This window comes from Somniosus microcephalus, chromosome 6, assembly GCF_052327205.1.
Source record: "Somniosus microcephalus isolate GS21.2 chromosome 6, FLI_Smic_1.0, whole genome shotgun sequence".
Lineage (NCBI taxonomy): Eukaryota > Metazoa > Chordata > Chondrichthyes > Squaliformes > Somniosidae > Somniosus > Somniosus microcephalus.
Genome location: NC_140992.1, coordinates 201,592,836 through 201,881,193, shown reverse-complemented (window position 1 = coordinate 201,881,193; position 288,358 = coordinate 201,592,836). Strand labels below are relative to the sequence as shown.

The window sequence follows — 288,358 nt, the reverse complement described above, 5'->3', positions numbered from 1 at the left end:
AGAATGCTATCAGTACAATAAATAAAAAGCTGGAAGCTGCTCCAGACTTCAGTGTTGTACCCAAATAAATGAACACACATGATTAACAGTTGAGTGCTTTAGTCTTTGGTGCAATACAGAATGCAGTAATAATACTTAGTGGCAGTTTTCCCAATCACTTACCAGGCTTTTTGTATAATGCATAAGCCAGAAGGAAGCCAACAATTCCAACAGCGATAAGGGCTGCCCACCATGTCAGTAAGAACATGATGACCACAGAAATGACTGCACCAAACAGAGAGGCCCACTTGTTGTAATATCTGAATGAAGGTCTCCAACCTTTAGAAAAATAAAGCAAAATTTATCATTTAAAAGTGATGTGAGTGACAGGCCATTCTGTGGTACTCAGTGGATGTCACCTGTATGACAAAACTACTGGCCTGATTTTTACTGACCATGCACATTTTTCTACAGTGTTATTGCTGCTCCACTTGCAACCTAGAGTCATAGAGTCACACAGCACAGAAAGAGGCCCTTCGGCCCATTGCGTCCGCGCCGGCCATTAAGCCCTGTCTAATCTAATCCCATTTTCTAGCAGTTGGTCCGTAGCCTTGCATGCTATGGCATTTCAAGTGCTCATCCAAATGCTTCTTGAATGTTGTGAGGGTTCCTGCCTCCACCACCCTTTCAGGCAGTGAGAGGGAACCTACTGGAACATTTCCAAATGATGTACCACAAATTTATATTAACAGGGGCAAGATTAAGAAAATCGTGAAAGGTGGCACACACCTACAACAAGATGTACATTGTATGGTAAAAATACACAGTACTGGGAGTGTACATAGGTTACATGTGAAGGGAAGGTTATTGATAAAAATATAGCTTGCAGATCATAGGGGCAAAGTCCATTTACAGAAACGATTAGAAATCTGTTGACAGAAAAATCCCCAAATTGTAAGAGTACCATGCTTCTGGAGCACTCTCTCTCTATTTTAATAGTTACTTTTCTGAAATGAAAAAGCTTTCATTTTTTTCCACCAATTTTTTTGTATTTTTTTTTTTAAATATTGAAAACGCACATTTCCTCTTCATAACCCAGAAATAATTATGGCTTCTAAACCACAGTTGCTTTGGCTAGATCACACAATCAGTCGGCAACCACAGGAAGGAACTGGAAGGCTGGTGTGCCCTAAGTGCATGAGAACCAAAATGGTATACAAGAAGTCAAAAACAGGTGATGGAGAGGATGAGGGACGTAATTGCACGCTGTTTGTCTCCAATTTCCACCATATTTTTGTTCTTTATATTTTACTTACCCGTCTTTACTTGCTGTCAGAAATAATTACCAAATCCACAACAAAACATTTTGAGAAACAGAAAATGGAAACTTGCCTGGGGAGTTGGTAATTGAAGCATGGAAGCAGCTAAAATTGATGAGAGCATATGAGCACAGGAAGAAGTTGGAGATGATGGGAGCAATCATGTTCAGTTCCGCTACATGCAAGAAAACAGGACAACATTGGTTACAGGTGCTTTGGGCACCCGATAGGTGACTATTAGAATGCATTGTCTACTATTGTATAATATGTAGTAGCACTGTATAATTTCCTTGAATCACAGCACAATTGTTCCTGTGTCATGACATGACGCAACTGAGGACTTTGATCATAACTGTGGTGTGTCTATTTTGCCATGGGAGGTAGGTGCCTCTCTCTCCAAACCACTGTCCTCTTAGAAATTTGCATAGTGTCAGTCTCTCTGCAGAACCTTTACAGCTTTGGAGAAATTTGCAGCACCATAACAGTTTGTAATTAAGCCGCTAACCTGTAACCTCTAGATATTGTATACAATAACTGTTCTTTTATAATGCGTTACTAGCCTTATAAAAATCTACTGATTTCTACAGCAGCATAAAACACATGCACCCCAACCACATCATATTTATATGTGTAAATTAAATTAAAAAGTACGCAATTCTTTATAAAGTATGCTATTAGATAGATATTTTTGTTCAAAATTAAATAACTTGGAATTCCTTATTTATCATTAGCATTTTGAACTGAACCAATCTTGCCACAATTGCCTATGTCACGCAAATGCAGATATAAATGCGTTTAGGTACAGTTTTAGGTCTCACCAGTCTAAGGTCGGAAAAGACATTCTGAGTGACCCAGAGACTTACCAATAAGAATGAAACCAATAGCAATGATGTAGGTGAGGAGGTAGCTGTAGATGGGCTCGTTGTTCTTCCCATAGCCCTTTCCAAAGAAACCAATACCAGGATAAAGATTGTCCTTGCACAGACACTGTTGGGAGACAAAGGTAAAAACACCAGTTTAATCAAACCATTGACTTTTACACAAAAAAAGCTTAGAACATTTGTAGAACAAGAACCTTCACTCTGTAATGTTCACTAATCCAATGTATATACATAGAAAAATAGCAGAATAGAAAACTGGGAGTGAATTATAAGGTTGGAACCTCAAAGGATCAAGTAAAAGTAAAAATTAAATGCTTATAAACATCATCTCAACCCTTGAAATGGTTTGGAGTCTAACTCACAACGTGGTGTGTAACGTATGAAATAGACAGAGCTCAATTTTAAGATAGCTCCTATTTTTATAAAAGTTCCAGAGCTTCTTAGCAGTTTGGGGAATCTCATTGCAGGGCTGGGTAATGTTTACTGAAGGATATTCTATTCCTTTGTCTACCAGATGATAATTCACCATGGACTAATGCATAGTTGTATCAATGGTTTTGCACCATTAAGCCATCTAGTTACATAGAAGATAGGAGCAGGAGTAGGCTATTCGGCCCCTCGAGCCTGCTCCGCCATTCAATGAGATCATGGCTGATCATCCAAATTCAGTACCCTGTCCCTGCCTTCTCCCCATATCCCTTGATCCCTTTAGCCTGAAACATAGAAGATAGGAGCAGGAGTAGGCCATTTGGCCCTTCGAGCCTGCTCCGCCATTCAATGAGATCATGGCTGATCATCCAAATTCAGTACCCTGTCCCTGCCTTCTCTCCATATCCCTTGATCCCTTTAGCCTGAAACATAGAAGATAGGAGCAGGAGTAGGCCATTTGGCCCTTCGAGCCTGCTCCGCCATTCAATGAGATCATGGCTGATCATCCAAATTCAGTACCCTGTCCCTGCCTTCTCCCCATATCCCTTGATCCCTTTAGCCTTAAGAAATATATCCAACTCTTTCTTGAATATATTTAATGAACTGGCCTCCACTGCCCTCTGTGGCAGAGAATTCCACAGGTTCACCACTCTCTGGGTGAAGAAATTCCTCCTCATTTCAGTCCTAAATGGCTAACCCCTTATCCTTAGACTATGACCCCTGGTTCTGGACTCCCCAGCCATCAGAAACATCCTTCCTGCATCTAGTCTGTCCAGGCCTGACAGAATTTTATAGGTTTCGATGAGATCCCCTTTCAATCTTCTAAACTCCAGTGAGTATAAGCCCAATCGACACAATCTCTCCTCATACGTCATTCCTGCCATCCCAGGTATCAGCCTGGTGAATCTTCGCTGCACTCCTTCCATGGCAAGAACGTCCTTCCTCAGATAAGGCGACCAAAACTGCACACAATACTCAAGGTGCGGTCTCGCCAAGGCCCTGTACAACTGTAGCAAGACATCCTTGTTCCTGTACTCGAACCCTCTTGCTACGAAGGACAACATACCATTTGCCTTCTTAACCGCCTGCTGCACCTGCATGCTTACCTTCAGCGACTGGTGCACAAGAACACCCAGGTCTCTTTGCACGTCCCCTTCTCCCAAGCTATTGCCATTCAAATAATAATCTGCCTTCCTGTTTTTGCCACCAAAGTGGATAACCTCACATTTATCCACATTATAGTGCATTTGCCATGTTTCTGCCCAGTCACCCAACCTGTCCAAATCGTACTGGAGTTTCACGACATCCTCCTCACAGCATACCCTCCCACCCAGCTTTGTGGCATCTGCAAATTTGGAGATATTACATCCAATTCCCTCGTCCAGATCATTAATATATATTGTGAACAGCTGGGGTCCTAGGACCGATCCTTGCGGTACCCCACTAGTCACTGCCTGCCACTCGGAAAACGACCCGTTTATTCCAACTCTTTGCTTTCTGTCCGCCAACCAGTTCTCTATCCAAGTCAATACCTTGCCCCCAATCCCATGTGTCTTAATTTTGCACGCTAATCTCTTATGTGGGACCTTATCGAAAGCCTTCTGAAAGTCCAAATACACCACATCCACTGGTTCTCCCTTATCTATTTTACCAGTTACATCCTCAAAAAATTCCAGCAGATTAGTCAAGCATGATTTACCTTTTGTAAATCCATGTTGACTTTGTCCGAGCCAGTCACTGCTTTCCAAGTGCTCTGCTATTACATCTTTTATAATGGACTCTAGCATTTTCCCCACTACCGATGTCAGGCTTACCGGTCTATAATTCCCCGCTTTTTCTCTACCACCTTTTTTGAATAGTGGGGTAACATTAGCTACCCTCCAATCCATGGGTACTGTTCCAGAGTCTATCGAGTTCTGGAAGATGACCAGCAATGCATCTACTATTTCTAGGGCCACTTCCTTAAGTACCCTGGGATGTAGATTATCAAGCCCTGGGGATTTATCGGCCTTCAGTCCCATCAATTTTCCTAACACCATTTCCCTACAAATACTGATTTCTTTCAGTTCCACCCTTTCATCAGACCCTATGTTCCCCGGCATCTCTGGGAGGTTATTTGTGTCCTCCTTTGTGAAGACAGAACCAAAATATGTATTTAGTTGGTCTGCCATTTCTTTGTTCCCCATTATAAATTCCCCTGATTCTGACTGCAAGGGACCTATGCTTGACTTCACCAATCTTTTTCTCTTCACATATCTATAAAAGCTTTTACAGTCAGTTTTTATGTTCCCTACTAGCTTACTCTCATATTCTATTTTCCCTTTCTTAATTAATATATCCAACTCCTTCTTGAATATATTTAATGAATTGGCCTCCACTGCCTTCTGTGGTAGAGAATTCCACAGGTTCACCACTCTCTGGGTGAAGAAATTCCTCCTCATCTCTGTCCTAAATGGCTTACCCCTTATCCTCAGACTGTGACCCTGGTTCTGGACTCCCCGGCCATTGGGAACATCCTTCCTGCATCCAGTCTGTCTAGTCCTGTTAGAATTTTATAAGTTTCAATGAGATCCCCTCTCATTCTTCTAAACTCCAGCGAGTATAAGCCCAATCGACCCAATCTCTCCTCATACGTCATTCCTGCCATCCCAGGTATCAGTCTGGTGAATCTTCGCTGCACTCCCTCCATGGCAAGAACATCCTTCCTCAGATAAGGTGACCAAAACTGCACACAATACTCAAGGTGTGGTCTCACCAAGGCCCTGTACAACTGCAGCAAGACATCCTTGTTCTTGTACTCAAACCCTCTCGCTACAAGTTTGTGTGTGTTTGGTATTATAATAGTCAAAACACGTAAAATGGATGCTCACAGTGTTATAAAAGTCAGAACTAATAACAAGGAGCCTGGTAGGTGCTGGAGAAACCAATGGGAATGAAATTAGTCTTGGGCAGCAGTACAGAATGGGCGAATCGGCAGCCCATCTTACATTCTGCCCAATTTTCTTGTCCAAATGAAAATGAGAATTGGGTAGAGTGTAAAACGGGCTGCCAATTCGCTATCATCCGTTTTGCGCTCCCGCCCAAGACCAATTTTACTCACATTGTTCCTTTATTCAGGATTGTATTGTTATTAGTCCACTTTAATTGATTTCACAAAAAATACATCAGTAGACTATTTTTTCTTTCCAATTTGATAAAACTAGACAGTGTTACCCTGTACATTATAACAACAACTTGCATTTATATAGTGCCTTTAACAAAGTAAAATGCCCCAAGGCGCTTATTATAGGCTGATGATGTCTGAGCTGGTTGTGACACCATTAGAATGGCATGTTGTAGGTTGTCTCTGGTTTCTGTACACAGTGGATTGGTAGTTTCAGATGGGTTGATGGAGAAGACATCAAGTACAGACCAGGTAATTTTCCACAGGGTCCGAGGGCAAACAAGATCAAACTACTCTTACGTACCTCCTACTTGATTACAGAATGCATAGATAATCATTGCTTGCTTAAATGGGCTAAAAAGGGTGCATAATAAAACAGGGAGAAATGTTGCTATTTTTCTATTATCTCTACAAGTTAATTTGGAGAGGAAAATAGTTGCTTATAGAAAGCGTTTAATGTGACAAAACTTAACTTTAATCAATCACTTCCACAATTCTAACTGAACAACGTTACGGAGATGTTAACTATGGTAGTGGAGTAGCTGAAGAAATGTCCGATACCTGGAAAACTTTGGGTGCAGACACAAGACAGGCAAGAGCCGAGGAAAGGGTAGCTCCAAAAATCCCAGCTGTAATCAAAGGGGCGAATCCAGACACCAGACTCATAGTCTTTAAAGAAGAGATTTTTGTTACTTCATCAAATACTGAAGTTATATTACAGTCATATAATACAAGCAGTTTAAATTTTAAGAAAGATGATAAATGACCATGGCACAACACTCGCTGAGATGTAGAACTGTAGATGTGCTACTGGTATGACGGGAAATGACCATGGCACAACACTCGCTGAGATGTAGAACTGCAGATGTGCTACTGGTACGATGGGAAATGACCATGGCACAACACTCGCTGAGATGTAGAACTACAGATGTGCTACTGGTACGATGGGAAATGACCATGGCACAACACTCGCTGAGATGTAGAACTGCAGATGTGCTACTGGTATGATGGGAAATGACCATGGCACAACACTCGCTGAGATGTAGAACTGTAGCTGTGCTACTGGTACGACGGGAAATGACCATGGCACAACACTTGCTGAGAAGTAGAACTGTAGCTGTGCTACTGGTACGACGGGAAATGACCATGGCACAACACTTGCTGAGATGTAGAACTGCAGATGTGCTACTGGTATGATGGGAAATGACCATGGCACAACACTCGCTGAGATGTAGAACTGCAGATGTGCTACTGGTACGATGGGAAATGACCATGGCACAACACTCGCTGAGATGTAGAACTGCAGATGTGCTACTGGTACGATGGGAAATGACCATGGCACAACACTCGCTGAGATGTAGAACTGTAGCTGTGCTACTGGTACGACGGGAAATGACCATGGCACAACACTTGCTGAGATGTAGAACTGCAGATGTGCTACTGGTATGATGGGAAATGACCATGGCACAACACTCACTGAGAGTGTGAACTGCAGATGTGCTACTGGTCTGATGACAGCATCAGTCTGTGGTGGCAGAACAGCTGAAATGGATTCAGCACCTTCCCTGCCAGTAGTTTCTCAGCTGAGAAGTATGGGCAAGTGCCAACAAGATCACAGCGAAACATTTCTGTCGAGTTGAAACAAAGGAGGCTTTCAGAATTGAAATTCATCATTATGCAATATGCTGATGTTCTAATATATGATGGAGCCAAAGAGACCTGATTCTCTTTAGGGCATAGAATTTTAATATGACAAACCACTTCCCATTCACTGCCATGCACAGAATTACAGAATCCCTTCCCATACATTCCAACTGTATGGAGTTCCAATGCACCAACCCTTATTCCCATTTAGTGCTATTAAACATAGTTCCAATGTGCCAAACCATTTCCATATTCACTCCTATTGCACAGCATGGATAATTCCAATGTATCACACTCCCATTTACTCCTGTTGTAGAGAATTTAAATAGACCAACCCGCTTTGCATTCTTTTTTTCCTATTCTAGAGTTTTTAAAGCAAAACCTGTCATTTAAAAAAATGCTGATCCAAGTGTAAATATGTATTCATTGCCATATTGTTTTTACCTGGTAGTAGTTAATGAGTCCATATTTACAAGTACCAGTCTGTGTACATTCAGTGAAGTTCCACCCATAACCACAGGCAAGGCCCTCACAATCCGTTGACCCAATAGGAATGGTGTCATTCACACTACCAGAAGCATCACGTATCACACAAGATCCTAAAGTGGAGGGTGGAAGGAGCCATGTTAAAGATACATTTAGTGAACTGCTAAGCATTGCTACATCCTCAACAAAAGACCAAAGACTCTAGTTTTAAGGAAGGTGCATGGGACGCAGTTATCTCTTGTGGTGGAGGGGGAAGTTCCCCTTGAAAACATTTTTAGTACTTCTGGCGCTACACATGTGTGCAAGGGACTCTCACACGCAGAATGAAGATTGCAGCATAGGTTCAGAACGTGTCAGATCTGTAGTGTGTGATGAAATATGCCATTCATCACTCATCGGTATTCTCTGCCTGTGACTGTGGTTTGGTTTCAGTTTCATTTCCCTTACCTCAGTTCCGTTTCCTCACCATTGTATTGTATTGTGTGTAGGGCTCCGCCCATACCTGGCCCCTATGTAAGCAGGCCCAGCCTGCCTCACATCCAGTACAGCAGACCTCTGGATGGAAGATACCTCTCCACTGTGTGTTACCTTCTAAGTTAATAAAAGCCTTGTTTTGTTCCGCTAACATTGAGTCTCGGATTTATTGAGGCACATCAATTTTATTAACTTACTTTTCAACACAATGGATCAACTCTTGAAACCCGAACGTTTGGATTTGGACCAGCATGCTTCGGACGCATCGGCACGCTTCGGACACTGGTTTATGTGTATGGAATTCTTCCTGGACAATTCCGCAGCCGTCACAGGCGCTACGGACGCTGCAAGTATGAAACTCGGAATTCTGCGGAATTGGGTAAGCCACCGCGTTTACCCCCTCATCCAAGACGCCGACACGTACCCGGCCGCCTGCGACATCTTAAAGGCGCATTACCAGCAGCCTACGAATGAGGTGTATGCTAGGCATCTGCTCGCTACTCGCGCACAGCGACCTGGGGAATCGCTGGATGAGTTCCTAGGCACCCTGAAAACGCTTGGCAAAGACTGCAAGTGCCAAGATGTAAAAGCCGCAGTGTACACTGACGAGCTTGTTCGCGATGCCTTTATCACAGGCCTCAGCTCCACTTACATCCGGCAGAGACTGCTGGAAAAAACGGGATTGGACCTGAAACAGGCTGTGGACACAGCGCGATCCCTGGATGTGGCCCAGAGAAACTCGGACGCCTACTCTTCAGCCCGCGCCGTCCACGCCGCCACGTGTGCACCAAGGGCGCCGCCATCTTGGAAGGCATCTTCCCCGCCCGGCAGCCCGACACCGTCGGGGCCCCGCTCTCCCCCCAGAAGCCCTACGACAGCCGCGACGCATCAGGGACCCAACTGCTACTTCTGCGGGCAGCCGAAGCACACCAGAAACCTGTGCCCGGCGAAAGGCACCACCTGCTTTAAGTGCGGTAAGAAGGGGCACTTCAGGAAGGTGTGCAAAGGGAACCCCGCCGGAAAACCCACCACCGCCGCGTGTGCGCCGTGGGAGCGGCCATCTTGGACGCCATCTTGCCCGACCTCGTGGGGTCCGCCATCTTGTGAGCAGACAGCGTGGACGCCATCTTGTCTCGATCAGGGCCCTACAGTGGCATCGGTCACAGTGGACCAGACCAGGCCGCACCCGCTATCCAAATCAATGGTGGACATCGAGGTAAACGGGTGCAGGGTTAAATGTTTAATTGACAGCGGAAGCACGGAGAGTTTTATCCACCCTGAACTGGCACAACAACTCTCCCTAAAGGTGGTCCCTACTCGGGGTACCATCTCTATGGCTGATAAAACCCAGACATCGACCATTATGGGTTACTGCACGGTACAATTGTCCATTAACGGAACTGTATACGATAATTTTAAAGTACTAATCATGAAGAATCTATGTGCGAGCGTGATCTTGGGTCTGGATTTCCAGTGCTACCACCAAAGCATCACGCTCAATTACAGTGGGTCCCAGCCGCCCCTCACAGTGTGCAGTCTGGCTACCCTGAAGGTAAAGCCGCCTTCGCTATTCGCGAACCTTACCCCTAACTGCCGGCCAATAGCGACCAAAAGCAGGAGGTACAGCTGGGAGGACAGGCGGTTTATCGCGACCGAGGTAGACAGGCTCCTGAAAGAGCGCATTATTGAACGCAGCAACAGCCCGTGGCGCGCCCAAGTGGTGGTGGTAAGGGGTAGTGAGAAGAAACGGATGGTGATCGACTATAGCCAAACGATCAACAGGTACACCCAACTAGACGCCTACCCGCTACCCCGCATATCAGAAATGGTGAACCAAATCGCCCAATACCGGGTGTTCTCCACCATCGACCTCAAGTCAGCGTACCACCAGCTCCCTATCAGACCAGAGGACCGCCCGTACACCGCCTTCGAGGCGAACGGACGCCTCTACCAATTCCTCAGAGTCCCCTTTGGGGTGACGAATGGGGTCTCGGTCTTCCAGAGGGAGATGGACCGCATGGTCGATGACCACCACTTGCAGGCAACCTTCCCCTACCTCGACAACGTCACCATCTGCGGTCACAACCAGCAGGATCACGACTCGAACCTCGAGAGGTTCCTGAAAACCGCACAAAAACTCAACCTCACCTACAACGAGGACAAGTGCGTTTACAACACCACGCGCCTCTGCATACTAGGCAGCGTGGTGGAGAATGGGGAAATCGGACCAGACCCCGACCGATTGCGCCCCCTACGGGAGCTGCCCCTGCCCAACACTCCCAAAGCCCTGAAAAGGTGCCTGGGGTTATTTTCTTATTATTCCCAATGGGTCCCCAACTACTCCGACAAAGCCCGCCCCCTCTTGAAAGCATCCTCTTTTCCGCTCTCTGCTGAGGCCCACGCCGCCTTCAAAAGCATTAAGCGGGATATTGAGCGGGCCACGCTACAGGCAGTGGACGAGAACACTCCCTTTCAAGTGGAAAGTGATGCGTCTGACTTTGCCTTGGCGGCCACCCTCAACCAGGCGGGGCGGCCCGTAGCTTTCTTCTCGAGGACCCTCCAAGGGCCCGAGATCAGACACTCCTCCGTGGAAAAGGAGGCCCAAGCCATCGTGGAGGTAGTGCGCCACTGGCGCCACTACCTAGCCGGCAAACGCTTCACCCTACTTACCGACCAGCGGTCGGTAGCGTTTATGTTCAATAATAAACAGAGGGGGAAGATTAAAAATGATAAGATTCTTAGGTGGCGGATCGAGCTCTCCACCTTCGATTATGACATCATTTACCGGCCAGGGGCCCTTAACGAATCCCCCAACGCCCTCTCACGAGGGATGTGTGCCAGCGCCACCGGGGATCGGCTACAGACCCTCCACAACGACCTCTGCCACCTAGGGGTCACGCGGCTGTTCCACTTCATAAAGTCCCGCAACTTACCCTACTCGATTGAGGAAGTTCGGTCTCTGACCAGGAACTGCCGCACTTGCGCTGAGTGCAAACCTCGGTTCTACCGCCCAGATAGAGCCCACTTAATCAAAGCTACACGGCCCTTTGAGCGGCTCAGCTTAGATTTCAAGGGCCCCCTCCCGTCCGTCGACCGCAATGTTTACTTCCTGAACATTGTGGACGAATACTCCCGTTTCCCATTCGCCTTCCCCTGCCCAGACATGACCAGCGCCACGGTCATTAAATGCCTCAACAGCCTGTTCTGCCTGTTCGGTATGCCGAGCTACATCCATACGGATAGGGGGGCGTCCTTCATGAGTGAAGAGCTACGCCAGTACATGCTGTCCAGGGGGATCGCCACGAGCCGTACCACCAGCTACAACCCCCGGGGTAACGGTCAAGTGGAGCGAGAGAACGGGACAGTATGGAAAGCAGTCACTCTAGCTCTAAGGACCAAGGGCCTCCCTATCTCCCGCTGGCAGGAAGTCCTCCCAGATGTGCTCCATTCGATACGGTCGCTATTGTGTACTGCCACTAATGCCACGTCTCATGAGCGAATGTTTGTCTTTCCCCGGAAATCCACCTCAGGCGTATCCATGCCGTCATGGCTCTCCACCCCAGGTCCGGTATTCGTGCGAAGGCATGTGAGGGGCCACAAGACGGACCCTCTCGTGGAGTCGGTGCACCTACTCCATGCCAACCCCCAATACGCGTATGTCCGGCACGCCGACGGAAGGGAGGACACCGTGTCCATAAAAGACGTCGCCCCAGCCGGTAACGACAACAACCACGACAACAGCAGCAACAACAATCACAGCAACTCTTACCCACCCACTACTCTTTCATCACCCCCGGAAGAACATTGACCAACGGTACCCCCACCAACTACCCCTTCAACAACCCTGGCGGCACCCCCGGCAGAGACCCAGGAGGCCGCCGGGGACACCCAGCCGACACCCGCGGCACCACAACAGCCACGTCGGTCACAGAGGACTATCAAACCCCCGAACAGACTAAATCTATAGAAGGGGTGAATGTGATGAAATATGCCATTCATCACTCATCGGTATTCTCTGCCTGTGACTGTGGTTTGGTTTCAGTTTCATTTCCCTTACCTCAGTTCCGTTTCCTCACCATTGTATTGTATTGTGTGTAGGGCTCCGTCCATACCTGGCCCCTATGTAAGCAGGCCCAGCCTGCCTCACATCCAGTACAGCAGACCTCTGGATGGAAGATACCTCTCCACTGTGTGTTACCTTCTAAGTTAATAAAAGCCTTGTTTTGTTCTGCTAACATTGAGTCTCGGATTTATTGAGGCACATCATAGTGCAATGATCTGAAAGTCCACCATCTATACACAGTCACACACTAGCCAGATGCAGGTCACAATGTTTCTTCCCTCCCTTCACCAAAGATGGGATTCTGTGGGATACAAACCATGCGACTGTTTGAAGATCTTGCTGTTGCTGCCGACGTCAATGATGGCACACTTGTATGTCATTCACCACTGGTACAATAATTAAGCATGCATTTGTGCTGCATTACAAATCCACACAAGACCTCCATTTATTAAAAAAAACTCACAGCAAAGAACAAGCACAAATATAATCACCCTGAAACAAAACAAACCACTGAAAAATCAGCATGCAGTGTAACCATGCCATAATAGCACTTACAAACATAAAGTTATGCTATGTTATGCTGCTTTTCTTTCTTTTAAAATGTATTACACTGACCTTAAACCGTTTGTTTAGCTTTAAAAGGTGATTTGGTGTAAAGCATGGTGTATAACTGAGAATATTACATTCTCAGAAACAATAGGTTTGAAAATGCTTTTTGCAATGTTAGTGAACCAATGCTTACTGCATTTGTGTGACATTCCTTTATCCAATTTTTTAAAGGAAATGTTAGCCCATTCATTTTAAACAAGCTAACACCTGCTAAAATACTGGACAAAGGAATATTACATGAACATCTTAAGTGTTCTTATACTCGTATCACAGTCAGTCATTTCTAGGCTTGTGTTAGCTTAGCTTAGCTGATAGCATTCTTACCTCAGTCAGTAGGTCATGGATTCAAGCCCCACTCCAGAGACTCGAGTACATAATCTAGGCTGTCACTTCAGGGCAATACTGAGAGTACTGCATCATTGGAGGTGCCAACTTTAGACTGAAATGTTAAATTGAGGCCCTGCCTGCACATTCAGGTGGACATAAAAGTTCCTTTTGCACTATTTGCAGTGAAGTCACCCAATGTCCTGGCCAACATTTCTGCCTCAACCAATACAACCAAGACAGTTGAACTAGTCATTTGTCTAATTGCTGTTTGAGAGATGTGTGTGCAAAATAGCTGTCACATTTGCCCACACAACAGAAACTCCACAATGTAAACATAATTCATTGTATGTGAAGCACTTTGGGACATTTATTAGCGCCGTGAAAAGGCACTATATAAATACAAGTTCTTTCTAGTGTTGGTGATGATTACTTGTTATTCTGTATCCATGTTGGATAAGCACTTGATTAATGGCAGTGATATACAGTCTACACCTAATATTCCAAAATTGTTTTTACACTAAAAAAATTGAATTACCAATAATTTGAATTAAGCAATGTAAACAACACAGCAAAGTGAGATAAGATAATTTGTAACAAGCAACTTAGAATTAAGGAGAATAGATTTTATACATTTGCATAAGTTAGAAGAGAGTTATAGAGCTGTATAGCAATATGGTAGTGATAAATAATAATTGCTCCATACAACTTACCAATGGTGGCAGAGATTGTGAGGTAGGAAAAGGCTGTCCAAATAATGGCCGACAAGGTTCCCTTGGGAATGGATACAGCGGGATCCTATAAGAGCAATGCAATGGGAATGAGGCTAGACAATATACAAGGATGCTACTTACTACAGGCAGAACAGAGTATTCCTCTGATGAGTTAACACTCACACAAAAATGCACAGTTATCTTCCTTCAGAATACTTAGGAATATTTGGTCATTAAGATGAACACAGCTCCCTTTTAAACAGAATGAATTCAGACTATAAATCATATATCCTGTTCAATTTGTGATGTTGATCATAAACTCACTTGCAACTTTGGGAGTGATTTTCCTAAGAGTCCAATACCATCTAAAGGCAGCAATACTAAGAGCACAGATTCAATCTTCCACAGTAGATGGAGGTTACTAGTTTCTGACTTAGGCTTATGGTGCTGAAAATACCACAAAAAGACCAATTCAAGAAACAACTAGATGTGTTTCTGGAGAAAGAACATAAGAACATAAGAAATAGGAGCAGGAGTAGGCCAATCGGCCCCTCGAGCCTGCTCCACCATTCAATAAGATCATGGCTGATCTGATCCTAACCTCAAATCTTCGATCACTCTCCATCCCACCCGAACCCATGTGATCTCCCGGGAGAGGCGAAAAACCAGATAAAAAACCCAATGGCCAATTTGGGAGAAAAAATCTGGGAAATTCCTCTCCGACCCATCTAGGCGATCGAAACTCTTCCAGGAGATCACTCTGTCCCTATATTTTCTACAGTACTTACCTTCTGTAAAGGCGATCGCCACCCCAGCCAGGAACAGGAATAAAACCATCTCCTGAAATCTAACACAGAGTTAGAACACAAGAAGTAGGAACAGAACCAGGCTACACGGCCCCTGGGCCCGCTCCACTACCCACAGGGCCATGACCATTCCGAACCTAGACTCATGTCCAATTTCCTGCCCGCTCCCCGTAACCCTTAATTCCCTTTACTTCTAGGAAACTATCTATTTCTGTTTTAAATTTATTTAATGATGTAGCTTCCACAGCTTTCTGGGGCAGCAAATTCCACAAACCTACCACCCTCTGAGTGAAGAAGTTTCTCCTCATCTCAGTTTTGAAAGAGCAGCCCCTTATTTTAAGATTATGCCCCCTAGTTCTAGTTTTACCCATCATTGGAACATCCTCACCGCATCTACCCGATCAAGCCCCTTCACAATCTTATATGTTTCAATAAGATCGCCTCTCATTCTTCTGAACTCCAATGAGTAGAGTCCCAATCTACTCAACCTCTCCTCATATAACCATATGAGGGAGTGGTATGTTAAAAAGGTGAGAACATGAGGTTGATATTAACCAAAAAGAAACATGCTTGTTTGTCCAAACGGTCTTTACTTGCTCCTGAACTTTTTTTTTAATGTTCTATGTTCTAAGAGTTGAACCCACCCACCCTGGTTGTGTCTGATTGAGTCAGTTATGAACAGAGGTTTAATTCAACTTCTTATATTTCAAAAATAGATTGAATATTTTGGTTGAGACAGTTAGTACTGAGCCAGATGAACAAGTCACATTTTCATCATTACAATAGAATTACACTTGGACCTGGCTTCAAGTTTGAGGAGCTCGGGACAGACTAGGTCAAACTGGCCTGAAAATCCAAACAAAGATTGCCTCTCTCATGCCTACAATGAACTCCATCTCTTTTGGCAGCTCCAACTTTGTCTCCCCAAACCTTTCATCTTGTCTTGTGCTGCTCTCCCAATAGATTTTGTTCATTCTACGCAGGCATATTTTACAACTCCGATTTTAACTTAACCCGCCTGGCGGGAATGGGATGGGCTCGAGTCGGATGGCCGTTTTACACCCGTCCACTTTTAAACATTCAACACTAATTGATGAAGTTTTCAATGCTGGCACAGAGTGGCAAGAGTGTTTCATTTTCCGCATTAGCATTCATCGCCTGTTAAACTGAAAAATATAAACTTGAAAACAAGCCAGTTTGTTGTTCCACAACTGTTTAACATTCCCACTTTCTCTCCAGTAATATTAGGAAATTGCATTCTCAAGTACATGACGGTCCCCAATCATGTTGTCATGTTACATGATGCAGGGGGAAGATTCTAGTCCAAGGCTGCTTCTAAACCAGAAGTTTAAATCATAAACAAGTAACTAGAACAAAACACCATTAAAATGAACAGTTATCTTCCTTCAGAATACTTAGGAATATTTGGTAATAAAGATGAATACAGCTCCCTTTTAAAGCACAAAAGCCTGAAAAATGCCTCTTCATTCAAGAATCAGTTAACGTTTTTAGCCCCTACTGGATATTTTTTGCTCCAGTTGTGAACGTAAGTGAAGAAGTTGGTGCAAGTACACAAGGGATTTCCCGGTTTCATCCTCGCACCGACTCGATGGCATAGAAACTAGAAGAAAACATACCCGCGGATTTATGTATTCATTCAGAGTGTTTTGAATTACCTTCAAGTCACCGGAGATGTTCGCTCCTGCCAGGATACCAGTTGCAGAGGGGAAGAAAATGGAAAACATGCCAAAGAATGATGCATCATCACCTCGCCAGTTAGGCAAAAAGTTTTGGGCAAATATATCAGCTGCAAAGCAAAAACAGCATCACTGTGAACAGCTGAAGTGGGCTGAACTAAATCACTCACCACACACCTACATACAGTAATACATAATGATATCATGTGATGGCATCACCACATTCCCTCACATGGGTGCTACAATCAACTGTAAAAGAATCTGAGCAAACTCAAAATTGTTTGCTAAGTTACCAATGTGACAGCAATCCATAGCAGGCTGTTCAGTGAATGAAACCTATCAGCAAAACCCTTTAAGCAATGCTCCTTATATTTGTCAACACCGCTTCATTCTGCAGTGTCTCTTGTTTTGTCTTCTGCACGCAGAGTGGGCAGAGATGAACGTGTTTATTATTGTATCTGAATTGAGAGTCAAATTCGTCAAAGCATTCTGGTGTAACAATAGAAGATTGAAATCAGAACTCCAAAAACGTTATACAGCTAACCTCTACCACGCTTCACGTCTCCCAGAGGCACTGATTAATGTTGAGGTCAATGCTCCATGGATTCTGGCTGCCCTCCAGTACTTTGCCCAAGAGGCAGTTCTTTATTTGTCACTTGATTACAGCGTCAGCGGCAGCAGCGGGAAACGCGAGCGGCGAGGCTTTAAAAGGCCCCAGAGACCAGGTAGGCCTCACAGCGTCAGCGGCAGGAAATGTGAGCAGCGAGGCTTTAAAAGGCCCCCAGAGACCAGGTAGGCCTCACAGCGTCAGCAGCAGCGGTGGGAAACGCGAGCGGCGAGGCTTTAAAAGGCCCCCAGAGACCAGGTAGGCCTGACAGCGTCAGCGGCGGGAAACGCGAGCAGCGAGGCTTTAAAAGGCCCCCAGAGACTCAGGTAGGTTTACTAATCTCCAATCTCAGAGAGGGAGAGAAGTAAAAAGTAATCGAAGTGTGACGTCACCAGAAAGTAGGTAAGTGATTGGTTGGTGCGTATTTCTTTCTTTTTTAAACTCTAACTCTGTGGTTTATAGTTGCTAAGGTCTCTGTGGTGTAGCGGGGACTGTTGGTAAACCAGGGCCCTAAAATATATCATTTATCTGTTGTGTAATTGGTGGGATTGATTTGATTTAATTTAATTTCAAATAATTAAAGGGTAAGTCATGGCAGGAGAGCCCGGCCCCGTGGTATGCTCCTCCTGTGCTATGTGGGAACTCAGGGACACTTCCTGTGTCCCTGACAACTACATGTACAGGAAGTGTGTCCAGCTGCAGCTGCTGGCAGACCGCATTGCAGTGCTGGAGCAACGATTGGATACATACTGGACCATTCGCGATGCTGAGGACGTCGTGAATAGCACGTTTAATCAGTTGGTCACACCGCAGATAAAGGTGGCACAGGCAGAAAGGGAACGGGTGACCAACAGGCAGAGCACTAGGCACAGGCAGGTAGTGCAGGGGTCCCCTGTGGCCATTCCCCTCTCAGATATACCGCATTGGATACTGATGGGGGGGATGGCTTACCAGGGGAAGGCAGCAGCAGCCAACTTCCTGGCACCAGGGGTGGCTCTGCTGTACAGGACGGGAGGAAAAAGAGGGGGAGAGCTATAGTAATAGGGGATTCTATTGTAAGGGGAATAGATAGGCGTTTCTGCGGCCGCAAACGAGACTCCAGGATGGTGTGTTGCCTCCCTGGTGCAAGGGTCAAGGATGTCTCGGAGCGGCTGCAGGGCATTCTGGAGGGGGAGGGTGAACAGCCAGTTGTCGTGGTGCATATAAGTACCAACGATATAGGTAAAAAAGGGGATGAGGTCCTAAAAGCTGAATATAGGGAGTTAGGAGGTAAATTAAAAAACAGGACCTCAAAGGTAGTAATCTCAGGATTGCTACCAGTGCCACGTGCTAGTCAGAGTAGAAATAGAAGGATATTCCAGATGAATACGTGGCTAGAGGAATGGTGCCAGGGGGAGGGATTCAAATTCCTGGGACATTGGAACCGGTTCTGGGGGAGGTGGGACCAGTTCCAACCGGACGGTTTGCACCTAGGCAGGGCCGGGACCGATGTCCTAGGGGGAGTGTTTGCTAGTGCTCAGGGGGAGGGTTTAAACTAAAATGGCAGGGGGTTGGGAACCTGAGCAGGGAAACAGAGGAAAGGGAAACAAGGATAAAAGCAAAAGACAGGAAGGAGAAAAACAAAAGTGACAGGCAGAGAAATCAAGGGTTTAAATCAAACATGGCCACAGTAAATAATAATTCTAAAAGATCTAAGAACGTTAAAAAAACAAGCCTGAAGGCTTTGTGTCTTAATGCGAGGAGCATTCATAATAAGGTGGATGAATTAGCTGTGCAAATAGAGGTAAACGAATATGATATAATTGGGATTACGGAAACATGGCTCCAGGGTGGCCAAGGCTGGGAACTCAACATCCAGGGGTATTCAATATTCAGGAAAGATAGGCAGAAAGGAAAAGGAGGTGGGGTAGCATTGCTGGTTAAAGAGGGGATTAACACAATTGAAAGGGGCAGCACGGTGGCATAGTGGTTAGCACTGTTGCCTCACAGCGCCAGGGACCCAGGTTCGAATCCGGCCTCAGGTGACTGTCTGTGTGGAGTTTGCACATTCTCCCCGTGTTTGCGTGGGTTTCCTCCGGGTGCTCCGGTTTCCTCCCACAGTCCAAAGATGTGCGGGTTAGGATGATTGGCTATGATAAATTGACCCTTAGTGTTAGGGGGATTAAATACGTGGGGTTACGGGGATAGGGTGGGATATGTGTTGGTGTAGGGGTTACGGGGATCGGGTGGGATATGTGTCGGTGCAGGCTCGATGGGCCGAAATGGCCTCTATCTGCACTGTGGGGTTTCTGTGATTTCTGTGAAGGATATTAGCTCTGATGATATGGAATCTGTATGGGTAGAACTGAGAAATACCAAGGTGCAGAAAACATTAGTGGGAGTGGTATATAGACCTCCAAACAGTAATGCGGAGGTCGGGGATGGCATTAAACGGGAAATTAGAGGAGCATGCAATAAGGGCACAGCAGTTTAATCTACTGACTTTAATCTACATATAGATTGGGCTAACCAAATTAGTAACAATACTGTGGAGGAGGAATTCCTGGAGTGTATACGGGATGGTTTCCTGGAACAATATGTCAAGGAACCAACTAGAGATCAGGCCATCTTAGACTGGGTATTATATAATGAGAAAGGATTAATTAGCAATCTTGTTGTGCGAGGCCCCTTGGGTCGGAGCGATCATAATATGATCGAATTCTTCATTAAGATGGAGAGTGAAATAGTTGACTCAGAGACTAGGGTCCTGAATTTAAATAAAGGAGACTATGATGGTATGAGGTGCGAGTTGGGTAGGATTGATTGGGGAAGATCACTCAAAGGGTTGACGGTGGATGGGCAATGGCAAACATTCCAAAGATCGCATGGATGAACTACAGAAAATGTTCATCCCAGTTTGGCATAAAAATAAAACAAAAAAGGTGACTCAACCGTGGCTAACAAGGGAAATTAGGGATAGCATAAGGTCCAAGGAGAGGACATATAAATTGGCCAGAAAAAGCAGTAAACCTGAGGATTGGGAGCAGTTTAGGATCCAACAAAGGAGGACAAAGGGATTAATTAAGAGGGGGAAAATAGAGTATGAGAGTAAGCTTTCAGGGAGCATAAAAACTGATTGTAAAAGCTTTTATAGATATGTGAAGAGAAAAAGATTGGTGAAGACAAGCGTAGGTTCCTTGCAGTCAGAATCAGGGGAATTTATAATGGGGAACAAAGAAATGGCGGACCAATTAAATACATACTTTGGTTCTGTCTTCACAAAGGAGAACACAAATAACCTCCCAAAGATGTCGGGGAACACACGGTCTAATGAAAGGGAGGAACTGATAGAAATCAGTATTTGCAGGGAAATGGTGTTAGGGAAATTGATGGGATTGAGGGCCGATAAATCCCCAGGGCCTGATAATCTACATCCTAGGTGCTTAAGGAATTGGCCCTAGAAATAGTAGATGCATTGCTGCTCATCTTCCAAAATTCGATAGACTCAGGAACAGTACCCATGGATTGGCGGGTAGCTAATGTTACCCCACTGTTCAAAAAGGGTGGTAGAGAGAAAACAGGGAATTACAGATCGGTAAGCCTGACAGCAGTAGTGGGGAAAATGCTAGAGTCCATTATAAAGGATGTAATAGCAGAGCACTTGGAAAACAGTGAGAGGATTGGACAAAGTCAACATGGCTTTACAAAAGTTAAATCGTGCTTGACTAATTTACTGGAATTTTTTGAGGATGTAACTGGTAAAATAGATAAGGGAGAACCAGTGGATGTGGTGTATTTGGATTTTCAAAAGGCTTTCGATAAGGTCCCGCATAAGAGATTAGCGTGTAAAATTAAGGCACATGGGATTGGGGGCAAGGTATTGACTTAGATAGAGAACTGGTTGGCAGACAGAAAGCAAAGAGTTGGAATAAACGGCTCTTTTTCCGAGTGGCAGGCAGTGACTAGTGGGGTACCGCAGGGATCGATCCTTGGACCCCAGCTATTCACAATATATAGTAATGATCTGGACGAGGGAACTACATGTAATATCTCCAAGTTTGCAGACGACACAAAGCTGGGTGGGCGTGTGTGCTGTGAGGAGGATGCCGAGAAACTCCAGTATGATTTGGATAGGTTGGGTGATTGGGCAGAAGCATGGCAGATGCAATATAACATGGATAAATGCGAGGTTATCCACTTTGGTGTCAAAAACAGGAAGGCAGATTATCTAAATGGCAATAGATTGGGAGAAGGGAAAGTGCAACGAGACCTGGGTGTCCTTGTGCACCAGTCGCTGAAGGTAAGCCTGCAGGTGCAGCAGACGGTTAAGAAAGCAAGTGGTATGTTGGCCTTCGTAGCGAGGGGGTTTGAGTACAGGAACAAGGATGTCTTGCTGCAGTTGTACAGGGCCTTGGTGAGGCCACATCTTGAGTATTGTGTGCAGTTTTGGTCGCCTTATCTGAGGAAGGATATTCTTGCCATGGAAGGAGTGCAGCAAAGATTCACCAGGCTGATACCTGGGATGTCAGGAATGACATATGAGGAGAGATTGGGTCGATTGGGCTTGTACTTGCTGGAGTTTAGAAGAATGAGAGGGGATCTCATCGAAACTTATAAAATTCTAACAGGACTAGACAGACTAGATGCTGGACGGATGTTCCCGATGGTCGGGGAGTCCAGAACCAGGGATCACAGTCTAAGGATAAGGGGTAAGCCATTTAGGACAGAGATGAGGAGGAATTTCTTCACCCAGAGAATGGTGAACCTGTGGAATTCTCTGCCAAAGAAGGCAGTAGAGGCCAATTCATCTATATAAAATGGTTGGTCCGTCTCTTTCTGTCTGTCTGTCTGTCCGGTTATACAATCAAAAGTTATAGAGCGTACCTACACATATGTTATATCAAAAGAAAGCTTATCATTAGGGGACTCTAATAGGCATGTTTACGTTTTGGTCAGACAAAAATTGTTCCGGCAGTATACAAAAAAGGTTCAAAAAACGGCAACATTCCGCTCATTAGCGTTGAGTGACGTGATGGTTGACCAATCATACAGGGGATTAACCTGATGGTTGACCAATCGGTGCGTCACGGGGGGCGTTTCATTGCGTGTGGGGGCGGGCCTAATCCTTCTGAGCTGAGGTGAGTGGCCGCCATCTTGATTCCTAACAATTTATTTTTCCCACTTTGTGTGTTTATTTTTCCCACTTTCTGTGTGTGTGGAGGAGAAATTGTTTTTAAAAAAGATAAATTAATTTGTAAATATTTTTTCTGAGCTGATTAATTTTCCTACCTTTCACCCTCTTTTTTTCCTCTTGACTCGCTACCTCCGCCGGCCGCCGCAACCTTGGAGGCTTACCCTACCTGCAGGCCTCGAAGCCTCGGCCTCTCCTAGCCAGCCACGCCCGAGCTAGGCACCGCCCGTCCCGCCCCGCGATCGCCACCATCTTGGTAAAGGCTGGCGGCGTGGGACTGAGCTGAGCGTAGCCATCTCCACCATCTTAGTAAAGGCTGGCGGGGCGGGAGTCAGCGCGCACGTCAACGTTGGCCCGGAGCGCGACCTGAGCTAAGGTGAGTCCGGCCGGGCCTCACGCGCTAGGCCGCGCACCGGCAGGCCCTGAGCCGCTGATCCGCAGAGGGGGAGGGAGGGAGGGAGAGGAGAGGAGAGAGGGAGGGAGGGGAGAGAGAGAGCTAAGGTGAGTCCGGCCGGGCCTCACGCGCTAGGCCGTGCACCGGCCGGCCCTGAGGCGCTGATCCGCGGAGGTGGAGGGAGGGAGAGGGAGGGAGGGAGGGAGAGGAGAGGGGGAGGGAGGGAGAGGAGGGAGGGAGGGAGAGGAGAGGGGGAGGGAGAGGAGAGAGGGAGGGAGAGGAGAGGGGGAGGGAGAGAAGAGGAGAGGGGGAGGGAGGGAGAGGAGAGGGGGAGGGAGGGAGAGGAGAGGGGGAGGGAGGGAGAGGAGAGGGGGAGGGAGGGAGAGGAGAGGGGGAGGGAGGGAGAGGGAGAGGGGGAGGGAGGGAGAGGGGTAGGGAGGGAGAGGGAGAGGGGGAGGGAGAGGAGAGGGGGAGGGAGAGGAGAGGGGGAGGGAGGAAGAGTGAGGAGAGGGGCAGGGAGGGAGAGGGGAGGCAGGGAAAGAGTGAGGGGGTGGGACAGGGAGGGAGAGCTCGCCTTCTTCCTTCCTTCCTTCGCAGGGGTCGATCGGGCCAGGCCTGAGGCGTTCCTTCCCCCCCTCTCTCTCCAGGCTAATCCCAAACGAAATCCAGCAGTCTCTCTCTCTCTCTTCCCCCCAGTCTCTCTCTCTCTCTTCCCCCCAGTCTCTCTCTCTCTCTCTCTCTTCCAACAACAACATGCCCTCAAAAAACCCTCGGCCGGGCACTCCAACTAGTTAAATATATTCCAGAAGGAGTTGGATATATTTCTTAAGGCTAAAGGGATCAAGGGATATGGGGAGAAGGCAGGGACAGGGTACTGAATTTGGATGATCAGCCATGATCTCATTGAATGGCGGAGCAGGCTCGAGGGGCCGAATGGCCTACTCCTGCTCCTATCTTCTATGTTTCTATGAGCTTAGACAGTGAGCATTGTCAGGATATTCATCCGTGGGGAGCCAAACTGTCCTCACTCAGCATCCACATCAACCCATTTTCAAGCAGAGGTCACTGGCCAGCAGTCAGGAGCGGGAAACCGGTCTGATTTTCCCATTCCATAACTCAGGGCACTGAGGCCAGCTGTAGCCCTCTACATTGAACACACGATATGCAGAACAATGGGGAGGAGAGGGGGCCTGTGCTCCAATATACATAGTCAAGTGCATCGCATATCAAAGCACTGTGCCAAAATAACAACAGAGAATGCTGGAAAAACTCAGGTGGTCAGGTTTGAGTTGACGTTTCGGGTTGAAACCCTTCTTCAGAACTGGAAAGAAAATAAAAAGATCGAAGGCAAAGCTGCGATCGAACAAAAGAAGAAAAGGAGACAATAAAAGGTATTAGAAGCCAGATGAGATGGTAATGGGCCCGTGGAGACAAAAGGCAGCTGAGATTAGGTGTGAAGTGTACTGGCAGGATAAGGACAGCTGCCAGGTGAGAAAGAGAAACAAAAGGAGAGGGGGGGGTGGGGGTGGGTGGGAAAGGAGGACCCAAAACAAAGGGGTGGAAAAAATTTAAAGGAAAAAAGTAATAGAGGCCGAGGTTATGATCTGAAATTATTGAACTCGATATCGAGTCCGGAAGGCTGCAAAGTGCCTAATCGGAAGATGAGGTGCTGTTCCTCGAGTTTACGTTGAGCTTCCGTGGAACAATACAAGAGGCCAAGGACGGTGAGGTCCGAGTGGGAATGGAGCGGTGAATTAAAATGACAGGCGACCGGAAGCTCGGGGTCACCCTTACGGACTGAACGGAGGTGTTCCGCAAAGCGGGCACCCAATCTGCTTTGCGGAACACCTCCGTTCAGTCCGTAAGGGTGACCCCGAGCTTCCGGTCGCCTGTCATTTTAATTCACCGCTCCATTCCCACTCGGACCTCACCGTCCTTGGCCTCTTGTATTGTTCCACGGAAGCTCAACGTAAACTCGAGGAACAGCACCTCATCTTCCGATTAGGCACTTTGCAGCCTTCCGGGCTCAATATCGAGTTCAATAATTTCAGATCATAACCTCAGCCTCTATTACTTTTTTCCTTTAAATTTTTTCCACCCCTTTGTTTTGGGTCCTCCTTTCCCCCCCACCACCCCCCCTCCTTTCCTTTTGTTTCTCTCTCTCACCTGGCAGCTGTCCTTATCCTGCCAGTACACTTCACACCTAATCTCAGCTGCCTTTTGTCTCCACGGGCCCATTACCATCTCATCTGGCTTCTAATACCTTTTATTGTCTCCTTTTCTTCTTTTGTTCGATCGCAGCTTTGCCTTCGATCTTTTTATTTTCTTTCCAGTTTTGAAGAAGGGTTTCAACCCGAAACGTCAACTCAAATTTCTCTCCACGGATGTTGCCTGACCTGCTGAGTTTTTCTAGCATTCTCTGTTGTTATTTTGGATTTCCAGCATCTGCAGTATTTTGCTAAAGCACTGTGCCACATGGCTGCTCACAAATTGGCTATATTTATTTAGAGGAATGTGTTAAAAGTGGTCTGGCGATCAAAAAATGTAGCTTGAAAATAAAGCACCTCTACAGGTGAGAAACGTCAATACACACCTTTGTAACTGAAGAAGCCTTTGGCTTGTCTTTCTTTTGATGCTGGGATAAAGGTCCCCACAATGTAGTTTGCAAAGGAAACCATGATCACAAAGAAGAAGCCAACTTGTGCCTATCAGAAAGAAAAAGAGAGACGGGTATTCTTTGCGGCAGGAAACACTGGGGGGGAAACAGCCCTACATTGTTTCTTTCTATTCATTTATGTTATTTCCCTTGGAAACTGCTCACCATTAACTGGGAGTGAATGGATACTTTGTGTATTGATCTCTTTACAACCACCTTCTTCTTCTTGGATCCAAGGTCGTCCCATCCTCTGTCGTCGAATTACAGTATGCAGACGACGTTTGCGTCTGCGCTCACTCGGAGGTCGAACTCCAAACCATCATTAACACCTTCACTGAAGCATACGAGAGCATGGGCCTTACACTAAACATCCGTAAGACAAAGGTCCTCTACCAACCTGCCCCCGCCACACAATTTATATTTTACCAATATGACTGCTAATAAGCTGGGTCAATTAAGTGGAGGAATCAAACAATGCTAAGTTATCCCTTCCTTTCCCTCCCTAGATGAATTCCATTGGTTCAGTACGGAACTCCATCTAGCAACTCTAATAAGAACGGTGAAACGCACAGTTACAAAAACGTTTTAAGTTTCTCATATTGAATCTTATTAAATAGCATGAGAAAAAAGTATAATCTGAAAATAAGCTTCAATGGATACCAGGTGTTTCCTATGATGTACCATCACAAAAAGTACTACAGGTATTATCACATGATTCAAGGGGTGTTCAAGCATTCTAACATCTTGGATCTACGCTGTAGAACTCTCTCCCTAAATCCTCTCGATTTGCTCCTCAACCACAACATGAGACGTCTCCTCCAAACCTACCTCCTCAACCACAACATGAGACGTCTCCTCCAAACCTACCTCCTCAACCACAACATGAGACGTCTCCTCCAAACCTACCTCTTTGACTATCACCTCCCTTATACTCCTCCTCTGCATCCTCTTCTCCTGTGTGAAGCACCTTGGAATGTTTTTTTTACATTAAACGCACTATATAAATACATAGTGTGTTATGTCAAGATTAATATCCTATCCCAAGTTCAGGAATACCCTTTGTCCTATCCCAAGAATCTCAAGAATACCTTCTGTCCCACCCACCAGGTCAGAAATAGCTTTTGGATTTAAGTCTAGCTGAACCTACAGATGCACATTGATAGAAGGAAAGATGTCCCTCTGATTATATGACTGGATGTTTCTGATCGTACTCCACATTACTCACCTATACCAGTAAAACCAATGCTGTTATCCCTAAAGTTCAAAAAAAGTAATATTCCACCTGTTACTAGCATCAAACTGGCATGGTCTATCGTCCAAGCGCTCATTGGGAGGACATTTACAGCAATAGTCTTAATGACAATTACAATTTAAAGCCACTCTGGACATCTCAGTATTTTGCACTGGTTGCTGGCGCCAATGTGCCGTACTATGGCATTGTCGGACATGGGTTTGCAACTGCGATTCCACATATGCCGGGTTCCTGAATTCTGCCACGCCATTATCAGGGAAAGTGCCAAGCATTGGTCAGGTATTTCTCTGTGGGGAGAGAAAAAGATCTGGCGTGGACAAGTCACAACATGGGATTTTCATCCACCTCATCGCAGCCAGCTCTGAAGCAGCAAGGGTAATGGGAGCAAAAGCAAAATACTGCGGATGCTGGAAATCTGAAATAAAAACAGAAAATGCTGGAAATACTCAGCAGGTCAGGCAGCATCTGTAGCGAGAGAAACAGAGATAACGTTTCAGGTCGATGACCCTTTGTCAGAACTAAAATTCAAATCCACGTCTACCTGTAACTAGCATCAAACTGGCATGGTCTATCATCCAAGCGTTCATTGGGAGGACATTTACATCAATAGTGCTTAATGACAATTACAATTTAGAGCCACTCTGGACATCTCAGCATTTTGGCACTTTGCACTGGTTGCTGGCCAATGTGCCGTACTATGGCATTGTCGGACATGGGTTTGCAACTGTGATTCCACACATGCCGGGTTCTGATGAAAGGTCATCAACCAGAAACGTTAACTCTGTTTCTCTCTCTACAGATGCTGCCTGACCTGCTGAGTATGTCCAGCATTTTCTGAGGATAATGGGAGCATTTGCCTATCTCCCCAAACATGGTGCATGGTAGTGGGTGACCTAAATAGGGAAAAAGTACATTAAAAATTCAGCAAAAATAAGAAGCAAACACTAGGGGGTCAGCAAGATTAAAGCAAAACTAATTAGTTGGTTATTAGATGGTTCATCAACACTTATATTCCGCTGAATACAAAGACTCAAAGCTTGTGTGATGTTACAGTTTCTGTGGCTTTACCTTTGCTTCCCATTCCATGCCAGCCAGTGAAATCCCAAGCAGCGCAGTTACTGTTATGACCCCAATAATCCGGATATCGTTTGTGGGATCCACAATTGTTGCATTGTACTCCTGTGGAAATGTCAATGTGTCTAGATTAACAGAAGTTCTGCATAAAGTCACATTAAATCACACCAAAATTGAGAATACACGTTCTGGATTTTGACGGCTACTGGAGTCACAGTTCCAATGAACACATTGTCACTGTACATGCACTCGGTATATATCATTACAGTTTAGAAGAGCTATTCTTGGGGCTGCTAACAGCACAGACACCTGCGTCTACCCACACAGAAATAGCATATCTCTGTGAGATACTGTTTGTAAAAGGTTAAACTCAATTTTGATCGTGTGCAATTGGTCAAATTCAGATTGGTTTGGTCCTGTGACCTAAATAGGCTTATCTTAAACAGACCCTCTATAGACCTATTCACATATAATGTTTGCTGACAAAGTTATTGGATGTTTCTGTGATTCTAACAATGAATTCTATTAACAAAATAATGTGGCAGCAGACCAGTTACAAATAACACATATCAAGGTTATAGTCAACATTTGTCATCTAACTTTGAAAACTGTTGTTAAGCAAAAGCTGGTACTGACAGCTTCTAAAAACTGGTCATTAAGCTAATCATTGGGCTTTGTCAGACAGACATTATTTCGTAGGATTTCTGGATATGCGCAGGCACCAAATAATGGTGAATCTCTAAACTAGTCAGTACTCTATTATTTATCTTGCAATTGGGAAAAAAATAAGTTGACAATAAATCAATTTAATGTAAACAGACCTGCAGCTGATTTTATTACAGCGTAGTTTGTTAATTAGGTTTAATATAGTTCATAATATAACCAACAATAACACATTTATTAGACATAATGTTGGGTTAGATTTTCATCCATTCATAATCAATGGATGGAAATTCTATATGCATCTCACTTTGTTGTGTGCAGAGAAATTCGTTATTTTTGTTGCCATCAGCCTTTAACTCTGGACCGTCTTTGTGAATTAAGGAATGTGCTGAAATGTACTTTCTGCAAGTATCAAGTTAATACCAGTGTGCTCATAATAGAACCTGGGCACTGCTTGCAGCAGACTTCCCCTTCATCCATGACCCCTAGCAGTCTCTCTGGGTTTTCATTCATAACCCAGCTAGCTCTGAGATCTTGACAAAGCTGAAATTCACCATTATTCCATCTCCTCCTGCTGCTCTCTGGCAAAAGAAAGCAAAGAAATGCTATTGGGAGGCAGGGCTATCCCAGCATCCATAACAAATAAAAGGACGCTATACATAGTATTAATTAATAGAGAAATTGGTCTAATGGTATTTCCCCCTCCTCTCCTTTGGGGAAGTGTCTGGCCTTCACTGAGCAACTGTCTATGGTGGAAAAATTAAACGCGTAACGTTATGTGGGAATCAAGAGTGCTCGCGTCCTATCATTCTGTGGCACACTGTGCTCGAGTATTCTTGAGCGTGGCCCTTAGCAAGACAGCGATTGGAATCATGGCTCTTGAAAAAAGGTAGAGTGACAGTAGGTTAAAATGAATATGACTTACAATAAGGAGATCTCTCACAGTCTCCGCGAAGCCCACAGTGTGCAGAGAAACTGCTACCGCATTCGCAAAAGCAAAAATGAGACCGATGGGACCTCCAAGCTCTGGTCCAAGGCTCCTGGAGATGAGGAAATATGTACCACCTGAACAACAGCAACAAAGAACACAGGAATGAAAACTAGTTTATTGTGAGCACAGGCCGTGGAAATGTAAAGTACAAAAACAAAGGCCTATTCTCTTCCACATGGACGTATTCTAAAAATAGACCCCTGCAACTCCTGATTTAGTCTTACAGAAATGTAAGCAGATATCCTATGTTTGTGATTTCTACTATTTGTACAGAATCCTGTTTAATTTAAACAGGATCTATAATGTGAAATAAAAACAGAAAATGCTGGAAATACTCAGCAGGTCAGGCAGCATCCGTGGAGAGAGAAACAGAGTAAATGTTTCAGGTCGATGACCCTTCGTCAGAACGTACTTCACTTCTGCTGGCCATGCCTACAATGTTTTCCTTTCTTATATTTCAGTTCATAAACAGTGAGAAACCCTGGCAATAGGAACAAGACAAAGCTGATTATGCCTCAGATTTATGTAGGATAGGACAGGCAGGCATTTTGGACCTTTTATAAAATCTGTTTATGTGAAGCCAAACCTATTCCCCAGCTACCCACCAACCACCCCCACCTTGTTTGAGCTCTGAACCCTCGTCCCTCTAGTTTAGCTCCTTCGCCCCCATGCTCTCTCCGAGGTCATTTTATCTGAGACCCACCTCCTGCTCCTTTTACCCCATTCCCTTAAACGGCTGACCATCCAATTTCTTTTCCTGGTCCCCACGCTCGCTGACATTGTAAATAGTTCCCTCTCCTCAGGCACTGTCCAACTCACTTTCACAACTGTCATCAGCTCCCCGCCCCCCAAAAAAAAAACTCACCCTTAACCCCTCTGTCCTTGCAAACTACAGACCCATCACCAACTTCTCTTTCCTCTCCAAAGTCCTTGAATGTGTTGTTGCTTCCCAAATCTGTGCCCATCTCTCCCGCAATTCCCTATTTAAATCCCTCCAATCACTTTCCTCCCACAGCACCAAAATGGCCCTAACCAAAGTCAAAAATTGCATTCTCAGACTGTTACTATGGTGCATTATCTCTCCTCATTCTCCTTGACTTCTCTGTAGCCTTTGACACGGTCAACTATACCACCGGGGCTTAAAAAGGTTAACTTATGAGAACAGGTTGCATTGACTAGGCTTGTATTCCCTTGAGTATAGAAGATTAAGAGGTAATCTAATTGAGGTGTTTAAGATGATCAAAGGAGTTGATAGAGAGAAACTATTTCCTCTGGTAGGGGAGTCCAGACAAAGGGGCATAACCTTAAAATTAGAGCTAGGCCGTTCAGGGGTGATGTCAGAAAGCACTTCTTCACACAAAGGGTAGTGAAACTCTGGAATTCTCTCCCCCAAAAAGTTGTTGAGGCTAGGGGTCAATTGAAAATTACAAAACTGAGATTTATAGATTTTTGTTAGGCAAGGGAATTAAGGGATATGGAATTAAGGATGGTAGATGGAGTTAAGATACAGATCCGCCATGATCTCGTTGAATGGCAGAACATGCTCGAGGGGTTGAATAGCCTATTCTTGTTCCTATCCTTTTCCAATGCCACTCCTCCACTGTCTAGCTCGTTGGACTGACCTCACTTGATTCCACTCTATCTGATCACAACCAGAGCATCTCCAGCAATAGCTTCTTTTCCAGCCCTCTTACCAACTGTCATGACCCCACCATTGCCTCCATGTTAGGTCGCTTGTCCAACATCCAATTTTGGATGAACTGCAATTTCCTCCATTTAAACATTGGAAAGACCAAAGTCATTATCTTCGGCCTCCCCCACAAACTCTGTATTTTTGTCAATGACAGCATCCCCCTCCCCAGCCACTGTTTTAGGCCGAACCAAATTATTTGCAACCTCGCTGTACTATTCGAACCTGAGCTGAGCTTCTAACTCTATATTTTCTCCATCACAAAGATCGCCTACTTCCTCCTCTGTAACATTGCCCCTTTCATCACCTATGGCAGACCAGCTACTGCTGATACCCTCATCCATGCCTTTGTCACCTCCAGACTTGACTATTCCAATGCTCTCTTGGCTGACCTCTCATCATATACCTTCCATAAACTTCAGCTCAATCAAAACTCTGCTGCCCAAATCCTACCACACAATAAGTCCCACTCACCCATCACCCCTGTCCTTGCTGACCTTCATTGACTCAGAGTTCAAAAGAACAGGCATGGACTCAGGCGGATGAAACAATAGTAAGCAACGTGAGCAAGCAGTAACCAAAGAATACCTGATTTGACTTTGCCATTAGTAGATATTGCTGATATGGACAGACCAGTAATGCTGGTTACAATTACGGACATCATGATGATTAACCACGTCAGAGCTGAAATGGAAGTGAACAAAACCAAAATTATTAGTGTTTTCACTGCCACTGAAAAATACCCAGTACGCCATGCTTACGTTTATGTGACCATGTATCTAGAATGAGAAAATGCCATCAGGCCCATAGATGCTCAGTGCATGCTTTGACTGATTCCACAATTACAAATTTGAGGAATAGGACCTAGTGTCAATTGTTGGAGAGAGAGATTACTCCGCACTAGAGGATTCTGGGTACAAAATCCTATCTTTATTTTGGCCCAACAACTTATATTTATATAGCACCTTTAATGTAATAACACATCCCAAGGCACTTCACAGGAGTGTTATCAAAAAAACACAATATGACACCGAGCCATATAAGGAGATGTTAGGGCAGATGATGAAAAGCTTGATCGAAGAGGCAGGTTTTAAGGAGCGTCTTAAAGGAGAAAAGAGTAGTGGAGAGCTGGAGAGATTTACGGAGGGAATTTTAGAACTTAGGACCTAGGCAGCTGAAGGCACGACTGTCAATGATGGAGCATTTAAAATCAGGAATGTTCAAAAGGCCAGAATAGGCAGAGTGCAGAGGTCTAGGGGGATTATAGGGCTGGAGAAGATTACAGAGATAAGGAGGGGCGAGGCCATGGAGGGATTTGAAAACAAGGATGAGAATTTTAAAATCAAGGCGTTGCTTAACTGGGAGCCAATGCAGGTCAGTGAGCACAGGGGTGATGGGTGAACGGGACTTGGTGCGAGTTAGGACATGGGCAGCAGTGATTTGCATGACCTCAAGTTCATGGAGGGTAGAACTAGGGACTATGTAAATTATTTACCTCTTATTGGGTCACAACCACAGAAGGGTATGCTGATAGGGTTGAGATGAAGTAGGGTGGGAGGAGGCTCATGTGGAGCATAAACACCGGCACAGACGAGTTGGGCTGAATGTCCGATTTCTGTGCTGTAAATTCTGTGACATTTCTATCTTACAATGATACTTCTATCCATGGATTTACACCAATATTAATAAGGAAAGAAAAATTCTCATCGATCTTCAGAAAAAGCCGATGATGAGGCCGCATGAATTTTAAACCAATGATCGAACATTAATGAATAAAACCACAGCTACCCTATCTATCCAACGTGACATGAAATTATTCCATGAAGCTAAATAACTAATAATAATATAGGAAAAGCTGTGTAGCATACAGAAAAATCCAGATGATAAATTGCGGCAACGCAAGGCTGCTTACATGAAATTCAATTGACTTAAATAGCAGTTAGTGCTTAAAGTTAAAGAGTGAAGGTGCACCAAACAGGGGCCCGCGCTGCTGATACAACAACTGAAATAGATGAAAGCTGATGGTTCAGTGATCAGTTTCTTGCTTTCTTGGGCACAGCAGGGAAGCAGGACACAAGGAGTGGGCAGGAGATAAAACAATTGACATTATCCCTCTTGCCTAAGATAAAACGGCACTCGTTGTCTTGGAGATGGCCATGACACTGTCTCTCTCAATTTCAGCTTCCTCTTTTTTAAATTTGTTGCTATGATGTGAACGATTCTGGCAAGAGGCATTTATTGCCCATCCCTAGTTGCCCCGAGTAGGTAATGGTGGACCTTCTACTTGAACCGCTGCAGTCCTTGAGCTGAAAGCGCTCCCACAAAAATACAATGGCTTTGTTAGGCATGTATAGCTATGCTTCACCTGTCAAAAAGGTGCCACTGTGCTAGGGTGGCCAACAACCAACATACCCTGATTGACTGCATCCAAGATGCCACCTAACATATCTGCAGGTCCTGGCAAATTCACCTGGCATTGACCATGGAGAGCTGTCTTCACAGGTCCAGGTCATCAGAGAACCAGTTGCAGATGCCATGCAGCATAGTAAGCTATGGCCTGAAACTAGGTTCCAGCTCCCAGCAGGCATGCTGCAATATCGACCCATGAGAAGGGTGCCATGGAGTGGCACAGAGGACAACCCTCCTAGCAACATCATCATGCAGCAGTAGCTCCACTTCTGTAGCCCTCAAACAGCAGGTCAAGTGCTACATCATTTGCCTGCACTTTTGATTTATTTTTTCTTTATTTTTGCCAGTCACTTCTTACTTCCCTCTCCCTTTCAGCCCCATGGCAAAAGCTGCTAATGGATTGAGGTTTTTATTATTTATATCACCTGATTATGATATGCCTCATAATTGTTCCTTTAAATCTTACCTACATGCAATTTTCCACTCTCGCCACCACTGTGTTCCCAGCACAAGTCCTACACCTGGAGCTATATACATAATTATGATAGCGAACTAATCTCAGAAAGTTAGGTAAAAAATAGCACACGTCCATTAATGTCAATGCAAAACTCATTGAAAATCATTCAGGTGTACAGTGTGCACAGGGGGCATCACAGCTGAGCCCAGTCCTGCCCTGCCCTCACTAAACACGCGCACACCTTCTGTGTGCAGAGTTTGCTGGATGACCGTCAGTAGAGAGAACCCTAACTGAATTTCCCCTCCTAAGCATAAGGGCACTGAGGCCAAAATCAGTGAACTCAACAAAGAGCAGAGATCATTGCATGGCTCAATACCACACCACACAATTGATTTATCCACTGACCCACTAGGGGAGCCTGTGGGATTATTTTAACATACTGTACTTTGTAAAGGTGAAAAGGGAATGAATTGCGGGAAGCACTCAGCGTACAGAGTGCTCACATCATAATATTACCCCATAGTTACCTTTTCTTTAGTTCTATGAGAAGTACTCAATTTACACAGTGCTCACATCACAGTACTTGCTCCAGAGTTACCTTCTCTTTAATTTTCTACATACCAAAACATTGCTCACCAAACTGTATCTTTTTAATCTTTATCTTTTAACTTTAATCACTGTACCCCAGAGGGCTGTGGAGGCTCAGTCGTTGAGTATATTCAAGACAGAGATCGATAGATTTTTGAATATTAAGGGAATCAAGGGATATGGGGATAGTGCAGGAAAGTGGAGATGAGGTAGAAGATCAGCCATGATCTTATTGAATGGTGGCGCTGGCTCGAAGGGCCAAATGGCCTACTCCTGCTCCTATTTCTTATGTTCTTTAACATCAATACAACAAATTCAAATGTTCAGGCACAGATCGCTGCTTTTTAACGAACACTGAAATCAAACGGATATTTTGAAGTTCACAAATGTACCCTTACCTATTCCAGCCTGTGCAGTAATCCATGACAATCGCAAATACAGAATAACGCCCCAAATATTTAACATACATCGAATCTAGGTAAACGGAGAAACAGTGACAATAATTACTTTACATGCATTTAGGAAGGCACTAAGTACTCAAACCAGTCAGCACGACATGCTCACGAGAATATGCACAATGCCATTGCTATCTAGCCTATTAGGAATAAGGTGTGAGTTACAACATATAATGAATTGTTTTACTAGTAATACACTGGGAGGGGCATAAGGTACATATATTCTGATATTACAGTGCTAGTTACATACTTTCAGATCCTGTGCCAATGTCGGCTTTCTTAATTTTTTTATCTCTCATGCTGTCACTAATGTGCATCAGTGCTCAGCACACCTGCAGCGTAATAAACAAGGCTTGAGTTTAGAAAGACCTTTTGTCCTACAGAGCTATAGTTATGCGGAATAGACTTCCTTTAAAAAAATGGACTTAATATCTGGCTAGGAATGGAATTGAGGATTGTAAGAATATGCACAGGTAGAGATAACTGAAAGTTGTGTGGAATATGATGGTTCTTGAACCACTGGACCATAGAAATGCAATGCCAAGAAAGGCAACCACACTAGGAAATAGGACGTCAGATGTAAGGTCAGCTAGGAAATGCTTAATGGTCTTTTCTAATTCCATACTGTCTAATGGTTTTGTAATGGTGTTCATGTTATATACAGTAAATAAAATTGGCAGAAGGTTTAAACCTTGGGGTTCTGATGACCTTCATGAACCACTTGACTTTATTCCCATAGTTCACTTTGTCATCAGAACCACTCAATTGAATCACAGCCTCATAATGCCCTGCCCTGTAAACTCTCATCCAACATCCAAGGAACAAGTTTGAGGCCAAATAGATTAAATGCAAAATAAATGGCACTCTAAGGTCTAACTGGATACAGGCTCATGACCTGTCCAGATCAAGGGTTGTTTCATCCGAGTTCTGACGTCTGTGCACAGCGAATTAACATTTAGTTTTCCGCATATTGTTTAATAAACAATAAATGAGGATCCTAACAAGTTCTGCACATTAATAACACTAATTATCAGCAGCATTTCTTGCTCCTTTTTCTACCAAATTTCTCTCCTTCTACCTCCTCTGTTGAAGATATTGATTCCTTGCTCCAGTACCTTAACCAAGTGATCATTCTTCCTGCATGGGTCAAGACAGTGAGTGTTAGCAGGCTTTCTACCATGGAGAACAACACAGCTATTTTCACCTGGCATCCACATATGCAAACTAGTAGGAATCCCTGGAGAGCGATCAGTAATGAGAACTGTGGCAAGTTTTCTCTTCTTAACTAAGCAGCATTAAGGCCAATCATAGTACCTCTACCGATATTCCACCTGAAACAATTTAAGTCAGCATAGATCAGGGACTGAATCTTAGACATTTCTGGTCCGTATGGCTCAGCTACTCACTGCCTTAACTAGCTAATCCATGAGGGGAGCCCAAACTGCATCATTTTTCACTTGGCTTCAGGTATACAGTGAAGTGAAGCATTAGTACCACCTATTGAAGTAGGAGCTGCCTTTAGTGGGTAACTGAATTCAGCGTAAAGCTCTTGTTCCCTTATGTCTCTCACAGGCTTAATTCCTTTATCAATTCTTAGTAGGGAGCTCGACTCTGTGACAGGTTTCTCCACAATCCAAAAAGACTGCAATTTAATGGGAGTGAATTTGCTCAGTGAGTCGTCATCAGTGAGTGTAGTCATCAAGTAGGGCAGACATCTCCATAACATCTGTTCCAAGTTGTTGATTGAAAGTTACCAAACAATACCAGAAGAATGTATTTGTTGGGTGTCTGTCAACATGGAAAGACTGACCTGACACCAGGAACAGATAAAATGCTGCTGTCCATTTATCAGATGTGCTCACTGAGAATACTCATAATGCCGGTTTGCTCACAACTGTGGAGAAGCCTGTCCTGATATTATTCCCCCCATGGCGCATTGTTAGGGGGGGGGGGTGCACCAAGATGACACCTGGCTCTTCACCATAGGGAGGGGACATCAGAGAGCAAGACATCCTGAAGTGTCCTCACACATCCCCCGCAAATACATCTGGAATGGCAAAGACTTGGGAGTGATGCATGGCAAGTAAATCCTTAAATAGGCGAGGATAAAAAAATTATTTTAAAAATTGCCATCTTCTCTTACAGTTTATCAGAGATAACTTTGACTGTTTCTCTTCTTATTGGACACTGAATGCAGCTGTTTAGCAATATCGCTAGGCAATGACTGATCATTCCATCATACCATGTGTCAACTGTATTAAACATGTTATGTGTCATTAAGACACTAAAGGATTGTTTCAGCACCTATATTACTTACTATGGAATATTGCCCATCAGAAACTAATTGGCAGTCAAGAAAAAAAAACATTCTAGCACATAACATGCCAATTCACTTTTTATGTAGGACAGTAGTGTGGGGAATAAATTAGACATACCATTACACCTTTTATCCAGCCAAATCGGACAGGTTCTTCTGGAAGCTTATTGCTGCTTAATCGTACCTCCCCTTCTTCTTTGCCAAGTTCACCATCAGTTTGATTCTCATACAATGGGGGTGGACTTTGTCCCGTATCCTGGAAGGTCATACATTTTCAATAATGTAGTAACATGAATTATCAAGTTTTCATCAATGCACATCTGGTGGAGGACTGAGGTCCAAGTACAGAATTCTGCTGAACAAAATCACTTCCCATTCACTAGATATATATAAAAAAAAAGCTGCAAAGGCTCAAAATCTGAAATATGACCAGAAAATGCCATTCTGACAGAGAGTCGCTACCCAAAACATTAGCCTGCCGTTTCTCTTTTCAAATGCTCCTGAACCTGCCATGTATTTCCAGCATTTTGTGTTTTTGTTTCACTCTCATTTATACAATTTCACTGTACCAAACTACTCGTCATTCACATGATGGTAACTTATTTAGAACTTCACACTGTCCACTTCTAAGCAAGATATCGTAAGCAAGATGGCCTCCTGCCAAGGTTATGTCCACGGCTCTCCTCAACTTGCTCTATCTGGGCTGTGGTTGATGACTCATCCTCTGACTAATTTAGAAGTTCCCTAGGGATCTGTCCCACCTCCCTCTGTTCTTTCTTCAGATCTACAAACTTCTCTGCTAATCAGCCAAATTTATCTATTCTTGCTGATTATTTATTTCATTCCACCATCATCAACTTCCTTCAGATCAAATGCACTCAGAGCCTCCATCCTCTCACAGTATGTGATTGAATCTTTACATCTTGGTCTTCGGCATGCTACTCCACAAGGCAATGAAAATCATGCTTCTTCTTGCCATTTACAAATCTAGCCCAGACCCTTATTTTCGATAGCTTCACCCATAGTCATTCTTCATCTATAGTCATTCTTCATCTACCAGCATTCCAAGCCTTATTATCTTCTTTAGCATCAAATTGAGTTCTCCGGTCTGCCCAATTGATAAAGCTATTTCCAGGAAGCTTAGTTTCCTCTTTAGTGCCAAAGGCTTCTTTTCCTCTCAACAACTCAACTCTCCATAAAGCCCAATCTTGTCCATGGCCTGAATATGATTTCCAGGAGGAAGTTATTCTTGCCCCTCTCGTGCAATCCTAGACAGGACACAAGAATAAACTCATCATTCGATGGATGATCCAAGTCACACTTCTAGCCTCCTATCTCCTTTTCATTTGAACATCTATCTTTGATCACTGCTTGCCTGAACTTCCCTCTCTTGTTTCTTCTAAGCTTCAAATAAGTCATCTTACGTGCTCTTCCTCCTCTCTACATACCACTATGTTGAAATCAAAACTCTCTCCTACTCAATCTCATTCTTCCTTGGGGTGCAAAATTCTTTACCTTGCTCAGTCTTTTCTCCCCCTACAATATTCAAACTTTTAAAACATCAGTTTGGCATCAATTAAATACTACTTCCTTATTCAGTTTGTTTTTTCCAACCTTGGTTGTGTCCTGTACTATAGACTTTGACCCTTCACCTTTGTTTCTTAGTGAAAAAATTCACGACTGAGCTGCACCAAATATTAGATTAGAGAAGGCAATGATTCAATTATTACTCTCTACTGGACTCTAAATGTGGTGGCCAGATAGTTAGATAGTTGATACCTGTAGAATAACTTTTATTGCATAGATTTGAGGCATAATTCAGATACGATTTACAGACTTAGAACTTGGTTATGACGTAACTTGTGGATTAAAAATGTGGCAAGTGTTGATAAACAGGTATTGCAATAAACATGTTGGATGAAATTCCTCTTATTTGTGGCCATGCACTACAGGATGAGGATATGAATAGATCACTGGAGATCCTATTGAGTTGGTTACCTGTAACACTAGATCGGAGATCTGCAGGATAACTCAACAATAAGAGGATTTGTTTCAGTTTGTTATAGTGTTTGGCAAATATAAAAAAGTTTGTCAGTTTTTAGACATGAAAGAACATGCATTTATATCGTGCCTTTCACATCCTCAGATGTCCCAAACTTGCTTGACAAAATAAATTACTTTTGTAATATTGTCACTGTTGTTAGGCAAAGGTGGCAGCCAGTTAGCGCACAGCATGGTCTGAAAACAGCAAATGAGATAAATGATCAGTTGACCCGTGTTTGTGGTGGATTTTATGAAGGCCAAGGATTTTAAGGAGGAGAATGGTCACTTATTATACAGCAAGCTGCCAGCATGAATTCAGTTCCACGTTGTTCGAGCTGGATATTGCTGATAGCTTCTAAGATTTGCAGGCAGATCACTGAATGGTTCTACTTAAGGGAACTTAGCTTCAGTTTCCAGCCAGATAGAGCCATGTTTACATTATAGCCTTCCCAGAAGCCAGCACTGCACAGAGCTCTCTCCTCACAGTCAGAAATCTAAACTTTAGTCTTTCCTCTTTTTCTAACACTAGTTATTTTCTGTTGTTTCAGAGCTGTATCTCCCCAAGAGTTCTGCCTGGGTTAGAACTAGGGATTTTGTTTTTAATTTAGTTGGCTAAAAACAGACCATGTATGAAAGTTAAGAGAGGGGATTTAGGCTGAGTTAGACTGAATTTGAGAATCCATTTGAGCAGCAGTTGGTAATGGAGTGGAGATGAAGGCAAGAGGAGAGATCAGAATAGAACTAGAATTAGGATTACAGATTTTAAAAAACATTTCCACAGCAAATAAAACCATTCTAAACTATATTTAAAGCAACAACCATCACTGAATAACAGTCTGTCAGTGCCCATGTACCTCAGCATGGTCATTCAAGAGTGGACAACTTGACCAGTGAAATTCAGACATCTGCATTTCATTCAAAATAGAACATTTCAACTGACCATGAATGGACCTGGGGATCTGAATTACTTTGATGACGCTGGGAAGATTAACGTTTGAAGGGTAAAGATTGACACAACAATGATATATTTAAAAGGGGGGGGGGGGGTTAAAGGATCCCAAGGAGGAAAAAAAACTTGAAATATAATGCAATATAAAGATGCATTTTAAGAAAGTGGGAAAAAAATCTGTAACCCGTGCATTAAAGATGAAAAGTTGGAAAACGATATTAAAAGATGCATTTCGAAATGTTAAAGGGGACAAGTTAAAATTAACTTTAGGGGTTAGATGTTGACAGTCTTGATGAAACATCCTGCATCTACATTTACTAGAACTGGGATCGGACCCAAGTCTGGAGAAAATGAAGTTATGGACAGGTTCTTGGGAGGCACAAAGTTGCTCCGCTGTGGATATGCGGTGGAGTCCCTTACCATCATGTAGCAGCGCAGATCTGCCAGGGTCGGTCTGTTTTTTCTCTCCTCCCCGGGCATCTGGGTGTTGGCATAATGCTCATAACTGGGCACTACATCGAGGGTGTTGTAGCCGAAGGTTCTCAGGTAAAAGTTAGTGTTTTGGGTCAGGTTGTTGGCGCCCAGGCTGTCGTAGATGGGCTCGGGCTGGCAGTAGATGTTCTTGGTGTCCTCATCATTGCTGATCAGGGTGCTGATGGTGAACCTGCCGTGGGAAATGCCTCCGACTCCCGAGCTAGGAACCTCCACTGAGTTCTCGGAGATTGCGGGATCTGCCATAGAGTCGGCTCTCAGTTCTGTGGGAGGATGAAGGAATCGGAAGGAGTCCCACCTGAAGCTAAAGCACGGGGTTTTTATACTAGAGGAACAGGTCTGGGCCTACAGTGCACGGAGATGGGGAGGTAACAGCGCCAATAAATTAAACCGAGCCCGCAGGGTAGTGGTGGCCGGAGAAAGCCACAAGGAAGAAAGTTTATTACAAAGGTCAGCGGCAATCTTCGATCATTAATCTGATAAACATCGCTAAGAGAACCATTAAATGGCGAGTGGTGTTTAAACTTGTTTTGTCCAAACTACTTCGAAGGGGGATCATTTACATACATCAGCGAGGGATATTAAACCAGTCTTCCAGGAATCCAGAGGTGACCCCCGACTCCTTTATTAAAACACATTCGATAAAACTTGTTTAAAGAGGCAGAGGTAGGCCAAACCTCAAGTACAACTGGAGAGAATCTTTGGTGGTTGGTCGGGGGTGGATGGTGGGTTGTGCAACTAATGCTTTCTCAAAGCGGGCAAACAATGGTTTCAAATAAGCTCCCCAAAGAAATAACTTGCATTTATATAGCGCCTTTCACTTCAGGTCATCCCACAGTTCTTTATAGTCAATGAAGTACCTGGCGTCGTTGGTAAATACGCTATTCAATTTTGGGGGCTCTTTCTAGCCTGAAGGACATGCATCAAAACCCACCACCAACCTGAAGAGTCTCCAACCCAAGCTACAAGTAAATCCACACACGTATACCCCGTTTTCCTAACATGAGGTGCACCTGCTTTTCCTTTAGGAACACACTTACCCATGTACAGAGAGCTTAGTCACAGGATGTTAAGAGCCAAGACTTGGAGTCCCCCAAATATGTGCAAGAGTTTACAGCAGGGTACTAATAAGCTTCCTACACTGGTTTAGCTGGGACCACTCTATCCAATAGGATAGCAGGAATTCATCACAACTCAACATAAAATGTACCAGTTCATTGACACCATTCATCTGACAACACATCACATCCAACAGTGGCTCAATCAACTGGAGGTGAAGATTTGGCAATGGTTGATTGCCTCTCTGCAACCCAAACCATGGCAAGCACCAAAACTCATAGATTAGTGTATGCTCATAGCCAGCCTCCAGGTAACACCTTCAAGCAACTATCATCCCTGCCTTGGCAAGGCTCCTCGCCAGCTATATGACACCATCTGCCTTCCAACATAGTGGAAGCTGCTAGGTTGGATAGGTTGCTATGCATCAGCCACCTTGACATTCTAGGCATCCAGCTTCAACGCTTTGTACCAGGTTTACTCAGCACAAACAGCTTAATACAATGTTCTCACAAGGGGCTTTAGAAGAAATGCATCTTCATGAAGCTGTCTCTCCCAGGAAAATCCCAAATTTGATCCCATATCTGCACAGAGTTAGCTGATCTCAGCCTGAACAGTGGCAGGGGTTGTACAATTGGCCTTGGTTAGAGAGGTAAAAGCTAGAGTTTATGCTCCTGATGGCCATTCAACAATTTCTGCTGGAAATTGTGCATAGGTGGACATTGAGGGCAGAATCAGGATCACCTGTATTTACCTTCCCCCACCACCTCTCCAATGAATAGTTTAGTAACACTCACAGCCAATTGGGCAAGTACCAAAAGGACTGTGCCTGTGGAACAGTACCCCGATGAGTTTTTTTTAAACAAAGCTACTCTACCTCTTAAAGTAACCCAGTCATTTAGAAGAAAGTTAAGATCCCAGATAATATGAAATGTATTTCACTCATGTGTTTCTTCAGATCAAACAGGATGAACATTAGACCTTTGTGAAAATTTTTTAAAAAGTGTGTAAAGAGGGAAGAAAAAGATTCAATGTTAAAGTTGAGGTTGATTGTGAAAACAGTAAATGTGAATCCAAGCATGTGCTTGATCTTGGGTGGATTGCTTTATTGAAATGGTTCCTGGGTATTGCTCTTCTAAATGCTGAACTTTATTTCTTTGTGGCCAGTTTAAGTACTTTTTCCCCCACTCTGGAAGGTCAGTTCTCAGAGATGAACATAAGAACTTTAGATAACCTATCATAAGTACTGAACTACATTTACATAAGAACAAAGTGAAAACAAAACTCTGTAACCTGTGCAGTTTGCCTTTGGGAAGTCAGGGTTAATTGATTTTGTGCATTCAATGCTGCAGGGTTTTTGAATTTCATATGCAAGGGTTATAGTAATTAAGTAAAGAAGCAGTGGTAATATTTCCAGTGAACTGGTTATATAGGCATCTATTTCCTTTATGTTCTGCGTCACTATGTTAAGTCAATAATAATGGCATGTCATATTAAAAATGCGGTCTGTTTTTTTCCCCCAACTGACTCTAGTAAAACTAAAAAAATCTTTAAAATACCTATTAAACATTTAAATTCAACTCTTTCACCCCCTAAAAATTACTTTACAATATTAACACTCAGAATATATTCAATTTTATTTGATAGTTAAGCATTCAACAAAATATTACAATTTACACAAGACAATAGTTGTTTCATGTTGCTGTGAAATCTAAAAACACAATCAGTTCTCCTGTTACAGTGCAGTGTTGACTGTCTCCAATTCTCACCATCTCTATAGTAAGTAGCCAGTGATACTTTATCAAACGTACATTTTCAAGTTGTTCAGGATTCATATACCAAGAGTTTATTAGTACTGTTTGATTAAAATATTATAAATATAATAAATATAACTAGGTTCATTTTCATTTATTATTAAAAGTTCAATTTCACATTTTTGGTACACAATTTTTCTATCTGGTAATATTTGGCAGTTTCATAAAAATGCTACTATATACAAATATGTTTAAACTAGAAAGGAGAATCAGTTTTCAAAAGCAGGTACAATACAGTTAGAGAGTCAATTATCACAACTTACTTTAAACAGATTTAAACAGTCTGCCACATTATTATATCAAGTTTATAACTTGAATATTTAGACCCAAATAAACCGAGAGATGAAGGTAGATTTTTTTTCTACATTATGGGGGATGTGCTATGTGAATGCAAAGAGATTACAGTATATAGAAACATTTCTCTCACCAGAGGGACATAGGGAAGATATTAGAACATTTCCCCCAGCAGAGCAAGGGTTGCAACTTTTAACAATGCAAATGCAATTGAACAAGAAAGGAGAGGACATTCAATGTTACTTTTAGTGAGCTAGTCAGAAGTAACACATTCAATTCCCAATCATTATTTTACATAAAACTGAATGCAATAGATTTTCATTTTTACAGGAGGGGGGGGGGGGGGGGAGGATATGGCGCAGAAAGAAACAGGCAATCAAAAGATCAAATAAACGGCACAATTAATTGCAGACACATCATTTACTTGATCCAATGAAAATCTTGTATTCCTGAAAATCCTCTCAGGTCAAAGTTGCAGGCCCAAGTTGCAGGCCCGTGCTACAGATCTCAAAAACACTGCTCCTCCAAGTGGTTGTCATTTTATGGTTTCCATTACTGTCCTACTTCAGCTGATCAGATGCTGCTGGCCTCTCCCCACCTTGTCCACTTCAGCTCTGTAGCTTTCCACCAGCCTGAAAGGAGGCCAATAAATACTTCACAACATGCTCTCCCATTGTTCCTTTCTGTGTAGGGAAACACCTGGCGTCTGCTTAACATTTTCCCCTTAATAAAATTGAGATGGATAATCACAGCCTTGAACTTGTGCCCTACTGGTCCTTACAGCAGGGGGGCATTGTGTTGCCTTACAATCCGTAAACATGCTGCTGATTTTTCTTTGAAAAAAAAAATCATTCAATTGCCTAAAGAGGATGTAGTGATTTTCACTTACCCATCTGTCAAGTGGTACAAGGATATTTTCAAAGCGGCAGATCTTGTAGTGAAGACAGTGGTATGATGCAACCCTGGTGTTGTGAAATAGCCGGATCGTAGCAGTTGCTTTTTGCCGGCCTGATTCACAACACCAGCTGCTGCACCAATACCGAGTTCTAATTGATAGTGGCACGTCAGTCAGTCTGGCTCTTCTGCGAATCTCATCCATGGTGGCTATAAAACTGAGTTATGTAATGTATCTTTTATGCAATCAAAATTCATCTGCACATTTAAAAAACAAAACAGCAAAGAACTTTCTCTAAACATTCAACTTTGCAATCAAGCACTTTTCTGTAAATAATCTAAAATGCATCAGAACAAATGATAAAAGCAGCATTCATTTAGCAGTCTTTAGCTTATCAGACCCAGCTCAGAGCTTGATTTAATGGTCTCCAGTACTGGTCAGTTTTATGTAAGTTTTCTTCTTTTCTAATAATATTAAATAGAAAGATCTCCTCCTCAGATAACTCAGGAAGTTTGCCCAACGATTAGCTGAGCGGTACAGATCAAGAAAATTGTGGGTTTGATCTCCAGTCCGCGAATTAGTGGAATTCAAGTGGAGCTGTGGAAGGCACAAAATTGTCCTCCGTACCCCCAGTTAGGAAGTATGGGGGGGGCGAGGGTTCAGCTACGGTTTCTGCTCCTATTGTCTATCCAGTGACTCCTGCTGCAGGGGCTCATGGTGCATGTATGGGCATCAGGTGAAGACAGCATCAAGGCCCAGCACAGCATGGAACTATGTCAGCAAGATGTCAATGCTTTCAGGAGGGGAGGGAGGAAAAATAGCATAGAAACAGTAAAAAGCTCAGCACAGTGGGGTTATTGTCTCGCAGCTTGTACCACATTTAGAAGATGGATTACTTGCTGTGATTCCTCATACAGCGAGTTCCCAATCTTCATTAGGATCCTAGCAGAGGCAAAGTACTTTGCCAAAGATGGAGGAGGGGAATGAAAGGCCAAGCTCCTATGGCCACTCTTGTGCAGCTTGCACCTAAATATAAAAATATAATTAAAATTACATTAAGACTTTTCCTTTTTCAACCAGAGGGGAGAGGAAGAGAAATCTTTTTATGCAGCGAGTTATGATGATCTGGAATGCACTGCCGAAAACAGATTCAACAGTAACTTTCAAAAAGGGAATTGGATATATATTTTTTAAAAATTGCAGGGTCATGGGGAAAGAGCAGGGGAGTGGGACTAATTGGATAGCTCTTTCAAATAGCCAGACAGGTACGATAGGCTGAATGGCCTCCTTGTGTGCTGTAAGATTCTATGAGCAGGAATGATATCCAAGAACAGCTCAGTTGAAGTTTATATCAATGTGTCAAGCTGTAATTCCTAAAGAAAATCAGCTTCCAACATGAAGCAGATTAATGCATGATAAGTGAAACTATGGTGTAGAGAAATATCAGTGATTCCCAGTTTAATAGCAATGTCATTTCATGACCAACTTACCCAAGGGGCTTTTTTTTAAACTGCAGTGACCAATTTCTATGAACAAATTCTTGGGTAGATAATCTCATTTCTTCCTCCTAACAATTGGCCACAGTAAACTGAAACTGAAGAACCAATAGCGTTCGTGGTGTATTGATTGAAGAACATATATTACAACAGAAGAGGACCTCTTTGGGATACATTTTTGTGGCCCTGTGTGCAATTTAATAAAATGAATCACAGCCTCTGTTTACATAATTGTGATACTACTGGGGCTGGTTTGCCATCACAAAAACTGCTCCCCTCCTTTCCCACAAAATAATTAGAAGGTCCTAAAACAACCAAGAGTAAACAAAGACACTGTGCAGAACACTAAAGCATTAGATAATGTTTACAAATTCTACACGTGGAGTAGATTATGGCAAACATAAGGAACCAACACCTCAGCGTGTAATATCCTAAATTTATTTCAGTTTCTGAATCAACTCAGTTAGAAAATGTTACACAAATACTTCCAACAAAAGAACACCTCTTAAAAAATTAGACAATTTTGAGGGAATATTTCCTCAGTGCATTGTGTGTAACACAATCAAAGTGGTTTACAAGAACAGGTTTGTGATTTCCCACTTATTTTAACTTTAGGGATTCAGATGAACAAAGACAAGATTTTTCAAAAATCAAACGTTAAGCAGGAAAGAGGATTTTATTTCCAATTTGAAAAATACAAAGAATTCTGAATATAAAAATCTATTACTACACCACTGGATTACTGCTCCAGTGTGAAAGCTCCCCACAGCTGTATCAGTTCATGAGGACCTCCATCTGCACCAGGCGTGCATTAGTGTCGCCAGCCATCCTGTATGGTATCATTCCAGCAAATGTTATCAAGGCACGTGCCTGGCTTCTGAGTTGCTGTAGAGAAAGAAACCAAAAAATACCAAAAAAAACTTGTTAGAAACACTCCTTCATGGCATCAACCAAAAGGGTTTCCAACTGAAACAAGCAGCTGACGTTATAAAATGGACTTCTGAAGATACTGCTATTGTAAACACAAACAATTAACAGGCTCAATTAAATGTTACCTGCAGCACCACAGCAGTTTCGTGTAAGCCGTTATTTCTCGCGTTCTCTAAAATTACACTCCACTGCCCCCTTCCCCGTATTGGTACATAAATACCAATGTGCTGTTGGGTTTGTGGCACATGCTTCCACAGAGTTCCCAATCTTAGCTGGGGAAAAGATACTAAACAGAGGTGCCTACCCACATAAAGGTCAAAATCAACACATATCACTCCCATGCACTTTCTGCTAACAAGTGATAGAGGCCTGGAAAAGGGTGACTGCTCACCCTCTCACTAAGGGAATGGTGCATGGTTTTGGGGAGGGAGATAGAAATGGAACACTATCTTCAAAAATGAAACCCTAAGTATGATTTTTCTGTTTGGACAAATATTAGTGGTAACGCTATAGTCAGGTGAAGTTTTAGATGAATCAGACATCTGGCAAAAATTGCATGCACAGAATGACAGCAGAATTCACAATTGTTATGCTTTAAAAATAGTTTAAAATTTCTTCACAATACTGGCAAAATTCAAAATGTTATAGTCTATTAAATATCCAAATATACAGACCAATGGAGATAGAAGATTCTCTCCTGGAATGCCTAAAATTAATGTTATTTCTGTTTTAAGCCTTGGATCTGCAATTTCTGGTTCAATTTTTATTTCTTCTCACCAAAAATTCAACATTTCCCCATTTCTTTTGTGAATCATTAAGTTTACAAAAGCAAACTGTATAACCCGTATGAAACCTCAAAGTTTGACAGCTTTCCATTACATCACACAAGGTTTTCCGATTATTTGGTTTTCCAATTATTTGTTCATGCAATTTAGCACTTTTCAACAGCTAGAACAGATATTAAAGTCAACAATGACAACAGGTTGCTTAATGTAATCTTACCGAGTCTCTGTCCTCCATCACTCGCTGAGGTCTGGCAGAGGTGGCTGGGCTTGTGCCCTTCAATCTTTTATACTGGGTAAACAGAATATTCATGGTGGCAAGCAGCACTTCAGACAAGTTGTGCCTAATCTGTATAGAAAAGATTTGCTCATTAGTATTGCCATTGGTCACTGCGCAATCTCCTCTTACCTCATGCCCCATGGGAAAGTAGACTAGACAGGTGCAAGTGGCAGACAATCCAGATTTTGCTGCAAGCAACGACCTACCGTTTTCCATAATGGAAATAATACTGTATGTTAAAATGGTAAAAATTGTAATACTATCACAGACTGTCTTAATGACCAACCTTGATTGAGAGCTTGTTGTAACATTAGATGTATAGAGGATGAACAAAATAAGATCGACAAAGAGTGCGCTATGAAGCTCTTCCCCATAGAATCACAGAATGCTACAGTGCAAAAAGTGGCTATCTTCAGCCCATCGTGCCTGTGCGGCTCTTTGAAAGAGCTATCCAATTAGTCCCACTCCCCTGCCCTTTCTCCACAGCCCTGCCAATTCTTCCCCTTCAAGTATTTATCGAATTCTCTTTTGAAAGTTATTATTGAATCTGCTTCCACCGTCCTTTCAGATAGTGCATCCCACCAAACAGGATAAATGTGTTTTTTAAAAACTGTTCCTAGTGTGTATTTTGATTATATTAAATATCTCCTGCTCTGCTCTAACCTCTGAAGAGAACTCCCTGCTGAAACAATTTGATTATTCCCCCATTTCTCACACTTGCGGCCACCTTGTCTGAGGAAAAAATGCCAATTTTATCCCAAACAGTAGGTAAATTTGTGCTGCGGACCTTTGCCAGAGAGGAAAGTTCAGATTTACTTTGCAGAGCTCTTACAGATAGTAGACGGAAGGTTTTCACCCTGGATTTAGATCCATGTCCCAGAAGAGAACAGACAGTGGGTTAACCTACTATGCTAACCTGTCAAAAATAATGCACTTTTTACTACTCTAAATACCAGAAGGAATGTACACTCTCGGGAGCCGCAAGCCTACATTTCGTTGTACTGCACTTCTGCACTAACAATGACAATAAAAGTTGATTTGATTTGAAGTGGAATCTCTCAGACAGAAAGGAATATAATTAAATTCTATCCTATGTTAAACTTTGCATCTTTTTAAAAGTAGCATCCAGACCAGAGTAGTACAGGAATTCAGTCTTGGAATTTACTGCATCACAGACAGCCAGACCTCTGACAGCCCAATGACAGGCCTGAAATTTCATACCCATGAAGGATCATACACAATAGTATTAAAGCAAGCCATCCCCAGCAAAAGCTTCTTACCTCGTCGCTGAAATTTCGGAACGCTGCCACTCTCTCCTCGACACTCTCCTGACTGAGAGGCACGAGTTTCAGTCTCTCCATGATCTACATGGGGAAAAAGCAGTACAGTTAGGCAGACCACTAAGAACTTTAAAAACCATATATATTATAAAGTCGGTCTTGTATTTTTAGTTGAGAAACCTGGCGGAAAGCCTACAATACAGGATACTGGCTGGAAACAGTGGGTAAGAAAGCCACTGCTTGATGTATCTGGTCAAGTGATGCCAAGCTTCAGTTGTAAACGCCTGATAATTGTAAGAGGAAAGGAAGACTGAGGAAAGTAGGAGTTCCTGTAATGATGTAAATCAAAAATATACCTACCAAAGAGTTATCCTGATCAACATTACAACAAAATAAATAGTAACTTTTAACTCTACAACATGACAGTTTGTTAAATTGATCAGTGCCTGGAGAAGCAGAAGAGCAGGCTACTGCTGCCCTCCTCAGGCTGCTGTTGAAACTACTCCCTAACCACGGCAAGAGTGGATCACATAGTCTTGGACATAAACGGCTTCGAGAAACTCCTTTGTTTCTGACTGGAACTTCATTGGTTAAGTGAAGGGGAATAAAGTTTACTAGCTTTTAATGAAATGAAAGCATAATAACTCACATCGATTGCTCTGTCAATATTCCCAGAATGGTACTCATCAAAGAAGGTAATTAGGTCCAGCAGAAGGTAGAAAGTGCTGTCAAGTGACTTTTCCGCAGCGACTCCCCGATTGCGATACCTATCAAAAAAGGAAAAGGTTATCCTAAGAAAACACTACCCGGATCTTAATCCTAAGAAAACACTACCCGGATCTTAGTGACATGGATTTCTTTATTTCATGGATCACTACCGTGCTGTCTATGCCTTCTCATCCTCATGTTTAAATCCTTCCAAAGCCTCATCCCCTCCTTATCTCTAACCTCCTACTGCCCTCATATCGCTGCCCCCCCTACCCGATCTTTCCGTTCCTGACTCTGGCCTCTTGTGCATGGCAGCCATACATTCAGTCGCTCAGACCAACTGCTCAAAAATTCCCTCCCTAAATTCCTCTGCCCCTCTCTCCTTCTGTAAACCCACCTTTTTGGCCAAGCCTTTGGTTGCCTCTTCTAATATCTCCTTTTTTGGTTTGGAGTTTTTTTTCCTCTTGTAGCTCTGAAGCACCTCGACCTGCAGACATTTATCTACCTTAAAAAGGTACAAGATGTTGTTTTTAATCTTGCCGGCCTTTCTCAACTCTCCAAAATCTCCGATTGCTCCGAACTGCACGGCCCACTTCTACTCCACCAAACCCATCACTCCTGTTCGTGACAAGCTCCACCTATTCCAGCAAATTAACTTCAGGATTCTGGTTTTCAAATCTCTCCACCCAGAGTGGTTTTCTCCCACCATCCTTCACTGCACGTACCCGCCAATCTATCACCGAAGGCTGATCTCTCAGTTAATAAAAAGAACAAACTTGCATTTATATAGTACCTTTCACAACCTCAGATGTCCTAAAGCGCTTTATAGCCAACTAAGTACTTTTTGAAGCGTAGTCCCTGTTGTAATATAGGAAACGCCTCAGCCAGTTGGGCACAGCAAGCTCCCACATGCAGCTATGTGATTAATAGGCTCCTAGTCTCCGGAATAGTCTCCCAAAACTACTTTCTGCTCTGCCCCACAAAGCAGTTGGAGATGTTTTTCTTTATGCAATGAACGCTCTAGAAATGGAAGTTATCTTCAGAAAAAGTAATGGAATATTTTCTGCATGCCTCAGAAATCCCTCAATAGCCCAACAGTCACTGCATGAACTGTTTGAAAAATGATTGCAATTACAAATGTGTCATTTACTGGTATCTTTCAGAATCCAGAATTGTTTATAGCAACATAGGAACAAGAGTAGCCCCTCGAGCCTGTTCCGCCATTCAATGAGATCATGCCTGATCTGTGATCGAGCTTCATTTGCCCCATATCCCTGAATACCTTTGGTTAACAAAGATCTATCAATCTTAGATTATAATTAAGACTTGGCTTAGCACCAACTGCCGTTTGCAGAAGAGAGTTCCAAACTTCTACCACCCTGTGTGTGCAGAAGTGTTTCCTAACTTCACTCCTGAAAGGCCTGGCTCTAATTTTTAACGATGCCCCCTGGTCCTAGACTCCTCAACCAGCGGAAATAGTTTCTCTCTCTCTCTCTTAATCAGTTCCCCTTAACATCTTGAAAAATTCGATCAGATAACCCATTAACCGTCTACATTCCAGGGAATACAACCCTAGTTTGTGTAATTGCTCCTTGTAATTTAACCCTTGGGAGTCCAGGTATCAATAGGGTAAACCTACACTGCACTCCCTCCAAGGCCAATATATCCATCCTAAGGTGTGGTGCCCAGAACTGCTCACAGTACTCCAGGTGTGGTCTAACCAGGGTTTTGTACAGCTGCAGCGTAACTTCTACCCTCTTGTACACTAGTCCTCTAGATATAAAGGCCGGCATTCCATTAGCCTTTTTGATTATTTTCTGTACCTGTCCGTGACATTTTAATAATCTATATACATGGACCCCCCAAGTCTCTTTGGACCACCACTGCTTCTAGCTTTTCACCATTTAGAAAGGACCCTGTTCTTATCTTTTTAGGTTCAAAGTAGATGACCTCACACTTACCTACATTGAAATCCATCTGCCACATGTTTTGCCCATTCACTTAATCTATTAATAGCTCTAATTTTATGCTTCCATCTACACTACTTACAATGCTGCCTATCTTTGGGTCATTGGCAAACTTGGAAATGTGGCTTTCTATCCCATCATCCAAGTCATTAATAAATACGGTGAATAGTTGAGACCCCAACACAGGTCCCTGCAGGACACCACCAGTCACATCCTGCCAACTACCCCTACCCTGTCTCCTGCCGCTCAACCAATTTCCTAACCAGGTCAATAATTTGCCTTCAATTCCATGAGTTTCAACTTTAGCTAATAGTCTCTTATGAAGAACTTTATCAAATACCTTCTGGAAGTCCATATAAATAACATCCATCGACATTTCCCCTGCCAACTACTTCAGTTGCCTCTTCAAAAATTCGCTCAGGTTCGTCAGGCATGACCTACCCTTTACAAATCCACGCTGGCTCTCTCTGATCAGCTGAAAATTTGAGGTGTTCAGTCACTCTATCCTTAATTATAGACTCTGGTAATTTCCCAACAACAGATTTTAGGCTAACTGGTCTATAATTCGCTGGTTTCCCTCTCTCACCTTTCTTAAATAGAGTGACATGTGCAATTTTCCAATCTAAAGGAACAGTTCCTGAATCGAGAGAACTTTGGAAGATTACAGTTAGGGCATAGCTTGAGGAATAGCCTTCACCAACCAAGCCAATATATTGTGTACAACCAGTGCATTTTACTGACCGTTTCACTTGCTCTAAAGCTATCTATATTGACAGTCATGTATCTATATTGTATCTGAACAGTGTGGCATTTGCTTCTAGTCACCTAGCTTTTAAAAAATATATTCCTTCTTAGCGGTTTTAATCAGATAAGTTTCATTGCACTGAAAATTCAGTTTAAATTATGCTTACGAGCTGTTAGAGATAATTAAACCCAAGTGAACTAGCATGCAATGCAATTTCAATGGGACTACAGAGAGCATAGTTATGATGCATGGGTAAATAATTAACAGTTCGTTTTTAATAAGGTATTTTCCATTACCTTTATACAGGGTTAAGATAAAGACAAAACCATTAGCAGAACCTGCAGCTCCTACCTCTCAGCTACTGAAAGTGCCATGTTTTTCAATCGCTCTTTGTTAGACTGGGGTGCACTGATTTGTGGTATCACAGGACTCAACAGTTTGTTCATCAGCTCCAGGACCTTGTCTGGATTCTGGAAATAGAATGTTACTGAAGTATTAGTCTACTGATTAATATATTCTGAACATACAAAATCTTGGTGCATGATTCTGCACTAACATAATTGATTGGGGTCTCCAAGCTGTATCCACCACAGTCAACAAGTATCACGATATTTCCTTGTTTGCAGGGAAAATGGCAGTCAATGGCTTCTGATGATTCTCTGCAGTGTTGTGGAGATGTGGACTACTGAGGCTTGCAATCTTAAGATACTAGCCACAGGCCTCAATGGTTTGCACAATGGTGCCTCGCAACTTTCACTGGAACTGCCAATAGCACGGGTGTATTTTCACTTTTACTGCCTGGTGGAAAACAGAGGCAGGAGATCGGCCGACCGTTTTAATTACCATTGAGGTCAATGAAAATCGGGCAAGCCATCTGCTGCTGCTGGTTTTCTATTCGGCGTTAAGTGAAAATTCTCCCCATCAGTCAAAGTTCATTGGTATGGAAACAGAAGTCTGCAGGGTGCACACGCGCATCCCTTACAATAGCAGAATGCAGTAGAAGGATTTAGATGTAAACTACTGGCATTGATGGATAAAGTGACCCCAGGAACCGAGACATTCTTCAGTGGCTGAACGACCAAACCGTTTCAGAATGCTGAAATTTGTTTTTTTATTTTCTATTTCGCCTTTTTCCCTTTCTTGGGCTCCTCAATAATTGCCATCCTTTGACATTTGTGAAAGGCGGGGGGGGGGGGGGGGGGGGGGTGGCGGGGGGGAGAGGAGGAGAAAGTGAGAGTGAGCAAACTGGCCTCAGATTTCTTCCAATACCATTTTGACATCAGCCAGAAGGGCGGGCAAAAGTGACTGTGGGAGTACCTGGCCTCCGCTCTACTGTCCCACAACAGCAAGTGCAAGATTGGGAACTGGGTGTGTGGAGGACTGCAGGCACAAAGCTGTATTCCACTATCCTTTGGCACAGTGTATTGGGGTTCCAAAAGACTCTGCTGCCCTAGTGGGACTGACATGTGCTTAACATCCTTATGGGTCCTACTGTACAAGTGTAAAACATGCTTTCACCATATGTCAGGTCACAAAGAAGGATTGCAGACATCTCTAACCAACTGAAAAAGCCTTCATTATAGTAACAATACTGTGGAGGAGGAATTCCTGGAGTGTATACGGGATGGTTTCCTAGACCAATATGTCGAGGAACCAACTAGAGATCAGGCCATCTTAGACTGGGTATTATGTAACGAGAAAGGAATAATTAGCAATCTTGTTGTGCGAGGCCCCTTGGGGCGGAGCGATCATAATATGATCGAATTCTTCATTAAGATGGAGAGTGAAGTATTTGACTCAGAGACTAGGGTCCTGAGTTTAAATAAAGGAAACTACGATGGTATGAGGCGCGAGTTGGGTAGGATTGATTGGGGAATGTTACTCAAAGGGTTGACGGTGGATAGGCAACGGCAAACATTTAAAAATCGCATGGATGAACTACAGAATTTGTTCATCCCTGTTTGGCATAAAAATAAAACAAAAAAGGTGAATCAACCGTGGCTAACGAGGGAAATTAGGGATAGCATAAGATCCAAGGAGAGGACATATAAATTGGCCAGTAAAAGCAGCAAACTTGAGGATTGGGAGCAGTTTAGGATTCAACAAAGGAGGACAAAGGGATTAAGAGGGGGGAAATAGAGTATGAGAGTAAGCTTGCAGGAAACATAAAAACTGACTGTAAAAGCTTCTATAGATATGTGAAGAGAAAAAGATTGGTGAAGTCAAGCATAGGTCCCTTGCAGTCAGAATCAGGGGAATTTATAATGGGGAACAAAGACATGTCAGACCAATTAAATACATACTTTGGTTCTGTCTTCACAAAGGAGGACACAAATAACCTCCCAGAGATGTCGGGGAAAATAGGGTCTAATGAGAGGGAGGAACTGAAAGAAATCAGTATTTGTAGGGAAATGGCGTTAGGGAAATTGACAGGATTGAAGGCCGATAAATCCCCAGGGCCTGATAATCTACATTCTAGGGAAATGGCCCTAGAAATAGTAGATGCATTGCTGGTCATCTTCCAAAATTCTATAGACTCTGAAACAGTTCCCATGGATTGGAGGGTAGCTAATGTTACCCCACTATTCAAGAAAGGTGGGAGAGAGAAAACGGAGAATTATAGACTGGTAAGCCTGACATCGGTAGTGGGGAAAATGCTAGAGTCCATTATAAAAGATGTAATAGCAGAGTACTTGGAAAACAGTGACAGGATCAGACAAAGTCAACATGGATTTACAAAAGGTAAATCATGCTCGACTAATCTACTGGAATTTTTTGAGGATGTAACTGGTAAAATAGATAAGGGAGAACCAGTGGATGTGGTGTATTTGGACTTTCAGAAGGCTTTCGATAAGGTCCCGCATAAGAGATTAGCGTGTAAAATTAAGGCACATGGGATTGGGGGCAAGGTACTGACTTGGATAGAGAACTGGTTGGCAGACAGGAAGCAAAGAGTTGGAATAAACAGGTCTCTTTCCGAGTGGAAGGCAGTGACTAGCAGGGATCGGTCCTAGGACCCCAGCTTTTCACAATATATAAATGATCTAGACGAGGGAACGAGATGTGATATCTCCAAGTTTGCAGACAACACAAAGCTGGGTGGGCGTGTGTGCTGTGAGGAGGATGCCGAGAAACTCCAGTATGATTTGGACAGGTTGGGTGATTGGGCAGATGCAGTATAATGTGGATAAATGCGAGGTTATCCACTTTGGTGGCAAAAACAGGAAGGCAGATTATCTGAACGGCAATAGATTGGGAGAAGGGGAAGTGCAACGAGACCTGGGTGTCCTTGTGCACCAGTCGCTGAAGGTGCAGCAGGCGGTTAAGAAGGCAAATGGTATGTTGGCCTTTGTAGCGAGAGGGTCCGAGTACAGGAACAAGGATGTCTTGCTGCAGTTGTACAGGGCCTTGGTGAGACCACATCTTGAGTATTGTGTGCAGTTTTGGTCACCTTATCTGAGGAAGGATGTTCTTGCCATGGAGGGAGTGCAGCGAAGATTCACCAGACTGATACCTGGGATGGCAGGAATGACGTACGAGGAGAGATTGGGTCGAATGGGCTTATATTTGCTGGAGTTTAGAAGAATGAGGGGGGATCTCATTGAAACTTATAAAATTCTAACAGGACTAGACAGACTAAATGCAGGATGTTTCTGATGACCGGGGAGTCCAGAACCAGGGGTCACAGTCTAAAGATAAGGGGTAAGCCATTTAGGACAGAGATGAGGAGGAATTTCTTCACCCAGAGAGTGGTGAACCTGTGGAATTCTCTACCACAAAAGGCAGTTGAGGCCAATTCATTAAATATATTCAAGAAGGAGTTGGATATATTTCTTAAGGCTAAAGGGATCAAGGGATATGGGGAGAAAGCAGGGACAGGGTACTGAATTTGGATGATCAGCCATGATCTCATTGAATGGCGGAGCAGGCTCGAGGGGCCGAATGGCCTACTCCTATCTTCTATGTAACCTGCACCCACTCCAACTAACTGAAATAGCTGGCTCATCACTTTAATACTTTGTTTGTTAAAGCTGTAGGAACCTTCTTGGTGAAAGAAGCTCAAGCCCTGTAATAAATGTGTAGCTATACTAATCCAAGGAACTGAAAGGCTCTTTGAACACTTTATTACATTCTACATCAAGGGTCAGGCAGACACAAGAAACATCTGAGTCAGCTCTTCCGAAGGCTTACACTGTGATTGATGATCTGCCGGATTTGGATCGTTGTGTCTGTGAAAATTAAAGGCTGTGAAAATCGACGTCAGCAAAGCTTACAGACTGCGGTGCTGAAATGAATAGAACTGGGAGTCACCATTAAAACATGTCTGTGTTTCCATTGTTTTTTAAATGTTAAAAACCAGTGATGATGATCCTAACAAGGCCAAGCATCCGAATAAATGTCAGGGAAAGCGTTTCAGAGAGCCTAGGAGTGCTTTTCTATAAAAAATGAAAACTGACAAAGGCAGAGTTTCAGATAAGCACAGCAATGTCTGATGAGAACTGTGATCAACCAGTCATCATTTGGCATGTGTTCCATCTATTTCCAGAATTGTTCATCTTATGCGAGAATGCTTTCAGTATTCTCAACTCAGCATCATTCCGACATAACACACATAGATAAACAACAAACTGGTCACATACAACTCATTGTACCAGTATACTATAAACTAGAATACTTAAGTAATTCTCCGAGCCTTTGTATAAAAATCAACAGAAGACATGTTACAATTCCTCACTCACTGGTTTTGAAATGAAGAGATTAATACAATTAATACTGGCACAGCCAACAAGGCGACTACAGAGTGGTAGGATGGGGGTACCCTTCCATGATTCCCTACACAATGAATTCCTGGTCGTAACTGGGCCATTAGGGGAAGCCCCAAGGAAGACGAGACAATTAAAGCAACTCAGACTGCAGAGTCCTGGGATTTTACCCATTTATTCCACCCTCCCCCGCCAAGTTGAGAAATAGTACGTGGCACATGCAAAGATCAGAAAGGGTCTTTAAAAAAAAAAAATGCACCTGTGATTCTGGATGGGAAAGGATGAAGATAATACATTTTACAAAAATATTACAATATACAGTAATACACAGCACTCTGTTCAAAATTTATTCAAATTATTTTAAACAAGTAAAAAATATCTATACCATAAAGGCATAATTTAAATGCAGTTTGGAGGAAATCTGATCATCCTCATTAACATACATTTATACTTAGATACTTTGTAGGTAGCTGCCTACCTTGGCCAGGTCGTAAAGCTTCACAGCCTCTTCAAACAGGCCCTTATTTTCAGCCACTGATGCGACCTTACTGATAACAGCTCGCGTGTCTCCAGCAAACTTGTCGATTACACCAGGCTGATTAGAAAAAGAAAACGGTTGCAGTAAAATAAATGGCATCCTGTAATTAGCTTCAGATATTTACATAATTCCACTGAAATTTTCCATGGCAACTAGGTAGCAAAGCTTATTAGAAAACTGCATTCAGAATGGCAATAGAATGGCTGGTACAGGAAATGGAAATATCGCACAGTGCAGCAGGGGGTGATCTTCTGAGACTGGGGTTAAGGAATATAGTCCATTGAGAATAGTCTGTGCTTTGCTCTGTATCTAACCCTTGCTAAACCTGATCAGAGATTATTTGACATGATCACCGGGTGCTAAACACAAGACAATTAATCCCCAGCAAAGACATCCTCAATGTGTGCAAAAACAATGGATTTTTACAGAAAGTAAATTAATATCTGAAACGTTACTTACAATTACTATTTATAATACCTTTGCTTAAAAAAAGCAAAGTCAATGTCTAAGTAAGCATTTAGGGTTGTGCAAGAGTCTCCAAATCAAACTAGAGAAATCTACACAGGTAGAGTTTCAGTTTGGCCAATACCCTCTGCTAATACTAAAAGTGCACAGCTTACCAGTAAACGGCATGAGTGAACTTTACATATGCATACACCATGACAATCTTAAAAGGGAAATAACTACAAATTAAAGCTGTGGTCAAGGTAAAAACTTGTGTTTTAAAACTGTACTGACTCCATTATTCATTCTTGTTGCAATATTGAAAAATAGAGGATAGGGTTTCTTACTAAAGGTATTGTTTGCACCATCGATAACCATCTAACAATTTAGAAAGTTTAAATTTTAATTGACTAAAAAGCACTGTGAATGAAATTGTCTTCATAAAATTGATCACCTGTTACACACATTCTCAGTAAAAAAAAGAAATTATTTTTGTCAGTGATATCGCCACCTCTAAATAACAGGGCACAAAGTATACTGATGGCTCAATAGATTCATGCACCAATTGATATGCTACTGAGCCATACAGGCCAGAGGAATCCCAGGGTTTGATCTCTGGTCTGTGCTGAATTAGCTGATCTCAACCAGGGTGTCAAGGTTAATGCTATGATTGTCCTCAGTGTCCTGGGGGAGGGGCAGGGGATTTACACAGTGGCAGCCAGTGTCCATAGTCCTGATCAGTACAGAGCGGCCACCACTGCAAGCGAGAGTGTGGGGCCAGAAGGGGCCAGAATCAGAATTGGCAACAATGTCCACTGTGGCCAGACAACCTGTTGACGCTCACTGAGCAGGCTCGCACGACTACTTGAGCATGCAGTTTGAACGCTGCCAGCATCCATGGAACTGTACCCCAGCATTAGTCGAGAGAAGCGGTAAAAGGAGTAAACAGGAAGGAAAAGAAATACAGCATAACTGAGACAGTCTCGCTTGAAATCTTGCTGGAACTGTAGGCAACTCCTACAACCAGGTTACACAGTTGGATGCAGCAAAACGGTTTACTCTAACTTGAGCCTACACGTCATTAAAAGTTAGTAGGGAATGCTCTTCAAAATAAAGCTTTTAAAGAGAAAGGGGAAAAAAATTAGTGTCATAATAAATCTCATCTCACCTTTCGACTGCCATCTTTCTCTAATCGTCCAAGTAGCATGTCAAACTAGAAGCAAGGAATGAAAAAATCATTTAAGAAAAATGGAATGTACCATGTAGTTTTTACAGCATGTCTCGGTTGGTGCATTGCTTACCTCTCGGCTTTCAATGACAAGCTCACTGACACATCGCATGAACATGTTTTCTCCTTGACTGTCGTTCTCATTTCTATAGGAAGTGACACACAAAGTGAAATAAGCCTCAATCCGATGTGACAGCTGAGTTACAGAATATGCTACGCAGGTTGGAAAGCCATTTTCTAGTTGCTCTCTCCTTTTCTCTTCAGTACCTCGCAATTTATTCTGACTGAAATTGTTCCATTAATAGTGGAGTGCAGCCAGTTGAACTCTATCACCCTGCTTCAGCAATTGAACATGCACCATTCATTTACATGACTGTGGAGATGTTGCTTCTCATTATTTCAGTCACTGGTCAAATTATGTACAAATGTCTATGTGAACCAGAACATGTTGGAAATTTAGAAACCTGCATACTGGAGAAGTATGTGCTGATTGATAAGTCACTAAATATCATAACCATATTAAACACTATAATATTTACTCGACAGGGAATTTCCAGTGGGCAACAGAAGGTCATTTTCCTTTAAACCAGCAGTAATGGCATCATTAATAATCCTTTCTGTGATCATAGCTCACATCAAGGACATGAAGCTCAAATAATTAATACTGCACCTTTAGTTAATTCTGGCACTAAAAAAAACTGCCTTATAAAACTGAAAATCTATATTATAAACAGATACAAGATAATGCTTTCAAGGCTGTTATGTCATCTTAATGGTGGTTTGCGATTCCAAAAGCCTTGCTCTCAATTTACCCCTCCGATTAGATTATTGCCTTGTTATACACACTTGGATTTCCACTACTTTCTGCATTGACCCAGCTTATCGACTCACATTTACAATGTATCGTCAGAATAAAATTTGTATAATTGGTTAGCTTTAGTGCACTTGAAAAATGTTTTGCTATTTATGCATTTCATAATTTGCAAAAAAGGAAATACACTATTCTAAAGCTTAAAGTCTGCATCTGAATTTGCCCAGATTGTGATGGATATTAAAGGAGGAATGTTACCTGAGGAAATAGAAGTATTGAAGTGCCTCTCTGGGATCAGTGGGTTCAAATTTCCTGGTGTACAACATTAGCAGACGGATGAAATTAAGGCGTCGTATTGGTCGGGGATCAGCATTGTCTTGGCTCACTGTTAGAGGATTATAAAACTCAATTACAAAAGCTTGAAAAGAACAGCAACATAGAAACACAAACAGGGTAAAAAAAAAAAACCTGAAATTGGGTATTCCCTCTCCAAAAGCTTGCCAGGCAAACCTCAAGAGTGTGTGAAAATCAGCCACAAAGCACCATTTATTTCTGGGTCTTGGGAAATCAAATTCAAGATTCACCAGTGTAGTTATATTGAGAGATTAATATGGGAGATTGAGAACTCCTGCACATCATAAATGATATATTTAAGAGAACCAAGACCCCAATATAAAAATAGATTGAGGGGATGGTTCAGTCGCTCTTGCTACAAAACATTATACTCTGCACTGGAGTCTTAGTCAGGCTACTAGATGGATCATGGTAACAAAGATTGCTTGCCTCATGTTAGTATTGATAGCCTTGGAGAAGTCTATAAACAAGATTGATCTACCTACAACCTCCTAGCAGGAGAAGGAAACATGGTGACAAGAGGGAAAAATCTTGAGCAAAGCACCAATAATGTGGAAAATTCCATGATTGGGCTTGTGAACAATTGAAACATACTCAATGACTCTGAAACAAACAAGGCTAATTATACAAAGATTAAAATTGGTTCATGGTATCTTTAGGTATCAAGTAATTTTCCACTCTAAACAGGTATCTATATAGATTGCTTACAAAACTAGGCAAACTTTATTAGTCAACCTGAAATTGTTTCCTCATACCAAGCCTCACACAGAAACTTGAGTTGGAACATCTCTCAGTGTTATTTCTGTTAAGTATGTTTAGATTAAACCCTTTTGACTGTATTCCCAGTAAAGAATGTTCTTCCCCTTCGTGGGAATATAAATGCATACCAAGAACTCCCCCAGTGATTCAAATGGTTAAGGCAGTAACCAGTTGAGCCACACAAACCAGGAAGAACCCAGGTTCAATCCTTGGTCTGTGCAGAGTGACCGGATCTTAATACAACCAATTAGCCTCAGCGCCCAAGTTTGGGATGGGATAAATTGGCAAGCATTCCTGAACTTTAATCCTGCAGCCCCCAGCTAGAGCAAATGTGCATGTCAGATGAAGGGAATGGATTTGGTTGTGATTACCCCTACAATCAAATAACTACCAACATTCACTGTCTAGGCTCACATATCAACGGCCAATTGAATAAGATACCCGAGGGCACTTGGAGTACAATGCCCCAAGTGAGGATGTAGAGTACAGACAGGAAAAAAAATGACAAGTTTGGTTAGAACTAAGGCCTGTGCCCAAATACTTTGAGCCAAAGCTTATTTGATACAGTAAATCCTCTATGCTTCAGTTGTACAGAGCCCAGGTCAGTCCTATCTGGAGTACTGTGTTAAGTTTTGGGTGCCGAAACTCAGGAAAGATACAGTGGCCTTGGATGGGGTACAGTACAGATTCACCAGAATTATACCATGGCTTAAAAGGGTAAAATTATGAGGTTGCATAAACTTGGTTTGTAGTCCCTTGAGTTTAGAAAGTTGAGGGGTGATCTAATCAAGGTCTTTAAAATGATAAAGGGATTTGATAGGATGGATACAAAGAAACAATTTCTGATGTAGAAATCTAGAACAAGGGGGCAATCATAAAATGAGAACTAGGCCATTCAGAAGTGAAATCAGGAAGCACTTTTTCCACACAAAGGGTAGTGGAAATCTAGAACTCTGTCCCCCAAAAGGCTGCGGTTGCTGGGTCAATTGGAGCTTTCAAGATTGAGATTGACAGATTTTTGTTAGGTAAGAGTATCAAGGGATATGGAGTAAAGGTGGGAAATGGAGGTATAGCCTCGAGGGTCTGATTGGCCTACACCCATTCCTATGTTCCTCTATCCTATATACAAAAAGCAACTATTTGAAAGCAGTGTGTTACTCTGCTAAGTACATACAGGCCTTGGAGAGGTGCACAGGAGATTGACTAGAAAGATACCATGGATGAGGGACTTGTTATATGGAAAGACTAGAGAAGCTGGGGTTATTCTCCTTACAGCAGAGAAGGTTAAGGGGAGATTTAATAGAGGAGTTCAAAACTATGAGGGTTTTGCCAAGAGTAAATAAGAGAAACTGTTTCCACTGACAGGAGGGGTGGTAACCAGAGGATACAGATTTAATATAATTGGCAAACAAATGAGCGAGCGAGATGAGAATTTTTCTTGACACAGCGAGTTGTTGTGACTTGGAATGCACTGCCTGAAAGGGTGATGGAAGCATTCAATAGCAACTTTCAAAAAGGAATTGGATAAATATTTGAAAAGGAAAAAATTAATGGTCTATGGGGAAACAGCAGGAGTGGGACTAATTGGATAGCTCTTTCACAGGCACAATGGGCCGAATGGCCTCCTTCTGTACTGTAGTTTCCTCAGAGGTTGTGGTATATTGAGCAAAACTATGACCTCGCTTCTGCACAATGAACATATATATTGCCATTCCAATCTGGCCACATCTATAATATCCTGGTGAAAATCAATTTAGGAGCACATTTTTCCTTGCAAAACAAAGGGCGGCAGTGACTGTTTGGGATTATGCTAAATCCTTTATACTTCTTGTCTAAACCATTAATTGAAGAAAGACAATTTAAAACTATTTCAAACCAGTTAAAGGGCCTGTATAGGATAGTTCTAACATTGTACTTACACAGCTGTGCGCTTTGGGCAGATGATTTCAGAAGAAGTTTTAACTCATAAAGGACCAATGCCACATGCACTGCATGACAACGCAGTCGTTCCACACGGAAGAGGAAGGCGATAGCGGCTTCAAATTGGGCTGTAAGGAAAAGGACTTGGAAGTACAGGAAAGGATGCTGGTTGGCTGCAAAGTGGGATTCACCTGAGGAGGGAAAAAAATATTCAGGGGCATGGTAACAATGGAAGATCTGACTGCAGCTTTGTGGGTCAACAACTTGCAGAAAATTCAAAACTAAGTGCTGCAGAAGTTGAAGGATGCCTTTATTTCTACGATCCACTTATCGGAATTAATGTAATAATCAATCGCCCTGGATAGAAACGTAAAGTTGTAATTGAGAGAAGGCATGAATGAAACATTATATATTTGAAAATTAGATGAACTGCTGAAAGGCCTGAACTCCTTGCAATTGTCAAGACTATCTTACAATAAACACTGTGGTTTTCCTGTTATCAAGCAAAGCAATTTTGCTGTGGAAGATGCACTCAACATACCTTCCCCTGTAGGTGTGACAAGACATTAACTGACAAGTTATAGCTGCAGACAGATTTTCTAGAATAAATGGTTTGCCTAAAGTTCTTTCAAAATGTAGTTTTATTCCAACCACAGGGCTACCCCTTGTACTCACTATTTGCACAATTAACAGATGGTGTAGATTCTACTATTGCGGTGTAACCTACAGCACCAAACCAAGTGTTTCTATTGTGTGGGAATCCGCCTGGGGGCATCCAACTGAACCAACAAGGTGCAGTCCACCGAGAGCTTGCTGGACTGAAGTACTGACCAGCATGGAGACTTTAATACAGAAATCACCGGGGTTGTTAAGTGCTAGCAGGCAGCTGGGCCTGTCAAGTTAAGTGTTCAGCACAGGATGCTTACCATACTCCTCCAGCAGCTGGCTCTGCAGCTGTGGCAGTGTTTGCCTGTCCTGAGGCGAGTTGGTGCCATCATCTTCAAAACACACTTGATTCAGCTGAAAACATAACACAAGAACACACTTAGTACAACGTGCACAGTTTCAGCAGAAAAGGGCATTTCACACACTGGATAGCACAGGTTAGATGCAGGGTAACACTCTGCCCACAATGGCCCAACAATATGCCTCAATACCAAACCCATGACAGCAGCCCTTGCTACTGGTTTGATGTTTCCGTTTCACATATTATTCAGCCTTGTAGTCTCTGTGTTAAGTGGCCAATCTGGTGTTAAATTATGCAGTTTGTGCTCATGAAGAACTAGATTGAGACTGCACAAGCTCACAGCACTTAGGATCCTTGCAGCCAGCACAAAAGCAGCTTTGATCTAGTCAGTCTATGCTGGAATTAAGTTTAGGCTGCCGAGTAAAGAACTGTGTTCTAACATATTTATATCATCCAGTGCCTTACAAATTCTGTATTTACTGAAAGCATCACTTCTTAAATGATTCTGTGTATTACTCAGGTTTTTCTTTTCACTATGTAAATGAATCAAAAGCAATGCTTTTTTAAAAAAAACTTTGTACAGAAAAGCCTGTAGTTCCAATGCAGTTTCTTGATCCAGGTTATTAATATTAGCGATTACTCGCTTGCCCTGTTACACATTGATTGGCAGTGTCTAATGAAGCTTTCTACTGTTTGGTGCTGAGTGTGGTAATGAGTTAGTCCAAATTGCCATTGACAAATAATTTAACTGAAACAAGCGCACATTGTAATCAGGAGTTGAATTCTTGATGACTACGGTCAGTATTTCAACACTACATCTACAAATACTTTACAATTATGTACTGAAAATAGAAATACGGTATAAATCCAACAATCCTGAACTGAGCAGTTAATCATGGGCCATGGTCACAAACCTTGGGAAGGAGGGTCACTGATTAGATCAATACTCAGGTGGAAAATGTGATAATGAGTTTGCCAACACATGCAAAATACTAGGTAGGGAAAGAATTAAGTGAGTGCATATACCTTTAGCCAGAGATAGTCGTCTGTCTTATCAGCAATTTCACTGTGGTTGTCAGTAACATCACATCGACCAATCAGGCAGTAGACTGCTCTCTTATATGGGTCTGTGCTGTTCCGCAGAGCCCGGCGGTAATGTAGGCGAAGTTTGTTCTCTGTAGTAGGAGGTAACCTAGGAAAGACCAAACAAGTTCAAACAGAAAGAAAACCCAAGAGGCCGAGCAATCATTTTCAATATGTGCAAGTAAATACACAGAACTTTCAGCCTCCCCATTCCTACTCAAAAATACTCAATCATTTTAGCTGAGTTATACTGTACTTTCCCTCTTACATTCTGCCATCACTATTTTCAGCTGAAATGTAGATAGGCAAACTGTTTTCATCCAAGCCAATGCCGGTCTATAATGAGTCACTCTCCATCCTGGTTTTTAGCCCCTTTAGGCTCATGTAAAGTGCCCGCACAGGATTGTTTTGCTACTCAGCAGGTCTAATTTCCTTCTATTTAAAAAGAAAACTGTTCTAGAATAAAGAAAATTTGACTGTAAACCTTTTTTCTCTGCTTTCATTCTGAAAGAATGAATGTATTTGCATTTATATAGCATCTTATCACATCCTCAGAAAATCTCAAGGTGCTTTACAACCAATGGATTACTTTTGAAGTGCAAAAGGGTAAATGCATCTTTGCATGTTATATACCGAAAATGTATTTTTAAATATAGCTCTTCTCCTCACACCCTCAATATGTTGATAGCAAGACTCATCTCCTACTTTAACAACTTTTCAAGCGTCACAAACTTAATATGGCACTTACCTTCTGTCATCACCCTGAACATACTCCTGGAACCAATTGTTAAATTCTCCCAGCTGATGCTGTGCACGATTCACCACCTGCATTGCTGCCATTAAATCTCCACAACGCAAACAATAGTAGATGAGGGCCCAGACTGGCTGACCTTCAACCTCACCATCCTAGACCAATCAAAAAGATTGAAAAAAACACCTCAGAACATTATCCACTGCAATTTTTGTTCAGTAGTAATTGTAAACAAACATTAGTTATTAATAAGCAGTTCGTGGAGTTTCTGTATCCCAGGATTCTATGCAATAATCTGCAAACTTTGGTCAATTTTTTTTAAGTTAAAATTACACAGTATACAGTGTATATTTCTATCTCCACAATAAATTCCTATCATCACCGGCCACACTTATTGCATGGTGCAAGATAAAGACGCTCCTATACCCCATCAGCCACTGGACTTCAAAATTACCATCTTCAAAAGACCAACAATGTAGACTCAACCCCTCTTCAACCCAAAAAACTCAACTACACAACTGGTCTAATTAGTTGATTTTTGTGCTTTAAAAACTCAAATTATCTAGAAATTTGAATTAAGGATCTTCAAATTAACTTGAGTATACTGTACATACCCTACATAAACCTTGACCCAGAATTTCCTGAAAACGTGCACTGAAACAACAGCGTAAAGCCGATTTTGGCACAATAGAGTGAGGAAATGTGCGTGACTTGTGCCCATTTTTATGCTATGCTCGAATTATCTCGATCTTTTGCGCTGATTCAGTAGAATGTCTGCCACTTATTAACATAACTCTGGCCCTATGCAAAAGAGCAAAGAATGCAAATTTCCTGCATTTGTGCCAGTTCCGAAAGGGCATAAATACACACCTAAAATTTTAGGTGCAGCTGGACATGGTCATTATTTAAAAATATATTTCTCCTCACAGATCTACACTGTATTTTCTAGATCTTTGAATAGATTAGTTATATTAAAAACTGAAAAGCCTCCACGATTGCATTTTCTTCAACGTGTGCCTAATGTGCTTAAAGGATGGTTTGATGGCATCAAACTTAATTTTCATACATAAAAGTTCTGCGCTTTCCTCGGTGCCCGATTGTTTGTTGATTTCGGCTTGTTTTACGCCAGTTATGATGTCCTGGCATATGCTAATTAGATTCTCAGCAAATTTCAGCTTATGTTGCCAACGGCAAGATCACTGTAAATTTTGGCCTCAATTGCCAGTTACATTGTTTCAGGAAATTCCAGACCATTATAAAATCTAGGTGTGTTTAGAACAAGTTGCAGGTTGCAAAACAGCCTTCAGGTTCCTGATGACTATCTAGGCCCTCAAAGTTTCTTACAGGTCAGGACTTCAAACCTCTCAGACTGGTGTTACATTGAAAACCCATTACAACCCAACCATTATTCTAGAGTTTACATTGATACTGCCACAAAACAGTGTGGCACAAGCAATCACTTGGTATGGGTACAAATAGCTTTTAGACTAAAATCTGAATATATGTAACTAACAGTCTACGCTCTTAAATTTTGGTGTGTAATACAACTATCAGAAGGAATCCAAACAAATGGTGATTAGAAGTCCCTAATTTTCAACTGTCTTCATGTTCCTTTGGGAATACTTGCAAACAAATTCAACACACATACCAAATGAACCCCAAAATAGTGATGCAGGAAAGACACCTTGATTTCTAATGGATAATAGTCCACAAGCCTAAAATGTGCACTAACTAGAAGTGGTAATAACCATTACCATAATCATGGAGCTTGTCTTTTAAACTTTCTGCCAGTAGCAATTTCTTTACTTTGGCTGTTGAGTCTATGCCACTGTGGCTTCAATATGCTTACAATCTTTATTTTGGAAGGAGACAAATTATTCAAGAGATCTTTTATCGCATTTTAAGTTTTGTTTTTGTTTCAAAACAACCAAATAGACACCAGCAACTAAATGGAAGACTGGGGGATTTTAGAAAATCCTGAACCTTAAAAACAAGTTATTTTTTGTTCATTTGCGTATATTTCAATATTGAATAAAATGCAGAAAGCATCACCAGTATTTTGAGTACAAATACCTGAAGTCCTTGCAAAGGAGCTGGCAGCTTAATGTTAAGAAAGCTACGGACGAGTTGGTAAGTCCCAGGTACACCTCCTAGTTGAGCCTGGTGCAGATTTCCATAGACTGTCGCCATTACATAGTTCTTGTAGCTAGGAATGAAAACATAAAAAGGAAAAAGTCACGCGATGGTTGGCACTGGAACTTAACCTCCAACTCTAACATTATGACCTTGAGCAAACAGTATTAAAATGAACCCCGTTTGTCCTGAATAAATAATCATCAGCTATGAAACAGTTCTCAGAAGCATCAATATTATTTTGTACCTGATTGTGCAGTTCTAAGACATAATATAAAAGATGATTAACAAATTAGCATTAACAGGACGTTAACCATTCCTCAATAGGCCATCTCTCACCTCTGCTCCAGAAAATGTAAGGCCTGTCTTACAAATGCCATCTGCATCTCCAAACTGGTACGGCTCTTCAGTGTATTGGTGGCGGGTACCAGCAAGACATCAGTCATCTGCTTCACCATTGCCCACAGTTCAGAGACATTCTATAAGCAAGAAATCAGTCAAATGAGTACAACAGCTTTCTAGTATTTCACAAACAATGTCCTTGAGGTAGATGCATTGTTGGAAAATAATGTTTACTACTCCTCTTCCTGGAAACGTTGCATCATTATAGCAGGTACTTGTACTGAATTACACATACCACATACAAAAGATTCTTTCATTACAACTCCAAATTTTTGTAACATTGCACAATTACAGTCAAAATTAATTTCATGGGCAGACAAAATAATCTTTTCCTTTAAAAAAATCTATTTTTATTATTTTGTAGCTCTTTTCCACAGCACTAGATACTATTCCCTAGCCAAAAGGGAAGAATAGCAACCTTCTTCCAATGCCGTTCTCGAGTCAACAACTAGGAGAGGCACAGATCCATGAATGGTTGCTGGGGAGAGGAAACCGAGAGCTCAGCCTCCACTTGTCTAAGACTAAACATAACCCACAAGACATGAATACACTTCACAGTCAAATGCCAAACCAACAATTGGGCTCGTTTCCGATGATAACCAAAATACAAACTATGCTTCAATGATCTACAGCCTACTTTAGCAATGCAAAGAAGTTGCATGACTAACAGAATAACTGTAGGCCAAATCAAGCAGTCTCTGAATCTTGTAAGATTTCTAGGTTGTACTGAATGGCTGATTGGTGGATGGGTTATTGCCATGTTACAAATTCATCAGCAATGTTTCAATTTTCAGGGGTGGTACAGGAGCGAGAGAGACAAGCTGCAAAGATGAAGGTGAACCATATGGAAACAAAGCAATAATAAAAGTAAGAGGAAGTGCAATTAAACTATTGTGTTTCTTTAGCTTTCAAGCAAAATTTCTAATGTCAAAGAAATGCACAGATTAGGTTTAATTAAAAATACAGAACATTAGGTATAGTATCATAAAACAGTCTCAGCAAAATTAACCTTTGAAGGTACTAACATTAAAGTATATAATAAAAATCTAGAACTGATTATGCAGTACAACAAAAAAAGCACTTAATTTAAAACAAATCAATACTTTGTGTAACATTTAACACTAATTCTCTGAACACAAATGAATGTACAGTAATAGTGGAGATTTTTATATCTGGGTACCTTGTCATCCAAAGACTCAGCTACAGTACTGCAAAGGTCTCCTAGGTTTGGTTGTAGATGCCCATTCACTACCTTCTCATTATATACATAGATCTGTAATGAGCAAAAAGGACAGAGAACATGTCAAATCTCAAGCTTTAAGGCTGAGGGATTTTGCATGAATATTTGTACATAACTGCATCAGTCACTCTGTGTGCAACCGTGTGAAGCAAAGTAAAAAGCCCACACTAAGTGGGCACTATATATACACAGTGGGCATGACATACAATCACATTAGGAACAAGATATACTGTAGGTAGATATGTCAACATGCAATCAAGCGTTATTAACAATACGTTTAAATCTGCAGTCCTGTATTAAATGAGCACACTATGTACATGTAAACTCTGATGTGTTGACTTGGATATGAGAGTCAGATACAGACTGTTCCACTATATAGGTCATTAGTATTGCACCTCTAATTTTATTTTATTGGCCTTCTCTCTTCAATGTATTTTTTGCACTTTTTTTGGTCGCTCATACCTTAGGCTACTTCCTCATTAAAAGGGTAGGAAGGCAAAATGATCCTAGAACTCTCAGTTGTACTCTCTAGTTTTATAAATATACACTAGAAAATATGCTTTTTCTTTAAAGGCTTAAACATATCTCGCCACATCTAGTGTCTCTACAACAAACTTCAAATATCTCAAGGCAAATTTTACAGTGAGTGAAAATGACTGAATGAATTGTAATCTTGCCTTTCAGCAAAGTGATGGGTTTAGTGTGAGTCTTCATAACTGAAAACATTTCCTGCATCTAAAAAGCTAAAACCTGCAGGTACAAATCAGCATTTACACACCTGTCGAGCATAAGCCACTTCCACACTGTCCAATGCACTGCGTCCTGGTGGTCCCATCTCACTAACAAAACTTGGCTGTTTATAAAGGAAGAGTAGACATCCAGCTTTAGTATGAAAATGTTTTACATCAATTTATTGACCTCCAAGTCAGAAACATTTACTGATTAAAGACAAAGATATACATGAAAACTTCCCATTCTGTCTACTTTTAACTAGTTTTTGATAGCTATTTGAGAGGTCCGCAAGTATGTATCACTGCAGTGCTCGAATATGTGCATATGTCATAGTCTTTTAATTTTTCCAAATTTGCTCTGCTCCTCTCCTGGAGGAACCAGCAAGACCATGGTAATTAACCCATTCTTCATACGTTTACACAGACAGTAAGCATTGGCAGACTGCTCAACCATGAAGGAGATCACAGCTTAGCCCAATAACTCACCCAATGTCCACACATACATGCACTTTTTAGCAAGAGTCACTGGATAGGCATGAATGCTGGCTGATTTTTTCCCCCTTCATAGCCAAAGGCACTGATGTCCACTGCAGCAGTTCAACTGTGGCCTCAGGCAATATCAGCTAACCCAGCACACACTGGGAATTGAACAGAGGACCTTCTAGCCTATATGGCTCAGTGCCATCTTTGCCCACTAGCCCATCAGGAAAGCTTTCTTTAACAAAAGTGCTTTTAGCTGCTTATGCAAATTCAAAGTTAAAATAAGTGATAAAGGTATTTCATATGAATGCATTAAAATCTTAGTTACTAGTATCAGCACAATTTCATCACCACAAGGTCTGTAAACAGTTAAACTCCTTGCATGACAATAGAAAAATGCTCAGCAAGTTCACATGATAAATGATACTGTACATTTTCAAGTCTACCGTGCATTCGAATATAAAAATCAAGTTTATTATATCGCTTAAAAACAAAGCTACAAGCTTCAGTAGCAAAAATATATTACGTCATGATAAATTGTTTAATAGTTATTAAATCTGAAGATTTTCAAAAATTTAGATGAATAAAAGAATGGTAGTCACACTTTAAAAATTTGATATTTATTTGTGCTAAAACTGAATCAAAGTGTAGAATTAATGGCATTCTCTTATTCTATATCCTAAATTTCTCGTCACATTGCGACTTACCTCAGTCTCCTGGGTGAAGTCGAGAGCATCCTCCCCTGATGCCAGAAGAGTATGGAGGATCTTCTGCTTCTCATGTTCCCATTCCACCAGCATGGACTCCCAGTGATACCTCTCTGCCATTGCAAATGTCTGTCAAAACATACACAGGGAATTTAGAAGAATGAGAGGTGATCTCATTGAAACATATGAGATTCTGAAGGAGATTGACAGGAAAGATGCTGAGAGGTTGTTTCCCCTGGCTGGAGTGTCTAGAACTAGGGGGCATAGTCTCAGGATAAGGGGTTGGTCATTTAAGACTGAGATGAGGAGGAATTTCTTCACTCGGGGTTGTGAATCTTTGGAATTCTCTGCCCCAGAGGGCTGTGAATGCCAAGTCTTTGAGTATATTCAAGGCTGAGATAGATAGATTTTTGGAATCAAGGGATATGGATCAGCCATGATCTTACTGAATGGCGGAGCAGGCTCGAGGGGCCATATGGCCTACTCCTGCTTCTGCTTTTTCTTATGTTCTTAAATCTTTCTGAATCACAAAGTGGATACAAGGGAATGGAACATCTAATACAAACATGTAATGGTAAAATTATAGTTGTGTTCTTGAATTAAATTTGATCCGTAAATCCCATCAGCAAAGCCAGGCAAAAAGAATGTTATGGTATGGGTATACTTGCTCAATTTTTGTTCCCCTTATGATGTCTTTAATAGTGATGCACAATATATCCTAGTTGATGGTAGAACAGAGCTTTACCGTGAGAAACTCGTACCCCTTACCTCAAATGATCTAAATTTGAAATCTATATGAACACCGCTATCTTGCAGGTTAGAAGTTACATTTCTGGAATGGAGAGAAAACATGGACCAACTGTTGTCTGGTTCTTAAAAACATAGAAACATAGAAGATAGGAGCAGGAGTAGGCCATTCGGCCCCTCGAGCCTGCTCCACCATTCAATGCGATCATGGTTGATCATCTAAATTCAGTACCCTGTCCCTGCTTTCTCCCCATATCCCTGGATCCCCTTAGCCTTAAGAAATATATCTAACTCCTTCTTGAATATATTTAATGAATTGGCCTCAACTGTCTTCTGTGGTAGAGAATTCCACAGGTTCACCACTCTCTGGGTGAAGAAATTCCTTCTCATCTCAATCCTAAATGGCTTACCCCTTATCCTTAGACTGTGACCCCTGGTTCTGGACTCCCCCGCCATCGGGGACAGCCTTCCTGCATCTAGTCTGTCTAGTCCTGTTAGAATTTTATAAGTTTCAATGAGATCCCCTCTCAATCTTCTAAACTCTAGCGAATATAAGCCTAATCGACCCAATCTCTCCTCGTACGTCACTCCTGCCATCCCAGGTATCAGTCTGGTGAATCTTCGCTGCACTCCCTCCATGGCAAGAACATCCTTCCTCAGATAAGGTGACCAAAACTGCACACAATACTCAAGGTGTGGTCTCACCAAGGCCCTGTACAACTGCAGCAAGACATCCTTGTTCCTGTACTCGAATCCTCCCGCTATGAAGGCCAGCATACCATTTGCCTTCTTAACCGCCTGCTGCACCTGCATGCTTACCTTCAGCGACTGGTGCACAAGGACACCCAGGTCTCGTTGCACTTCCCCTTTTCCCAATCTAATTGGATAACCTCGCATTTATCCACATTATACTGCATCTGCCCAATCGCCCAACCTGTCCAAATCGTACTGGAGTTTCTCTGCATCCTCCTATCACACACGCCCACCCAGCTTTGTGTCATCTGAAAACTTGGCGATATTACATCTAGTTCCCTCGTCTAGATTAATATATATTGTGAATAACTGGGGTTCTAGCACCGATCCCTGCGGTACCCCACTAGTCACTGCCTTCCACTCAGAAAAAGACCCGTTTATTCCAACTCTTTGCTTCCTGTCTGCCAACCAGTTTTCTATCCAAGTCAGTGCCTTACCCCCAATCCCATGTGCTTTAACTTTGCACGCTAGTCTCTTATGCGGGACCTTATCGAAAGCCTTCTGAAAGTCCAAATACACCACATCCACTGGTTCTCCCTTATCTATTCTACCAGTTACAGGAAACTTTGTGCTATCCGGAGGTGAGCTATCCGGCAATCTGGAGCCACTGGTAAAAATCAGCAGCTGTTTTTTATTATTTTTGTTTGTTTTTTTTGCTTTGTTTGAACAGTCAAGCTGTGCAAGGTCTGTAGCTATAGCAACAGCTTCAGCTACAGAGCTTTAGGGCCACACCCGAGTGTTTAGAAGCTGTTGCTAAGCAACAGTGTTTGTTGTCAAATACGGAGATAAGAATCTCCGTATCTCTCAACATTAACTCTGGAGAGTACGGCACTTTTTAGGCAACGGCAGCAGCTCGGTCCCGTGGGTGCCGGATAGCACAAAGTTTCCTGTACATCCTCAAAAAATTCCAGTAGATTAGTCAAGCATGATTTACCTTTTGTAAATCCATGTTGACTTTGTCCGATCCTGTCACTGTTTTCCAAGTGCTCTGCTATTACATCTTTTATAATGGACTCTAGCATTTTCCCCACTACCGATGTCAGGCTTACCGGTCTATAATTCCCCGTTTTTTCTCTACCACCTTTTTTAAATAGTGGGGTTACATTAGCTACCCTCCAATCCATGGGAACTGTTCGAGTCTATCAAATTTTGGAAGATGACCAGCAATGCATCTACTATTTCTAGGGCCACTTCCTTAAGTACCCTAGGATGTAGATTATCAGGCCCTGGGGATTTATCGGCCTTCAATCCCGTCAATTTCCCTAACACCATTTCCCTACAAATACTGATTTCATTCAGTTCCTCCCTCTCATTAGACCCTATGTTCCCCGACATCTCTGGGAGTAAGCAAGTAACCACTGCCATATTATACCAAAGAGCCAATTGGATGCAAAACCAGCATCAATACGTACCAAAATTCAAGTCTACATTTCAAAATAAAAACTGGTTTCCAAACACATTTCTGTTCAATTACCACCTCAATGAGACACATGTAACTTTCATCAGTAGTTTAGTCACCTTACTGGAATATCAGAAAAAGAAGCCACAGAGCTGTAGGGTAAATGGTATTGAGATACAGATGAGTCATGATGTAATTGAATGGCGGAGCAGGCTCGAGGGACTGAATGGTCTACTCCCGTTCCTATGTTCCTAGGAAGCACGTCTTCACACAGGATGATTAATACCTGGAATGATTTTCAGGGGCGGGTAGTGGAGACCAAAACCCTGGAGTCATTCAAGAGGCAGTTTGATGCTGTGAGGGGCAAGGACTGTAGATTCCCATGGAAAGAAAGACTTACATTTGTATAGTGTCTTTCATAACCACCGGACACCCCAAAGCGCTTTACAGCCAATTAAGTAATTTTGAAATGTAGTCACAGTTGTAATGTAGGAAACGCAGCAGCCAATTTGCACACAGCAAGCTCCCACAAACAGCAATGTGATAATAACCAGATAATCTGTTTTTGTTATGTTGACTGAGGGATAAATATTGGCCAGGACACCAGGGATATTTCCGCTGCTCTTCTTCAAAATAGTGCCATGGGTTCTTTTACATCCACCTGAGCACACAGACGGGGCCTCGGTGTAACGCCTCATCCGAAAGACAGCACCGCCGACAGTGCAGCACTCCACTGGAGTGTCAGCTCAGATTTTAGTGCTCAAGTCTCTGGAGTGGGACTTGAGCCCACAACCTTCTGACTCGGAGGCGAGCGTGCTGCCCACTGGAAAGATGAGTTAAGATAGGCTAACTATATATTAAGCTTATTTCAAAAGCAAAAATTAATATTTTCAAACCAGTCTTCAATTAACAGGTATTTTACTGAACTATTCCAATGAGCTTTAAGAGGATATTTCCTCTCAACATTTTTATCTCAAATGCAGTAATGAGTTAATTGAAGAAAAAGACCATTACACAATTATAATACTCAAAAGGTTATGTGTGTTTTTTTCCATTTACCAGTTGGCTTGCTTTTACGATCTGCAAAAATACAGATCACAACCATGGTTTTTACACATGATGGACTGCCACTCTATCTTAATTAACTTGGCAATTCCTACTGGCTAACTACTATCCGCTTAGGTGTTTTCCTCCAATATAAACAGACAATTTAGTCTTATTATTAGTCACTTTCTTATGCTCTCACTTCTGTAGGTTCCAGTTATGTTATATAGCTAATTCTGAATAGATCTTATCAGCAATGAAGATACCTAAAATGGCGCAGCACAAGTTGATGCCGAATGGCTTGATAAAAGAAGAATTTTTCACCGGTCACAAATTTTACAATTTGTACTTGATTTACAAATCAAATTTCCATAGTTTGTTCTCTAACGGCACTCAATAACAATTCATATTCAAAGTGAATTTAGAAGCTATTATATTTTCAGCCATGGCATGCTGATCAAAAGGTAAAAATAAATAATTCAAATACTGTAACATGTACAGGAAAAGCTTTCTTTATCAAACAGAGTCAGGCATCAACTTGTGCTGTGCCATTTTAGGTATCTTCATTGCTGATGTGATTTATTCAGATTAGAAAGCTGTGGAGTCAGCATAATTTGAACCACCTGCAAATCAGTCTACAATTCAAATTCTCATTTGTGTGATCAATAAATTGATCTTTGCAGTTTACTGACTAATTATTCCAGGATGCATTCAAGCTGCAATTCAAATGTCACATTGATTCAGTTTACTTCCACAGTCCAAGCACCGTTACGGTCAGAGTTTTGGAAAGAATCAATAATTTTTTACAATATAATGTGCTTCAATCAGCGCAGATTTTGGACAGATACCAGAATATTAATTTTTGCTTTTGAAATAAGCTTAATATATAGTTAGCCTATCTTAACTCATCTTTCCAGTGGGCAGCAATTAGCGCTCCTGTGACTAGTGCTAGGAAGCACCCTTTAATTATAGAATCCATTAAAGACTCAATATTCTTCATTCTAAATACCTAAAGTTTGTGCACTTTACAATGGTAGCTAAAACTTTAAGACACTGGACTTTATATTAAAATCAAAATCTGAGCTCAAATTAGTACACATTGTAGTACTGAGGTGGTGACTGGTTCTTCAACGGGTGCCCAAATTTCAACTTGGTGCCTACAACAAGCTTTAGCTCTGGGTGAGACAGACCAGAGTGTGTAGTATTACACTGAAGTGCAAATGAAGATTTTAAAATAGGTCATGGATGTATTTGCTAAGAAAACAATGTTCAGCGTTCCTGGAATTGGAGAATGAATCACTATAATTAAGCCCCAAATTACTCTGTACATCTCCCCATAGAAATAGCAATCCACTGATCAACTGAAAATTTTATCTGAATCTAAATATTCAACTAAGCTCGGCAACAAACTGCTAATTCACCCCTCCCCTAACAAAAATCCCTGGCCAATAGAAGATCATTTTTCTTATAGCAAGCTGAACATTAAAATATAATTTGAGTTTTTAAAGTTTATAAGCTGTGTAGCCGGGGGAAAAAGATGATTTGAACAATTTGGGTGTTGCTCAGTACAATGGCACATATTACTATGTGAGACAGGGAATTCATAAGGAAATAGGACCATTTTCCTACGATCCATTATAAATATTTAATCATTTTAATAATCAATAGAAGTCACATTTTATTTAGCACTGTTCTCAAATACTTCCTGTGCTATAGACTAAGTGCAGTACATTATAGATGTAAACAAACCTTCAATGAAGTATGAGCAATGCAAAAGCCTCCAGAACACACCCTACACCTCTACTCTGGTTGATATTCAACCCAGGTTCTCTCAGAGCAGAGAATGACCCTTTGTTGTAGGGTCACATCCCCTGGGTAACACTCAGGCTACCAAAAATCATTTTGTTTTTTGACCCTTTACAAGTATCAGAGAGAGCATACATTTAATCACATATCCTTTGGGAGGCATTGAAAACAAGGTGAAAGATTGGTAACACCTGTAAAATAAAAACAAGCAGTAATATTCTGTTTATCTTTATAATGAGTCATAAATGCACAAAATAAATTGCAAAAAGCAGTAGTTCATTTGTGAAACAGCGAATCAGCGCTAGCGTAGTCTTTCATTAGCATGTCTCCTTGTGCGCTCAGCTCACTACATTAGGGAGAAGGGCACTAGCCAATCACACAGTGACCAAAATTAAAATGTCTGTTAAAACTATAAAATGGGAGATTGTTCATTTCAAATCATTTTCAGAGGAAGTTGAGTCCTGACGTTCTTGGATAGGCAATATCTAGTACTACCATTTTTGGGCAAGATTAGATTTTGTGGTTACCAGGGCATGAGATTCTGCAGGGACAGTCGCTGTTGTATCACCGAGCACAGTTGTTAAGTTGAGGTTAGCTTTGGGGCATTCACACTATCCCAACAAGCGACACAAATATTCCACGTTGGAATCAAATTCAAAGACTGGATGGTCCGTTCCAGTACTTACAAAGCAGTGAGCTGCTAGCACTTTAGGAAATTCATAGATGAGAAATTAAGGTTCTGAGTATCGGAGGTGAGCATTAGATGAGTGGCCTGTTCCATCCATTTTATGGATGGTGGCAAAAATCGGTCACAAGCACATGGCCAGTGAAGGTATTCAGCCAATCACAGGACACCTACATCTTCTTGAAATTTTAGCCTAAATGTTTTGCTTTCTCTTGGATCTTCAAGCAACTTCCATCTGTCAGATATAGGACTTCCCTTTCAAATATTTGGAAACCTGGGTGCTGAAATTTTATTTGATTGGCCATCACAAAGTTTTCTTTCACACCTTTCTGGACCAAGACAAAAATGTGTTCCTCCCCCCTCCCTCCCTGCCCACCTCACCCCCAATTATTTTTTAAACATATAAAACTGTGGGACATTAGGTTATCTACTGGATGATGTAATTCACAATGGGCTTCTTCAGATCAAACCCTTAGTTGAGCATGGTCACCATGCATTAACTTAGAAATGATTTATTTTGACTTCATGAAGAAACAATGCAGGACAAGTCACTGGGTGGCCTCTCAATGGCTTTTGGTAGATATTCTCAAATGTCATACAGCCTTAAATTTATACACCAGAGTTGTCAGCAAAAACACATAACCTGAAATGGGAATATGGTTGGATCACAGATCAATGGTATAGATTTTATACATGTGGAAAGGTATAGCACCCACTAAGCAAGCCATATTAGGTCTGCTAGATTAATTTGACAAATTATTGCAAATCCATTCACTTATATGTTCATAAGCCATTTAAATGTCAATATATTGTATGCTAATTGAAATACCTAAAACCCTGTTTTTCCATTGTATAATCACCCTGAACCATGGTCATAGTAAAAGCTTGTCAAAATTGCTTGAGACAATATTTAATAATACATTTTCCCCTTTTCTCCAGAAGGTGGTGACTCTTGCTGGGATATGATTCCAGGGGTGACCAAGTGGTGTAGCCATTCGTCAGGTATAGGCTGCGACTGTCGGCGTTAGTATATATGACGGGGAAGTGTGAAGAGAAAGAGAGGGATTAGTTATTTCCCTTTTATCTAAGTTTTCAAAAAATATCCTGCGTCACTGTCCAAACACTTATTAAACTTTTATTTAAGCATCTTATATGCTAAGGAGAACACAACTATTTTAAATATAGTAAACTTCCATAAATTACTAAAAATCCTTTGCCAGGGCTCTATGCCAGGCTATTTCTATGAAATAAAGTAACTTATTTTACTACAATCTATATCTTTACTGCCATGTATTGCTGCAGTGGACTATTTTGACTTAAAAAAGTGTTTTTCAAAATTAGTTAAAAATCATCAGATAAAAAAAATAGGTTTCAAGGGTTTTTTGGACCGGGGGTTGGGGGGCGCAGTAGGTTTCAAGGGTTTTTTGGACCGGGGGTTTTGTTGGGGGGGGGGGGGCGGTGGGGCGGTGCAGTGGTGGGGAGTTGTCACAGAAAAACCATGCTGAAAATTTGTTTTAGGAAGGATAAAGGGAGTTGTCATGTTAGTACAATGTCAATATGGAATCAAATAACTTTAAGATGTTCATTAAAACCAACCTCTTCAACCAAGCTTTTGGTCATCTGCCCTAATATCTCATGTGGCTTGGTGTCAAATTTTGTTTGATAACGTTCCTGTGAAACGCCTTGGCATTAAAGATGCTATATAAATGCAAGTTGGTGTTGTTGTTGTTAACTGACTTCCATTGTGTAAACATTCCACTTCGTTAGCAAAACTTCAAATAACATGTGCCACTGGTTGAGCATCATTTTTAATTCTACATGTGTAGGTTTAACTTACCAGTTTGTTATAATTTAGATTTGAATGGAACAATTAGGGGCTTCTCAGATTATCAACTTGCATCTATATAGAGCCTTTAATGTAGTATAACATCCCAAGGCGCTTCATAGGAGTGTTCTAAAACAAAATTTGACACTGAGTCACATAAGGAGAAATTAAGAGAAATTAGAAGAGGTAGGTTTTAAGGAGTGTCTTAAGAGGAAAGAGAGGTGGAGAGGTTTAGGCAGGGAATTCCAGAGCTTAGGAACTTGGCAGCTGAAGGCACGGCCACCCAATGGTTGAGCGATTAACATCAGGGATGCTCAAGAGGCTAGAATTAGAGGAGCGCAGATATCTCGGGGAGGCGGGGCGAGCTGGAGGGGATTAGAGAGAGAGAGAGGGGCGAGGCCATGGAGAGATTTGAAAACAAAGATGAGAATTTTAAAATCGAGGCATTGCTTAACTGGGAGCCAAAGTAGGTCAGCAATGGGTGATGGGTGAACGAGACTTGGTGCGAGTTAGGACACAGGCAGCAGAGTTTTGGATGACCTCAAGTTTACCTAGGCTAGAATGTGGCAGCCAGCCAGGAGTGCATTGGAATAATCAAGTTACGGAGGTGGAAATAGGCGGTCTTAATGATGGCGCGGATATGTGGTCTGAAGCGCATTTCAGGGTCAAATATGACACCAAGGTTGCGAACCGTGTGGTTGAGCCTCAGACAGATGTTAGGGAGAGGGATGGAGTCAGTGGCTAGGGAATGGAGTTTATGGCGGCAACCAAAGGCAATGGCTTCACTCTTCCCAATATTTAATTGGAGAAAATTTCTGCTCATCCAGTACTGGATGTCAGACAAGCAGTCTGACAAATTAGAGGGTCAAGAGAACTGTTGTCGGGGTGTTGTTAGCGTACATGTAGAAATGTACGCCGTGCTTTTGGATGATGTCGCCGAGGGGCAGCATGTAGATGAGATATAGGAGGGGGCCCAGGATAGATCTTTGAGTGACACCAGAGGTAACGATGCAGGAGTGGGAAGAAAAGCCATTGCAGGTGATTAACTTCAATATCACTGGTATACTTACACATGTTGTCATTCAAAGACAAAAGGATGGTAGGAAATATTATGTCTGACAAAATAGACAAGATTTAGGTTAAAAAGACAAGAAACATGTTTTTCTTAAATATAAATTTTTGACATCATGCTGGCTCAGAGGTTAAATGCATTGCTTGGTGAGGCATTGAGCTAGCTCTAATTTCCAGCTTTGATTTCTGTTCTGGTCTGACTTCGCCATAGTTCTACAATTAGCCTCAAGAGTTCAGAGATTAAGAACTAGAAAGACTTCAAGCCATGGTACCCATTTCTGACAGCTCTCCAATGACCCCTGCTGGAAAGTGCGCTTGTGTGCGGGCATCAGGTAAGGACAACATTGGGCTCAGCCGTGACGCCGCCCAACTGCTCAAAGTCTCCTCTGCACTCACACGTGAAGAATGGCGACTTGGGCGAGGTGCCAAAGGGCTGATGAGCACCGGTCGAAGTATAAATCAGTATGAGCCGACCAGTTACAGGAGAGGAAAGGAGAGAATTGGAAACATTTTGTTTCAACACGGCCGGCTCCAGGTAATAAATGAGGCCATTATTTAAAGATATTTTTGAACATACTTCCTGCAGCCTTTTGGTTTGGAAAATGAAAATATTGCAGAATGAAATTCAAATCTGTAATTTATGCATCATATATTACAAACAAATGTTTCCTGTTTCAGTTCCTTTCAATGGGACTAAATTTAGTTGAATTAATAAAATGTTTAGAAATCAATGAATAAAAATTGTGATTCATTTTGTTCACTACTTAAACCGCACTGTAACCTTAACTGATACAATTTTTCGCAATTTTGCAAATGGAGAATGAATTTTTAAGTTTTAAAAAATTCGGTAATGTTCTCTTTCAAACACCCTCATGCTCCATTCTTTTGTCCTTTCCAAGCACTGTATTCCAGGTGTTTTTGAATGTTTCCATAGGTGTTTGTGCATAATTTACTTATTTTTGACAGGAAATGGAATATTTTCATTATCTACAGATTCGTCAAGGTGCATGTGTGCGCACATATATGTTTATATACAATTCAAACTTTGCCGATAGGTGGAGAGACCATGCAAATTGGGCCCATGGACTTCTCCAAGGATTTCAACATCAGTGCAGCTCTACAGATGTGTTGAATTGACACCAATTTATAATGCAGCAAGGGAGCTCAATTGCCAGCTCTTCAGTACAATGAGACAAGCCACCTAGCGACTTGGTAGAGAACTGACAAAGCTGCTCCCACATTCTGGGCAGTGAGCTTGTGCGCGCCACCAACCGCAGGGACTCAAACATTCAACTATGGTGGCATAGGGTGAATCCATTATTGTTCCGCTAATACGCCACACCATACAGTTTTAGATCCTCAAATTTACTGCGCATTGCACAACACCAAGAATATGGCTCAATCTGCAAAAAAAACGACCAAGCACCTTGATTCAAAAGTAAATCAAAACCAAGTTTCTTTTAGCAATATTATAAAAAGGTGTCCAAGCTCTGAGCCATTCCACTGCAAGCAAAAACATTTTGCCATTTTATTGGAAACAGAGAAATTGGGTACATGTATTGCACGTATGTAGCACCATAGATTTTGTTTCATTTTGACTGTGGTTGGTGGATCCCAACAAAATAGCATTTTGCAGTCTGATATCGTTAAAAAACATTATTAAAATACTATTGGAAAATTTCACTTACCCTCTTCCTGGACTCTTCAATAGCTGACAGCAGTGCATTATCGCGTTCATTCTTCAGAAAACCCTAGAGGGTAAAGGAAGTCACATCAGTGTCATGCCAGTGCTTGAAATGCTGTCACACCAGGCTTCACCATCACTGCACAGTTTGCATAATTAGTAAATCCAGAGAACGGTGCTAAACAAAATCCATAGCATATTATCAACCTGCTGAAAGCAGTTATCTACAGATGCCTTGAGTAATTTGTGTCACACATATAGACTGCATCAACTATGCAAAATCCAAAATTATATCCTGCTAAATACCTATTAGCTTATAGTGCAGCCGACTACCAGGCATTCTCAATAGGAATGTAAAATTACCTTCGCCTACGCATTTAACCAGTGATGCTTAACGCATTCATTTACTCTGTGGAATTGGGAATTTAGTCTATTTAGACAACATATTTCTACTCTGCTTCATATTTGGGGCAATACCCAGCAGCTGCCATTCTGACATGAACAAAAAAAAACTATTATGCAAAAATAGGAGGTGAAACGGCAGCTTCCCACCAGTCTCTCTCTGCAGGCATCTCCGTTGCTCCTTAACCTGCATAGAGAACATCAGTGGAAATGACAAGTGGGAAAAAATTGCTAATTAGCTTCTTTATCATCATCTTCATTGTCATTTCTCACCCCCAAACTGTAGAGCTGTCTTCATTTGGCCCCCTACTCTGTGCAGCATGTGCTCAATGGTGCAGCAATCATTCAAATGACCCCACCCCATCTCAGACATCTAATGGACAATGATTCATGCCTTGGCATAGCAATTGCAAGAATGATGCTGCAAAGTTGTAAGTTTTTATATAGTGCAGGAAATGGTGATATACATAAAAATCACAATTTCCTGCACTTTAGAACATTTTAAGCACAATTTTAAAATAACTTTAGTGTTAATCCACATGTTATCAATTTGTACTGTATGTTTCTAAATAATATTGCAATAAGGAAACTATAAAAATCAGAATTGGGTTAATAATAATTGCAACTGCAATTTCTCCAGACACTTGTCCATTCCAGTTCTTCACACATGGAAACAGCGTTTCCTTAATCTTCTAAATACACTAGAAGCAAAAATGTAGAAATGGCTTCAAACTGCAAAGAGGCTGTATATGACGCAGTTACTTGACACACCCATGTCTTCAGTGGCAAGTCCTTTGAAACAATGGATAATTAGAATATCTTTGAATGGACACTTTTTAAAAATAAAAGGGAGGAGTGCCGCCAAGACACTGAAAATAGTCACAATGCACAATCATACTGACCAAATAAAAGTTGTTAATTACAAGTTTTAATGACCATTTTACAACCTCATGTGCTAATGGCAATACGTAGCAATCCACATTTATAACCAGCTAACCCTAAAGCGGCATCTGATTCAATTTCATTATTTTTTGCAGGAGACTAAATTATACGAAGCCTAATCACTTTTAAGTGATTGTACTTTTGAACATAATTATGAAAAAATAAAACATTTTGTATTACTTTATTTTTTTATTAAAAGATTTAGAATCAATTCAACCCTTCAGTATTGCTGCAATTTGATAACCAAAGTAAAATGATGCATTTCGTGAGGCTACACCTTCACACAAAGTCTTTAATATTCGAAATTTCATCGATGAACTTAAAAAGGCAACAGTGGAATTGCATAGGCACATTTAATACCAGGCATCGTCATCCTGGTCAGGTTTCCTAATGTACTAGACCAGAAGAAAACAGTTCAGTACTAAAATAGGAAACAAAAGACATAGATAAAGGGGGCAAAGATGGCATTAGCAGTCCGAGTCATCAATACAGTTTACGGATGTGCAACAATCGGGGAAGATTAAAAATAAGGAGGAAAGTGGAGAGGGTTAAGGAAAATCAGCTGAAGTGAATGAAGGAGCAGGATTAATGCTACTGGTCCAGCATCTGTACAGCTGCCATTTCCACAGTCATCAGAAAACCTGGACAAAGAATTGTATTTAAAGGACTTACTATATGCATCCAAATGAATACTTTCTCCAGCCAAACAATTAAAAAAAATACATATTTCACATTACTACAAGACACAGCAGTCCATTATACTTACTGCATAGTACACTCCTTGAAACAGAACAATTGAAAATGGCAACTGATAAGCAGAGCGACGCAACACGAAGCTTTCGGCTGGAAGGCGCAGCACGACCCCACCCTAAATTTGTTAAACATCGCTTCCTACATGGCTACAGTATGACTAATTAAATTTAAAAATCAGTTTCCTTACCTGGAGAATGTGCCTCTTTTTTTTAAAAAACGAATACGGGTTCAACGGACGCACTTGATGGAGTTCGCTCTGTCAGATGTACGGCAATGCTCTACTTAATAATACAGCTAATGCACTTCAAGGCCTTTCTGGGGTGCTTCACACTCCAGATCAGTTTCTGATGCTGCCTAATGTATATCTCGTTGCTGTAGCTCCCCCTTGTACAGCAAAAAAAAAAGCACCGAGATTCCCAGAACTGTTGATACAGTCAACAGTCCGGGAGCATAATTAACAAGCAGCTCAGTGTCTAGGGAGCTGACAATCAGCTGAGTCTATTTCACGAATGCATGCACTGCAGTTCACCCATTCCACAGTACTGCAAAATGTGAATTCCAAAACCACCTCAGCAGTCTGAAGCTGGCTGCTCTGATGTGTGCTACGGTTTTAGGGTTACACAGGGATTTGTTTTATTGTTAAAGGACTGTACCATATCAATTTGATGGGGGGGGGGGGGAGGAGAGAGAGAAGGGGGGGGAGGGTGGGAGGAAAGATGATTCAACCTTTTTTTTCTCCCTTGGCCCACTGCAATTTATGATAATGGGAATTTTTGATGACTTCCGACATCCTGCCTTGAAATCAGGCTAATAATCCTTTTAGCTGTCATGTTTTGTTAATGAGGTAAATGCGGCTGCAGAATCAAGCAACACTGGGAGCTACACAATTTAATCACAGATGTGAAGCTATTTTCTTAAGCTAGCAGCCTTTATTAGCATATGTCATGAAGCATGGAGCAGAGATGTAGCATTTTCTCCCTTCCTTTATCCAGCGGCAAGACTGACCAGCTTCCGCCATTTAAGCAAGCACCAATATCACAAAGTGTCTTTCCTAACTGCTGGCCAAGCGCAGATGGGAAATGCAGCAGAATTAATAGTCACTGCCCATTTGAGCACAATATGGAACACACAGACATGTTGCTGTATGAGAACTACGATTGTGCTCTCTTGCTACAATCTGCATTTTCCAAGCCTGAAAATCAGCAGCGTATACCGCATTAAAAATAATCTTGTGCATTCCCGTGTTCGCTCTACAATGACATTCTTTGTAATACTGCGGAAATTGCAAACGTTAACCTTCACTATCATAAAACACCAGATAACTCTGCATTATTACACTAGATATCTTAAGATAAACACAGTAGGTTTAAGATAAAGATTAGGTAGATTATAAATTAAACTGGAATATAAACTAAATTGGTAGGATTTTTCTTTAATGGAGATCCACAGGTTACTTAATAACATAACTAAAGGATCTCATATGTTACACAGTCAACATTGACACTATTTGTGCTATTTACAATATGCAATCCAGCTACTGAAAAAAAAATGATTTAAGATTTTAAGTCAAAGGTGATACTCATCCCAAACTAATTCAGATTTGGACAGTATAGCTTCTGTGATTTTCCCAGCTTCCCATTATTGGACTATTTATCCATGTATTGATATTATGGTACTAGCGAGGTAAATAACAATGCCTCGCAGGTCAGACTAGGGGTTATATCTGGATGTAAAGCTGCTGTGGCAAGACCTAAAGTGAGAGTTAGTCTCAATGATCAGAATCAGGCCAGTTTATTCTATACAATCAGACAATGGCACCGTCATCAAATTGCAGAAAGCCACAGAAACTTCTAGAGACAGCAGCACTCAGTCAATTCAGATCAGAGTGAAGCACTTTCCCCAGCTAACAAATGCATATAGTCGACGGTGCGAGTCCATTCCTTCAGGGCCAAGTTTTTAAATTTACATTGCATTTATTTTAACCACTGAACTACTACATGGGTGAATGCCATGCTCTTAAATTAAAATTATTAATTGGGGGGAAAAAATGATATGTAATGTCATACTGAAAACGACAGAGCTGTATTAACCCATTTTATGCACAGAAACTGGGCCGGCTGATGCAATTTAAAAGATGAAGTCTTGTAATTTGTGCACAGCTTTTCATTCCAGAACAATTTACAACACAATGGTAAAAATAATTCGAATTATACTGTGAATCTCATGGTGCAATTATTCTGCAGCAATGTCAGCAGTTTCTCACCCACTAAACCAACAGCACAGCCAGAATGATAGCTTTATTTTTCTAAAGACAGGTTCAGCATATCTTGTGAAACACAACAGGATTGGTTTTAGGGAGCATAAGACTGTAATTTAATTTCAGGGTTCAGATGGCATCAATAAACAGCACTTGCTGCTCTCAGAATTTATGGCATCATGTGAACCCTTGGTTTAAATTACAGCCTCATTATTCAATCCCAGCCAGCCAGTCTATACGGTTGTCATTGTACGGTGCTAAAGACACAAAATTCCTTTTACCAGAATCAACAGGCAAACTTGAAGATCAGAACAGAATTTCTGCAGCCAGTCACAGTATCAATTGTTATAATTTAGAATACATTTAACGTGTAAAAAGGCACATGGCTTAGAGTTAATGTATTCTTGACTTGAGAATCGCAAGTCAGACTTTTTTTTATTTCCAGGGTAACATTTGGCTGTTCCTGACCATTCACAAGGATAGGTCAGTACTGCCAGCCATTTTAAATATCCCAAATGTGGAAACTGTGTTTTTCTGAAGTCAAAATGGGATGAGCTTCATTTTGATTTTAAACATTTGCCATTTAGATATTTTACATAGCCCCAGGCTACAGGGCAAATGCCATCTTTAGAATCCACAAATATTGGGAAAACTCATATTTACAGGAATTGAGGGAGGGTGGAGGAGACTGGGCGATATCAGTTAATATGCTGCTTTTTCATCTCTAAAATCTGGTATGAATCCAGTCAAGATTAATGAAATAAAGCTTTCTATCTCAGCCTATCAAGTTTCAAGTGGGCAGAAAATTGCCTATAAGTTCTTCCTGTCTCCTTCAGAAGATGGTGTGGTGCAAGTAATGTCACTGATACAGTAGATGGTCCACTGCAGTTCTACTACGGCACATTTGGACAGAATAGCGGAAGCCTTACTGGTCTCTGACCTCAGTGCTCGATGCGGACACTGGGTATCTAAAAAGGAATACTCCTATTGCCCATAACAGACATCCCTCACCTTGAGAATGACAATAAAGCATTTTCTCACAAGTGTTACCAATCAAATATTGATCACAGATTCAGGGAGCAGTAATAGGAGTAAATCTTATCATGGTAGAGCTCCGCTCCAGACCATCACAACTTTAGTGGTGATGGGGATGAGAGATAATTTTAGTAAAGAGGTTTGTATAGTCCATTAGAGAAAAGTCTGACCATATTATAGCAAAATATGAAATTATGAAAGTTCAGGAGTCCATTGGATGTAACTTCACAAATCAGAACTCTATCCCCCACCCTTACAACTAGCCTTAGCATTCCTCAGCTTAAGGGAGGTGGGGTGGGAGGGAAGGCGAAGGGGACTGGTTGAGATAGGTTACTGTGCTGTCCTTTCATCGCTACAACCTGGTTTGCAATAAGGAGAAGCATGAGGAAATGGCTAACTCAGGCAACTCCAGACTCCTGGTATATACGGGCCAGAGGGCTGCAAATGAGAACTTGCAAAAAGGATGCAAAGACATACACAATGGTTTATTTGAAGGACATCATTTCAGAAAAATGTTGCTTTCAGGAAGTAAGAGACCATGTTCGTTCCTTGTCCTCTCCATAACTAAGGTATGTCAGCACATGCGAGCTAAATACTACATTTAAATAGAGAGCGTATTCAGGTTCAATTAAATTCAATGGAGGTTTGGGGGGGGGGGGGGGAGGGGGGAGGCAAAGAGCATTAGTGTGTGCAATGGTCAAAAATCACAGCTTCCTAGAAATTAAGGAAGCTTGTTAAAATTGGAAAAATGTTCATAATATATTCAACATAAATGACATCAATGTCACCCTCTGTCCCCATCCTCCATGCCAATGACACAGCAGCTTTTATTGTCATGCTGCAGCTGAGCAAGTTGATGTTCCAGTACAAAGCCAGCCTGTCTGCAGATCCACGTCAGCAACTAATGAATCTGACCTGGCAGCAGCTTTAGGCTACCATTAAGTCATTAGCGTGAATTTACCCCCCCCATTCTCCCGCCTCTATTCTCTCCACACACTGTGGGTAATACTATCCTTCCGGCTTTTTCCACCATCTCCAATGCATCATCTGCCTCAATCCCTATTAGCAAGATTTTTGTCTGTCCCTTGTGATTTATTAAAGGCTTGAGGGCAAGGTCAATGCAGCCACTCTTTGTGTGACCTGCTGATAGTGTCTTTTTACCATTGTAAATCCCATATAATCGTATCATACAATCAAAGGCAGTTTATTTAGGCAAAAGCAAAAAGCCCGACACCCTATTCGCAACCTACTCTGAAGCAGCAGTCCATGACAGACATCAGCAGATCACGCCATCTCCAGTTACTGTTTGCCTCACTACTGCATTTTAATATTCAGCGCAGTTATGAGACTGCCTCTCATTGTGGATGGCTATAGAAGCAAGCTATGGAAAAGTCAAAACTCATGTCAGCACAGCATCCTCCTGCTTATTGATCAGCCGCACCAGAATGGTCCGAGTACAGTAAGTGCAACAATTGAGATTCATCAATAGGCTTCTTTATTTTCAAAGTGAATGATGACCAATCTTACAGGTTTGCATCAAACATGGAGATAGATGTAGATATTTTGGCAATATTTTTGAAAGAATCATAGTGTAGACACTAACTTCACAGGGATCTTAAAAAAACCATGATGCTGAGGATTCTGACTGGAGGGGGGCTTGGTGAAGCCAGGATTTGGTTACCAAATACGCTCTCTCACCCCCCACCCCCCCCCCAAACAAAACAAAATAGCTTTAGCTCTGGATAAGATGCAAGCCTGTGAAGATTACATTTTTAAAAAATGGCTTTGCTCTAGGCCAGGTCTGTCCATCAAACAAACCTGCATACTAACAGTCTATAACCATTTTCAAAGTGGAGTTCAGGTTGTACAGCAGTAATGAATCCCACAGCCAGCTGAATACTGCTAGCAATCATCAGGAGTCTATTACCAGCTATTCTGAGCACTCAAACTAGATGCCAATAAAAGTTGCAGTTTCATGGCTTGAACAAATTTCTGAATCTGGATCTTTGATCTAAATCAGATCTTCTGCAGCCAAGCTCACCCCATCCCACTACAATGCTTTAACAATAATGAATGTAGCAGAGGGGCTCAAAAAAACTTGAAACTGACATTTTTTTCTCACGCATCATTTTGCATTGCAAAACTAAGAATTGCTTTCATGTAAACTTTTACCAATTTCCAACTATTTCTTGGGAGTTTTCCATTTGTGGATTTTGTTCTCGAGCTCCTGGCCAGTATAATATAGCTTCCAGAATTCATGCACTGTAAAGCTTCTGAAGTTTTGTTGTGACTTTCCGTTCAAAATGGCAGCAGCCACAAAGCTGCTCTAATGAGCTGCAATGACAACACTGGCTTATCAACTAACAGAATGACCTGCAATGTCTCGCATCTACTTTGATTGCTGTACAATCCCACATCTGAACGTGTGAGAGAACATGAACACTGAAGTGAACAGGCCCCAGCTCTCTGACTCGCAGTACACATGGATGAATGCCGAAGCCTGGCTAAGAAAGAACGGTAAATAAAATTTTAAAGATCAGAGAGATGGAAAAAGAAATTGTATCAAGCCAAGAAAACTCCTGTAAAAGGAGAAAGGAGGATTGAGAGACGGATAGTGAGCAAGAGACAGGCAGCGAGCGAGAGACAAAGTACAGAATGTTTTTGAAGCAAAGTTGAAAGACGACTCAGTAAGTGTAGTAGAGAAACAGTAACTGATTAGAATTACACATGCTCTTTATCAAAGGGCAAATGATTTATTTTCTCCTAGACCCCTCCCTGCCTACACCATATATCTTTGCACCAGAGAGGATGGACTGGAGACTGGGTCCCAAGCCTTTGACAATACTACTCTACAGATGACTACAAATAAATGTGAGTGGCCTGGGGTGACTGAGCCTCTAATTTTCCCTCATCAGGAAGCACATGGCTTCTATCGAGTGCCTTCATTAGCTGGTATATTCGTGACAAGGATGGGACTAAATGAATAACAAAGCCAGACAAGGTGCGATGGTCCAAATGGTCGTCTGTGCTGTAAAATCCTTCAATTCGAACTCATTGCTTAGGGAATTTTGAGCACAAGCCCACAACATATTATTCCACAATACTGCTCATCAGAGCTCTACGGATTGTGTTGTAGTGCCAGACATTTTCTACTTCAAAAATGTTTGTAGGAGAAATTGGATTTGTTAATGTTTTATAGCTTCCTAGAGAAATAGCAGTTCAGGTCAGAGACTTGCTACAAAAGGTGTAATTCAGTTGACAGCCTTCAACAGCAAGTAACTCTTTAGGATCCAATGCAAAAGTGTGTCTATTTTGGAACTGCATCCCACTTAGGGTATCCAAGACTGGAAAATTGAATGCTGACTGGGTGTAGTCCTACAGTTGGGTTGATGTTGAATTTTCCAGTCCTGGGTTGCAAAATTCTGGGAATTATTAAAAGAGGAAACTTTCCATGGGAATTTTCTGGAATTTTGAGTGTTTTTGCACACTGATGGTTTTTGTCTCTGACCCTTATATTACCTTTGTCATCAAAATAGACATACTGTTCCATACAAATAAAAACAGGCTTTCAAAACTTTATTTAGGTTATAATTTTGAACTTTATTGAACCCCCACAAAAAAGACCCATCTAAAATAAAATAAAAAGTGTCAGCTTATTTAGCCTGTAATTTGTCCTTATTTTGTCCCTTTGAGTCTTCTACTCATCATTGCTCCTCCTGATTCCCTGACTCTGGCGTGTCCATTTCCTCCTCTGTGTCACTGTCTAGCTGTGTGGTAGACACTTCTGTATCTGGCTCAATAAGTTGTAGGTTCGCCCTGATAGCCACCAGTTTCTCCACTCTCTTGTTAGTCAAAAAGTGACCAGTTTCGTTCAGAGGCTGCTGATGAAGGTGGGATTTGGAGTATCACCAATGCAATGGGTGACAGGACCTCAGATGCACAAAGTCCCTTCCATCAGGTATGTGCACTGATATGCTTGCATATTCCCATATCCCGTCCCCATTCCAAAGACCTTGCTTGGTAGAGAACTTTGCCCACGTCCAGATTGAGGTGGCGTGAGAGGGTAGAAATCACACTGTAAGCGCTGTTGATCTGTTCTCCAGAAAGTATTGGTCTCCCAACATGCTTTGGGTCCAGCATGTATGCTGCAGCATGAATCGGCTTGACACAAAATTCTTGATGTGTCTGTATGAATTGAACAATTGCCTTCTCCTCTGCTTTGAGCAGCAGGGATGTGGGTAGGGCAATACTGATTTGTTCTTTTAAATCAACAAAAAGCCTGAGAACATCTGACAAGACAGCGTCATCTCCTTCAATCTGAGCAATTGCAGGTGCTACTGGTGAGAGTTGTATAAGGCTGCTAACTACTCTCCAAGCTAAGTAAGAAGATAAACATATATTGATTAAGAAATTCCTTAATAATTAAGATTCCATCTCTGTTAGTAATTTTAAGAGAGGACCTGTGGAAAAAAAAAATACAAAAAATATATACTGTATATATTATGCTAGCATGTGCTTTTTTGGGCAAAATTCCCAAAATTTCCAAGCTAAACTTCCCGTGGAAAATTTCCAGAAATTTACCGGAAACTTTCCACCCCTTCGCAACCCTATTCCAGACTGATAAAAAATAAAAATGTGTGTGATTATTTGCCGTGGATGCAAATATACTGCTCAATGACAAGGATCCATAGCTGGCATCAGCTGAAGACCTATAACAATATTTTTCCAAGAGTGTGTAAGAACGGTCATAAAAACATAATTTCTTCTACAAAATAGAAGACTTTTGAAACTATTTACTTTTTAGGTGGGGAAAAAAGATTAGGCTGAAAATATTCCCCCAGATTGAAAAATCCTTTTTTTTTACATTGTGGCATGGACAGAGAGAATAATCAAACGATCGCCTTGACTAATTCATTATTCTGGCTAATCTGAAACAAGTTCAGGTGGTTTAGCAATTAGTTATTGAGATTTTATACTCACTTATCTCAGAATAATGTTGTCACATAGGTAACAGTTACCACAGACAATGGCTGGCGCAGACTGATGGAATGAAAGTCTCTGTCTGTTGGCTGTAAGGATCCCGTGTGAAATCAGTTACTGCAGGCTCAACCCACAGAATAAAATTGGCCTAATTTTGCACTGTGTCACTCAGACAGATCACAGAATGGCTGGTGTGAAAAATGTAGTGTCATACTGGTGCAGTAGGGAGTGCTTTCTTGGAGATAAAAAAGGAAGCTGATATAAAAACAGAATAGGCTGGAAATACACAGCCAGTCTGTCAGCATCTGTAAACAAAAATATAGGCTAACATTTCAAGTGCAGATCTTTCACAAGAACTGAAGTTTGTTCTGACAAAAAGGCCACTGAAAGCACGCCCATTATAATAGAACAGAAAAGGCTGGAGGAACACAACAGGGTAATCAGCATCGATGGAGAGAACAGAGCCCACATTTCAGTTACATACCCTTCTTTAGAACCGAAAAATTAGAGATGAACTGGCAATTGAATCCAATCAGAAAAAAGGGTGAATACATATTTTTAAATTACAAACCAACAAACACAGCGAGGACACATCAGTGGAAACAAAACTTATCTAAATAATACAGAATCACTGAAAAAGAGACATTAGAGAAATAAAAGGAGCTGCAAATAGCTATACAAGAGTCTTGGCATCCTCCTCTTGCTCATTTACTTGCTGGCCCTTGCAGACATGGGGTCAGCTTCCACATGTACCCTCCCTGGTGACACAGCTCTACCTCCCTCGACCCCTCCACTGCTGTTGCGCCATCAGACTGCCCGTTTAACATCCAGTCCTGATTGAATCATAATTTCTGCCAGCTTTTGACCCCCCAGTACAAACTATGCACCCTCACTACCAACTCCATCCCTTACTTGATCAATGTCTCAGGGTTAACCAGACTGTTCGCACACATAGCACACTGTTTGACCCCAAAGTAAGTTTCCAGCTCCATACCCATACCCTCTCAATTACAAAAACCACCTACTTCCACCTCCATAACATCACTGTCTCCAGCCCCCACCTCAGGTCATCTGCTACAAAAATCCTCATTCATAGCTTTGGATTTGATAACCAAAATGCTTTCCTGGCAAGTCTCCCATTCTCCAATCCCTGTGAACTTCAGTTCACCCAGAACTCTACTGGTCCTATCCTGCACCAATTCGTACTCACCTTTCACCCCTGTCTTCACTGATCTACATCAGCTCCCAAGGCCTCAAATTAAAAAATCTCATCCTTGTGTTTAAAATTTTTCATGGCCTCATCCCTCCCCATCACTGTAACCGCCTCCAGCGCTACAACTCCAACCTTGCCTTTCCTCTGACTCCAGTCCGCTGTGTATTCCCTCTCCTTTGTCCCATCACTGGTGGCCGTGCTTTCAGTGAACTGGGCCACACACTGAGGTTCTCTCTATAACCATCCCCTCTTAAGATTATCCTTAAAGCCACCCTCTTTGACCAAGCTTCTGATCACTCCTCCTAATCTTTTGTCCTTTGGCTCACCATCTGTTATTTTTTTTTTTTTTAAACACCTCCGTGAAGCACATTGGGATGTTTTGTCTCCATTAAACGCACTACAGTATATAAATACAAGTTGCTGTCACTGTCAGAGGCAAATGCGAGAAAATGGGGGAGATGAAAAACACAGAAAACCTGGGAGCTAGTTATGAAATTAAAACAGGTTACAAATTTAGGATATAACTAAAGTCTGAGGTTACTGAAGTCCATGTTCAAAATGTTAACCTGTATTTTCACTTAGAGCTGTGTAACTCCAGCATTTTCTGTGCCTTTTTTTTTTAGATTGGGGCAGAGTACATGGAACTTCACTGCATTTAACTGTGCCGTACTTGGCCTGGTTGTGTTTCATGCTGATAAATGTAAGAAGTCACACAACACCAGGTTATAGTCCAACAGCTTTATTTGAAATCACAAGCTTTCGGAGCGCTGCTCCTTCTTCAGGTGAAGTGGAGAAATGCATAAAGACACAGCTTATATAGCCAGAGAATCATGTCAGATGTTTACAGGTAACCTTTCCAACTGCCATTTATCACACCTCGGCAGAGAGATAATCACAGCAGTCAAAGGTGCGAATGGTGTCCAAACAGGTCAGTCAGGGAAACATTACATCAAAGAACAATGAGGTGGGGTCACAAATTGCAGATGCAGGACAACCAGTTCTTTACCCAAACACACGGAACAGCCATGGGGACCAAATTCGCACCCCAATACGCAAACATCTTCATGCACAAGTTCGAGCAAGACTTCTTCGCTGCACAGGATCTCCAACCAACGCTATACACCAGATACATCGACGACATTTTCTTCCTATGGACCCACGGCGAAGAATCACTGAAAAGACTACACGATAACATCAACAAGTTCCATCCCACCATCAAACTCACCATGGACTACTCCTCAGAATCGGTCTCATTCCTGGACACACGAATCTCCATCAAAGACGGACACCTCAGCACTTCACTCTACCGCAAGCCCACGGACAACCTCACGATGCTTCACTTCTCCAGCTTCCACCCTAACCACGTTAAAGAAGCCATCCCCTATGGACAAGCCCTGCGAATACACAGGATCTGCTCAGACGAAGAGGAACGCGATGGACACCTACAGACACTGAAAGACGCCCTTGTAAGAACGGGATATGACGCTCGACTCGTCGATCGACAGTTCCGACGGGCCACAGCGAAAAATCGCATAGATCTCCTCAGAAGACAAACACGGGACACAACCAACAGAGTACCCTTCGTCGTCCAGTACTTCCCCGGAGCGGAGAAACTACGCCATGTTCTTCGCAGCCTTCAACATGTCATCGATGACGACGAACACCTCGCTAAGGCCATCCCCACGCCTCCACTACTCGCTTTCAAACAGCCGCCTAACCTCAAACAGACCATCGTTCGCAGCAAATTACCCAGCCTTCAGGAGAACAGCGACCACGACACCACACAACCCTGCCACAGCAACCTCTGCAAGACATGCCAGATCATCAACAGATACCATCATCACACGTGAGGACACCACCCACCAGGTACATGGTACATACTCATGTGACTCGGCCAACGTTGTCTACCTCATACGTTGCCGGAAAGGATGCCCCGGAGCATGGTACATCGGCGAGACCATGCAGACACTGTGACAACGGATGAACGGACACCGCGCAACAATCACCAGGCAGGAGTGTTCCCTCCCAGTCGGGGAACACTTCAGCAGTCAAGGACATTCAGCCTCCGATCTTCGGGTAAGCATTCTCCAAGGCGGCCTTCGAGACACACGACAACGCAAAATCGTCGAGCAGAAACTGATAGCCAAGTTCCGCACCCATGAGGACGGCCTCAACCGAGATCTTGGGTTCATGTCACGCTACATGTAACCCCACCTGACGCAGGGTCATCCAGACTCGAGTCGACATTGGCTTGTTCTCTCTACACAGATGCGGCCGGACCTGCTGTGATTTCCAGCCCAAAAAAATGTTTTTTGTCTGTTTTATTGTTTTTCATACAGACCCCAGCATCTGCAATATTTGACCCCTTGTGACCCCAACTCATTGTTCTTTGATGTAATGTTTCCCTGACTGACCTGTTTGGACACCATTCACACCTTTGACTGCTGTGATTATCTCTCTGCCGAGGTGTGATAAATGGCAGTTGGAAAGGTTACCTGTAAACATCTGACATGATTCTCTGGCTATATAAGCTGTGTCTTTATGCATTTCTCCACTTCACCTGAAGAAGGAGCAGCGCTCCGAAAGCTTGTGATTTCAAATAAAGCTGTTGGACTATAACCTGGTGTTGTGTGACTTCTTACATTTGTCCACCCCAGTCCAACTCCGGCATCTCCACACCATTCATGCTGATAGAAATGGAAAATGGCTCATTTCCCAGCACTAATGCCCCTCATCATAAACACAAAAAAATACACACGAGAAAGTCACCATTTCCACTATCACAAAATAATTTACAAACTTATTTGGGGTTCACACAAATATAGTTGGGTTCTACTTTACAATACAATGCAGTAAGAAACCAGATCGCCTTGCATTCCCTCCCTCCTCACAGACTGAAAAATGTGTTTTGGAACCTTCAAATGATTCGCACTGTAAAACCTTCCTGGCCGCAAAACATGCCAAACCCAGTGGGGATGTCGCACTGTAGCATCATTGGTACATTTCAGGGTTAAAACCACAGGCATCACACGTTAGTTAGTTCCTAGTCATGTAGATTCAGTAAAGCAATTGCTTTATTTGAAGTGTTACAATGGTCACCTTGGGCCTAAATATACACATTACAGGTATACTGAATCCAGGCACCTACTGTCCCACTCACTGAAATGTTCAGTGATGAGTTACTTGTAAAGAATTAGGACTGCATTGCCATCTACACAATCAGCTGTAAGAATTAGAATACAAGGACAATAAAAAGCCAATTTTTAATTTGTGCAAGTGCACACATTATTTCCAGTCAGTATAGTTACTGACTCATGCGAGACTGCAAGCATCGGAACTTCAGATCATACCGGGTTAAATTAGTATTCGTGTTGAGGAGTTACTGTCAGCTCTCATCGACCTAGAAACTGAATATTGATGGGTGATCTAGCTTTTCCAGTAATACTGCAAGCGAAACAGGATGTGTTTTATTATGACTTGCATACTTTTAAAGCGGCCTTGCCATCATAGGTATGGGAGACAACCAAGGCATGCATTCAGGTGCAAAAAAAACCCAACTCAGCCAAACAATTGGATGAGAGAAATAGTGCTTTAGAGAATGCGTACAGTCAAGGTGGATCAGCCATTTTGTGGTCTCAGCACTACCCTTGAAGACAGCACCCTTATCTAGAATAGTGGAGAGTTTATTGCAGCATCCTAAGTAACACTGAGACCAGTGACTTTACAGGTTGCTGACTCTGCAGTTATGTAACCAGCCTCCATCCGTCCATTAGAACTGCAGATTTTCACAGTGCGGCAATCCATTAATAAATAATCATCAATCCAGACCTTCTTATAAAGAGTTGTACTCAGCTCAAGTGCCAAACCCCAATGTCAAGCTAGATACCTTCGGAGTAGGGGATCATCAAGTAGATGAGCGAGAGCCAGGCTACATATCAAAACAACTTTGGATGAAATGACAGAAAAAAACCTTTTCCTTTCAGAGGCAGTATCTTCTATTTAAGCAGGTGACATTCCTGGTCCAGGTGACTATGCACCAGAATTCTGTAGGATAGGGCTTTCATTTTGGCCCCATGTACAAGATAGTAGAAACTTCTTTGTACATTTTCTGAAGCAATCATTTCTTCTGCTCAAACTGTACCATTGTGATGGCTTTTGAGTCTGGGTATAAATTAGTATAAATTCTTCCTTTGGATCATTAATGCTCTCCTCTGCTGTGGGTAAACTTTGAAAGTCCATTATATGGAATGAAATTTGTGGACACTTAGAGGCACTGACTAATCAGGGACAGTCAGCATGGATTTGTAAAGGACAGGTCTTGCTTGACTAATTTAAACTGAGTCAGAGAATATAGTGGATGTATATATGGATTTCAGAAGACATTTGAAAAGGTGTCACATAGGAGACTAGTTACAAAAATTCATACACAAGGTATTAAAAAAAAAATGTAGCCACATGGAAAGAGATGGCTAAGGGACAGAAAGCAAAGAGTAAGGATAAGTGGATGGTTTTCAGATTGCAGGATTTGGGTAACAGTGTGCCCCAGGGACCTTGCTGAAACTGCTCTCATTATTAGATAATAGAATTGAACATTGGTACAAGATGAACCATTTCAAAGTTTGCTGATACCAAATTAGGATGCACAGTAAACCGAAGAATAATAATGCAGGACAAACAGATTAGTGGAATGTGCAGATAGGTGGCAGATGTAGGTCAATGCAGAGAAATATGAAGTAGTACAGTTGGAGAAAGAGAACAGTTAAACAGCCATTACCTTAGGGAAAATCCTTAAAAGAGTGGAGGAACAGAGAAATCGAAGGAGGCAGGTAGAAAAGGCCATAAAAAGGCAAATGGGATTCTGGGTCTTATGCAGAGAAACATTGAATATAAAAGGAGATGATGCTGAATTTATATAAAACATTGACAAGACCACAGTTCAAGTGCTGTGTCTAGCTCAGAATGTCCCATTATAGGAAAAACATTAGAGCCAAGTAAAAGGTACAGTAAAGATTCACTAAAATACAGTACTACCAGGAGCAAGTGGCTCTAGTTACAAAGGAAGGGTTGAAACGTTGCAGCTTTTCCATTAGAAGAGGTTACGGTGGGATTTAATAGAGGTTTTCAAAGTTATGAAAGGTTAGAGAGTGTAATCTGTGAAAGACTGATTCCACTGGGTGGCAAATCACTTAACAGGATGGATTAGCACTAAAGAATGATGGGGGAATATTTTCAGAAGGTTATTAGAACACAAAGCTATTGAAGTGGAGACTATCTCAGCATTTTAAACCCACTTTGCTGACCAAGCTATTGATCACCTCTCCTAATCACTCCTCCTCTGGCTGAGCAACTGTATTTTTTCCCTTCACACCTGTGTGAAAGGCCTTGGAATACTTTTCTACATTAAAGGCACTATATAAATGCAAGCTGTTGTCATAGGAACAATCTCGAAGATTGTAGCAGTCAACTTTGATGAGTTTATAAAACATCACATTGTTGACAAGGTGAAGGTGGTTAGCTGATGCACTGGAACATGGCCACAACTATCCCATGAAATCAAAGGGCCATGGTTTGAGGGACCAGCATCACAAGACACACCAATTGGAAACAACATTCCTGAATGGCAACAAAGCTTAAAATTTCTACAATGATCACACTGCTGAGGACAGCTAGTTACCTTTCAAAGGCACCTAGCTAATTAAACTGATTAAGGATGGAATGTTTGTGCCTCATTGGAGTATGACCAGCCAGGCTGCTCTGTGTTTAGGGGGGGGGAATTCTTTTTAAAATAGTAAAAGTAAACCAGCAGAAATACCCAAATTTATGAGACTGCCAATCACCAATTAGGAAACTCCTGGTCTTCCTCTTAAATAACAGATGATCACATATTAGACGAGGTCTTGTAGGATCCTAAAGGACAAGAAAACCTGGACTCTCCAATATGCAGGAAATTTTAACCTGCATATAGATTGAGAGAGAAATAACAGAACAACCAGGAAAGAGAATAGATTTATTGAATACATTGAAGATAGTTTCCTAAAGCAGCAGGTCTTCAACACAACAAGGGAGCTGGCGATACTTGATTTAACTACAAGTAATGAACCAGAGATAGTTAGCACTTTACCCCCAAGGTTCCCAGTGGGGCCAGGAAGGATCTCTGAATCCAGAGCCACTGGGACATTCGCCCATGTCAGTTGGCAAAATATCACGTTGGTGGTGGGAGGGGTATTCAGTGTCTGTGTAGTAGGACTCAAGGGGCTGGATTTTACTCACCGAGACGAGTTGGGGGCGGGACTGCTGCCTTCTGGGTTCTAGTCCCACCCCCAGCGACATCCGACAAACTGATGCTATTTTGCCCTGATTGGCCTCGTTAAGCCTGCCCAGATTCATTCGTTGCTGACGTGGATGTGCAGTGTTAAAAAATAATGTCTGGGTCCCTTTTCAACTTTTGAATTTTGTTTAGAATGTGTATAATGTACAGCATTTTTCATAGTGACACGCGACCATTGACGGAACAAAAACCTACTGTTTGAAATCCTATCTGGTTTATGAAATTTGTCTAAATTTGGCTTTCCAGAGATCTAGTTTAACACTCTCCAGAGTAGCAACTGCTTGAAAAGGCAAACAACACACAAATTTAAAGAACTTGTATAGCTCAAGTGATGTGTGGTTACAATAACTTTTCATAAATCTATCACTAACTTTTATAACTTGTAAAGATGAGGGGGTGGGGAGGTTTTCATTACATTCTCTCACCTTATTGGTTCAAAGGGGAATTTTACCTCAGAGACAGTTTCAACTATCCAATTAAAGTTCTAAAAATATATGAACCATTCCAATGACATTCTATAATTATCCAGATATCAGATTCTTGGTCTTTTGTTTTTGTCTGTGAGAGCTCTGTTGGATGCAAGCTTGAAATATTAAAATAGACAACTCTAGCAAAGGCCATGTTCAGGACAAATTAACATGGAACAGCAGTTTCCCTGAACCTTGTTGAACCCAGTAATCTGCTGTCACCCACATCTCTTCTCTCCCCAACCCCACCTTCGATCTTTAGATGGATCTTTCCATTTAACATACCTGATTGGGAGTGCAAAGAAAATATCAGCCACATTGAGAATTCCCAACTCAAGGTGCAAAGCAAAATTTGCAATTGTAACAGTTTTTCCACTGCCAACACTGGGCACAAAACTAAACACATACCTTTGCTCAAAAGGCAGATTTGGTGTGCATTTAGATGTTATACACTTGGATTTCATTATCATTTTTACAGAACCATTTTTATTGTAAAGCAAGCTCAAGGATATTGTCTTTGTACCGAATTCTACAAATCTAGAATGGATTAAGAACCATTTCTAATCAATATTAGATGCAAAAGCTTAACCAAACTGGACCTAAAGTAGTGGATTTCCTTTTTAATCAGCAATGCAATTCCGCACTCAGTCATTAACTAGTTTGTTGCCAAAACCAAACCATCCTGCCTTGCACACATAGTATGAATAATTCCCTGCCACTACTGTAATGTCACAACAGCTACTGCTCCCATCTTCTGCGTAGAATTAAAACGGTGCTCAGAGAGATACACTGGCCATATTATTTTCTGGTGAAAAAAAGCAAATTGTTTCTCAAAAAAAACTATGAATACATCACAAGTGTATCCTTCAATGCCTATATGCTTCACCAACAGGACACACACCAACCGTTGGTTTATTTAGTTTTCTTTTTGAATACAGCAGACACCAATCAATGGAGACTGAAAATAAGTACTAGAATTATATTTTACATTAGTTAAGCTGCAGAAATGCTAGCTATTCAATAGGCAAGTCATTAAAACCGTGACAGGTATAAATGGTCAAGACAGCGTATATCTGCATTTTGCCACCTACAGCACCTCTGAAGTTGGCAGCCAACTGCAAATGGCAACAAAGAGATACAGTCCTGATAGAGATGGTGCGCACCAAATTATCAAGCCAAACCAACCTTCGATGACGGCAGATTGGCAAGTGGCTTACCAGAATATCAATGTTGCCCAACTATGCAACTGCTGCTCTCCCGGCCACCTCCAGAGAGGTTGGCGGAGCTCTTTTTGCCTTTGTTGGCATATACAGACTTTTCACAACCATTGGGAGAGGTCGGTGCTCTAAACAAAATAGGTGCTGTTTATGCAAACGGGGCAGTTTCAACAGCAGTGGCACTGGGAGCCAGAAGTGTTTCTCTATTTGAAAAGAAGCATCAATTCTATCAGAACACACACATAGCTGTACTTAATAGGACATCATGGTTACCCTTTAGAATCTTTTATTTATAAGGGTTTGATAACGGTAATCTATTTAAGAAATTCAAAACCACTTGCAAACTTCAATGGAGATCATAAAAATTAATCATTGAATCATTCTGGCTCAGCACAACTGAAAACAATTTTTGGAATGCAGTTCAGCAGCTGAGACAACCAGCAATTTGCAATGCTAATGACTCCACGGCTCAGACCACCTCAGTACCCACATAAACAAGGAGATCGTCCATACAGCGGCATCATAGCACTCAGATGATTCATGCCCACCTTCCTGGAAATGCAAGTGATTCATCTGTCGAGTCATAAACTCAGCCAGCTACTCTGGATGTATGACGCAAAGTAAGATTTTCCAGCCTATGCAAGCTCCCTAAATTTAAAACTGTCACCAGTCAAACACGATTGTAAAACCCTAATTCTTGGGTTTCCAAAGCACAATGTCATGCACTCCAGAATTATCCATTATTTTTATATTGGCGCTCCGCATAAATACTGCACTTTTCCACTGGTTTACATCTACCCTGAAAAAAGAGTGAACTGAAACAAACGTATGTATCTCATTTTGATATGATCTGTCATCGATTCGTGGGATGCATGCTAAACATTCCCATTTCCCGCGTATTTGTTTCTTAAACATAACAAATCAAGAAACACATTTGTGTCATAATCTGCCATTTTGAAAACAGGAATGTTTCAAAATGGCAACTGGGAGTAAAGCATCTCCCTGATTCGCTCGGTGTTGTTCAAACAAAAAAAACCTCAAGTCATTTCAAAACGTGTGCGTCAAAAACCTTTAAATACTTTTAACTTCAACCAGAAACAGGAGCAAGCCATTTTAAAAGTGCATATATTTTACACTTCTTGTTATTAATCCCAATGACATAGGTTTATATATTAGCTTGAGGAAGGTGATAAAGAAATGGAGAATTGTACAGTGAGTTTATTAGCACAGAAATACTGTTTTTACTGCACCCCAATATTATTAGTATAGAAGAAGCACTTATAAAGCATCACAGTGACCTGTCTCACTGTGCCATGGTATGGCAAGGCACAAGTTCATGCCCACTATATCCCATGGCGTTTTCTTCTTATTTCAGGCATAGTACAAGAGACAGGTAACAGAGAAAAATATATAATAAACTGCTAATGCATCCGTTTTTTTTTGCCCATTCATGCATTCAGATCAATAGCAGTATCAGAGATCTAGGAGCAGATCCGACCTAGCCCACATCCTAGGGGGGAAAGATGCACGTCACAGGGAAGGGGAAATAAAATAGCTTAAAATGGGACAAAATAAACACTTACCTGAATATATTAGGTCCACAGTCAGAACCTGTGCTTTTTTATTTATTCCCCATAATCTCAAGTTTGCTTCTAAAATACTTTAGGTTCTATCCTTCACATCTCTAAATTTTTTATTTCTGGAGGAAACAAACAAGGATTGCCTGCTATTTTCTTCCTCTAAATTTCATTCTCTGTGCTTATCCCTCCTCTTGTGGTTCCACCAGAGTACAGTTCCATTGAATAAAAATAGAAAATGCTGGAAACAATCAGGTCAGACAGCATCTGTGCAAAGAACAGACAAGTTAACGGTTCAGGTGTAACCCGTCATCAGAACTTTAAAAAAAAATTAGTTTATGGGATCAGGGCGTCGCTGGCAAAGCCAGCATTTATTGCCCATCCCTAGTTGCCCTTGAGAAGGTGGTGGTGAGCCACCTTCTTGAACCGCTGCAGTCCATGTGGTGAAGGTACTCCCACAGTGCTGTTAGGTAGGGAGTTCCAGGATTTTGACCCAGCGACGATGAAGGATCGGCGATATACTTCTAAGTCAGGATGGTGTGTGACTTGGAGGGGAACTTGGAGGTGGTGGTGTTCCCATGTGCCTGTTGCCCTTCTAGATGGAAGAGGTCGCGGGTTTGGGAGGTGCTGCCGAAGAAGCCTTGACGAATTGCTGCAGTGCATCTTGCAGATGGTACACACTGCAGCCACGGTACGCCAGTGGTGGAGGGAGTGAATGTTTAAGGTGGTGGACAGGGAGCCAATCAAGCGGGCTGCTTTGTCCTGGATGGCGGCAAGCTTCTTGAGTGTTGTTGGAGCTGCACTCATCCAGGCAAGTGAAGAGTATTCCATCACACTCCTTACTTGTGCCTTGTAGATGGTGGAAAGGCTTTGGGGAGTCAGGAGGTGAGACACCCGCTGCAGAATACCTAGCCTCTGACCTGCTCTTGTTGCCAAAGTATTTATGTGGCTGGTCCAGTTAAGTTTCTGGTTAATGGTGACCCCGAGGATGTTGATAGTGGGGGAGTCAGCGATGGTAATGCCATTGAATGTCATGGGGAGGTAGTTAGACTCTCGCTTGTTGGAGATAGTCATTGCCTGGCACTTCTGTGGCGTGAATGTTACTTGCCACTTATCAGCCCAAGCCTGAACGGGCATGGACTGTTTCATTATCTGTGGAGTTGCGAATGGCACTGAACGCTATGCAGTCATCAGCGAACATCCCATTTCTGACCTTATGTTGGAGGGAAGGTCATTGATGAAGCAGCTGAAGATGGTTGGGCCTAGGACACTGCCCTGAGGAACTCCTGCAGCGATGTCCTGGAGCTGTGATGATTGACCTCCAACCACCACAACCATCTTCCTTTGTGCTAGGTATGACTCCAGCCAGTGGCGCTTTCCCCCCCCACCCCCCCGATTCCCATTGACTTCAGTTTTACTAGGACTCCCTGATGCCAGACTCGGTCAAATGTTGCCTTGATGTCAAGGGCAGTCACTCTCACCTCACCTCTGGAATTCAGCTCCTTTGTCCATGTTTGGACCAAGGCTGTAATGAGGTCAGGATCCGAGTGGTCTTGGCGGAATCCAAACTCGGCATCAGTGAGCAGGTTATTGGTAAGTGCCGCTTGATAGCACTGTCGATGACACCTTCCATCACTTTGCTGATGATTGAGAGTAGACTGATGGGGCGTGACGTAAGAAAACTACTGGGCACTTGGTCTAAGCGTTAAACAAAGCTTTAATCAACTGTTTTACAACATGGAGATCTAGTTGCGTCCTTCACTAGTTCCTGTTAAGAATGTCCTGCACAAGCTGGGCCCGTGCCCGAGTATTTATACTCTCCGTGGACAGCGCCACCCGCAGGCCGCTCAGTATTATTTCATAAGTCTTTCTTTCATGAATGACTGATTCATGTCAGGGCGGTAATTGGCCAGGTTGGATTTGTCCTACTTTTTGTGGACAGGACATACCTGGGCAGTTTTCCATATTGTCGGATAGATGCCAGTGTTGTAGCTGTACTGGAACAGCATGGCTAGAGGTGCGGCTAGTTCTGGAGCACAAGTCTTCAGCACGATAGCCGGGATGATGTCGAGGCCCATAGCCTTTGCTGTACCCAGTGCGCTCAGCCGTTTCTTGATATCACGTGGAGTGAATCGAATTGGCTGAAGAATGGTTTCTGTGATGGTGGGGACCTCTGGAGTTGGCCGATATGGATCATCCACTCGGCACTTCTAGCTGAAGTTGGTTGCAAATGCTTCAGCCTTGTCTTTTGCACTCACGTGCTGGGCTCCACCATTATTGAGGATGGGGATATTCTTGGAGCCTCCTCCTCCTATTAGTTGTTTAATGGTCCACCACCATTCACGACTGAATGTGGCAGGACGGCAGAGCTTTGATCTGATCCATTGATTGTGGGATCGCTTAGCCCTGTCTATAGCATGCTGCTTCCGCTTTTTAGCATGCATGTAGTCCTGTGTTGCAGCTTCCCCAGGTTGGCACCTCATTTTTAGGTACACCTGGTGCTGCTCCTGGCATGCTCTTCTACACTCGTTGAACCTGGGTTGGTCCCCTGGCTTGGTGGTAATGGTAGAGTGAGGGATATGCTGGGCCATGAGGTTACAGATTGTGGTGAAATACAATTCTGCTGCTGCTGATGGCCCACAGCGCCTCATGGATGCCCAGTTTTGAGTTGCTAGACCTGTTCTGAATCTATCCCATTTAGCACGGTGGTAGTGCCACACAACACGATGGAGGGTGCTCTCAGTGTGAAGACGGAACTTCGTCTCCACAATGACTGTGCGGTGGTCACTGCTACCAATGCGACTGGTAGATTGGTGAGGATGAGGTCAAGTAGGGTTTTCCCTCGTGTTGGTTCACTCACCACCTGTCGCAGGCCCAGACTGGCAGATATGTCCTTCAGGACTCGGCCAGTAGTGGTGCTACTGAACCACTCTTGGTGTTGGACATTTAAGTCCCCCACCCAGAGTACATTCTGTGCCCTTGCTACTCTCAGTGCTTCTTCCAAGTGGTGTTCAACATGGAGAAGTACTGATTCATCAGCTGAGGGAGGGCGGTAATCAGCAGGAGGGTTCCTTGCTCATGCTTGACCTGAAGCCATGAGACTTCATGGGGTCTGGAATCAATGTTGAGGACTCCCAGGACCACTCCTTCCCGACTGTATACCACTGTGCCGCCACCCCTGGTGGGTCTGTTCTGCCGGTGGGACAGGACATACCCTGGGATGGTGATGGCGGAGTTTGGGACATTGGCTGAAAGGTATGAACTGCAGAAACAATTACAGAAGAGTAGCATTTAAAAAGGAATAGAACAAAAAGGGAGGAGAAATAAAACACGAGAATTAAAATGACCTGTAAAGTGCTTAAAAGTAAAATGAGTTGGTTAAATGGCTGAAGTGATACTAACATGAAATGGTAGGAGAAGCATAATAAGTAAAATTAAAGTCATTTAAGGGACACAGGAAAACAACAAATAGCTGAGCTAGTTTTGCGGGGGTTGGTGGGGGGGGGGGGGGGCGTGGAGATAAGGCACGTCTGAAATGGAAACATGGGCTGACAAGTGGAACAGAATCCAGTAGCCTAAGGAAAATACCAGGTAGACACCAAGGGTGCAGACTGGCTGTGTTCCAATGGAGGGTTCCCATTCCAATCACCAAAGGTTCACCTAAAATGTTTACTTGTCTGCTCCCGCCACGGGTGTTGACAGCTGCCGAGTGTTTTCAGCATTTAAAGTGTTTTGCTTTTTATTTACGTATACAGTTCCACTGGCCCTCACAGTCTACCAATAATTCAGCCAAGTGGCCATTGTTCATCATGAGAGAAGAGGGTACCACAGCCAAATTTGATCCCGTCCTCATTTGATAATTACACAAGTACATTTCCTTCAGGGACCACTCTAACTGCCAGGAGGGGAAAACCCTGATCAATTTTAACGTCCCTAGATCACAGACAGTGAGGCCAATTATACCACGCCAACATTGCCTTGCCGGATATCTGCTAACTCAGCACAGAGCAAGGAATGAATCTGGGATTTACCTGGTTTACCATGTATGATGCAGTACAGCATTCTGGGGTGCAATTACCCACTAGTCCTTTGGAGAGCACCGCGCCCTCTTTAAAACTCTCCATGTTTCTTTTCCTTTAAGGATGGGGAAAAGCAGTTGAAATACACAATAGGAACACGGTTTATTCCACAAGGAGGTCATGCAATATACTTCAGTCAACACCTGACAAATGCTTGAAACATTCATATTACATTTTTTTTTAAACTAAGATAGTTCCGAACTGAGTCTACCCTTGTGATAACACTAATAATGACTTTACACCGTCGGGATCCAATAGCAAATAAATTCAATGAACCTCGGAAGTGCCACATATGTGCTGCGTGCTGAGATCACACTGTTTTACCTCATCAATTTGGTTTTCTCCTTTTTGCAATAATTATTAATGAAAATTTTATTTCATGGAGAATTGCAATTATAGTCTTTTAAATAATAAAGGGAATTATGCATTATGTAGAATTTGGTCTTGGCACTAGACTTGGCATTTGCATTTTCATACAGCCAACATTTACACAGACTCTAGTACAGGAGACTTTGGTTTATCCGGAGGTTGTATGTCCGGAAACCTCGATCTACCGGCAGAAATCAGGAGCCGTTCTGTTAGGTTGTTTTTCTTCTCGTGGCTTTTTTTCCCCCCAACAGTCAGGCTTTGGAAAGTCTCTCTGAAGCTGTTGCTAAGCTACAGAGACGCTTCCAAGGTACGGGCGACTGTTTGAAGCTGTTGCTAAGCAACAGTGTTTGTTGTCAGATACGGAGATGAAAATCTCCGTATGCTTCAACATTAACTTTGTATGTCCGGCAGTTTGGATAGATCGGCAACAGCTCGGTCCCGTCGGTGCCGGATATAACGTTTCCTGTATAACTGATTAGCCACTTCATGTGGCATTGCCTCCAGAAGTGCTATGATATAAACAAGGCAGGATAGGTGCCTCTGGAGGCATAGAGACCTACTTCAATAACCAAGTTTCCAAGAGCTTCCAGAGACAAACAGAAATCACAGCCTCTGTTGCTGGGCACTACAGGCCGGCATTTTCTCACCCCACGTAAACCAAACTCTCAGCCTCAACTTAAAGCCAAAGACGAGCTGTTTACATTGCTGCCTTATAAGGACCTCACCTGAGGATTGATAAGATCTGCAGCCAGAAACAAAATCCCAAATACAGCTTTTGAGCAGCTGAGCATCCTTAAAATTGTGGACTTGCAGCTTCTCCAGTGATATTGCTGCTCTAAATCCATCCTTCATTGGCACACTGGAAACAGTACCACATTATAAATATAGCAGGTGGAAGCAGTTCCATGTTATAAATATACCACTGACAGCATTTATAAAATGAGGACAACCTGAACTATCCCACAGTAAATTCTCCATTCTGATAGTCTCTTCAGCCAATAGAAACAGGAGCTGCTTTTTTTAATTAAAAATACAGCATTTCCCTACATCCGGCACTCTCCCACCTCAATAAAAGAAACTGCAATACAATTCCACAGGTTCTTAGTGGCAGATAGAAGTTTGCTTTGTGCAAACTAATGTACCATTTAAGACCAACGGCACAGTAGAGGAGATGCACCAAGTGCACCTTCATCAGTTCCAAGCAAACCGCAGATAGCGCTGAATTAGCAAGATTCATTTTGCTAAAATAGCAGTAATTCCCAAAAATCTCCAACTTGCAAACTAAAAATTTCTGCATACAAAAAAAAGCCAGCTCAGACCACCAATAATGGTGGTCAGCATGCAAGTCTGTGGTAATTCATTTAACAGAGAAAAAAAATCAGCCAGTTCAAAAGGTACCGGCACTATAGAAACTTTACTATAAACAGTGTCTTAAAGTTCAGAAATGTAAAAATGTGCAAATGTGCAGGACTAATGTCTTATCAGCAACAAAATTATTGCTTACCAAGTTCTGACTTCAGATTTCTAAATTCCAGAAATTAAAATATAAATTATATACATTGCACACTAAAATCAGCATACAGACTTTACTGGCTGGCTTTTGCAAAGAATTTGTTGAGTTAAACTTAAGAAAAAAACATTAAAAAAAATCAAAGCAACATGAAATTGCATGAAGTATTATAAAGTGAACTCTTAGGGATTTCACCCCCCCCCCCCCCCAAAAATCAGATAAATGAGAGATACATGAAGTGATGTGTACAGTAAAAACATTAAGAATCATTCAACAAATTGCATTTATATACCTTTAGCGTAGAAAAATGCCCCAAGGCACTTCACAATAGTGTGAGGACAAACCAATGCGGAGTCAGAGGAGCGATCAAAAGTTTTAACAAAAGTCACTGCTGCTTCTCACTCTTAAAACTTGTAAGCCACAATCCCTTTCACAGTGTACATGTCCTGCCAGTATCAGTTGATCATCTTTGTTTTCTTCCTAACTATTTGGAACAAAATATATTTGCAGGAGAACTCTTACTGATATAAAACTATACCCAAACTAAAATACATTTCAATAGATTAAACTATTAGTTGGCCTTTCACTTCAAAACCAGCCCAAGCTGATGTGATAAAAATCTCCTGTCTGCTGCTAGAAGGGTCCTACGTGAATTGAGTTTAGGCACTCTCAGTCCAGTTCCTTGTAGGCTGGGACCCAGAACACAATAGTCTAACTCAGCACTGGTTGGCAATCTCAGACAAAAGCCACAGGATGGTTGGTATGAGAAATGGAAACAATATTACACTGGTGTAGTGGAGCGCTCTGTGTTTGGGGTCAGACACACTGTTGGGATGAAGTGAAGGGAGCTTTTCTGACCTGAAGTGCTTGATGCTAGCACTGAAGACTGCCTTTACATTTACACAAGTGCCATTCCATACTCAGTATAGTATTTGATAAGTGAATGCACGGAACATTAATTTTCAGGGATTGCATCAGTGTAACTCAAATCCTAACAAAGACCCGGATTTTGCGGTGGTAATGATGACGAAACTGTCAGCGTTCGCCGTCATTAGCCCTCTGGAACTGACCACAATATCAGGATTTAGCGTGTGTGCAGATGAACATGGAAATCTTGAAGTTGTGGTCAGTCATTCCCTGCTTCACCACAGGTTGCACCGTGGAACTCCCCAGAGCCGGCAATCAATTCAAATCACGTGAACTGATGAAAACGTCCCTTTTTACAATGGCATATCGCTGTTAAGATTGAATGTTTACGGGGTTTTTATTTAAAGAGCTGTGACTGGGTTTTTAACGGCATACTGATTGCTGAACAACCGTTCTGGCCCTGAAAAACTAATTTTATATTGTGGAATGTCAATTTTTTCCATTAATATGATTAAGAATTACAAGTTTTTAATATAGTAATTTTTTTTTAAAGTTGATAGTTCAGCTTCTACCTTAATCGTATGTGTATGTCCCAATCTTTATTTCGCTCTCTGTAAAATTTATGAAAAGTAAATTATAATCTGTGCATTTTAGTTCCTGGTTTGTTATCTGTGGAGAATTCTTCAATGTGATTAGCTGCTTAGCCAGCTTGATGACATCACTGTTGGTGATTCGCTTGATTTCACCCCAGATTCAAACAAAGGTTGGGAGAGCTGAAATTGATGCCACAGAGATCGCTAGATCTTTGCGGGCAGCGTTCTTCGATGTCAGCAGCGATCAACATCGATTCGCCACTGATCGCAAATTCCAGGCCAAAGTCTTTTCATTCCATGTTTATCAGAATTCTCTCATTGCGTGTATTTGCAAATGTTGAAATGGTTCCCCTAATCAAACTATTTTGTTCCTCCTCGTGTCCAATCCACTTATTTCCACAAGTGTTCCTCAGATTACAAACACATTAGTTGACTTGTTTTCCATAGCACACTATTTTTTGACAGGATAAGTTGCAACTGCAACCCCGGTGGTTACTCAATTATCCTGATGCTGCTTTTTAAATCTACTCATAATACAGCTATTTATTATGACCTCCTGAAGCCTGCAATTCGCATAACTCAGGTCAGCCCACCTGTGGGATAGAAACAGTATCCTACTGCTCGTGTCCTCCATGTGCAACACAAATAACTAACAGCCAGCACTGTAAAAATGGTTCCAAATACTTCAGCAAAATCATAAACTACACAGTACAGTTGAAATTTAGAAATAATATTCCCATATTATTCTTAAAACTAAAATTATACTTACTAAACATATGGTGTGTGCAAAATATATGATTAGGGACCATGAAATAAGATTAATATTCCACTTATGGCACTAACCATAATTTAATCTCAACTTTGTCTCTCAAGACTTATCAGGTCATCCCAGTCATGGGATACAAATGATTTGCCACAGATCTTCCCTGTGTGACCTCTACCATTTTTGTTTTACATTTGCAGTGTGTAGGCTGCTTTCCTAGTTCTGTAAAGATATCACACACAGTTCTGTTTCTCACTTATGCAAATATATGTACCTGCTAAGTCATTTTGCAAAGAAGCTAAGTGTATAACAGGCATTCAAATATTTGCTTAATTTGTATATATGCAGCATATCAATTAAGTAGAATAAATACTCAAATAATTACAATTATTTAAAACAAATGAAGGAAGGTTTTCTCATTAATTGTTTTAAGGATAACAAACTCTAATTTCAAGTGGAATAAACTTAGCCCACCGCACAAAAATGAAAATTGAAATGCCACAGTATATTCTTTCTATTGAAGGATGGGAAAGGAGTAAAAGATTCAGAATGGGATTAAGTTCAAAATCAAGGTAGCCGAGAGGCAATACACTTATTGCCATATCGGAACTCCTCGCAGCAATGCAATCTTCAAATATGAACAAGAAATAATTAATAGAAAGTAGCATTCCAGCATCCAATTTATGCGTATTGTGATTAGGTGAATAGCTAAACCGAGACAAAGCTATTGCAGGATATGCAATAAAGCTATCATGTCTTTAGTTGCTAATGAAGCCTTGGAGTATCAGTGTGGCCATTATCACAGGAAGTGAGTGACTATTAGAGCACAGTTTTTAACAGCAGCTAATGTAATAGTACACACGTGTGTGCAGTACTGACACTGCAATACCCATTAGCAATTGCTTGGACTTACTTAAATTGGACATTAAGATAGTTGCATTTCCCCCACAATTTAACCCTTGAGCACCACTGATTTATAACTAGGGTCTCCAGTTTTTTTTTTGCCGGTCTTTTCGTTCATTTTAGCCATTCTCCAGTTGCATTAAAATCGAGGCTTTATAATTACTTTCCGCTTATGCTTCATTAACAATGAAAGAGAACTGTAACAACATCAGGTGGCACTACCTTAGGTTTTGTAAGCTATTCTGACAATGTCCAAGCTTTAGATGATTTGAGGCAACCCAGAAGGAGAATTTAGGACAATAAAGGCAAAAAACCAGACTTAAAACTCATGTTTAGCTAATCAGACACCAATGAGGACGTGCTTCACAAAAAGCAGGACAAATCCAATCTGGCCAATTACCGCCCCATCAGTCTACTCCCAATCATCAGCAAAGTGATGGAAGGTTTCGTTGACAAAGCTATCAAGCGGTACTTACTCACCTATAACCTACTCACCGAAGTTCAATTTTGGTTCTGCCAGACCACTCAGCTCAAGACCTCATTACAGCCTTGGTCCAAACATGGACAAAAGTGCTGAATTCCAGGAGGTGAGGTGAGATTGACTGCCATTGACATCAAGGTATTTGACAGTGTGTGAAATCAAGGCGCCCTAGTAAAATTGAAGTCAGTGGGAATCGGGGGGAAAACTCTCCACTGGCTGGAGTCATACCTAGCAACAAAGGTTGTGGTTGTTGGGAGGCCAATCATCTCAGGCCCAGGACATCACTGCAGGGGTTCCTCAGGCAGTGCCCTCAGCGCAATCACCTTCAGCTGCTTCATCGATGAACTTCCCTCCACCAGAAGGTGATTGCAATATTCAGTTGCAGTATTCAGTTCCATTCACAACTCCTCAGATAATGAAACAGTCCATGCCCACATGCAGCAAGACCTGGGCAACATTCAGGTTTGGGCTGATTAAGTGGCAACTAACATTCGCGCCACACAAGTGCCAGGCAATGACCATCGCCAACCAGAGACAGTCTAACCACCGCCCCTTGACCTTCAACGGCATTACCAGTGTCAAATCCCCCACTAACATCCTGGGGTCGCCATAGACCAGAAACTTAACTGGACCAGCCACTGTGGCTACAAGAGCAGGTCAAAAGCTGGGTATTCTGCAGCGAGTGACTCACCTCCTGACTCCCCAAAGCTTTTCCACCATCTACAAGGCACAAGTCAGGAGTGTGATGGAATACTCTCCACTTGCCTCGATGAGTGTAGCTCCAACACCACAAGAAGCTTGGCACCATCCAGGACAAAGCAGCCCGCTTGATTGGCATCCCATCCTCCACCACCTTAAGCATTCACTCCCTCCACTACCTCGCACCCTGGCTGCAGTGTACATCATCTACAAGATGCACTACAGCAACTCACCAAGACTTCTTCACCAGCAGCTCCCAAACCCGCAACCTCTACCACCTAGAAGGACAAGGACAGCAGGCGCATGGAACACCACCACCTCCAAGTCACACACCATCCTGACTTGGAAATATATCGCCGTTTCTTCACCATCACAGGGTCAAACTCCTTCCCCAACAGCACTGTGGGCATACCTTCACCACACGGACGGCAGCGGCTCACCGCCACCACCTTCTCAAGGGCAATTAGGGATGGGCAATAAATTTTGGCCTTGCCAGCAATGTTCCCTGTAAGCTGCGCATTGTTCTGCGCAGCCTGTTTCTTTTAATGTGCGGTCCCTTTAAATTTCTGCGTGTGTGCGGTATTTACAATGTAAAAGCCGGTGAGCAGCCCGCACGGCCTGCATGTGTGCACCTCAGTGAGAACATTGCTTCCCAGCGACACCCACATCCCGTGAATGAATAAGAAAAAAATTGCAACAGACACGATTTTGGAACTGAATAGACAATGGAAAGAGAGAGAAACAGTTAAGTTTAATTAACAAGTAGAAATGCGAGAAAAACAATGAGGGGGCGGGTGGGCGAGAGGGAGGGGTCGATGAGAAGGAGGCTTCACTGCTGCTTATGGTATACAACTATAGAACTTTGACCTTTAGCACTTTGGTGAATTGTCTATTGTTCATGTTGATTCCACTCTAAATTGTCAATTTCTTCAAATGGCTCTTGCTCAGTATACCACCTTCAGTCCTCAAGGAGTGCAATGGCTGAATCGCTACATCTTGATGTCCTCCATGAAAATATGGTTTTGTAATTCTTAGATAGTTAGTTCACGTCTCTCAGGAGTCCACAGCAAGCACCATATTTTGCCTTTAAAGGCTCCACCTTAGTCCTTTTTTACCTAATGACATTTTTAGCATATCTTCTCTGACCTCAAATGCAATTCTTACATCTCTTATTACTAAAACTGCAAACAGGAAGCTTTGTTTCCTTTTTCATACCAAACACTATTTCCCCTCCTACCTATTATACAGTCCAAGTCAGTCTAAGAATTGAATTCTGTTCCCACATCTGGAGAGACTAACACCTCTCTAGACAGGATACAAGAAAAAATTTGTCCTAAGGTGCGATCACCTGCTCACCTTACTCCCCATTGCAAAACTTTCTTGAATCTCTATTTTACCCACATGATTCCTCTGGACTTCACTCTCATTCCTTCTAGGTATAAAATACATTATTATACATACTCTTCGACTTTGCTGCATCTTCATTGTGTCAAAATCAAACCTCTACAATTTCCTACGAGAGCACATTTCATCCGAGGAACTCAGAACGCAAACTCCTTGTCTGCCCTTCCTCCTACAATATTCAGAACTTTAATTCCAAGCTTACTTTTAGCGAATAACTACTCCCTAGTTACTTCATCCTTTTTATTCTTTTCAGCCTTGTGGTGTCTTTACTCTGGACCTTGGCCCTCATTTTTGGTTTCCCAGTTGAAAAATAATTCCATCACAAGAAAGTTCTTGGTTTGGTGAACACATCTGATCTACTCTAGTAGAAGCTATAGAATGCTTATTGAAGCTCAGCCTTATTTAGCAGTAAAGTGGCAGTGCTACAAACTACGTATCCAGCAAGAGATGAAATACTGTATCCCTGCTTGGCAGATACTGACCTCAGGACGCACAGATGGGTTTCACTATAGAGTTCAAAGCTAGGCAGATCAGTGAACCTGATGAAGGTGGCCTACTCCACCATCTACAATGTGGATGCATTCTGGCCAGGCTGTTAAAAATACTATAACTGGACCAGCACCACAGGATTTACTAGAATTTAAGCCAGGCCTCAATGCTTATGCCAAGAGTATGATTAATTATTGCATATCTCAACAGTACTAATCTAGCAGTTCTATAGAACACCAGGGGCAATGCTGCACACACCACTTCACTTCTCCTGGAACTCTCACCTTGATAGCATGATTATTTGCAACTTTGTTCAAATGTAGACACAGCTGTTGGAACCACTGCAGAAGGTGCGGCCACAGTCATACCTTGTGCTTCAGTTTCAGTGGTCTGAATGCAACCAGCAGTCGCTGAATCACGTCTGCTGGAGCATACCTTCCGCAATGGGAAATCTGTGACTTGCCTGTTGAGTCCTCGGTACAATTTCATCAAGTCTTTGTGATCACAGGGACCACTTAAGTTAAGGTTGTGAAACATCTGTCCTTGCTGCCGTCATCTCTAGCTGCACTCTGCAATTATTCTACCCATATATAAAAGTTACTATAAAAAGGGATTTTGTCTGTAATGACCGACAGTAGACAAGATTTGCTGGGCTAGATTTGAGGGGGATATACGGTATTCATGCTGAGATAGGGAGCCAGTTTGTCATAAAATTTTAAACATGCAAGGGAAAAATATCAGAAACTAATGCACCCCAGGAACTCAGTGGAACTAATCGAATGCAAGAGAACTGTCCGGATAAGAAACTGATTTATTCATTCTTCACAGAACTAAGTACACTGGAGAAGAGCGAGAAGAATAATCAGCCTACCTGCAGAGACTTGAGCAAGCTATTCCTTGCTCCAGGTACACATTGTAAAGCTGTATGATGGAAAATAATTTACATGATTTGTTAAATGGCCTGTAGAAGGAAAGAAGCCCTGGATAGGAGTGATAATTTTAAATGGTTTTGGAACCTTCAGCTTTTTGTACTTTAAAAAAAAGTGTTGTCCTCAAAATGTTATGTTTGGGCTCTTCCAATTTGTTATCAGTGCAGCCCAGCAGCATATTTAATTAACAAATCAGGAAGGAGATAATAAAATGAGACCTCACTTTATAAGCCTTTGACACATGGTTACATAGAAGCAAAAAAGTATGCATATGCAACAGGCTTTTCTGGTATTTAAGAAAACGTCCTATGCAAAGTCATCTTCAGTCTTCAAGTTAAGTTCTACTCTCAGATAGCAACAACTTGTATACATAAATAGCACATAAAGCCTTAAAGGAGGACACGCTTTCGTATCCTGTACAATACTATCAGGCCATTTGATTCTTGCCAACCCCCTCCCTGGCCCACACGAGTATCACCGGGAAAAAACTGCTACACTGATGTGAAGAACAAGTGCACACGGTTGGTAGTTGGTTTCTTCGTTCATTCCCCATCCACATACCCTAATTAGTACATTTGAAAATATGGCACATTGTGGCAACTTCTCCTCTTGAATTTTTTTCTTGCTGCTAGTTAGCAGTAACATGGACTATAATTAACTGTAGGAAAAGTGGCTGAAAGAACCGTGTTTCAAGCCACCCTACTGAATTCTGGGAATTGCAGAGGGTTTAATACCAAGAACTCTGGGAAGCTCAGACAGCACTCTTAGAACAAAGGACTCTTACAACCACCGACTGTCTTCAGTTAAAGGCTGGAGCTCAAAGGATGTTTGTGTGATGCTCAATGGTTAATAAGGAATATCTGGGAGTGGCCCAAAAGGAAAGCAAATTTTATCTGATGCTGTACTGCTCATTATTTAAGACTGAAAAAGTAAAGAAGTTTCACCAACTAACAAGCATCGTCTCCACTGAATAACTAACATTTGCTCATTATAAATCCCTGGCATTCATCGGTTTAAAATGACTGACACCTAAAGTGAATCTCTGCAACAGGATGAGTCGCCTTGACTGGTCAGATAGCGAATAGGTGGGAAGAGAGCCTTGCTTTGTGAAATTAAGTGTGTAAAAGATTGCGCTTTTTGACAGGGCTTGGACAAGTTTGGAGAAGGGTTCAGATGGTTAAAGAATGAAACAAGCTTACGAAGCTGATCTTCTAAGCCAAGAACATTTTGAGTGAAAGTTGGAAGATTCAGAAAGTTAATCTGAGAGTCAAACATTTAAAATGTATTAAGTTCTGTAACAGTTCAAATCTCAGAAGAGAGATAGAAATTAGAGTTCCACTATGGTCCAAAAGATAGTAAGTACACACAAGGTTGGATATACCAACCAGGGCAAAAGCAGATAACTGATTAACCCCTCCAGCAGTGTCTCCAAATAGGAATAAAATCGCTGTGGCCAACTCTACTACAGCGGAGTTGGAAGGACAAAGTTGTATGAAATCCAAGGAATATTAAGCAAGCTAAAATTTTATCAGAGATATACTGAATTAGACTTAAAACATTCCTGAATATAATTGTTGGCCAAAAACATTAGCTCTACACGGAATCTAACTGAAGCGTCTCACTATAGAAGAGTGTAACTGTACTCTGTAGTAGGTTGAGCCCAACTGATGCCAAGCATCATGATACATTTAAGTTACACTTGACTGTAAAGATTGAAACTTTCAGCTAAAATCTGCTAACTTACTTTAACATACTTCTTAAAGCTTAGGCTTAAGATGGGTATTAATCATGTTATCATATATGCGTTAATAAAGTGTAAACAATGTCTGACTTTGTTTTTGATGACTCTGGCAAGAAGTTGTTACTTGGTGGTGTGCAGAGCTTCCACTGTAATAAGTTTGGCATGTGTAACTGTTAATGTACTTTAGATTGGATAATGTAATGTTCAAGCAAGCTAAACTTTGGACACGCAAAGTAAATTCCCAACCCAATTGTTTGATGTGGAGTTGAAAAGGGGTTCATCCGATACCCTTTAACCAATATACATTACGGGGTTCATGGATTTATCAATCACAGCATTCTTGAATAAACAACCATTTTACTAAGCTATGTTTTGAAATGGCCTGATCCAAAGTATTATTTGTTACCTGATTCTTTGTCTCATCCAATTAAATATACAAGTGTTTTATATGCATATTAGGATACTAGAACTCCTGCTCCATCTCGGACTCAAGGACAAGAGAAACGGGATGGGGTCCACCTTACCAAATAGAACTTAAAATGCCATGTCCATCATAAATGTGTTGAAATTTAAAGCAATGACAGCATAATGCCAAATAATGTAGTGTTCCAGCTACCAGAGATATTAGCTCTTTGAGATTGAGCGTCAGTTTAGCTCAGGTGGTTTGTAGTCTCTCCTCAGATTCAGAAGGTTGCAAGTTTAAGCCCCATTCCAACACATCATCTGACACTTCAGTGCAGTACTGAAAGAGTGCTGCCTTGTTGGAGGCAGTGTGTTTTGGATGAGGCGTTTAACTAAGCTTGTGTCTGCCTGTTCAAGTGAATGTAAAAGATCCTACGGTACTAGTGGTGTCCTGGACAGCATTTACCTGCAACGAACACCACCAAAACAGATTATTTGGCCATTTATCTGATTTGGGGTTTGTCGGAGCTTGCTCTATGCAAACTGGCTGCCACATTTCAACACTCATTCAAAAGTGAGATACAGTAATTATCATAGTTAAGACTCCACATACATGTCTGGACTGATCATTCATCTTATTTACTGTTTGTAGGACCTTTTGTGTGCAAACTGGCTGCCACATTTGCCTGCATAATGACAGTGACTGCACCTCAAAAGTAATTCATTGGTTGTGAAGCACATTGAGATATCCTAAGGAGTGATAAGAACCTATATAAATGCTAATTTTTTCTTTCTTTCTAGCCACCTCGATGGGGACAAAATGACTTTTTCAGTGCAAGCCACAGGAGGATTAGTGAGAGCTTCAGCTCAACTCCAATGCAGATGTCATTTCATATGAAACTGTGCCTCCTTCTAATAAAAGAAATGATAAAGCAGATTGCTATGTTGACTCCGAGGAGACTGTGCATCAGCCTTCAACCACAATGCTCGAAGCATATGACCTTAGGACACATACAATAGAATCCTCCCAGCAGTTTTGCATAAAATGTTATTGTTGACCATTCGTGTGGGTGGCTTCCTAGATGCCATATTGGACACTTAACCTCACCATTAGTCGCAGACCAGCAACCTGACTAAGCAGATAATTATTTTGAAGTCTTTATGCACTCTCTAAACATGAATGCCAGATGTGTACTTTCCTGAATAGCTCGGCAATAAGGACTTCATTGCTTCTGCAGATGACTGCTTTTCTTGAACCTACAATTAACTCAGAGCACAGAGGAAGGAGTTAACTCTTCTGGACAGAATCAGATTGCCAGTACTGTCCATAAGATATCTTGCCATGCAATATCACTGCCTGATTTCATATTTTAACACACATTAAATGTTTACCTGGTCATGCATATGTTACAACCACATCTACCTTTAGATATCAGGGTCTCAAACGACTTTGAATTAATTTTCAACTTGCTGCCTTAGTACAAATGGAAGACGTGCCTATATTAGTGAGAGATGGAACATTTTTTAAAAATATGTCTGTAGATATAAATAAAAATAAACTCAAACAGTGAGTTTAGTGCACTTTATTACCATTAAGCATTCTAAGATTTTACTAGCTATAATGAGCATCCTGGATTTCAAGGTTACCACTCTCATAGGTCCATAATCAAGAGTCATTATTAATGGCTATAAATTCTAAAATCAAGGTTGCCACGTTTAGAATTACAACTGGAGTTCAATGGTAAACAATAATTTTTGATTTTTTGACAGCACAACAGGTTCAACTTTAACGGTTTTCAATCGATAGGCATTGGCCTCACATGTGCCTGCATGCGTGTTGGATTGATTCTGACCTTGTTTTTATATAAAAAGATGCTGACCAATGATCTCTTCATTTGATTATTGAAAATAAAACTGTTGTAACATTGCAAAAGTCTGATTTCCTGATGACTCATCTTGTGATGTGGTACTGAGTCACTGACCAGGCAGATTCCTGGAATTGCCCAGATAACTAATCTCTACAGGAGCAGCAGTAGGGGTGTTAGTTGTCTTAACACCCCTGAAATATGCAGGTAGAAATAAAATCAGCCAGTTGTTACTCCTGTGCACCTGCAGTGACCTCTACAGGAATGTGCACATGTGGAAGTTGGGCGAGGACAGAATCTGGCTCAGGTGATCATTGTTACCCTCACTCCACTGTACAAGAGTCTTCTGACACGCAATCTCTACACTCACATATGAACAACGGTTGCTTGGGCAAGGTATTAGAGGGCTGCCAGTGCCAGTAGAAATGTATCACATCATCAGCAGGGGCGAATTAACACACGGGCTTATCGGGCCCATGCCCAGGGGTCCTGGGCAAAATTCACCATATTGCAAAAAAAGCTGCATTGAACCACTGAATCAGTTTAATTTAAGCATAATATATTGTGATATGATTTTCTTTATTATTAATGCAGTGTGTACACATTCTGTGGGCCTATTTCTTCATGCCTTTTACTACACGTGTGTTTTAATGGATGGGGAAAGGTTGTGCAAGGGGTGTGGAGAGGCCTCGAATGTTCTTGGGGCCCAGGGCCCCAAGAATCCTTCATGTCGCTGAGCATCGGTCAGCACTTGGTCAAAATTCTTCTCACAAATCCAATGTAATAGACTTTGTTCTTCCAGTAACTGGAAAAATGGAGGTTAATTGATCTAAATTAATGCAACTTTAAACAAAAAAAGAAATAGATTATCCAAAAAAGTAGCAGCTCTGCTATAAAATTAAGGGCTCCTCTGCGGTTAGTTCTTAGTGTAATGATCATTAATGACTGATCAAACATATCCCCATTTCACTGCACAGGACAACATTGGTAACTTATTTGATGAGTTTAACTTTGTTTTTAGTTCCATCTGATTTGCTTGAATTGCATAAACAGAAAGGTGCAAAATGCAATTGGGTAATTTCAGGGGAGGGGGACAGGAGAGGGAGAAAGATTGAAAATCAATACTAGAAGTTTAGGGAGAAGGATCAGGCTGGACAGGAAAGTGAGTAATATTTTGCCCAGTGTCACAAACTCAAATTTAGCTTCCCATCACATCACCTGAAAAGGTACATGCTCTGTAACAGGTGGCCAAATTTGACTTTTGAGCTCTCAGTAAATTAATTTTAATAAACTCAATTCAACAAAAAACTCTCAAAGGATATGCTCAAAAAGCTAATGCTCAGGCTAGGGTAATAACAATAACATGCATGCTATATATACACAACATTTATGGGCAGGATTTTCCCAGTGGAGGTGGGATGGCGGCGGGAGAGCTGGTTGACGGGTTCCGGTCCCGCTCCTGGCTGCAGCCGCTCTGTGAAAAGGATTTTTCATAGATTGGCCTGGTTAAGCCCGCCCAGCGGGGTTCCCAGCCAATTATTAGGAAGTGGGTCTGCTGACGTCTTTTGATGAGTCATCAGCCGGTTTCCTTAAAGGGACCACGGCCACACTGAGTTTGACAGTTGTGCTGTCAGTGTTCTGCAGCACTGAGGTGCTACAAACACTGACAAGCACTGCACAAAGGTGGACGTCTGCATCCAGGCTCATGCATGACTCCCTCCATATGCTTATGGGGGGAGTCACAGCACGCAGGAAGGTTCTCTTCCCTTCCCATTGGCAGAAGAGACCTCCCCAGGAGATCGACGCAGCCTGGTTGCACATTGCACAGGAGGGCAAAAGCAGGGATGTCGTTAGGAATAGCAGGCTGCAATGGCGCAAACCTTTCAATGATCTAAGTAGATCACGAAACGTTACTGCAAATCCACACCCTGCTGTGTCACTCGTCACATACCCATCACTCTGCGTTCCCTACCCTACTCCTGCACATCCTTACTCACACCAACTTACCATGCACCTCCACCCATCCCTCTCTATCTACATTATCACTTCCCCATCTCACTAGCCACACCTCACACTTACCCTTATCCTAGTCCAATCATACCAACTAACAATACACAAGGGTAGGCACTTGGGTGTGTTATGCAATGTTCGTGTCAATTTTCTGTTAATGTGTTGTCAAACATTGAAATCTTTATTCTCAACACTTTGCCTTATTGTACAGATCTGTGTTCACCTTTGGAAGTGTCTTTACGAATTGCAGTGAATGATGAGACATAACGGTATCTCCCACAATGGTGATGAGTGTGAAAGGAATGGGTTGGTCATTGTAGGAATGCTTTATGGTGATGGTGTGGGGTGGTATTAACCTGGCGCATCATGTGGCAGCCAGGGTGTACAGTGTCAAGTGAAGTAAATCTGGCCATGGTGATGCCATCGCTGGCCTCCCGGGCAGCAATGTGGTCGGGTGCTGGTGCCCTGTGCAGCATCAGGTGATTGCGCAGAAGGTTGGTGTTGTTGTTGGTGATGGGGCTGATTGTGGAGGGATTCAGAGGACCAAGGTGAGATTTTTTCAAGGGCACTGATGTTGCTGGAATAGATGGCAGCTGAAGTTCAGATAGCAGAAGCGATCTGTCAATGGCGAGAGAGCTTGCTCCAAGGAGGTGACAGTGCATATAGAGTTAACACCACACACTTACAGCCTTCAGACAGATTAAATGTGTCTTCCAAATCCTGAAATCAGCAACCTCTGACATTTGAAAGTGAACAGATGTGAGTTCAGCTTTGATACTGCAGTTGCAGCTTTGAACTATGCAGCTCGCTGCTACTCCCAACATGAACTCCGAACGTCATGAAACCCATTTAAAATGTGCGAAAATAGGAAAAGGCTGTCAAAATAGCAATTAACAAGCACTTAACAAGGAGTTAAGTGTCTTAAATTCCTCACCCGCCGCTTGGTGTCGGGTCTGTTCTGAGGTCGCAGACCCGACACTTTGGAAACTCACATGGAGGCGGAATTGTGGCGGGTTTACAACCCGCCGCAATCATTGCAAATTTAACAACTGACCTACCTCCGAACCCGCCCTCTGAGCGATGGCAATCGCAGCCTATATCTTATTTCAGTATTACTGTACCTCGCAATTTACATATCTCCTACTCTGTTTTACAAATCCAAGTCTGCTACTCTCCACAATCAACCCAAATGCTTTTAGCAAACAGATCAGGCTCTCTGGAGTTTCAATTTTGTGGAATTAACCAAGTAAAAAAACTCCCAGTGAAAAGAAATAACAAGTTTACATGAAAGATTTGAAAGATACAGTTTCAGCTGAACACAGCCAAAGGGCACTAGAGAGCAACGTAAGAACACACATTTTCTAAGTGAATGTAATTTAGCTCTGCGCCTAATCGAAACTAAAAGGTTGGTGCTGCTAAATTTCATTGACTTGAAGAAATAAAATGAAAAAAGAAACTTCTGTTATAGCAAGATAGTTAAAATATAACTTTTCAAATATAATTGAATTCAAAATTTGCTCTTGGACTCGATACAAAAAATATGATTTTCCACTGAGAAGATTTAGGGAAATATAATAGCCTTGAAAATAAGCACTTACACTGGTTAATTCCTGTTCTATTGGTAAAGTAGAGCCAGAGAAATAAAAGCTATGCAGCAGGCCATGAAGTCCTCCTAATGCACGTACCTACTACCTGCGGAGGTCATGGTAGCTGGCAAACAAGTCATTGCTAATTCCTGAGCAACATGGTAGCACAGTGCATTGGCACACCAACCTAAAGGTTCAGTGCTTTATATCTGTTTTCACAGTGGAGAAAGAGGATAAAACACCAGCAGTACAACCACACCTAAAAATAAGTCAAGGAGAGAAACCTAATGTTTAAAACGTTAATTGACTTAATGTTTTAAAAACTGTATTGGAGAAAATAATGGGGCTTAACATAGAGTATTAAATTAGGCCCTGGAGAATTGTCTGTGGTAGAAACAAAGAAATAGGTGAGGAAATTGAAGGTGAGTCAGTCACAAATTTGCAACTCTCTCCAGATTCAGGAATTGTGCCAAGAGATTAAATAGTGGCATTTGCAATTTTCTAAGACTGGAGAGGAGAAACCAGGTAATTACAAACCTGTCAAGTTACAGGAAACTTTGGTTTATCCGGAGGTTGTATGTCCGGAAACCTCGATCTAACAGCAGAAATCAGCAGCCGTTGTTAGAAGAAAAAAAACGAAAAAAAACCTAACATTTTTAAAAAGTCAGTCAGTCTCTGGAAAGCCTCTCTGAAGCTGTTGCTAAGCTACAGAGACGCTTCCAAGGTACGGGCCGACTGTTTACAAGCTGTTGCTAAGCAACAGTGTTTGTTGTCAGATACGGAGATGAAAACCTCCGTATCCTTCAACATTAGCGCTGGTCTGTCCGGAGGTTTTCATAGACTGGCGTCACGCCGGTCCCGTCGGTACCGGATATCGCGAAGTTTCCTGTAATATCAGTTGGGAGAAAGTTAGTGTAATCTATCACCAGGGACAAAGTGACTGAGTATCAGCTGATCAAAGAATCAGCATGGATTTGTGATGGGTAGGCCATGTCTGACTAATCTAGTTGAATTTTTTTTGAGGCAGTCACTAGCATGGTGGATAGGGGAGTGCCTATAAAGATGATCTATATGAGCTTTTAGAAAGCATTCGATAAGATTCCGGACAAGATATTATCAAAAATGAAAGCGCATAGGATTGGAGGTAATCTTGGTTGAGAGGTAGGAGAGAAAAAGAAAGACTTGCATTTATATAGTGTCTTTCACGACCACCGGACGTCTCAAAGCGCTTTACAGCTAATGAAGTGCTTTTGGAGTGTTGTCAGCGTTGTGATGTAGGAAATGCGGCAGCCAATTTGCGCACAGCAAGCTCCCGCATGTTGTGTTGATTGAGGGCCAAGTATTGGCCAGGTTACCGGAGCAGCACTCCCTCCGCACTTCACTGGAGTGTCAGCCAAGATTTTTGGACTCAAGTCCTTGGAGTGGGACTTAAACCCACAACTTTCTGACTCAGAGGCGAGAGAGCTACCCATTGAGCCACAGTGAGAGACTAAGGATAAACAGAATGTTCGATGATTGATGGAATGTGACAAGTGTTGTGCCCCATGGATTTGTACTGGAGCCTTAGCTTTTCCCCTTTTGTATTAATGACTTGGATGAAGGAAGAGAATAGGGAGTTACATATCCAAGTTAGGAAGCACAGTAAGTTGTGAAGGTGGGAGCAGGAGGTTAAAAAGGGACGTAGACAGACAAAGGAGTGGACAAAACTATGGTAGATGGAGTTCAATGTGGGGGAAGTGTGAGTTCATCCACCTGGATCTGAAAAGACAATTTGGAATATTTTCTGAATGGCGAGAGATTATGAGCTATGGAGGAGCAAAAGGCATTCAGGTGTCCATGTAAACAAATCACTAAAAGCCAGTGCACAAGTGCAAAAAGCAATCAAAAGGGCTAATGGGTTAACGGGGGTAGGACTTCAAAAGTGAAGAAGTGATGCTTTCAGTTGTACAGAGCCTTGGTCAGACCCCATTTGGCGTACTGTGTTCATTTTGGGCACATCACCTCAGGAAAACTTAATTTTTAAAAATTAATTCTCAGGATGTGGATGCTGCAGGCTAGGTCAGCATTTATTGCCCATCCCTGGTTGTTCCAAGATCAGAGTGGAATGCTCGGCTACTTCAGAGGGCAGTTAAGAGTCAACCACATTGGTGTGGAACTGAAGTCACATATAGGCCAAACTAGGTAAGGCTAAGTTTCCTTCCCTTACTGAACCAGTTGGGTTTTTATGACAATTTGACAGCTTCTTAGTCACTTTTACTGATACCAGTTTTTTTATTTCCAAATTTTCTAAACTGAACTCAAATTCTCAAATTGCCATGGTGGGTTTTGAACTTGCATTCTCTGGATTATTAGTCAAGGCCTCTGGATTGCTAATCCAGTCATATAACCACCACAGATTGCCCAACCTTGACCTGCACGGGAAGGCAAAGGAACAAAGGAGGATGCCACACAAAGAAAAAGGAGGATTACTGCCCTCATTGAATGGTAACATATCCTCAAGGTGTAAATTACTGCTTAAAATGTAAAAAATCCAAACCCAAGAACAGCTCTGCACTTTTCTTTTTAAAAAAGTTAAGAGAAATCTACTCTATAAAACTAAAACTAATCACATGGTAAATTCTTCATCTACCTGCATCAAATTTTCTCCTGAAGTTTCTCCAGCAATTAGCTATTAGCAGAAGGTGGAAGCTGAGAGAAGACTAAAACCTCAGCAGGGAGCAAATACACATGATTGTGTTTTAGAATGCCTCGTTTCAGCAGAAGCTAAATATAGTTCCTCAGAAGAGATCGTGGGAGTTACTGCTTCTGGGACAGACAGCAATTAGCCGTATAATTTCAAACCACTGATAACCTCGCAGTGAAATACCATCTTCAGCTCAGGTCGGTTCCTCCACTCCCAAAATGACGGAACACACAGAGCAAATGAGCTTAAATGCAAATATTTTGCACAAGCCTCATTATTTTGATAAGTATCATTATCTTTAATGGGGGATTACAAGATAATGGAATTGGGGTTTATGCCTGCCAATGCAACAGAGAAATTGCAGTGTGGGTTTTAGTGATCGATAAGCTCAATAATAGACGACATATGAATCTATATATATAAATAAAAGGATACTTCTGTCTGTCATTCCGTCTGTCTGTCTGTCTTGAATTAACTCGAAAGTTATAGAGCGTACCTACACGTGCGTTACGTTAAAAGAAAGCTGACGATTCCAGAACCGTCCTAAGCGTATTTACGTTTCGGCCGGACAAATATTGTTCGCGCGTTATGCAAAAAACCTTCAAAATTAAACTCATTATCTGCTAAGTAGCATTGATTGACTGACGTCAAGGTCGACCAATCCTGTGCCGGCACGATTGACCAATCCTACAGTTCAGTCGCCTGATGGTTGGCCAATCGCTGCGTCTGTGGGCGGGACTAATGCTTTTCAACTCAGGCATCGGGCAGCCATTGCTTCACTACTTCCAGCTCAAACTACTCTGCTAATCCAGCTTCGAAAAAGTTAGTATCTCTTTTAAAAATTACATAACATTTACCAAAAACGTTTTATAAATACTTTCACTTTCATCTTTGAAGCTATTAAAAGGTAGAAATGTTGCCCGGCAGCAGATTCACACAGGGACAGACAGACAGGCCCCAAAGCCTGGGACTCGATTTAAACCGCCCGGCCCAAAACAGTCCTGGCAAAGCCGGGCTCCCCCAGCTAGTATGTAATGTTTTTGCTCATCTGCAATATTTAAAATACAAAGTAAAGCCGCACTGCTCTACAAATCTGATGCACAGTTCAATTAGTTAGCTTTCTGAAAGTCCTCATTTTCTCTATGTAGTGCCATACTGTAACCTGCTTAGATGCAACTCTACACTGAAATTCCATTTACAGTAAATTCCTGTTTCTCCCATCCAGCTTCCACTTAATTGCCCTTCAATTCGAACCTGTTTTACCTCCCTCCATCTTTCTAATGCCCAACTGATATAATCTTCATATACAGGTTGAGTGTCCAAAATCTGGAGTTCTGGAATCCAGAATGTTCCGGAATCCGGGACGATTGGTGGCAGGGTCGTCTGGAATCCGCAAAATGTTCCGGAATCCGGACACCCTGAGGGAGGCTTACCAAAAACTGGAAATATCGCAACCTGGGCCCAGGCATTTCTGGACTCGGAACGTGTTTCTGATGTCCGAAGTCCGGAAATATCGCAACCTGGACTTGGGCGTTTCCGGACTTCGGACATCAGAAACACGTTCCGATGTCCGGAAAAGCATGAAAACCGGCTCGGCTTCGGTCTCGGTCCCAAGGTTGCCGGATTCGGGAAGCTCAACCTGTATTATCCAGCACTTTTTCACCTCATGTTTTTGGAAACCTATTCACAGACCAGGTGTGAATCAGGTTCATTAAGTGCTTCTTTGGGATAGTAGCCAGTAAAGAAGACGCTTGTCTTGTACGTGTTATTCTTTTCCGTTATTTTCCTCAATCCTATTAAGCCACATACTTAGCTTCCAGTTCTCAATGAAGGGTCTACAACTGAAATGCGAATATTGTACATTTCCATAGCGCTCCTGATTTACAAAGGAGCATGCACAAAAGGTACATTTGACTGGAGGCCACAGAGGCAGGGCAAGGCATGGTCATGAAGGGATTTGAGGGCAAGAATCGGGATCTTAAAAGTTAATTCATAAGCAAATGACTGCGGATGCTGGAAATCTGACATAAAAACAGAAAATGCTGGAAATGCTCAGCAGGTCAGGCAGCATCTGGGGAGAGAGAAACAGAGTTTAGCATTTCAGGTCGATGACCTTTCGTCAGAACTGACTGAAAAGAAAAGAGGAAAGCAGTCAGGGTTCCTACTCCTGAAAGCTCTCCAGTGGCCGCTGCTGAAACTGCACGTGAGGTCAGGATCAATTGTGACTGTGATGCCTGCCATGCTTGAATAGGCAGCGAGAGGAGAAAATTGGTAGGAAACAGAAGGGAAAATACAATGGATGACTATGTAGATTCAAGGTTGCCCATCACTAAGTTAATTACCTCAGTTGAGAATACTGCTAATTCTTAGTCAGGCCAAATAGAGCATCGCATGCAACAAACTCAGATCTACTTTATTCATAAACTTCAATCATATTATAAAAACAAACTCACATTTATGCAATGCCTTATTACATCCTCAGATATTCCAAAACATTTCACAGCAAATTAATCTACTTTTGAAGTGTAGTCATCATTATAATGTAAGCAAAAACGGCAGCCAATTTACACACAGCAAGGTCCCACAAAGAGCAAATTAAAATGGCCAGTTAATCTGTATTAGTTAAGGGATGACTGATCGCCAGCACACCAGAACTCCCTTTGCAACTTCGAATAGAGCCAAGGAATCTTTTATGTCCACCCAAAAAGGTCAACTTTTTGGTTTATTGTCTCACTTGAAAAACACCATTCTGCAAAAAATGCAGCACAACAGTATCAGCTCAAATAGCACAAATTGCTTTTAAAAAAACACTTCAATTGTAATTTAAAAAATGGAATGGGTGGCGATCAGACCGCTCACGTTTTTCTTAAATTGCCGGAGACATCCTATTCTCAACCTATGTTTGTGAAGCCATTCTGAAGTATAAAACAGGCAGTTTCACCAGCAGGTGGTAGACACTGCAAATGCTTTCCGTAAGTAGTTCTGCAGCATAAACACAGCTTGAGTGAGGTCTAATAAGCAAGGTCTGCGATCTCCAAATGTCATGCCTGGTCTGAAATATCTATAATAGACGGGATCGGGGAGGCACCAGGTGAAGGAATACTGCCTTCACAGAATCAACAGTGCAGATAGAGGCCATTTCAGCCCATCGAGCCTGCACCGACACATATCCCACCCTATCCCCGTAACCCCATGTATTTAATCCCCTAACACTAAGGGTCAATTTATCATAGCCAAATCAACCTAACCCGCACATCTTTGGACTGTGGGAGGAAACCGGAGCACCCGGAGGAAACCCACGCAGACACAGGGAGAACGTGCAAACTCCACACAGACAGTCGCCCGAGGCCAGATTTGAACCCGGGTCCCTGGCGCTGTGAGGCAACAGTGCTAACCACTATGCCACCGTGCCCCCCCTTCATAGAAAATAGTTTGCAGTTTTCCTCCCAAACAGAAAAAGACAGATATTTTGGTTACAACACTGAACTTGAGCAAGTCCATCACTTTTGTTTTGAAATTTTTTTATTTTTTATTAAATGAATACTTTTTTAAAATTCATTGATGGGATGTGGGCGTCACTGGCTGGCTAGGCCTGCATTTAGTGCCCATCCCTAATTGCCCTTGAGAAGATGGTGGTGAGCCGCCTTCTTGAACCGCTGCAGTCCACATGGTGTAGGTACACCCACAATGCTGTTAGGAAGGGAGTTCCAGGATTTTGGCCCAGCGACAGTGAAGGAACGGCGGTACAGGTCCAAGTCAGGATGGTGTGTGGCTTGGAGGGGAACTTGTAGGTGGTGATGTTCCCATGCGTCTGCTGCCCTTGTCCTTCTAAGTGGTAGAGGTCGCGGGTTTGGAAGGTGCTGTTGAAGGAGCTTTGACGAGTTGTGCAGTGCATCTTGTAGATGGTACACACTGCAGCCACAGTGCGCCGGTGGTGGAGGGAGTGAATGTTGAAGGTGGTGGATGGAGTGCCAATCAAGCGGGCTGCTTTATCCTGAATGGTGTCGAGCTTCTTGAGTGTTGTTGGAGCTGCACTCATCCAGGCAAGTGGAGAGTATTCCATCACACTCCTGACTTGTGCCTTGTAGATGGTGGAAAGGCTTTGGGGAGTCAGGAGGTGAGACACTCGCCACAGAATTCACAGCCTCTGGCCTGCTCTTGTAGCGCCACAGTATTTATATGGCTGGTCCAGTTTAGTTTCTGATCAATGGTAACCCCCAGGATGTTGACAGTGGGGGATTCAGCGATGGTAATGCCATTGAATGTCAAGGGGAGATGGTTCACTTTTAAGAGTTCCTTTCAGAAAATCAGGATACATTAGCTTTTACTAATTCAATAAACAAAGCATGCATAGAATTAGAGAATGTACAGCATAGAAACAGGCCATTCAGCCCAACTGGTCCATGCCAGTATTTACGCTCCACACGAGCCTCCTCCCACCTTGATTAGCCAGTTAGAGTAAACAGTAGCTGAGTGATTGTTTCCGGCAGATGGGTGAGCAGGAGGGAGGAAATTCCTGGCAGAAATGCACTTTGAGTTGCAGTCTTGCAAAGTGAAAGAAGTGAACATTTATTTGACAAGGGAAAAAAAAGAGGATCAAGGATCCACCCCTGGGGAGTGCCTCTTTATTCCAGAGGAAAGGAAAGACTGATGTGGGTGATATTCAAAAGTTAGAACATCCTAAAGGGACACTACCCTTTGTGAGCATTACCCCACTCCTTCACAGTGTATGCACAGAGTGAATAAATGGGTGGGGATTATTTTATGCTGAATGTACTCTTCCTCCCGCATACTTTATGTAGATTTTAGCATTCTCTATTTCAAGCCATCTGCCACTCCCACGCTACTTCCCTCAGCCAGTAACTTGAAATTACTTAGGTTCAGGTTTTTCAACATTATTGGCTGATTCAAAAAGCATTTCTGCCAGGAGTTTCCTTCCTCCTCCTCCATCCTCTGAAAAAAAAAATCACTCAGCTACTGTTCACTAACTGGCTAATCAAGGACAGAAGAAGCTTAGTCAATGGTAGTTATGCCAATTAAAACTGAGACTTCAAACTGCCAGCTCTCTGGTTGTAGTTGAAACAATATCACAATAATCTAGGTGCCACATGAAAATTGGTATTGAATAATCAGCAGAGTTCTGACTAAAATCAACAGTTACAAGGCCACAGTGAAATATTGAATCAATTCAGGTCACACCCGAGTATTAACACTGTTAAAGAAAAAAGGAAATAAACTATACTGTACTAAGAACATTCAAAGATTAAACATGGATAAAACACAGCACCCAATTTAGAAACAGCAGAGAAATGCAATCCAGTGATCTAAAATGGCAATAACATTTTAATAGATGACTGCTGCCAATTTTAATCAATGAAATTTGATCATAACTGGAAACTGCCCATTTCAGAAGCTGTGGAGAGCCGATTAGAGTTATAGAATGCAAAAGCCTGAAAGCTTTTCCAGGAAGGTCATACGTTGTCTTTTTTTTTTTATTACTGTCTGACCATCAACCGCCAACGATACAACTTTTCCCCCAAATTGAAAAACTGTTCTTTGGATTGCCAGGCTAACCTGTCAAATCATGAGATACAAGAATGTATCACATAATGGCCCAGAAATTAGGTTCGGTGGCTTGCCACGCGTGCAAGCCCCCGATGTGCACTTACCCGGCGCGCCTGCCGTTCTGCTCCCGGGACGCTTGCAATTCCTGTTTTCAGTTGATTACTCCCGGGCAGCGTCTGACGTCACGCCGCCCAGGAGTGCAGCCAGCACGAAGCCTCGAGCGCGGAGTCTAAGTTAGACATACCCCTTGAGGTCTCCTTAACATAGGTCACGCCCCCAATTTTTAACACAAGCTGCAAAGCAATTTTACATGCAGAGCAGCATTTTAAATACATTTTTTGTATTTTTATTAATCTTTAGGTAACTTTTATAAAGTTTTAAATACTTTTACATTATTTGGAAGAATGTAAAGTAGTTTTAAACAGAATTAAAGTGTAATTATTTTGATGAGCCGGCTGGGATCACGTGGGCACTGGGCAACCAATGGGAGGTTGCAAAAGTTCATTCATGAGTTTGATAGTAAGAACTGTCAAACTCATGAAAACTCAGGGCGCCCAAAACAGCACTTAAACTACAAATAAAAGTTTTAAAAAATCCCACGAAATAAATGAACTATGAATAACTGTAAAAAAAACTATTTTAAACAATTAACCAAATTTAAAAAAAATATATTTTTTTAACAAATCGGGTCTAAAAATACACTTACCTTACTGTAAATTCTTTAAAAATAATAAACCTGTGGAAAAAAAATTCTAACTTTTATTAATAGACCACTTACCTGTAAAACTAAGTACTTATGTCTGGTTTTTTCAAGCGTAAAAACCGGAGGCCTTTACGCACGGGCAACTCTTTACAAAAAAAGGAAATTCAGCGCGCACGCGCTGCCTGATACGTCACACGCCTTCCGCCTCTTAACCCCTTGGTTCAGAGGACAGGAAATGCCGGTTTTCAGCGCATGCGCTGTGCATCCTGAAAACCGGCACTTCCATCGGGCCCACTCGTGAGTACCCCTTCCGTACTCATACGTTGGGACCCGAATTACTGGGCCATTACAGGAATGAAAATACTGCCATTTTTTAAGTTATCGTAATCAACCTGTGTGTTTCATTTATTGAAACTATTAAAAGATGCATTTATTTATATATTATACTAGCTGGAGTACCCGGCGTTGCCGAGAGAACTGAAGAACCCTCTGCCATGTTTATAAAACTGTTGGGATTGAAGAACTCTTCCTAAGCACCCAGGAGGTGGTTCTTTAACTTCGCTTTTTGTTAATGGGGATCGCCAGTAGCCATATACTCCAGGTTTTACAGTTTTGGGTATGTCTCGCCTGGTCAACAGCTTGCCGTGGCTGAGTCTGGTCAGGAGTCTCTGACTCCCCCCTCCTTCTCTCACCCTCTCACTCCCTCCCCTTCACTCTCTCCCTCCCTCCCCGCCCCCCTCTCTCTCCCTTCCTGCGCTCCTTCCCTCCCTCCCTCTCCCACCCCCTCACTCTCTGGCTCCCTCCCCCTCTCTCTCCCTCCCCCTGTCTCCCGCTCTCTCTCCCTCCCTCCCCTGCCTAACAATCTATCTCTTCCAATTGTGCCTTCAGTGTCCTAGCCCGCTGTACTCTGTCCTTGCTGCCCATCCCTGCCCCGGTCGAGAGAAGTGCCAGATGAATGCAAGTTGCCGCCGAGGAGGAGGGTAGTATTGGCGTCGAGCAGGTTGACGGGCAGCTGCAGGGCAGAACGAAATAGATGGAAACCGGAACCGTTCACAGTAACTCCAAGTGTGGTTAAGAGAGAGAGAGAGAGAGAGAGAGAGAGAGAGAGAGAGGGGGAAGGAGAGAGAGGGGGGAAGGAGAGAGAGGGGGGAAGGAGAGGGGGGAAGGAGAGAGAGGGGGGAAGGGGAGAGAGAGAGAGAGAGAGAGAGGGGGGAGGAGCGAGAGAGGAGAGAGAGAGAGAGAGAGAGGGAAGGAGAGAGAGAGAGGGGGGAAGGAGAGAGAGGGGGAAGGAGGGGGAAGGAGAGAGAGGGGGAAGGAGAGAGAGAGAGCGCAAGCGACGGGGGGAAGAGAGAGAGCGAGCGACTGGGGGGAAGGGGTGGGGGAAGGGGGGAATGGGGGGAGGGGGGAGGGGAGGGGGGAGGGGAGGGGAGGGGGGAGGAGAGGGGGGGAGGGGGGGGGGGGAAGGGAGGGGGGGAGCTAGCAGACCCGATGGCTCCGCGGAGCTCCGTGCCGCCCCACGCACTGACGTGGCTCAGCCCGAGCCCCGCCCTCCCGAGCACCGGCCTCCGGAGCCCCGCCCTCCCGCTGCGCTCTCCCGATCCCCGCGAGCGTGCCCTCCCGAGCTCCGCCCCCCCGAGCCCACGCTGCCGCTCTCCCGAGCCCCGCCCCCCGAGCGCCGCGCTCGCGCTCTCCCGAGCCCCGCGCGCGCGCCCTCCCGAGCTCCGCCTTCCCGAGCCCCGCCCGAGCCGGCTTCAAGACCAGAGAGACGCCGCCGCGCAACCGACCGCGTGAGGCGGGGCCGGACTCAAGTCGCGCTCCGGGTGGAAGATGCCCCGCCCGCCTTTACAATGATGGCAGCAGTGGCGACGCTCGGCTCAGGTCCGCCCCCTCCAGCCTGCACAAAGATGGCGGCGATCGCTGGCCTTTTGTCAATCGCGACGGGAGGCGCCTAGCTCGGGCGTGGCTGGTCAACAGACGCCCAGGCTTTGAGGCCTGGAAAAACGGTGAAAGGTAGGAAAATTATAGAGGTTAGACAAAAGATTTACAAATGAATTAACTTTTTTTAAAAACAATTTGACTTTTAAAAGCAACTTCTTTTTTTGCTGGAAATGTAGATTTGAAAAGAAACACGCAGAAAGTGGGAAAAAGAAATGAAAAGTTTGGAATCAAGATGGCGGCGACTCACCTCGGTTCAGAACGATAAGGCCCGCCCACACACGCACCGATTGGTGGACCGTCAGGTCACCGAAGCGTAGGATTGGTCAATCGTCCCGTCACTCGACCGTAGGAGGGCCCGCCCGCACGCGCCAGGAACCCGCCGTACGATTGGTCGACCTCGACACTAATGAGCGGACAATGAGCGGAATGTTGAACATTTTTTGGATACCGCGGGCGCAATTTTTGTCTGGCTGAAACGTAAATACGCTTATGACGGTTCTGGAATCGTCAGCTTTCTTTCGATGTAACAACACGTGTAGGTACGCTCTATAACTTTAGAGTTTATTCAATACAGACAGACAGACGGAATGACAGACAGACAGATGTATCCGTTTATATATATAGATTATACAATTATTGGCCTTTAGAATATCATAATTGGGTAAGTCTGGTTAAAATTAATTTTAGGTTATCATATACTATGTCAGTATGGTGTAATATAATTGCAATCCAATTAAATAAACTAGCAATAACAAATGGATCCATGTCCAATGAAATGACCCATTTTTGTGTATAATTATTAGTGGAGTACCAGTGGAAGCAGAATATGGTGCCTTTTCACCAGAACAGGATGTGGCCTTTCATTGGATTACACTCATCATCGCTTGAGTATAGTCATTATTACTGCAGCACACAAGAGGGGCCATATTTTGCTCCCGCTGCTGCTGCAGTAATAGTGATAGAAAACCAATGAGTAGGAGTTACATTCTGTTTAATACTGTTCTATCAATATTGTTCTTATAGAATCAAAATGTGGCTCCTCTTAAATCCAAGCATTGTAAATAACACATCATGATTGTGGTCCTTTTATTCCATCATTTATATACTACACAACCAGAGTTCATGATTATCACAATATAGAAAACAGGCAATATGGTTATTAGGTTTTGCTCAATGATATCCATGAATAGGGTTGCAAAATTCTGGGAATTTTTAAAAGAGGAAACTTTCCATGGGAATTTTTGGGAATTTAGAGTTTTTTTGCACACTGATGGTTTTTGTCTGACCCTTATATTATCTTTGTCGTCAAAATAGACATACTGTTCCATACAAACAAAAACAGGCTTTCAAAACTTTATTTAAGTTATAATTTTGAACTTTATTGAACCCCCACAAAAAAGACCCATCTAAAATAAAATAAAAAGAGCGTCAGCTTATTTAGCCTGTAATTTGTCCTTATTTTGTCACTTTGAGTCTTCTACTCATGAGTCTTCTACTCATCATTGCTCCTCCTGATTCTCTGACTCTGGTTCTGACGTGTCCATTTCCTCCTCTGTGTCAGTGTCTAGCTGTGTGGTGGACACTTCTGTATCTGGCTCAATAAGTTGTAGGTTCGCCCGGATAGCCACCAGTTTCTCCACTCTCGTTAGTCAGCCTGTTGCGCACCTTTGTATGCGTATTCCCAAAAAGTGACCAGTTTCGTTCAGAGGCCGCTGATGAAGGTGGGATTTGGAGTATCACCGATGCAATAGGTGACAGGGCCTCAGGTGCACAAAGTCCCTTCCACCAGGTATGTGCACGGATATGCTTGCATGATTCCCATATCCCATCCCCATTCCAAAGACCTTGCTTGGTAGAGAACTTTGCCAGACTTCCCAGAACTTTGCCCACATCCAGATTGAGATGGTGTGAGAGGGTAGAAATCACACTGTAAGCGCTGTTGATCTGTTCTCCAGAAAGTATTGGTCTCCCAACATGCTTTGGGTCCAGCATGTATGCTGCAGCATGAATCGGCTTGACACAAAATTCTTGACGCGTCTGTATGAATTGAACAATTGCCTTCTCCTCTGCTTTGAGCAGCAGGGATGTGGGTAGGGCAATGCTGATTTGTTCTTTTAAATCAGTAAAAAGCCTGAGAACATCTGACAAGACAACGTCATCTCCTTCAATCTGAGCAATTGCAGATGCTACTGGTGAGAGTAGTTTAAGGCTGCTAACCACTCTCTCCCAAAACACATCATCCAGCAGTATTTTCTTGATGGTGGTTTCCATATCCCCAGACTGGGATATTGCCATTTCTTGCAGCGACTCCTTACCCTCCAGAAGGCTGTTGTACATTATGACAACACCACCCCATCTAGTGTTGTTGGGCAGCTTCAGTGTGGTGTTCTTGTTCTTTGTCATTTGCTTGGAGTTGTAGGTTGCTGCAACTACTTGTTTTCCCCTGACATACTTAACAACTTGCTTGGCTCTCTTGTACAGTGCTTCCATGGTTCTCAAACCCATGATGTCCTTGAGGAGCAGGTTAAGCCCATGAGCTGCGCACCCAATAGACGTAATATGAGGGTAGGCCTCCTCCACTTGAGCCCAAGCAGCCTTCATATTCGCAGCATTGTCAGTAACTACTGCAAAGACCTTTTGTGATCCAAGATCGTTGATGACCGCTTTCAGCTCATCAGCAATGTATGTGCCTGTGTGTCTGTTGTCCTTCGTGTCTGTGCTCTTGAAGAACACTGGGAGAGGAGTGGAGACGATGTAGTTTATGATGCCCTCCACTCGTACATTTGACCACCCATCTGAGATAACTGCACCACAGTCTGCCATCGCTATTGTTTCTTTGAGCTTTCCTTGGACTCTGTCATACTCAGCCTCCAGCAAATAAGTAGACAAAGCATGTCTGGTGGGAGGACAGTATGCAGGGCGAATAACATTGAAAAATCTCTTCCAGTACACATTGGCTGTGAGCATGAGGGGTGAGCCTGTTGCATATACAGCTCGAGCAAGGCACTCATCTGCATTTTTCTGGCTATGGTTATCCATTGTATCAAAGAACCTTCCAAGTTCCAGGGAGCAGCGGCAGCAGAGAGGAGGTGAGCCCGGTATAAAAACCGGCGCGAAGACCGAGGCCCGACCAGTTCCAGGGAACAGCGGCAGCAGAGAGGAGGTGAGCCCGGTATAAAAACCGGCGCGAAGACCGAGGCCCGACCAGTTCCAGGGAGCAGCGGCAGCAGAGAGGAGGTGAGCCCGGTATAAAAACCGTCGCGAAGACCGAGGCCCGACCAGTTCCAGGGAGCAGCGGCAGCAGAGAGGAGGTGAGCCCGGTATAAAAACCGTCGCAAAGACCGAGGCCCGACCAGTTCCAGGGAGCAGCGGCAGCAGAGAGGAGGTGAGCCCGGTATAAAAACCGGCGCGAAGACCGAGGCCCGACCAGTTCCAGGGAGCAGCGGCAGCAGAGAGGAGGTGAGCCCGGTATAAAAACCGGCGCGAAGACCGAGGCCCGACCAAATCAACAGCAGAGGAGAGAGGTAAAAAGTAATCAGTGTGTGACGTCACCACGGAGCAGGTAAGTGATTGGTTGGTGAGTATTTCTCTCTTTTCAATACAAGCTTGACTTCTGTGGTGTTAAATTTCTAGGGTCTCTGGTGTAGTGGGGACAGTTGGTAAATAAAGCGCCCTAGAGTATACCTGTAACTGGGGTATTCAATACATTTTTAAATTAATTAAAGGAGTAAGTCATGGCAGGAGAGCTCAGACCCGTGTTCTGCTCCTCTTGCTCCATGTGGGAAATCAGGGACGCTGCCAGTGTCCCTGACGGCCATGTGTGCGGGAAATGCATCCAGCTGCAGCTACTTGTAGACCGCATTGCGGCGCTCGAGCTGCGGGTGGATGAATTTTGGAGCATGCGCGATGCTGAGAGGGTCGTGGCTAGCACGTTTAGCGAGTTGTTCACGCCTCAGGGTAGGGCTGCACAGGGGGTGACCATCAGGCGAAGCAACAGGGGCAGGCAGGAAGTGCAGGGAACCCCTGCGGACATCCCCCTTTCAAACAAGTATACCAAGTTGGATACTGTTGAGGGGGATGACTCACCAGGGGAAGGCAGCAGCAGCCAGCTTCCTGGCACCAGGGACGCTTCTGCTGCTCAGAAAGGGAGGAAAAAGAGTGGGAGAGCAATAGTGGTAGGGGATTCTATCGTAAGGGGAACAGATAGGCGTTTCTGTGGCCGCAAACGTGACTCCAGGATGGTTTGTTGCCTCCCTGGGGCCAGGGTCTGGGATGTCACTGAGCGGCTACAGGGCATTCTTAAGGGGGAGGGGGAGCAGGCAGAGGTCGTGGTCCACATTGGGACCAACGACATAGGAAGGAAGGGGGATGAGGTCCTGCATCAAGAATTTAGGGAGCTAGGTAACAGATTAAAGAGCAGGACCTCAAAGGTTGTAATCTCTGGATTACTCCCAGTGCCACGTGCTAGTAAGTATAGGAATGGGAGGATAGAGCAGATGAATGCGTGGCTAAAGAGTTGGTGTAGGGGGGAGGGTTTTACTTTCCTGGATCACTGGGCCTGCTTCTGGGAAAGGTGGGACTTGTACAAGTCGGACGGGTTGCACCTGAACCAGAGCGGGACAAATATCCTTGCGGGGAGGTTTGCTAGCACTGTTGGGGGGGGTTTAAACTAACTTGGCAGGGGGATGGGATACAGAGGGGAGCTGAAATAGGGGGTGATGTGCTGCCAATTATAGAGAAATAAAACAAGTCAGCTTGGTAGACAGGGCAAATATATAAGGGCAAGGCTGGATGGCATCTATTTTAATGCAAGGAGTCTTGCAAATAAGGTGGATGAACTGAAGGTGTTGATAAACACATGGGAGTATGATATTGTTGCTATCACGGAGACATGGTTGAGGGAGGGGCAAGACTGGCAGCTCAATATTCCGGGGTACAGAATCTTCAGGCGAGACAGAGGGGGAGGTATAAGAGGAGGGGGTGTCGCAATATTAATTAAGGAGTCAATTACTGCAGTAAGGAGGGATGATATATTAGCAGGGTCCTCTAATGAGGCCATATGGGTGGAGCTTAAAAACAAAAAGGGGGCAAGCACTTTGCTGGGAGTGTACTATAGGCCTCCAAACAGTCAGGGGGGGATAGAGGAACAGATATGTAGGCAAATCTCAGAGAAATGTGCAAATAATAGGGTAATAATAATGGGGGATTTCAACTTCCCCAATATTAACTGGGATAGTCAGAGTGTGAAAGGCTCAGAGGGTGTAGAATTCTTAAAGTGCATCCAGGAGAGCTTTTTGAGCCAGCATGTAGAAAGTCCTACAAGAGAGGGGGCGGTACTGGACCTAATTCTAGGGAATGTGGCCGGCCAAGTGGAAAAAGTGCTAGTTGGTGAGCACTTTGGTGATAGTGACCATAATATGGTAAGATTTAAGGTGGTCATGGAAAAGGACAGGGATGGGCCGGAAATAAAGGTTCTAAATTGGGGGAAGGCCGATTTTAATAGGATAAGGCAGGATCTGGCCAAAATGGACTGGGATCAGCTACTTGTAGGAAAATCCGCATCGGAGCAATGGGAGGCTTTCAGAAGGGAGATTGAGATCATACAATGGCAACATGTTCCCGTAAAGGTCAAGAGTGGTTCCAAAAACCACAGGGAGCCTTGGATGTCAGGGGATATACGAGAATGGATTAGGAAAAAAAGGAGGGCTTTTGGTAGATACAAAAGGCTAAAGACGGAGGAAGCCCTAGAGGAGTACAAAAAGTGCAGGGGGATACTTAAAAAAGAAATTAGGAGATCAAGGAGGGGCCATGAAATAACACTGGCGAGCAAAATAAAGGAAAATCCGAAGATGTTTTATAAGTATATTAAGGGTAAGAGGATAACTAGGGAAAAAATAGGGCCCATTAGGGACAAAAGTGGCAATCTGTGTGTGGAGCCGGAAGATGTAGGAGGGGTTCTAAATGAATTTTTTGCATCTGTTTTCACTATGGAGAAGGACGATGTAGACATAGAAATAGGGCGGGGGGACTGTGATATGCTCGAACATATTAACATCGAGAGGGAGGAGGTATTGGCGGTTTTAGCTGGCCTAAAAATGGATAAATCCCCAGGCCCGGATGAAATGTATCCCAGGCTGCTGTGTGAGGCAAAGGAAGAGATTGCGGGGGCTCTAACACATATATTCAGGACCTCTCTGGCCACAGGGGATGTGCCAGAGGACTGGAGAACCGCTAATGTAGTACCATTATTCAAGAAGGGTAGTAGGGAAAAACCGGGGAACTACAGGCCAGTGAGACTAACATCAGTGGTAGGAAAATTATTGGAAAAAATCCTGAGGGACAAAATTTGTCTCCACTTGGAGAGGCAAGGATTAATCAGGGATAGTCAACATGGCTTTGTCAAGGGAAGATCATGTCTGACTAATTTGATTGAATTTTTTGAGGGGGTGACTAGGTGTGTGGATGAGGGTAACGCAGTGGATGTGGTATACATGGATTTCAGTAAGGCCTTCGATAAAGTCCCGCACAGGAGACTGGTCAAGAAGGTAAGAGCCCATGGAATCCAGGGTGCCTTGGCACATTGGATACAAAACTGGCTTAGTGGCAGAAGGCAGAGGGTGATGGTCGAAGGTTGTTTTTGTGACTGGAAGCCTGTGGCCAGTGGGGTACCACAGGGATCGGTGCTGGGTCCCTTGCTGTTTGTGGTCTACATTAATGACTTGGATATGAATGTAAAAGGTATGATCAGTAAGTTCGCGGATGATACAAAAATTGGTAGGGTGGTAAATAGCGAGGAGGGTAGCCTCAGTCTGCAGGACGATATAGATGGGTTGGTCAGATGGGCGGAACAGTGGCAAATGGAATTTAACCCGGAAAAGTGCGAGGTGATGCACTTTGGGGGGACTAACAAGGCAAGGGAATACACAATGAATGGAAAGACCCTAGGCAAGACGGAGGGTCAGAGGGATCTGGGTGTGCAAGTACACAGATCCCTGAAGGCGGCGGAACAGGTGGATAAGGTGGTAAAAAAGGCATATGGGATACTTGCCTTCATTAGCCGAGGCATTGAATATAAGAGCAAGGAGGTTATGATGGAGCTGTATAAAACACTGGTTAGGCCACAGCTGGAATACTGTGTGCAGTTCTGGTCGCCACACTACAGGAAGGATGTGATCGCGTTAGAGAGGGTGCAGAGGAGGTTCACCAGGATGTTACCAGGGCTGGAGCGCTTCAGCTATGAAGAGAGACTGGGCAGATTGGGTTTGTTTTCCTTGGAGCAGAAGAGGCTGAGGGGGGACATGATTGAGGTGTACAAAATTATGAGGGGCATAGATAGGATGGATGCTGAGCAGCTTTTTCCCTTAGTAGAGGTGTCAATAACTAGGGGGCATAGATTCAAGGTAAAGGGCGGGAGGTTTAGAGGGGATTTGAGAAAGAACTTTTTCACCCAGAGGGTGGTTGGAGTCTGGAACTCACTGCCTGAAAGGGTTGTGGAGGCAGAAACCCTCACAACATTTAAGAAGCATTTGGATGAGCACTTGAAATGCCATAGCATACAAGGCTACGGGCCAAATGCTGGAATATGGGATTAGATTAGACAGGGCTTGATGGCCGGCGCGGACACGATGGGCCTCTATCCGTGCTGTATTACTCTATGACTCTCTAAGTGGGCCAGGAGTTGCTGATGATAAGGAGCCTGATGCTGAATGAGAACCATCATCTTCTTGAATGGAAGCAGAGGAACTCTGGGCTGACTGCTGTGAGCTTTGAGTGAAGTTGTTGCATTTGGATAAATGCTGCTGCATCTTTGTGGCATTCTTTACATATGGCTTTCTACAGTGTTTGCACATGTACACAGTCTTTCCATCTTTAATGCCTGGGGTAAAATGCTTCCACACATCCGACAGTAAACGTGGCATTGTTCTATGCAGAGAAATAAAGGGCATTCATCTCTGTGTCGAACTGCGGTCGATCAGCACGATTGCAACAGGGTGAGTACATTTTTGCTGATGCTCCATGTGATGGAAGCATGACCTGTACACACACGACGCTACATCACCAATAGTGTATTATTTTGTATATTTTAAATTGAAGGACAACAGAGTTCAACAAGTAACTGGTTTATTTGGTATAAAGTCTGATTTACTTACTGCATCATCACAACATCAGCAGAAAACAAAATGACTTCCCTCAGGGCCCCTAACCTGGATCTTAAAAAAACTATAGCAGTCTTACAGATGCCTGCAGGCCAATCACAATTCGATATGCAAATATTACAAATAGAGGGAGCTAATCGCTCATCCACTCATCCAACCAATCAGGACACATTTGTTCACAGTCACATACAAAACTTGTAATTATTAAAACAAGCCAAGTAAGAAGATAAACATATATTGATTAAGAAATTCCTTAATAATTAAGATTCCATCTCTGTTAGTAATTTTAAGAGAGGACCTGTGGGAAAAAAAGAAATACAAAAAAAAACAATATTATGCTAGCATGTGCTTTTTTGGGCAAAATTCCCAAAATTCCCAAGCTAAACTTCCCGTGGAAAATTTCCGGAAATTTCCCGGAAACTTTCCACCCCTTTGCAACCCTATCCATGAAATATAATTTTGACAGTACAGGCCTCTCTCAATTTGCTGTCACCAGTGTGATATCATTTTAGGATATTTTAATAAGACGTTCACTTTTGTAGCAGTTTCACCACACTTCCCATAAGCCAATCAGAGATCACTAGTGCCCACTGCATCTTATATCTATTCAAGCCACTCCGAAAGATGGTATTATCAGCACACCATACTCATGCAGAGCTCTGATTGTGGATTAACTAAATCTATTTATAGAAATTAATCAAAAGACAGACAGCTAGATAGCAGTAAAAAGCCTGTTGTTTAATACTTTTGCAGCAGTGAATGCAGTCAGTCTCTTTACCAACAGTGTGTAACACACTCCAGCACTTGCTTTCGGTTTCACTTCAACCAGTACCACCCCATGGTTTAGTCTTTTAACTTTCTCTCTCTCTCTCTCTTTGTCGTTGGCACCAATCCTCCACCCCCCCCCCCCCCCCACCCACGCACACACACATCAGAGGCTGAAATATCTCACTGAACTACCTGGACTCCATGAATTCCATGCAGCCTTAAAACAACCCATAAAGAAGTTACAGCTAATTCCAAGTTGGATGATCCACAGGATGGAGTTGCCTGCATTTCCCAAATTAGGTCTTCCTGGCTTAACTAACACATCAATACTATTCTGGAAACTAAGGACACCAAATCCAGTGGCCACCTTAGATCACACTTTGTCCTTCAATTTAAGCTAAATGCAATAAATCCACATATACATTTATACAGAAAGTTAGTTCTCTCTCTATATAGTGATATAATACCATGGAACCCGTTAGTCTAGGTAGCCCTAAGTATGAGAAATTGGCACACATGAACAATTAACTCATCACCATAGACTGAAAAACACTTCTGAATAAAAACAGAATTAGAACAAAATTAAAATTTAGTGTACTGTATTAAAAATTATTTAATATTTCCCCCCCCCCCCCCCCCCCAAGTGTCATTACATTCCAAATTTTAAATTGAAACGCACTGTTTTTTGAAAGAAAATCTGGAGAGACAATGATAGTCACCAAACGTTTGCATTTGTATCAGCTCCTTGGTGGCCTGCCCAGATAAACCTAGTCATGGTCTCAAAGCTCTATGATTGGTCCAGATATTTTACCATTTATCTTTGATAATCTGTTTTCACAATAATCCCTTTGAGTACTTTTGTGAAAACAAAGAATTCTGAAGCTATCAAGTACAACCACTAGCGGATCTATTTAAAAAGGTTTCATTTCGTAACAGTCAGGTTTCGAAGGGCATCACTTTGCTCTATTCGGTTTCTGTCTGAACACAGGAGTCATTTGATATTACTTTTGTGGTTTCTCGCTTTTCCAACTCAACTGCTTTTTCATTTGTTATGGAAACATTCATCAAATCAAACAGTGATTTGTGGTGAAATTCCTCTTGATGCTGCTTACTGTCAATGAAAAGCTGTAAAGCTATTTGTAAAGCTGCAAAGATAAAATTGAGTAAGTCTCCTTTAAAATTACAGTAGTAAGACTATAGAGACTATGTATGTTCATTGTATGACTGGACATGTCTGAAACATGCACCTCCATATTCCAATCAAACCTGTAAAAACAGACAGAAGGCTCATTAACCCTTGGTTTGCTATTTTAAACTCAATTTCGGTCCTGAATTCCAGCTAGTCATCTAGTTCCAGTCTACAATTCCAAATCAGTTTGCCAACGATTAGCTTGTCAGCGAACACAAAAGAAATAGTAAGTAGCAAAACTGTTGGCACTTGGAAATGCTCTTGGCTTAACACCTTCAGACCTTAACTACAGTTCCCACTTTCTTTACAGCACGGGATGCTGCTGATTTGGGACGGTTGCATTAAGTTTTTTGTGGGGGGGGGGGGGCAGAAAGAGAACAACCCTCAGAACACTACGCTGGTAGGACAGTCATCACCCTTGATGTTGACGTGCTTTTTACTACTTCTCAAGCTGCTGCATTCATTTCTGCTTTGCTAGCTTTTCCTGTTTCTGTTTCAGACCTGCCTTACCCTCACTGCTCCAGATATTCACACATTCTCTTTAATGTCTTTCATTCTTTTATTTTTAAATGCTTTTTAATGCTTCTTCCTATCATCTCATGTTAATAGCACTTCAGCCATTTAACCATTTCCTGTTTCCCCCTTTTAAGCACTTTACAGATCATTCTACGCCTAATTCCTCTCTCGGGTATGTCTATATTTTTTTCAACTCCTCTCCCTTCCCTTTCTCTGTTCTTTTTTAAATGCTATTCATCTTTTTTTTTTGCAGTTATGATGAAGGATGACACCTACTTTTGTTGCAAACTAAATAGTGCTGCTTTTTACTCCTGATAGAAGCAATTTAGATTATATTTCTAAACAGTGCAATAAAGGGAACAAACTATCTCTTGAATGAGCCCAAGGAATTAAAGACTTTTATAGATCAAGTACAGAGATTACACAAGGATTTTGCAAGAAGAACTTTAAAGTTATAAAACCATTAGTCTAAAGTCTCCTTCAAAATCTAGAATTTTTTTTCTGAATTATTTACAGTACATTATATTGCCATAACTTTGCAATTGGATTTGATTTAAATAAAGGAAACTACGATAGTCTGAGGAGCGAGTTGGGTAGGATGGATTGGGGAATGGCACTCAAAGGGTTGACGGTGGATAGGCAATGGCAAACATTCAAAGACCGAATGGATGAACTACAGAAGTTGTTCATCCCAGTTTGGCATAAAAATAAAACAAAAAAGGTGACCCAACCGTGGCTAACAAGGGAAATTAGGGATAGCATAAGGTCCAAGGAGAGGGCATATAAATTAGCCAGAAAAAGCAATAATCCTGAGGATTGGGAGCAGTTTAGGATTCAACAAAGGAGGACAAAGGGATTAATTAAGAAAGGGAAAATAGAATATGAGAGTAAGCTTGCAGGGAACATAAAAACTGACTGTAAAAGCTTTTATAGATATGTGAAGAGAAAAAGATTGGTGAAGTCAAGCGTAGGTCCCTTGCAGTCAGAATCGGGGGAATTTATAATGGGGAATAAAGAAATGGCAGACCAACTAAATACATATTTTGGTTCTGTCTTCACAAAGGAGGACACAAATAACCTCCCAGAGATGCCGGGGAACATAGGGTCTGCTGAAAGGGTGGAACTGAAAGAAATCAGCATTTGTAGGGAAATGGTGTTAGGAAAATTGATGGGACTGAAGGCCGATAAATCCCCAGGGCCTGATAATCTACATCCCAGGGTACTTAAGGAAGTGGCCCTAGAAATAGTAGATGCATTGCTGGTCATCTTCCAGAACTCGATAGACTCTGGAACGGTACCCATGGATTGGCGGGTAGCTAATTTTACCCCACTATTCAAAAAAGGTGGTAGAGAAAAGGCGGGGAATTATAGACCGGTAAGCTTGACATCGGTAGTGGGGAAAATGCTAGAGTCCATTATAAAAGATGTAATAGCAGAGCACTTGGAAAGCAGTGACTGGATCGGACAAAGTCAACATGGATTTACAAAAGGTAAATCATGCTTGGCTAATCTACTGGAATTTTTTTGAGGATGTAACTGGCAAAATAGATAAGGGAGAACCAGTGGATGTGGTGTATTTGGACTTTCAGAAGGCTTTCGATAAGGTCCCGCATAAGAGATTAGCGTGCAAAATAAAGGCACATGGGATTGGGGGCAAGGTATTGACTTGGATAGAGAACTGGTTGGCGGACAGAAAGCAAAGAGTTGGAATAAACAGGTCATTTTCCGAGTGGCAGGCAGTGACTAGTGGGGTACCGCAAGGATCGGTCCTAGGACACCAGCTGTTCACAATATATATTAATGATCTGGGTGAGGGAATTGGATGTAATATCTCCAAATTTGCAGACAACACAAAGCTGGGTGGGAGGGTATGCTGTGAGGAGGATGTCGTGAAACTCCAGCACGATTTGGACAGGTTGGGTGATTGGGCAGAAACATGGCAAATGCACTATAATGTGGATAAATGAGAGGTTATCCACTTTGGTGGCAAAAACAGGAAGGCAGATTATTATTTGAATGGCAATAGATTGGGAGAAGGGGAAATGCAAAGAGACCTGGGTGTTCTTGTGCACCAGTCGCTGAAGGTAAGCATGCAGGTGCAGCAGGCGGTTAAGAAGGCAAATGGTATGTTGGCCTTTGTAGCAAGAGGGTTCGAGTACAAGAACAAGGATGTCTTGCTGCAGTTGTACAGGGCCTTGGTGAGACCACACCTTGAGTATTGTGTGCAGTTTTGGTCGCCTTACCTGAGGAAGGACGTTCTTGCCATGGAAGGAGTGCAGCGAAGATTCACCAGGCTGATACCTGGGATGGCAGGAATGACGTATGAGGAGAAATTGTGTCAATTGGGCTTATACTCACTGGAGTTTAGAAGATTGAGAGGGGATCTCATCGAAATCTATAAAATTCTGTCAGGCCTGGACAGACTAGATGCAGGAAGGATGTTTCTGATGGCCGGGGAGTCCAGAACCAGGGGTCATAGTCTAAGGATAAGGGGTAAGCCATTTAGGACTGAAATGAGGAGGAATTTCTTCACCCAGAGAGTGGTGAATCTGTGGAATTCTCTGCCACAGAGGGCAGTGGAGCCCAGTTCATTAAATATATTCAAGAAAGAGTTGGATATATTTCTTAAGGCTAAAGGGATCAAGGGATATGGGGAGAAGGCAGGGACAGGGTACTGAATTTGGATGATCAGCCATGATCTCATTGAATGGCGGAGCAGGCTCGAAGGGCCGAATGGCCTACTCCTGCTCCTATCTTCTATGTTTCTATGTAAATTGTAATGACTGTTCAGGTTTAACAGATTACACTCTATCTCTTTCATAATGACAAATCCTACATATCAAGAGCACTACGTTTCAGGGTAAGCGTGATGGAAAAAGCACAACTGAATAATACGATCGTTTTTATTTAAACATTGGCTGCCACGTTTGTCTACAAGACAATAGTGACTTTACTTCAAAAGTGGTTATGAAGTGCTTTGGGAGGTCGAGGACATGAAACACTCCATATAAATGTGAGTTGTTTCTTTCTTTATGTGGATATCCACCAATATATACTGATTATGGCAACAGCATCTATTGTTAGCAAAGTTTACAAATGTCCATGGCAAGTAGGTGGATGAAAACCTCCGGACAATACAATCCACTCAAAGCATTAGAGCATGAGAACATAAATAATTTAGAAATAAAGACAGACCTTTTGGTCTACCCACCCGGTACCATTAAAACCCTGTCCCTGAACCAAATACTGCATTCCATTCCTGATCCCATTCTGCACGTTTACTTTAGATTTTACTGTGTTACTCAGACCTAATCTATCACACTCTCAGCCTACATTCAAACCTATAACCATATACATTTTCTCCTGATTGAGAAATCTGTCCAAGCTTGCTTTTAAACAACATAGTTAATGACACTCAATGAAAAAGTTCCTGCATAAATCTCACTTGGTTAAGTCATTTTCTTTAAGCTTTGTGTAATTTTAGATTACTAGTTGATCTCCCATGGCTTTACACATGGAAAGAAAAGACCAAGCTCAGGTCAAGCGGTGTTAGAGGATGGGTGGTGGGATAATTTGACCACAGTGGTGGAGTAAGTGAGGAGGCGATGAGTACACAGGACAGAGAAGGGGACAATAGAAGAGGGGGATAGTAGAAGAGGGAGAGGAAAGGAAGGAGAGAGGCAGTATCAGCAGGGGGAGAAGATTCAAGAAACCTGTGGTACTGATGTAGAAAATTCTGTGCAGGGGCAAGGGAGGAAAAGAGTGTTGGGTGTGTGGATAAACACCTTGTCCTGATGCAGAAAATTTTGCTCCATTGAGGGGTTGGGGGTTCAGTTGACCAAGGTTCTATTAAATGATTGGGGGGGGTGGGGAGTTTGAACACAAAATACAGCTCAGCGGGAAGGTACATGAGCACTTTCAAAACTTTTAGATAGTGGGCTGTAGAGTGGGGGGTGCCACTTACGAAGATGGTGCACGTTGGGCAGGCGGGCATAAACATCCTGATCACTGTACAGGCATAGTACTTTCTTATATACTAGACCAAGACATTTTTGGAAGTTATTTTGATGATCATGCAGCAATGATGCTAAAACCTTGTCTCCTATGCAAGTGTCATCAATACAATACAAAGAGTCAAAAATGGACCAAAACCTGAGTAAAATTGTTCATAAAAAAGTACATACTGTATTATAAAAATGGCAGATAAGGTACTAAGACAGAATTCTTGTAGTTTTTGACATTATCTGAACCTTTCATTCAGATTACTGCTTTGTAATTACAACTAACCTTCTGCCTTAAAGCAAAATCTGCATCTCTGAATTACACTTTTCACAAAGCTATTAGTTGAAGAAAATGAAAAATTTGCAAACTCTGTATTCTATTGAGTAAATTTGTATTCTCAAGTGGTGAAACCTGTCATAAAATGGATTAAACACAATTTGCCATTAAAGAGAACCTAAGCTCAAATGACTGAACCTGTTGCTCCACAATCAAAACAGGCATTCATCAGAGTCCCAGCGCTGCCCAAAACCTGAGCTTGTTTATGAGTTGATGTTTTTTATTAGTACTCACACTGATGAAACCGATAAAATGACAAACATTAGTGAGATTTTCCACCACAGCGATGAGTGGTAAAACTGATTATATCCTTCCAACGGTGATAATCAGAGCTGACTGCAACAGCCCGGAAATGAGAAGTATGCAAAGACATTTTTTTAGTATTATATATTCCATGTGTTCTTCTTGCCCATGTATAATGAAATAGTTTTACTTTGCAACTATTTTAAACTTGATGAAATCAGTCACATCCCCTTTACCCAAGAAGGCACACCAGCAGAATTCCATTTACCTGTATATCGGTGTCCTTGACTGGCTCAAGAGGCTCAAAGGTTGTAGCTGCGCTCAGGCTTTCCAATCGCTGAGAGATATGAGATATGTCTAACCCTTTAGAACCGAGCAAAATGGACCTATTCAAAAAAAAAGTGGGGAATAAAGCAAACTCAGCATTCACAGCTCCCATATCAACAATGATTGCACCTTTACATTTTCAGGTACAGGGCGAGCTTTAGGCATTGACAATTAAGCTGTAACAAGTTTATGTTCCGTTAGATACAAAAAATCTTTTTGAATCAAACATGCAAGCGAATACATATTACAAGTGGCTCAATATGTGCTGTCATAAGAAACATAAAAAAATAGGAGGAGTAGGCCATTAGGCCCTTCGAGCCTGCTCCACCATTCAATGAGATCATGGCTGATCCTCTATCTAAATACCACATTCCCGCTCTCTTCCCATACCCCTTGACGCCTTTTGCGTCTAGAAATCTATCTATCTCCTTCTTAAATATATTCAGTGACTTGGCCTCCACAGCCTTCTGTGGTAGAGAATTCCACAGGTTCACCACCCTCAGTGAAGAAATTTCTTCTCATCTCAGTCCTAAATGTCCTACCCCGTATCCTGAGACTGTGACCCCTCGTTCTAGAGCCGCCAGCCAGGGGAAACATCCTCCCTGCATCCAGTCTGAATTTTATACGTTTCAAAGAGAATAAAGGGGGATGATAGCACTTTTTTAGCACAACACACCAACACAACATGAAGGCATGTGGCCATGCCTTCCCAATTTCCATCGTACCCACAGCAGAAGCTAAATGAAGACAACTCTCATTTGCTTCTTGACAGTAGTTTGCAGAGCAGCACTGACAGAAACCAAGGCTCGGGATGCCTGTCTATCATCTTAACAACAGAATGAATGTCACATGGCACAGGCAACCCAGGAGTGAAAAAACAGGTTATTATTAAAGTTAGACAAAGGTCTAACCCATGATATAATGCTTCATTTAAAATTGAAATTTAGCATCTAAATATTTGTTTCATTATAAGGTTGGACGCTTTCGGTACAATGAACCCAAGGATTTCCCCAAGAACCTATGTTAGCTCCTGAAGTGAGGACTTTCTCCCTATTTAAGTCACAATACATGTCCTGTTCATGTAGTTCCCTCACATCCATCACACAGCTGATGTCATACTTTGTTATAGATACAAATCAATCTGAAAGAGAAAGAAGGCCCATCACTGACCTGGAGTCTGGCAATTAACAAGTACCTTCCAATCGTCAAATTTCCTTCACCAAACAAAATTAAACTCTAATTGATTAGAGATGGCATTTACTTAACATTTAGACTATGTAGCCTTAAAGGCACACGTCTCCACCTTGGCAGCAAAATAATGAATTGTTCATTAAATGACATAATATTCTGTCCTCATACAAACAGCATATCATCTGACTTACCATGAGCACCACAGGAGATCCACTAGTCATATTTAAATCAATGGCCCTGCTAGTAAAGGTAAGTGGAGTGATGCTTCAATTTGTATCGAGAAGAAATAGAAGTACAAGCAGACTATTTTACACCAAAGTGGTGAAATATTATTAAAACACAATCAAGGTAATACCTGTTAAACTACAGTAAGAATTACATTCAAGCATGATATTCCGAATGAAACATAGCCTTTAAACTCACGCCTTGACATCTGCTGTCTCCTGCGATGTGCGAGTCAGGGTCCTGGATCGTAAGACCTCCCCAGCCTGCTGAATCTCCTGCAGGTTTCTTTCCACATGTGGAAGCTCAGACACACCTTCAGTCTCTGCAGCAAGCTGCTCAGCCTGCTGCAACAGCTCTCCAAAACCTTCCATGTCCATCATAAATACTGCACAGGTTCTGCAGAAAGAAAGCAAAATCAGATAGTCCAGAGCAGTCCCTCGGGTTAATATGTACCGAGAGGCAGCTTACCCACAAAAACCTGCATTTATATAGCGCCTTTAACATAGAAAAACCTCTCAAGGTGCTACAGAGACAATCAAAAACACAGGCACCAAGCTAAAGAAGGAGACCAAAAGGTTCAAAGAGGTGGGTTTTAAGGAGGGTATTGAAGGGGGCTTTAGGGAGGGAGCCTAAGTGGCTGGAGGCACGGATGCCTTTGGTTAGTGAAGGAAGGGAGGATGCACAAGAGGCCAGACTCAGAATAAAAGGAGGGTTCTGGGGAGGGGGAAGGCTGAAGGTGGTCACAGAGATGGGGAGAGGCAAGGCCATAAAAAGATTTAAACACAAACATTAGAATTTTAAATTGAAGGCATTGGGAGGGTCAGGAGCCAAGGTTGGTCAGCGAGGATAGGGGCGATGGGTGAGCAGGGCATGGTACAGGATGGGATATGGGCAGCAGAGCTTTGAATGAACTGAAGTTTACGGAGGGTAGGGGATGGGAGGCCAGCCAGGCGGAGATCATTGGAATAGTCAAGTCTGGAGGTGCCAAAGGCATGGATATGTGTTTCAGCAGCCAATAGGGTGTGGTAGGGGTGAAGGCAGGCGACGTCAGGGTTGGAAGTAGGCAATCTTTGGGAAGGATATGGGGTCAGAATCGGGATCGAGTAGGACGCTGAGGTTTTGAACAGTTTGTTTCAGCTTGAGATAGTGGCCGGGGCAGGGGTTCGAATCAGTGGCATGGTTACGGAGTTTGAGGCGAGGGCCAAAGACAATGTCTTCCCAATATTTAATTGGAGAACATTTTGGGGTACGGTAGCATAGTGGTTATATTACTGGACTAGTAATCCAGAGGCCTGGACTAATGACCCGGAGAGGCGAGTTCAAATCTCACCACGGCAGCTGGGGAATTTAAATTCAATTAATTACATAAATCTGGAGTAAAAAGCTAATATCAGTAATGGTGACCATGAAACCACCGGATTGTTGTAAAATCCCATCTGGTTCACTAATGTCCTTTCGGGAAGGAATTCTGCTGTCCTTACCAGGTCTGGCCGATATGTGACTCCAGACCCACAGCAATGTGGTTGACTCTTAATCGCCCTCTGAAATGGCTCAGCAAGCCACGCAGTTGTATTCAAGGCGGTGGCTCACCACCACCTTCGAGGGCAATTAGGGATGGGCAATAAATGCTGGCCTTGCCGGCGATGTCCACATCCCATGAATGAATTTAAAAAAAAAATTGTGGCTCATCCAAGACAGGATGTTGGACAAGCAGCCTGGCAACAGAGGTAGTGGAGGCGTCGGGAGAGGTAGAGCTGGATGTCACCAGCCTACATTATTACAGCACTGCATAAAATAATAAAAACGTCTACGATTCATTTACAACTCAGAACAAGGTCTGTTAAACATATAGAGGATAGTGAATGCCTTGATGCAGAACATCACAAGTCACAATAGTCACGAGAGTTACCAGTATTCTTATGGGCAACAATAGGTCACATAGTATGCACCCAACAGCTATCTTTTCATATCACCCTTGTTTGTAATTCAATGTCTTTTGAAATTTGGTGATATTCAAGCTAGTAGAAATTTTATCAGTTATCGTTTGGTGTCAAAAACATGATATTAATTGCAATTGAATTCTGCGGATAGGCTAAAATACATAATCATCTTGCAGTTTTTTTTCTAGCATTCATGAATGAACCGGAAAAGCCTGCAATTTTTCCTCCTTTGAGTAAACTCCCCTTCAATTTAACGCCCCGTAAAATCCTTCCCACTCCTTCTGAGCCAAGTTGAAATGTACTGAAATCTATAGTGCAAATTCAAAAGATGAAATCGCCCCTCCTCCAACAGGATATCATACAATCTCACTTTATACCTATGGTCCCACAATACCATCTGTACTAATAAGAAACCAAAGATCCAATTATGTGCACTAAATCTTAAATGGTAAGAGGAGGATACAACCAGGTGTACAGGAAACTTTGTGTTATCCGGAGGCTAAATGTCCAGCAAGCTCGAGCCACCGGCAAAAATCAGGAGCCGTTTCGTTAGGTTTTCTTTCTTTTCGTTGCTTTTTTCTCAACAGTCAAGCTCTGCAAGGTCTCGCTGAAGCTGTTGCTAAGCTACAGAGACGCTTGCAAGGTACGGCCGACTGTTTAGAAGCGTTTGTTGCCAGATACGGAGCTCAAAATCTCTGTATGTTTCAACATTAGCGCTGGTTTGTCCGGCAGTTTTGATGGGATGGCAACAGCTTGGTCCCGTCGGTGCCGGATAGCACAAAGTTTCCTGTACTTGCTTTTATCTAATTTGTGTGTGAATGTCTCCAGGTGTCTTTTAAACTGGCGCAAACTTGAGTTGAAGGCCGTTTTAACTACATCATGGTGTCTACAATTTATTAGCGAGCCATACACACTTCCAGTCACACAGATGTAACTGTTTCCACATTTTTCACTACTGAACATGCATATGATAAAAGCTGTGAAGGGATTGTATCAGGTACTATCTATCCCCCCTCCCATGTGCAATGCTGCTTGCAGGATCTGTGTAAAATGTTCGGAAGTGTGAACCTTCTGTGCTAGCGCAAGGGCAGAACATTTGTAACAGTTTTCTAGGCAACATCTTCAAATTTCTGAACACTCGATTTGGAATTGCTACATTTCATGCTGAATGATCCACTGTTCCTCAGTAATCTGATCTGCCAAAATTTCTCCATAGGAAACTAAAATGTTTTAATTGTACTGAAAGTGCACAATTAAAAGGCCAGGTAAAAGGTAGATTATCTCTATAAATTCTACCTTAATTTAAAACATCTAAAACGTCTACTCACCAACCAAAAATGTTGAGAAGCCTACTTAAGGTGTAATCCTTGTGGTGAATAAGTGACCAAAATATGGTATTTCAAGCTAATTAATTTTACTTCATATAAAATTAAATGTTTCTTTGAAGTAAGAAATAAACTGGAATAGGGCTATTATGCACCATTCCTTTAACAAGTATAAAGAATTTTTAGACCGATTCAAGTTTTCAAACTAGCCACTGATTACGCATTTTGGAATGGGATACAATGTCTTCAGACTGTGCTGAATTTGGAAAGAGTATCAGCAAGTCCTCTGTGATTGTGGATACATTTGTGCGGCTAAACTGAAAGAATATTTGCCATACCAAAGAACACATCAGAAAATGACCAGGATCAACTATTTTTCAATGCTATGAAATGTATTACCGAGTCCAGTTCATCTGTATGTGTCATAATGACAGGATGGCTGGAATTGATTTGGTGCTGGAAAGTGCACCTCTGCAATTAATATTAAACACTAAGAGTTAACACTGTTTTGTAAAAATCTGCAATGCAGCAAATTATAGCCAGTGCGCGCCCCAGCCACATGAACACGGGCCAACCCGGATATTAAATTCGGTATCGATTTCTTTATGCCACACCACTCCTTACGCAGCATATCAGTCGCACTCGCCCACTGGAGAAAAAGCAGTACAAAATGCAGATCCTGATCCAAAGCCAATCTTTGCTGTACTGCAACAAAAATCTGTAAACATAAATTACAATGTTACATTGCCTGCTCTGCACTCGAGTCTTTTTTTTAATCAGGAAATGGAAATAATAACAGCTTTCAAGAACTGTTCATAGCAATCATTTATAGGAATCCGAGTTTGCTCTGACACCAAACCAACTTTTACGGTATAAAATTTATAGGAAAGTAGGCTGCAGCCAGTGAGATAACTCCACTAATCAGTCAACCAAAATGTGATGTAGCTTATATGTAGCACAACTGAGGCAACGTCCTGGGTACCTTACTGTTCGTATCAACAGATTGGGATATATGGAAATTAATGAGAACATGGTGGCCCGTGAGACAACGATATGCACCTAAGCAGGCCACAAAGACAAAAAGCTTGGACACTTCTGGACTACAATATGTGGTCTAACAATACTGGGTTTGTTAGTAGATATTTCCCAACATTCCCATTTCTTCTCTTTTACCCCTCTCGATTATCTTTTTTAAAGGGAACAAAAGAGGTCTCCTCACACTATCTACTATTTCCACAGGCTGGGTGTTAAACCTCAAGGCCTTGCTATTGCGCATATATGAGCACATAAATCTAGGCCGACACTCCAGTGCTGTACTGGTGAGTGCTGCACTGTCGGAGATGTTGTCATTCGGATGAGACGTTAAACCGAGTCCCCGTCTGCTCTCTTGGGTAGACGTAAACGATCCCACGGCACTATTTCGAAGAAGAGCAGGGGAGTTCTCCCCAGTGTCCTGGCCAAAATTTATCTTTCAATCAACATCACTAAAAACAGATTATCTGGTCATTATCACATTGTTGTTTGTGGGAGCTTGTTGTGCGCAAATTGGCTGCCGTGTTTCATCCACATTACACCAGTGACGACACATTAAAGGTATTTAATTGACTGTAAAGCTCTTTGAGACGTCCTGAAAGGCACTATAGAAATGCAAGTCTTCTTTCTTTTTACCTGCCAGTACTGCTCAGAAGCTAGTTGTGAGGGAGAGAGTGAAATGGGATAGTGGATTTTTTTCTATATATAAACATATATAAAAACAGATCTTTTGTATCCTAATTTGCTATAGTTCCATTACCTTGCATATGTCCATTACTACTGTTCATTCTTATTGTGATTCACCATTTATCCTCAAACACACAGTGCAAGGCCAACTGGACAATGCACATCTGAAAACATGAGAATTTGGCTGGGGGGGGGGGGTGACTTTCCGATACTGAATCTCCTCCTCCCGCACCCGCCCCCCACCCCGCTTTTATAAATCTTATCTCCCCCCACCCCCAGCCTCCTCTCCTAAAGTCACTGACTCCCAGAACAGTTGTACAAATGCTCTTGGGTACCTACATAGTGTCAACGTGCCATCTGACTGCAGGTAGGAAGGACTGACGATAACAGCCTGGACCAAACTTGCCCTCACCAGCAATTGCTAGATAGTGACCAAGAGCGGGAGCCCAAGCCAATTTTCCCTTCCCTAATCCAGGGGTGCGGAGGCCAATCGTAGCACAGTGATGAAGATGAGCTAACTCAGCACCGCCCTGTAATTGAACCTGGGAGCTTCTTATTCTGTTAGGTACTGAACCACTGGAGGAGTTGCTTTTTCAAGATACTGTAAATCAACGGGATTTGTAGGTTAGGGTATCGCTAGATTTGGTAAAGACAGCTAGATAGGAAAGGGAGGGGGAAGCAACAGCACTGCAGCTTGGAAGGAGGCAGCAAGTGTGTGTTACGGAGGTAGTAGGCTAACAATTCTCCATATGTTTAGTGTCTTGCAACTGTACAAACCCTGAAAATTGTGCAATACATGTCATCTTCGAGCCAATCCCCGCCTTGAGCAGCCACCTACACTATCCAATCTTTCTCCTCTTCCTACACCAAATTACAGACTATGAAGTCAGGAGCAACCAGTCTTTTCGCCTTCGCTGCTCAAAGTTTGCTCTTTATTCAATATATTAGAATTAGAGCTTTTTCAAATGCACAGTCCACAGGCCTACACAGATCAAGGTTTCCACATTTCATGATGTTAAAATGTAAGCTCGAAGGAAAGGATCCAGACCAATACGTTAACCCTCACAAATATAAGTAAATATAATCCTTACAACAGTGGCATGAAATCTACAATCTTACTTGTGAGAGTAAGCATTAGAGGGCCAGTAGGCTGTCAGTGCATATCTCCATCTGTGATGCATCTCTATATGGCTTTTGGTGTGGATCAACATAAATCAATTTAGTCATAATTTTAATAGGCTTGAAAATTAACCTGTCAGATATTGGGAGTGAAATTTCTTCACAATTTTACCAGGGCCAGAATTTACATTTACAAACAAAAGTTTCTGCATAAAGTAAAAACAATGGGATTATAGAAGGATTCCGAAGTGTCTGGAACTCCCAACCTTATAATTTAATAATGAAAATCAGAAACCAGAATTTAAAATAGGTGCAAAAGCAGGGAGTTGTACCAGAATTCTGAGCTTCCCACTATGAAAAGCTGGCCCGAGTATTTAGTCTCTTGTACCAGCAGATAATTCAGTTCCGAAAGGAAGTCCTCCACAAATTGAGCTCTTTAATGCCAAACGTCTTACGTTTCCGTCTGAGTTCGTGTATCATGTGTCAAACATGTAAAATCTGGGTCAAGAGTTTTAAATTCATGTACATTTTTGGCTACAAAAAACTCAGGATACACAAGATAATATAACCAATAAAAAGAGGAGGTCGTAGAGACGTCAGTCTGGCACTGCAGTGGCTCGCGTGATGTGGGCGCAGAGAACTCACACTGACTGTAAACATACTGTCCGCATATATAATTAAGTGTGCTGATCTCCACAATGCAGCAACTGCTGTGATTCCAATATCACAACTAAAAAGTGTTTAGAAATGTTTTCTACATTTGTGACTTCACAAACCATCTGGTCTTATAATATAACTGGATCAGTCAAATTATCTTCAACTTCATTACTTCCGTCAGACTAAAAGTTGCTGTTATCTCAATTCTCACTTCAGTACTTTACAAAGAACCAGAAATTTAAATAAGTTGGAAATAATAGCAAATCACCAAAATACTTATCTTATTTCCATTACTTGCAAGGTAGTTGTGTTTTGAAACCAGTTCTTTAAGTGTTCAGTAAACTTAATATTAGACATACCAGGGCAACTTTCTACTGACTTCATTGAGAAATCAATCCAGAAAAATAAGGTTACTGTGCAAGCTTACAAGTGTATTTCTGATGCTGATTTTTACAGAAGACTGAACTGTTTGTCTCCCTATAGCTAGCAGGTACACTGTGAAAGTGTAAATGATTGAGAGTATATAATACTAGCTCAAGTGCCCGGCGGTGCCGAGGCTTTTTCGAGGGCATGTTGTTGTTGGAAGAGAGAGAGAGAGAGCGACTGGGGGGGAAGAGAGAGAGTGACTGGGGGGGAAGAGAGAGAGCGACTGGGGGGGAAGAGAGAGAGCGACTGGGGGGGAAGAGAGAGAGCGACTGGGGGGAAGAGAGAGAGCGACTGGGGGGAAGAGAGAGAGCGACTGGGGGGGAAGAGAGAGAGCGACTGGGGGGGAAGAGAGAGAGCGACTGGGGGGAAGAGAGAGAGCGACTGGGGAGAAGAGAGAGAGCGACTGGGGGGAAGAGAGAGAGCGACTGGGGGGAAGAGAGAGAGCGACTGGGGGGAAGAGAGAGAGCGACTGGGGGGAAGAGAGAGAGCGACTGGGGGGAAGAGAGAGAGCGACTGGGGGGAAGAGAGAGAGCGACTGGGGGGGAAGAGAGAGAGCGACTGGGGGGAAGAGAGAGAGCGACTGGGGGGAAGAGAGAGAGCGACTGGGGGGAAGAGAGAGAGCGACTGGGGGGAAGAGAGAGAGCGACTGGGGGGAAGAGAGAGAGCGACTGGGGGGAAGAGAGAGAGCGACTGGGGGGAAGAGAGAGAGCGACTGGGGGGAAGAGAGAGAGCGACTGGGGGGAAGAGAGAGAGCGACTGGGGGGGAAGAGAGAGAGCGACTGGGGGGGAAGAGAGAGAGCGACTGGGGGGGAAGAGAGAGAGCGACTGGGGGGAAGAGAGAGAGCGACTGGGGGGAAGAGAGAGCGCGACTGGGGGGAAGAGAGAGCGCGACTGGGGGGAAGAGAGAGAGCGACTGGGGGGAAGAGAGAGAGCGACTGGGGGGAAGAGAGAGAGCGACTGGGGGGAAGAGAGAGAGCGACTGGGGGGAAGAGAGAGAGCGACTGGGGGGAAGAGAGAGAGCGACTGGGGGGAAGAGAGAGAGCGACTGGGGGGAAGAGAGAGAGCGACTGGGGGGAAGAGAGAGAGCGACTGGGGGGAAGAGAGAGAGCGACTGGGGGGAAGAGAGAGAGCGACTGGGGGGAAGAGAGAGAGCGACTGGGGGGAAGAGAGAGAGCGACTGGGGGGAAGAGAGAGAGCGACTGGGGGGAAGAGAGAGAGCGACTGGGGGGAAGAGAGAGAGCGACTGGGGGGAAGAGAGAGAGCGACTGGGGGGAAGAGAGAGAGCGACTGGGGGGGAAGAGAGAGAGCGACTGGGGGGGAAGAGAGAGAGCGACTGGGGGGGAAGAGAGAGAGCGACTGGGGGGGAAGAGAGAGAGCGACTGGGGGGGAAGAGAGGGAGCGACTGGGGGGGAAGAGAGGGAGCGACTGGGGGGGAAGAGAGGGAGCGACTGGGGGGAAGAGAGGGAGCGACTGGGGGGAAGAGAGGGAGCGACTGGGGGGAAGAGAGGGAGCGACTGGGGGGAAGAGAGGGAGCGACTGGGGGGAAGAGAGGGAGCGACTGGGGGGAAGAGAGGGAGCGACTGGGGGGAAGAGAGGGAGCGACTGGGGGGAAGAGAGGGAGCGACTGGGGGGAAGAGAGGGAGCGACTGGGGGGAAGAGAGGGAGCGACTGGGGGGAAGAGAGGGAGCGACTGGGGGGAAGAGAGGGAGCGACTGGGGGGAAGAGAGGGAGGGGAGGGGAGGAGGGGAAGGGAGGGGAGGGGGAGGGGAGAGGGAAGGGAGGGCGGGGGGAAGGGAGGGGGGGAGGGAAAAAGGGGGCGGGGGGGGAAGGGAGGGCAGGGGGCCCCCCCCCAAGAGGGTCGCGGCCCCCCCCCCCAGGGTCGCGGCCCCCCCCCCCCCGAGGGTCGCGCGCCGCCCCCCGCGGTGAAGACCACCGATTACGCGCGCAGCAGGAGCTGAGACGCGGCGTCTCTCTCTGGCTGGGCCCGGTTGCCAGGGTAACCGTGACGCTGACCAAGCCCCGCCCCCGGGCCGAGCCAGTGAGAGAGAGAGACGCCGCGTCTCAGCTGCTCCTGCTGCGCGCGCGGCCCCCCGCCCCCCCGAGGTGAAGACCGCCGATTGCGGCTGTGCGAGACGGCCGGCCGGGGTTGCCAGGGTAACGCTTGACGCTCAGCAAGCCCCGGCCCCCGGCCGAGCCAGAGAGAGACAGCGCGTCTCAGCTCCTGCTGCGCGCGCACCCTAGCGGCGCTGGTCTGAGGCTCGGCCCTCCAGCCTTCGAGTGGGGCCGGGAGGTGCCTAGCTCGGGCGTGGGTGCGGAGGAGACGCCGAGGCTTCTAGGCCTACCTGGAAAAACGGGGAAAGGTAGGAAAATTAATGAGATTAGATAAGTTAATTACTTTCTAAATCATTTTTTAAAAAAACAATATGTGTTTTAAAAGCAACGTTTTTTTTTAAGACGCAGAAAGCGGGAAAAAGAAAGGAAAAGTTTGGAATCAAGATGGCGGCGACTCACCTCGGTTCAGAAGGATAAGGCCCGGCCACACGCGCACCGATTGGCCCGGCGGCACACGCCAGCAACCCGGCGTACGATTGGTCGAGCTCGAGGTCACTCTGTCGCTAATGAGTGGATAATGAGATGCTAATGAGCGGAACGTTGAAGGTTTTTGGGATACCGCGGGCGGGATTTTAGCCCGGCCGAAACGTAAATACGCTTAAAACCGTCTCGGAAGCGTAAGCTTTCTTTGGAGGTAACGCGCACGTAGGTACGCCCTGTAACTTTCGAGCGCATAGACAGACAGAATGACAGACAGAATGACAGACAGAATGACAGACAGACCGATTTATTTATATAATATATAGATAGATAGAAGAGAGAGATATAAACAGCTGGCTGTGAATCATTCCAGTTTTTACCAGAAGGGGGGGTACTAGAGCGGCTGAACATCATTGCGTTCAACTCTCATCATGTATACACCACCTGTAGGCCAGTCCTGTAAAATGCACTTTATCAGACAGGTTCTGCTCAGGACCCATGTGGACATTACACTAGCACTTTTTAAAGCAAAGATATCAAAGACACGAGGACAGACAAAGCTGATAAAAGGCTTGTCAATTGAAAAGCACAGTGGAATTATAGCAGCAGGATAATACAGCATAGAAGACGACCATTCGGCCCATTGAGTCTGCGCCGGCTCTTTCGAAGAGCAATCCAGTTAGTCCCACTCCTCTGCTCTTTCCCCACATCCATGACATTTTTTCTCCTTCAAGTGGTATCCAATTCCATTTTGAAGGCTACTACTGAATCTGTATCCATCACCCTATCAGACAGAGCATTCCAAATCCTAACCACTCGCTGCATAAAAAAGATTTTCCTCCTGTCACCTCTGGTTCTTTTGCCAATCACCTTAAACCTGTGCCCTCTGGTTATCGACCCTTCAGCTATTGGAAACAGTTTCTCTTTATTTACTCTGTCTAAATCCTTCATAATTTTAAACACCTCTTCAAATCTCCTCTTAGCCTTCCCTGCTCCAAGGAGAACAACCCCAGCTTCTCTAGTCTACCCACATAACTGTAATCCCTCATCCCTGGAACCATTCTAGTAAATCTCTTCTGTACCCTCTCCAAAGCCTTCACGTCCTTCCTAAAGTGTGGTGCCCAGAATTGGACACAATACTCCAGCTGGGGCCGAACTAGTGTGTTATGTAGGTTTAGCATGACTTCCTGGCTTTTGTACTCTGAGTAGATTTGAAATAGAATCGGGGCTTTACATAACGTTATACATGCAAATTTCACCAATATCCTTCTCTTCTCTGTTCCTTTCCCTGTGTGTACGTTATTTATAAATTCACAATATAGCTAACCAGAGTAACAACCGAAATATCTTATGTTAACAAAGTCAATGACTTTTGTTATACCTGTCCTTTCCGTGTTCTGTATTCCGAGAGACCTTCAAAACATCTTGGATGGTGACTTGTTCCTTCCTCATCTACATGCTACCCCTGTACACCATCCAGAAACACGGAGTCAGCTTTCACGTGTACACAGACGACATCCAGCGGTATCCCTCCACCAATTCTTTCGACCCCCCCTGTGTTGCCAGACTACTTTCCCAACATCCAGTCTTGGATGAGCTGCAATTTCTTCCAGTTAATCACTGGGAAGATTGAAGAGATCGCCTTCGGCTCCTGCCACAAACTCTACCCTTGCCATGGATTCCATTTCCCTCTTTGGCCACCATCTCAGGCTGAATCAGACCATGCACAAACTCAGCATCCTATTCAATCCTGAGCTGAGCTTCTGACCCCATATGCTCTCCATCACAAAGACGACCTACATCCATCTCGAACGTCACCTGCCTCACCCCATCGGTACCAAAAACCTCAACCATACCTTCCTCACCTCCAGGCTCAATTATTCCAATACTCTTCTGACTGGTCTTCCATTCTCCACCCTCCATTAACTTCAGATCATCTAAAACTCTACTACCTGTACCCTATCCCACACCAAGGCTCAATCACCTATCACCCCTATCCTTGCTGATCTACATTGGCTTCAGTCCACCAACACCTCCCAATTCAAATTCTCATCATTAAAATCTATTCATGGCTTTGCCGCTACCCTCCCCACCCCCCCCCCCAAATCTATGTAACCTCTTCAGCCCTATAACCCTGCCCCCAAGCTCTTCGTTCCTCTGACTCTGGTACTCTGACTCTAACTTTGTACATCCCCACCTCCTTCACCCCAGTATTGCTAGCCATACCTTCAGCTACATAGAATTTTACAGCACAGAAACAGGCCATTCAGCCCAACAGGTCTATGCCAGTATTTATGCTCCACACGAGCCTCCTCCCACTTTGCAGATTACACCTCTGAGAAGCACCAGACATTTTTCTACTTGAAAAGGTGCTATACAAATGCAAGTTGTTATTGTTTTATGATAAGCAACATACATGTATTAACACTAGATAGATTTTTGGACTCTAGAGGAATCAAGGGATATGGCGATCAGGCGGGAAAGTGGAGTTGAGGTCGATGATCAGCCATGATCTTATTGAATGGTGGAGCAGGCTCGAGGGGCCAGATGGCCTACTCCTGCTCTTATTTCTTATGTTCCTAACACTGCAAGACAACCTTAATTCTACATTGTACTGGTTGTCATTGACTTCCCACCCCTCCCCCCACTGAGAGTGTCCCCACAAAACACTCACTGAAATTGCTGAGCTTTCACCAGTCACGATACTCCAAGTCACACGGACAACTTACCCACTTGAAAGTCAATCTAATATTATTACTCAGGATCATGTCCATTGTGCTCCTTAGTGGGCGGAATCCGCATTGCGACTCTGGGAGGAGCTCTTCAGCCTCTGGGAGGAGTCGATTGAGGAGGATTCTTGCGATGGCTTTCCCTGTGGCAGACAGCAGGGAGACTCCTCTGTAATTACCGCAATCGGACTTGTCACCTTTCTTGAAGATGGTCACAATTACGGCGTCTCTGAGATCCCCTGGCATGCTCTCCTCCTTCCAAATAAGAGAAATGAATTAATGTATTTGCGCCAATAGTGCTTCACTGCCATGTTTTAGTGCCTTGGTGGGGATTCCATCTGCTCCTGAGGCCTTGTTGTTCTTTTCAACCTCATGCCAGGCTGGGGTTGTGCTGAGGTGGTGGCGGGTAGCATGCTGCCGGATGGAGTTGAGGATACTCACGTCGAAGACAGAGTCTCTTCATCGCACGTCAACTACAAGAGAAATGCAGGGAACAGCACCAACCGCTGTACATGGCCTTCTTTAACCTCACAAAGGCCTTCGACACCGTCAACCGTGAGGGATTATGGAGTGTCCTCCTCAAATTCGGCTGCCCTCAAAAGTTTGTCACCATCCTCTGCCTGCTTCACGACGACATGCAAGCCGCAATCCTGATCAACAAATCCACCACAGGCCCAATTCACGTACGGACCGGGGTCAAGCAAGCTGTGTCATTGCACCAACGCTCTTCTCGATCTTCCTGGCTGCATTGCGCCATCTCACCCTCAGTAAGCTCCCCACTGGAGTGGAGCTAATCTACAAAACAAACAGGAAACTGTTCAACCTCCGTCGCCTCCAGTCCAGATCCAAGGTCGTCCCATCCTCTGACATCGAATTACAGTATGCAGATGACGCTCGTGTCTGCGCACACTCTGAGGCTGAACTTCAAACCATCGTCAGCATCTTCACCGAAGCGTACGAGAGCATGGGCCTTACACTAAACATCCGGAAGACAAATGTCCTCTAACCAACCTGCCCCTGCCACACAGTACTGCTCCCCGATTATCAAAATCCATGACGAGGCCTTGGACAACGTGGACCACTTTCCATACCTCGGGAGCCTACTGTCAACAAGGGCAGACGTCGATGATGAAGTCCAACACCGCCTTCAGTGTGCCAGTGCAGCCTTCGGTCGCCTGAGGAAGTGTGTGTTTAAAGACCAGGACCTCAAGCCCAGCACCAAGCTCATGGTCTACAGAGCAGTAGTGATATCCACCCTCCTGTATGCTTCAGAAACATGGACCATGTACAGCAGGCACCTCAAAGCGCTGGAGAGGTACCACCAACACTGCCTCCGCAAGATCCTGCAAATCCATTGGCAGGATAGGCACACCAACGTCAATGTATTTGCTCAGGCCAACATCCCCAGCATCGAAGCTTTGACCACGCTCGATCAGCTCCGATGGATGGGCCACATCGTCGGCATGCCCGATACGAGACTCCCAAAACAAGCGCTCTACTCGGAGCTCCGACACGGCAAGAGAGCCCCAGGTGGGCAGAGGAAATGCTTCAAGGACACCCTCAAAGCCTCCTTGAAAAAGTGCAACATCCCCACCGACACCTGGGAATCCCTGGTCCAAGACCGCACAAAGTGGAGGAGAAGCATCCGGGAAGGCGCCAAACACTGAGTCTCTTCGCCGGGAGCAAGCGGAAGGAGCGCACGTCAACCCAAGCACCCCACCCACCCACCCCCTTCAACCACCATCTGCCCCACCTGTGACAGAAACTGTAGGTCCCGCATTGGACTCATCAATCACCTGAGAACTCAGTTTTAGTGTGGAAGCAAGTCATCCTCGGTTCTGAGGGACTGCCTAAGAAGAATATTACTCAGGAATACAACTGACAGCTTCCATAGGTCAAGGCTTCCCACTCTTTAAAGAACTGGTGTTCCAAACTCTTCCATTTCTTTAAATATTTACATTCCCAAAGTAAAGGCAGAAGAATAAAACACATTTTATATGACAAGTTACACTAAACCTTTAAACACTGGTTAGGCCTCAGCTGGAGTAGTGTGTTCAATTCTGGGCACCACACTTTAGGAAGGATGTCAAGGCCTTAGAGAGGGTGCAGAGGAGATTTACTAGAATGGTACCAGGGATGAGGGACTTCATTTACATAGAGAGACTGGAGCAGCTATGAAGAAAGACTGGACAGGCTGGGGTTGTTTTCCTTGGAGCAGAGAAGGCTGAGGGGGGACCTGATTGAGGTGTACAAAATTATGAGGGGCATAGATAGGGTAGATAGAAAGAAACTTTTCCCCTTAGTAGAGGGGTCAATAACAAAGGGGCATAGATTCAAGGTAAGGGGCAGGAGGTTTAGAGCGGATTTGAGGAAAAACTTTTTCACCCAGAGGGTGGTTGGAATCTGGAACTCACTGCCTGAAAGGGTGGTAGAGGCAGGAACCCTCACAACATTCAAGAAGCATTTGGATGAGCACTTGAAATGCCATAGCATACAAGGCTACGGACCAAATGCTGGAAAATGGGATTAGATTAGACAGGGCTTGATGGTCGGCGCGGATGCGATGGGCCAAAGGGCCTCTTTCTGTGCTGTATAACTCTATGACTCTAAGCTGGGGTTGCTCACCTTGGCATAGAGAAGGTTATGAGGAGATTTGATAGAGGTGGTCAAAATCATGAAGGGTTTTGATACAGTAAATAAGGAGGAACTGCTTCCAGTGGCTGAAGGGTCGGTAACCACAGGACACAGGTTTAAGGTGATTGGCAAAAGAACCAGACGCGACATGAGGAAAAAAATTTTTACACAGCAAGTTGTGATCTGGACCGGACTGCACTGCCTGAGAGTGGTGGATGCAGATTCAATAGTAACTTTCAATGGGGAATTGGATAAATACTTGATGGGAAAAATTTACAGGGCTATGGGGAAAAGAGATGGGGAGAGGGATTAAATTGAATAACTTTACCAAAGAACTGGCACAGGCATGATGGGTTGAATGGCCTCCTTCTGTGCTGTATCATTCTATGATTCTATGAAGATATCTCAAAATATTGCAAATTCCTTCTTTCTCAGAACTTCACTCAAGTCTCTTGTTAAATTACCAATTATTTTTACCCAGTTTAGCAGCAATTATGGGGCTTGATTAGTGAAATATTTTGGCCAGTATAAACATGCACTCCCCACCAAAGACCCTTCCCAGGTCACAAACCATTCCCCAAGGAGGACAAGTAGACCACCTTCTCCAACGTCCCTCGAGCCAGCTGCTAGTGAGCAGTCACCTACTCGCTTTTACTTATCGCTCCCCCCCCCCCCCCCCCAATTAGGATGGCTTCTGGATCGACTCAGAAAGCTCAAAAGGAAGACGGCAAGGCATACTACTGTCTACCAGCTCACTTAGCTGGTACAAAGTCCTAAATTCTACTGCAACCAGTTGTCAAACAATACAGAGCGCTCTTACAATCGGGGGGAAGTGGAGACAAAAATCCATTTGTGTCTTTTTTTATTGCCTGCAAAAAATCAATTAGAAAAGTGATAGGCTGGCATACAGACAGCAAATCTTTGAGTGCTTATGACTGAAGTGTAAACCAAGAGGGAAATATCAGGGGTATTTGTACAAAAAGTATTGAATAACTGACTACTTACACAATTTTCATTTGCTGAATGTTTTATTCAAATTCGAAAGAATGAACATGTTCTTAATGTTTTATTATTTGTCAACATATATTCATTAAAAACTGAAGTCTTTCTGATAGTTTCATTGGAAAGCACATGGCCGAGACATGCTGCCCGTGTACAGCATAACGTGGGCCTACATGCACTTTATTCTAGACAAGAGCAATGTTAGATAATTTAATGCATCGAGCAGCTAATGATCCATAGTAACTTGCATCATTGAAAACATTAACAAATATTTTAGCTTGCATAAAGGATGAGTTTTAAACATTGTAATGCTTCATAAATATATACCATGTAACAGTATCGTCTTTGCAAAAAAAAACTTTAAAAGAATTCTTGCCTTGCATGATGAAACGGCTGAGAAAATTGCTATACCCTGAGTAACCATTATTACTGGTATGGGCGCCATTTATCAAATCTCATCACTTAGAGGAACTCTGCACTGTTGCAGATCTTGCCGAATCCAACAACAAGGCGCAAAAATGTGTCCAGTTCTGGCTGGGCTATGTATAGACTGTCCGTGGACACGATAAGAACTCAAGGGACAAGTGCAGCAAAAAACAAATCTGACGAAAGAGTCTAGACCTGAAACATTAATCAGCCTTTTCTCTTTTCAGATGCTGCCTGACGAGCTGTGTAGTTCCAGCATTTTCTGTTTTCATTAAAGCAAAAAATGTTGTAGCTGAATATTTTAAGTACAAATAGATCAGATTTTTTTTCAACATTATGTACCATAATGACAAGTAACTTGCTGAGAAAATACAAGGCTATCACCTTGGAAATAAAGATATCAGGGTTATTGAGCAGTAAAACATCTGGGAATGTGTAGGTAATTATATAACATTCTGGACAAAGTCTGGCCCAATATGTGACAATGGCCTAGAAACTCGGGTCTCCACGGGTGAGTACGCACGGGGTACTCACCCGTAAGCCCAATGGAAGTGCCGGTTTCCTGCATGCGCTGCGCATGCACGGGAAACCGGAACTTCCGTTCCCCTGAAAGAAGTTGTTCAGAAATCGAACGCGTGTGCAGGAAAGGCTGCGCGTGCGCATCGAACGTACTTTTTTTTGTAGGTTTTCCCGGGAGGGTAAGTCTCCAGAAGTTAGACATGTAAAAAGCAGTCGCAAGGCCTGCTTACAAGGTAAGTGGTGAATTAATTAAAATTAAAACATTTTTTCCACAGGTTTATTATTTTTAAATACTTTAAAGAAAGGTAAGTTTACTTTTAGCCCCGTTAGAAAATGTAATTAAGTTTTTCAAAAATTTAAATTGTTTAAAATAGTTATTTCATGTAATTTATAGTTTATTTTTAAAATGTGATTTTTAAAAAATTTATTTGAAGATTTAGTGATGTTTTGGGGCTTGTAGTATTTATAGGTAACTTATGAATGAAGCATTCCCTGCTACCATTGGCTCTCCATGGCCCACGTGATCCCAGGGGATGCATTGAACTAACTGCGCCCCTGGGATACGCAAGCACTGCGCGCCGGCAGTTGGAGGAGGCCCAGGATCGCAATTCCACGGGGGCCCACAGCTCAACGGCCGGCGCGCAAGGTAAGTGCAGGTCGGGGGCTTGCACCCGCGGGAAGCCCCCGACCCGAATTTCTGGGCCATTGAGTAACACAATCTCTAAAACACAATATGCAACTCCAAATATGTCACATGCAGAAAGCAACAGTTTAACTGCAGTTACCACATTCAGCAGTCGGCATTATAATGCGACAAGACTGCTGAGTCAGTCTCTCATTAATCAACAATAACTGGAAAAGCTCGTGACCTTGTCTGAATGCACGCTGCATAAACAGTTGCCTGTCTCCATCATAAACAGTTGCCTGTCTCCATTATAAACAGTTGCCTGTCTCCATTATAAACAGTTGCCTGTCTCCATCATAAACAGTTGCCTGTCTCCATTATAAACAGTTGCCTGTCTCCATTATAAACAGTAGAGTTAAAAGAAGCAAGGCAACTTTCTCCCCAATTACATTCCTCAAAACAAATCGCCAGAATATGAAGAATCAAAATCAGTCTGTCTGATTATACAAAGAATGTTCTACAACAAACTATAAATTTTGAACACTAATAATTCAATGTGGCATCTTGTATTAATATAACAAGATCGCAAATGGCTCAAGATCCTATAACTTTTCATAATGAAATCGTAGAGATCACCAAGACTATAATCCTTTGTTATTTAGGAATTACTAGACAAAAACCATGGTCCACCAAGCTTGCCTTCTGCAGAACTGCACAACTTCATGTCAAAATTTAAAACATACTTGTATTTATATAGCACCTTATTTCATCTCCCAGACACTGCTCAAAGCGGTTATGTACAGGGAATTAGTGTGTGTGCGGTAACTTATGTAGGCAAACATGACAGCCATTATGCACACTAAATCCCACAAACAACAATGTCATGAATAAACTGTTGATTTGTGTCAGCAATGTAGAAAGCGTTTGGTGATATTCTGGAGAATTTGGTTTCATGGTTGCAGGCTGTTGAATCTTTTTGGCTAACGAAAGCAGAGTAGAACAGATGTTCAAAATTACTAACCCTAAAGTCATACAGATATGGCAATTCAGCACTGTTAGGAAATTAGAATGTGCTGAACGATACAGGTTATTTAATAAAAATGAATCTTCGAGGCGTGGAGTGTGGGAGCGGAGAGGTTGTGCTGCAACTGCGTAGAACACTAGTTAGGCCACAGCTAGAGTACTGTGTACAGTTCTGGTCACCACATTACAGCAAAGATGTGATTACATGAGAGAGGGTACAGAGGAGATTTATGAGGATATTGCCAGGACTGGAGAATTTTAGCTATGAGGAAGGATTGGATAGGCTGGGGTTGTTTTCTTTTCAACAGAGGAGGTTGAGGGGAGACTTAATTGAGGTGTATAAAATTATGAGGGCCTAGAGAGAGTGGATAAGAAGGACCTATTTCCCTTAGAAGAGGTCAATAACCAGGGGTCACATATTTAAAGTAATTGGTAGAAGGATTAGAAGGGAGTTTAGGGTGGTGGGGGTCTGGAACTCACTGCCTGATAGGGTGGTAGAGGCAGAACCACTCAACACATTTAAAAAGTACTTGGATATACACTTGAAGTGCCATAAACTTCAAGGTTATGAACCAAGAGCTGGAATATGGGATTAGGCTGGATGGCTCTTTTCAACCAGTGCAGAAATGATGGGCTTAATGGCCCCCTTCTGTGCCGTAAATTTCAATGATTCTATCATTCCGCACAATCCTTATAGTCATTAGAGTCAAAGCATGCGCTGATTTTTATTCAACAACTTGTATTTATATAGCGCCTTTAACATAGTAAAATGTCCCAGGAGTAATATAAAAAGAAAAATTTGACACTGAGCCACATAAGGAGAAATTAGGGCAGGTGACCAAAAGCTTGGTCAAAGAGCTAGGTTTAAAGGAGCGTCTTAAAGGAGGAAAGAAAGGTAAAGAGGTTTAGGGAGGGAATTCCAGAGCTTAGGGCCTAGACAACAGAAGGCACAGACACCAATGGTTGAATGATTATAATCGGAGATCATCAAGAGGGCAGAATTAGGGGAGCGCAAATATCTCAGGGGGTTGTGGGGTTGAAGCAGATTACAGAGATAGGGAGGAGCGAGGCCATGGAGAGATTTGAAAACAAGGATGAGGCATTGCTTAACCGGGAGCCAATGTAGGTCAGCGAGCACAGGGGTGATGGGCGAACGGGACGTGGTGCGAGTTAGGACACGAGCAGCCGAGTTTTGGATGAGCTCAAGTTTACATAGGGTAGAATGTGGGAGGCCAGCCAGTAGTGCATTGGAATAGACAAGTCTAGAGGTAACAAAGGCATGGATAAGGGTTTCAGCAGTGGATGAGCTGAGGCAAGGGCGGAGATGGGCGATGTTACGCAGGTGGAAATAGGCGGTCTTAGTTATGCTGCGGATATGTGGTCGGAATCTCATTTCAGGGTCAAATATGACACCAAGTTTGCGAACAGTCTGGTTCAGCCTCAGACAGATGTTAGGGAGACGGGTGGAGTCAGTGGCTAGGACCGAAAACAATGGCTTCGATCTTCCCAAGATTATTTGTATCCCAAATATCTGTTACTACACAGATTTATGCAATGTACTTGAAGATGAACTACATAATCACAGACTTCAGCCTAGGGCAAAACTGTCTAAAGGTTTTACCTGATGAAACAAGTTAAATACAGTCCAGCTTATTTTGGTACATCGCATTGTACCACTAGGATTAGCTTGACAAACAATTCCACACTATTCTAAAACTAACCACTTCTATGTCTTGTATATAAAGAGACACAATGCAACTATGATCCACGATTTAATATGTATTGGCCCGGAACTTGCGGTGCTGATGACAGCGAACTGGTAGCGTTCGCCGTCATTTCGCCTTTGAAACTGACCGTACTTTCAGTAATTAGCGCGTGCACAGCCCAACGCAGAAATCCTGAAATTGCGGTCTGTCAATCACTGCTCCTCCACAGGCTGCAATCAGTGAAATCACTGATCTGACAAAAACTTCCCCCTTTCCAAACAAATATCGCTTAGAAACCCCATTAAAAAGTTAGACCCATTCAAATGAGGTGTAACTGGGTTTTTATAGAAACATAGAAAAATAGGAGCAGGAGTAGGCCATTCGGCCCTTCGAGCCTGCTCTGCTATTCAATATGATCAAGGCTGATCCTCTATCTCAATACCATATCCGCCCTCTCCCCATACCCCTTGATGCCTTTTCTGTCTAGAAATCTATCTATCTTCTTAAATATATTCAGTGACTTGGCCTCCACAGCCTTCTGTGGTAGAGAATTCCACAGGTTCACCACCCTGAGTGAAGAAATTTCTCCTCATCTCAGTCCTAAATGTCCTACCCCGTATCCTGAGACTGTGACCCCTCGTTCTAGACCCCCCCAGTGGAAACATCCTCCCTGCATCCAGTCTGTCTAGCCCTGTCAGAATGTTATACATTTCAATGAGATCCCCTCTCATTCTTCTAAACTCTAGTGAATACAGGCCTAACCGACCCAATCTCTCCTCATATGACAGTCCAGCCATCCCAGGAATCAGTCTGGTGAACCTTCGCTGCACTCCCTCTATGGCAAGTATATCCTTTCTTAGGTAAGGAGACCAAAACTGCACACAGTACTCCAGGTGTGGTCTCACCAAGGCCCTGTATAACTGTAAAGTAAGACACCCTTGCTCCTGTGCTCAAATCCTCTTACAATGAAGGCCAACGTACCATTTGCCTTCCTAACTGCTTGCTGCACCTGCATGTTTGCTTTCAGTGACTGGTGTACAAGGACACCCAGGTCCCTTTGTACATCGGCATTTCCCAATCTATCACCATTTAAATAATACTCTGCCTTTCTGTTTTTCCTACCGAAGTGGATAACTTCCCATTTATCCACGTTATACTGCATCTGCCATGTATTTGCCCACTCACTCAACTTGTCTAAATCGCCTTGAAGCCTCTTTGTATCCTCCTCACAACTCCACCTTGTTTTGTGTCGTCAGCAAACTGGGAAATATTACATTTGGTTCCCTCATCCAAATCATTGATATATATTGTGAATAGCTGGGGCCCAAGCACTGATCCCTGCGGTACGCCACTAGTCACCGCCTGCCACCCCAAAAAAGACCCATTTATTCCTACTCTGTTTCCTGTCTGTTAACCAATTTTCAATCCATGCCAGTATATTACCCCCAATCCCATGTGCTTTAATTTTGCACACTAACCTCTTATGTGGGACTTTATCAAAGGCCTTTTGAAAATGGCGATCTGAGTAATAACTACTGATAAACAACTGGCCTTGAAAATCTAATTTTATATTGGTGGAATGTCAAATTTCTCCATTAAGTTAAAAATTTAGATTTTCAAATTAATTTAAAAACATTTTTTTAAGTTGTTCATAATATTTCAGCTTCTACCTTAAACCAATGTATATGTCCCAATTTTTATTTTGCTCTCTATATAAATTTTTAAAAAAGTGATTAGTGCTTTCTATTTCCTGGTTCCCTGTCTAAGAATTCTGCATTGTGATTGGCTGCTTAGACAGCTTGTTGACCTCACAGCAGCTCGCACTATGGGATTCCCACTAAACTACGTTGATTTCGCGAGATCTTTGTGGGATGCTTACTTCGGGGTCAGTGGCAAACGCCTTTGCTTCACCGCTGACCACAAATTACAGGCCATTAAATAGAGAGTGTATACGTTGAATTGAGCAAGCTTATACTGTTGGCTTGCTCAGCAGGTCAGCTCTGCGGCCATCTATATTTTTCTGGATGTGCATTTCAGATGCTGCATGCACAACATTTGCACACTCATTTCAGAGATAACCAGAACAAACAATGGGTATACAGCAGGAAAAGCTCGAGTGGGAAAGGCTGGTCACATTGCTGCCTCCAGATTTTACAAGTACAGGTAGACTACCCTTTATCCGGACTCCCGAAAACCGAAACCCTCTAAAAACCGAAGGTTTTTTCGTTCAGCGTAAGTCGTGCGTACGAACGAAAAAACCTTCGGTTTTTAGAGGGTTCCGGTTTCGGAAGTTCGGATAAAGGGTAAGTCGTGCACACGACCCCCCGCCGACCCCGCCGGCCCCGACAACCGCCGACCCCCCCGCGGACCCCGCCTGACTTACGCTGAGCGTCAGCGTAAGTCGTGCGCACGACCCCCCGCGGACCCCCGCCGACCCACCTTCCGAAATCCGAAATTCTCCTTTATCCGAAACTCGGCTGGTCCCGAGGTTTTCGGATAAAGGATAGTCTACCTGTATTCAACCAAATCAGCACCAGCACAAAATCTATGCCAAGGATCCAGTTCTGTTAAATGGGTGCTGATTCTGCATGGATAATTTGCCATACTTCAACTGTCAAAACAGACTTCAGGCAATTTCCGGTCTGACAATATAAATGGGGTACCAATGACAACTATGTATGATTAATCCCATGCTGAAAAAATGGACAAGCTTTACACAAATCATAGTGAGCAATAAATCATGGCCTGATAAGTTTGAAAATTAATGTACCTTCTGAAATGACAGTTTGCAAAAACACATTTTGAAGGGTTGGCCTGTAGACTGTACAGTTAAATCATCCAAGATTGATTGGCTTGGCTTCAGTAATTATTTAAGATAAAACATTTCATATCTTAAGTCTTTGCACCAAAAATTCCTTCTAACTTGCCCCTTTATGCTCCGAATACTACTCCTGAATTTATACCTCCTTGTACCTATTCACCAACTAATGGAAATAATCTTCTATTAGATCCTTCTGTACTTCAGTGAATACAGCTCTAACTAAATCCTCTCATTTCTGGTATCATCCTTATAAGTCTATGTTTTCCCATGTGTCCAATGTCCTTTCCTTAAAGAGGTGCCAAAGCTGCACACTGTACTTCAAATGATGCCTGTATTGTAGAGTCATTAACTCCTCCATGCTCTGTATACAATGCCCCTTTATAATCAAACCAGACTTTCATTTGTCCATTTATGACCTTTGCCACCTAATCCCTCCTAACAATCTGTGTAAAGAAAGACAGACTTGGATTTATATAGCACCTTTCATGAGCACCAGACATTCCAAAGCACTTTCCAGCCAATGAAGTACTTTTGAAGTGTAGTCACTGTTGTAATGTAGGAAACGCGGCAGCTAATTTGCGCACAGCAAGCTCCCACAAACAGCAATGTGATAACGACCAGCTAATCTGTTTTTAGTGATACTGATTGAGGGATAAATATTGTCCAGGACACCAGGGATAACTCCCTTGCTCTTCTTCGATATAGTGCCATGGGATCTTTTACGTCCACCTGAGAGAGCAGAAGGGGCCTCGGTTTAATGTCTCATTCGAAAGATGGCACCTCCGACAGTGCAGCACTCCCTCAGTATTGCACTGGAGTGTCAGCCTGGATTTTTGTGCTCAAGTCTCTGGAGTGGGACTGGAACCCACAATCTGACTCAAGAGGCGAGAGTGCTACCAACTGAGCCATAGGTGGCACTCATGTGTAGCTGCATCCCTAGATCTCTCTTCCACTCTACTGAGAATTTGACTATGGTACATTTCCATGCTCGGTTGTTTTTCCTAAAACACACTGCTTCACATTTATCTATGCTGGACTGCATTTGCCACATATCTGCCTAATTCTCTAATCTGTTTACATATTTCTCTAGTCTCCCAAATACATCCTCAGTTTCCCATGCCCTTTAATTTGCCAGAATCATAGGAATTACAGTGCAGGAGACCCTCATTCTGACCACCATGTTGATGCTAAGTCTTCAAATGGCACTACCTATGCTAATCCCAATTCCCTGTCTTTTATATTCTTTTTCCCTTTCAAATCCAATTCCCTTTAAAATGATTATAGCCACTTGCGGGAACGCATTCTTAGCTCTAATAACCCTCTAAAAAAGGTTCTTCTAACTTTCCCCCACTCTTCTAATGATGACCTCTTTTTATTGATTTGTCAACACGTTCTTTCACCGGTTACCTTCTGAAAATCTTTCAAACTTAAACTTCTCTGCTCCAGTGAAAAAAACTGCAACTGTCACATCCTTTCTTCATAACTATAATCTCTCAAACGTGATATTCTATTGAATCTTCATTGTACCCTTTACATGGCTCGAATATCCTTTCTAAATCGGGGTGCCCAGATCTGCACGTAATACTCCAACTGTGACTTAGAACATAAGAACATAAAAAATAGGAGCCATTCGGCCCTTCGAGCCTGCTCCGCCATTCAATAAGATCATGGCTGATCATCTACCTCATCTCCACTTTCCTGCATTATCCCCATATCCCTTGATTCCCTTAATATTCAAAAATCTATCGATCGCTGTCTTAAATATACTCAAGGACTGAGCCTCCACAGCCCTCTGGAGCAGAGAATTCCAAAGATTCACCACTCTCTGAGTGAAGAAATGTCTCATCTCAGTTCTAAATGGCCGGCCCTTTATTCTGAGGCTGTGACCCCTGGTTCTAGCCAGGGGAGACATCCTCCCTGCATCTACCGGGGAGACATCCTCCCTGCATCTACCGGGGAGGCATCCTCCCTGCATCTACCGGGGAGGCATCCTCCCTGCATCTACCGGGGAGGCATCCTCCCTGCATCTACCGGGGAGACATCCTCCCTGCATCTACCGGGGAGACATCCTCCCTGCATCTACCGGGGAGACATCCTCCCTGCATCTACCGGGGAGGCATCCTCCCTGCATCTACCGGGGAGACATCCTCCCTGCATCTACCGGGGAGATATCCTCCCTGCATCTACCGGGGAGGCATCCTCCCTGCATCTACCGGGGAGGCATCCTCCCTGCATCTACCGGGGAGGCATCCTCCCTGCATCTACCGGGGAGGCATCCTCCCTGCATCTACCGGGGAGGCATCCTCCCTGCATCTACCGGGGAGACATCCTCCCTGCATCTACCGGGGAGGTATCCTCCCTGCATCTACCGGGGAGGCATCCTCCCTGCATCTACCGGGGAGACATCCTCCCTGCATCTACCGGGGAGACATCCTCCCTGCATCTACCGGGGAGACATCCTCCCTGCATCTACCGGGGAGACATCCTCCCTGCATCTACCGGGGAGACATCCTCCCCGCATCTACCGGGGAGACATCCTCCCCGCATCTACCGGGGAGACATCCTCCCCGCATCTACCGGGGAGACATCCTCCCCGCATCTACCGGGGAGACATCCTCCCCGCATCTACCGGGGAGACATCCTCCCTGCATCTACCGGGGAGACATCCTCCCTGCATCTACCGGGGAGACATCCTCCCTGCATCTACCGGGGAGACATCCTCCCTGCATCTACCGGGGAGACATCCTCCCTGCATCTACCGGGGAGACATCCTCCCTGCATCTACCGGGGAGGCATCCTCCCTGCATCTACCGGGGAGGCATCCTCCCTGCATCTACCGGGGAGGCATCCTCCCTGCATCTACCGGGGAGGCATCCTCCCTGCATCTACCGGGGAGACATCCTCCCTGCATCTACCGGGGAGGCATCCTCCCTGCATCTACCGGGGAGGCATCCTCCCTGCATCTACCGGGGAGACATCCTCCCTGCATCTACCGGGGAGACATCCTCCCTGCATCTACCGGGGAGGCATCCTCCCTGCATCTACCGGGGAGACATCCTCCCTGCATCTACCGGGGAGACATCCTCCCTGCATCTACCGGGGAGACATCCTCCCTGCATCTACCGGGGAGACATCCTCCCTGCATCTACCGGGGAGACATCCTCCCTGCATCTACCGGGGAGACATCCTCCCTGCATCTACCGGGGAGACATCCTCCCTGCATCTACCGGGGAGATATCCTCCCTGCATCTACCGGGGAGACATCCTCCCTGCATCTACCGGGGAGATATCCTCCCTGCATCTACCGGGGAGACATCCTCCCTGCATCTACCGGGGAGACATCCTCCCTGCATCTACCGGGGAGACATCCTCCCTGCATCTACCGGGGAGACATCCTCCCTGCATCTACCGGGGAGACATCCTCCCTGCATCTACCGGGGAGACATCCTCCCTGCATCTACCGGGGAGACATCCTCCCTGCATCTACCGGGGAGGCATCCTCCCTGCATCTACCGGGGAGACATCCTCCCTGCATCTACCGGGGAGACATCCTCCCTGCATCTACCGGGGAGACATCCTCCCTGCATCTACCGGGGAGACATCCTCCCTGCATCTACCGGGGAGACATCCTCCCTGCATCTACCGGGGAGGCATCCTCCCTGCATCTACCGGGGAGACATCCTCCCTGCATCTACCGGGGAGACATCCTCCCTGCATCTACCGGGGAGACATCCTCCCTGCATCTACCGGGGAGACATCCTCCCTGCATCTACCGGGGAGACATCCTCCCTGCATCTACCGGGGAGACATCCTCCCTGCATCTACCGGGGAGACATCCTCCCTGCATCTACCGGGGAGACATCCTCCCTGCATCTACCCTGTCGAGCCCTGTAAGAATTTTGTATGTTTCAATGAGATCAACTCTGATTCTTCTAAACTCTAGAGAATATAGGCCTAATCTACTCAATCTCTCCTCATAGGACAATCCCCCTATCCCAGGAATCAATCTGGTGAACCTTCGTTGCACTCCCTCTATGGCAAGTATCAATCAATCTCTTGTATAAATTCAACATCACTTTCACACTTTTATATTCAATCTTCCTGTGTGCAAAACCCAGAATAGCATTTCTCTTTTACGGCCTTCTTTATCTGCACATACAACTTCAAAGATCAATGCTTTTGCATCCCTAGATCTCTGTTACCCGATGTTGTTAAGAATACCTTTTAGGACATACTTCCTTATATTGTTCCCCGCAACCCCCCCCCCACCCCAAAAAAAGTGCTGCACATTTCTCTACATTGAATTGAATCTCCCACCATTTTAGGGAAATTGACAGGATTGAAGGCCAATAAATCCCCAGGGCCTGATAATCTACATCCATGGGTACTTAAGGAAGTGGCCCTAGAAATAGTAGATGCATTGCGGATCATCTTCCAACATTCGATGGAATCTGGAACAGTACAACATTCGATGGAATCTGGAACAGTACCCATGGATTGGAGGGTAGCTAATGTTACCCCACTATTCAAAAAAGGTGGTAGAGAGAAAACAGGGAATTACAGACCGGTAAGCCTGACATCGGTAGTGGGGAAAATGTGAGAGTCCATTATAAAAGATGTAATAGCAGAGCACTTGGAAAACAGTGACAGGATCGGACAAAGTCAACATGGATTTACAAAAGGTAAATCGTGCTTGACTAATCTAATGGAATTTTTTGAGGATGTAACTGGTAAAATAGATAAGGGAGAACCAGTGGATGTGGTGTATTTGGACTTTCAAAAGGCTTTCGATAAGGTCCCGCATAAGAGATTAGCGTGTAAAGTTAAGGCACATGGGATTGGGGACAAGGTATTGACTTGGATAGAGAACTGGTTGGCAGACAGAAAGCAAAGAGTTGGAATAAACGGGTCTTTTTCCGAGTGGCAGGCAGTGACTAGTGGGGTACCGCAGGGATCGGTCCTTGGACCCCAGCTATTCACAATATATATTAATGATCTAGACAAGGGAACTAGATGTAATATCTCCACGTTTGCAGACGACACAAAGCTGGGTGGGCGTGTGTGCTGTGAGGAGGATGCCAAGAAACTCCAGGATGATTTGGACAAGTTGGGTGATTGGGCAGAAGCATGGCAGATGCAATATAACATGGATAAATGCGAGGTTATCCACTTTGGTGTCAAAAACAGGAAGGCAGATTATTATCTGAATGGCAATAGATTGGGAGAAGGGGAAGTGCAATGAGACCTGGGTGTCCTTGTGCACCAGTCGCTGAAGGTAAGCATGCAGGTGCAGCAGGCAGTTAAGAAGGCAAATGGTATGTTGGCCTTCGTAGCAAGAGGGTTTGAGTACAGGAACAAGGATGTCTTGCTGCAGTTGTACAGGGCCTTGGTGAGACCACATCTGGAGTATTGTGTGCAGTTTTGGTCACCTTATCTGAGGAAGGATGTTCTTGCCATGGAAGGAGTTCAATGAAGATTCACCAGGCTGATACCTGGGATGGCAGGAATAACGTATGAGGAGAGATTGGGTCGATTGGGCTTATACTCGCTGGAGTTTACAAGAATGAGGGGGGATCTCATTGAAATTTATAAAATTCTGACAGGACTGGACAGACTAGATGCAGGAAGGATGTTCCCGATGGTCGGGGAGTCCAGAACCAGGGGTCACAGTGTAAGGATAAGGGGTAAGCCATTTAGGACAGAAATGAGGAGGAATTTCTTCACCCAGAGAGTGGTTAACCTGTGGAATTCTCTACCACAGAAGGCAGTAGAGGCCAATTCATTAAATATATTCAAGGAGTTGGATATATTTCTTAAGGCTAAAAGGGATCAAGGGATATGGGGAGAAGGCAGGGACAGGGTACTGAATTTGGATGATCAGCCATGATCGCATTGAATGGCAGAGCAGGCTCGAGGGGCTGAATGGCCTACTCCTATCTTCTATGTTTCCATTTTACAAACCTGTTTATGTTTTCCTGCAAACTCCTTCAGTTTGCCATGTTCCTAATTTTGCAATCTTGCAACAACTTACATTTGCCACATATCTGCTGGTGATCACTCGCATCACCAGATTGACAGGACGGAGATCAACTTCCAATTTGTAGTTGCTGTATTTTAGGGAATTTTAATGTAGAAAAGACCAATTAAACTGTTTGTGATGTTGGTTGGCCAGGACATCAGAACTCCCCTGCATTTCTTTGAACGGAGTCATGAGATCAGTTGTGTCTACTTGAGGAAGTACAGTAGATGGGACTTCGGTCAGCACCTCAGACAGTACAGCACTCTCAGTACTGTACTGGAATGTCAGCCAAGGTTATGTGCTCAAGTCCTGGAGTGGTGCTAGAATCCACAACCATCTAGAACTCCCTAATATCTGCTCTTTTCCAGTCTGGCTTTTTTTTTACACTTTCATCTATTCCAACAGTAAACCCAGTTACATTTCACCACTGGGCTCTGAATATTTTCCTTTCAGATTACTTCATTACCCTGAACTAGCTCCTCACTAGACTTGGAATGTACTACCTTTAAAATCATATCTGAATGTGTTCTTTGAACACTCCTAATTTTGGTCACCTCTGGATTGTGGGGCTGGGGGGGGGGGGCAGGGGGTGGAAAGAAAAGAAAAGGAAAAAGAGGGGGGAATGCACTTCACACCCAAGCCCAATCAAGCCCTCACCTGAAAACCACACACACACTTTCACCAAGACCAAGCATAAAGTCTCTAGATAACTTGAAAAAGGTATTGGCTTACATTTCTTTTTTAATTCTGCATTTTTCAGGGTTTTTTAAATTGGTATTTTATCTCATTTCCATGGATACACTCTGCAGTATTAAAGGACTTGCTGATTGCAAAAGCCTATCACAGAAATAAGAATTTTCTACTACTGGGATTCTTCCAGGAATGGGAACTTCAGATAATGTTGTTTCTCCCTCTCTAACTCAGCATTGGACATTTGTTGCTCCTGAACTGCTATTGTGGGTGGCCTCAGCTAACCAAGCGCAGACCAGGGAACAGAACCTGGCACCTTGTAGATTTGCTTGATTGTGCGCCAAAGCAAGTTTAACCAATGCTCTATCGGGGAACTCGACAAAGTTTGATTTTAATGGATTTCACTGTGGAACACTGAATGTTACCAGTCATTTGCTGTTGCAAACCAAATGCTTTCAAGAATAAGTGTGCAATGGGAGTGACACACTGCTGCCACTTCATGAACCAGCCTCACCATCCAAAAACACTTGTATTTATATTGTCTTTCATGTCCTCAGGATGTCCCAAAGCACTTAATAATAATTCAACTTTTATTGTCATTGCACAAGTACATGAACAACGAAATGTGATCTTGCAAGTCACTGTTTGTAATGCAAGAAACGTGGCAGCTAATTTGTGCACAGCAAGCTCCCACCAATGAGATACTAAACAGATTATTTTTTCGTGATGTTGGTTGAAGGATAAATATTGGTCAGGAGACCGGGGATAACGCCCCTGCTCTTGTTCAAAATAATGCAGTGGAATCTTTTATGTCCACCTATAAGAGACAGGGCCTCAGTTTAATGTCTCATCCTCAGCATTGCACTGGAGTATCGGCCTAGATTTTTATGCTCAAGTCCCTAGAGTGGGACTTGAACCCACAACCTTCTGACTCAGAGGCGAGAGTGCGACCCACTGAGCCACAACTGACACAGTTTAAAAGCTTTGAGGTGGCTTCCCCTGCAGTGGCCGGAGCTGGTGAGCAGGGTTCACATAGTGCTACTGCGGGGAAGGGCTTTATATCAGTCGGAGGGTGGGCTGCGGTTTTAATGACCGAGTACAGCGAGTTCCGAGCGCCCGGCCCGGCGGCTCTTGTTACCTGCGTGTCCGCTCAGGCCCGGCTGCACCACGCTCCGTCACCACAACACCGTCCGGCTTTTCGTCCCTCTGCCGGTGCCGTCGCGCCACAACCCAGCAACCATTGCGTGCCGCCCTCTCATTGGACGGCGCAGCCACCCAGCAGGCGCCGCGCGCCGCCATTGCTGCCTCCCATTGGCTAGCGGGTCTCCCCGGCAGCCGACCTCGCTGCCTCCCATTGGACAATGGCCTGACCCAGGAACGACCGCACACGCGCGCACTCCTTCAATCCCATTGGACAAGAAGTTCACCGGCGAGCAGTGTGGGCGATTCAAACGGGTCTCAATGATTGAATTACATCCTCACTGTGCTGCCAGCCAACCTATTCAAAGCAGTCAGCCCGAGTTTGCACCTGCACGCGTCTGTTTAGGTCGGGAATAAAATAGCCCGATTAATATGCCTGAAGTCTTTCCTTTTAATAAACGGCTGTAGCAAGTTTAAGAGCGACATACTTTCCAGCAAACTGGCTGGAGGAGCTGCAACCTAGGGGAGTGGGTGTCAGTAGCTGGAAGGGGGTCTCAGGTTTTCCGATGTGTCGGTGAAGCTGAGACCGGAAGAAGTAAGGGCCAGGAGGGACCGCCTGATGGGTACTGAGTGCAAGAGACCACATAAGAGAGCTGTAAGCCATTTGGAGGAGGTGGCAGAGGCAGTCTGGCCCTCCAACAACTGCCATACTGCAGGAAGACATCCACTGACCTCACAAAGGTAAGTCAACTGTTCTTGTGCCAATACACTACCATCTCTCCGCAGCTCTAACACAGCTTTCACTTGCTTCTTTACTATTTTTCTCAGCACCTGGGTAACTCTCTTCTGCAAACGGCTACCTCTCCAGATACTCAAGCACCTGCTTTGCTCAAAATTACTCTCTCAACTCACGTTACCAGCTGTAAGGGCTTTTACTAGTCTTCAAGGACGTTTAAACGGACAAGGCACCATCATAGAAACATAGAAGATAGGAGCAGGAGTAGGCCATTCGGCCCCGCGAGCCTGCTCCGCCATTCAATGCGATCATGGCTAATCATCCAAATCCTTGGCCTCTTGTATTGTTGTACGGAAGCTCAACCTAAACTCGAGGAACAGCAAATCATCTTCCGATTAGGCACTTTGCAGCCTTCCGGACTCGATATCGAGTTCAATAATTTCAGATCATAACCTCGGCCTCTGTTACTTTTTTCCTTTTAATTTTTTCCACCCCTTTGTTTTGGGTCCTCCTTCCCCGCCCCCCCTCCTTTCCTTTTGTTTCTCTCTCTCACCTGGCAGCTGTCCTTATCCTGCCAGTATACTTCACACCTAATCTCAGCTGCCTTTTGTCTCCACGGGCCCATTACCATTTCATCTGGCTTCTAATACCTTTTATTGTCTCCTTTTTCTTCTTTTGTTCGATCGCAGCTTTACCTTCGATCTTTTTATTTTCTTTCTAGTTTTGAAGAAGGGTTTCAACCCGAAACATCAACTCAAATTACTCTCCACGGATGTTGCCTGACCTGCTGAGTTTTTCCAGCATTCTCTGGTGTTATCCAAATTCAGTATCCGGACCCTGCTTTCTCCCCATACCCCTTGATCCCTTTAGCCTTGAGAAATATATCCAACTCCTTCTTGAATATATTTAATGAATTGGCCTCTACTGCCTTCTGTGGTAGAGAATTCCACAGGTTCACCACACTCTGGGTGAAGAAATTCCTCCTCATTTCTGTCCTAAATGGCCTACCCCTTATCCTTAGACTGTGACCCCTGGTTCTGGAATCCCCGGCCATCGGGAACATTCTTCCTGCGTTTAGTCTGTCCAGTCCTGTCAGAATTTTATAAGTTTCAATGAGATCCCCTCTCATTCTTCTAAACTCCAGCGAGAACAAGCCCAATCAACCCAATCTCTCCTCATACGTCATTCCTGCCATTCCAGGTATCAGCCTGGTGAATCTTCGCTGAACTCCTTCCATGGCAAGAACATCCTTCCTCAGATAAGGCGACCAAAACTGCACACAATACTCCAGATGTGGTCTCACCAAGGCCCTGTACAACTGCAGCAAGACATCCTTGTTCCTGTACTCAAACCCTCTCGCTACGAAGGCCAACATACCATTTGCCTTCTTAACCGCCTGCTGCACCTGCATGCTTACCTTCAGCGACTGGTGCACAAAACCACCCAGGTCTCGTTGCACTTCCCCTTCTCCCAATCTATTGCCATTCATATAATAATCTGCCTTCCTGTTTTTGCTACCAAAGTGGATAACCTCACATTTATCCACGTTATATTGCATCTGCCATGCCTCTGCCCAATCATCCAACCTGTCCAAATCATCCTGGAGTTTCTCGGCATCCTCCTCACCGCACACACGCCCACCCAGCTTTGTGTCATCTGCAAATTTGGAGATATTACATCTATTTCCCTTGTCTAGATCATTAATATATATTGTGAATAGCTGGGGTCCAAGGACCAATCCCTGCGGTACCCCACTAGTCACTGCCTGCCACTCGGAAAAAGACCCGTTTATTCCAACTCTTTGCTTTCTGTCAGCCAACCAGTTCTCTATCCAAGTCAGTACCTTGCCCCCAATCCCATGTGCCTTAACTTTACACGCTAATCTCTTATGCGGGACCTTATCGAAAGCCTTTTGAAAATCCAAATACACCACATCCACTGGTTCTCCCTTATCTATTTTACCAATTACATCCGCAAAAAATTCCAGTAGATTAGTCAAGCATGATTTACCTTTTGTAAATCCATGTTGACTTTGTCCGATCCTGTCACTGTTTTCCAAGTGCTCTGCTATTACATCTTTTATAATGGACTCTAGCATTTTCCCCACTACCGATGTCAGGCTTACCGGTCTGTAATTCCCCGTTTTCTCTCTACCACCTTTTTTGAATAGTGGGGTAACATTAGCTACCCTCCAATCCATGGGTACTGTTCCAGATTCCATCGAATGTTGGAAGATGATCAGCAATGCATCTACTATTTCTAGGGCCACTTCCTTAAGTACCCTACGATGTAGATTATCAGGCCCTGGGGATTTATCGGCCTTCAATCCCATCAATTTCCTTAACACCATTTCCCTACAAATACTGATTTCTTTCAGTTCCTCCCTTTCATCAGACCCTATGTTCCCCGACATCTCTGGGAGGTTATTTGTGTCCTCCTTTGTGAAGACAGAACCAAAATATATATTTAATTGGTCAGCCATTTCTTTGTTCCCCATTATAAATTCCCCTGATTCTGACTGCAAGGGACCTACGCTTGACTTCACCAATCTTTTTCTCTTCACATATCTATAAAAGCTTTTACAGTCAGTTTTTATGTGCCCTGCAAGCTTACTCTCATATTCTATTTTCCCCTTCTTAATTAATCCCTTTGACCTCCTTTGTTGAATCCTAAACTGCTCCCAATCCTCAGGTTTACTGCTTTTTCTGGCCAATTTATATGTCCTCTCCTTGGATCTTATGCTATCCCTAATTTCCCTTGTTAGCCACGGTTGAGTCACCTTTTTTTGTTTTATTTTTATGCCAAACTGGGATGAACAAATTCTGTAGTTCATCCATGCGGTCTTTGACTGTTTGCCATTGCCTATCCACCGTCAACCCTTTGAGTGACATTTCCCAATCAATCCTACCCAACTCGCGCCTCAGACCTTCGTAGTTTCCTTTATTTAAATTCAGGACCCTGAGTCAACAGCTTCATTCTCCATCTTAATGAAGAATTCGATCATATATTATGATCGCTCCAACCCAAGGGGCCTCGTACAACAAGATTGTTAATTAACCCTTTCTCGTTACATAATACCCAGTCTAAGACGGCCTGATCTCTGGTTGGTTCCTCGACATATTGGTCCAGGAAACCATCCCGTAAACACTCCAGGAATTCCTCCTCCACAATATTGTTACTAATTTGGTTAGCCCAATTTATAAGTAGATTAAAGTCACCCATGATGACTGCTGTGCCCTTATTGCACGCTTCTCTAATTTCCCCTTTAATGCCATCCCCAACCTCTGCATTACTGTTTGGAGGTCTATATACCACTCCCACTAACGTTTTCTGCCCCTTGGTATTTCTCAGTTCTACCCATACAGATTCCACATCATCAGAGCTAATATCCTTCCTTACAATTGTGTTAATCCCTTCTTTAACCAGCAATGCTACCCCACCTCCCTTTCCTTTTTGCCTATCTTTCCTGAATATTGAATACCCCTGGATGTTGAGTTCCCAGCCTTGGCCACCCTGGAGCCATGTTTCCGCAATCCCAATCAAATCATAATCATTTACCTCTATTTGCACAGCTAATTCATCCACCATATTACGAATGCTCCTCGCATTAAGACACAAAGCCTTCAGGCTTGTTTTTTAACGCTCTTAGACCTATTAGAATTATTATCTACTGTGGCCATGTTTGATTTAAACTGTTGATTTCTTTGACTGCCACTTTTGTTTTTCTCCTTCCTATCTTTTTCTTTTATCCTTGTTTCCCTTTCCTCTGTCTCCCTGCTCAGGTTCCCAACCCCCTGCCATTTTACTTTAAACCCTCCCCCAGAGCACTAGCAAACACTCCCCTAGGACATCGGTCCCGGCCCTGCCCAGGTGCAAACCGTCCGGTTTGAACTGGTCCCATCTGCCCCAGAACCGGTTCCAATGTCCCAGGAATTTGAATCCCTCCCCCTCGCACCATTCCTCTAGCCACGTATTCATCTGAAATATCCTTCTATTTCTACTCTGACTAGCACGGGGCACTGGTAGCAATCCTGAGATTACTACCTTTTGAGGTCGTATTTTTTAATTTACCTCCTAACTCCCTATATTCAGCTTTTAGGACCTCATCCTGTTTTTTACCTATATCGTTGGTACCTATATGCACCACGACAACTGGCTGTTCACCCTCCCCTTCCAAAATGTTCTGCAGCCGCTCTGAGACATCCGTGACCCTTGCACCAGGGAGGCAACACACCATCCTGGAGTCTCATTTGCTGCCGCAGAAATGCCTATCCCCTTACAATAGAATCCCCTATTACTATAGCTCTACCCCTCTTTCCTCCCGTCCTGTGCAGCAGAACCACCCCTGGTGCCAGGAAGTTGGCTGCTGCTGCCTTCCCCTGATAAGCCATTCCCCCCCCCCCCCCCCCCCAACAGTACTCAGTGATGTATCTGTTTGAGAGGGGGATGTCCACAGGGGACCCCTGCACTACCTGCCTGTGCCTAGTACTCTGTCTGTAGTCATAGAATGGTTACAGCACGGAAGAAGGTCATTTGGCCCGCCGAGCCCGTGCCAGCTCTCTGCAACAGCACTTCAGCTAGTCCCACTCCCCTGCAGCCCTGTAAATTTCTTTCCTTCAGATACTTATCCAACTCCCTTTTGAAAGCTGTGATTGAATCTGCCTCCACCACCCTTTCAGGCATTGCATTTCAGATCTTAACCACTCGCTGTCTAAAAAAGTTTTTCTTGCATCGCCTTTGGTTCTTTTGCCAATCACCTTAAATCTCTGTCCTCTGGTTCTCGACCCTTCTGCCAATGGGAATAGTTTCTCTATCTACTCTGTCCAGACCCCTCATGATTTTGAACACCTCTATCAAATCTTCTCTGCTCCAAGGAGAACAACCCCAGATTCTCCAGTCTATCAACGTAACTGAAGTCCCCCATTCCTGGAATCATTCTCGTAAATCTTTTCTGCACCCTCTCTAAGGCCTTCACATCCTTCCTAAAGTGTGGTGCCCAAAATTGGACACAATACTCCAGTTGGGGCCGAACCAGTGTTTTATACAGGTTCATCATAATTTCTATACTTTTGTACTCTATACCTCTGTTTATGAAGCCCAGGATCCCATAAGCCTTTTTAACTGCTTTCTCAACCTGCCCTGCTACCTTCAACGATTTGTGCACACATACCCCAGGTCTCTCTGTTCATGCACCCCATTCAGGATTGTACCATTTAGTTTATATGTCCTCTCCTCATTTTTTTCTACCAAAATGTATCACTTCACACTTTTCTGCATTAAATTTCATCTGCCACGTGTCCGCCCATTCCACCAGCCTGTCTATGTGTTGCTGAAGTCTATCACTCTCCTCACTGTTCACTATACTTCCAAGTTTTGTGTCAACTGCAAATTTTGAAATTGTGCCCTGTACACCCACGGTCAAGTCATTAATATATATCTAGAAAAGCTGTGGTCCTAGAACCGACCCATGGGGAACACCACTGTATACCTTCCTCCAGTCCGAAAAACCACCGTTCACCACTACTCTCTCCACTACTGTTTCCTGTCACTTAGCCAATTTCATATCCATGCTGCCACTGCCCCTTTTATTCCATGGGCTTCAACTTTACTGGCAAGCCTATTATGTGGCACTTTGTCGAACGCCTTTTGGAAATCCATGTACACCACGTCAACTGCATTACCCTCATCAATCCTCTCTGTTACCTCATCAAAAAACACGATTTGACTAACAAATCTGTGCTGGCTTTCCTTAATTAATCCACACTTGTCCAAGTGACTGTTAATTTTGTCCCTGATTATCGTTTCTAAAAGCTTCCCCACTACCGAGGTCAAACTGACTGGTCTGTAGTTGCTGGGTTTATCTTTATACCCTTTTTTGAACAATGGTGTAACATTTGCAATTCTCCAGTCCTCTGGCACCACCCCCGTATCTAAGGAGGATTGGAATATTATGGCCAGTACCTCCGCGATTTCCTCCTCAATTCCCTCAGCATCCTAGGATGCATCCCATCCGCTCCTGGTGATTTATCTACTTTAAGTACAGCCAACCTTTCTAATACCTCTATCAATTTTTATCCTATCCTATCAAGTATCTCCACTACCTCCTCCTTCACACTGTTTATGGCAGCATCCTTCTCTTTGGTGAAGAAAGATGCAAAATACTCATTTAGTACCTCAGCCATACCCTCTGCCTCCATGCATAAGTCTCCTTTTTGGTTTCTAATCAGCCCCACCCCTCCTCTTACTACCCTTTTACTATTTATATGCCTACGGAAGACTTTCGGATTATCTTTTATGTTGGCTGCCATTCTATTCTCATACTCTCTTAGTTTCTTTTTCACTTCTCTTCTGACCTTTCTATAAATAGCCTGATTCTCAGATGTATTTGCCACCTAACATCTGTCGTCCGCTCTCTCTTTCTGCTTCTCTATCTGTTTCGTCATCCAGGGAGCCCTGACTTTAGTTGCCCTGCCTTTCCCCCTAATGGGAATGTACCTCAACTGTACCTGAACTATTTCCTGTTTAAAGGCAGCCCATTGTTCCATTACAGTTTTGCCTGTCAATCTTTGATTCCAGTTTACCCGGGCCAGATCCGTTCACATCCCACTGAAATTGGCCTTCCCCCAGTTAAACATTTTTACTCTAGATTGCTCCCTGTCCTTTTCCATAGCTAATCTAGACCTTATGATACTATGATCACTGTTCCCTAAATGTTTACCTACTGACACTTGCTCCACTTGACCTACCTCATTCCCCAGAACCAGATCTAGCAATGCCTCCTCCCTCGTCGGGTCGGAAACATATATCTCTCATTATCACGGCATGCATGACCTCATATGGGCCAATTCGTGTGTGTGGCACTGGGGAGCAGGCAGGTGTGAAGTGATTATTTGTTAAGTCAGATTTTATTTATTGAACGTTCTGGGCTACCATTTGCGCTGACTTGCTCTGGTTTCTGGCTCTCCTGTTTTACTTCCTCTCCTTGTGCTGTGAGGTTGTCTAAGTAAGACTTTGTTGGTGTGTGGATCTTGGCGAGTGAGTGTCTACATGTAGAGCTGAGCTACTTTTGATAATGCATGATTCTAAGAGCCTTCAACCTGACCCCCTCATGTCTTCATCACCTCAAAATAAAGGTCGTCCAATGAGATATCCATGTCTAGAGTGCAAAGTAGTACTTTCAGGGCAGCCAATAAAACTAAGTTGATATACCTATCAATTCATTCAATGAAAAGCGACGAGTTAAGATAGTAACTATAGGTTTTTATTGGCTAAATAACAGAGCCCACCCTCGTGGGTGATCGGGTCCAACAAGGAGGGATACCAGCCAGTCGAACACCTTTATACCTGGGCAAGCAGGCGGAGCCATGGGCGGAGTCAGCTGTGGTCAGCCCAGGTATAACAGCGTGACAAGAGGTGACCTTGTGTAGTGATACAACAGTGTAAACAGTGATAACCATAGTGTAATGATATAAACAGTGATAACCATAGTGTAACGATAGTGAACGATAAAAGTGGTTTACCACATTCACCCCTTGTTTAAATTTGAGTCCGGCGGGGTGAAGTGTACTACTGGTGTCTGCGTGGTCGGCGAAGGCTCGTGGGGTTCCGGCATGCCGTCTACCTGGGCTGGATTTGGGGGGGTGGTGGGGGGTAACGGTGGTGTCTCAGGGGTGCCCGAGGGTGCAAGGTCTCGTAAGGAGACTGTGTCCTCCCGCCCGTCTGGGTATGCCACATAGGCGTACTGGGGGTTGGCGTGCAGGAGGTCCACCCTCTCGACCAGGGGGTCCGTTTTATGGGCCCTCACGTGCTTTCGCAGCAAGACGGGCCCCGGAGAAGTCAGCCATGTTGGTAGCGAGGTTCCCGTAGTCGACTTCCTGGGGAAAACAAACATTCGTTCATGGGGGGTGGCGTTAATGGCCGTGCAAAGCAGTGACCGGATGGAATGCAGCGCTGCCGGAAGGACTTCCTGCCAGCGCGAGGTTGGGAGGCCCTTAGACTTTAAGGCTAAGAGAACGGCCTTCCAGACAGTCGCGTTCTCTCTTTCCACCTGGCCGTTCCCTCGGGGGTTGTAGCTGGTGGTCCTGCTTGCAGCAATACCTCTCGCTAGTAGGAACTGGCGAAGTTCCTCGCTCATGAAGGATGAGCCCCGGTCGCTATGTATATAGTTCGGGAACCCGAACAAGGCGAAGAGGTCGTTCAGGCATTTGATGACCGTGCTACTGGTCATGTCTGGGCAGGGGAAGGCAAAGGGGAAACGGGAGTACTCATCAATGATGTTGAGGAAGTACACATTACGGTCGGAGGACGGGAGGGGCCCCTTAAAATCGATGCTCAAGCGCTCGAAGGGGCGGGTGGCCTTGATCAGGCTTGCTCCGTCCGGCCTAAAGAAATGCGGTTTGCATTCGGCACAGGTTTGGCAGTTCCTGGTCATGGTCCTGACCTCCTCGATGGAGTAGGGCAGGTTGCGGGCCTTAATGAAGTGGTAAAATCTGGTGACCCCGGGGTGGCAGAGGTCGTTGTGGAGGGTCTGCAGTCTATCAATTTGCGCGTTGGCGCATGTACTTCGTGATAGAGCATCTGGGGGTTCGTTCAGTTTACCAGGCCGGTACAAGATATCATAATCATAGGTGGAGAGCTCGATTCTCCACCTCAAGATCTTGTCGTTCTTGATTTTGCCCCTCAGCTTGTTATTAAACATAAAAGCGACCGAACGCTGGTCGGTGAGGAGGGTAAATCGTTTGCCTGCCAGGTAATGCCTCCAGCGTCGTACTGCCTCCACGATCGCCTGGGCCTCCTTCTCGACCGAAGAGTGTCGGATCTCAGGGCCCTGGAGGGTCCTTGAGAAGAAGGCCACAGGTCTCCCCGCCTGGTTAAGGGTTGCAGCTAGGGCGAAGTCGGATGCATCGCTCTCCACTTGGAAAGGGATAGACTCATCCACCGCGTGCACTGTGGCCTTAGCAATGTCTCCCTTTATGAGGGAGAAGGCTGCGCACGCTTCTGCCGTCAGGGGGAAGGAGGTGGACTTCATGAGGGGTCTGGCTTTGTCCGCATAATTCGGCACCCATTGGGCATAGTAGGCGAAGAGCCCCAGGGTTCTCTTCAGCGCCTTTGGACAGTGGGGGAGGGGAAGCTCCATGAGGGGGCGCATTCTTTCGGGGTCGGGGCCGATGGCTCCGTTCTCTACTACGCAGCCGAGCATGGCAAGACGCGAGGTGTTAAACACACATTTCTCCTTATTGTAAGTGAGGTTCAGCCATTGGGCCGTACGGAGGAATTTCTCCAGATTAACATCGTGGTCCTGCCGGTCGCGGCCGCAGATGGTGACGTTATCTAGATAAGGGAACGTGGCCTGCAGCCCGTTCTGGTCAACCATCCGGTCCATCTCCCTTTGGAAGACCGAAACCCCGTTGGTGACGCCGAAGGGAACCCTAAGGAAGTGGTAGAGGCGGCCATTCGCCTCGAAGGCGGTATACTGGCGGTCCTCAGGGCGGATAGGGAGTTGGTGATAGGCCGACTTAAGGTCGATGGTAGAGAATACCCGGTACTGTGCAATCTGATTGACCATATCAGATATGCGGGGAAGGGGGTATGCGTCCAGCTGGGTGTACCGGTTTATGGTTTGGCTGTAGTCGATGACCAGGCGGTTTTTATTGCCGGTCTTAACGACTACGACCTGGGCATGCCAGGGGCTGTTGCTCCTCTCGATGATGCCCTCCTTCAGGAGACGCTGCACCTCAGAGCTAATAAAAGCTCTGTCCCCGGCGCTGTACTGCCTGCTCTTGGTGGCGACGGGTTTACAGTCGCGGGTGAGGTTAGCGAACAGGGAGGAGGGCGGGACCTTGAGGGTGGATAGGCCGCAGGTGGTACGTGGTGGGCGGTTTAAAGGCTGCTGGTTGTCGACTGTGAGTGGGGGGAGGGGTCCACCGTATGCCAAAGTGACACTTTGAAGGTGGGATTGGAAGTCCAGCCCTAGTAGGACGGCAGCGCAGAGCTGGGGCAGGACGAGGAGTTTAAAATTTTTATACTCCGTGCCCCTAACCGACAGGGTCACAACACAGTAGCCGCTGATGTCTGTAGAATGGGACCTCGACGCCATCGAGATCCGGTTGCGCGTTGGCCGGACAGTGAGGGAGTAGTGGCTCACCGTGTCTGGATGGATGAAACTCTCCGTGCTTCCGCTGTCGAACAGGCAGGTCGTGGCGTGGCCGTTTACTTTGATGTCCATCATGGACTTGGACAGGTGATGCGGGCGAGCTTGGTCCAGTGTGACGGAGGCTAGTGTATGGCTGAGCGAGCTGCTGTAGTCTGCGGGTGAGGCGGTGGTCGGGTCTGGAGACAAGGTGGCGGTCGAGTGTGGTGGACAAAATGGCGGCGCCCACGACGTTGAATAAAATGGCGGAGAAGATGGCCGCCCCCACAACTCACATGAGGCACTGCTGGTGTCGGTGGCCTTGATCAAAGATGGCCGCCCCCACAACTCGCATGAGGCACTGCTGGCGTCTGCGGCTCTCCCCCTGCAGGCCTTCGCGAAGTGGCCTTTCTTGTGGCAGTCGGAGCAAGTCGCGTTTCTTGCAGGGCAGCGCGTCCTCGGGTGTTTCGCCTGGCCACAGAAGAAGCAGCCGGCGGCCCGATCGCGGGGCTCCGATGTCGCAGCCGGTACCGGGGGTGGCGGTCCCGATCGGTTCTGGGACGCCGACGCTGAGGTAGGTCCCAGAGGCGGCGGCGCGAGGGGTATTGGGGTCGGGCCCGAGTCCCAGGGTCGCGCAGCACAGTACCTGGAGTACGCCTCGAGGTCCCGATGGGCCACTTCCAGAGAGCGAGCGAGGGCTGCGGTTGTATTCAGGTCGAGGTCCTTTGATTCGAGCAGTCTTTGCCGTGAGTAGTCGGACCGAAGGCCTTTCACGAAGGCATCGCGGATATTCCCTTCAGTATTTTCTGCCGCCGTTACAGCTTTAAAGTCACAGTCTCTGCCGAGTGTTTGTAGCGCCCGTAAAAATTCATCTACAGACTCTCCTGGCTGTTGCGAGCGGGATCTTAGGAGATGTCTGGCATACATAGAATTTACCGGGCTCCAGTACTGCTCTTTCAGCAGGTTGAGGGCGTCCTCGTATGTAGCAAGGTCCCGGATGAATGCAAATACTTTAGGGCTCACCTGGGCGGTCAGAACTCTTAGTTTGGATCCCGGAGGCACGTCGTTTGGCTGCTCTGATCCACTCATTTCAAAATTTAGCCAATAAAATTGATATACCTATCAATTCATTCAATGAAAAGCGACGAGTTAAGATAGTAACTATAGGTTTTTATTGGCTAAATAACAGAGCCCACCCTCGTGGGTGATCGGGTCCAACAAGGAGGAATACCAGCCAGTCGAACACCTTTCTACCTGGGCAAGCAGGCGGAGCCATGGGCGGAGTCAGCTGTGGTCAGCCCAGGTATAACAGCGTGACAAGAGGTGACCTTGTGTAGTGATACAACAGTGTAAACAGTGATAACCATAGTGTAATGATAGTGAACGATAAAAGTGGTTTACCACATAAGTTACTTTCAAAAGTTAATTAAAAGCTAAGTAAATGTAAAATTAAACTTATTTGCAGGAGACACATTGGGCCACTAACAAAAAAATATGAAACTTACCTGTAATGCCAAAGGCAAAACAGTGCTTGAAAGAGCAGCAGCGCCACCTAGTGTTGGCAGGATTGACAGCAAAGTGTGCTGGTAATTATACCCCACAGTTAAAAGTACAGGGTAATTCCATGACGTTCCCTTCAAGTGTGATAAAATCATGACACGGGAAGTAAATGTACAAACAGGATGCACATGCCGGACACAAGACATTTAATAAACAATGGATGTATAAATACAGTGTGTGATTCGTTTGTTCCATTTTTACTTATTTTTAGTATGGTGAAGGTTGACAGTACTGTGTATGTCTTCAATGTGCAATGATATTCACACTAAAGGATTAATACCACTGCTGAAATCTCTCCCTATTTATCGAGTGATAATCAACAATTGCTTACTGGGAAATAGTTTTAGAAGATTTATTCAAAAGCAAAATACTGCAGATGCTGGAAATCTGAAATTTTAAAAAAGGGCAGGTGTTGCATCTCCTCGTTGCATGGGAAGGTGCCATGGGAAGAGGAGCGGGTATTGGGAGTGATTGAGGAGTGGACCAGGGTGTCGCGGAGGGAACGGTCCCTTTGGAATGCTGAAAGGGGAGGGGAAGATGTGTTTGGTGGTGGCATTGCACTGGAGGTGGCGGAAATGGCGCAGGATGATCCGTTGAATGTGCAATCCCGTGCCCCGTGCAAGCACAGGAGAATCAACACCTGCCCTTTTACTTGCTCCCTTCCCAACGTCCAGGGCCACAAACATGCCTTCCAGATGAAACAGTGATTTACGTGTACTTCTTTCAATTTTCCACCCCACTCCCACTCTGACTTCTCTGTCCTCAGCCTCCTACACTGTTCCAATGAAGCACAATGTAAGCTCGAGGAACATCACCTCATTTCGATTAGGCATGTTATAACCTTCCGGACTCAACATTGAATTCAACAATTCCAGATCGTAATTACTGCCTCAATTTGTCAGACAGCAACTGTTGGTAATGATTCTGTTATTCCCATTTACACCCCCTCTAGATCTATCTTTTTTGTTTCTTTCCTTGTCCCATTACCATCTCCTTTCACCTTGCACCATCATCCCTTTTGTCATTTAATCACTCCTGCCTTCCACCCTATCACAGACCTTCTCTTTTATTCTTTCCTCCCCCCCCCCCCCAGCACCTTCCCTGCCCTGCTACTTGCTTAAAACCTGTTACATGCTTACATCTCCTAATTTTTTACAGTTCTGTTGAACGGTCATCAACCTGAAACATTACTTTGGTTTCTTTCTGCACAGATGCAAGAGGATAACTAAAGTAAGAATAGGGCCTATTCGGGACCATAAAGGTAACCTGTGTGTGGAAGCAGAAGACATGGGTATGGTTCTTAATGAATACTTTGCGTCTGTTTTCACAAATGCAGACATTGCAATCAGGGAGGAAGAAATATTAGATGAAATAAACATGGTGAAAGAGGAAGTATTAAGGGGTTTAACATCTTTGAAAGTGGATAAATCCCCAGGCCTGGATGAAATGTATCCCAGACTGTTAAGAGAAGTAAGAGAGGAAATAGCAGAGGCTCTGACCATCATTTTCCAATCCTCTCTGGCTACAGGTGTGGTACTAGAGGACTGCTAACATGGTACCATTGTTTAAAAAGGGAGAAAGGGATAGACCAAGTATTTACAGGCCAGTCCGCCTAACCTCGGTGGTGGGAAAATTATTGGAAAAAATTCTAAGGGACTAGATAAATCTTCATTTAGAAAGACACAGATTAATCAGGGACAGTCAGCATGGATTTGTTATGGGAAGGTCATGTCTGACTAACTTGATTTAATTTTTTGAGGAGGTAACAAGGAGGGTCGATGAGGGTAGTGCATTTGATGTAGTCTATATGGATTTTAGCAAGGCTTTTGATAAGGTCCTGCATGGCAGACTGGTCACAAAAGTAAAAGCCCATGGGATCCAAGGCAAAGTGGCAAGTTGGATCCAAAATTGGTTCAGAGGCAGGAAACAAAGGGAAATGATCGAAAGGTGTTTTTGTGACTGGAAGGCTGTTTCCAGTGGGGTTCCGCAGGGCTCAGTACTGGGTCCCTTGCTTTTTGTGGTATATATCAAGGATTTGGACTTGAATGCAGGAAGTATGATTAAGAAGTTTGCAGATGATACAAAAATTGGCCGTGTGGTTGATGATGAATAAGAAAGCTGCATACTGCAGGAAGCTATCAATGGACTGGTTAGGTGGGCAGAACAGTAGCAAATGGAATTCAACCTGGAAAAGTGTGAGTTAATGCATTTGGGGAGGGCTAACAAGGCAAGGGAATATGCTATAAATGGTAGGACACTGAGAAGTGCAGAAGATCAGAGGGACCTTGGAGTGCATGTCCACAGATCCCTGAAGGTAGCAGGACAGGTAGGCCTACCTGTAGGCACAGGTAGGTGGTTAAGAAGGCATACGGGATACTTGCCTTTATTAGCCGAGGCATAGAATATAAGAGCAGGGAGGTTATGCTTGAACTGTATAAAACACTAGTTAGGCCGCAGCTACAATACTGCGTGCAGTTCTGGTCACCACATTACAGGAAGGATGTGATTGCACTAGAGGGAGTGCAGAGGAGATTTACGAGGATGTTGCCTGGACTGGGGAGTTTTAGCTACGAGGAAAGATTGGATAGGCTGGGTTTGTTTTCTTTGGCACAGAGGAGGCTGAGGGGAGACCTAATTGAGGTGTATAAAATTATAAGGGGCCTAGATAGAGTGGAGAGGAAGGACCTATTTCCCTTAGCAGAAGGGTCAATAATCAGGGGGCATAGATTTAAAGTAATTGATTGGAGGTTTAGAGGGGAGTTGAGGAGAAATCTTTTCACCCAGAGGGCGGTGGGGGTCTGGAACTCACTGCCTGAAAGGGTAGAGGCAGAAACACTCATCACATTTAAAAAGTACTTGGATATTCACAGGGGCCCCACAAGGGTGTGTGCTGAGCCCCCTCCTCTACTCCCTCTTCACCCACGACTGTGTGGCTGTTCATGGTTCCAACACCTTCAAGTTTGCGGATGACACCACGGTAGTAGGCCAGATCACCAACAACGATGAGTCAGCCTACAGGGAGGAGGTCCAGCATCTCGTGAAGTGGTGCGCCGATAACAACCTGGCCCTTAACACCAAGAAAACAAAAGAAATCATTGTGGACTTCAGGAAGTCGAAAGGCGGAAGTCACATCCCCATCCACATCAATGGGGCTGTGGTGGAAAGGGTGGACAGCTTTAAGTTCCTCGGAGTCCACATCACGGAAGACCTCTCCTGGTCCCTCAACACCACCTCTCTGGTGAAGAAGGCCCAGCAGCGCCTATATTTCTTAAGCAGGCTGAAGGGATGTAATCTGTCACCCCTGATCTTCTCTAACTTTTACCGCTGCACTATAGAGAGCATCCTGACAAACTGCATCACAGTATGGTATGGCAGCTGTAGCTACTATGACCGGAAAGCCCTGCAGCGGGTAGTCAAAACTGCCCAACGCATTACCGGCACCCGGCTACCGACCATAGAGCACATATACCAGAAACGCTGTCTACAGAGGTCACGGTCCATCATCAAAGACCCTACCCACCCCAGCCACAGTCTGTTCGCCCTCCTACCATCTGGGAGACGCTACAGATGCATTCGCACCCGTACGACCAGATTTAGGAACAGCTTCTTTCCCAGGGCTGTCATCCTACTGAACTCCACAAATAAACTCTTAAAGCCTGCACATCTGCCAATGCACTTTATTATGGTCATATTTATGTTAATATACTACAAGCCAAATGTATGTTGAATGTTTAAATGTCTTAATCCAAATGTACACTCTCGGGAGCCGCAAGCCTACATTTCGTTGTACTGCACTTGTGCACTAACAATGACAATAAAAGTTGATTTGATTTGATGTGCCGTAACCTACAAGGCTATGGACCAAGAGCTGGAAAGTGGGATTAGGGTGGATAGCTCTTTGTCGGCTGGCACGGACAAGATGGGCTGAATGGCCTCCTTCCCTGCTGTAAATTTCTGATTCTATGCTGCCTGACCTGCTGAGTATCCCCAGCATTTTCTGTTTTTAGAATACTTATTTATCACAACATTTGCAGAGATGTCACTAGACACATTAGGCTTATCAAGCCTAATATACTATAAACAAGGTTGCACTTCACCCATTGCACTTAAAGCTCCAATTTGCTCTCTCTGCCACTTCCCCGCTGAAGCTCTGCTGACAACTATATGATCCAATGGCTGCTACTTGCACACTTCCATTCTCTTTCCCTCCCACTACCTCTGCGGGTTGAATTTCATGCTAGTGGAGGCAGCGTTTATTCCGTACTGTTCAGTGAGAGTGAAAACGCTCTGTGAACGTAGATGGTTTCCATCATTTCTCAGGAGTATGGGCAAACTTTGACGACAGTAATTAAAACTGACTCGCCCTACAGAGGTAATTGGAGAAGAGCCCAATAAAGCCAGCGTGGGACTGGTTGAGGCAGCGATAATTCAGTGTTCACTGCGGGGTAGTCCGAGCTACAGCAACTAGAAACCTCCCTGTCTGACGTCCCACCTCCGAAATTTGGCAGGAGAAAATTAACAGGCAAAATAAAAAAAACTTTTAAGAATTTAAGAACATAAACCTCATTGAGGTGAATCACCAGTTAGTCTGCATTGGAGTACAAACAGAAAAGGCTGGAAATACTCAGCAGGCCAGTCAACATCTGGAGAGAGCAACAGAGTTCACGTTTCCGGTCGATGACCTTTCATCAGAACTGGAAAAAGTTAGAGATGTAACAGATTTTAAGCAAGTGCAGGGAAAGGGGGAGGGGAGGAAAGAATAAAAGGGAACGTCTGTGATAGGAGTGATTAAATGACAAAAGGTATGATTGTACAAAGCAATCAAACTGACCCCTACCTTGCGGAGGCCGAACGCCAACTCCCTGACACCTCTTCCTTCCTCCCCCTAGGATATGACTCCACTACTGAACATCAAGCCATCACCTCCAAGACTGTCTGGAGAACTTCCCTCCACAGCTGCCAACCTCATAGTCCCCCCAACCCCGCACAGCCCACTTCTACCTCCTTCCCAAAATCCACAAACAGGACTGTCCTGGTAGACCAGTTAACAGTTTCCAGTTTCCTGGCCCCAACCGTCTCCTTTTCACTATGGACGTCCAGTCCCTCTACACCTCCATCCCCCACTAGGACAGCCTGAGGGCACTCCACTTCTTCCTTGAACAGAGGCCCAACCAGTCGCCATCCACCACCACCCTCCTCCGGTTGAACTTGTTCTCACATTGAGCAACTTCTCCTTTGACTCCTCTCACTTCCTCCAAATAAAAGGTGTTGCTATTGGAACCCACATGTGTCCTAGCTATGCCTGACTTTTTGTGGGATATGTGGAACATTCTTTGTTCCAGTCCTATTCAGGTCCCCTCCCTCCCCTCTTTTTCTGGTACATTGATGACTGTATTGGTGCCGTTTCCTGCTCTCGCCCTGAACTGGAAAATGTTATTCACTTTGCTTCCAATTTCTACCCTTCCCTCACCTTCACGTGGACCATCTCCGACTCTTCCCTTCCTTTACTCGACTTCTCTGTCCCCATTTCTGGGAATAGGCTATTGACAAACATCCACTACAAGCCCACCGACTCCCACAGCTACCTGGACTACACTTCCTCCCACCCCGCTTCCTGTAAGGACTCTATCCCATTCTCCCAGTTTCTCCATCTCCGTCGCATCTGTTCTGACGATGCCACCTTCCATACCAGTGCTTCCGATATGTTTTCATTTTTCCTCAACTGAGGATTCCCCTCTACCATGGTTGACACGGCCCTCGACTGTGTCCGTTCCATTTCCAGCACTTCTGCTCTCATCCCTCCCCTCCCTCCCAAAACCATGATAGGGTTCCCCTTGTCTTCACCTTTCGCCCCACCAGCCTCCACATTCAACAGATCATTTTCTGCCACCCCCAGCGTGATTCCACCACCAAACACATCTTCCTCCCCCCTTTCAGCATTCCGAAGGGACCGCTCTCTCCGCGACACCCTGGTTCACTCCTCTATCACACCCTCCACTTCCCACGCTACCTTCCCGTGCAAGCACAAGAGATGTAACACCTGTCCTTTTACCTACTCCCTTCCCACCGTCCAAGGCTCCAAACACTCCTTCCAGATGAAACAGCGATTTACTTGTACTTTTTTCAATTTAGTATACTGTATTCGCTGCTCACGATGTGGTCTCCTCTACATTGTGGAGAGCAAACGCAGATTGGGTGACCGCTTTGCGGAACACCTCCATTCAATCTGCAAGCATAACCCCGAGCCTCCAGTCGCCTGTCACTTTAATTCTCTGCTCCACTCCCACTCTGACCTCTCTCCTCGGCCTCTTACACTGTTCCAATGAAGCTCAACGTAAGCTCGACGAACAGCACCTCATCTTTCGATTAGGCACTTTACAGCCTTCTGGACTCAACATAGAGTTCAACAATTTCAGACTATAACCTCTGCCCTTATTTTTTCAGATGGCAGCTGTTGATGATTCTGCTATCCATATTTACACCTCTTCTAGACTCAACTTTTTCCTTTGCCTTCTCCTTTTGCTTGGTACAATCATACCTTTTGTCATTTAATCACTCCTGCCTTCCATCAACAAAAACAACTTGTATTTATATAGCACCTTTAACATAGTAAAATGTCCCAAGGTGCTTCACAGGAGTATTATAAGACAAAAATTTGACATCGAGCCACATAAGGAGAAATTAGGACAGATGTCAAAGAGGTAGGTTTTAAGGAGCATCTTAAAGGAGGAAAAAGAAGTGGAGAGGTTTAGGCAGGGAATTTCAGAGCTTAGGGCCTAGGCAATAGAAGGTTGAGCGATTAAAATCAGGGATGCTCAAGAGGACAGAATTAGAGGAGCGCAGATATCTCGGCGGGGGTGGGGGGGGGTGGTGTTATGGGACTGGAAGAGATTATATAGATGGGGAGGGGCGAGGCCATGGAGGGATTTGAAAACAAGGATGGGAATTTTAAAATCGAGGCGTTGCTTAACCAGGAGCCAACGTAGGTCAGTGAGCACAGGGGTGATGGGTGAACGGGACTTGGTGCGAGTTAGGACACAGTCAGTCATGTTTTGGATGACCTCAAGTTTACGTAGGGTAGAACGTGGGAAGCCAGCCAGGGGTGCGTTGGAATAGTCAAGTCTAGAGGTAACAAAGGCATGGATGAGGGTTTCAGCAGCGGATGAACTGAGGCAAGGGCGATGTTAGAGGTGGAAAAAGGTGGTCTTAGTGATGCCGCGGATATGTGGTTGGAAGCTCATTTCAGGGTTAAATTGACACCAAGGTTGCGAACAGTGTGGTTCGGCCTCAGACCGATGTTAGAGAGAGGGATGGAGTCAGTGGCTAGGGAATGGAGTTTGTGGCGGGGACCGAAAATAATAGCTTCGGTCTTCCCAATATTTAATTGGAGAAAATTCCTGCTCATCCAGTACCGGATGTCGGACAAGCAGTGTGTCAATTTAGAGACCGTGGAGGGGTCGAGAGAAGTAGTGAGGTAGAGCTGGGTGTCGTCAGTGTACATGTGGAAACTGACACTGTGTTTTCTGATGATGTCACCAAGTGGCAACATGTAGATGAGAAATAGGAGGGGGCCAAGGATAGATCCTTGGGGGACACCAGAGGTAATGATGTGGGCGCAGGAAGAGAAACCATTGCAGGTGATTCTCTGGCTACGATTAGATAGATAAGAATGGAACCAGGCAAGTCCAGTCCCGCCCAGCTGGACGACGGTGGAAAGGCGTTGGGAGGATGGAGTGGTCAACTGTGTCAAAGGCTGCAGACAAGTCAAGAAGGACAAGGAGGGATAGTTTCCCTTTGTCACAGTCACAAATTATGTCATTTGTGACTTTGATGAGAGCCGTTTTGGTACTGTGGCAGAGGTGGAAACTTGATTGGAGGGATTCAAACATGGAGTTGCGGGAAAGATGGGCACGAATTTGGGAGGCGACAACACGCTCAAGGACTTTGGAGAGGAAAGGGAGGTTGGAGATGGGGGCGGTAGTTTGCAAGGATGGAGGGGTCAAGGGTTGGTTTTTTGAGAGGTGATGATGGCAGATTTGAGGGAGAGGTGGACTGTACCCGAGGAGGGAGAACCGTTAACAATGTCAGCTAACATGGGAGCCAGAAAAGGAAGTTGGGTGGTCAGGAGTTTGGTGGGAATAGGGTCGAGGGAGCAGGAAATGGGTCTCATGGACAAGATGAGCACGGAGAGGTCATGAGGGGAGATCGGAGAGAAACTGGAGAAAGGTATGAGTTCAGGGCTAGGGCAGGGGGAACCTTAGAGGAAGTTTGGCCCGGTGGGCTAGGGGAAGGAAGGGAAGTGCCAGAGACAGCTGATCGGATGGTCTCAATCTTGGAGACAAAGAAGCCCATGAGCTCCTCACACTTATTGTCGGGGGTGAGGGGTTTAAGAAGACAACTAGCAGTAGAGAATAGGAGCTGGGGTTTATCTTTGCATTCCAGAGTGATTCTGGAATAGTGAGCAATTTTGGCAGACGAGAGCAGGACCCGATAATGCTTTATGTGGTCCAGCCAGATCAGGTGGTGAATGGCTAAACCAGTTGTCCGCCATATCCGTTCAAGTCTGCGTCCCTTGGACTTAAGGGAGCGAAGATGAGGGCCGTACCAGGGGGAATGGCCAGGGTGAGAGGGGGAAATTGTTTTAATAGTGACTAGGGCATCAAATGTGGTGGTAAGGGTGTGGTTGAGCAGATCGGTAGCTGCAGAAATGTTGTGGTGAATGGAGGGCCAAAGGCTGGACAGTTGGTATTTCGTAAGTGCAGTTGTAAGAGAGTTGGGAGAGAGAGTTTTTCCAGGGACGGACACAGAAGAAAGTAGGGTTCCTGGGGGGGGGGGAATGGGGATGTGGTGTTGCTGTGGGGGGGAATGGGGATGTGGTGGAGAGCGATACGAGGAAGTGGTCAGAGATGGCCTTATCTGCGATTGACACGATGGGAGTAGCGAGGCCACGAGAGATGGCAAGGTCAAGGGGGTGGCCATGAATATGGGTATGGGAGTTTACATGGAGGGAGTGATTAAGAGAGGATAGGAGGGTAGTGAACTCAGAGGAGAGAGAGCATGATGAATTGAGATGGAGGTTGAAATCACCGAGGATGAGAAGTCGCTTGCTGCAGAGGCCGAGGGAGGAAAGCTGTGAAGTTATTTCGGTAATAACATTTTTATGGTACTTGGGCGGGCGGTCCTATCACAGACCTTCCCTTTTGTTCTTTCCTCCCCTCCCCCCTTTCCCTGCCACTTGCTTAAAATTTGTTACATCTCTAACTTTTTCCAGTTCTGATAAAATTTTGTTGACCTGAAACGTTAACTCTGTTTCTCTCTCCACAGATGCTGCGTGACCTGCTGAGTATTTCCAGCATTTTCTGTTTTTATTTCAGATTTCCAGCATCTGCAGTATTTTGCTCTTGTAATCTGTATTGGTGTTATTGGTTAAGGAAGGAATGTTGTCTAGGAAAATTCCCTGCTCTTTTTTAAATAGATCTTTGACATCCTCCTGAGCCACCAGATCGGATAGATGTTTAATGTTTTATTTGAAGGATGTCACCTTCAAAATTGCAGTACTTCCTCGGTTAGAGCACTGAAGTTGCAGCCTAGGTTATGCGTTCCAGTTAAGATGAGGCAAAGTAACCAGTTGAGCAGAATGAAGGTCACATTACAGAGGAACTTTGCAATATGATAACCACACACCCTTCCTCACACATGAGAGTGTGCAGCCACACACCATTCCTCACACACGAGAGCGTGCAGCCAATCTGCCCCCAGTTGTCTCACTATTCCAGGTGCTGTGCCAGTTTGATCGACTTTCTTGTGGGGCAACACCAAAGTTCAGCTTGATGCTTCTTCCCGAGACCGCTGGGGGTGAAATTCATCTTGGGTGGAAGCACAAAACCAGCGATAGTGCATCGGCAACCCATTGTCCATTGTTCGATGCGTTGACAATACAGGGGAAGCCAGCCAGACCTTCCCAGAATTCACTGTACTGGGACTGTCTGCTGCTTACAATGACCTGCCCGTCACACTCTGTTAACGTGCTTGAATTGATTGCCAGCAATGCCCATGAAGTAGCACAATGCCCTTCATACCCCAGCATCAACTACAGGTGTTCCTTCACTCACATCCTTGCATACTTTCACACCACAAATAGCTTTGCATGGTGTATAACTGCCTGCAGCATACTGAGAACTGTATGTTACGGCCTGTCACAGCAACCAAAGGTAATTTGCTCTCTTTTTCTAAGACAATATAAGCCACGAAAGACACAACAGATCATGAACCCCCCAACCCTGTGCTTTCTCACCATCTGTGGAAAGCAAGAGGGGTGAGGTGAGGCCATAGACAGTCTCACAAATCAAGAGGTTGGAGGGCATGAGACAGCTGTGAGTTCATGATGAGAATCTGCTCCTCTTCCTATTGTCCCCACATTAACGGCCAGTAAACAACATACAAAAGCCACATGTCACTCCTTCTGAAAGTGACGTGAGCTCCACTCCTCGGGAAACCATTGTAACCATGCCTTCCTCTTCTCCTCTAGATGCTCCAGAGAAAGAGGTGCCAGGCCCAACTGCGTTCGGTGCTGCCACCGCGTGCAGTGTAACTCACTCTATCCCCACCAAGCACCAGCTCAGAGACACTCACCCCACCGATGTCTGCAAGTGAGCCAAAGGGGAGTACACTGGTTGACCGCTGGCGGTGGCACATGAGGAGGAGGAGGAGGAGGAAGATGTTGTTGGCCAGCAGGAATCAGGATGCATTGCCTCGGTGGGAAGAGCCTTGGGATCTACAACTCGCATGTCCTGCTTTTGAATGCATGGTGCTGGTGGAGCATCAAGCAGTGAGATCTGTAACAGAATATGTGCTGCAGATGACAGCTCGTGTGGAGGAGTCCACCATCAGCATGCATAGTATATTGGAGGATGGTTTCCCAAAAGTGCATGTGGCAGCTCCAGGTACATCTGTAGCAGTGGCCCTAAGGGGAGTCCATATTTTACATGCCTGTTCAGACTGTTGCCTTAGAGGCCTGTGGTACCAAACTGGACAGGGCTGCTTTTTCAAAGAACTCGAGGAAGAGCACCTCATCTTTCGATTAGGCACTTTACAGCCTTCCGGACTCAACGCTGAGTTCAACAATTCCAGATCAAACCACTGCTCCCATTTTTTCAGACAGCCGTTGTTGGTAATGATTTTGATTTTGTCATTTTCAGCTCCTCTAGACTCATCTTTTGTTTCTTTACTTGTCCCATTACCATCTCCTTTTGCCTTGCACCATTATCCCTTTTGTCATTTAATCACTCCTGCCTTCCACCCTATCACAGACCTTCCCCTTTGTTCTTTCCTCCCCTCCCCCCTTTCCCTGCCCCTACACTTGCTTAAAACCTGTTACATCTCTAACTTCTTCCAGTTCTGATGAATGGTCATTGACCTGAAACGTTAACTCTGTTTCTCTCTCCACAGATGCTGCCTGACCTGTTGAGTATTTCCAGCATTTTCTGTTTTTTATATTAGGGCTGCTTCTTCCCCTGCTTTGGGGGTTCGACTGGTTATAGACAGCCATGAGGAAGAGCCTCACTGATCTCATTGATACCATTACGTCTGCTGTCCTACGGATCAGTGGCCATGCTAAGCCAGTGCCCAGTACTGGTATGGCAAGACTGAGCATGGATAATAGTGTTGTCTCTCAGGATGGCAGCACATGTGTGTTCTCCTGCCAGACCCCTCCAATGCCTACATATGTAGCAGAAAGCAGGCTGGGGCAGACTGCCCATTCAGCAGCTTCAGAGGTGCAGCCTGCAGCAGCTCTCTCAGAAATAAGCTGGGGCCTCAGTTTCAATGTACTCAGTTAGCACTTAAAATCACAAGACTAGGCTTAAGAGTGCATACATCAAGAGGAAGAAGGTTCTCATGTAGTAGGTGGCAGAGCTTCCTATTGCCTCCTTGGTGAAGCACACTCTTCTAAGACACAACTCTTCACTAAAGTCCTCGTAGACTAAGTGTAGAGGAACTCCCACTGAAAAGACTGCAGTAGTTCAAAGAAAAAGCCCATGGCAGCCTTGGGGCGACTAGAGATGAGTGATAAATGTGACCTGCCAGTGATGCCCATGTCTCAAGAAAAATATTTTAAAAATAGAAGAATAATGCGAAAGACCTGCCTTCCCAGGCACTTGCTAAAAACCTGCCATTTTGCTGCCCATTGTCTTGACAGGGTAAGATCTTTTAAAGGGGGAGATCCAAAAGTCTTTGATTTTCCATCCCTTCTCTCCTGAAGGCAGTGGCTCGTGCTGGGATACTGTTCCACAGGAACTGACTGCCCTCTGGCATCTTGCCCAAGTGGCCATTCTTATGTGTGAACGTAGACCGTGAGCTTTGGCAGGCTATTCAAATGTGGAGGAATGGATTATCAGCTCAACCTGATCCAGTCCTCGTCCAATACCCATTAAAAATACACCTTCCACTGGAGCCCATTGGATAGTGATCTGGAGTGGGAACCCTGGGTCGCTTTGCTTTTTCCTATCCCAGGTGCACCCTTGCCATTGATTTAGCTGAGATCAGCATACTCTACAGATCAGTATTTAAAACTGAGACCTTCTAGGTCTGTATGGCTCAGTTCCAGATTAGACAATGCATTTGTCAATTAAGCCATTAGAGAGCTGTTAAAACTGTAGATATCAATAATACTAGTGTTTGTACAGTGCCTTATTACATCAAAATATATCAAGGAACTTCACACAATTACTTTTAAAGGACAGAGACTAACACTTCGTAGGCAAACTGCATCAATTTCATTAAAAAGCTTGTGTCTATGTGAATGTGTATGCATGTGTTGTGCTGTGCTGGAGAATCCCTTTGAAAAGCAGAGATCACTGTCCTTGAACCAATCACCTGACCATAATGCACTGACCACCCTCCATCAGCAGACCAGCTCTTTCTGCTGGTGGGTTCTCCTGAGATGAGTGTGACTGAAACTTGCCTCGTTTACATTTAAAACCAACATATCCCACAGTTCACTGCAAGCAATATCTCTGGTACATTTTCAGAAATAATTATATTTCCAGGCTTTGTTTGAAGTTTTAAGATAATGGTCTTCTTTGCCACAATCACAGTGGAAAACTACTTCATCTCAAACCTATTAGCATAGCTTTGAAGCGCAAGAGCCCTGCTGTGACCTAGCACTTCTCTTTGCTCTTCCCTATATTTAGTGTGATTTTCATTGGCTTAGGTTGTCCCAGGATATCTTCTAATAGCCATTGAAAAGGAGAATGGGGGTTACACCTAGTGGCAAGTGTGCATTCCTAAAGTACTTACTTACTACTTAGGCAGTCCCTCGGAACCGAGGATGACTTGCTTCCACATTAAAAATGAGTTTGCAGGTGACTGATGAGTCCAATGCGGGACCTACAGTCTTTGTCACAGGTGGGGCAGACGGTGGTTGAAGGGGCGGGTGGGTGGGGTGCTTAGGTTGACGTGCGCTCCTTCCGCTGTTTGCGCTTGGCTTCTGCTTGCTCCTGGCGAAGAGACTCCAGGTGTTCGGTGCCTTCCCGGATGCTTCTCCTCCACTTTGTGCGGTCTTCGGCCAGGGATTCCCAGGTGTCGGTGGGGATGTTACACTTTTTCAAGGAGGCTTTGAGGGTGTCCTTGATGCATTTCCTCTGCCCACCTGGGGCTCTCTTGTCGTGCCGGAGCTCCAAGCAGAGCGCTTGTTTTGGGAGTCTCGTATTGGGCATGCGGACAATGTGACCCGTCCATCGGAGCTGATTGAGCGTGGTCAAAGCTTTGATGCTGGGGATGTTGGCCTGAGCAAGAATACTGACGTTGGTACACCTATCCTGCCAATGGATTTGCAGGATTTTGTGGAGGCAGCGTTGGTGGTACCTCTCCAGTGCTTTGAGGTGCCTGCTGTACATGGTCCATGTCTCTGAGGCATATAGCAGGGCGGGTATCACTGCTGCTCTGTAGACCATGAGCTTAGTGCCGGGTTTGAGGTCTTGGTCTTCAAACACTCTCTTCCGAAGGCTGCACTGGCACACTGAAGGCCTAAAGTAACCTTCCTGTTTATCACCCACTTTGTCAATCAATATTATCAGGAGTCAATTATCTATAGATTCATTTTTTCTAATGTTCTTTAAATATTGTGCACTTTACCTACTATATTTCATTTTCCTTTTTTTTAACTTCCTCTTTATTTTTTGACCAATTGACGTCCCACTCCTTGTCCACCCAGGGCCATCCCACCCATTAGGGCATTGCTTTGCAGGGTTATCGGAAGCCAAATGGGAAGAATTCTAATTCCCAGTAACAAGTCTACTCCTTCAGGTCTGAGGAATGAGCCAATCATTAACAATACTCTGGAGCGCTACAGACCTCACTGGCTCAGTTACTGAAATACCAACTCTACCGCACAAGGTTGACTCTGTTCCAAACTTCCACTGACGGGGCATATTGGCCCCAATATCACTGGAGAGGTGGGCATTTGCTGCCTAAAAGAAAAGACTTGCATTTATATAGCGCCTTTCATGACCACCAGACGTCTCAAATTGCTTTGAGTCAATATAAGTACTATTTGAAGTGTAGTCACTGTTGTAATGTAGGAAACACGGTAGCCAATTTGCACACAGCAAGCTCCCACAAACAGCAATGTGATAATGACCAGATAATCTGTTTTAGTAATGTTGATTGAGGGATAAATATTGGCCAGGACACCAGGCAGAACTTGCCTGCTCTTCTTCGAAATAGTACCAGGGGATCTTTTACATCCACCTGAGAGAGCAGACAGGGCCTCGGTTTAATATCTTATCTAAAAGATGGCACCATCTGACAGTGCAGCACTCCCTCCATACTGCACTGGAATATCAACCTAGACTTTTGTGCTTAAAGTCCCTGAGGTGGGACTTGAACCCACAACCTTCTGCCTATAAGATGCGAGTGTGCTACCCACTGAGCCACAGCTGACAGATTAAACCTATGTGATCTCGGTGTTACTGTATCTCACAGGGCTCTGTTTTGGAGGTCAGCTTTTTTGAACCCGCCGGTTAACTGTCGCTGGTTTCCAAGGTCGGTGCCTGCGCATAACAGGGTGCGCGGCGAAAGTTTAAAAAAACTAGATAGACGAGGTTAAATGGGACAAATGCCCTTTCCCTCCTCCGTATTTGACTTGTCGACTCGATCCCGTGTGCAAACTGCAGTGTGGTCATTTCATTCAGAATTCAGTACATTTTGTTACTTCCCAATAGTTGTGAAATCGTGACGCGTTTCAATGTTGTTCAAAACAAACTAAAAGCTTCATCTGCAGTATTTTGCTATCAAACTAAAAGCTGTAATGTTTCATTACAATCAAATCAAATCAACTTTTATTGTCATTGTTAGTGCACAAGTGCAGTACAACGAAATGTAGGCTTGCGGCTGATTTACAGTGATCGGAAAAGCACATGAGGGGAAATTACCAAGTACAGACAGTGCAAGTCCGGGCCGCGCTCCGCTCCACTCGGCGCTGGCAGCAAGCCCTGGTTTGCACACAGCGCTACAGCCGACACCGTGTGCAGCGGCCCATATCCTTTGCGCTCGGTTTTGCAGTTTGCACTCGGTCTCAGAGCCCAGACGCCGCCCTATAAATAGAGTCTTCCGGCAATGACCGTACAACAACTGCTGCGATTGAACAGAACCGTCTCCACAGAAAACTAGAGAAAGCTGAGAGGATGTCTGACGCTCCTTGCACGTGTAACCAGGGTGAGTGATGTGACCGAATGGCTCGGAGCTGTTTCTGTGCTTTTCATTTCCAACCAGCATGATTGTAATTCTGTTTTTTTTTATAAAAACAGGCGGCTCCTGTAACTGCGAAAACAACTGTAAATGCAAAGACTGCAAGTGCACATCGTGCAAGAAGAGTAAGTGTAACTGACTCCGGGGATCTGGGTTAAGGCTGAGTGGGTGGGCTGTCCTTTTCAGAGATGCTGCTATTGATCTTTTATGGAGGGGAGGAGTGTCAGATTTCGTCTAAATAGATCATTCACATCTCTCTTTTGTTTAACTGTGTAGTTTTAAAAAGTTTTCCCAGTAATGTTGTTGTCTTAATTTATAGTGTGTGGGGGAGGGGTGTAGGTTGGGTCATAATTTAGTTAATTCTGGATAATTTCTACCCAGCTCGAGATGGCGGATTCCCGCAGCGCTCACGTGTTTGTACCGCGTCAGGAAGCGACCTCCGAATGTAACAACTGTGATTCCTGTCTCCGTCTGTCTGTAACTTGAGACCTGTGTTGTGCAGTGTTTGGCCTTCATCGCTCTCTGTTTTTCTCCCTCTCTCTCCAGGTTGCTGCGCCTGTTGTCCCGTCGGCTGCAGCAAATGTGCCCAGGGCTGCGTGTGCAAAGGAGCCAGCGACAAGTGCAGCTGCTGTCCTTAGTGAAGATCTCCGGCGTAGACCTACTCTTCAAAATGTGTATTTTAAATGTGGACTAGTTATTTTAGTCCTTTTGTAGGATTAGTCATAAATGGGAGGGGGGGTTATTACTATTTTAATGCATTTTTCTACTTTGTTTTTGGATATATTGAATTGCATTTGATTAATAAATTCAGTTTATGAAAATCATTGCTCGACTGTCGTGTTTTGCAAGTGATGAGAGCAGCAACATTACAACATTGTTATAGGGGCTTCCAATGGCAGAAATCCCTGAGCCTGACCATACACTAACCACACCGAACTCGACATTGCAGAAAGAAAGGTGTTTTCATTAATAACTTTTCTCCAAGTTCCGCCAATGCAACATCAATAAAGTATTCAACATCATGATTTCAGTAAAACACTTTAAGAGCAGTGGATTATATAGAAAATATAATTTCATCTAGTCAAGTCACGAGTATCTTTTTTCTATGTTTGGAAAGCATCAGTCGGTCACACTTCAAAGAATTAAAACCACTTTTTTCCTGACCTGGAGCTAGACCTTGTCAAGCACCTCGTTATTTTCTAACTTCTATCATCAATCACTACTCGCCCTATTTAGGCTACTTCCCTTCCTCCCATACTTTGACCGGTGGAGGAACAAACCAGCTTAGCAGCTAGGCAACAACAACAACTTGCATTTAACGTAATAAAACGGCCCAAGGCGCTTCACAGGAGTATTATATGACAAAAAAATTGGCACCGAGTCACATAAGGAGAAATTAAGACACATGACCAAAAGGTGGCATCGTAACTGCTTCCAGTCTGTCCAAGACCACAGAAATCAGCGAGTTTGCTATAGTTACACATGGCATATAAATATTGGGCAATAACAATGGAAGCTCTGCTTTACTTGGTAAATCCTGAAGATTATCAAGGGAGGTGGAGAGCCCGCACTTAATGAGTTTCAGTTGATAACTCATTCCTATCCAGCTTGGGAATAGATATTTTGCGTACAACTCAACAAAGTACAACTCCCTCTCATCTGACAGCATAACATTCCGTTACAGTTACATCACTCCCATTCATAAAGTAACTGAATTGAACTTAATGACTCTCTTCTAGTAATACAATGTTTCCCACTCTCATAAGGGAAAATCCAGCAGCTAGGCTAGCTGTACTAACCTGGTAGGAATATATATATATATATAATAATAAATAGGTTCATTGGAGAAAGTGTTGCAAGAGATTGATGTATTCATGGAGTTTGGTTGATTTTATAACCAGCTTGAGCTTTGTTCTGGAGCTTTGTAGAATTTCATTGTTTGTGTTAAAACTCAAAAGTTTCCCAAGCCATCTACCACTTAACTCATAACATACACAAGATGAGACTATTTGGCAACTATGTCATTGTTACGCAGGTAAACGGAACAACTTGTACCCAATTTTGCGAGTTTTTTTTCCCACAATTTTCAAAAGAAAAGTAGTCATTAATGTGCTGAGAGCTCGGAATGACTGGCACGGAGCCCCTTGTGTAGGCTGCATTGAGTACCCTTCTGTAATTACACAATGGGGAGCAGAATAGCAGTCAGGAGTCTGATTACATGATGTATTGAATCAGTGCTGAAATAGAAGAACACTAGTAAAGTATAGATTGGGAGATTTTTAAAACCTAGGCAGGCGATTTCGACCAATCAGGATTTGTTAAGAAAGAAAGACTTGTATTTATATCGCGCCTTTCAGAACCTCAGGACATTCCAAAGCGCTTTGCGGCCAATGAAGTACTTGTTGAAGCGTAGTCACTATTGTAATGTAGGAAACGCAGCAGCTAATTTGCATACAAACAGCAATGTGCTAATTACCAGACAATCTGTTCTTAGGTGTTTGCTGAAGGATAAATATTGGTCAGGAAAGCAGGGAGAACTCCCCTGCTCTCCTTCGAAATAATACCATGCGATCTTTGACATCCACCTGAGAGAAGCTGGGCTAGAAGCTTAGAAGCTGGGGTAGGGCTAACATTTCAAGGGATCTGAATGAGTGGAAGATGGAAACGTGCAATCGCATAGACAATTTAAACCAGCAGACAAAGTGATATGTAAGCGGTAGATAAAGTAGTATTACATGTTTTAATTGTAGCTTAATGTTTTGTGAATATGATATCAAATTACATAGAATGTACAGCACAAAAACCGGCCATTTGGCCCTTTTGGTCAATGCCAGTGTTTATGCTCCACACAAGCCTCCTCTCACCCCTCTTCATCTAACCTTATTAGCATATTCCTTCTATTCCTTGCTCCCTCGTGTGTTTATCCAGCTTCCCCTTAATGGTGTTTACTCCTGTTCGTGCCATCTTGGGTCAATTGGTAGCACTTTTGCCGTTGGATCAGTAGGTTGTGGCTTCAAGCCCCACTTAAGGTCTTGACTATATAGGCTGTCATTAAAACCTTTCAAAGATATAATCTAGGGTGACACAATATCTAAACCTAGGCCTCATCTGCCTGTTCGGGTTGATCTTAAGGGGCCCCTGGCCTTTTTATAAAAATTCGCAGGGAGATGTTCTGGCTGACATTCCCCTGCAATCAAAACAACACTGACTGGTCATTTACATAATTTGCTGTATGTGGGACCTTGCTGTGTACAAATTGGCTGCTGTGGTTACCTACATAACTACGTTTCAAATTGATTCATTGAATGCGAAGCACTTTAGGAGCACCCTGAAGACATAATTGGGAGAGGCAGAAAGCACTAAAGTGAGAAATAGTAAGCTATTAGGTGGGGTCAAACTAAGAGAGAATACAGGAGGGTCTAAGATGGGTTTACAGTGTATGTATGTGAATGCACGAAGCATAGTAAACAAGGTGAGCTGCAGGCACAAATAGCCACATGGGAATATGATGTTGTGGCAATAACTGAGACCTGACTCAAAAATAGGGCAGGGTTGGGTATTAAATATTCATGGTTATAAAGTGTTCAGGAAAGATAGGGGGTAGTGTGGCAGTATTGGTCAAGGAGACTGTTACAGTGCTGGAGAGGGAGGATGTCCTGAGGGGTCAAGGACAGAATCTACATGGCTAGAGTTAAGAAATAATAGAGGTGCCATTACACGACTAGGTGTATTCTATAGACCACCAAATAGTGGGACGATATGGAGGAGCAAATTTGCAGAGAAATTACAGAGAGGTGCAAGAACTATAGAGTAGTAATAATGGGGGACTTCAACTATCCTAATATAGACTGGGATTGTAATAGTGTTAAGGGCAGAGAAGGGGAAGAATTTCTGAAGTGTGTTCAGGAGAACTTTCTGGATCATTATGTTTCTAGCCCAATGAGGAAGGAGGCATTGCTGGATGTGGTTCTGGGGAATGAGATGGGTCAAGTGGAGCAAGTGTCAGTAGGTGAACATTTAGGGAACAGTGAACATAGTGTCATAAGATTTAGATTAGCTATGGAAAAGGACAGGGAACAATCTAGAGTAAAAATGTTTAACTGGGGGAAGGCCAATTTCAGTGGGATGAGAACGGATCTGGCCTGGGTAAACTGAAATCAAAGATTGGCAGGCAAAACTGTAATGGAACAATGGGCTGCCTTTAAAGAGGAAATAGTTCAGGTACAGTTGAGGTACATTCCCACCAGGGGGAAAGGCAGGGCAACTAAAGTCAGGGCTTCCTGGATGATGAAAGAGATAGAGAATATGATGAAGCTGAAAAAGACTGCGTATGACAGATGTCAGATTGCAAATACATCTGAGAATCAGTCTATATATAAAAAGGTCACAGGAGAAGTGAAAAAGAAAATAAGAGGGGCAAAGAGAGGGTATGAGAATAGAATGGCAGCCAACATAAAAGGTAATCCAAAAGTCTTCTATAGGCATATAAATAGTACAAGGGTAATAAGAGGAGGGGTGGGGCTGATTAGAGACCAAAAAGGAGACCTATGCATGGAGGCAGAGGGTATGGCTGAGGTACTAAATGAGTACTTTGCATCTGTCTTCACCAAAGAAGAGGATGCTGCCATGGACATAGTGAAGGAGGAGGTAGATAATTGATAGGATAAAACTTGATAAAGAGGAGGTATTAGAAAGGCTGGCTGTACTTAAAGTAGATAAATCACCAGGATGCAATATATCCTAGGATGCTGAGGGACTTGAGGGAGGAAATCGCGGAGGTACTGGCCATAATATTCCAATTCTCCTTAGAAACAGGGGTGGTGCCAGAGGACTGGAGAATTGCAAATGTAACACCATTGTTCATAAAAGGGTATAAAGATAAACCCAGCAACTGCAGGCCAGCCGGTCTGACCTTGGTAGTGGGGAAGCTTTTGGAAACAGAGAGTAGGAATAAACAGATCATTTTCGGGTTGACAGGCTGTAACTAGTGGGGTACCGCAAGGACCAGTGCTTGGGCCTCAGCTATTCACAATCTACATCAATGATTTGGATGAGGGGACCAACTGTAATATATCCAAGTTTGCTGATGATACAAAGCTGGGTGGGAATGTAAGTTGTAAGGAGGATGAAAGGAGGTTTCAAGGGGATATAAGCAGGCTAAGTGAGTGGGCAAGAACATGGCAAATGGAATATAATGTGGAGAAATGTGAAGTTATTCACTTTGGTAGGAAAAATAGAAAAGCAGAGTATTTATTAAATGGTGAGAGATTGGGAAATGTTGGTGTTCAGAGGGACCTGGGTGTCCTTGTACATGAATTACTGAAAGTTAGCATGCAGGTACAGTAAACAATTAGGAAAGCAAATGGTATGTTGCCCTTTATTATAAGAGGAATTGTGTATAAGAGTAAAGACATCTTACTGCAATTATAAAGGGCCCTAGTAAGACCACACCTGGATAGGTTAGATGGGGAAAGGCTGTTCCCACTAGGGAACACAGATTTAAGGTTATGGGCAAGAGATACAGGGGGTGTAATGATCAATAACATGTCATTCTGGAGTGGTACACTAGGTGGAGCTGTAGAGCTGTATACTGCTGTGTGTTTAGTTGAATGTGTTTAAGACTACACTACCCATGAGGCACTAGGCTACCCAGGAGGCAGTAGTCAAGATGGAAGCCTGCACACAGAAGCACACATGCGGAATCTCTACAGATGCTGTACCTAGAGAACGTGTACTGAATAAATGTCTAGCTAGAAGCTAGCTGTTCATAATAAGAATGTCTAGTTATTAATGAACATAACATGGTACCAGGATTGGTGAAGATCTGCTGAAAATTGTGAAAAGCGACATGGAGAATTTGAAGCCACCAGGAGGTTTGAATCTCATGGGAAATGTCGACTACAATTGGCGGGCTTTCAAACAACAATTCAAACTCTACATTGCTGCCATCGGATTCGGTACGAAGCCAGACACAAGAAAAATAGCGTTGCTGCTTATGGTTGCAGGCCCACAGGCGATAGAGGTATTTAATACATTTGTATTTAATCCAGAGGAGAACAGAGAAAATTTAGACGATGTGCTAATGAAATTTGATACACATTGTTCTCCCAAAAAGAATGAGACCTATGAAAGATACATAGAAACAGGAGTAGGCCATTCGAGCCTGCTCCACCATTCAAACCCTAGCACCCGGTCCCTACACCGACAGCCATCACACCCAAGCCCTATCCCCATAACCCCACGTATTTAATCCCCCCTAACACTAAGGGCCAATTTTTTTTTATCATGGCCAATCAACCTAACCCACACATCTTTGGACTGTGGGAGGAAACTGGAGCACCCAGAGGAAACACACGCAAACACGGGGAGAATGTGCAAACTCCACACAGACAGTCACCCAAGGCCGGATTTGAACCCGGGTCCATGGCGCTGTGAGGCAACTGTGCTAACCACTATGCCACCGTTCTGTTCAAGGACACAGCAGCAAAATGAGACTTTTGATAGCTTTGTGACTGATCTGAAAATGAAAGCACAGACATGTAATTTCTCTGAGCTGAAAGCATCCATGATTCGTGACCAAATTGTGTTTGGTATTCATGATAAAAAGGTCAGGGAACATCTGTTGAGAGAAACCGAACCAACATTGGAAAATGCTGTGACAATATGCCAAGCCAGCGAGCTAGCTCAAAAGCATGTGAAGACTTTCAGTGAAATCAATAATGATGCGATTGTAGTAAGTGCTGCTGTCGGTGCTATGTCCTACAAAGGGAAGAAACATGGGCAGAACAGAAATGAAAAGCAATCGGAGGAAGGAATTTTTAATTGTAAACGCTGTGGTTACAAACACCAGTTAAGACAATGCCCAGCGTTTGGAAAAATGTGCACAAAATGTCATGGAAAGAATCACTTTGCCAAACAATGCTTTTCAAAAGTAAAAACAAAGAAAGGGCAACAAGTCCAAGTCAATGTGATCAAGGACACTGATTTAAGTGAGACATTTTTTGTAGGAATGGTGTCATGTGACAATATAGAAAAGGATACAGAAAATGTGCAGCCCTCAGGAATAAACAATGCTGAACATAACATCAATGCAGTAAAAGAGGACAAATGGATGATCCCACTGCAGGTAAATGGAGCATTAGTTACATTGAAACTAGACACTGGGGCAAAAGCAAACTTAATCAGTATGAGTGACATTAAAAATATGAAAGAAAAGCCCAAAATACAGAAAAAGTCAGTACTACTGAAGGACTATAATGGACAGAAAATAGATAGCATAGGTGTATGCAGACTTAAAGTGACAGTCAAAGACAAAGTGCATCATCTCATGTTTTCTGTTGTGGCTGAAGGACTTGATTCACTACTAGGTGACAAAGCTTGTGAAGACTTAGAACTGGTCAAGAGAGTCTACCGTATAAACTGTGCCATAAGCAGACCAGATGACTCGGTGGATTCTGTAGTAAATAATTTCCAGGATGTGTTCAAAGGATTTGGAGTTCTACCATTCACTTACAAAATCCAGCTAAAGGAGGATGCTCAGCCAGTGGTACATGCTCCACGAAGAGTTCCAGCACCCCTGCATGACCGGCTCAAGAATGAACTGGACAGAATAACCACACTAGGAGTCATCAGGAAAGTCGAAGAGCCAACAGACTGGGTTAACTCCATGGTATGTGTAAAGAAAAAGAACAATGATCTAAGAATATGCATGGATCCAAAGGACTTAAATGCAAACATAAAACGTGAACACTACCAGATTCCCAAGCGAGAAGAAATCACCAGTGAAATGTCAGGTGCCAGATACTTTACAAAGCTCGATGCCTCACAAGGATTTTGGCAACTAAAACTGAACGAAGAGAGCACCAAATACTGTACCTTCAACACACCATTTGGCAGGTATTGTTCCCTCAGAATGCCTTTCGGGATAATATCTGCATCTGAAATCTTTCATAGAGCGATGGAACACATAATTGAAGGTCTGGAAGGAGTCCGGGTCTATGTTGATGACATCATCATCTGGGGCTCCACACTGAAAGAACACAATGAGAGACTGACTAAAGTGCTACAGAGCATACGCCGGAATGGACTGAAGCTCAACAAAGCCAAGTGTCAGTTTGGTGTCCAGGAAGTCACTTTCCTAGGAGATAATCTATCTGGTAAAGGAATAGAGCCAGATATGGAAAAAGTAAACACCATACTCAACATGCCCCGACCCACTGATAAAAAAGGAGTGCTATGCATCATGGGGATGATAAACTTCATTGGAAAGTTCATTCCTAACTTGTCAGCCAAGACAGCCTGTCTGCGAGACCTGCTACATAAAACAAATGAGTTCGCATGGACAGAAAGACATGAACAAGAGTGGATGAACCTCAAAACAGTGCTGACAACCACACCTGTACTCACTTTCTTTGACCCGACAAAGAGAATCAAAGTGTCAACGGATGCATCAAAGGATGGCCTAGGCGCGGTCTTGCTACAAGCAGAGGGTGAAGATTGGAAGCCTGTTGCCTATGCCTCCAGGTCTATGACTGATACTGAGTGTCGATACGCCCAGGTCGAAAAGGAATGTCTAGGCTTGGTAGTTGGACTAGAAAAGTTTCATGGCTACATATATGGACTTCCCACCTTCACAGTTGAGACAGACCACAGCCCACTCGTTGCCATCATAAAAAAAAATCTGAATGAGATGTCTCCAAGGATTCAACGACTCATGATGAAGCTGCAAAGATATGACTTTGAAATGATCTACACACCAGGCAAATACATAGTATTAGCAGATGCACTATCCCGAGCACCCACAATGAGTCAAGTGAGCTCTACTGAAGAAGACGTGGATGTTCATGTGAGTATGGTCACTGCTGCGCTGCCCGTGTCAGACACAAAATCAAAGCAAATAGCAGAAGAAACAGTAAAAGATACAGTGTTACAAACAGTAATAGAGAACATTCATCATTGTTGGCCAAAAGGTTCCTGTCCAAAATACTTTCACATAAGGTCAGAATTGAGTGTCGCAAGTGGACTATTACTAAAACAGAACAGAATAGTCATTCCACAGGCTCTACATCAAGACATGCTCAAAAGGATTCATGAAGGACACCTCAGAATTGAAAAATGCAAAAGGAGAGCAAGAGACACTGTTTATTGGCCTGGCATAAATAAGGACATTGAGAACATGATAGGCAAATGTGAGACATGTCAGAAACACCAAAACAAACAAACAAAGGAACCAATGATAGTAGCTGACTTACCAACAGCACCATGACAAAAGGTTGGTATGGACCTCTTTCATTTAAATGGTAAAGAATATCTAATAGTGATTGACTACTAATTCTAACTATCCTGAGATGGTGCTGCTCTCAAGCACATCAGCAAGCAGTGTCATAATGCATGTGAAATCCATCTTCGCCAGACATGGAATTCCCAGGATTGCCGTTAGCGACAATGGTCCGTGCTTCAACTGCAAGGAGTGGCAACAGTTTGCAGCACAGTATGACTTTCAGCACATCACATCCAGTCCTCTGTATGCTCAGTCAAATGGTAAGGCAGAGAAAGGTGTTCAAGTTCTCAAGCAGCTACTGAAGAAAGCGACAGAAAGCAAGTCTGATCCTTATCTCACCCTGCTGAGCTACCGAGCCTCACCTTTAGACTGTGGTTCTTCACCTGCTGAACTACTAATGGGTCGCAAGTTGCGCACCACGCTACCCTGCTGTGCAAAAGAACAGCAAAGTAAGGAACTGAGACAGGGACTTCAACTGTTAAAGCTGAAACAGAAATCATACTATGACAAGTCATCCAAAACTCTAAAACCATTGACAAGGGATGATGTCAGGATTGAGGATCCAGATGCATGGAACAGGAAAGCTACAGTTCTTGAGGAAGTCATACACTGTAAGAACTGAGGAAGGACAGATTATCAGGAGGAACCGTCGTTCCCTCCTGAAAACACAAGAAACTATCCAACAGCAAATCGATGACAATGCCGCAACTGAATCTTGTCATTCACCACCAGAACAATCTCATGAAAACACATCAGACTTACCTGTGTTAAGAAGATCCACACGTGAAGTAAAAAAGCCTGATAGACTTAATCTTTGAGTAAAAAGAAAAACTATATTGAAAATGTTTATGTTTATAGAGCACTAACAAAAGTATTACTGATATCATCTTTATCATTTTTCTTGAAAGTTGATTGATATTGATTTTGTTAACCTCAAAGAAAGGGGGATGTAATGATCAATAACATGTCATTCTGGAGTGGTACACTAGGTGGAGCTATAGAGCTGTAGAGCTGTATACTGCTGTGTGTTTAGTTGAATGTGTTTAAGACTACACTACCCACGAGGCACTAGGCTACCCAGTAGTCAAGATGGAAGCCTGCACACAGAAGCACACATGCGGAATCTCTACAGATGCTGTACCTAGAGAACGTGTACTGAATAAATGTCTAGCTAGAAGCTAGCTGTTCATAATAAGAATGTCTAGTTATTAATGAACATAACAGGGGGGATGTGAGGAAAAACTTTTTTGCGCAGCGAGTGGTGAGGATCTGGAACTCACTGCCGATGGAAATGGTGGAAGCGGAGACACTCAATGTTTTCAAGGGGAGACTGGATAGGCACTCGAGGGAAATAAACTTGCAGGGCTACGGGGATAGAGCGGGGGAATGGGACTGACTGGATTGCTCTACAGAGAGCCGGCATGGACTCGATGGGCTGAATGGCCTCCTTCTGTGCCGTTATGACTCTATGACTCTTTGAGTATTGTGTACAATTTTGGTCTCCTTACCTAAGGAAGGATATACTTGCCATAGAGGGAGTGTAATGAAGGTTCACCAGACTGATTCCTGGGATGGGGGGATTGTCCTATGAGGAGAGATTGAGTAGACTAGGCCTATATTCTCTAGAATTTAGAAGAATCAGTGATGATCTCATTGAAACATACAAAATTCTTACAGGGCTTGACAGGGTAGATGCAGGGAGGATGTCGCCCCTGGCTAGAACCAGGGGTCACAGTCTCAGAATAAGGGGTCGGCCATTCAGGACTGAGATGAGGAGAAATTTCTTCACTCAGAGGGTGGTGAATCTGTGGAATTCTCTATCCCAGAGGGCTTTGGTGGCTCAGTTGTTGAGTATATTCAAGATAGAGACTGATAGATTTTTGAAAATTAATGGAATCAAGAGATATGGGTATAGTGCAGGAAAGTGGAGATGAGGTAAAAGATCAGCCATGATCTTATTGAATGGTGGAGCAGGCTCGAAAGGCCAAATGGCCTACTCCTGCTCCTATTTCTTATGTTCTTATAAACCGTAATCAGGAACAAAATTAACAGTCTCTTGGACAAGTGTGGTTTAATTAAGGAAAGCCAGCACGGATTTGTTAAAGGCAAATCGTGTTTAACTAACTTGATTGAGTACTTTGATGAGGTAAGAGAGGGTTGATGAGAGTAATGCAATTGACGTAGTTTACATGGATTTCCAAAAGACGTTTGACAAAGTGCCACCTAATAAGCTTCCCAGCAAAGTTGAAGCCCATGGAATAAAAGGGACAGTGGCAGCATGGATACGGAATTGGCTACGTGATAGGAAACAGAGAGTAGTGATGAATGGTTGTTTTTCGGACTGGAGGAAGGTATACAGTGGTGTTCCCCAGGGGTCGGTTCTAGAACCACTGTTTTTCTTGATATATATTAATGAATTGGACGTGGGTGTGCAGGGCACAATTTCAAAATTTTCAGATGACACAAAACTTGGAAGTATAGTGAACAGTGAGGAGGAGAGTGATAGACTTCAGGAAGAGAGTGATAGACTTCGGAGAAGCATCCGGGAAGGTGCCGAACACCTCGAGTCTCTTCGCCAGGAGCAAGCGGAAGCCAAGCACAAACAGTGGAAGGAGCGCACGTTAACCCAAGAACCCCACCCACCAGCCCCTTCAACCACCATCTGCCCCAACTGTGACAGAGACTGTAGGTCCCGCATTGGACTCATCAGTCACCTGAGAACTCATTTTTAGTGTGGATGCAAGTCATACTCGGTTCCGAGGGACTGCCTAAGAAGAAGAAGAGAGTCATAGAGTCATAGAGTTAAACAGCACAGAAAGAGGCCCTTCGGCCCATCGTGTCCGCACCGGCCATCAAGCCCTGTCTATTCTAATCCCATTTTCCTTGTATGCTATGGTGTTTCCAGTGCTCATCTAAATGCTTCTTGAATGTTGTGAGGGTTCCTGCCTCTACCACCCTTTCAGGCAGTGAGTTCCAGATTCCAACCACCCTCTGGGTGAAAAGTTTTTTCCTCAAATCCCCTCTAAACCTCCTGCCCCTTACCTTGAAACTATGCCCCTGGTTATTGACCCCTCTACTAAGGGGAAAAGTTCCTTTCTATCTACCTTCCATCTATCTATGCCCCTCATAATTTTGTACACCTTAATCAGGTCCCCCCTCAGCCTTCTCTGCTCTAAGAAAAACAACCCCAGCCTGTCCAGTCTCTCTTCATAGCTGAAGCACTCCAGCCCAGGTAACATCCTGGTGAATCTCCTCTGCACCCTCTCCAATGCAATCATATCCCTCCTATAGTGTAGTGACCAGAACTGCACACAGCATTCCAGCTGTGGCCTAACTAATGTTTTGTACAGCTGCATCATAACCTCCCTGCTCTTATATTCTATGCCTCGGCTAATGAAGGCAAGTATCCCATATGCCTTTTTAACCACCTTAACTACCTGTCCTGCTGCCTTCCGGGATCTATGTACATGCACACCAAGGTCCCTCTGATCCTCTGTCCTTCCTAGGGTCCTACCATTCATTGTGTATTCCCTTGCCTTGTTTGTCCTCCCAAAATGCATCACCTCACACTTTTCAGGGTTAAATTCCATTTGCCACTGTTCTGCCCATCTAACCATCCCGTCTATATCGTCCTGTAGCCTGAGGCTTCCCTCTTCGCTATTTACCACTCCACCAATTTTTGTGTCATCTGTGAACTTACTGATCATACCTCCTACATTCATATCTAAATCATTAATGTACACTACAAACAGCAAAGGACCCAGCACCGATCCCTGTGGTACACCACTGGACACAGGCTTCCAGTCACAAAAACAACCTTCGACCATCACCCTCTGCCTCCTGCCACTAAGCCAATTTTGGATCCAAATTGCCCTGGATCTTATGGGCTCTTACCTTCTTGACCAGTCTCCCATGTGGGACTTTGTCAAAAGCCTTACTGAAGTCCATGTAGACTACATCAACTACACTACCCTCACCCACACACCTAGTCACCCCCTCGAAAAATTCAATCAAATTGGTCAGACATGATCTCCCCCTGACAAAGCCATGCTGCCTACCCCTGATTAATCCCTGCCTCTCCAAGTGGAGACTAATTCTGTCCCTCAGAATTTTTTCCAATAATTTCCCTACCACTGATGTTAGGCTCACTGGCCTGTAATTCCCTGGTTTATCCCTACAACCCTTCTTGAACAATGGTACTATGTTAGCTGTTCTCTAGTCCTCTGGCACCTCCCCTGTGGCCAGAGAGGTTCTGAAAATTTGTGTCAGAGTCCCTGCAATCTCCTCCCTTGCCTCACACAGCAGCCTGGGATACATCCCAGCAGGGCCTGGGGATTCATCCACTTTTAAACCCACTAAAACCGCTAGTACCTCCTCCCTCTCAATACTAATTTGTTCAAGTATATCACAATCCCCATGCCTGATTTCTATGCCTACATCACCCTTCTCCATAGAGAACACAGATGCAAAATGTTCATTTTAAAACCTCACCTACATCTTCCGGCTCTACACACAGATTGCCACTTTGGTCCCTAATGGGCCCTACTCTTTCCCTGGTTATCCTCTTGCCCTTAATATACTTATAAAACACCTTGGGATTTTCCTTTATTTTGCCCGCCAGTGTTTTTTCATGCCCCCTCTTCACTCTCCTAATTTATTTTTTAAGTACCCCCTGCACTTTCTATACCCCTCTAGGGCTTCCACTGTTTTTAGTCCTTTGTATCTGCCAAAAGCCTCCCTTTTTTTCCTAATCCATTCTTGTATATCCCTTGACATCCAGGGTTCCCTGGGCTTGTTGGTCCCACCCTTGACCTTTACGGGAACATGTTGGCATTGTACTCTCTCTATTTCCTTTCTGAAAGACTCCCACTGCTCTGATGTGGATTTTCCTACAAGTAGCTGATCCCAGTCCACTTTGGCCAGATCCTGCCTTATCATATTAAAATAGGCTTTCCCCCAATTTAGAACCTTTATTTCCGGTCCATCTTTGTCCTTTTCCATGACTACCTTAAATCTCACCGAATTATGGTCACTGTTACCAAAATGCTCTCCTACTGACACTTCTACCACTTGCCCGGCTACATTCCCTAGAATTAGGTCCAGTACCACCCCCTCTCTTGTAGGATTTTCTACATGCTGGCTCAAAAAGCTCTCCTGGATGCACTTTGAGAATTCCGCACCCTCTAAGCCTTTCACACTCTGACTATCCCAGTTAATATTGGGGAAGTTGAAATCCCCTACTATTATTACCCTATTATTTCTACACTTCTCTGAGATTTTCCTACATATCTGTTCCTCTATCTCCCCCTGACTGTTTGGGGGCCTATAGTACACTCCCAGCAAAGTGCTTGCCCCCTTTTTGTTTTTAAGTTCTACCCATATGGCCTCATTAGAGGAACCTGCTAAGATATCATCCCTCCTTACAGCAGTAATTGACTCCTTGATTAATATTGCGACACCCCCTCCTCTTTTATACCCCCCTCTGTCTCGCCTGAAGATTCTATACCCTGGAATATTGAGCTGCCAGTCTTGCCTCTCCCTCAACCATGTCTCTGTGATAGCAACAATATCATACTCCCATGTGTTCATCAACACCTTCAATTCATCTGTCTTACTCACAAGACTCCTTGCATTAAAATAAATGCCATCCAGCCTTGCCATACTTCCTTGTGCCGTTACATATTTGCTCTGCCTTCCAGGCTGACTTGTTTTTTCCTCTATATTTGGCTGTGCATCACCCCCTACTATAGCTCCACTCCGTATCCCATCCCCCTGCCAAGTTAGTTTAACCGCCCCCCCCCCCAACAGTACTGGCAAACCTCCCTGCAAGGATGTTGGTCCCATTCCGGTTCAGACTTCAGGAAGACATAGACAGGCTGGTGAAATGGGCGGACACGTGGCAGATGAAATTTAATGCAGAAAAGTGTGAAGTGATACATTTTGGTAGAAAGAATGAGGAGGGGAAACATAAACTAAATGGTACAATCCTGAAGTGGGTGCACAAACAGAGAGACCTGGGGGAATGGGTGCATAAATCGTTGAAGGTGGCAGGGCTTGTTGAGAAAGCAGTTAAAAAGGCTTATGGGATCCTGCGCTTCATAAGTAGAGTTATAAAGTACAAAAGTGTGAAAATTATGATGAACCTATATAAAACACCAGTTTGGCCCCAACTGAAGTATTGTGTTCAATTCTGGGCACCACACTTTAGGAAGGATGTGAAGGCCTTAGAGAGGGTGCAGAAAAGATTTACGAGAATGATTCCAGGAATAAGGGACTTCAGTTATGTTAATAGACTGGAGAAGCTGGGGTTGTTCTCCTTGGAGCAGAGAAGATTTGATAGAGGTGTTCAAAATCATGAGGGGTCTGGACAGAGTAGATAGAGAGAAACTGTTCCCATTGGCAGAAGGGTCGCTATGGCCCTGTTCTCCAGAGTATCCCTCCCTAAATCCCTCCACCTCGGCACTTCTTTTCCTACTATCACAAAAAAGGAAGAGAACATATATTTTTAGAGCACCTTAACACATTCTCAGGGCATTCCAAAATGTTTCACAGCCCCAAAACTACTTTTGAAGTGCAGTCACTGTTGTCATTTTAGGCAAATGTGGCAGCTGGTTTGAGCACAGCAAAGTGTCCTAACTAAGGCCACGATTTTCTCCTCGGTGTCGGGATGGGGGCAGATCAGCTGGTTTCCGGGTTCCAGTCCCGCCCCCAGCTGCCTCCGCTCTGCAGACGTGATTTTCCCTTGATTGGCCTTGTTTTACCGGCCAATTAACAAGAAGCGGGTCTGCTGATGTCATTTGATGACGCGTCATCTGCTGGTTTCCTTAAAGGATCCATGCACAATTTTATTTTGACGTTTGATTTTTCAGTGTTTGACAGCATTGAGGTGCTGAAAACACTGACAATCACTGCATAACAGTGAACTCTTGCACCCAGGCTCTCCAATGACTCCCTCCATATGCTTATGGAGGGAGTCACAGTACGCAGGGAAGTTCTCTTCCCTTCCAAGGGCGGAAGAGACCTCCCCAGGACACCAACTTACCTTGCACCTCCACCCAAACCTCTCTATCTACTTTATCACTTCCCCATCTCTCTAGCCACCCCTCACACTCACCCTCATTCTACTGGAAGCATACCAACTAACAACACACAAGGGTGGGCACTTGAGAGGTTTAGCCAATTTTCATGGGAAGTTTCTGGTAATGTGTTGTCATACAGTGAAATCTCTTTTTCAAAAAGTGCCCCTTATTGAACAGATCTAAGCACACCTTGAGAAGTGTCTTACTGAATTCCAGTGATTGTTCAGTCATAACTCCCGCTCTCCCCCCCCCCGGCTCGCTATAGTGGTGCGTGTGCATGGAATGGCTTGGACATTAAAGGGATGCTTCACAGTGCTGGTGTGGGATGGTGTCAACCTGGCATATCATCTAGCAGCCAGGGTTTACAGTGTCAAGTGAAGAAAGTCTGGCCATGGTGATGCCATCGCTGGCCTCCCGGCCAGCAATTTTATCAGGGGCTGATGCCCTGTGCCTAGTGCAGCATCAGGTGATGGCGGCAAAGGTTGGTGATGAGGTTGGTGATGTTGGTGTTGGGGATGATTGTGGAAGAATTCGGAGGACCAAGGTCTGATTGTTTCATTGGCTCCGATGTTGCTGGAATAGATGGCAGCTGCAGGTGAGATGACAGAAGCGATCTGTCACTGGTGAGAGAGGTTCTCCCAATGTGGTGGCACTGGACATACAGCTGGATTTTAAAACTTGTAAGCTAAAGAAATCTGTATATGTATTAAAAATGCAGTAACCAACATTTTCTTTGCTCTGAAACTCACCATGTGCAACATGACATCCTTGACGCCACTTCTGCAGCTATCATCTTTTCACAAACATCAGACCAGACTCACAACACGCCACACTTACCTGGCGTGTTGTCCGGACATCGTAAAACCCCACCCAGAAGCTGGAAAATCAAAAAAGACCCTGAAAACTGCTCACAAGTACCTGTTAATTGGCAGTTAATTGCCTTTAATTCGTTTCCCGCCGCTAGGTGTCGGGTCCATTCGCAAATTGGGGACTCGACACTTGGGAAGGTTGTATGGGGGCGGGTTGACGGCAGGTTCGGAACCCGCTGTCAATCTAAATGACTTTAACCTCTGACCTGCCTCCAAACCCGCCCTCTGAGCACTGGCAAAATTGCGGCCTTTGTCTTAGCTGTGGCTCAGTGGTAGCACTCTCACCTCTGAGTCATGAAGGTTGCGGATTCATGTCCCACTCCAGAGACTTGAATACAAAATCTAGGGAGACACTCCAGTGCAGTATGGAGGGAGTGCTGCACTTTTGAAGGTGCTGTCTTTCAGATGAGCCATAACTGAGGCCTGTCTGCCCTATCAGGTGGATGTAAAAGATTTCATGGCACTATTTTGAAGACGAGCAGGGGATTTCTCTCAGGTGTTCTGGACAATATTTATCCCTCAACCAACATCACTAAAACAGTTTATTTGGTCCTTAACACATTGTTGATTGTGGGACCTTGCTGTGTGCAATTTGGTTGCCGTGTTCCTGCATTACAATGGTGACTTCACTTCAAAAGTACTTCATTGGCTGTAAAGGTGGTGAAGGTGCTATATAAGTGTAAGTCTTTCCTTCATTAAATATATGTTTTTGTGTAGTGTTGGTTGAGGGTGGAATATTGGTCAGGGCAGCGGGAGAAATTCCTGCTCTTATTAAGATGGTGTCATGGAATCTTACATACTCACCTGAGCAGCCAAATGGGGCCTCGATTTAATAGCTCAGATGGGATCTATGACAATGCAGCACTCCCTTCATACTGCATTAAAATATCAACTTGGAGTATGAGATCAGGTGCTGGAGCAGGCTCAATCCCACAACCTTCTGTCTCCGAGCCAAGAATGCTATGACCTAAACCAAACTTACACTAAAAACTGTAAAGTACGTCTTTTTAATTGTGCTTTCACCCCAACTTCTGCTCTTCTCTTTTTATTATGTCCTGCTTAGTGTTCATCTTTTTCTCCCTTTTGTGCTTTAGTGCACTCTGAGACATTGCTTTCTGCATGGGGAGCAGTAAAGAACTGTAAGACATTGTGGCTGTCTGCGATCTCTAAATGCTGAAATGAAAGCAAAGAACCTTTCACAACCTCAGTACTTTTTGAAGTGTAGTCACTGTTCTAATGCAGGGAAACACAGCAGCCAATCTGCACACAGCAAAGTCCCACAAACAGCAATGACATAATTACATGTTTTGGTGATGATGGTTGAGGGATAAATGCTGGCCAGGCCACCGGGAGAACTCGCTGCTCTTCAAATAGTGCCATGGGATCTTTAACGTCCACCTGAGAGGGCAGACAGGGCCTCAGTTTAACACCTCATCCGTAAGATGGTACCTCCAATAGTGCAGCACTCCCTCAGTGCTGTATAGATTATGTGCTCAAGTCTCTGGAGTGGGACTTGAACACACAACCATCTGACTCAGAATGCTACCACTGAGCCAAGGTTGATATCATCCAATCAGTATATCAGGTCAGAGGGACTTGGCTCATTCAGTGGTTTGTTTAACTTATTTTTATTACAAATTATTTTTAAATGATTGATTGACTGTGTAATGTATTCTGCAGGAACATAACATAAATCTAAATATTATAAAGATCAATATCTATACACTTAACAATTGGGCAGAAATTCCTCCCCAAACGCGTGAGTACGGAAGGGGTACTCACGCGTCTGGCCGGAGGAAATGCCGGTTTTCAGCATGCACAGCGCATGCGCTGAAAACCAGCATTTCCTCTCCTCTCACCCAAGAGTTGAAGAGGCTAGCGCGTGCGCTGTAGGGGGCAGCGCGTGCGTCTTGGATTCCCTCTGTTTTGGGGGATTTGCGCATGGTCTTTACGCTTGTAAAAAGCACACGTAAGTATTTATTTTTACAGGTAAGTGGTGTTTTAGTGCAATTTAGAATTTTTTTCCCACAGGTTTATTATTTTAAAGAATCTACAATAAGGTAAGTTTAGTTTTAGACCCTTTTTATTAAAAATTTATTTTTTTCAAAAAAATTATTGTTTAAATTATTTTTTTAAACTTATTTATACTTAATTTAATGATTGGGATGTTTTTTAAAATTTTATTTAAAGTTTAAGTAGTGTTTTGGGGTGCAGTACTTCTCATGAGTTTGACAGTTCTTACTCTCAAACTTATGAATGAAGTTTCCCCTCCCCTGATTGGCTGAACAGTGCTCACCTGATCCCAGCCGGCACATCGCACTAACTACGCCGCTGGGTCAGGTTAGCACAGCGCGCCGACATCTGAACCGGGCCTGTGAAAGGAAATCCACTGCGGGCCAGGCTTCAGATGTCGGCGCGCAGGGTGAGCGCACATCGGGGGCTTGCACGCGCGGCAAGCCCCCGACACCATGTTCTGGGTCAATGTCTCCGTGACTACACTTCAAAAATACTTCATTGGCTGTAAAGCGCTTTGGGACAACCTGCGATCGATAAAGGCGCTATTTAAATGCAAATCTTTGGGGGGGTTTTCTCTGAGTCACCCCTGGGTATCACAGTTTAAGTCTTAAACCTGTTGTTATTGACAGAGTGGGAGCAGGCATTCAGAACTCTCACTGATGATGACCACTGAGCTTTACTGGTGTTTGCAACGACTTTCATTCAAATGTAATAAATATAAAACATTATTTTATTTTTCGCTATCCCCCAGATGCTGCAGATATCAAAAAGGAAGCAGGTGCAGTTCCCTGTTTATTATGATCGAATAGGTCTTTCCTGCTGTACCTCTTTTAAAAAGCAAAGGAATTTGATACGTGTATATTAGTATTCACACAGCATAGTTTCAAAGCAAAAGTATTTAATTGTTCCCATTGTCGGGAGTGATGGGTACAGATTGTGAACTCCAGTCACATGAAAAAGGATTCTCTTAGATACAAGAAACTATTTTGTTATGTTCCCTGCAGTCTTAGTTCCTTGTAACATGCACCATTCCCTGGCTGAGAGGGTGTCCTGGAAACTAAGCCTTTGTCAATCGCAGTCTTTATGCTCACACTGTGTTGCTGCTGACAGCAGCCTGACTTGGGTTGTAAAGTAAATGAGATGATGCTGGGACCCATCTCAGGAAGTAAATATAAACATTGGAACCAGAAGAAAGCTGCCATTTAATTCTGGCTATGAATGCACCAAACACTCAGGCCATCGAAACAGGAACATAATGCAGTTTCTCACTTGCTTGCATATAAAGAAGTGTTCTGCAGTCATTGAGGAAGGTCTAATAATTATAAAATAATTGCAAATTATGATTTTTCAAACAGTAGGTGCATTAGGTTGGACATATGTAGGTTTTGTCTGAATTCCATCCTTACAACATAAAAGTAGATTCCACAGTACGTGCAGCCTTAGGCTTTATTGCAGGACCAGTCCTGCATTAGCTGGTCTTTAGGAGGTGTGGGCACACCAGGCTGACTCACTTACTGATTTTTCACTCTCTCTGAAGAAGCAAAATGCCTCATTGTACTGAAATAAAAACTGAAAATGCTGGAAATACACAGCATCCATACAGAGAAAAGACAGGTCAGGGTTTGAACCTTTCTTCAGACCAATGGGAGCCATAGAGATCAGACAAGGGGGAAAGAACAGAGTCAAAGGTCAGTGGAAACCATTTTAAGAACATAAGAATTAGGAGCAGGAGTAGGAGCAGGAGTGGACCATTCGGCCCATCGAGCCTGCTCCGTCATTCAGTAAGATCATGGCTGATCTTCTACCTCAACTCCACTTTCCCACCCGATCCCCATATCCCATGATTCCCTTAGAGTCCAAAAATCTATCTATCTCAGCCTTGAATATACTCAATGATTCAGCTTCCACAGCTGTTTGAGGTAGAGAATTCCAAAGATTCACAACCTTCTGAGTGAAGAAATTCCTCCTCATTTCAGTCTTAAATGGCCGACCCCTTATCCTGGGACTATGCCCCCTAGTTCTAGGCGGACATGGACAAAAACAATCAGTCAGTAGGGATTACTTAGATCAATTTTTGTTCTTATTTCATATTACCAGCATTTTTTTTTCTTTCCACTCAATACTGTTTCCTCCCTGAGACCCCAAATAGCTTGGCTGCAGTGAAATGCTCAATGTGTAGGGATTAACTGGAACGATCACGGCTTCATGATTAATGTGATAATATTTTGCTTCCATCATTAAATCTGGTGCAACTTCAATGAGCCATGCTCAGCAATGGATTCAACTTCGTGCATGTTCATATATATAACAACTGTGTAACTACAGCAAAACAACACTTGCCTCAAAGGAAGTCTTGAAGCAGGTGCCTGGAGTAAGCCTTAGTTTTCCTATTTGCCAAAGTCTGCGATGTTGCTGCTTGTACAGTTTATTGCTGAAATTGTTTACCATTTCCATCTATTTTCATCCTGTATATCCAGGGGCATCTATTTACAACACTACTGAATTATACCCACACTTTTAGGGCATTTTATGCCCTCATTTTCAATCATTTTGGTTTCTATGCAGCTGCAGTGGTTGAGAGACCTGATCCAAGCAAAACCGAATTAAGAATTCTTGCTGTGCAAAATATTAAGAACATTTGCCCCTCCTGCCTCCCCTCCCCACATCGAACTATGATGATAAGTGTCAGTATTTATGATGGGCCAAATTTTTCTGTAGCAGGGAATCTAACTGCGTCTGCCGTTAGTTAGACTTACCCTTGCATGTTTAGTATTTTACTTTTTTTTGCATGGCAAGTTGCTGAAAGTGCGAGCTGATAATGTCACAGTAGGGAAACCGGGCATCTGGGACCTGAGTGAACAGGGCAAACAACTGTGTATCTCCTTAACCAATCAGATTGAAGGATTGTGAAATTACCAGCACAAGGACTGAGAGATGTAAGAAGTCACACAACACCAGGTTATAGTCCAACAGCTTTATTTGAAATCACAAGCTTTCGGAGCGCTGCTCCTTTGTCAGGTGAAGTGGAGAGATGCATATTGACACAGCATATATAGTCAGAGAATACTGCCAGATGATTACAGGTAATCTTTCTAACTGCCCTTTCTCACACCTCGGCAGAGAGATAATCACAGCACAGGTTAGGCGGCTCAAACAGACCATTGTTCGCAGCAAATTACCCAGCTTTCAGGAGAACAGCGACCACGACACCACACAACCCTGCCATGGCAACCTCTGCAAGACATGCCAGATCATCAACACAGATACTATCATCACACGTGAGGACACCACCCACCAGGTACATGGTACATACTCATGTGACTCGGCCAACGTTGTCTACCTCATACGTTGCAGGAAAGGATGCCCCGGAGCATGGTACATCGGCGAGACCATGCAGACACTGCGACAACGGATGAACGGACACTGCACAACAATTGCCAGGCAGGAGTGTTCCCTGCCAGTCGGGGAACACTTCAGCAGTCAAGGACATTCAGCCTCCAATCTTTGGGTAAGCATTCTCCAAGGCGGCCTTCGAGACACACGGCAACGCAAAATCGTCGAGCGGAAACTGATAGCCAAGTTCCGCACTCATGAGGACGGCCTCAACCGGGATCTTGGGTTCATGTCACGCTACATGTAACCCCACCTGACGTAGGGTCATCCAGACTCGAGTCGTCGTTGGCTTGTTCTCTCCACACAGATGCGGCCGGACCTGCTGTGATTTCCAGCAAAAAAATGTTTTTTGTCTGTTTTTTGTTTTTCATACAGACCCCAGCATCTGCAACATTTGACCCCTTGTGACCCCACCTCATTGTTCTTTGATGTAATGTTTTCCTGACTAACCTGTTTGGACACCATTCACACCTTTGATTGCTGTGATTATCTCTCTGCCGAGGTGTGAGAAAGGGCAGTTAGAAAGATTACCTGCAATCATCTGGTAGTATTCTCTGACTATATATGCTGTGTCGATATGAATCTCTCCACTTCACCTGATGAAGGAGCAGCGCTCCGAAAGCTTGTGATTTCAAATAAAGCTGTTGGACTATAACCTGGTGTTGTGTGACTTCTTACATTTGTCCACCCCAGTCCAACACCGGCATCTCCACACCAAGGACTGAGAGGGAAGTGTAAATTAGAGTGGGTGAATTCAATGTCAAATCAGGTACAGAAAGAGAAATAAAAAGTGGGAAAGAAAGCTTGGATTAAGAGAGCGAGAGAGAAAAGAGACAGAAAGTTAAAAAAAAGTTTTAAAATTTAAAATTAAATATTTTTTAAATCTCTAACAACAATTAAAACCTGAAGGAATGAGATTTCACTCTTATAGTTCATTTTCAGTGCAAGATCGGTTGTTTGGCAGTAATTAACACTTATCACATCATTAAAAGTGTACTTAGACTGTAATGGACAAGAATTAACTTGCTGTGGTGAGTTTATTCATATCTACCGCGCAAATACAGCAACTTCACGCCATTCCATGCATTTTAATGGTGAGGTTGACAACATGCTGTTTTCACGAAGCTAATGGCGGAGCATAACATCTCGGACAGGAACTTTTGGATAATTGAGTTTGCATCTGCCCCTCACCTGAAGTTGCGCCATTCGCCTCACCGTTATTTTGATAGCAAATTATGGCCCAATGTATTAGCTAAAATTTGTCTTTTGGGTAGGATGTGGAATCAAAGGCACAATCTTTCCTCCCAGCTCCACTTTCCAACCAGGCTGTTCCCTTTCTTTACTCTTACACCACCCCTGCTTCCAGCTGCCCTTCCCTTGGCACCTTCCTGTGCAACCACAGCAGCTGCAACATCTGTCTATTCACCTGCTCTCATAGACTAGAGCCCCAAACAAACCTTCCATGTGAGACAACAAGTTACATGTGCTTCGCCTAATCTGGAACACTATATTTGTTGTTCATGAGGTGGTCTCCTCCACACTGGGGAGACTAAATTCAGATTAGTTGACCACTTTGCCAAACATCTCCATTCATAGAATCATAGAATGATTACAGCACAGAAGGAGGCCATTCGGCCCATTGAGCTCATGCCGGTTCTCTGCAAGCACACTTCAGCTTGTCTCACTCCCCCGCCCATTCAATCTGCACATGTGACCCTGACCTCCCATCACTTTAACTCCCCCTCCTACTCTCCCTCTCGATTATTGACCTCAAGTCTGATTAACTTAAGGCCTTAGCCATATCCTTTACATCAGGGGTGCTGGTGATGTGGGGTGGATCTGTCTGTGTCCAGGGGGAGGAGAGGTGGGTTGAATTTAGGTGTAGACCCTTTATCAGAACATTGTACTGGTGGGGTATCCTTCTCCTGGAGATGGCTTATTTTCTCTTTTTGGGACAAGTGGACTATTGTGCTTTTCCACTTGAAGCTCAACCCTTCTGCAGCTACAGGGCTGTCCCCTTAATTTCCAGTTTCTTCCATTTCCCCACCTCTTCCATTTCTACTCACCCTCCTGTTCTACTACTGCCTCACTTTGATGCTTATTGAGATTATCTAGAAAATTTAATACTGAGCAGTTAGCAAGTTACGCAACCTATTAAACTCCCCGTCTGTGATTGGAGCCCCCAACCTTACTGAAATGTTTGATTACCCTTTAAGCAAACTGAAAATTTAAGATAAACATCTAAAGGTGAATCAGCACTCCATTCTCTTAGATCCAACCCTGACATTGTCATTAAACCTGCTGACAAGGGTGGTGCTGTTGTTGTTTGGCGCACCGACCTCTACCTAGCGGAAGCTGAACACCAACTCTCCGACACCTCCTCCTACCTCCACTTGGACCATGACCCCACTACCGAACATCAAACCACTGTTTCCAAGACTGTCACTGACCTCATCTCCTCTGGAGATCTTCCCCCCGCAGCCACCAACCTCATAGTTCCCCAACCCCGCACAGCCCGCTTCTACCTCCTTCCCAAGATCCACAAACAGGACTGCCCTGGTAGACCAATCGTTTCAGCCTGTTCTTGCCCAACCGAACTTATCTCTTCCTATCTCGACTCTATCTTTTCTCCCCTTGTCCAGTCTCTTCCCATCTACATCCGCGACTCTTCGGACGCCCTCCGCCACTTTAACAGTTTCCAGTTTCCTGGCCCCAACCGCCTCCTTTTCACCATGGACGTACAATCCCTCTACACCTCCATCCCCCACCAGGATGGCCTGAGGGTGCTCTGCTTCTTCCTTGAACAGAGGCCCAACCAGTCCCCATCCACCACCACCCTCCTCCACCTGGCTGAACTTGTTCTCACATTGAACAACTTCTCCTTTGACTCCACTCATTTCCTCCAAATCAAAGGTGTTGCTATGGGTACCCGCATGGGTCCTAGCTATGCCTGCCTTTTTGTGGGATATCACAGGAAATCACAGGAACCCCACAGTGCAGATAGAGGCCATTTCGGCCCATCGAGCCTGCACCGACACATATCCCACCCCATCCCCGTAACCCCAAGTATTTAATCCCCCTAACACTAAGGGTCAATTTATCATAGCCAATCAACCTAACCAGCACATCTTTGGACTGTGGGAGGAAACCGGAGCACCCGGAGGAAACCCACGCAAACACGGGGAGAATGTGCAAACTCCACACAGACACTCTTTGTTCCAGTCCTACTCGGGTCCCCTCCCTCACCTCTTTTTCCGGTACATTGATGACTGTATCGGTGCCGTTTCCTGCTCTCGCTCTGAACTAGACAATTTCATTCACTTTGCCTCCAATTTCCACCCTTCCCTCACCTTCACATGGTCCATCTCCGACTCTTCCCTTCCCTTCCTTGACTTCTCCGTCTCCATCTCTGGGGATAGGTTATTGACCAACATTCACTACAAGCCCACTGACTCCCACAGCTACCTGGACTACACTTCCTCCCACCCCGCCTCCTGTAAGGACTCTATTCCATTCTCCCAGTTTCTCCAATTCCGCCGCATCTGCTCCGACGATGCCACCTTCCACACCAGTGCTTCCGACATGTCTTCCTTTTTCCTCAACCGAGGATTTCCCTCTACCGTGGTTGACACGGCCCTCGATCGTGTCCGTTCTATCTCCCGCACTTCTGCCCTCACCCCTGCCCCTCCCTCCCGGAACCACGATAGGGTTCCCCTTGTCCACACCTTTCACCCCACCAGCCTCCACATTCAACGGATCATCCTCCGCCATTTCCGCCACCTCCAAAGTGATCCCACCACCAAACACATCTTCCCCTCCCCTCCCCTTTCAGCATTCCGTAGGGACCGTTCCCTCTGAGACACCCTAGTCCACTCCTCTATCACCCCCAGCACCCCTTCTCCTTCGCCCGGCACCTTCCCGTGCAAGCGCAGGAGATGCAACACCTGCCCTTATACCTCTACCCTTCCCACTGTCCAGGGCCCCAAACACCCCTTCCAGGTGAAACAGCGATTTACTTGTACTTCTTGCAATCTAGTATACTGTATTCGCTGCTCACGATGTGGTCTCCTCTACATTGGGGAGATCAAACGCAGATTGGGTGACTGCTTTGCGGAACACCTCCATTCAGTCCGTAAGGATGACCCCGAGCTTCCGGTCGCCTGTCATTTTAATTCATCGCCCCATTTCCACTCAGAACTCACTGTACTCGGGCTCTTGCATTGTTCCGCGGAAGCTCAGCGTAAGCTCGAGGAACAGCACCTCATCTTCCGATTAGGCACTTTACAGCCTTCCGGACTCAATATCGAGTTCAACAATTTCAGATCATAACCTCGGCCCCCATTACATTTTTACTTATTTTTTATCCACACCTTTGTTTTGGCCCCTTCCCCCCGCCACCTTTTTTTCTCTCCCACATGGCAGCTGTCTCCCATTCTGCCAGCGCATTTCACACCTAATCTAGAGCCGTCTTTTGTCTCCACTAGTCCTATCACCATCTCATCTCGTTTTGAATACCTCTTAATGTCTCTTCACTTCTCTTTTGTTCTCTCCCAGCCCGGCCTTTTAATCTATTTCATTTCCTGTGCTTTTTCAGTCTTGACAAAGGGTTTGACCCGAAACGTTGACTCTATTTTCTCTCCACGGGTGTTGCCTGGCCTGCTGAGTTTTTCCAGCATTTTCTGTTGTTATATCTAATGGTGAAGTTGTCTTTTCTGTATGCAGACACTGGTGGGTATTTTCAGGTGTAGTCAATTGTGATTTCATTATTTGAAGACCTGTGTGACTCTAACAGAGTCAGGATGTACTGAGGGGAAGTATGTGTATGTTCAGGAAAAACAAGCAAAAGTTTTAGATTAACAGATTTTTTATTTTCCAATGTGATAATCACTTTTTTTAGAAGCAAGCTTTTACACATCACAATGATTCCCTTTTTCCTAGTATATAAAACATCATCAGGACAGAGATACTGAGGACATGCGGCCTGTGTAATACAGTACATATGGACAATACTTTCTATATTGGGCCTGAAGGGCCTGTTGTTCAGGAGCAGCAGCTACATTTGTCGGAGGTTTTCCCTTTACACACACAGCCATTGGCGCAGTTCGTGCATCCTGCAGGACAGCAAGAGCAGCAACCTGAGAGAGGAGAGGGCAAAGGCAGAAATCAGGAACAATGAATGAGTTCAGTGAAACAGCCCCAGACCCTCCCATTACAGCACTCAGCTCCTCCCTAATAAACTAATCTGCACCATATCTCCAAGTAACCCTGGTGTGGAGATGCCGGAGTTGGACTGGGGTGGACAAATGTAAGAAGTCACACAACACCAGGTTATAGTCCAACAGCTTTATTTGAAATCACAAGCTTTCGGAGCGCTGCTCCTTCTTCAGGTGAAGTGGAGAAATGCATAAAGACACAGCTTATATAGTCAGAGAATCATGTCAGATGTTTACAGGTAACCTTTCCAACTGCCATTTATCGCACCTCGGCAGAGAGATAATCACAGCAGTCAAAGGTGTGAATGGTGTCCAAACAGGTCAGTCAGGGAAACATTACATCAAAGAACAACGAGGTGGGGTCACAAGGGGTCAAATATTGCAGATGCTGGGGTCTGTATGAAAAACAAAAAAACAGACAAAAAACATTTTTTTTGGCTGGAAATCACAGCAGGTCGTCCAGATGCGGCCGGAACTGCTGTGATTTCCAGCCAAAAAAAATGTTTTTTGTCTGTTTTTTTGTTTTTCATACAGACCCCAGCATCTGCAATATTTGACCCCTTGTGACCCCACCTCATTGTTCTTTGATGTAATGTTTCCCTGACTGACCTGTTTGGACACCATTCACACCTTTGACTGCTGTGATTATCTCTCTGCCGAGGTGTGATAAATGGCAGTTGGAAAGGTTACCTGTAAACATCTGACATGATTCTCTGACTATATAAGCTGTGTCTTTATGCATTTCTCCACTTCACCTGAAGAAGGAGCAGCGCTCCGAAAGCTTGTGATTTCAAATAAAGCTGTTGGACTATAACCTGGTGTTGTGTGACTTCTTACATTTGTCCAAGTAACCCGTCTGAAGATGCCCCGCCTCAGGACACGATGTGAGGGGGTTTGGGTGAATAGGTTACTGTCAGTATCTCTCCAAACCTATTTCTAGTGATAAGTCTATAAAATCATCTCTTTCCGATGTCACTCTAAAACCCTTCTTTAACCAGCTGGGTTTTCTCCTCGAGTCTCCTTAGAATGGACAATCTGATGGGAATTAAATCAGGTGAAATCATGGACCTTGTACTTTTCTATTCTGGTCCTCTCCGAGTTCTGCCCAGAACTATCCGTCACATAAATACAATGTGAGGAGCTGTAAACAGTCCCACAGTTACTCACTTTTCTGGCAGCGTCCAGCTTTGCTGGTGGGACATCGGCAGTCGGAGCACCTGCAGGTTTTTTCACAGCAGCAGGATCCTGAAAACAGGAAAAACAAAGACATTGAGTTAAGGTTCAAACCCGGAGAAATGCCCCGGTGTGGAGGAGCCCCGGCTCTTTGTCCCATTCTGTTCTGCAGTTACTTTAATAAAGAGCCTGCCCTCCAATCCTGCTCCACCTCAGTGAGACTGAGCCGGGACACTGTGCTGAAAGGACTGCACTAGTCGCCACTCACCATCCAGGCAGACACAGGGCTTCGAGTCAGACATTTCACTAACTTCTTCTTCAGCTTCCAGCCCTCACCCAATCAGCGCTTCTCGATCTGGTGCCCTTTGCTGAATCGGAGCCGAGTTTTATGGGGTTGTGATCGGTGGGGAACCGGCTGCAAAACCGGGGAAGGGGCGGGTCGGTCCGGGCAGAATGCACCCGGGGCACCGAAGTGAGTCAGCGGCTGAAGGTTTGAATTGCACCCGTCTCCTTCACTCACAACACGGCCCCAAAAGATTTCTCAATAACAGCACGATAGCAAAATACTGCAGATGCTGGAAATCCGAAATAACAACAGAAAATGCTGGAAAAACTCGGAGGAGAGCCTGCTGAGTTTTTCCAGCATTTTCTGTTGTTATTCTCAATAACAGCAATTTAGATCGGGTCATTTCTGATTCTAAATATTTACAGAGTGACTAAAAACAAACTCCAGTGTAGTTCAGTCTTTAAACAGCCAGGAAGTGCACACGGTTCAAAGGTCACCTGTGTTCCCGGCTCCTCACACTGACCAGACAACTGGGCAATTCTCACCTCTCCAGACACTGTGGCTTTGAATCGTGCTGCACTGAAAGCACTTTATTAATGGAATCTCTCGTAGATATTGGGGCAAGTGGTAAACTCTCTGGGACACAGGATCTGGGACAGCAATCCGAAACACAAAAACTAACAAATATCTAGAGTGAAATCGGTCAATAAACTTCAAACAGAACGTGCAGTCCTGGCCTCCCCCAGACCGTGGGTGTGAAACGTGTTGCAGACGCTCAGACACCCGGCGATTCAACGGCAAATGTTGGGAAATTGCTGTTATTGAGAAATCTTTTGGGGCCGTGTTGTGAGTGAAGGAGACGGGTGCAATTCAAACCTTCAGCCGCTGACTCACTTCGGTGCCCCGGGTGCATTCTGCCCGGAACGACCCGCCCCATCCCCGGTTTTGCAGCCGGTTCCCCACCGATCACAACCCCATAAAACTCGGCTCCGATTCAGCAAAGGGCACCAGATCGAGAAGCGCTGATTGGGTGAGGGCTGGAAGCTGAAGAAGTTGTTAGTGAAATGTCTGACTCGAAGCCCTGTGTCTGCCTGGATGGTGAGTGGTGACTAGTGCAGTCCTTTCAGCACAGTGTCCCGGCTCAGTCTCACTGAGGTGGAGCAGGATTGGAGGGCAGGCTCTTTATTAAAGTAACTGCAGAACAGAATGGGACAAAGAGCCGGGGCTCCTCCACACCGGGGCATTTCTCCGGGTTTGAGCCTTAACTCAATGTCTTTGTTTTTCCTGTTTTCAGGATCCTGCTCCTGTGAACAAACCTGCAGGTGCTCCGACTGCCGATGTCCCACCAGCAAAGCTGGACGCTGCCAGAAAAGTGAGTAACTGTGGGCCTGTTTACAGCTCCTCACATTGTATTTCTGTGACGGATAGTTCTGGGCAGAACTCAGAGAGGACCAGAATAGAAAAGTACAAGGTCCATGATTTCACCTGATTTAATTCCCATCAGATTGTCCAATCTAAAGAGACTCGTGGAGATAACCCCGCTGGTTAAAGACGGGTTTTAGAGTGACATCGGAAAGAGATGATTTTATAGACTTATCACTAGAAATAGGTTTGGAGAGATACCGACAGTAACATATTCACCCAAACCCCCTCACATAGTGTCCTGAGGCGGGGCATCTTCAGACGGGTTACTTGGAGATATGGCACAGATTAGTTTATTAGGGAGGAGCTGAGTGCTGCAATGGGAGGGTCTGGGGCTGTTTCACTGAACTCATTCATTGTTCCTGATTTCTGCCTTTGCCCTCTCCTCTCTCAGGTTGCTGCTCTTGCTGTCCTGCAGGATGCACGAACTGCACCAATGGCTGTGTGTGTAAAGGGAAAACCTCCGACAAATGTAGCTGCTGCTCCTGAACAACAGGCCCTTCAGGCCCAATATAGAAAGTATTGTCAATATGTACTGTATTACACAAGCCGCATGTCCTCAGTATCTCTGTCCTGATGAGTTGTCTGTTTGAATTCACTTTCCATGAGTTTATATATTGTTTTTGAAATTATCATTTTTGATATCTGTAAATAAAAAAACTATTTCAAGTCCTGTGATCAGTGCCATTCTCTTCGTTAAATAAGTGATGTTCCTAACGACAGCTCAATGTGTAGGGAACAAGTTAGAGCCTAAACAGGCCACATTGTATAAAATGATGCCTGAAAGCCACATTGCCACCTGGTGCAGTCTCGGGGAAGAGGTTAAACCCTAACCCCTTTCTCTGTGGAACACTTCACTGTGGACTACGGACCCTGTATCATGCCAATTACAACACCAATCGCTAAAATCAAACTGAAGACGTCAGTGAACAGCCAGTTAATATTGCACAATCAGCAGTCATTTCAAAGAATACATATTTAACACTATTATAATGAGTATTTAAATTCATTTTCAAATAGAGGGCTTTCTACATATTTCCTCATTTATATTTTATAGAATAATTTTACTAATTCTTCCTTCCCACATGGAGCTTTACCTGTCGGGGGCACGAGTTGGGAATTCAGGAGTGATTTGTCCTCCCAAAATTTTCCATTCAGTAAAATAAAAATGGAAATGAAGCTGGAGGAGAGATTTATGTCCTGATATAATTCATTGGGGGGAAGGGCAGAAGGGGAGGTGGTGGCGTAGTGGTTATGTCACTGGACTAGTAAGCCAGAGGCTTCAGTCAAATGCTTTGAGGATATAGGTTCAAATCGCACCACGGTAGCTGGTGGAATTTAAATTCAATTCAATTTAATTCTGGAATTAAATGTTAGTCTTAGTAATGGCGACCATGATACCATTGTCGATTGTTGCAAAAACCCATCTGGTTCACTAATGTCCTTTAGGGAAGGAAATCTGCCGTCCTTACCTGGTCTGGCCTACATGTGACTCCAGACCCACAGCAATGTGGTTGACTCTTAATGGCCTAGCAAGTCACTCAGTTGTAAACAACCGCTATGAAAAACAATAAGAATAAAACCGGACGGACCACCCGGCATCGACCTCGGCACCGGAAACGACAACGGCAAACCCAGCCCTGTCAACCCTGCAAAGTCCTTCTTACCAACATCTGGGGGCTTGTGCCAAAATTGGGAGAGCTGTCCCACAGACTAGTCAAGCAACAGCCTGACATAGTCATAATTACCGAATCATACCTTACAACCAATGTCCCAGACACCACCATCACCATCCACTGGGTATGTCCTGTCCCACCGGCAGGACAGACCCACCAGAGGTGGTGGCACCGTGGTATACAGTCGGGAGGGAGTAGCCCTGGGAGTCCTCAACATTGACTCAGGACCCCATGAGGTCTCATGGCATCAAGTCAAACATGGGCAAGGAAACGTCCTGCTAATTACCACCCTCCGTCAGCTGATGAATCAGTACTCCTTCATGTTGAACACCAATTGGAAGAAGCACTGAGAGTAGCAAGGGCACAAAATGTCCTCTGAGTTGGGGGACTTCAATGTCCATCACCAAGAGTGGCTCGGTAGCACCACAGCTGGCTGAGTCCTAAAGGACATAGCTGCCAGACTGGGTCTGCGACAGGTGGTGAGGGAACCAACAAGAGGGAAAAACCTACTTGATCTCGTCCTCACCAATCTACCTGTTGCAGATGCATCTGTCCATGACAGCATTGGTGGAAGTGACCACCGAGACGAAGTCCCGTCTTCATGTTGAGGATACCCTCCACCGTGTTGTGTGGCACTACCACCGTGCTAAATGGGACAGATTTCGAACAGATCTGGCAACTCAAAACTGGGCATCCATGAGGCGCTGTGGGCCATCAGCAGCAGCAGAATTGTATTCAACCACAATCTGTAACCCCATGGCCCGGCATATCCCTCACTCTACCATTACCATCAAGCCAGGAGATCAACCCTGGTTTAACGAAGAGTGCAGGAGAGCATGCCGGGAACAGCACCAGGCATACCGAAAAATGAGGTGTCAACCTGGTGAGGCTACAACACAGGACTACTTGCATGCCAAACAACGGAAGCAGCATGCGATAGACAGAGCTAAGCGATCTCACAACCATCGGATCAAATCAAAGCTCTGCAGTCCTGCCACATGCAGTCATGAGTGGTGGTGGACAATTAAACAGTTAACAGGAGGAGGAGGCTCCAAAAATATCCCCATCCTCAATGATGGTGGAGCCCAGCACGTGAGTGCAAAAGACAAGGCTGAAGCATTTGCAACTATCTTCAGCCAGAAGTGCTGAGTGGATGATCCATCTCGGCCTCCCCCTGAGGTCCCCAGCATCACAGGTGCCAGTCTTCAGCCCATTCAATTCACTCCACGTGATGTCAAGAAACGGCTGAAGACACTGGATACTGCAAAGGCTATGGGCCCTGACAACATTCCGGCAATAGTACTGAAGACTTGTACTCCAGAACTAGCTGCGCCCCTAGCCAAGCTGTTCCAGTACAGCTACAACACTGGCATCTACCCGGCAATGTGGAAAATTTCCCAAGTATGTCCTGTTTACAAAAAGCAGGACAAATCCGACCTGGCCAATTACCGTCCCATCAGTCTACTCTCAATCATCAGCAAAGTGATGGAAGGTGTCGTCGACAGTGCTAGCAAGCGGCACATACTCAGCAATAACCTGCTAACTGACGCCCAGTTTGGGTTCCACCAGGGCCACTCAGCTCCTGACCTCATTACAGCCTTGGTCCAAACATGGACAAAAGAGCTGAACTCAAGAGGTGAGGTGAGAGTGACTGCCCTTGACATCAAGGCAGCATTTGATCGAGTGTGGCATCAAGGAGCCCTAGCAAAACTGAAGTCAATGGGAATCAAGGGGAAAACTCTCCATTGGTTGGAATCATACCTAGCACAAAGGAAGTTGGCTGTGGTTGTTGGAGGTCATTCATCTCAATCAAATGACATCACTGCAGGAGTTCCTCAGGGCAGTGTCCTAGGCCCAACCATCTTCAGCTGTTTCATCAATGACCTTCCCTCCATCATAAGGTCAGAAGTGGGGATGTTCGCTAATGATTGCACACTGTTCAGCACCATTCGAGACTCGTCAGATACTGACGCAGTCCGTGTCCATATGCAGCAAGACCTGGACAACATTCAGACTTAGGCTGACAAGTGGCAAGTAACATTCGCACCACACAAGTGCCAGGCAATGACCATCTCCAACAAGCGAGACTCTAACCATCTCCCCTTGACATTCAATGGCATTACCATCACTGAATCCCCCACTATCAACATCCTGGGGGTTACCACTGAAATGGACCAGCCATATAAATACTGTGGCTACAAGAGCAGGCCAGAGGCTGGGAATTCTGCGGCGAGTGTCTCACCTCCTGACTCCCCAAAGCCTTTCCACCATCTACAAGGCACAAGTCAGGAATGTGATGGAATACTCTCCACTTGCCTGGATGAGTGCAGCTCCAACAACACTCAAGAAACTCGACACCATTCAGGATAAAGCAGCCCGCTTGATTGGCACTCCATCCACCACCTTCAACATTCACTCCCTCCACCACCGGCACACTGTGGCTGCAGTGTGTACCATCTACAAGATGCACTGCAGCAACTCGCCAAAGCTCCTTCAACAGCACCTTCCAAACCCGCGACCTCTACCACTTAGAAGGACAAGGGCAGCAGATGCATGGGAACATCACCACCTACAAGTTCCCCTCCAAGCCACACACCATCCTGACTTGGACCTGTATCGCCGTTCCTTCACTGTCGCTGGGCCAAAATCCTGGAACTCCCTTCCTAACAGCATTGTGGGTGTACCTACACCATATGGACTGCAGCGGTTCAAGAAGGCGGCTCACCACCATCATCTCAAGGGCAATTAGGGATGGGCACTAAATGCAGGCCTAACCAGCGATGCCCACATCCCATCAATGAAAAAAAAAGATCAGAAATGTTCCCCAGATACAGCTCAGAATCTTCCATTAGCAGTGTGGGAAGGCTGGCGATAGTTAAGTTTCTAACTGATGGAGCAGAGTTGTGACTGCTGTGGACTCTTTATTCACCAAATTCTGACCACCCACCTAACAGAGTGACCTCTGACATGTCCAAATATTTGTGTAATGAAAAATGTTGACATGTGTCATAGTCCATATGCAAGTCACTGTCAAATCTGCAAAGTAATTGGGTGCAAAGCTGGATGGCACAGTTCTAACATGTCCAGTTGTAACATATAAAGGTGCTGGTGGTTTTGAGTGGGTGTGTGCGTGTGTCTGTGTTCGTGTTTAGAAAATCACTACTAGCTAGAACTCAATGTCGTGCAGGAAAATGAGGGGGAACGTATCTGCAGGCACATTTCCAAATGATGGGAGAGAATTGTTAATGGACAGGTTGTATGACATGGTTATTCAGAATTCAGAGTTTCAATTAGAATTAATACTATATTCTACCATACTATGTGAATTTCTAATATCTAGCTATGTATACTAAAGGGTGTTGGGCCAATCCTTGCCCTTTTTCCTAACACATGTACATAGAAAGTTAACTGAAATCTACCATTTACTTCTACAGCTCATAACATTCTTTAACTAGCGACCCTTTGAGCCATCTTACAGCACCCAATCCAGTCACCATGACATCACAGTACGACACTGAGTGAAATTAGTTAACTTCATTTGACAGAGGCTTCAAAGAGAAAGACAGTCATAAAGATGCTTTTAGTAATACTAATTTATTTAACAGGATTAATGAAAGAGATTAGGTAATTATAGGCACAATTATGAATTAAGTGAATCATAATGTCTTAGCACGCTGCATTCTCTTGTTTATGTTTAATTTCTAAGGTTATAGCATGGCTTAGCAATGTTACACTTACAGTTTGTATTCAACACATCACTGATAAATACCGAGCTTTGTATATTAATGCTCTCCTGTGATATACTCACAGGCTTACAGCTTGGGCTGTCTATTAACGCAGTACTTGGTGAATGGATATTATTACTTCCTCTGGGTTGCTCAGCTTCATCTCTGGGGATGTCCATATCACATTGCCGTTATTGCCTTCCTTTGTCAGTTGTCTTCTTGTACAATATTAACTAAAACTGTATGCATGTCTTTCTCTGGATTGTGATACTGTTATTTTACTCCCATGGTCAAAGACGTGAACAATTAAATGAAATGTGCAATGTACTTTACAAGTTTACTTCTGCTAGGTTAAGTATTTAACTTTGCTTAGCCTTCTACCTTTCACTTTCAGCACCTTCTCTGCTTTAGAGACAATTCTCCAAAATAATCTTCAACAAAAACCATTTGATTGATTCTACATCTACCAGCTCTGAAAACCTTCCAGTTCACATGTGCCTAGCATAACCTTGCATATGTTTATTTCAGAAAGCAAATCCAACTTAGGCACAAATGACTAACAGTGACTGAAGTAACCAAATTACTATTAAACTTTAATTTTTATGTTAGAATATGTATAATGTAGCACCAATGTACAAGGTGGAGGTAATGGCCTAGAAATTCAGTCTAGCCACTTTTGGGGCGGTAAAGTCGGGCGGGCGCTAAAGTTAGCGCCCGCTGGAAAGTGGAGGCCACTTCGCCGAAATTCAGTAGCTTTGGCCAAGGAGTTTGGGCGAGCGCTGAAACTGGCGTTGCACTCCTATCTTTAGGCGCTAAGCCGGCGGTGCGGACTGATAACGCCGAGGCCGGGCGCAGCGCTGGTGCGGTCATGTTTTGATTGACAGCAGACACCCTGACGCCGGCCAGCTCTTAAAGGGGGAAGGGTCGACTTTGTCTGCTGCCACGCCCTGGATAGTGGAGCCCTGCAGTTAGGCCTGAACACTGCTGGTGGACCCAAATAGCGCCTGAAGCCATGCAGAAGGCCCGTAAATGAGCGCAGCGCTTCTCAGAGCATGCTTTGAGGGTGCTGCTTAGGGGGTTGGAAAAGAACAGAGAGATCTTGTGCCCGGACAGTGGCAAGAAGGCTCCCAGGAGGCAGTACAGGAGAGCCTGGAGGGAAATCACCCTGAGGGTGTCAGCCAACAGCGATGTCCCCAGGACTGGTGACCAATGCCGCAAGAAGTACAACGACCTCACTCGGTTGGTCAGGGTGAGTACCCTTTCCAGTGTCCTCCTCATCCTTGCATGTGCACCTCACATTATGGGCAAAGGGACCTCAAAGGCCTAATGGCCAGCCCTCCTCCCGCAGCTATGGCACTGGCATGATCATCAATAGCACTTTCTGCACTTTACACACTGGCCAAGCTATTCGACCACGGGAGGCAGTGCACACAACAACAGGGCACCACACTGGCCAAGCTATTCCACCATGGGAGGCAGTGCACACAACAACAGGGCACTACACTGTACTTAGAGGCTGTCCTTTCTCTTGCAGGCCAAGCTGGCCCAGAATATGAAGAGCCGGAATGTCACCGTGGGAGGCCGTGCCCAGTTCCAGGAGCTCAGTGAGCTGGAGGAGCGCGTGGCTCGACTCATGCGTGGCCGGGTGGTTGGCCCCGTTGCTATTGGTGATGCGGACCCTGTGCTGGGCCCCAATGGTAAGGACATGACCGTTTGGACCTCTCTCGTTCCCCTTGCGCTTCAGATCTACATCCTTTGCCACTGTCCGACCAATGCGCATAATGCCACCACTCATGCCTCCCTCGCTGACGCCCTGTCCTCACTCTAAAGCTACTCTTGTGCCTTCCTGCTTTCAGCTGGTGAGGAGGAGGTCCATGAAGCTGAGAGTGCCAGTCCCTCGGAAGAGGAGGACGACGAGGACCAAGAGGAAGGTGGCACATCGGGGGAACCCTCATCCGTGCCAGGGGATGGCAATGGAGGGGAGACGTCTTGCCTGGAGGAGAGCCAGGGGGAAGTGTTGCAGGGGGGCGTAGCTCCTGGGCCCAGTGGCGTCCAGGCACGCGGGAAGGGTCGGGCAGCACGGCTGCCTTCTCCCCAGAGGGGGGAAGTGTTGCAGGGGAGGGCAGTTGCTGGGCCCAGTGGCGTCCAGGCACGCGGGAAGGGTCGGGCAGCTCGGCGGCCTTCTCCCCAGAGGGAGAGTCCGCCCTCCAGTCCGGAGACTGTCCTCGCCCAGGAGGTGCGCCTCCTTGATGAAATGTCCGCGGCCTCGGAGCGGCGCCACAACGAGTTCATGGGGGTTGTGGGACAGATGCCTCAGGCCATTGAGTCCCTGGCTCATAGTGTGGCCGCTTTCGGGGACTCACAGGCCAGGGGTGTCGACCAACTCGCGGCAGCACAGGCCAGGGGTGTCGACCAACTCGCGGCAGCACAGGACGCGAGTCGCGAGTTCATGAGTGGTGCCGTGCAGACACTGGCTGATCTGATGCGGGCACAGACCAGGGCAGTTCGGGCACTCACTTCTGCCACACTCGCGGTGTCACGGAAGCATCGCCAGGGCACCCGCCGCCCTGCTGCAGCACAGCGGTCTGGCCTCCACCAGATTGCTGCGCTTGCTGCAGTGCCAGCCCGGCCGAGTGCCAGTGTCTCTGGCGACCAGCGAGCGCCTGGCATCAGCCAGCTTGCCCCCATTGCTGCAGCCGCCACTGCCACTCCCCCAGCCAAGGTGCGACGAGCTGATGCAGAGACTGATGCTGCCCAGCCACAGCTGCAGCAGTCAGCAGCCGGCCCCTCCAGGGCCAGACCTCGTCTAGGCCGACCCCCAAGGGCATCTGCCGTCACGCAGTGTGCCCCTCAGGAGCCTTCCCCCAGCCTTGCCACACCCACAGGGCCCAGGTTGAGGCGGAGCAACAGGTCGGGCAGGGGCCGGAGAAGCCTGCACAAGGACTCGCCCTCTCGGCACACCAAGTAGAGTGTGTTGCCAACTGTTTTTTTTATATGGGGGTGTTTGTGTTCTGGGGGGGGGGGGCTTATTTTGGGAAGGCCGAAGATGAAGGCAAATGTTTTTTTATATGGGGGTGGTTGTGTTCTGGAGGGGGGGGGCTTATTTTGGGAAGGCCGAAGATGAAGGCAAATGTTATTGACAAGTTTTGTTATTCCTCCCCAGGTTGTGGGAGTGAGATATGTTTTTGACTGTTTTTTGGGGGTCTTGTCTGTTTCTCTGTTTCATGTGGGAAGGGCCCTGAATTTGTTAAATAAAGCTTTTTATTTATTCAGCTTGTCCAGGTGTCATGTTTCAAGTGGTTGTTGCGTTAACCGGCTGAGGGCTTGCGGAGCGGCTGCATTCAGGTGCGTTCATTGCCACAAGCCATTCCCTGACAGGGGGCCTAGAAGTGCCGTTCAATAAGCCGCCGGCGGACGGCCCTTGGACCTTGTGGCTCCCTCCTGGGCTGGTACTCCTCCTCCTCCTCCTCCTCCTCATGGTCCTCCTGCTCGTCCTCCTGAGGTGGTGGTCCAACGTGAGGTGGCAGTGCCTGAGTCCTGCGGATAGCCAGGTTGTGCAGCATGCAGCAAACGACGACGAACTGGGAGACTCTATCCGACGAATACTGTAGAGATCCGCCGGAACGATCCAGGCAGCGGAACCGTTGCTTGAGGATGCCAATCGTTTGCTCTATGATGTTCCTTGTGGCTTGATGGCTTTCGTTGTATGCCTCCTCCGCAGGGGTCCTGGGCGCGCGGAGCGGGGTCATGAGCCATGTACACAAAGGGTAGCCCTTGTCCTCAATAAGCCATCCCCTTGGTGGAGGCTGTGCCTCGAACATGTCAGCCACAGTAGTCTGGCGCAGGATAAATGCATCGTGGCTGCTTCCTGGAAAGCGGGCATTGACAGCTAGGATGCGCTGCCTGTGGTCACACACCAGCTGTACATTGAGGGAATGGTAGCCCTTCCGGTTGCGGTAATCCTCGGCATTGTCGATAGGTGCCCGCATAGCCGCATGCGTGCAGTCAATGGCGCCCTGCACCATGGGGAAGTCGGCGATCCTGGCAAATCCGACTGCACGCTGCTCTTGCCTCTCTAGGGTCATGGGGAAGGAGATGAATTGGTGTCTCCTTGCGAAAAGGGCATCGGTGACCTGCCGGATGCAGCGATGCATGGCGAACTGGGAGATGTTCGCTATGTCCCCAGCAGCGGCTTGGAAGGAGCCGCTTGCATAAAAGTTCAGAGCCACCGTGACCTTCACTTCCACCGACAGAGACATCCTGCACATCAGCTGTGGACGCAGATCTCTGTGAAGCAGCTGGCAGATCTCTGCAACCACCTCCCTTCTGAAGCGCAGCCTCTTAACACAATGCGCGGCAGTCATGGTGAGATAGGACACCTGCTGCCGGTATTCCCTGAGTGGGTAAGGCCTACGTTGCCGACGCCTGATGGCCCCTCTGCGTCTAGGCATGGCTGCCCCTCTCACACAGCGTCTGCGAGCCCTTCGCACATAATGCTGGAACTGAGGGTTGGAACCCCATGCAGCCCCCATAATAAACTTGCAAACAGTGAAATCACAAGAGTCAAATTTCCAAGCTCTGGCCAGAAGCCAAAAATACCTCTCCTATGTTGTCCCATATCAGTAAGGCCTGTTCCTTGGTCTCTGTCCAGAAATCCAAAGCACTGAAGTCATTGCAGCAAAATGGCTGGCCTTTATAGTTCAGTGTAAGTGCCCTTTAATTAGCGCTCCCCGAGGCCCGCAGGGCCTCTGCTGCGTTCCACTTCACAGTTCTTAACAGCGCCACGCCCACATTGGGCGGGCGCCACTGAATTTCCAGTTTGGGGCGCACAAACAGCGTTGCATGACGAAATGACGTCATAAGCTGCGCGCGCAGCTGAGCGGGCGCAAACACTTTGCGCCGGCGCTAAATGTCAACTGAAGTTGGGCGTAGGCGCAGATCGGCCTGCGCCCGGGCGCTAAGTGCCTAGCGCTGGAAATCTACCCCTCTTATGGCGTTAACGGCTGGTGAACGCAACTGAATTTCTAGGCCAATGTGTGTGTTAATGAGTTGATACAGAACCCTATACTTATATGTATATATATATATATCCATCTCGCAGATTGTTAAATATAGGAGTGTTTTACTGACAGTGGTACTAAGACCCAGATTTAAGTCTCTAGAGATGACAAGTTCCTGATCAGGCCTTGTAGAACTTAAATCAGAATGCCCTCAATATACCATTGAGGTCTAGAAATTTCTTATAAAGTTCATATTAAATCCTAACCGAAGTTAGGTCCTGACGAAATGGAAAACCCTATCGGAAATGGCCAAGTCTTTTCATTAGGAAATTCAAATGCTTGCTACCATCAAGTCATTTACTGTGATGGATCATCAATGATGATTAAGAACGGGACATCCCAACAATCCTCAGCTGGGATAAGGATAGTAGTAGGGACTTTTCAAGATTCCTATTCTTTTTATGCAGAAGAATTACTGTCCCTACCCCTTGGCCATAAGACAGCGCAATATGCTGAAGCCACAGCACTATGGTATGCTTAAGAAAAGGCAGACCCTATTAAACCCACATTAATCTGTATGGATAGTGACTATTGTAAAAGAGGATGTAACCAAGATCTAGTTTTCTGGGAACAAACAAACTTTACCAATCATAAGGGTAAACCCATAAAACATAAGTCATTGTGGGAAGACATTCTCTGTTCGAGGATGGAGAAACAGAATTGTCAGGTGATTCATGTAAACGGGCATACCACTGGGACAGTACACTCAAAAGGAAACAGTCTTGCAGACGAACAAGCGAAACATTCGGTCTGCATGACACCCCCTCGAGAGGGGCCTGCCAATATTAGTGTTATCACTAGGGCAGAACAGGCAGCTAATCAGGATCAGGAATTGATTCAGCTATCTGACCCAACAAAAGAGAATCCACCAGGATATCCATCAAAGTACTTTTACTCGGAAACCCCTACTGGTATTGTGCTAGTTAAGTTGCCCAAGGGAAACCGAGAGGTACCCCCGAGACACAAACGAGAACAGCTTGTAAAAGAAGCTCACAAGGGCATAGGTCAAGCAATTTGTGGTGCCAGAACAACATTCTGCAAATTGACTCCCTTATATTGGTGGACAGGCATGCTTAAGGCCTGTAAAACATACGTGGCAATTTGTGAGCCATGCAATTTAACCAATAAGTCATCACTAATTAAGCCACCACCATTGGCTCTGGTGAAAGCTGATGAGCCAATGGGAAAATTCTTTATTGACTTCACTGGACCACTTCCCCTGTCTTTGGGATGCAGACGTGTTCTAGTTTTTGTAGATGGAAGCACTTCCTTCTACTGGCTGGTCCCCACAAAAACTGTTTTGGAAAACGCACCTGCCAATGCTATTACTGACAATTATTGTCGGTGGTGCACCCAAAATCTTACACTCCGATCAAGGTGGAGCGTTTGTCTCCAAGGTCTTCAAAGACTACTGCGAACAAAGGGGGATTGGGTTAGAGCACAGCACGCCATGTCATCTGCAATCAGTGGGGCTGGTGGAACGTAAAAATCAAGGAGGTAGAAAAGCTATTGGTCAAACTGTTGAGAATCAGGGGACATAAGTGGACCACCATCATTCCGAAGGTGCAGCTATCACTTAATAATGTGCCCGCATCTGCATCATAATTGTCAATATGCGGCCCACAGGATCCCAAGTCCACAGTGAAGTGATCCACAGAGAAAGGGGCTGGGCTTTAACCTCTTCCCCGAGACTGCACCAGGTGGCAATGAGGCTTTCAGGCATCATTTTATACAATGTGGCCTGTTTAGGCTCTAACTTGTTCCCTACTCATTGAGCTGTCGTTAGCAACATCGCTTATTTAACGAAGAGAATGGCACTGACCACAGGAGTTGAAATAGCTTTTTTATTTACTGATATTAAACATGATCATTTCAAAAACAATGAATTCACTTTTCACGAGTTTATATAAACAGACAACTCATCAGGACAGAGCTACTGAGGACATGCGGCTTGTGTAATACAGTACATATGGACAATACTTTCTATATTGGGCCTGAAGGGCCTGTTGTTCAGGAGCAGCAGCTACATTTGTCAGAGGTTTTCCCTTTACACACACAGCCATTGGCGCATTTCGTGCATCCTGCAGGACAGCAAAAGCAGCAGCCTGAGAGAGGAGAGGGCAAAGGCAGAAATCAGGAACAATGAATGAGTTCAGTGAAACAGCCTCAGACACTCCCATTACAGCACTCAGCTCCTCCCTAATAAACTAATCTGTGCCATATCTCCAAGTAACCCGTCTGAAGATGCTCCGCCTCAGGACACTATGTGAGGGGGTTTGGGTGAATATGTTACTCTCAGTATCTCTCCAAACCTATTTCTAGTGATAAGTCTATAAAATCATCTCTTTCCGATGTCACTCTAAAACCCTTCTTTAAGCAGCAGGGTTATCTCCTCGAGTCTCCTTAGATTGGACAATCTGATGGGAATTAAATCAGGTGAAATCATAGACCTTGTACTTTTCTATTCTGGTCCTCTCAGTTCTGCCCAGAACTATCCATCACATAAATACAATGTGAGGAGCTGTAAACAGTCCCACAGTTACTCACTTTTCTGGCAGTGTCCAGCTTTGCTGGTGGGGCATCGGCAGTCGGAGCACCTGCAGGTTTTTTCACAGGAGCAGGATCCTGAAAACAGGAAATACAAATGCATTGTGCTAAGGTTAAAACCCGGAGAAATGCCCCGGTGTGGAGGAGCCCTGGCTCTTTGTCCCATTCTGTTCTGCAGTTGCTTTAATAAAGAGCCTGCCCTCCAATCCTGCTCCACCTCAGTGAGACTGAGCCGGGACACTGTGCTGAAAGGACTGCACTAGTCGCCACTCACCATCCAGGCAGACACAGGGCTTCGAGTCAGACATTTCACCAACTTCTTCAGCTTTCAGCCCTCAGCCAATTAGCACTTCTCGCTCTGGTGCCCTTTGCTGAATCAGAGCCAAGTTTTATGGGGTTGTGATTGTAATGATCAACAACATGTCATTCTAGAATAGTACACTAGGTGGAGCTATAGAGCTGTAGAGCTGTATACTGATGTGTGTTTAGTTGAATGTGTTTAAGACTACACTACCCACGATGCACTAGGCTACCCAGAAAGCAGTAGTCAAGATGGCTGCCTCTACAGGATGCTGTACAAGTCCACATGGCATGAATAAATGTCTAGCTCTAAGCTAGCTGTTCATAATAAGAAAGTCTAGTTATGAATGAACATAACATGGTACCAGGATTGGTGAAGATCTGCTGAAAATTGTGAAAAGCGACATGGAGAATTTGAGGCCACCGGAGTTTTTGAATCTCACTGGAAATGACGACATACAATTGGCGGACTTTCAAACAACAATTCGAACTCTACATTGCTGCCATCGGATTCGGTACGAAGCCAGATGCAAGAAAAATAACGTTGCTGCTCACAGTTGCAGGCCCACAGGCGATAGAGGTATTTAATACATTTGTATTTAATCCAGAGGAGAACAGAGAAAAATAAGAAGATGTGCTAAAGAAATTTGATACACATTGTTCTCCCAAAAAGAATGAGACCTATGAAAGGTACGTGTTCTGTTCTCGGACACAGCAACAAAATGAGACTTTTGATAGCTTTGTGACTGATCTGAAACTGAAAGCACAGACATGTAATTTCTCTGAGCGGAAAGCATCCATGATTCGTGACCAGATTGTGTTTGGTATTCATGATAAAAAAGTCAGGGAACGTCTGTTGAGAGAAACCGAACTAACATTGGAAAATGCTGTGAATATATGCCAAGCCAGTGAGCTAGCTCGACAGCACGCGAAGACTTTCAGTGAAATCAATAATGATGCGATTGTAGTAAGTGCTGCTGTCAGTGCTGTGTTCTACAAGGGGAAGCAACATGGGCAGAACAGAAATGAAAAGCGATCGGAGGAAGGAATTTTTAATTGTAAACGCTGTGGTTACAAACACCAGTTAAAACAATGCCCAGCGTTTGGAAAAATGTGCACAAAATGTCATGGAAAGAATCACTTTGCCAAACAATGCTTTTCAAAAGTAAAAACAAAGAAAGGGCAACAAGTCCGAGTTAATGTAATTGAGGACACTGATTTAAGTGAGACATTTTTTGTAGGAATGGTGTCATGTGACAATATAGAAAAGGATACAGAAAATGTGCAGCCCTCAGGAATAAACAATGCTGAGCATAACGTCAATGCAGTAAAAGAGGACAAATGGATGATCCCACTGCAGGTAAATGGAGCATTAGTTACATTGAAACTAGACACTGGGGCAAAAGCAAACTTAATCAGTATGAGTGACATTAAAAATATGAAAGAAAAGCCCAAAATACAGAAAAAGTCAGTACTACTGAAGAGATATAATGGACAGAAAATAGATAGCTTAGGAGTATGCAGACTTAAAGTGACAGTCAAAGACAAAGTGCAGCATCTCATGTTTTCTGTTGTGGCTGAAGGACTTGATTCACTACTGGGTGACAAAGCTTGTGAAGACTTAGAACTGGTCAAGAGAGTCTACCGTATAAACTGCCATAAGCAGACCAGATGACTCAATGGATTCTGTAGTGAGTATTTTCCAGGATGTGTTCAAAGGATTTGGAGTTCTACCAATCACTTACAAGATCCAGCTAAAGGAGGATGCTCAGCCAGTGGTACATGCTCCACGAAGAGTTCCAGCACCCCTGCGTGACCGGCTCAAGAAAGAACTGGACAGAATGACCACACTAGGAGTCATCAGGAAAGTCGAAGAGCCAACAGACTGGGTTAACTCCATGGTATGTGTAAAGAAAAAGAACAATGATCTAAGAATATGCATGGATCCAAAGGACTTAAATGCAAACATAAAACGTGAACACTACCAGATTCCCAAGCGAGAAGAAATCACCAGTGAAATGTCAGGTGCCAGATACTTTACAAAGCTCGATGCCTCACAAGGATTTTGGCAACTAAAACAGGATGAAGAGAGCACCAAATACTGTACCTTCAACACACCATTTGGCAGGTATTGTTTCCTCAGAATGCCTTTCGGGATAATATCTGCATCTGAAATCTTTCATAGAGTGATGGAACACATAATTGAAGGTCTGGAAGGAGTTCGGGTCTATGTTGATGACATCATCATCTGGGGCTCCACACTGAAAGAACACAATGAGAGACTGACTAAAGTGCTACAGAGCATACGCCAGAATGGACTGAAGCTCAACAAAGCCAAGTGTCAGTTTGGCATCCAGGAAGTCACTTTCCTAGGAGATAATCTATCTGGTAAAGGAATAGAGCCAGATATGGAAAAAGTAAACACCATACTCAACATGCCCCGACCCACTGATAAAAAAGGAGTGCTACGCATCATGGGGATGATAAACTTCATTGGAAAGTTCATTCCTAACTTGTCAGCCAAGACAGCCTGTCTGCGAGACCTGCTACATAAAACAAATGAGTTCGCATGGACAGAAAGACATGAACAAGAGTGGATGAACCTCAAAACAGTGCTGACAACCACACCTGTACTCACTTTCTTTGACCCGACAAAGAGAATCAAAGTGTCAACGGATGCATCAAAGGATGGCCTAGGCGCGGTCTTGCTACAAGCAGAGGGTGAAGATTGGAAGCCTGTTGCCTATGCCTCCAGGTCTATGACTGATACTGAGTGTCGATACGCCCAGGTCGAAAAGGAATGTCTAGGCTTGGTAGTTGGACTAGAAAAGTTTCATGGCTACATATATGGACTTCCCACCTTCACAGTTGAGACAGACCACAGCCCACTCGCTGCCATCATAAAAAAAAATCTGAATGAGATGTCTCCAAGGATTCAACGACTCATGATGAAGCTGCAAAGATATGACTTTGAACTGATCTACACACCAGGCAAATACATAGTGTTAGCAGATGCACTATCCCGAGCACCCACAATGAGTCATGTGACCTCTACTGAAGAAGACGTGGATGTTCATGTGAATATGGTCACTGCTGCGCTGCCTGTGTCAGACACAAAATCAAAGCAAATAGCAGAAGAAACAGTAAATGATACAGTATTACAAACAGTAATAGAGAACATTCATCATGGTTGGCCAAAAGGTTCCTGTCCAAAATATTTTCACATAAGGTCAGAATTGAGTGTCGCAAGTGGACTATTACTAAAACAGAACAGAATAGTCATTCCACAGGCTCTAAGTCAAGACATGCTCAAAAGGATTCATGAGGGACACCTCAGAATTGAAAAATGCAAAAGGAGAGCAAGAGACACTGTTTATTGGCCTGGCATAAATAAGGACATTGAGAACATGATAGGCAAATGTGAGACATGTCAGAAACACCAAAACAAACAAACAAAGGAACCAATGATAGTAGCTGACTTACCAACAGCACCATGGCAAAAGGTTGGTATGGACCTCTTTCATTTAAATGGTAAAGAATATCTAATAGTGATTGACTACTATTCTAACTATCCTGAGATGGCACTGCTCTCAAGCACATCAGCAAGCAGTGTCATAATGCATGTGAAATCCATCTTCGCCAGACATGGATTTCCCAGGATTGCCGTTAGCGACAATGGTCTGTGCTTCAACTGCAAGGAGTGGCAACAGTTTGCAGCACAGTATGACTTTCAGCACATCACATCCAGTCCTTTGTATGCTCAGTCAAATGGTAAGGCAGAGAAAGGTGTTCAAGTTCTCAAGCAGCTACTGAAGAAAGCGACAGAAAGCAAGTCTGATCCTTATCTTGCCCTGCTGAGCTACCGAGCCTCACCTTTAGATTGTGGTTCTTCACCTGCTGAACTACTAATGGGTCACAAGTTGCGCACCACGCTACCCTGGTGTGCAAAAGAACAGCAAAGTAAGGAACTGAGACAGAGACTTCAACTGTTAAAGCTGAAACAAAAATCATACTATGACAAGTCATCCAAAACTCTAAAACCATTGACAAGGGATGATGTTGTCAGGATTGAGGATCCAGATGCATGGAACAGGAAAGCTACAGTTCTTGAGGAAGTACGACCAAGGTCATACACTGTTAGAACTGAGGAAGGACAGATTCTCAGGAGGAACCGCCATTCCCTCCTGAAAACACAAGAAACTATCCAAGAGCAGATTGATGACAATGCCGCAACTGAATCTTGTCATTCACCACCAGAACAATCTCATGAAAACACATCAGACTTACCCGTGCTGAGAAGACCCACACGTGAAGTAAAAAAGCCTGATAGACTTAATCTTTGAGTATAAAGTAAAGCTTTGAAAATGTATATGTTTATAGAGCACTAGCAAAAGTGTTACTGATATCATCTTTATCGTTTTTCTTGAAAGTTAATTGACGTTGATTGATATGATTTTGTTTAACCTCAAAGAAAGGGGGATGTAATGATCAACAACATGTCATTCTAGAATAGTACACTAGGTGGAGCTATAGAGCTGTAGAGCTGTATACTGTTGTGTGTTTAGTTGAATGTGTTTAAGACTACACTACCCACGACGCACTAGGCTACCCAGAAAGCAGTAGGCAAGATGGCTGCCTCTACAGGATGCTGTACAAGTCCACATGGCATGAATAAATGTCTAGCTCTAAGCTAGCTGTTCATAATAAGAATGTCTAGTTATTAATGAACATAACAGTGATCGGTGGGGAACCGGCTGGAAAACCGGGGAAGGGGTGGGTCGGTCCGGGCAGAATGCACCCGGGGCACTGAAGTGAGTCAGCGGCTGAAGGTTTGAATTGCACTCGTCTCCTTCACTCAGAACACGGCCCCAAAATATTTCTCAAGAACAGCAATTTCCCAACATTTGCCGTGGAATCGCCGTGTGTCTGAGCGTCTGCAACACGTTTCACTCCCACGGTCTTGGGGAGGCCAGGACTGCACTTTCTGTTTGAAGTTTATTGACCGATTTCGCTCTAGATATTTGTTAGCTTCTGTGTTGCACATTGCTCTCCCAAGTCATCCCCAGCTACCAGTGTCCCAAAGAGACTGTCCACTCGTCTTGTTCTGTTTGAAGGTTTATTTACCATTTTGCTAATAAGATGCCTGTTTGAAAGTCCGGATTTAGCACACGATTTTGGTCCTAATCGCTTATTCCCATAATTTGAGCTTGCCTGAAGGTGCTCACCAGAGACCTGCCGGTTTAGCACTGGAGTGCTGATTCGACGCAATTTTCCTGGAGCAGTATATGAGAGCTCCTCGCTCCCCTTCCACTGCAGGGCTCGGGCTGACCCACAGCAGCACGTTACAGGATGGCTCAGGGACCGAGGGAGAGGGCACACAGGTTCCCGGATATGGCACTGGGGGTCCTGGTGGAGGAGGTCCAGAGGAGGAGAGATGTTTGAACCCGCTGGTGCTGCTCTACCTGGCCTCATCTCCTCCTCCCATTCCTGGTCCAGACCAAGGGGCACCCCTAGCAACATGCCCATGACCAAGCACTCCCTTTCTCCTGGTGACTCCTGTAAGGTGTCCAATGAAGTGGAGTAACACAACACTCACTCTTTTTAGGTGAAGCCCTCAGAGAATTTCCGGAATAAATGTTGCTCGAGTGTTGATGAAGTCTTGATAAAGTGTCTCAGAAAGTCTCTCGAAGTGTTTCAGAGCTCCTCTTCACAGCTCCAGCAGCAATGACCATGAAATGGTGAGCATCCCTTTAAATGGTGATGATCCCTTTAAGTAAATCCACATCAACGCTGTGTTTACTCCCAAACATCTGGTCGCTGATAGGAAAGGCCATTAGTTGAAGTGCTGGCCAACAAAATGCTGTGCAGCCTTTTAATGAGCTGTTTAACGATCCTCCAGGCGGCCGTTCCTAGCGCCAGCTTCAACTCCTTTACCAAGTTGGCGTCTTGAGCTAAACGTGGGCTAAACTGGTGTTTCAGTTTAAGACCCCGGTTTAACCATCTCTTTACCTCTTTAGTGCCTAAAGTATTTGGTGAAAATCTCCCCCTTGATATTTGTTAGTTTCTGTGTTTCAGATTGCTCTCCCAGATCCTGTGTCCCAGAGTGTTTCCCACTTGCCTCAATATCTACAACAAGAGATTCCATTGATAAAGTGCTTTCAGTGTAGCACGATTCAAACCCACAGCCGGAACTTTCCTTACTGAGTCGGGTCGGGTGCATGTGGGCCACGTAGTGGGTCAGTACCACGATGTATCGATCAGCCCGCTCCTCAGCACGACTTTAGCGTAAGGGCCCCTATTAAGGCAGACATGCACGTTTCCTGGCCCTATAAATGGTGCGGGTCTGATGACATCATTGATGACTCATTTCCACCGAGGATATTTAAAGCAGGCTTTGCCACATCACATTTGAGGGTTCATGTAGGAATGTGGAGGGAGGGTAGAGAGAGAGAGGGTGGGTTGGAGAGGAGTGTATTGTTGTGCAGAAATAGAAAAATGACTTCCCAAAGACAGGGGGCTGTTCCCCGCTTTTCTGATGACTCCCTATATATTCTTGTGGAGGGAGACAGAGCACACAGGGAGCTCCTCCTCCCTGCTGATGGGTGGAAGAGAGCTCCTGAAGAGACAAAAAGAGCCTGGCTCCAAATTGCTGAGGAGGGGAACAGCAGGGATGTGGTAAACAGGACCTGGGTGCAGTGCGGAAGTGCTTCAATGATCTGATGAGATCAGGAAAGGTGAGTGGAAAGCCAGACTCACCTTCATCCTGCTGTGCTAGTCATCACATCCCCATCACTCTGCCTTCCCAAGCCTACTCCTGCACATCATTCCTCATACCAACATACCTTGCACGTCCACCCATCCCTCTCTCTCTATGTGCATACTCACATCCCCACCTGACTAACTACCCCTCACACTCACCCTCATCATAATGCAATCACACCAACTGACAACACAGAAGGAAGCCATTTGGCAATGGCACCACACTCCCTCATAGTCACCCTCTACAGATGTAACACACACAATCCTTAAACTCATGCCATCACTCTCACTCAAACTTCTCTTCTTTCCCTCCTTGCAGGAGACAAGAGTGCACAACAACAGGGAGAGGGAGCGAACCGGAGGTGGCCCTCCATCTTTCAGCTCTTCAACTCCAGCAGAGGAGGTGGCCCTGGAGGTCGCAACAGTTGCAGAGCGACTGGTGGGAGATGGGAGAGGGGGACCTCTCAGAAACCTGGTGACTGAATTAAAACTCATACAACCACATGGCATACAGCAGTCACTCTTATGGTGACTGATGACAGCAGTGAGTGAATGTTCATCATGTGCATAATGGTATTGTTAACCATTCTTAATATAACATTTCTAAATCATCTCGTCACTCTCCCATAGGTCCATCAAGAGTCCCCGCCCCCGGTCCCCCACCGTCCAGCCTGAGGAGGAAGACGACTCCTCAGAGGATCCTCCAGCCTCTGAGGGAGCACCGTCAGCAGACCCAATCAAACACAGCACCAGCGCAGATGCGCACACCTCGGTGGGTAATATGCGAGATAGAGTATTGTTGTCACCTGGTGTCTCATACTTCACAAATGAACAAGAGCAGATGGTGTTGACAGGGACAGCAGTGGAGACCCCTCGCTGGAGGGCACAGGACACTCCAAGCAATGCTGAACTCCATGCAGATGCTGAGCCTCGGGGGTCATCCAGAAAGAGGGTGATCCTGGAGGGGCAACAAGTAAAGCAGGAGGCTCTGGCAGATTTTGCAACCGTGATGTCTGCAAATGTGCAGAGAATGGAGGAGTCCACCTCCAACATGAGCACCACTGTGTCGCAGGCAATGGCGACAGTATGCTCTTCCATGCAAAGGATGGCCACCTGAACATGAGTACATGCTATCTATGGACAACAGATGGCAGAGGCTCAGACATCCTCTCTAGGAGGGATCTAAATGTAGTCTCTGGACCTCATGGCCCCACTGCCATGCAGCAAGGTGTTCTCCAGCTCCTTGCTAGCAGGGAAGTGCAGGTGGCCCATGAGAGGGATGATGGTGAGAGGGACATGGAAGTGGGGCCTCCTCTCAAAGTGCTCACACTTCTCCCCCATTGCCCCACTCTCAGTTCGAGTCCCAGATGCTTCCTCAGATTGCGATGGCCGAGTCTGACCCTGCACAGTCGCAGGAGGAGCAGAATTTGGCGGGGCCATCAGAGGCGTATAAATGTATTTATTTTCACCACTTTCCGGTCAAGCCCATTTTTTCTGCTACTTTGGAAGTGGCTTTGTGAGTTGGAATGAATGGTGAGACATAACATTTCCTCCAGCAAGAGGGGTCAGTGTGAAAGGAATGGCTTGGTCATTGTGGGGATTCTTTTTGGTGTTGTTGGAGGATGGGGAGGATGGGGGGAACTTGGCAGAGCATGTGGCAGCTGTATGGGTGCAATGCAGGAAACTAAGCAAATCAGGCCATGATGAGGCCATCCCTGGACTCTCGGGTAGCAATGTGCTCCGGTGCTCCTGGCATCTGGACCTCAGGTTCCTCCTGCTCCTCCTCCTCATCTTCCAGCTGATGCTCCTCCTCCTACTCCTCCGCTGAAGAGGTTGTGTGCTCTGCGCCTTGCTCCTCATGCAGCTTTAATCCTCGTTGCTGCGCTATGTTGTGCAGGGCGCAGCAAACAACAACGATTCTGGAGACCCTGGCTGGTGCGCACTGAAGGACTCCTCCAGATGTGTAAAGGCATCTGAAGTGCATCTTCAGCATGCCTATTCTTTGCTCGATGGCACATCTGGTGGAAATGTGGATTTCATTATAGCACTCCTGAGCCTCATTGCTTGTCCTCCTCAAGGGTGTCAGGAGCAACGTCTTCAGTGTACAGCCCTTGTCTCCAAGCAGCCAGCCGGTAAGTCTGTTTGGCGGTGTGAAGAGCTGAGGGAGGGTGGACTGGCGCAGCTTGAAAGAGTCATGACAGGTGCCAGGGAATTTGGCGCACACATGCATGATGATCTTCCTTTGGTTGCAGACCAGCTGCACATTGAGGGAGTGGAAGCCCTTGCAGTTCACAAACACTCCTGGGTGATGATGAGGTGCCCTAATTGCCACATGTGTGCAGTCGATGACGCCCAGCACCTGTGGGAAGCCAGCCAGAGCGGCAAAGCCGAGAGCCCTCTCAGTAACACTGGCTTCATCAGTGGCAAATTTTACATAATAGGCTGACTTGTTAAATAAACATCGCATCAGTGACCTGTGTGATGTATCTGTGGGCGGCTGACTGCAAGATGCCGCAAATGTGGGCTGCAGGTCTTGCTCCAGAAATCTGCAAATGTCTGCAATGACCCGCCTCCAACGGCGTACGCAGTCAGCGGGAAAATTCGTGCCAAACTGTCTGGAGAGGTGAGAATGGTAGCGTAGTGGTAATGTCACTGGGCTAGTAATCCAGAGGCCTGGACTAATGATCCAGAGATGTGAGTTCAAATCTGACCACGGCAGCGGAGGAATTTAAATTCAGTTAATTAAATAAATCTCGAATAAAAAGCTAGTAACAGTAATGGTAACCATGAAACTATTGGATTGTCACAAAAACCCATCTGGTTCACTAATGCCCTTTACGGAAGGAAATCTGCCATCCTTACCTGGTCCGGCCTATATGTGACTCCAGACCCACAGCAATGTGATTGATTCTTAACTGCCCTCTGAAATGGCCTAGCAAGTCATTCAGTTGTAACTAACCGCTATGAAACCAGACGGATGACCCAGCATCGACTTCGGCACCAGCTATGGACACGGCTACGGCACACCCAGCCAGTCAACCCTGCAAAGTCCTCCTCAGCAACATCTGGGGACTTGTGCCAAAATTTGGAGAGCTGTCCCACAGACTAGTCAAGCAACAGCCTGACATAGTCATACTTACAGAATCATACCTTTCAACCAATGTCCCAAACTCCTCCATCATCATCCCTGGGTATGTCCTGTTATGTCCTGTCCTAGCGGCAGGACAGACACACCAGGGGTGGTGGCACAGTGGTATACAGTCAGGAAGGAGTGGCCCTGGGAGTCCTCAACATTGATTCCAGACCCCATGAAGTCTCATGGCTTCAGGTCAAGCATGGGCAAGGAAACCTCCTGCTGATTACCACCTACCGCCCTCCCTCAGCTGATGAATCAGTACTTCTCCATGTTGAACACCACTTGGAAGAAACACTGAGAGCAGCAAAGGCACAGAATGTACTCTGGGTGGGGGACTTCAATGTCCATCACCAAGACTGGCTCAGTAGCACCACTACTGACCGAGCTGGTCGAGTCCTGAAGGACATAACTGCCAGTCTGGGCCTGCGACAGGTGGTGAGAGAACCAACATGAGGAGAAAACTTACTTGACCTCGTCCCCACCAATCTACCTGTCGCAAATGCATCTGTCCATAACAGTATTGATGGCACTGACTACCGCACAGTCATTGTGGAGACGAAGTCCCGTCTTCACACTGAGGATGCCCTCCATCGTGTTGTGTGGCACTACCACCGATTCAGAACAGATCTAGCAACTCAAAACTGGGCACCCATGAGGCGCTGTGGGCCATCAGCAGCAGCAGAATTGTATTTCACCACAATCTGTAGCCTCATGGCCCGGCATATCCCTCACTCTACCATTACCATCAAGCCAGGGGATCAACCCTAGTTCAATAAGGAGTGTAGAAGAGTATGCCAGGAGCAGCACCAGGCGTACCTAAAAATGAGGTGCCAACCTGGGGAAGCTGCAACACAGGATTACATGCATGCTATAAAGCAGAAGCAGCATGCTATAGACAAGGCTAAGCGATCCCACAATCAATGGATCAGATCAAAGCTCAGCAGTCCTGTCACATCCAGTTGTGAATGGTGGTGGACCATTAAATAAATAACGGGAGGAGGAGGCTCCATGAATATCCCCATCCTCGATGGTGGAGCCCAGCACGTGAGTGCAAAAGACAAGGCTGAAGCATTTGCAACCATCTTCATCCAGAACTACTGAGTGGGTGATCCATATCGTCCTATTCCTGAGGTCCCCATCATCACAGAAGCCTGACTTTAGCCAATTTGATTCACTCCATGTGATATCAAGAAACGGTTGAGCGCACTGGATACAGCAAAGGCTTTGGGCCCCGACAACATCCCGGCTATCGTGCTGAAGACTTGTGCTCCAGAACTAGCCGCACTTCTAGACAAGCTGTTCCAGTACAGCTATAACACTGGCATCTATCTGACAATGTGGAAAACTGCCCAGGTATGTCCTGTCCACAAAAAAGGACAAATCCAACCTGGCCAATTACCGCCCCATCAGTCTACTCTCAATCATCAACAAAGTGATAGAAGGTGTCATCGACGGTGCTATCAAGCAGCACTTACTCACCAATAACCTGCTCACTGATGCCCAGTTTGGGCTCTGCCAAGACCATTCAGCTCCCAAGCTCATTACAGCCCTGGCCCAAACATGGACAAATGAGCTGAATTCCAGAGGTGAGGTGAGAGTGACTGCCCTTGACATCAAGGCAGCATTTGACCAAGTATGTCATCAAGGAATCCTAGTAAAACTGAAGTCAATGGGAATCGGGGGGAAAATGCTCAATTGGCTGGGCAAAATAAGATGGTTGTGGTGGTTGAAGGTCAATCATCACAGCCCCAGGACATCACTGCAGGAGTTCCTCAGGTCAGTATCCTAGGCCCAACCATCTTTAGCTGCTTCATCAATGACCTTCCCTCCAAAATAAGATCAGAAATGGGGATGTTCGCTGATGATTGCACAGTGTTCAGTGCCATTCACGACACCTCAGATAATGAAGCAGTCCATGCCCGCATGCAACAAGACCTGAACGACGTTCAGGCTTGGGCTGATAAGTGACAGGTAACATTCGCACCACAGAAGTGCCAGGCAATGACTATCTCCAAAAAGCGAGAGTATAACCACCTCCCCTTGACATTCAATGGCATTACCATCGCCGAATCCCCCACCATCAACATCCTGGGGTTCACCATTGGCCAGAAACTTAACTGGACCAGCCACATAAATACTGTGGCAACAAGAGCATGTCAGAGGCTAGGTATTCTGCGACGAGTGTCTCACCTCCTGACTCCCCAAAGCTTTTCCACCATCTACAAGGCACAAGTAAGGAGTGTGATGGAATAATCTCCAGTTGCCTGGATGAGTGCAGCTCCAACAACACCCACGAAGCTCGACACCATCCAGGACAAAGCAGCCCGCTTACCTGGCACCCCATCCACCACCTTAAACATTCACTCCCTCCACCACTGGTGTGCCGTGGCTGCAGTGTATACCATCTACAAGATGCACTGCAGCAACTCGCCAAGGCTTCTTCGGCAGAACCTCCCAAAGCCGTGACCTCTTCCACCTAGATGGACAAGGGCAGCAGGCGCGTGGGAACACCGCCACCTCCAAGTGCCCCTCCAAGTCACACACCATCTTCACTTGGAAGTATATCGCCGAACCTTCATCGTCGCTGGGTCAAATTCTTGGAACTCCCTACCTAACAGCACTGTGGGAGTACCTTCACCACACACACTGCAGCAGTTCAAGAAGGCTGCCTACCACAGCCTTCTCAAGGGCAACTAGGGATGGGCAATAAATGCTGGCCCACATCCCATAAACGAATAACAAAAAAATTGCCCAGTTGCACAATCAGTGTGAGGAGCCAGGAGCACAGGTGACCTTTGAATCGTGTGCACTTCCTGGCTATTTAAAGACTGAACTACACTGGAGTTTGTTTTTAGTCACTCTGTAAATAATTAGAATCAGAAATGACCTGATCTAAACTGCTGTTATTGAGAAATCTTTTCGGGCCGTGTTGTGAGTGAAGGAGACGGGTGCAATTCAAACCTTCATCCGCTGACTCACTTCAGTGCCCCGGGTGCATTCTGCCCGGACCGACCCGCCCCTTCCCCGGTTTTGCAGCCGGTTCCCCACAATCACAACCCCATAAAACTCGGCTCCGATTCAGCAAAGGGCACCAGATCGAGAAGCGCTGATTGGGTGAGGGCTGGAAGCTGAAGAAGAAGTTAGTGAAATGTCTGACTCGAAGCCCTGTGTCTGCCTGGATGGTGAGTGGCGACTAGTGCAGTCCTTTCAGCAAGGTGTCCCGGCTCAGTCTCACTGAGGTGGAGCAGGATTAGAGGGCAGGCTCTTTATTAAAGTAACTGCAGAACAGAATGGGACAAAGAGCCGGGGCTCCTCCACACCGGGGCATTTCTCCGGGTTTGAATCTTAACTCAACGTCTTTGTTTTTCCTGTTTTCAGGATCCTGCTCCTGTGAAAAAACCTGCAGGTGCTCCGACTGCCGATGTCCCACCAGCAAAGCTGGACGCTGTCAGAAAAGTGAGTAACTGTGGGCCTGTTTACAGCTCCTCACATTGTATTTATGTGACGGATAGTTCTGGGCAGAACTGAGAGGACCAGAATAGAAAAGTACAAGGTCCATGATTTCACCTGATTTAATTCCCATCAGATTGTCCAATCTAAAGGGACTGGAGGCGATAACACTGCTGGTTAAAGAAGGGTTTTAGAGTGACATCGGAAAGAGATGATTTTATAGACTTATCACTAGAAATAGGTTTGGAGAGATACCGACAGTAACATATTCACCCAAACCCCCTCACATAGTGTCCTGAGGTGGGACATCTTCAGGCGGGTTACTTGGAGATATGGCACAGATTAGTTTATTAGGGAGGAGCTGAGTGCTGTAATGGGAGGGTCTGGGGCTGTTTCACTGAACGAATTCATTGTTCCTGATTTCTGCCTTTGCCCTCTCCTCTCTCAGGCTGCTGCTCTTGCTGTCCTGCAGGATGCACGAACTGCGCCAATGGCTGTGTGTGTAAAGGGAAAACCTCCGGCAAATGTAGCTGCTGCTCCTGAACAACAGGCCCTTCAGGCCCAATATAGAAAGTATTGTCCATATGTACTGTATTACACAAGCCGCATGTACTCAGTATCTCTGTCCTGATGAGTTGTCTGTTTATATAAACTCATGAAAAGTGAATTCATTGTTTTTGAAATGATCATGTTAAATATGTGTAAATTAAACAAAACTATTTCAACTCCTTTGCTCAGTACCATTCTCTTCGTTAAATAAGTGATGTTCCTAACGACAGCTCAATGTGTAGGGAACAAGTTAGAGCCTAAACAGGCCACATTGTATAAAATGATGCCGGAAAGCCTCATTACATAAGTGAAGTTTGGGAACCTCTGCTCTACTCCCTTCCCCTTAAATGTGTCTATACTATTCAACTTCCATTGATATTAGTGCAATGAAAAAAGTTCACATGTGTCATAGTCCACATGCAAGGCACTTGTTTAATTAGTGAATGCTGCCAAATCTGCAAAGAAATTTGCTGCAACACTGGATGTCACTGGTTAACCTGTCCTGAGATAAGATACAATGATGCTTGTGGTTTGTGTGTGTGTGTGTGAAGGTGTTAAGAAAATCACTACAAGCTAGAACTCAATGGGGGAGAAATTCAGTTGGTTGCGCCACCCGTTAGCGCCTTAAGAGGGCGATAAGTGGGGCGCGAGGCGGCTAGCGCCTGGGCGCGGCGAGACCTGTGCCTTTCGCGAAATTGAGCAGACATTTAGCGGCGGCACAAAACCGCAACGCCCGCTCAGCTGCGCGCACAGCTCCCGACGTCATTTCATGGTGCAGTGCCCTTGTGGCGCCCTGAACCGGAAATTCAGTGGCACCCCCCTCCTTTCCGCCTGTCGCTCCCAGCGACTGGTTGACTGGAACGGTTCCCAGTCGCTGTGGGGCTGGGGGGGCACTATTTAAAGGGGGCTCTTCCAGGCTTCTTTGTGGTAGCCATTTTTGGACCACTCCTTCCGTGAGAGAGAGAGAGATTTGCAGAGAGACAAAGGGAGAGAGGTTTCTGCCTTGAGTCAGCGCTCGCAGAGGTACTTTTGGCTTGGGCCCAGAACTTTGTAGTTGGTTTGCTTTTTCACTGGCATAAGTCCTGGAGACTCCTTGCCTGTGCTGCGCCGAAGTCCTGCAGACTCCTTGCCAGTGCTGCGCCGAAGTCCTGGACACGCCTTGCCAGTAACGCAATGGATTCTGGCATCCTTGCCACTGCAGCCATGAGCTCAGTGTGCCTGTGCTCCGCCTAGGTGCTCATTTCAGCGAGGAGCCGCACTTCTTCTGCGCTCACTGTAGCAGGACTCGAGGCCAGACTCTCCTTCCGGGGAGAAGGCTGCCGAGCTTCCCTAACCCTCCCGTGTTGCTGCCGCCCGCTGGCCCCCGGAGCTTCACCCTCCTCAGACCATTCCCCCCTGCTCCCCTCCAGGGAAGACGTGCCCCCATTATGGCCATGGGCTGCCTCGGCTGAGGGTGGCACTGATGGTCCAGCTTCCTCTTCCTCCTCACCTTCAGAGTCACTCACAGTGGCAGATTGAGGGCCCGTCTCCTCACCTGGCGAATCAGCATCTGAAAGCAGGGAAGTACAAGAGTGGCTTTAGCGTGAGGACAGGGCGGCAGCGAGGGAGGCATGAGTGCTGCAATGCTCTGTATTGGTTCGATAGTGGCAAAGGATGCTGGTGTGAGGCACAAGTGGAAGGAGAGAGGTCAAATAGGTGATGACCTTACCATTGCTGTCCAGAACAGGGTCGGCATCTCCAGTGGCAATGGGGCCAATCATCCGGCCTGCCATAATCCGCTGGACTCGCTGCTCCAGATCGGTGAGGGCTTGAAGGTGAGGCCGGCCTCCCCCGGTCCGTTGCTGCTGCCTCCTGTTATGGGCCAGCTTGCCCTGCAAGAGAAAGGATGGGCTCTGAGTACAGTGTGAAGCCCTGATCTTGGCTGCACTGCCTCCCATGGTGGAATAGCCCTTACAGTGTGAAGCCCTGATCATGACTGCACTGCCTCCCATGGTCGAATAGCCCTTACAGTGTGAAGCCCTGATCTTGGCTGCACTGCCTCCCATGGTCGAATAGCCCTTACAGTGTGACGCCCTGATCTTGGCTGCACTGCCTCCCATGGTCGAATAGCCCTTACAGTGTGAAGCCCTGATCTTGGCTACATTGCCTCCCATGGTCGAATAGCCCTTACATTGTGTAAAGTTCTGAATGTGCATGTGAGTTTCATGAAAGGCCCATAGGTGTTGTATGAGTGCTGGGCATTGGGGCTTTCAGGACCCTTTGGCCATAAAGTGAGGTGAACATGCAGGGATGAAGAGGATACTGAAAAGGGTACTCACCCTGACAACCCGAGTGAGGTTGTTGAACTTCTTCCTGCATTGCACAGTGGTCCTAGGCACCATGCTGCTGTAGGTCACTCTGTGAGCCACCTCCCTCCAAGCTTTGCGATAGTCGTTGGGCAGCGGCCTCCTGCCACTGTCCAGGAACAGGCTAGATCGCCTACGCTCCACCGGGCCAACCAGAACCTGCAAGGCCCCCTCACTGAACCGCTGCGCTCGCTCCCTGGCCCTCTCCATGGTCCTAGGCGTTAGAATGTGGCAGCAGGTCTGTCCAGGCCGAGAATCAGGGCTCCGATGCGTAGGGTGTGGCTGCAATCCAAGATCGAACCACCCCTTTAAGAGCTGACCGGCGCCAGCGTGTCTGCATGCAATCGCTAACTGGCCGCACCTGCGCTGCGCCCGCCCTCGGTGGTAGCGCCTCGCTTCTCCGGCTTAGCACCTTAAGACAGTCGTGCAGCGCCTGTTTTAGCGCTCCAAGCATCTCCTGGGGCGAAGCAGGTCAATTTAGCAGTAGGTGGCGATAATTTGCGCCGGGCGCTAAATTTCGCGCCCGCTCGAGTATTACGCCCCAAACATGGCGATACTGAATTTCTCCCCCAATGTCTTGTGGGCCACTGAGGGGGCACATATATGCAGTCACATTGCCAAAAGATGGGGAGAGTTGTTAGTGGTCAGGATGTATGACACTAATAGTAAGGATTCAGAGTTTGAAATGAATAAATACTAAATCCCATCCCCACTAAGTGAGGAATATATTATTTGAATTTGCAATATCTAGCTATGTACACTAAAGTGTTTTTCACCAATATTCAGCTTTTTTCATAACACATATACAGAGAAAGTAGACTGGAATCTAGCATTTACCTCTAAGGTTCATAAGATTCCTCAATTAGCACCCCTTTGAGCCATCGTACATTACCCTCTGCAATCACCATCGCAGTACAATACTGAGTGAAATTAGTTACCTACTTTTTGACAGAAACTTCAAAGAGAAACACATACACAGAGATGCTTTAACCTATGCTACTTTATTTAACAATATCGATGAAAAAGACTAGATAATTATAGGCACAATTGTGAATTAAGTGAATCATAATAACTTAGCATGCTGGGCTCACTTGTTTACAACTTAGCAAAGTTACGTCCAATGCCTAAGGTTACATTTACAGTTTGTATTCAACACATCATTGGTATAAACTGAGCTTTGACTATTAAGGCTATCGCTCTGTGATATATACAGGCTTACAACTGTGGCTGTCTATTAGCTCAGTACTTGGTGCAATGGATGCTATTATTTTCTCTGGGATGCTCAGTTTCACCTCTGGGAATGTCTGTAACACATTGCTGTCCATGGTCATTGTCTTCCTTCTTGTCCAATATTAACTCAAACTCCATGTATATCTTTCAAGTTGTTGTTTATGTTATTGTTGCCTTTTTCTATATCATTATACTGTTATTTTACTCCCACCCTCAAAAACATGAGCAAGTAAATAACAGGTGTGATACAAGTTTACTTCTGTCAGGTTAAGTCCGTAACCTTCCATAATCTTCCATCTTTCACTCTCAACACCTTCTCTGCTTTAGAGACCAATATTTGTCCACAAAAAATCATTTAGTGTATTCTAAAATTACGAAAGGGTTTGATAGGGTAGACATAGAGAAGATGTTTCCACTTGTGCGGAATCCTAAACTAGGGGTCATAAGGATAAAATATTCACTAATAGTATTTTAAAAGGAGTTGGTAGGATAGATAGAGATAAACTTTTTCCACTGGTGGGGGAGCCTAGGAGAAAGGGGCCTAACCTTAAAATCAGAGCCAGACCAGTCATGAGAGAACTTAGGAAACACTCCTTCATTGAAGGTTGGAAGTGTGGAATGCTCTCACACGAAAAGCAGTAAATGCTAGCTCAATTAATAATTTCAAATCTGTGAAGGGTATGAAGGGATATGGAGCTAAAGAGGATGAATGGAATTAGGTAAGGATCAGCCAGAATCTCATTGCATGATGGAACAGGCTCAGGGTGCTGAATGCCCTACTTCTGTTCCTATGTTCCTAATGAATCCAGTAAGGAATTCTAGAGAAACCTCTTTACCCAGAGAGTGGTTAGATTGTGGGACTTGCTACCACATGGAGTGGTTATAGAGCTTAGCATAGATGCATTTAAGGGGAAGCTCGATAAGTACATGAACAAGAAAGGAATAGAAGATTTTGCTGATTGAATTGCATGAATTAGAGTTGGTAGAGGCTTGTGTGGAGATTAAAGATTGGATTAGACGAGTTGGGTCAAATAGCCTGTTTCTGTGCTGTAAATTTTATGTTGTTGTGGAGTATTTTAAACCAACACTTGACACAAGGTTTTAGATCGATAGTCAAGTTGTCTTTATTGCACTGGTGGGGAAACAGCCTGCTCTGTCTTAGCCAGACCTTTTCAAATTGCCACAGCAAACACTACACTCTTATACATTACAATATACACATGGCCACCTCATGCACAATTCATTCCTGCCACCCGATTGGATCCCGGCCCACATGCATCTTCACTGATTGGTTGCCTATGCCGCGTTACATTAAAGTACCGTCTTTATTATCGGCCGTTATGCCCCAAGCTGTTGTTGCACCTATGACCTTTGTTTATGCCAGATGGGGTACTCATTGTCCTCCTTTCCTGCCTCTCTAGGCCTCTTTCATTGTTTTACTTTCCTGCCAGAACAGAACTTACATCCTCTTAGGCCTCTTATGGTTCCATGTCCGGCTATGTTATCTCCACTGCCAATTCAGCAACTTAGGAAAAGCTTACTACTGCAAAGTATGGTCTTTATTACACCATTCAGTTAAACTGCCAGCGATATCAGTTTAACTCTTTCCCCACTGCAATCCTCCCTTTTGGTACTTGGCCCTTGCCCAAGTTAAACCACATGTATAAGCATCGCTGTGCCTCCTGCCCCATGCGGTGATCAGGCGCTGGTTTGGGAGGCCCTGCATACCCTTCATGTTTAGAGCAAACTCGTGTTTTCCAGCTCTTTCCGACTCGCTTTAGCTCTTTGCTTGGTCCATTTCTTTTTACAAGCGGTGCATGCTGCTATTCTCCATCCTATAGCCATGACTAACTGTACTACCACTAATATATGAGAAATGATGTGGATCCATGGGTGTATGTTGACATTCATTCCCCAATCCCACAGCTTCTCTTACCACAGGACTTCTTGTAGCTCTACCTCTATGTCCCTTTCTAATTCCCCAAGATTCCTTTGCAACACTATGTATTGTTTCACCATCTTACTTAAATCCTCTTTCATTTCTTGCAGATCCCCTTGCAGGCGGGGTATTGGGGCCACTACCGGATCTTCATAATTAACCAACTCGTCCTTTAGACTATCTGGCACATTTAGTTTTATCTCCTCTCTTGAATGTAGATACACCAATCTAGTGTGTCCAATTGTCACAGGGATCTTTGGCGTAAAGCAGAAGTTAGGCATTGTGATTGCACATACAAGGTTACTATATTGGTACTCAGTCTCTGTGGTGGTTATACAATACTCCCCTTCACCTCTATATCCCGAGCAGGTGTGATGATGATCAACATATGATCATTCCAACACACACCCTCTGTCTTATTATAGCCGCACTCATCCTTAGGGCCTTCTCCGACCGGATGTGGGCATATCGTAAGTGTGCCTTTCCCGTGGCATCCGTTTAGGGAGACGCCTTTCATAGTACCATTCTTCCTGATGTCATAGGTATTAATTGGATAGTATTGGAGGTATGTCTCACCCCTCACTATGTCTATGTTTGTTACCTGGTACTGTGGGTTTGGAGTCGTGTCTAGTCCCACCACTGGTATCAGGAGTACCATGCCTATCATACCTGTCACTTCTGCTTTACATTTTTGTATCACTGGATATACTCTGGTCATTCCTTTCAGGGTGCAAGCACTCAGAAGGCCTGGATTCTGGCTCAGGCCATAGAGCTGTGTGCTGTTAATCCAGTCTGGTACCTTGCCTCGCTGTATTTGTGCCAGATTGTGTTTTAACTGTCCGGTGATCCACTGGCCATAGGCTTGACACAAGCCTCTCCCTACCCCGTCTTTTGCCTGTTCCTCATCTCTATGGTTTAGTTTGTTGATAATGCTAGCATGGTCCTCTATAACCTTGATTCCCTCGAGTAATTTCCGTATCGTCTGCCCTCCCAACTTTGATCCTTGTCGAACCAAACCAGTTTCCTTCTCTTAAATCTGTTGTATTACCCTTTGTAGTCGTTCCACACCACTTTGGACTCCTTGTATATTTAGGGCATTAATGAATGATGTCCCCATGTTTATTCCCGTGAGTATATCGGTTCCTAAGCTCCTCTTAATCCTTTGGTGGAATGCAGCATGTCGCCTAAAATGAATAGCCCCTGTCGCATCAGTAGCTTGGTTAATTACATTCTTTATCATATATGCATACAATTCTCTAGTTTTAGTAAACCTTTCACAATATCCTGGCCATTGTAACATGGTTAAGTTCATTAGTACTGGTACAATTTCGTGTCTCGCGTTATCATACAATTGTTCTCCCTCGGTAAATAATACTAGTTCATTTGAGAATACCAAGGTCAAGGAAATAGAAACAAGAAACTGTGAAGGCAGCAAGAAGTAAAATAAAAAGGCTAAACTGATCTTTGGCTGCTAATATGGCTGGCGCCCACAATGTCACACCTTGCTGGTAGGAACAATGTAAGGCAGCATGCAGAAGTTATACAGACAATAGGCGATCAGAAAACGCATTACCATGATTGCAAATGCATTACCATAATGTTTAGGTGATCATGAACACATTACCAGGATGTTTACTTAGCTGTAACCCATTCAGTTAAATGTGACTTCTTTATTTCAAACTGCCAGGCCAGGAAATCAAATTAAATGTATACGTGCACAGCTCAGGATTGGTGCAGGAATGTACGAGGTGTTAATGTCTTCTCAAATGCAAGTATAATAATGTAGCACACTGTATGACAAATTGCTTGCTCTGTTGGGTTCGTCAGACTCTTGCAGGAGTCGGTGCCGACATTTCAGAGTAAGACTCCGCGGAAAATAAATCGTTTGAATTCTCCAGTTGCATTCGACTCAGTGATTACTGAACCAGACTGAGGGTAAAAGAATCCATTCTATCATTTGGTGTCAGAAGTGGGATCTCAACGGACAGTCACCGAGAGTTCGCGAACTAAGAGTTGAATCGTCTCGGACGTGGAGAGAGGAAATGGGCCCCCGAAGTAAGTAGTTTCTTGTACTACCTCAGTTTTCCTCTGATTCCGCCAGTCTGACAACGAGTCGGCCAATCGCTAACTCCCGTGTGGTGTCCCGCCGAGATCCAGGTCAGTCTGGCAAATACTGGAAGGGATAGGTGATTAGGTCAGTGATCAGATATCACTGAGGGTCAGTGATCGGATATCACTGAGGGTCAGTGATCGGATATCACTGAGGGTCAGTATACGTACTGAGGGAATAACTAGGAACTGTGTAAACTTAGAAATAAGCACTTGTGTCAGGTAAAGAGCGTCGACCTCGTATATCACTTGGCCCGCCTAGGCTCTGAACAAGTTTAAAACGCGACTGTGTAAAGTTCACAAGGGGAGTAAGATGGGCAACTGTTTAGATACCACGACTGAATCGGGTAGCGCCTTACAGACCCTTTGTGAACAACATCCTGACAAAGCAAAGCAACTTAGACAGTTGTCGGGAGGATTGAATAAGAAATTAGGAAGTGATCAATGGCCACTAGGAGGAACTAAGAATCTAGATGCCGCTAAAAAGGCTCAAGAACTAATTTGGAAAAGTAACAGGGGTACCACAGCCAAAGAACTAATTGCCCTATGGAGACAGTACTGTCAGGAACTGAAAGAAACTTCCTTGTTAGCAAGTTGGCAGGATAATGCCTTAAAATTAGGAATAGCACTTACAGGGGGAGGGGTAGTCAAATCAGTAGAGGTATTGAAAAAGGAATGCGCTCATGAGAAACGCTCAAAACAGGAGTCTGAAAAGACCACGAGCGAGCCTGGAAAGGCTGATAAGAGTGGATTACGTAATCCAATGGTTGGCCTTGCCTTGACAGAGGGAGATGGTGATGATGATTTGGACGAATGGAATCACAGGGCTCAGGTTGTTCCCCACGCTCCCCCTCCGTACGTTAACATTTATCCCCCGGTGGCACCCGCACCAGCTGCACAAACCCCCGCGCCGACACCTCAAGTATCTGCCAGTGCCATTTCCCCGCCGCTGTCAGTCATGGTTCAAGTAAATAATCCCCCGCCGGTCCAGATGGGAGACCAACAACCGGGTCCCCAGTATACCGACCCTGTTGCCTTTTACACCCGACTCAGGACTAAGAATGATCGGCCCCCAACGACACCCTCCCCACCCCAACCCCGTCCATCAAGGTCACGAAAACGGAGAAATCAAAGGCAGATGATTCAAAGTCAGAGACTAGAGAGTCAGAGCCAGAGTACCCTCAAGGCTTTAAGGTCCTTTTTAGAGTGCCGGGACCATAGTGACATTGACAGTGGAGATTCAGGAGACGACTTGTCATCCCTGGAATCAGAATCTGATACCGAGAGACCCGCCAGACATAAACCGACACCCCGGCAGTTGCCGGTGAGACAAATGCCTAACCCTGCCTTTAACGCAAATATTCCAGTGGCCGCCAATAACCCCCAGACCATAGGTATCTTCTACCCCTGGAAACCTAACGAGATAATGGCTATCTTAGCCGGGATGCCAGATAGGAAGAAATCCCCCACCTTGTTTGTAGAATTCCTCCGGACTACTATACTCGTCTATAATGCTGAATCAAGAGACTTATGGGCGTTAGTACAGCAGATCTTGAATCCCGCCGAACATGCAAGGTTTTTGGTTAACCTAGGCTTTGAGGACCATGCCACATTAGAGGCTCAAAACGCACAGAGTGCTGCTCGTGAACGCGCCATACTCACTGCCTTAACCACCACCCTGCAGAAACCCATTGATATAGCCAAGGTGTTGGATACTAAACCACGAAAGGGCGAGGGAGCAGAGGAATTCCTAGAGAGATTCTCTGAGGTATATCGGAGTCAGTCAGGAGATGCTAATTACCAGAACGGAGCAAACTCGCCGCAATACTGTGCTATCCTGATAAATTGTCTACCAACCTCGGTGTCTGAAGCAATTAAGACTAACAATATGGACTGGTCAGAGAATAGTCCCAGCCAGATGGCCAGGGCAGTGAAATATTATTGGAAAGAGAGTAAGAGTCAGGAGAGTCAGCCCCAGGTCAAGGTCAAGACTGAGTACGTGATAAAAAAGGAAGAGCCAAAGCCCACCCAAGATGTGACAGGATATCAGGCGGAGCCCCAGTACTGCGTCCCAGGGTGGGTTGATAGACAAGGGTACAGAGATACCAGCCATCCCAACGGACCAACCGTCCCTAATTATGGCCCACCCTACGCTCCCCCAAGACAAAATTTCGGCGATAGAGGACGAGGAGGGAGGCAAGCAGGGTCAGATACCTGTTTTAATTGTGGCCAGCAAGGCCATTGGAGCAGGGAATGTCCCTCCCGAAGACAAGGAAGAGGGGGCCACATGCAAGGACAACAGGGAGGTTGGCAGGGAAATCGGGGACGAGGAAGATATACAGACTTCTCCCAGAATAATCCGTTTCCCCAGTACTGACTAGCCAACCTTGTGGCGAACGGGTTCCAGTCGGACAAGGAGCCCGTTCTATCCCTGCTGATTGAAGGGAGCCGACATACGTTTCTGGTAGACACCGGAGCTGCTATGTCATCTGTCCAATCAGAGCTCAATCTCCCTAAATCTGGGGAGACACAAAGCCTGTCCGGATTCCAAGGACAAGTGTGCCAGTACCCGATATCAGAACCAGTTGAAGTAGCATTCCAAAATGAGTCTGTGAAACACCAATTCGTGATCACAAATGGGCTGGATTGCAATCTCATGGCCAGAGACCTGTTACGTGCATTTCAACTAAGACTTGAGTGTGGGAACGAAGGAATAACTGTAAAACCATGGGCCCCACTATCAACCCAGCATGTTTTCTCACAGAACCACCCCTCGAACAAACAGACCCAGGACATGATTGTCTATTTTTAATCAAGGAAGATACCTCCATCAGGGAGGATCTATCTGATGCCCCAATGCAGAGTCCTGACACAACCATGTATGTAGATGGAAGTGCGTCCGTCAGTCCCCTTGGGAAAAGACTTTCTGGATATGCAATCGTAGATCAGGACAGTAATACTTTGGAGTCTGCCGCCTTTGATCTTCCGTATTCCGCCCAACAAGCAGAACTGTTTGCATTAATATGAGCTTGTATCTTAGGGAAGGACTTAAAGGTTAACGTTTATACAGACTCGAGATATGCCTTCGGAGTGGTTCATGATTTCGGACAATTATGGAAAAACAGAGGGTTCCTAACCTCTGTAGGAACACAGATATCCCATCAGAAATTAGTATCTGATTTGCTACAAGCCCTCACGCTACCAAAACAGATCTCCATGATAAAGTGCTCCGCACACACAGCAGGACAAACCCCAGTAGATATAGGGAATAGATGCGCTGACCAGGGAGCAAGGGAAGCGTCCCAGGAACAACGAGTGGTTGTGCCTAGAATGATGAGCCAGACTAAAAGCTCAAATAAAAGCAAGTCTCCCTCGGAAAAGCCAATGCCAACCATCCAAGATGTCATTAAGTTACAGGAGGACGCTCCTGACCGTGATAAGGGACTGTGGAAACAGTTCGGTTGTACATATGATTGTGTGTCTAAATTATGGGTCACCCCTGCCGAGCAAACTTGTATGTCAGATGAGCTAGCATTATGGGTTATTGAATGTATACACTTTGCAACTCATTGTGGTGCCAGAGCCACTAGTGACACGTTATTAGCTACATGGTGGCATCCTAGATTACAAGCTCTGGCTCAAGGTATTAGCAGTCGCTGCCCCATTTGTCAGCAGCATAACCCGGGAAAAGGCATACCTTGTGAAACGGGTAAGACGCCGTTACCCACGGGTCCCTTTGAGACCCTCCAGATGGACTACATTGAATTAGAAAGGTGTCAGTGTTATAAATATGTACTGGTTATTGTTGATGTATTTAGTAAGTGGATTGAGGCCTACCCGACTACGGATAACAAAGCCTCCACTGTTGTAAAAGTTTTAATGAGAGAAATTATTCCAAGGTACGGAATTCCAAACCGATTAAGTTCAGACAACGGCCCTCACTTCGTGGGTCTGGTAAACAAGGAGTTCTGCACTCAAATGGGCATCCAACAGCAGCTACATTGTGCCTACAGGCCACAGGCCGCTGGACTGGTCGAGTGGGCTAATCAGACCTTGAAAAATAAACTTGCCAAATTACAGGCCGAGACGGGAACTACATGGCTCAAACTACTCCCCGTGGCCTTGTTCCAAATACGCACTACCCCGGCTGGTGCAGCAAGATTAAGCCCTGCTGAAATCATATATGGCAGACCTCTCAAAACCCCGTGGAACCAGGAAGTCCCAAAGACTGTCCACTTTCACCACATGACGGCAGAAATGACTAACTATATTTTGTCGTTAACCAGGGCATTGAAAAGTTCGCACTCCTGGGTACGCGCTGCTTACATCGACCTCCCTCCTATAGTCAGTCCATCCCAGGTCGAGCCCGGAGCGTATGTATTAATCAAGAATTGGACGCGAAAAGGATTGGAACCTCGTTGGGAAGGACCCTATCAAGTCCTACTCACCACCCCAACTGCTGCCAAAGTAGAGGGAAAGAGTGCTTGGGTTCACCTCCACCACTGTAAAATTGTCAGTAATGCTATGCCAGAAACTTAAAGAATGCTAACCTCTCTTGCTTCCAAGAAATCTCTCCCTAAACAGACGTGCCGCGCCGACCAGCCATGCAGACGTCGCTGTGGATCCTCTCTATCAGTGTCCTGATCACCCTTGGAATAACTCAACAGCCCAGAAGGAGAACATGCCGGTGGAACCAACCCAAGCGGGTACACCACCTATGCCACGGAGACGTGCTTCGGTGCAATGATGATAACCCAGGCGGGTTCGGGAAATGGAACGTGATCAACTGGGACACCTACATTGGGCTTATTAGACAGCCCCACCGCTCGCTAATGCTGAGATACATACACAGAGGAACATTGCCATGCCATTGGACCAAGTGTAAATTTGATTACGTCTGTCGACGCCAGGTGACCAAGTCTGTTACTGCAGGACCATGCAACAGAACTACCAATACCAAAGGACAAAGCTGTTATCCGAAGTCCAACCAGGAAAGGAAAAGAAATGGACTGCCCCCTATGAGCAGCTTCGACTATTCAAGGGTAGAAGGTATCCTCACAAAGAGACATGAACGAGATCTCCAACACACTTTCCCTGAAGAAACCCCGACGGGCAACCTATTCCTCCAGACTCACGCAGCCCTATACTCACCAGAGTCAATTGTTTGTTATCCACCCCTGATATCTGTTGAGGGGGTGTTTGCCCCAACCCCGGTTATTGTTCCCCCGGACTTTCTTTTAGATGCTCACCTTCTCCCTCCCACAACCAATATAACAATACCCTATACCTTAACCCCGCCCGCCAATTGCCTGGAACTAAGCAGGAACCCTGGTGGCTATGAGAATTGTTGGAATGGGACGGGCTATGGTTGTAGGTCAGTATGGGTTAAGCAGAACTACACCTGCTTGGTGACATGCTGCCTCCACCATCAGTGTATGATAGGACCAGACACCGGTAGCTGCACATGTGAGCAATCCGCATGTGTGTCAATAACCAAAGGAGTACAAGTTTTATGTGGAGAAGGGGATGGGACAACACTGAAGGTAGGGGGGGAAACCTTTATGCTAGTAACAATAGCTAATACCCAGCCTACTGATACTCGTGAGATCCAAGGTTTTGACTATTTCCTTCCCCTGAGCCATTTAAGCACAAGGCAGAAACACATATCCGTGATATATACCAAACCAGGCTACTTTTTCTTGAGCCAAGGAAGAGCTACTAATTACATGGTAATAGATACCGCTCCCCGGACGGTAGCCATCGCTACCTTAACCCCTTCCACAGTACCCTGCCCCTCCCAATGGACATCCCACCGAAAAATAGTAGTCAGGGCAGCCTCGAAAGAGTTTTGCTCCAAGTGGAAAGATCCTGAATCCCTAGGAGGACACGGAACCTCTATAGGATATGGATTTGCTGGCCTGTTCTCTATAGGCTATATTGGAGCCTATCTGGCCGCCAATAACCGGAACTACCTTATCTGTGGCCTCACCATCCTGGGTAATGCTTCCATGGGGGCCCTCGACGCAGTTACTAAAGAATTGTCGGAACTCAGGTTATTCACTATGCAAAACAGATATGCCCTAGACTACCTGCTGGCCCGAGAAGGTGGTGTCTGTGCAATAGTAAAAGGTAAATGCCTTATGGGAGTCCGAGACCAGACAGAGAACATCACCCGCTTTATCACTAAGATAAGGGAACAAATGGATAATATGAAGGAAGCAAGTAACTGGGGAGACTGGGGATTTGGAGGATGGTATGACTGGTTGATAAATATGGCTATGTACCTAGTAGTTGCAATCGCCTGTATTTTTATTGGACTAGCAATCATGAAATGTGTGCTAGGAAGAATGCAGCTAGCTTTGGAGAAAATAGGTAGCCCAAAGATGTTAATGGTAAGACCGACCAATGAATGTGAAATGAAGAAAGTAAAGTATGATGATAATAAAGAATTTGATCGACTGAATAAAATAGACGTAACCGAATAACGGTTGGTTATCATAGAATGATAAAAGGAGGGAATGAGAATACCAAGGTCAAGGAAATAGAAACAAGAAACTGTGAAGGCAGCAAGAAGTAAAATAAAAAGGCTAAACTGATCTTTGGCTGCTAATATGGCTGGCGCCCACAATGTCACACCTTGCTGGTAGGAACAATGTAAGGCAGCGTGCAGAAGTTATACAGACAATAGGCGATCAGAAAACGCATTACCATGATTGCAAACGCATTACCATAATGTTTAGGTGATCATGAACACATTACCAGGATGTTTACTTAGCTGTAACCCATTCAGTTAAATGTGACTTCTTTATTTCAAACTGCCAGGCCAGGAAATCAAATTAAATGTATACGTGCACAGCTCAGGATTGGTGCAGGAATGTACGAGGTGTTAATGTCTTCTCAAATGCAAGTATAATAATGTAGCACACTGTATGACAAATTGCTTGCTCTGTTGGGTTCGTCAGACTCTTGCAGGAGTCGGTGCCGACATTTCAGAGTAAGACTCCGCGGAAAATAAATCGTTTGAATTCTCCAGTTGCATTCGACTCAGTGATTACTGAACCAGACTGAGGGTAAAAGAAACCGTTCTATCACATTCATGGGTCCAGGTTTCATATCTGGACATTGTAGCATCCTCGGTTCTCTTGTCTCTTCTTTCTGTGTATTGGGAGCCGTGGATGAGACTCTGAATGTGATTGTTCCATTAAAACATGGTGCTTCTTCATCATGTACTTGTCGTGTAATGTGGGATGTCCCTTTGCTTACTTCGTGTCCCAGCAGTAATCCCACCTTCATGGCGAAGTTTCCCTGTAAATTAAGCAGAAGCCTGGTTGTCACCAGGGGTTAGTTTATCTCCGGTGTTTATTCCATTGCTCCTGTTGGATTTAAGATCAGATGGGTTATTGCTTTATCATTTTAATTGGATCCAATGTTTCCATCTACCCATTCCCCTCATATCTATACATGCGCACGTATCGCTGGTCATGATAACCTCAAATGGTCCGATTCATCTAGGTGAGAATCCTGATCTCTCTGGCAATATTTTAACAAATACCTGCTCGCCCACCTTGGGTAGGGGCTCCAAGGGCCCCCTGCTTTTGTGTATTTTTTTATCTCTGATGTCTTGTTGTTCTTTAACTTCTTGTTTGAGCTCTTTCAATTGATTATCCAATATTTGTACGTATTTCCTAATTTTATCTTTTAAGGGTCCTAGTCCCTCACTACCAGATGCTACTCCTTCCGGCAGACACATTGCTCGTCCAGTCATGAGTTCATATGGTGTCAGTCCGGTCACCCTGTGATCCTTTTTCCATATTCCATCTCTACCTTTGGCTGCGCCTCTCTTTGTCCACTGCTCCTGCTCCTCCATTTCAGTCTCCTCTTGGATTCTTTTAATGTTCACTTCCTCTGCTGTTATTCTACCTGTTGCTCTTGATGCCTGATCAGCTAGCATATTTCCTTTTGTTGCTCGCTCACTATCTTGCGGTGTGCCTTTATTTTAATCACTGCTACCTCTTCTGCTCCTTTTACCGCTTCTACTAGGTCTCTCACTACCTCCTCATGCTGTATTTGTCCTCCTCTGGAGGTTACATATCCTCTCCTATTCCACGCTATCTTATAATCATGCACTACCCCAAATGCATATCTACTATCTGTGTATATATTTACTCGTTTTCCTTTTGCCAATTTCAATGCTTCCGTGAGAGCCACTAGTTCTGCTACCTGCACTGAGGTTCCTCCTTCAAGCCCTCCCTTTGTGACTGTTTCTCCATTCTCGGATACTACTGCCCAACCGTGTGTGGCTCCCCATTTATATATCGGCGAGATCCGTCTACATAAAAGGTGTATTCGGGATTTTCAAGGGGCGATTCTGATATGGTTCCTCTGGCCTCTTCTTTGATCACTAACTGACACTCGTGTGCTTCACCCTCTGACAGCATTTCCTCTGCGGGGTTGACTCTATGTTCCCTTATAATCTGGACTGATCTGTCCTTGGGTATCAATACTGCTTCCCAAGCTGCCCTCCTTCTGTCTGATACAGCCTTAATTTTGCCTGTGTTTAGCAGGTCCACACTGTGTTTTGCGTGTGTAATATGGCTGTCCTGACATAGTGACGGGCTCGCATATCCGCACCACCCATGCGGCGCAGTCAAGGGCCGTCACGCATCTCGCCATTCCTTTAGCCACGGGGGTTTGTTGGGTGGCGTAATAGGCAATTGGCCTCATATCTCCACTGTACCCTTGGGTGACTACAGAGTTATAGAAGTTCCTGTCTATACTATAGTATATATGGAATGGTTTGACTATATTTGGCAATCCTAGTGCGGGTGCGTTAACTTTGGAGAAAAAGTCTAAAGCATACCTCTGACAACTTGAGTTGCAAGTAGTGCAGAAAGTTTAAGTATACCTCTGACAACTCCAGTTGCAAGTAGTGCTAAGCATACCTCTGACAACAAATTGTTGCAAGTATGGTCCCACTCTGCGAGGGTAAAGTAAGGGAGGTACCTCTGACAACTGCGGTTGCAAGTACCGTCTCACTCTGTGAGAGTAAAGCAAGGGAGGTACCTCTGACAACTGCGGTTGCAAGTACCGTCTCACTCTGCAAGAGTAAAGCAAGGGACATACCACTGACAACAATTAACCATTGCTGTAGTTTGACATGTTAATGGTCCAAGACTCCTAATCATTTCATCTTTCGTTTTTTTTCTACAGTATCCACGGCATAATTGTGACACCCATTTCACTTTCCAGTGTGTAGCACCCTCCACATGTCAGCACTGAATTTGATCTGGCACTGATTTACTATTGCTGATTTTATCTAACTCCGTGTATTCATTGTTTGCTGCTGCCTCTGATTCAACTGTCTTTACCCAACAATTGTGTTTGTTTTATTTGCAAGTTTGACCAACTTGTGTTGAATTTCTGAATCTAAGTCATTAATGTAGATTATTAACAGTAGGGGCTCCAGCTGTGATCATCGTGGCACATCGCTCAGTGCATCTTGCATCCAGATATCACTCCCTAACAAGTAACTGCTACTTTTATCCACCAGCAAATTCCTTATCCACATCCAGGATTCCCATTGACCACATGGGTCAGTTGAGGAGATTCATCAAGCATGAACTGTCACCTCAGCCATGTTGACTGCTAGAGTCTATAATTAAGGATAAGGTGACTGAACACCTCAACAATTTTCAGTTGATCAGAGAGTGCCAGCATGGATTTGTGAAAGGTAGCTCATGCCTGACAAACCTAATTAAATATTTTGAGGAGGTGATTAAATTAGTGGACAGGGGAATGTCTATGGATATTATTTATATGGACTTCCAGAAGGCATTTGATAAAGTCCCACGTAAGAGACTGTTAACTAAGTTGAGGGGAAATTCTTGACCTGGTTAGGAAATTGGCTGAGCGGCAGGAGACAGAGAGTACGGATAATGGGTAGATACTCTAATTGGCAGGATGTGACTAGTGGTGCCCTGTAGGGATCTGTGTTGAGGTCTCAACTATTCACCGTATTTATTAACGACTTAGATGATGGCATAGAAAGTCATATATCAAAATTTGCCGATGACACACAGTGTAGATGAAAGCATTAAAGGATATTGTTAGATTAAGTGAATGGGCAAAACTGTGGCAAATGGATTTCAATGTAGGCAAAACTGAGGTCATCCACTTTGGACCTAAAAAGGATAGAACAGGGTCCTTTCTAAATGGTGAACAGCTAAAAACAGTAGAGGTCCAACGAGACTTGGAGGTCCAGGTACATATATCATTAAAATGTCATGAACATGTACAAGAAATAATCAAAAAGGCTAATGGAATGCTGGCCTTTATATCTAGAGGACTAGAGTACAAGAGGGTAGAAGTTATGCTGCCGCTATACAAAACCCTGGTTAGACCACACCTGGAGTACTGTGAGCAATTCTGGGCACCACACCTTAGGAAGGATATATTGGCCTTGGAGGGAGTGCAGCGTAGGTTTACCAAAATGATACCCGGGCTTCAAGG

General features: G+C 44.4%; 6 protein-coding genes across 13 annotated transcripts in view; 3 read left to right on the top strand and 3 right to left on the bottom strand.

Annotated features, from left to right (window-relative positions):
- Window positions 1–42,082, bottom strand: part of slc12a3 (solute carrier family 12 member 3) — a 109,491-nt gene extending 67,409 nt beyond the window's left edge. For 2 of the 4 annotated variants that reach the window (XR_015078795.1, XM_085991224.1), the window contains exons 1-14: window positions 40,723–42,082; window positions 37,429–37,566; window positions 34,937–35,012; window positions 31,673–31,768; window positions 29,329–29,468; window positions 27,735–27,845; window positions 25,352–25,463; window positions 16,567–16,697; window positions 14,085–14,169; window positions 7,860–8,014; window positions 6,333–6,440; window positions 2,162–2,285; window positions 1,372–1,473; window positions 163–318 (exon numbers count right to left, since the gene is read on the bottom strand). Coding sequence is in view for 2 of the 4 variants with exons in the window: in XM_085991224.1 (XP_085847350.1) it covers window positions 163–318; window positions 1,372–1,473; window positions 2,162–2,285; window positions 6,333–6,440; window positions 7,860–8,014; window positions 14,085–14,169; window positions 16,567–16,697; window positions 25,352–25,463; window positions 27,735–27,845; window positions 29,329–29,468; window positions 31,673–31,768; window positions 34,937–35,012; window positions 37,429–37,566; window positions 40,723–41,040 (1,852 nt within the window). In the remaining 2 variants the exon portion in view is untranslated. The remainder of the gene's footprint in view (window positions 1–162; window positions 319–1,371; window positions 1,474–2,161; window positions 2,286–6,332; window positions 6,441–7,859; window positions 8,015–14,084; window positions 14,170–16,566; window positions 16,698–25,351; window positions 25,464–27,734; window positions 27,846–29,328; window positions 29,469–31,672; window positions 31,769–34,936; window positions 35,013–37,428; window positions 37,567–40,722) is intronic. The other 2 variants (XR_015078794.1, XM_085991223.1) reach the window with 2 other exon arrangements.
- Window positions 42,083–47,001: 4,919 nt separating this feature from the next.
- nup93 (nucleoporin 93) lies at window positions 47,002–184,229 on the bottom strand. 5 transcript variants are annotated; one of them, XM_085991220.1, is made up of 23 exons: window positions 184,120–184,185; window positions 156,959–157,052; window positions 153,268–153,465; window positions 151,595–151,712; window positions 83,371–83,433; window positions 72,353–72,481; window positions 71,213–71,287; window positions 70,375–70,467; window positions 69,132–69,271; window positions 68,733–68,865; window positions 66,657–66,814; window positions 65,852–66,017; window positions 64,785–64,878; window positions 63,858–64,049; window positions 61,084–61,210; window positions 60,088–60,160; window positions 59,955–59,999; window positions 58,283–58,399; window positions 53,393–53,511; window positions 50,271–50,388; window positions 49,622–49,705; window positions 48,282–48,410; window positions 47,002–47,234 (listed from the first exon to the last, which is right to left on the bottom strand). In XM_085991220.1, exons 3-23 carry the CDS (start codon window positions 153,447–153,449, stop codon window positions 47,124–47,126), a joined length of 2,466 nt encoding a protein of 821 aa, XP_085847346.1. In that variant the 5' UTR covers window positions 153,450–153,465; window positions 156,959–157,052; window positions 184,120–184,185; the 3' UTR covers window positions 47,002–47,123. The 5 variants fall into 5 exon arrangements, with proteins under 5 accessions (XP_085847346.1, XP_085847344.1, XP_085847345.1 ...); XM_085991218.1 differs by lacking the exon at window positions 156,959–157,052 and having other exon boundaries at window positions 184,120–184,229; XM_085991219.1 differs by lacking the exons at window positions 156,959–157,052; window positions 184,120–184,185 and adding an exon at window positions 156,734–156,753.
- Window positions 184,230–212,102: 27,873 nt separating this feature from the next.
- Window positions 212,103–213,117, top strand: LOC147116364 (metallothionein-1-like). The gene is made up of 3 exons (XM_085991217.1): window positions 212,103–212,260; window positions 212,353–212,418; window positions 212,840–213,117. Exons 1-3 carry the CDS (start codon window positions 212,230–212,232, stop codon window positions 212,929–212,931), a joined length of 189 nt encoding a protein of 62 aa, XP_085847343.1. The 5' UTR covers window positions 212,103–212,229; the 3' UTR covers window positions 212,932–213,117.
- A 26,659-nt stretch (window positions 213,118–239,776) lies between these two features.
- LOC147116363 (metallothionein-like) lies at window positions 239,777–241,803 on the bottom strand. The gene is made up of 3 exons (XM_085991215.1): window positions 241,585–241,803; window positions 241,311–241,388; window positions 239,777–240,065 (listed from the first exon to the last, which is right to left on the bottom strand). The coding sequence occupies exons 1-3, from the start codon at window positions 241,616–241,618 to the stop codon at window positions 239,971–239,973; spliced, it is 207 nt and encodes a 68-aa protein (XP_085847341.1). The 5' UTR covers window positions 241,619–241,803; the 3' UTR covers window positions 239,777–239,970.
- A 718-nt stretch (window positions 241,804–242,521) lies between these two features.
- LOC147116362 (metallothionein-like) lies at window positions 242,522–243,693 on the top strand. The gene is made up of 3 exons (XM_085991216.1): window positions 242,522–242,700; window positions 242,897–242,974; window positions 243,419–243,693. Exons 1-3 carry the CDS (start codon window positions 242,667–242,669, stop codon window positions 243,511–243,513), a joined length of 207 nt encoding a protein of 68 aa, XP_085847342.1. The 5' UTR covers window positions 242,522–242,666; the 3' UTR covers window positions 243,514–243,693.
- Window positions 243,694–269,107: 25,414 nt separating this feature from the next.
- Window positions 269,108–270,402, top strand: LOC147116361 (metallothionein-like). Its single transcript, XM_085989508.1, has 3 exons — window positions 269,108–269,409; window positions 269,606–269,683; window positions 270,126–270,402. Exons 1-3 carry the CDS (start codon window positions 269,376–269,378, stop codon window positions 270,218–270,220), a joined length of 207 nt encoding a protein of 68 aa, XP_085845634.1. The 5' UTR covers window positions 269,108–269,375; the 3' UTR covers window positions 270,221–270,402.
- Window positions 270,403–288,358: the final 17,956 nt, after the last annotated feature.

Excerpts from the sequence above, each read along its gene's own strand:
- LOC147116364 (XM_085991217.1), top strand. The coding sequence starts at position 212,230 with ATGTCTGACGCTCCTTGCACGTGTAACCAGG. Across the intron at positions 212,261-212,352 it reads TCCTTGCACGTGTAACCAGG|GCGGCTCCTGTAACTGCGAA; the intron begins GTGAGTGATGTG and ends TTATAAAAACAG. Across the intron at positions 212,419-212,839 it reads GTGCACATCGTGCAAGAAGA|GTTGCTGCGCCTGTTGTCCC; the intron begins GTAAGTGTAACT and ends CTCTCTCTCCAG.
- nup93 (XM_085991219.1), bottom strand. Across the intron at positions 66,815-68,732 it reads CTCCTTTGCAAGGACTTCAG|GATGGTGAGGTTGAAGGTCA; the intron begins GTATTTGTACTC and ends TGATTGGTCTAG. Across the intron at positions 49,706-50,270 it reads ATATTGACAGAGCAATCGAT|ATCATGGAGAGACTGAAACT; the intron begins GTGAGTTATTAT and ends TTCCCCATGTAG.
- LOC147116361 (XM_085989508.1), top strand. The coding sequence starts at position 269,376 with ATGTCTGACTCGAAGCCCTGTGTCTGCCTGGATG. Across the intron at positions 269,410-269,605 it reads GCCCTGTGTCTGCCTGGATG|GATCCTGCTCCTGTGAAAAA; the intron begins GTGAGTGGCGAC and ends TCCTGTTTTCAG. Across the intron at positions 269,684-270,125 it reads AGCTGGACGCTGTCAGAAAA|GCTGCTGCTCTTGCTGTCCT; the intron begins GTGAGTAACTGT and ends CTCCTCTCTCAG.
- LOC147116362 (XM_085991216.1), top strand. The coding sequence starts at position 242,667 with ATGTCTGACTCGAAGCCCTGTGTCTGCCTGGATG. Across the intron at positions 242,701-242,896 it reads GCCCTGTGTCTGCCTGGATG|GATCCTGCTCCTGTGAACAA; the intron begins GTGAGTGGTGAC and ends TCCTGTTTTCAG. Across the intron at positions 242,975-243,418 it reads AGCTGGACGCTGCCAGAAAA|GTTGCTGCTCTTGCTGTCCT; the intron begins GTGAGTAACTGT and ends CTCCTCTCTCAG.
- LOC147116363 (XM_085991215.1), bottom strand. The coding sequence starts at position 241,618 with ATGTCTGACTCGAAGCCCTGTGTCTGCCTGGATG. Across the intron at positions 241,389-241,584 it reads GCCCTGTGTCTGCCTGGATG|GATCCTGCTGCTGTGAAAAA; the intron begins GTGAGTGGCGAC and ends TCCTGTTTTCAG. Across the intron at positions 240,066-241,310 it reads AGCTGGACGCTGCCAGAAAA|GTTGCTGCTCTTGCTGTCCT; the intron begins GTGAGTAACTGT and ends CTCCTCTCTCAG.